At 37.9% G+C, this 277,916-nt stretch overlaps 4 protein-coding genes and 1 long non-coding RNA gene across 23 annotated transcripts; 1 reads left to right on the top strand and 4 right to left on the bottom strand.

Annotated features, from left to right (window-relative positions):
- Nucleotides 1-59,719: 59,719 nt before the first annotated feature.
- On the bottom strand, nt 59,720-192,749 carry rapgef6 (Rap guanine nucleotide exchange factor (GEF) 6). 15 transcript variants are annotated; one of them, XM_028031862.1, is made up of 35 exons: nt 192,627-192,749; nt 192,256-192,520; nt 167,585-167,655; nt 166,748-166,804; nt 163,295-163,378; nt 151,107-151,176; nt 146,113-146,259; nt 143,796-143,813; nt 114,570-114,701; nt 110,330-110,510; nt 104,568-104,704; nt 102,610-102,768; nt 101,167-101,319; nt 98,317-98,481; nt 96,287-96,394; nt 95,994-96,197; nt 95,496-95,604; nt 94,649-94,892; nt 92,329-92,340; nt 90,984-91,141; nt 87,162-87,176; nt 83,253-83,493; nt 78,648-78,815; nt 78,299-78,514; nt 76,377-76,588; nt 75,292-75,415; nt 73,264-73,287; nt 71,423-71,643; nt 70,160-70,333; nt 69,921-70,067; nt 69,414-69,530; nt 67,802-68,057; nt 65,544-66,091; nt 64,389-64,706; nt 59,720-63,455 (listed from the first exon to the last, which is right to left on the bottom strand). In XM_028031862.1, exons 2-35 carry the CDS (start codon nt 192,328-192,330, stop codon nt 63,433-63,435), a joined length of 5,088 nt encoding a protein of 1,695 aa, XP_027887663.1. In that variant the 5' UTR covers nt 192,331-192,520; nt 192,627-192,749; the 3' UTR covers nt 59,720-63,432. The 15 variants fall into 15 exon arrangements, with proteins under 15 accessions (XP_027887663.1, XP_027887669.1, XP_027887671.1 ...); XM_028031868.1 differs by lacking the exons at nt 92,329-92,340; nt 143,796-143,813 and having other exon boundaries at nt 192,256-192,720; XM_028031870.1 differs by lacking the exons at nt 73,264-73,287; nt 92,329-92,340; nt 143,796-143,813 and having other exon boundaries at nt 192,256-192,720.
- Nucleotides 185,291-189,237, top strand: LOC114153365 (uncharacterized). The gene is made up of 2 exons (XR_003597313.1): nt 185,291-185,468; nt 188,955-189,237. It is a non-coding gene; the product is annotated as an uncharacterized LOC114153365 (long non-coding RNA).
- Nucleotides 192,750-194,547: 1,798 nt separating the features above from the next.
- Nucleotides 194,548-234,167, bottom strand: fnip1 (folliculin interacting protein 1). 3 transcript variants are annotated; one of them, XM_028031877.1, is made up of 18 exons: nt 233,969-234,167; nt 222,288-222,417; nt 217,988-218,122; nt 217,624-217,724; nt 216,328-216,402; nt 216,098-216,189; nt 215,252-215,335; nt 212,132-212,203; nt 210,086-210,221; nt 208,461-208,662; nt 208,140-208,225; nt 203,448-203,594; nt 201,599-201,768; nt 198,415-199,987; nt 198,158-198,323; nt 197,228-197,428; nt 197,039-197,154; nt 194,548-196,247 (listed from the first exon to the last, which is right to left on the bottom strand). In XM_028031877.1, the coding sequence occupies exons 1-18, from the start codon at nt 234,058-234,060 to the stop codon at nt 196,169-196,171; spliced, it is 3,657 nt and encodes a 1,218-aa protein (XP_027887678.1). In that variant the 5' UTR covers nt 234,061-234,167; the 3' UTR covers nt 194,548-196,168. The 3 variants fall into 3 exon arrangements, with proteins under 3 accessions (XP_027887678.1, XP_027887679.1, XP_027887680.1); XM_028031878.1 differs by lacking the exon at nt 233,969-234,167 and adding an exon at nt 225,590-225,723; XM_028031879.1 differs by lacking the exon at nt 215,252-215,335.
- Nucleotides 234,168-234,464: 297 nt separating this feature from the next.
- Nucleotides 234,465-238,909, bottom strand: LOC114152739 (protein IFH1). Its single transcript, XM_028030709.1, has 8 exons — nt 238,527-238,909; nt 237,897-237,985; nt 237,415-237,757; nt 236,368-236,502; nt 236,193-236,232; nt 235,689-235,744; nt 235,584-235,615; nt 234,465-235,506 (listed from the first exon to the last, which is right to left on the bottom strand). The coding sequence occupies exons 1-8, from the start codon at nt 238,621-238,623 to the stop codon at nt 235,132-235,134; spliced, it is 1,167 nt and encodes a 388-aa protein (XP_027886510.1). The 5' UTR covers nt 238,624-238,909; the 3' UTR covers nt 234,465-235,131.
- Nucleotides 238,910-239,738: 829 nt separating this feature from the next.
- acsl6 (acyl-CoA synthetase long chain family member 6) lies at nt 239,739-277,606 on the bottom strand. Of its 3 annotated transcripts, none has more exons than XM_028031932.1 (21): nt 277,433-277,606; nt 263,192-263,412; nt 261,892-262,006; nt 260,645-260,709; nt 258,619-258,720; nt 258,428-258,527; nt 257,167-257,345; nt 255,103-255,135; nt 254,615-254,666; nt 251,894-251,967; nt 251,632-251,709; nt 246,818-246,952; nt 245,440-245,574; nt 244,000-244,095; nt 243,659-243,731; nt 242,423-242,511; nt 242,198-242,314; nt 241,957-242,100; nt 241,735-241,836; nt 241,581-241,652; nt 239,739-241,174 (listed from the first exon to the last, which is right to left on the bottom strand). In XM_028031932.1, the coding sequence occupies exons 1-21, from the start codon at nt 277,476-277,478 to the stop codon at nt 241,034-241,036; spliced, it is 2,169 nt and encodes a 722-aa protein (XP_027887733.1). In that variant the 5' UTR covers nt 277,479-277,606; the 3' UTR covers nt 239,739-241,033. The 3 variants fall into 3 exon arrangements, with proteins under 3 accessions (XP_027887733.1, XP_027887735.1, XP_027887734.1); XM_028031934.1 differs by lacking the exon at nt 277,433-277,606 and adding an exon at nt 269,630-269,729; XM_028031933.1 differs by lacking the exon at nt 277,433-277,606 and adding an exon at nt 264,775-265,097.
- Nucleotides 277,607-277,916: the final 310 nt, after the last annotated feature.

Below are 277,916 nucleotides of genomic sequence, written 5' to 3'. Positions count from 1 at the left end.
CGATCAACTCGTTGATATCATGGACCCGTTCTCTCATTGACTGTAAGAGACTGTGTTCATGTGGTGACTCAAAAAATACAGCTGTGTTTCATCAGCTAGCAATTATGAAAGTTTTTTAAAAATATTATATCAAAGAATGTGGTTCAGCAGAGCTCTGGGAAATTAATGTTTTATGACAAAAGGATCATTTGGCCTTTTATAGTTCAATCTCACAAAAGGTTTGTGTTTTGCATTTAAATGTTTGCATTTACTTTGGGTAGTATTATCTACACCCAACCCTAATAAATCAGATTGCTGTTTTACAAGGAGAACACATGCATCCCTCCAGAGCTGTTTACTTATTGTAAATGCAATAAAAAGTTTCTGTTCACAAACAAAAAGAAAAACCTTATTCAGCAGTTAGTTCAATGTTTGATTTTTTTGTTTGTGCAAACATATTTTTAAAGTATTTTAAAGTATCAGAGGTACATCATGTTTGTTGTCCTTTTATATTTTAAAAGCTTTAAAATTATAGCAGCACAAATCATGTTTTGCAGTGTAAAACACCCTTTTTTCGATCTGATAATGAGCTGATCAGGCTGAACATGTTCACATGTAAATCTGAAAGGGATCCATGATTAGTTGAACATGTTGGCCTAAATGTTTTGTAATTTTCCTTTCAACTAAAAAATGGCTTTTTCTGATACGTTAAAACTCAATTATTTAAAAAAATTTATAACTTTTGTTATGTTTTTCACCTGGTCGTCATTTTGTCTCCTGCATGTTGGGTTGATAAACACAGGAAGGCTAACTTTACCCGAGTTGTTGCTTATCATGTTGCATTTGACAGATGTAAATTTAGACAATGCCACACTGTGTCACAGATAGCAGTAATTTAAAAAAATAAATATTAAGTGAATCTGGGTCATTTCCCACATGGAAAAAAAGATTTTTACATTCCCTGTGCTCTGGTTTAAATTGAAAAGGTTGTTTTGGCAAAACGAAGCAAACACAATCGGACCAAGCATATTTCATTTACCCAGAATGCATTGCAGTGTAAACATGGCATGTCAATATTTTATTAAAATGTATATAAACTAAACAGCTTAAAGTATTTTTACTGTGTTGTTTTTATATCTAACATAAATGTCCAACTTCGTGGCTTAAATTAGTCTGTGGAAAACTATTAAATTTGGTTTTAAAACTCGGAATGTTCTTAAAGGGCCAGAATGTATTGATAAAACCCATTAAACTGTTAAAATATCATGAAATAGCTATTGGTTTCTGAATTCAAAATGTTTTTTTTTAATTAAATATTGAACATATTTTCACACTGATCAGTCCATCCAGGATTTCTTGATTGTTTTTGTATTTTTTTGTAATCAAAATCACAGATTTTGTGACACTAATTTAGAAATATTTTAAGGAATTTTTATGTTATTTGTGCTAATGTATGATATTAAATGTGACTTTTTATCAATCGCCATATTGATCACAGATTATAACTTGACATCAAGTAAATCTGAGGCAGCAGTCACAATGTTTTTGACCAATTTTGAGAAAAATTTGCAGTAAAATCAGAAAAAAAAAATTGGATATCTGTTGATTTTGTGTGAGTTAAAAAGTGGATGTAATTTGGATTAAATGTCAGGGCGGGCCAGATTTGGCCCCCGGGCCTTGAGTTTGACACGTATTCTAGGACATTTGAATACGTGTCAAACAAATTATGCTAACTTGACTTACAAATGTTTTCCTACTGAAAATAAATGCTTTGGTTGAAGCATTTATTTTTAATCTGCTTACTGTAGCCAGATTATGCAAGATCTTATGACACTTGGGGAAGATTCAAAGAAAATAGTTTTTCACCACAGGTATTAAATGAAAACGCAAGAGGAATATTTTCATCTCCACCCTTGGGAAATGTTAAGTTATGCTGTTTGATATGATAAATACAGTATTTAGCAACACTAAACCACAGAAGACATATTTTCTTTTCTAGTACAGCAAGGCTTGTTACTTTCTGAACCACGTCTACAAAAACAAGATCTATCTGTGGCCTTTTAAGAGGAAATGTCACATCAGGACGGATAATAAGGTCTGGACAAGAGCCGTCGATGGGGCAGCACCTCTGATAGAAGAGAAAATATGCAACAGTTTCTAACGGTTCACTACACTGCATGAAAATGTCCGTCGTCAGTCATTTAGTGTTTTATTGATGTCAGCAGGAAGATGTCAGCAGGACGCGCCATAAATCCCTCATGAAGTAAATGTCACTGCAGAGAAGTTTTAGTTGTTCAGCTTACATGATCTGAAACCTGTATGAGGATCTGCACTGAATACTGCATCCATAATGTTGGAAAAATTGGAAAGAAATGTAATATTTTGTTTTATAAAAGGCAAGCTCATAATTCAGATTAAATATATTGGTTATGGATTACAGTTTATGTATGGACATGTATGGATTACATAATTTAGTTTCTTAAAAAATCCATATATTTGGCCAACAATACCGAGATATTATTTTTGAAACCAGTTATTTTGAAGTTTACAAAAATAAACAGTTTGCAGACTTTCACAAAGAGAACTGTGCCGTTACCTGGCAACCCCGGCCCAGCCCACCCCGTTACCTGGCAACCCCGGCCTAGCCCAGCCCGTTACCTGGCAACCCAGTTCTTTTCCCATTGGCAGATTATTTCACTTATTACAAGATATTTATCCCATGTTACAAATGAAATAATCTGCCAAGAGAACTAGAACTGTCTCATCAATATCAAGGAATTATTTACTTAAAACAAGCTCCTATATCCTATCCTATTATATATATATCTATATATATATATATATATATATATATATAGATATATATATATATATATATATAGATATATATATATAAAGTTAGTTTTGTCTTATTTCAACTGCAGTAAGATATATGCACTAGAAACAAGACTAAAAATACTTGGTAAGATTTTCTGCAAATTTCAAACATTCATATCAAGTTGGACGTCTTAAATTAATTTCCTTATTTTTCATCCAAAAAAAGTGAGTTATTTTGCAAAAACGTGTTGATTTAAATGAACGGGCCGACTAAAACTAGCATCACTATTTGCATATATATTATTGGGACAGGCTCACACAGAGAGCCCAAACAACAGATGGACGTTAGCAGGGGCTAACAGCCGACGCTCTGCTGCTGATTTACTACCTTTTAGCTTCTCAGAGCAAATAAACAACCAAACACCAAGATTACAGCTTGGAATTTAACATCAACTATTACAAGATACAAGACTTTTGTAATACATGAAATGGAAATTACAAAAAAATTATTCATCAGCTTTGGATTTTTCTTTCCTCCTTCTATTGAACACCGAAGTCAACATGGCGGTCCATTTCCATTTAATTCTTTTCTGTTGACCTGGAAAAGACCCTGCAGTTCAGGAGAGAAGGTGGAAGATCGCCGTCCGCAGTGGGTTTTCATTAATCATGAGAAGGCTTGAAGGAAAATATTACAGGCAGGAAAAGGGATGAAACAGTTTTTGGTCCAACAGCCAGGCTAAACCTCATTCAATCAAACAAACTTTTTTTTTCTATCTTGCTTTCTTGAGCTGTTTCTCTCTTTCTTTGGCTACTTGCCATCATTTTTTCTGACTTGCTGTTTGTGTCTTATTTTGGGGGATTTTGTGGCCAGTCTGCCCTGAGTTACATTCACATGAATTCGAATTACTGAAACAAAGCAGGGTAGGGGAAAGCAGAAGAAAAAATGGGATCCTGTAGCCATGGGGCTTTCTCCTGAATTATGCCTTATTTTTCCCATTCCTATCGGCCTGCCAGGGCAACTTTCAACATTTTCACAAGGACAAGAAGCAGGTGGAAAAACAGGAGATAGGTAATGGTATGGTACATATTCCTGCAAATACCAGGGCTAAAAAAGATGACTAAATTATGGCAAATACACTTTTGGCTCAATGATCCTTCTAAAAACGACTAAGCTAAGATTACAAGGAACAGTAATCCTCAGCAACGGCATCAGGGATTGAGACACTGATAATGCCAAAAATGCTCTGGCATTGATCAGCGATGAAACATAATCCTAAAGAACACATGGGACGTTTTGCAGTTTAGAAGATAACAACTTGATTTAGCCAAATCTGTGGAAGCATCAGTTTATCTGAAAACACTTATTCACACCAAAGGATTGTGGATTTTGGCTCCAAATAGATTCAAATGGTGTTTTAGGTCAGAATTACAGCAAATACTTATGCTTCCTAAAACGCATTTACAATGTCAGTTTAAAAAAAACCAACAAAAAAAACCATGTATTAACAATACAGAGATGCTGTTTTTGAAACCAGAAGTTTACATACTAGAATAGAAAGACTTCTCTTATTGTTTATAGTAAATTATGTTTACTTGCTGAATACCACAATAATGATTTACAGTGAATTTCTCCTCATATATAAAGGATATTTCTTCTAATGTGAGGAAGAATCGGTCAGATTTATTAAAGTATTAAAAATCATAAGTTTACAAACAAATGATCTCTAAACAATCAGACGACACTAAAGAGTCATCTGGGCTCTTTCAGTTTAACTCTCTCTCTTTCAAGTACTTTTACTCTTTCAAGTACTTTTACTCTTTCAAGTACTTTTACTTGAAAGAGAGAGAGTTAAAACTACAACCAGATTTTGTGAAACTTTTGGAAGATTCAAAGAAAATATAAATGATATGATGACTTTGGAAACTTCTCAGATTAATTGATACATTTGAGTTATTATTTAGTAAATCTAACACTTGACAGTGAAACAAAATCGAGACGTTGTCTAGAAATGTAAAAGATGCGAGTTCGAAGTTCCAGATTTCAGATTATTTTTACTCATAAGAAATTTTCTCATGTTATAAGTGAAATAATCTGTCAGTAGCAAGTGAATTATTATATATCTTATATATCTTTATGTAAAGTTACTTATAATTAAATTTAGTTTTATTTTAAGTGTAGAAAGATAGTTGCTTTAGAAACTAGACCAAGATTACCTAGTAAAGTTTTGTGTTTTTGCAGTGTAAGCAGTTCCCGCAGTCACTTGTTACCAAGTTTTTATATCAGAGGGACAGAGAAAATGCTGATGAACAAAATCAGTTGATTTTATTTTTAATTGCTCCTGGCCAGTACTTAAAAATATTCAACCATTCTGATTACTAAACACCTAAAAGTTGCTAACATGGCGACTTTGCTTTTGCTCCTCTAACGAGTTAAAAATGGCGGCTGCAGAAGACGTCTTCCTCAAAGCCACATTAATCCTTTCACAGCTGTTCCTCATGCATTCATAAAGCTGCTGCTGCAGAAAGATTATCTTCCCATTTACAATACCCTTCACACAAAAAAGAAAAACTATTTTCATAGTTTTATAAAGTGAACTACTGCATTTCTGTGGTTCATTTTTCTCCTGGTGAAACAGCAAACATGAAAGATGAAATCAGCATCGTTTAACATTAATGAGGTGAATTCAGCTGATTGCTGATGTAAAATCTATTCACTAATATCTGGCACAGCTAAAACAGTAAATATAATGTTATTCCCTCATCAAAAACAAAACTACAGCTTTGGCAATCTGATAAAAAGCAAAAAATGAGGCAATTTTACATAACATGCTTCAGAGCAAGATATGTCATATGTCTCTAAACCCGAATGAAAAATGATCAATATAAGAAATAACATCAACAATGTTAGTAAGGTTTGATTTTAAACTGCTTTTTGGTTAAAACTGAGAGATTCTCAGTTTAAAAACAAAAATGTTCATTTGGATCTTCCTGTGTTTATCCTGATTTTTATATATTTGTGGAAAGCAAGACATAAGCTGCATTATTTCACATCCAATTTGTGCAGAGATGTGTCCTCTTTCATATGCTAAAGTCCAGAGCTGCTGTTTCTGATGCTTTCTCCTCAGGCAGAGCCATCATCCTGACTCACAGCCAGACACATATTTCATGACTTGATAGTTTCTCTATGTGATGCAGGCGTCTGATAGCTTATCTGATGAATCGGCCTCACCTGCCTGGATTTCGGTTCGATACTGTGGGCAAGAACAGCCACGACAAAAGGAATCCTGGCGAGAAGGAAGATCAGATACAGAAGCTGATACACCTTCCAGGTTCAGCGAGGTCAGAGCAGGAGAGGAAGGAGGTAAGCAAGAGATAACCGCTGCCAAAACGATCATGTAGTGAGTGAAAAAGCATTCATATGCTTCATCCATTTTCTCACTGGGGGTTCCTTTATCCTTATTGGTAGTAGGAGAGAAAGATGTTTCATCTTTAGTTCCTCTTCTCTTTTTGGAGAAAAAGCTAAATCGATTTTAAAAGGTAATGCAGTTCAGAAACAAGCTGCTGCCACACAGTCTTATCTCTTTCAGAGTTCTACCTATAAAAAACATATATGAAGGGAATTTCAAAGAACACAGAGTCTCCTCACATGTAGAAAGTATGCCCGGACCACTGGTGGTCCAAGGGCGCCCCCTGGTGGTCCAAGGGTGACCCCTGGTGGTCCAAGGGTGACCCCTAGTGGTCCAAGGGTGACCCCTAGTGGTCCAAGGGCGCCCCCTAGTGGTTCACGGGCGCCCCCTAGTGGTTCACGGGTTACTGCATGTAAACAACCGTTTATTTGCCGTGACTTATAAACATCAACTGAGACGCTACAGCTAGCTTACCGAAGGATTGTGTTAGAAAATAATAACGGATAAATGGCTTTAAATCGGGTCACTAAAAGTAAAGCCTGAACATAAAGGTGGTGAGTTGCAGAACTTTTCCATGTCATGTCACAGGCAGGTAGACCCAGGTCTGTGCTGAATGCCATATGCGTGAACAGCGCTGCGCCCCCTGCTGACTAACTGCATCTTAACACCTAAAATAAAATTCTTTATGTTGGTCTCAAATGGCTGAGAGAAAATGTTTGTTTTCACCAAAGCAACTCAAGTCAATTTTTCTTTTATTATGTCTAAGTTACAGATAGCCCTAAACATTACTAGTGCACACAACACTTGTAGTTAAGAAATGTTATTATTTCCATGTGTTTTCCATTATTGGAAAGCTTAGAATCCATTCTGTAAATAACTCAAAACGCTCCAAGTCGACATGTTCATGGGTCTATCGTGGAGTCACATTTACAAAACAGCGCCACCCTTCACATTAGGAGGAATAAAGATGGTGAGTTAAGAGGCTAATATCTAAATGTCAGGCTGTGTATAGTAAGATGTCTTTGCCGGGGCATTTTATTGTTAGGTGATCCATGACACTTTATTAAACGGGGTGAGTGATCCTCGGCCTGAAAACATTTGAGAAACACTGATCCATGTGCACCGCTTCTTATGCGCTCCAGATCAGAATATTGCTCAAAGATGATCGTGAAATTTTGAACTGCTGGTTGAACAAGTTGTCATTGGATCCTAAAAAAATCTAAGATAGGAGCCATTTCTATCTTATTTTCAACGCATTTCAGCAGATAGATTTGGGTAACAGTCAAATATTGCATATAATAATAAAATAATATTGCATATTATAAATGCACAAACCTGAGACTTGGTTGTTTTAGAAGTAAAAGACACATTTAGGTTTATAAGAGCAGAAGGAGGGTTTCTGTGTGTCTGTTATTTTCTACTTTAAAAAAGCAATGAAAAGCATTTGATCTGAATCCAATTGAGGCACTTAAGCTAAGTAATTTAAGTGCAATCAACCCAAAGCAACAGCGAAAAAGCCATTACCATTAGTGAGAAAATATACCGAACATCATCAATAAATGTGACTAATTTGCAGATGTAATACTTAAAATTCAGAAAGCAATGTTTCTTTAAGACGTGTATTAAAAGCCACGACACAAAACTTTGATGATTATGCAGTCACACGAACCTTAACCTTGCATCAGAAACCATAACCTGAGTTTTACTACATTTTTATGAAATATTAAGATAAAAATGAGTGAAACATCGAAGAGGCTTCAGTATTTGTATCTACACACAGAGAGGCTGTGAGTTCAGCTTCTACTTACCTTTTAAGTTTAAAGAATAAAAAAAACAATAACTGTAAATTTTATACATTTTTCTGATTTTCTTATTGAGCTCTTTTCCAAAACCGCACAGGAAATGCAACCATTGTAGTTTCACACACGTTTACTCCCCTACGCAACAAACTCCAGCCAACTTTTCAGGGTTGATGTTCAAATACAGAGTTCCCCCAGCACTGATTAATTCATAACAGGGCCAGGCAAGCACACAGCGTGTGTGTGTGTGTGTGTGTGTGTGTGTGCGCGCAGAGTTGAGCAGGAGGACAAAGACAAAAACAGTAAAGGAGGAGAAGGAGAAAAATGACAAGTGAGCAAGCGAGTGGAAAAGAGAAAGAAGCGAGGGAGAGGCCGCGTCGGGTTCAGTTTATTAGTGCTCCCTGGCGGTCAGCTGGCGGATTTATTCATATGATTTATGGCATCGTCCCAGCCCTGGGATTTTGTGTTTGTTCCCGCTCACATTCTTCTCAAAATGTATTTATCATGTGTGCGACTTTCAAATTGCCGCTGCCATCGACTTTGAGCCTCGTAAGCAGGCCTGACGTATTCCCACCCCACGAGTTCCCGCCCGCCAAACAGCTGCTATTCAAAACCACCAAAATAAACAATAAATCCTGAAATACAAACTAATGGAGACAATTGTGTTCATTTATTTCAGGCTCAATGCATCCCTACTGTCTGCCAGTGGACGATGTTTTCTTGTTCCAGTCAGATTTGGGAAAATACCCAATTTATCGCACGTCAAACAACAGCTTCATGTTTCTATATAAATGTTAATGCTCTTTCCCAGAGAGCGCCGTTTAGTCCGGGGAGGATTTCTCTAAAATAAAGACAGAAGGAGCCACAGTGAGAGGAAGACGGACTACACGGCGTCTGAAGAATAGAAACGTAATCCAGCTTTCAGTAAAATCTTGTTCCTCTAAATATCACAGTGGATTAATAAAAGGCCCAACATGGTCAGTAGAGTTTCCTTTTGTCAAGCTTGGCCAACCAAGAGACTAAATAAGAGGATTGCACAAGTTTATTTTTTATTGGACTTTGTCATGCTGCTTTCCAGATGCCCTAAACATGAACAACTTTTTTTTAACTGAATGTTTTTCTTCTTTTTTGACAGACATGATCATTTACCTGGCGATACTAGAAATTATCCCACACATTTCTGACTCATTATTCCATATTTTGTAAATAATTCAATGATAATTATGTGTTTAATGTTCTGTTGTGCATTAGAAACAATCTAGAAGCTGCAAATATTAAACTTCATGACCTGAAATCTATCTCTCATATTGTAGTTTTATTATCTCTGTACTAATATTTTTTGCTTGGCATTTATTCCAAATGGCTGTTTGCCCAGAGTCTCAATTTTAAAACAGATTCAATTAAAGTTTTTATAATAAACACGTCTCCATTTGGCACTTTATTTTGCCAGAAGCATCCTTAAAGCTTTGTGCTGTCACTCCGTCTCCAACTGGAAACCTCCCAGTGCACCGCCTACTCCTTACCATTCCTTGCAACTATTTTTCTGTAAAACTGAGACTTTTGAATTTTAAAGTCTGAAGCTGAGATTTAAAATTGTGTCTTTTTTTAAAAATGCACCTTAATTTGACCTTTTTTCCATCATTTTGTCCCTTCCCACCTTGGAGAGTTTAAGCATTAAATGCAGCTGAACTACTACAAAATATCCATTTCAGCAACAAGGCAAAGCGCTTTATAAAACACAAAAATCAACAATTGAAATATTACATCATTGCACATCAAAATGTTGGTCAATGTGTCATTTATTATAAATCTATATCAACTCTAACCAGGCGGGTTTTTAGTCTAGATTTAGAGGAACTCAGTGTTTCGGCTGTTTTTCAGTTTTCTGGAAGTTTATTCCAGATTTATGGTGCATAGAAGCTGAAAGATGCTCCTCCATGTTTGAGAGATCTGGAAGGATCCAACAGCAACAGATCTTTAATCTTTAATGCAGTGATTTATAAACTACCAGCTGTAGTTTAAAGTCTCTCGGTAAAGGACTGTAGAACTGGGTGATGTAGAACTGGGTGATGTAGAACTGGGTGGTGTAGAACTGGGTGATGTAGAACTGGGTGGTGTAGAACTGGGTGGTGTAGAACTGGGTGGTGTAGAACTGGGTGGTGTCTCTATCCTCCTGGTTCTAGTCAGAACTCCAGCAGCAGCGTTCTGGACCGTTGGGTTGTCAATCAGACCTGTGAAGACGCTGCTGCAGGAATCAAAGCCACTAAAGAGAAACTAAAGCCTGGATGAGTTTCTCTGATCTGAGACTTTAGTCTCTGGTCCTGGAAATGTTCTGCAGCTGCTAGAAGGCCCACTCTGGAACCCACAGGTCAGAGGTCAGTCTGATCTCTAGTTTCCAGCTAGAAGAACTGGAGCTGTGTGTTGACTCTCTACCTAAAACTCTAGATCGTTCCTCTTGAATAATTTGAGTTTCTGTTCAGCTGGATAAAGTTTTGGCATATTCACATATCTGTTTAGTGATTGGATGGGTTCAAAGGTCACCTGGTGACATCATGATGTAGAGTTGTGTATCATCCGCGTAGCTATAGTAGCTAATCTTATTTCCTGTTATAACCTGAGCCAGTGAGAGCGTATAGATATTAAAAAACAGGGGTCCTAGCATTGAACCGTGGGGAACGCCGCATGTGATTCTGCCGCTTCCATAATTGAAACAAAGAAATGCTTTCTAATCTTTCTGTAAGTTTCAAATGCTATTAATAAAAAATATCATTAATCAATAATGGAAAGTCATGTTTAAATTTCCTGTGTGAAGATTTTACTTTCTGTTGATTAGCCTCATTGTGGTGTTAAATATGACTCTAGAAAATCATAAAGAAAAGGAATTACCATAAATACAGAAGAAAAAGCAGCAAAAGTAAAGTTGGCTGGGTATTGCTGAGATCCTCTAACTTTCCCTGTTCTGTTCATGTTTATTTTTTCCTATTTAGAGGAAAAATTTAGAGACTGTTGAAGATGTGAACCGGATCCCAGGAAGATAAATGATAAAATCAAACTTCTACGATCAGAGGAACCTGGGTGGAAATGGGTAAATGTTGAAAACACGAAATGTTTCTGGTGAATTTCTGATCGACATGTTTGTTTTTCATTAGGTGGGTAGAAAATCCAGAAATTTTACTAAAGTAAGAGTAGAGATACTTTATAAGTTATAAAATACTCCTAAAAGTTATTTTTTAAAGTTACTCAAATAAATAATTAAGTAAACATGACTAGTTACTATCCCATTCTGTTTAACTAACTGATTTAATTCGTCTGAATTAAATGTCTGAATGATTTCCTCAGTATTCAGTTTTGTTAATGATCTGATTAATTGCAAAGTTGACTTTTAATGCAACTTTTAAAGCAATTTGCATTAAAAATGTCATTATTTACTGAATGACACTTCATGACATCAGTCATTAACATAAAGACTCCTTCATGTTTCAGCTGTTATGTCAGTCTTATGCACAGCCCTTCAAATAAAAGTGTTACCATTTGTTTTTATAAGATTAATTTCGGCCATTGTCTCCATGTTAACTAATTATTCTACTAATGTAATCTGGTTTTATCTGTAAAGTATCCGGCTCCCACAGGATAAATAGTCTGACCTTTTCTTATCAGTAATACAAATAGTCTCAGTCTTTACAGAGTTTACTTTAACCCATCAAAGAAGACGAATGTTTGTCTTTAGCTATCCCTGCACTGGTTCGCCTCTGGCTGTTCCCTGCTCCTTTTTCTTTATCCTCCATATTTAACGTCTCCCCATCGTTATCTTTCTCCTCTCAGCTTTGTGCTTTGATTCGTCGCCCATCTTTGTACCTTTCTTCTTCTACCGCTGTGTGAATTCACATGTTCTCGCCGCGGTTCGCATCCTCCCCGGACAGAATGCTAGCCATTCATATTACATCAAGAGACTCTGGAAATCATTTGAAGGGTACATAATGCTGCGCAACGCAAATCATCCAGAGAAGTAGCAAGAAACAGAGACAGATGGACAGAGACGTCAGACTGAGATGAAAAAGATGTCTGTAGATGAAAATTTAAAAACATCTTTCAATAAATCTCATCGAATTCAAGTCAAAATTTGTTGATATAAAAACATCAACTGACCAAAGTGCTTTACAACAATCACAAAATCACAGGTAGGTACATGATTAGGCCAAAAATAAAATTTAGTTTGGTAAAAATAATTTGAAAATTGGCAGAAAATACCAAAACATACTTTAGTTTGGTTGCAGTGAAACTTGAATCAGTGATAATTGTTGGGTTTCAGACGACGCAGCACTGACGTCACCCAGACGGAGGGCAGGAAGTAAATCAGCCTGTTTACGTCTGTTGATCCTAAAGTCCGAGTCGTGTTCGGTCGTTCCAACCGTTCTAATAGAGAGAAAGATGAACGTTGTTTTCATGTTCTGGTTGTAAAATTAACTCACAAGGGAGTTAATTTTAAAAAACGGACCAAAAAAAGAGGAGAAAAGTGGATCAACAATCTTAAAAAAGGAGGTGTGAAACTAACGATGCCAGAGTTTGCAGCGGCCTTCTAACAGGTAACAATCGCATCCATTAAATTGTATTCTCAAGTATTTTATTGGACAGTTACTTAGAAAGACAAGCATTCATATGTAAGATATATTATTTTTGCGAGGTTGAACCGTTTTATTTTTTTTTACCCCTCCAGGGCGTCTTTTGTGGGCTCTAGTTTCCCTTATGATAGTAGGCTGACAGGAAACGGGGAAGACATGCGGCAAATGTCGTCAGGTCCGGGAGTCGAACCCGCGACGGCCGTGTCGAGGACTCAAGGCCTCCAAATAAGGGTCGCGCTAACCGCTACGCCACCACGGCACGCCCTGGTTGAACCGTTTTTAACCTGGTTTCTGCAGATTGCTGCGAATGGCTGACCTACACTGGAGAGACGCAGCTTGACTCAACATTAACATACAACTCCAGCATGAATTTACAGAAGCTAAATAAATTATTTACAAGTAAATCCAAGAACACAGAAGTAACATGGGTTAGCTTGTTGTTAGCGTTAGCAGTAGCATTGTCATCATAGCACAACTCACTATTTACCCGGCAGAAACATGTCGACAGTCATTTAATGCTTCTTAGGATCCTAAATGTTTCATTCAACCCGAAACTAAATAATTTTTAAGAGCTTTTTATTCTTTGATGTGGATAAATAGTTTCTTTCTCCTTAGTGTGTTTTTCCATCATTGCAAACTGTAAAACTGTAAGACAAGATTTTCTTTAAAAGTGTTACAGTCGGTCTTAAAACCTCGTACAAAACAACCAAATAATGGGATCTTATTTTAATATCCAGTAAAGTTAGTCATGAAGAAACTACTGTCTTGCTGAAGAAAGGTCTAGTGATTCTTTAAAAATCATCAATATTACCAAATAAAATAAATTATGAGGCACTGTTTGGAGCAAAAATGATTAAATCAAGATAGTTTGGAAGCTACCAAGTCAACCACAACACACAAAAATGATGGATCAGATATAAATCTTATCCAGTCTGCAAAACAAAACCAAGAAAATCTAATAACGGCCGGCTTAATGGATCAGCTCATTGATTGGTTTATGATGTATTGGGTAATCATCTGCTCACACCCTGCAGCACCGGGCCGCTTTACAACCCCACAGCGATGAAATGGACAACCTCAGCTGAGGTTTAGACGAAGGCTCAGATGAAATGTGTGAAAACCGACAGGAAAAAACGGAACCGTCTCAGCATAACGGAGAAGAGATCAAATGAAATTTCTTTTCTTGAGACCGATTTTGATGCTTCTCCCCTGAGGACCTTATTTAGAAATGGACGAGCTTTACATGCCACATGTTCTCAACAATAAACAATAAAATTGGTTGTAATTAGAAAAGTTTCCATTCTACTCCAAAGTATTTGCTGTGACTGGGATTAATTAATCCCAGTCAGGAGCTGGATTTGACAGAATTGAGATATTTTACACCTGGAGAAAACATGTAATCCAGGACTGTTTTTTTTTAATAACTTCTTCATTCCTGTTTACAAACACAAATGGGTCGACTTTCTAATCGCATACAGATCTTTGAATACTTTATAAACGGTTTGCTCAAAGCAAAACTCTGCATTAAACAGAACAATGTAAAACCTGTAATATTATATTAGTCTACCTTTATCCACTGATTTTAAACTAAATGTTAATATTTCTGTCAAAAGAAAACAGCTCAACAATCTTTAAACCAATAAAATAGTTCTTTTATCCATGCAATATTTAAACTGTTTGCTTTCTACATCCAGTTTTAATCATTTATGTTTGCTTTTTGTATCCAAAGAGATCAGGAAAAAAATCCGTCAGGATATTTTGTGCAAGCTTTGAATAAATTACTAGGCTTCTAGGGGACATTTTGTATCCATTTTGTCAATCTGTTTATAACTAATGTAGCAGAGGTGGGATAATTCACCCAGCACAGGAATAATAACTGGGGAAAACATTTTTTTTCACTAAAATCACAAACCATTTCAAACAATCTGGTTTGATTTGAACCGAAGTGGAACAATTGCTGTACCAACTCTTACAAATCAAACATGAAGGCAAAAAGGAAGCTGTGCAAGTGCTGACATAGATCTCCAACAAAATCTGAAAAATGTAGGCGGATCAGACAATATGTACATTTAAAATTTACTTATTGAGCAAAATTTTGTTGCAAGGCTTCACTGCTAACTTTACAAAACTCTTTGCTGTGACAAAAAAACCTGTGAAGATTTAAATCAGAAGATGCTAAACCTTATAACTGGTCCAATGTGGCGCTGCAGGAGGCAGGATGCTGAATATCGAATATAAACTCTGGATGAAGACAAGATGCTGCGACTGCTGAGCAACAAACCAATTACACGGTCAAATCACTGTTCAGAGTTTAAGGTAGTAACTAGTTATATTTAAAAGATTTACTTTTAGCAGCATTTTTACTACGCTGTACTTTTACTTTTATTATGAAGTATTTCTGCTCTTACTTGAGTAAAATCTCTGGATTTTCTACCCACTGAATGAAAGTCAAACATGTTTTAACCAAAAATTCACCAGACTCAGAAACAAACATGTAGTTTTTGTTTAAGTTTTTTATTTAAAGAAACTGATTTGGAAACATTTTATTTTGCCTGGTTTTGTTCATTTTGTTGGATTATTGCCATTTTGGTTTCTAAAATACCAAAATTTCCACTTAATTTTATATTTCTGTCCATGTGATGATGTAATTTTTGAATTTTAAATGATTGATAATTTGATCAGTTGCTCAGTATTTGAGTAGACTTTTTACCAAATACTTTTTTACTCTTGTGTCATTTCTTGACTGGCTACATTTTACTTTTACGTTAGTAAAACTAAGTAGTATTACTTTTACTTAAGCACAACTTTTAGGTACTCTGCATCTTTCAGAATAAAGTTCTCGACAGCACTTGTGAAAAAGAAAAGCATTGGAGCATTTATTTCCCGAAGAGGCCGATGTTATCACCATGTTCTAGCAGTCTCCTATTGACCGGCGCTGCGGTGAGCTGAGAGGACTGCAGTGAGAAAGCGGTGAACAAGGCCAGCTCTTCAGTTTGCATGGAGCTGAAATCCTTCACATCCATCCTGGTCAATGACCGTCACTCTGAGCAGCACATTCACAAAGCAGAGCAGCATGTTCAGTGAACAGACACAGGAAGTCTTTTGTTCCCTTATGATTCGATTATTTAACTCTGAACAGAAGGCTGGAGGAATTATTGACTATAAAGAATGAGACTGGCTGTACCACTTTAAATCTCCCTAATCACTAATTTTGTTATATAATGTTTCTCAGATTCTTTGTTGTCATTTCTTTAGTATTCTGAAATTAACTCCTAGTAGCTGCTCACTGAACGGCTCATCACTAAAACACATTAAAGACCTGGTATCGTATCCGACCTCACAGGTCTGATCCGCAGAACCAAACAGGGAGAAGCAACATTCAGCTTCTATGCATCACTAATCTGGAACAAACTTCCAGAAAACTATAAAGCAGCTGAAACACTGATTTTCACAAATCCTTAGACCTTCAACTGTTATCCACAGTCAGTCGACTTGTTAGAGGGAAAAACCTTAAAACTGAGTCTTACCAAAACACTGAGTAAACATGCTAAAGTTAGCTTAGCATCAAAACAAAGGACCTAGTGGAGAAAACACAAGCATTTAAATTTAGGGTTTGTGTCAAACCATTTAGACACAAAATGTTTGACTGATTAGAAACATCTCTTAAAAAAACATTCTAGTTTTTTGTCAAATGATCAGAGATGAAACCTCTGGTCATTTAATATTTATATCCACTAAACATCCATTTCTTACTGGTACTAAATTTCTCCTTACGACCAGGTGAGTATTTTATCTGATATTTCTCTATTCCAGTAGAAAAACTGATTTTCACTCAAATATATCAAAATGTTGTTTTAAAAAACTAATACATGTAAAAATATTAGAAGTGTGATTTCTGTGAAGGATTGGTCTTGCATCATTTTCAGAAATGAAATCCAGCAGGCTAATTTAAGTTATCTGAAGCTGATCTCTTTAAATACATTCTGAGAATAAAAGCAAGCAAGAGAACCCCTGTTCCTTTAGATATTGAACTAATACATTAAAATTATTGTTCAGGATAAAAAAACATGACACTGAACAGCAGTCTAACCCATAATCTAAACTCTCTCCTAACATGTAATTCACTCACAGTTCATAAGATATCTTGCTGACAAAATGGGTCATATTAAAATGAGTTAAGCTGGTTGTACTGGGTCCAGTCAGTAGTGGGTGGTAGTTACTTCACATTGCCTCATGACTCTTTGGAATACCTCATGTTTAAAACATACCATCAGTTATTGATCATTAATTTATCTTGATAGAATTTTTAAAAATAGAGAAAAAAAATTCATATTTCTGAGCCACAAAGCTCAACTTTTCTCCTTTCTCTGTTTAACATTTATATGAAGCCAGAGCGAAGGTGATGTAAGGACACGATTTTTTTCTGCTTCTTTTGAGCATTTTTCACTTTCAAGAGGAAGAGCGCTGGTTTGCAACACTTACATATGACTTTATGCTGATTTCATCAGCGCCAGGGAGAATTAAAAACCAATAAAACCGTAATCAGAAATGACAGATAATAAAGACTCAGGTCATTTAATAAAGCCACCATCTAATCTTATATACATCTAAACCTAATTAGTAATTAGTTAATCATGGGACAACAGACTCAGAAACCTTTATGTAAGTTTAGACGTTACCAGATCTTATGTAAAGTAAAATACAGAATTAGGAGAAAACATGCAGTCTCATTTAAAACAATATTCCTCAATTTCCTGAGGGAGTCTTCCCAAGGGATCAATAAAGTACAAGTCTAAGTCTAAGTCAGAATATGTAGCAAGGTGTGAAATTAAACAATGTGAGATTTATCATGATCAGGTGTGAAATAAGGATATGAAGGAATAAAACACAAAAACACAAAATAAAAAACATTATAAATAAGAACCTGGAAAACCAAAAACACAAAGCAACTCGTTAATCACCAACTTCATTTCCTCTTTTGCTGGAATAAAGAGGACATCTTTATTCCTCTTTAAAGAGACACAATCCTGTCTGTGGCAAAGTCAACCTACAGGACCTGAGACGGATGGAGAGGAAACACTTGTAGCAGAACCAGAACCTGGTTCAGTACCAGCACCAACCTGCTACAACTGACAGACCAGAATACACAAAAAGAAACAAAGCTGATAAAGAGAACTTTCTATGTACAAACACTGAAAATAAAAACCTTAGTCTTGGAAACTAGTCCTGTTGACACATGTCAAACTCGAGGTCCGGGGGCAAAATCTGGCCCGCTGTAGCTTTTTAGGTGGCCCTCTACATAACTGTGTGTTTAAATATTAATTAAATCAAAACAGCTTTTATCCATTTACTGCCGGATTACATCTGCTGCTTCAGCCTTACTTGATGTGAAGCTATAATCCATAATGATACGGCAGGTAATAAAAAGTCATATACAAGTGCAAATAATCCTAAATTAGTACCACAAACACTGATTTGTATTGGAAAAACATCAAAAACAATCGCAAAATCCTGGAGGGACTGAAAAGATTTTCAACATTATCTAATTTTAAGAATTTATTAATAGTTTAATACATCAGTACATCGTGGCACAACCGGCCCTTTAAGAACATTCAGATGTTTGATAAACTGAAACTGAGTTTGACTCTCCTGGTTCACAGAGATCTGACACACACTCTGGCCGCTCCGTGACAGATGTGTGGACTGGACTAAACATTTTCTCTGATGGTTAAGGTCTGCTTGCTCAGCACACAATTCCTCCCCCTTATCAATAGATAGGGACTACCTGCAGGATTCTCTTGGTAAAAATTACAAAGTGTGTGTGTGGACCTGTGTGTGTGTGTGTGAACCTCCAGGCTAGACTTTCACAGAGCGATACTGAAGTGTGTCAAAGGATTATACAAGAGAAATTCCTCCTGCAGCTGCTTTTGTTAAACAGCAAAAGAGAATCCTGAGAGCAAATTGATTTGACTGCCAAGTAGAACTAATGAGGATTTTGTAGCAGAACAATGTCAGAATCATCCAAAGGCATGTCATAAAGCAAATCCAATCCCAAGTTAAAATGGAAAAAATTTCATTATCTATGCAAAAATTTCCCACCAGATTCAAATTAAAACCCTGTGAAAGGCTTTGTAAGGCAGAAACAGTTTATATGGTAAGCTCTTAAAATATTTAAACATTTTAATAAGTACAGAGAAAGAAGATGTTGCTTGAAAACAGAAAGAAGTCAAAAGTTATTTATTTTCATCTGCATGATTTGACAAACAGCTGTATGCAAAGTTATTGAATAAATGCAGCCAAAACTAGGTGTTTATCATATTGAGTTTGGTGTCATTTTAGCCACACTGTGTCACTGTTAGCTGTAATTAAAAACAAACAAAAAAACAGGGAGATGAATCTGGATAATTCCCCACATGAAAAAAGAAAACAGCGCAGTGAAAGAGCCGGAGCGGAAAACAATTTCTGAAGGACCTTACCTGTGCCCTCAACATTTCTCTCCAGGACACATTGAGTCATTTGTACGAGGAAACTAACAAAAGCTCTAACAGGAGATCGTTAAATTAACGAGCTAAAAATAAATGCCTTGCAGAGAAAGGCAGAGCTGGAAGCTCTTTGAAATGCTAATGGAGCTAATGCTAATGGTACTGAATATGAAACCGATCCGACCCAAGACAGAACTCTGTACAGCTGCTACAGAACAGGACACAGAGCTGCAGACGGCGGGAGACACAAAGACAAGTAGTGCAAACAGAGACATTGCTACTTGAAATGCTAATGGAGCTATGCTGCTCGCAAAACCACCGTTGGACCATTTGTCGTCATTTACCCAGAATGCATTGCAGCGTGAACATGGTGACTTTCGTGTGACAATATTTCATTAAAATGTATAAAAGCTAAACAACCTACAGTATTATAACTGTATTGTTTTTACATCCAAAATCCATATTTTTCAAATAAATTCGATTGTCAATTAATTAATCAGGGATCCTTTAAGGGAAACCTGTATATTTCTAACCAGGTAGTAATTGTAAATTTCCTAAGCATACACTAAAACTGCCGAGCTCAGACGGAAAAAGTTTCTGTATTTTCCATCACAGATGATTAAGAAACGATGCTGATTGAAGGGAAGCTTGTGGGTGGTATATGCAACTTTGTTTTGCGAACTAGCTGTGCTCTTTGAAACCAATTTGCAACTCTAGAGAACATTCATCTGTTCTCCCACCTTAGGTGTTAGGCTTTGGGTTGAAGGCTTTGTTTACATGACTGTAAGATTAATGAATATATTCCTCTACAGCATAAAAAAAACCTGTTAGAATTTTAGTTTCATGTTGATTTGACTCATGAGGTTATTTAAAACTTAAATTTGATCTTGAAATGCAAATATTATACAGGAACAGTGGGAGAGAAACCATTCGTCTTCAGGGAAACATTTTCTAAAAAGCAATATGTCAGGTGGTATCCAGATCCTGGCTTTTGGACTGGGTGTGACCTCTGAGTGTAAACATGTTTGCTTTCCAAAACATGAACTCCCAGCTGTAAATCATTTGAAGTGACTGTTTTTGGAGGGATATTAGAAGTGCACTTTCCGTATCAATCACAGATTATAACATGACATCAAGTACGGCTGAGGCAGGAGTCAATTAAACCCAACGTTTTTCACCAATTTTGAGAAACATTTGCAGTAAAATCAGAAAAATGTGGATCTGTTGATTTTGAGGATTTGCAAAAAACAAATCCTGTAATTTAGGGTCTGAAGGATCACATAAAAAATATTCATCCTGCTCCAGTTAGTCATGAATTTTCACAATGCCAAATATGATGCTGCATTATGAAACCTTCAGAAATAAAAAACAAAAATTGGGCTAAGCAACATAAAACTCTTGGTCGTTCCTTCCATCAGCAGTGCCACCATAATTGATGTGGATCAATAAAGGTGAAAGGTCAGCAGGAGCGACCTTCGGAGTGGACTTCCTGTTGAATTCATTCCCACCTTTCCACAGGGGGAGAAGGCAGGCTGAACTGTTAATTGGGATTTCCACAGAGGCCAATTAGCAGGTGAAAATCTTTTCTCAACGTGAGAAAGATTAATCACTTACCAGAAAAGGTCACCCCGTCATATTTTATGCTCAGAAATTATGGACATTTTTTGATGTTAAGTCGAAGGTTTCATATTCACAAACATGTCTCGTCTTCTCTCACTTGGATTTTTATAAACGTTTTACGAAAAACGATCCTTAGAATTAACACTATGGCAACCAACGAGCAGGAAGTTTGAAACGACAGGAAGTATCCGTGAAGGTGAAAATCACGATGGGTAACATGGGGCAAAGATGGCAGGAAGGGGCAAGAGAGATTCATTATCGTGCAGCACCTAAAACGCCGGATCTCCAAGGTGTTGACGATGATCCGCAGTGAAAGGTGGAGAGGAGAAAGAAAAAACGGAGGCTTGTTAAAATGAGGTTGAACAGACAACAAAGATGCAAAGAAAAAAGTTTAAACGGCATGAAAAGATTGATTTTCTAGGGCTATTTTCTCCTGTTTCTATTAAAAAGTCATTTTTTGGTCTTTTGATGCCAACATTTTGATTTATAAACTATTTACAGTGCAGCTTTTGGTTTTCTCATTGAGATTACAAAATAAAATCATTTTCCTTCCTATTCATAACCAAAGAAGCCCTCTGTTAATCTGTACTAAACCGACCTTTTCAAATAATTTGCTCAACAATTTTTCTGCATTTCTCCTCCAGTTTTGCATATTTAGATTCAACTTCAGCTAATTGGTTTATGGAGTGTCGAAACATGCTTGGATTTACCTCATATTTAACCTCATACAAAATTCCTTACAGATATTTCTAAATGAGCATCACAAAAGAAAAGAAAAAAACAGTTAAGGGAGTTTTATCAATGCATTCTGGCACAACCGGCCCTTTAAGAACATTCAGATTTTTGATCAAATGAAACTGAGTTTGAAACCTGTGCTGAAAGTGCGGATTTAAAAGCTTTGTATAAAATAAAAACAAGAATTGTTCTTTACTACCAGGTGTTCTGTGCATTATTAACATTTGTAATAATATTTGTAATTTAGAAAGACAATACAATGAAAACAGACTTGAGTAGCTTTGGCAGAAACAAAAAGCATCTTCTGCACCATCATAAACTAGTAAAGTTGTAAAAAAAAAAAACAAAGAGCAATTCTCGCCAACTTAGTCTCGTTCACAGCTTTGAGTCGTTCAAAAGAATCAAAACGTTCATGAACCACATCAAAACTCTGAATAGGAATAACTGAGCTTCCTCTGATCATATAAATAATCCTGGAGTAGTTTTCTGTAATCTTCAGTTTTTTCTTTTTAATAACCTGGTTTTAAGCCATTTATCCAGTAATAGCCGGTAAGCTAGCTCTAGCGTCGAACCTTGAATGCAGTACCTGGCGGGCCGCCAGGGGGCGCCTGCGGACCACAGCTAGAGAAAGACTGGTTTAAAAGGTTTTCTTTGAACTAAGGAAGTATACCTATGCTTTTGAGTTTAAATAAGAAATTCTCTAAAGAATTTAATGTTTGAAATGACAGAAAACTAACTGACCTCAAAACATTTAGTTTTTTTATGTTAGTAAGAAAAAAGGTCATTTTTTACAGTGCATGTAAACTTGTGGCTTCAACTGGAAACGATGGATAAATAAAAGGCTTGTCATGTTTTTTATATATTTAAAAAACAGGTGATAAAAAATGTGAAATTGTAAGTCTTTGACCAATTTCCAAGCATAGGTGAGGGAGAGCAGCAAAAAAAAAGAAAAAAAAGGAAATTATCTGAAAATGAGTTTGCAGGGTTGGTTGCTCAAACATTGGAACAATAAATCTGTCAAAGTATAAATGTGAGTGTGTGTAGGCATGCCAACAAGTGACACAGATTGCTGCACAAAGCCAATTATATGCTGACATCAACAAAGTAGTTTCGGCAGTGCCGTATGTCCAGCCCCCAAAGAAAAACAAACAGTCAGAGCAGAAAGTGTGACTGGATGTAAAGGTGCCAGAACTACAGAGTTATGAGCATAAATATTTTAGAAATGGACATCAAACTCACAGGTAATATAATACGACTTGGCTACTTTTTAAATTCACTCAGAAAAGATCCAGATCTGGTTAATTCGTCCCAAATCTTCGTCCAGGAAAGTCCAAGAAAGATTTGCAATGTGACTGTTGTCACAAAAACACATCGCCAAGGCAACTTTTTTGAAGAAATGCACTTTTTTTTCTACACATGACTTTTTACTCTTATTTGAGTAAAATTTATGGATTTTCTACCCACTGAATGAAAACCAAACATTTTAACCACAAATTCACCAGATACAGCAAGTAATAAAAAGTCACATTTAACATAATATATTAGTAAAAATTCCTTACAAATATTTCTAAATTAGCATCACAAAATATGTGATTTTAAAACAATCACAAAATCCTGGAGGAACAGCTGTTTATTGATATTTTAACAGTTTAATGGGTTTTATCAATACATTCTGGCACAACCGGCCCTTTAAGAGGACTCAGATTTTTGAGGCATCCATCATCCTCCTCACTCATTTGTATTTTAAGATGGCTGCTGAGTGATTTATTTTTTAATTAATATTCAGCTATCATCATCATCACAACTGGCAGAAGCGAAGATGATTTGGCTCCATGTTCATCAGGCGAACAGGTAAATCTTTCCATATTTGTGGTGACACTTTTTTAAAGCTTTCCCTTTTTTTGATAGATTGGAAAAGATCTGCAGTTCATATAAAACATTACAAATCATAAGTAGGTCAAACAGAGCAGCACGCCTTGAAGGACATGAACCCATGAACTCTGCAGTCACCCCTGCCACCGGGAAGCGGCTCGACCTTGGAAAAATAAAAAATAAAACACTGATGAAACATTCTGGCTTGCTGGCTACTCATCTTTCTGTCCATTACCTTATATTTATCCATCTATCCTCCTCTATCGTCTCTAATGGGATATCTGTCCCTTTCTGTCCTTCCCTCTATCCATCTCTCTCTTCTCTTTGCTCCGTCTGTTTCTATTAACAAGCTATGAAATTTCTACACAAACTGACCTTCAGAAACTTTGATAATCATGGATTCCTCTGAGAACAAATACATCAGCAGGACATAAAAAGGTACCTGACCTCCTACAGAGGGACTGGCTTTTCGTAGCACTTACAGGCTTCAGGTCAAAAAACTTAAACAAAATACCAGTAAATGTAAAATAGTTTTAAAATAATTTCAACAGACGTTTTCATTGGAGAAACAAAAAAAAAAGGATTTCACAACACAGAAAAGACTCAACAGTTCATCAATTCCTTAAAGGTAGTTTTAAAAAAGGAGTGAAATTTAAAATAAGCATCAAACCTTGATAGGGAGATGAGGCTGTCATGTTAGCACAACGAGATTCAATCAGAAAAGGACAACAATCCAAAAGCTGATCCAAAACGACCGTAAGACCAGAAATTCATTTTGTTCCAGCTTCAACTTCACAACCTGATGTTTTACACCCACATGAAGAAATGAAGAAACAACTTAGGAAAAAAGATCAGTTTACTCGATTTTAACACTTAGGATTGATTCTTGTTAAATCGTGATTTCATCTTTGCAAAGCCAAATAACTAAAGCAAATTACATCCAGAATTACTCAAATATGGCAGAAATTCAACAAAATTAAAAGCGACATAATCTAGGTAAGTGGCGTTTTGGGGGAATGGTAGTCGGCGATTTTACAGAAAGGTTATGGATTCAGCGAGTTTAAACGTTTTATGAACTGTGATGCTGTGTGATGGAGCCAGCTGCAGGTTTGATCACATGCAACAGTTTCCATCAGTTTGGTGAAACATATCCAGCATTTTTAATACATATTTATTTAAGTAAAAAGTAACCATCCAAGTAATTGCTGAAGAGTAAGAAAGTATTTGCAAATGATCAAATTATCATTTAATATTTAAATATTACATCATCAGATGGACCAAAATATAAAATTAAGTGGAATTTTTTATTATTATAATTTATATAACAAAAAATAAAATCAGGCAAATAAAGTTTTTCCAAATCAGTTTCTTTCAATAAAAAAAATTATGAAACCAACAAAAAACTGCAGGTTTTTGGTTAAAGCAAGTTTGTTTCAGTCAGTCGGCAGAAAACGACTGACTGAAACGTAAAAGTAGAAAAGTAAAAGTAGAAATACTTCATAATAAAATTACTTAAAAGTAGAAAGTACAGTGTAGTAAAAAAACTCCAAAAAGTACATTTCTTTAAAAAAAAAAACTTGCTCAAGTTATAATTGACTAAATGTAACTATTTACTATCCAACTCAAAACATCAAAACGACAAGTTTTAATCAAAAACCGTGAGTTTTTCCAAAATTATCTATAAGCTGTCATATTTATATCTACATTTGAGGCAAATATATTTTCATAATTTTAATTTGCAGCTACTGTAACCTGGTGAATATAGATCTACAGAACCAGATCCGTCAGCCTAAACAGAATGCTAAAGATGTTCCCAGATCCATGAGGAGTTGAAGTGAGAAAACGGAGGGAGAACTGAGGATGTGAAGAGAAAAGGTGGAGTCTTCATGCTGGTCAATGAACTTTACTGTCAATTAAAAGGCAGCACCATGACAGGAACGTCGCCATAAAGCCACAGATCTGTGACCAGTGACTAATTGCAAGGACAGACTAATGTCTTGCCTTGTTCCAGCTCATCTTTAAGCACCTCTTTTCTTTCCACTGCCTCCGATTCTTCCTTCGCCACAACCTCATTTTCCCATCATTGCATGTCATTAGTCTTGATTTCTTCTCTTTTACACTTTTTAACCTCTTTGAGCAGTAATTTCTCGCCAACCCAAAGGTCAAAGATGTGAAAGATAAAGACAGGAATGTGGCCTTCACATGAGTCATGATAATGGGTGTCCCTCCTCTTGACCCATCACCTCACCTTCCAGGTGTAAAGAGAGGAATCGAATGCCAGCTCTAATTTCCTCTCAGACTATTAGCTTCCCTTCAGTGACTCTAAGGGGGCCAATGTCTGAAATTATGTGACTTAGAGCCAATTTGAAATTTGTATCCAAGTTTTATATTTCTATTGGGAAGAAAATCAGATGACTACACTTTTTAGTTTGACTGAAAAATATTCCATCATGTTTATCTGCCAGTAAAAATATTCTGTTTATGATGAACATATCTAACTTCTTTCTGCCATTGACAAAACAATGAAATAAATCAATTTAAATTAAAGCCTCTCCTCGTCCTCCTGGTTCGCATCTGGAGGAGAAATCTAAAAACTTAGATGGAGCGAGTCCAAAGACGTTGAGTCTGAGCTCCGTCAGACCTGATTTCCTTCAGAGAGCCGAGTCTGAAGTAAACATGACTTTATCCTAACTAAGATTTTACTGCTTTTGTTTAACATCTTCAGCTCCATTTTGGCTTTTATTGTAACGCAGGATGAGTCAAGTGCAAATCTTCTGGGATGATTGACTGACAGGATCCATCTCTGCAGCTCGAGCAGCATAAGGCGGAGCTGGCTGCGCATTCAGATCTGCATTTGTTCTGTATGCATCTCATCATTATCCATCTAGACCAAAGCAGCTGATCAAATGACAGGCAGTAAGATTTCCATTATAAAAATAATTGCTAGTGAGAGCAAAATCATTTATCATAATTATCAGGAAAATAAGCATTTTGTCCATATTTTTATTTGTGAAAAAGTGTTTGCCCTCTTCCCAATTTCATCTTTTGTTCATGTTTGTCACACTTCAGCATTTCAAATCTAACCAATTTAAATAAAACTCAAAGGCAAAATGTTGTTTTTAATAAGGCGGTGTGTGAAAAAGCCATTGCCTCCTGAACCGGATCATTTCTGCAGCATTGTTGTAATTCATTTGAACTTAATTTAATTTAATTTGAGGGTTTCTGAGCATGAGCAGCTGCCATGCGTTGGACCTGATGGTTTGGGGTGAAAATCTGTCAATTTTACTGCATTTTGTCAGTAAAACAGGATAGTCGTAATTTCCCATCATTATTTATACATTTGAAAAAGAAAATTGAGCTAATCTGTGAAATATTGCCATAAACAAATGCATCTTGCTTGGATCCGTTTCTATGCATATTTCTGAGATGAGAGGCTGAAATAAAACAGGGTGAAAATTTGGCCAAACTGTCTTCAATATGTGAGCCATTTATTTCACACAACAAGCCAAGAGCCGTCATCAAAACGAATCGTCTGTTTCTTTAGCTACACGTGTGACCTTTTCCACTGGCTGGAATCTGTAGATTATTCTTAATTTTGAAGCTTAATACTTTTTCTTTTCTTATAGAAAAAAGCCGAGGCTCCAGTCACTTCCACAGCAACAGAACCATACATCATATTTTGGGTGTATGGATTTCTAATATCTCGGTACAGCAGTCAAGATGATGTACCAGATATGGACTCTGAGCACAAATCAACTGGATTCTTTAAGGATATTCAATATGGCTGCCACAAGACGTTTGAGCAGATTATTAAAATAGATAGCCTCCTTATACTTTAAAATTGGTGAACTTTTAAAAAATTACCGGTTGGGTTATTCAGGTGAGGTGTTACTTTTCTAACAAAAGGATCAAACCCAAACCAATCTGACTAAATTTAACTAATCAACTTTTTGTTTCCAAGTTTTACTCTGTAAACATCACAAAGTGATTTTGATCATAAATTTAAAAGGTTTTTCTCCACTTTTTAATGTCTTCCTCTACTAAACATCTACAAAAACCAAACAAAACCTCTTGCAACATAAGTAAAAATGCACCTGTTAGTTTTAAAATAGTAAAACCAATTAGAGGATTAGGGCCACTGGAAAAAATAATCACGACTTTAATCTCTGAGATGTAAATGAGTTACTTTCAACTTCTTGGTATTTGGAAAAACAAAACTTGTCCAAGAAAATATCAAACATTTGTTCAAGAGGAAATGCTCTGTTAAGCACTTAGATGTAATTTTATAATATACCAACAATAAAACGAAAAAGGACAGAAAATCCATATATTTTAGTTTTTATCACAACTTTATCCAGAATTTTAGCAACTTCCCAAAAGCACCTGAGAGAAATTTTTCCAACTTCCCAAAGGTGCACAGAGCAGCAGAATATTCTGGGTGAAGTGAATAACAGTTGTAATGGTGAGCTAAGGGCAATTAACCCCAAGTGTAATGTTTTTTGTTTATGGCCAACAAAAAGCCTAAACATGTAGCCGTTTTTTCCAAGCAGAGGGAGAAAGACTCAGCGAGGCACGTCGGGCGTTGAGCCCTGCACCCAGAGCGCCGCCGGTCAGGAGGGAGCGGCGCCGGTTTCATAAAGTCACCTTCTAGAGTCCATGCACAAAATGTGTTGATAAATGCAGGATGATGCCCTCTGCGCTTCAGTAGACGCAACTCCACCTAGTTTATGTTGGTTTTATGACAGAAAACATGTAAATAAATTCTCATCAGTGTTTGTTTTCATAGCGTGGTCTGGATCAACTCAGTGAAATAATATTTGCAATATGAAAATGTAAATATTAGGCATACAGAAGCATAGCTGTAATATTAAAAATGAGCATTTACATAATTAAATTGCCCCAAAATAACACATTTTGATATAAATACCAGCCTCTTAACTCACTTATTGCTATTTTCTCTTTTCATGCTGTTTGGTAAGTGTGACTAGCCACGATAAAACCATGAGTCCACTTTAGCACTTTGAGTTATTTACAGACTGTCACAGTGTGGATTTTAAGCTTTCCAATTACATCGAACAAATAAAAATCAAAAAGCTGTGTTGTGTGCATTAATAACATTTTAGAGCCATTTGTAATTTAGAAGCATAATAAAAGAAAAATAGTAATAGAGTTACTTTGGCAGAAACAAAATTTTTAAAATAAATCATGTTTAATTAAAAAGATGAAATTCAGAGGCGGAGCTGCGTCTTGGAGGCGGGGCTACGTCCACCCAGGCAACCAGCTTAATGGTTGCCATGGAGATCAAAGGATTTCTCAATCACGAATGAAAGAATCAAGGCAACTCCAGGTTTGTTTTTGAAGAGGTTTAACATCATGTCGAGCTAAAAGAGTTGATTTTACATGATACTGCCCCTTTAAATGTATTTTAAATACTAAAAATAAGTCCAGAGCATTTTTGACAGAAACTGTGCATCTCTGTTCTGCTTGATTACAGATAAAAAATCTGAAACTTCTTCAGAGCAGAAACTGTATTTCCATTCACACTTCAAACTTTCCACTTCTGTCACGTCTCTACCAGGACTGGGACGACGGTTTGTGACTTTTCTTGACAATGTGTCTTTGCGGCTCCTAACCTGGGTTCATTTCTATATTGTCTGCTGAAGTCGCAGCACAGCGGGAGGATTCTGGGGGAGGCAGCACAAGATGGAGTACAATTTCAGAGTCCTTTCAATCTCTGGTGCTTTTGCTCTCCGTGAGCAGCAACCAGCACGGGGAAAAGTGGAGGAGGAGTAGCCAAGCAACTGCCACAGCAGGATGCTCTTATTATGGATGAAGAGGAAAAAGTTAGAAAATAGTAGCTATGGAGAAAAAGATCCTCCTGAATGACTTTCTACAACATGAGCATGAAGGATGTTGGAGGGAGCGAGTGTCCTTGGCAAACCCAAAGCATTTAGCTCACCTGTCATCCCTCGACTCACTTACTTTCAGTCTAAATAGCTACTTCAGCAGCTAATACATTGCCCTGGGGTGACTGTTTGCTGCTGAGCACAATACTGTGTTTGCTTTTAAAAGGCGAGAGCGCTGGCACAACATTAAAAATAACAGCCACTCTTTTTCTAGTGCATAATTGCTGTCCAAGGGGAGGAAAAGCAAAGAGAAAAAGGAGTAAAGAATAAAAACAAAGTGTGTGAGGCAAGATATCATTAAGTGATAGATGCACTGAGAGGATGCGGTGAAGGAGTGGACCAAAGTCACTCTCCAAACTCCCATGGGGCGCTTGTGTTTGCAGGAACACCATTAGCAGCGATTAAAAAGCCATCGCACTAACAGCTTGTGGACTGAATAATCACAGCGTCCCGTTTCATGGATCCTGTCCTCCCATTTCCTGATGAGTGAGGGGAGTTGTTTGCTCTCACCTTGCGCTCCCTTAAGGTCCATGTAATTGCCGTTTCTGTGCACTTGGGAGACCTCATGATGGAGTCAGCGCTCGTTAAAGCCAGCAAGACTGGAGGGGCGTCAAACCCGTTACCTCCACATCTCCATTGTGTCAGAACGTATCGATAAACCAGATAACATTTAGAACCGTCTCTGCATTGGATAAGTTCTTCTTAAAATTAAATCATATCCAACAGTTTTTCCTCATCAATCCCTCCAGAATTTAGCTTTTTTGGGGTAATTTTTTCAGCAAATTGTTAATTTAGAAATATTTGCAAGGAATTTTGCTAAATTTGCACTTATGAGTGTAAATGTGACTTAATTACAGACTAGAAGTGTAGAAGCAAATTATACTGCCACCTACAGATGGAAGTTGGCATCTCTTCAAACCTCTTCAATCTCACAATTATACATTAAAACAAATGACTCAATTTTGCACAAATTTCCATGATTGCAGTAAAACTGGAAGTTTTATATAACCCTAAAAAAAATTTAAATCGCTGAATTTACTCGTGTTGAAATACATGAAAGAAGACGGCAGAGAGGCAGTGCAGTGCTGTGCCTCCCCTCTAGGGGCGCTGTAGCACACAGTGAAGGCCAATGTACACATTCGTAGCTAAAGCCACTAGCAGCTGTTTTATTTTTCAGTTAGAGTATTTGGGTGAAAGAAGTTGGCAGTTTTGTTCTGGACAGATTTTTATCAGAAGCCATTTCTTCATTATTTAACATATTTTGGTCACAGTTTTGGTTAAATCGCGTTAACTGATTAAGATTTAACTGTTTCCACAGCTTTTGTTTTGTCGCATCATTCCACTGCTATAAATGCCTTATTCAGTAAATGTTTGATTTCACAAATCAAGTCATTTATCTCAGTATCCCTGCAAACTGATGCTCTAATAAACACTAATTTACTGCTGGTGTATGTCTCACATTTCTACCAAAACGACCTCTTATACAATTTGTATTCACTGCGCTGGAAAATGGGAGTTACATAAAACATTTTGAAGCAGGATTTATTAACAAAAACAGACAGAAATAGTTTTTAGATTCAGTGGAAACTATTAACTATGATTCACATGTATGATGGAGTCAACAGTTATTCCACTTTATATTCTCCTCTTTTTTTATTTTTGAGGCAGAATTAAACAAATGTAGCTTTGGGAGTTTAAACATGGAACCTTGTTGTTTGTCTCTAGCAGCAAAATCAAAATTAATAAGATTTTTTCTCCTGCTAAGACGGATATTAGCAATGAGGTAGTTGCTTTCGAACACAAGCACCAGTTTCTCTCAAGCAGCAGAGAAACTTTATAAAGAAAAACACAAACAGTAAATATTTTGGACCAAATTTCAGGTTTAAAGTATCATTTCATGTAATGCAGCTGCTGTTCGATTGTACCAATCTGCTGATGTTGACATCAAAGCAGCTCGAGTTCAATGCAGCAAAAGCTAATGGAGCGAAAAGGAAAGATGGTGACTGGAGTTCCCATCTTTCATGCTCATCAAAGCATGGCCAGGTGCAGATATTTTTCATATGTTGGGTGTTATTTATGTTTTCTGTACAGCATTTTCACAACAACAAAAAATAAGACTTTAAAAAGTTAAAATGTGTCTGGAGAAAACAAATCAGAAGGTTCAAATTTATTCACACCAGTGGTGCCTTTGAGGTTTTTCTTTATATAAAAAATATATATTTCAGTTATTGGATTTTTTTAATCATTTAACCCTATTTACTTTTAAAATTGGGGAGAACATTTTTTATTTTGTGTCGAAACATTCTGTACGTAGCCACATGTTATTGGTTTAGATTTATTTGGCGGCTTGGCGCGCTTTGTAAGCTAAAAATGAATAAAGAGACTTTTAAACCCCACCTGAGTTTTTTACTGTGTGCGCGGTTCTGATGGGTTTGGCAGTTTATGAACTGTTTTTGTTTTTTATGGTTTTGTGAATGGAAAAGCAGACGGATCCTCCAGTTGGCCGACTGTAACATCTGCCGCGCTCTACCTGAGCATCGCGCTAAGTCTGCAGGTTAAACAGATGAATCGAGTCGAGACTTTGCCAAAAAGAGTAGAAATTAAGAAAACATTGTTGCTTCGCCTCATCCGCCTCCTGTGGAAGTCTCAGATACCCGAACGTGGGAATCTCTGTCCTCCTCTGGCTCACGCAGGTAGGCTTTGCTTTCCTGCCTTCATTATTTAGTACCATTTGTAATTTGTATGTTTCTTCTGATTAGAAGTATTTTTTTGGAGTGACCCAGTTAAAGTCCTGACTTAAATCTGATCATTTGGGGAAAGAGCCTAGGGAGATGGCAGAAAAACTTTCCAACCTTCAACAAATCATTCATAAAATATGGATTAGCCAACCAAAATAGTTATTGACTGACAGCATGTCATGTCAACATGGCGAATTATAATGGTGGCTGCATCATGCTGTGGGAATGTTTAGAGAAACTGATCAAGGTTTAAAACAACCAAACATTCAGAGCAATCTGAAGGAGAATCTGTGACAATAAATTTAATGTTTCCATCCAGACTGGAGTTCAGGTATTTTATAAAGAAGAAATGTGAATTTAGTTGACATAATACAGAAAACTTGCAGTTTTAAATTCATCCATCACTGCATCTATTATGCAGTAATGGACAGCGTTTGGATATGACGAAAGCAGAATTTGTTGTTTTTTTTTACAAAATACAAACAAAAAGCAACATTTATCCTAAAAAAACAAAATCAAACAGCAGCAGCTTAACTAGAAGTCAACAAACTCGAGGCATAAATTTAGGAACGGCAACAAAAACAAAACTAAAACTTACACTATAACACTGGAACGACAAACTTTAAATAAAAAGTATTCATGACTAAATGAGGCGTCCAGCCTATAAATCACTCTCAAACTGACTGACATGATGGAAAAAGGTTAAAAAAGGTTAAAATATATGTATATATATATATATATATATATAGGCACAAAATCATCTGAGCAGGAAAAATATGACTTTATTCAGTAGTTATGTGACCAATAGGGGTTGTGGGTAACTTTGCTATTCATGTCCAACATAAACAGTTTTTGGTTATTTTTTTATTTATGTATTAATGCTGTTTTGTATCCTGTGTTTGTTTCCAGGGACAACAGATGGAAATGATCATCTTGCTAAAAGCAGCATATTTAAAACAATATAGTACATTCATTAATACCCATTATCCCATTCAAATAAAGTGAATTTAGCCGAGAGTTTTACAGTGCTCCACTTTCGACCTTGAAAGTGAAGCTGTTCATTTTCAGAGCAGGTGAAACACTTCTGTCCTGAAACTCTGCAGACTGATTGATTGGAGGGAAAATGGGCAATTTAAAAATCCAGCACATTTTTGTACCATTTGACTGAAGCATGGATTATAAAATAAAAGTAGAGTTTTGGCTTGGCTCCACTTTCATTAAAGGTAAAAACACAAATGTACTTTGAATACACTTTCAGTTTCAATCATGTCTTTTAGGTCTGACCTACAATATAAAGAGAGGAGCGACATTGAGCAAAGAAAAGTTCATCCATCAGAAACACTTAGAAAAAGATCTAAAGTTTAATCTTTTATTTCAGAGAACAAAATGAGATCCCTACATTTATAGGATTAGAAAATATTTATAAATAAAAGCATCAATGGATTCAAATGTTATATACATCAAAATGTCAAATGACTATGACAAACATTACTAATTAATCTACAAATTAGTCCTAGTGCAAATTTTTAAGACTCAAAAATATTAAAGTCAAATCCTCACCAGGAGCTTCGGTTTCATCAGTCTCAGGGTTTTTGGATTTCTGCTGGTTCCCAGCTTCGGTTTAATTACGATTTTAGTTTAGAAATGAAACGAAAAGACTGAAGGGAAATAAATGACTTCTGGAACATCATTTCCATGGAGGAAAAGGAAAAACTTGGCTCAAATGGAGTGTGCTAACAAAAATGCATCTGACGCCTCAGTCAGACTAATAAGGTTCTGAAAAGTCGTTTTCATTAGATCTACGGTCGCATAATATCTTAAAGTGACTTGATAAGTTAAAGTATATTAAAGTTCACAGCTGTAGAGGGAATAACTCATCAAAATATAATGTTGGTTTCTGGTTTTCTCAATTGTTGACTGTATGATGACTTTGTATTTCTAATCTGCCTTTTTGCTGAAATGTCCAATACAGAAACTTGATTATTTGCTCTATTAAAGAAAGACAAGGATTTTGAGTCACTTTTTTTCAAAACACTTTCCATGTTTAGCCAAATGTAATAAATAAAACAGAAACTGATTATAATAAAAGCTTTACAAGGAATACTTTGTCATGCTTAACCTGTTTTCTGAGCCAATTTTGCATCATTTTGGGGGCCACAAAACTCAATCCAAGGGCCACAAATGGTCCCCAAGCCGCACTTTGAACACCCCTACCCTGGATACACAACTGGATTTGAGATTTGAGGAATTGGGAGGTTAAATCAGCACATCAACCTGCAGACAGGAGCTCCACAAACCAGCAGCAACACTCAGGAAGCCGATTGTGTCGAAGCAAAGTCTGCAGAAAGACAGGATCCGACGTTCCCAGCAGATTTTTCCTAAAACCACCAGACTGCACTGGACCACAGCGGCCGGCCTTCACGCCCACCGTCACCATGTCGCCTGTTTCCTCCCTGAACCAGAAATGCTGCAAAGCTCTGGAGATGGTCGGACCAAATTGCCACGTAAATCCTTGTTCCTGCTCATTTTTCTGCCTTTATCAACAACTTTGAAGATTTAAGTTGTTGCCTTGCTGCCAAATACATCCAAGCCACTAAGAGGTGCCATGATTAGGAGTTGGTCTTTACTCGCAGGATGTCTGCATGTTTCATCCAACTTTCTGAGGTACAGGCAACATCTTGTGTAAAAAAAAAAGAAACAGAAAAAGAATTACAGCTAGCCCAAGACAAACAAATTAAAAAAAGAGATTATAGTTAAAATAAAGAAAAAAAATACAAATAAATTATAGCTAAAATAACAAAAAAAGACTATGGTTAAAATAACAACAACAACAAAAAAGGGTCATAGCAAAAGAAGCAAAAAAAACCCAAACATCTCACGTAGCTGAACTTTTGGTTCCCAACATCCTGGATTCTGTACGTTTTGAAGCTGCAGCTTATTTACAGGATGTAAACATTACAGTCATTTGGTTTCTGGTTCTGAAGTCAGATCAGTACGTCTGATAAACACAAACTTCCACTGAAAAACGGCTCCACTGCAAGACTACAGACACTTTCCTATTTACACAGCTCCTCTACATTTCTCTGTAAGTCACAAATGTCTTTCTTTCTCTCCCCCGTGTCCTTTCTTCCCATCTTCCCATTTCCTTATCTCGCCTCATGCAGACAAAACCCACACACTGAGGCACATATATTTGTGGCGCAGTGAAAACATCTATCCGCATGGGAGTACGTCCCAAAGGTCTCAGCCAAGAGCATGTGGGCTGATGAGGTGAAAGTAATCTAAATGGTGTGCTGAGCAGTGATGGTAGCGCACACTCTCATGGCAAATCATATCATCACACAAACCCATTGTGGCATATGGGCCTTTCCAGAGAGCGCCGTTTCTCCAGAAAGAGGGTGAAAGTGTTGAAAATGAGCTGCAGCTCCACTGAGATGCGGGCGGGGTAACTCGTTCTCTCTGCAATCTTCCGTTTCTCTCACCAGGGTCAGCGACGGAGCGATGGGAATTGAACAAATTGCCACAAGTTAAAATAAAGTCAGAAAAACAGCTTTATGTCCTGAAACTGGGGAGGAAGCCAAAAGAGAACGGAGGAAAGGTTCAGGTTTTCTCTTCCTGTGTGTGTGTGTGTGTGTGTGTGTGTGTGTGTGTGTGTGTGTGTGTGTGTGTGTGTGTGTGTGTGTGTGTGTGTATGCATATTGGTAAATGTTTCCATCATTTAGAGTCTTGTTGGTAAAGATGCTCTCTTGTCCCTGAGCTGGTTTCCAAAAGTGGAGCAAAGCATCTCCTGACACTAAAAGCATCTTGGGGGTAAACGCAGTTTGATTCGTTTCTCAAGGACAAGGTGACCTTCATCCCGTCCACATCAAACACAATTAAGAGCAAACAGAAGCAACTGAACTGCAAGAACAGAAAGCAAACATTTTATTGTGTTGTAAATTAACACATCAGCTTCATCGTTTGTCCTGCAGCAATCAAGAATTTTAATCATTAGTATGAGAAAAGCTGTCCAGGACATTGTAATCTCTAAGAAATCTGTTTAATTTTTCCCATTTTTACTCTTCTAAATGCAGCTTTTTCTATTATAACAGTGTTTACTTTGAGATTGAGTTTTGAAGAAATATCTGATTTCACGACTTGGTTGAATATTGAAGGTCAGAAACACAAAACACTTCACAGATTTTCCTCTCAAATTGATATTAGGTTTCACCTTTTGTGAAATAACATTTCTCTCCATTTTTCACCTGTGGAAATACATTCCTTCTAAAGTTTTGCTAAATTTTGACAGTAAAGCACAATGAGGATTCAAAATGTCAACATAACTTCCAATCCTTCAAGCAAAGTGGATTTCTTTCCACAAAACAATAAAAAACTGGACTTAAATTTCAACAAGCAAGTCTCCTAAAAACTGCTGGAATGGATGGTTTATCACTGTTGGATTGAACATATGAATATAAAGAGGAATAAAATAAAAACACCATATTTTAAAAATACTCTCCACATGCAGATGAAATAAATATTCAGTTTGTGTCAATATAGTTATAGAAACTGTCATTTAGAAACATTCTGCCTTCCAATGTGCTCACTAAAACTATTTAAAAAACCCCCAAATATTTACTAAATTCACTCACTCATTTCTTCACTTTTTACATTTTCACGTTTTACAAAGTAAAATCATGTGGTAAAAACAATTTCATGGACAAATCTTAAATTAGTCTTCTAGTTATTGTAATGTTTTTATTACAAATAAACAGGTTCGTAAAGCTGGATGTAAAATATGAATCTAAATTTCACTAATAATAATATAAAAGTAAAGTAATAAATAATACTGCAATGCAGCCTCATTGAAATGTGTGAACTTTTAAATACATATAAATGCCTAAAAGTACAATTTTATTCCTTCACTGGTAAATAAAAGCTTTAGCTTTGAGGTATTTATTGTAAAATAAAATCTAGTAAAGTGTGAATATGATTAAAACATAAAAATAAGAAAAAAACAATTTTCATTCCTTTGTTTTTTAAAAAGACTATTTTTCCTTCATCCCATGACCGACTGATAAATTCATGAAAAAAACCCAAAAACAATAAGTGTTTTTCAAACAACTGGAGCCTTGGACAAACAGATCTATATTTATGTATCTGTGCGTTTCTATTAAAATTCATAAGGCTTGATAAGAGACTTCCTTTGCTGTGAAGAAAATAAAGTCCAAAATGTTCAGCCCAGTGTGAGCTGAGAATGGCTTAGTTTGTTTTATAACGTTTATTTAATCAATTATCCATTTCAAGGCTCAACAAGCTTTTTGGGAAATCTGTATTTTTGAGTGAGAAATTGTTTTAGACTCATTTTACTGACTCATACAGGATTATTGGAAAACTTTAACAGGATCCATGTTTGGTGGCAACAGCAGACAGTAAGAAATGGTTGTAAAAACAATACAGTAATAACACTGTATGTTTAGGTTTTATAAATTTTAGTAAAATATTGTCACATGAACGTTGCCAAGTTGTTGATGCTGCAATGCATTCTGGGTAAATGATATCCAATGGTCCAACTGCACTAGATCCTTCCGTCTATTAGCTACAGCTAGCTTACCAAAGGATTGTGTTTAAAAATAATTATGGATAAATCGCATAAAACCAGGTCAATAAAGAAGGTGGAAAGTTTCTCAGGGTGACTTACAGAGCTTTTGTTTTTCAACATTTTTATGATTCATATTATTGGTACCTAGAGCTGCCTGCCTGCGGATCTATGTAGGTCCGCCTGCCTGTGGATCTACGTCTGTGGCGGTTCTGAATACGATACGATGAGGCGGTGAGCAGCGCTGCGCCCCACGCTGACTAGCTGCATCTTAACACCTAAAATTAAATTATTTATGTTGGGCTATCTACTGGCTGATAGAAAATGTTTGTTTTTACCAAAGCTAATCTATTTTTCTTTTATGCTTCTAAATTACAAATGGCCCTAAAATATTGTTAGTGCAAGCAACACTTGTAGTGAAGAACTTGTTTGATGTCCATGTGTTTTCCGTCAGGTAAATAACTCAAAATGGTTTTATTGTGAACCGTCACATTTATCATGTTCACACCAAACGCGTTTTGGGCGTCGCGGTGCATATTTTTAACTAGTTTTAAGATAAAGGTTAAAATAAGATAAGCTGAACTTAGCTTTCATTTCCTGGATAAGGACGTTGCATTTCCCTGCAACAGTTTTAGAAAGAATAAAGAGCAAACCTAATAAGGCGCTCACCTAGTCCTAATTATTATCAGGAAGGTGAAGGGAGAAACGCTCCTGCGTGTTTTGAGCCTGCGTCACCAGAACCGTGTTTTCCTGCAGAGCGTGCCTGCAGGCTACCCTGACCCGGCAGCAGCACGGCCGTCTCCGAGGCGCAGCTGGTCTCTTATTAGCTCTGGAAAGCTCTCCAAGTGCTTCGGATGCACGGCTAATGGAAAAGAGCCGACTAACTCCCAATCCTTTCTTAGTCAATAACCATGTCTGATGGAGCATCGACTGCAAGCCTAATTGAATCGACCAAACCTTGAGATGTTATTAGAGCTTCAGGGAACATTTTTGCTTTTTGTAAAAATGTTCATTTTCAAAACAAGCTCAAAGGAGAGTTTCTTCTCTGATTCGCTCATGTTTTTAATCCTTCACATAATACTGCTAACTGTTGCCTCATGATCACTCCTGATTAATGTTGGTGTTTTGTAATTTGAGCTTGAATTATCTGTAACTCCTTATTCACCTGCCTGAGCAAAACACAACTGGACCATCAGTTGGTGGAGCCAGATTTTAACACTTCACAGCACCACAGTATTTATCCAGCTGCTTTGGTCACACATTTTGGTTTTTATTTATTTTTAATGCTTGTTGTGCCTCACCAGGTCTGGGAACTAAAGTTGAATAAATCAGTAGCAGCTTCAGGACTTTGTAACCTTTCAACTTTAATTTCACTTCTGGTTTCTAAAAAGCAAATAAAAACTTTTTTCAAATAGTTTTTAAAAAATGTTTAATGTTTGCTTTTTATTTGGTTTTTGTTCACTAATCTTCAATAAACACCTGATGCCTTTACAAAACTGCTACATGTATGAAAAGTGCCTTTGAAAAGAAATGCCTGCCACACTTTATAGATTTAATTTGTAAAATGTGTTGAAAATAAAACTTTTTTCTGCCTTTTTTGCAATTATGCGCTAGTTGTTCAGGTGAGTCACATAAAATCCTGATAAAATACGATACATGTTGTGGTTTTAACTAAATAAACCAAATTTTAATGGGTGTAAATTATTTCCAGGGTCTAATTTATTCAAAGTCAACTGTGTTTTTTTACCGATGAGCGTTCTGTTGTTCTCCCGGTCGGGGGTCAAAACTCGCTGCCAGTTTTTCTGCCTCAGGCTTTCCTCCTTTTCTACATGAAGGTCAGCAGAATCCCACAGCCAAAGCACAAAATAAGTCTAAATAATCATTTTTGATTTAGATGGCCTGGTCTGAGTTTGGTTTTCTGATTAATCTGTTGCTCAGCCAAATCTTTGGGCTCCTGGTCCTTAAGGAAGTCACAGAATGAGCAGGAAGCAGGTTAATGGCTTTGAATGCCAACAGAAGAGAGTAAAAAATGTTAGAAACTCAAAGTGATTTTAACGCAGGAGAATATTTCTGCCAAAAACATTTATGATTAATCTCAGACATTTTCTAGGTTGTGTAGAAAGTTGTGTCGATGAAAACAACCTCAGTTTATTGTTCTGTTGTTTTCATGAAGCCAAACGTGGTTTTGTTCTCACCCTGAGGGGAGAACACAGCTGCTCACCTTGCACACCTGCAGGCACCACACAGGTGAGACAAAGTGTTAGTAAAGTAAAACAGGATGTAGCACGCAAACAAGTCAATCTGTTAAAGTAAAACAAAAATAGAGGTCACTGGGATAACTACAGAAAGAAAACTTCAGATTTACAACTTTATCATCATAAATAAACCCAGATCATCCATCCATCCATCCATCCATCCATCCATCTCTCTCTCTCTCAGAAAAAGAGAAAACAGTTTTCAGGGACATTAAGAGACGCCGACGTGACGAAGTTTTCTTGAATTTGACTTTGGTTTTGTCAGCCACCTGCCGAGTCCTCTCACTCCTCTAATGCGGTTTTTATTCATCTTTTCTTTTAATGAATGATTTAGTTTTATGGGTCGTTGTCATCACCGTCCCATCATCTCACCCACTGGTTTCCTCTCATTGCCGTTCGTCCTGCTGACGTTTTTCACCAACAGACCAAAAGAGAGTCTATTTTCACGACCAAACCTCACGTCTGCAGGGCTTAAAGGCACAATTCAGTTGGGGTGTGTGTGTGTGTGTGTGTGTGTGTGTGTGTGTGTGTGTGTGTGTGTGTGTGTGTGTGTGTGTGTGTGTGTGTGTGTGTGTGTGTGTGTGCACTAGAGGAAAAGAGGTGAACGGTGCAAAGTTGAAATATGGTGACTACCTCATCAGCCGGAGCTAAAATGTGAGGCTCAAACTTACTTTGAAGTTCAAGAGGTTAATGAGTCGGGTAGTAACTAGTTACAGTTACATGAGTAACTTTTAGGAGTATTTTATTTGTACTTTTACTTGAGTAATTTTATTATGCAGTATTTCTACTCTTTGGCTACGTTTACATTAAACTGTGGATTCTGTCACTAATTTAATTATATTTGTTGTAAGATGAGTCAAAAATAGCTGAAAGTTTAAGGTTGTCTGGTTTTCAGGTGTTCTGAAATGATTTTCGCCCCCCGCTGTGATTCAGCGCCGTGTTTTCAGCAGGATTTCTCTGTGATTATCAAACCGACTGCTGTTTGATCTCAGTCTGCCTCGTTGGCAACGGGAGTAATATTCCAGTAAAACTGGTTCAGTAAGACAGCTTGGCTCTACAGGGGATGGGAAACTTGTTTACATTTTGTTTTTGGCTGACTTTTAAAAATAAATATAAAAAAGAAATGAAAAAAAAGGTTGTCTTTAACAAAAATCCCAGCCAAATGAATAAATCTCCATTTATTCACCTTCTGCCTAATAGTGCAGAAATAAATCCCCACTAAAACTTCAACTTTCCCTCAAATGACGCTTTTTTAAAAATCCCTCACACACTCTCTAATTGGTAGAAGTGAGGTGCTGCAGCTCTGAGCTCCACAGTCTGACCTAATCACCTGAACGCACCGTGAAGTCATTAATCAAAGCAGCACTAAATCAGACAGACTGCTCCTCTAACAATCCAATTTCTGATGGGGATTTTGTCCAGCGGAGGTCAAGGTGCATCACAATCCAGCTTTTCTCCATACATATTAGTATCTGTTTACAGAAACATCTCTGCTGCTTTCCCAGCAAATAATGTCAATTCTGTCTGTCAGTTTTTAAACTGGCGGTTATTAAATGTGAGGAAAGTTAAAACCCTGCAGAGCTCTGCATGATTTGGAACATGTACCACTCTACTGAAGTTAGGAAAACTGGAATTGGTGAAATATGTGATGCCAAGAAGGAAACGGTGAATGATTTTATTATTGTATTTTATTACGATACATATTATGCCACAGGAATGTAGATGTGGGTTTGCAGCTGTGCTGAATGCGACAGATCAGCGCTGCGCCCCCTGCTGACCAACTGCATCTTAACACCTAAACTAAAATCAGTTATGTTGGGCTATCTACTGGCTGGAAGAAGATTGTTTTTGCCAAAGCAACTCAAGCCTCTCTTTCTTTTATTATATTTCCAAATTAGAAATAGCACTACAACATTATTAGAGCACACAACACTTGTAGTAAAGAGTTTTTGATTTCAGAGGCGTTTTCAAACATTGGAAAGTTTAGAATCCATAAATTCAGAATCGCAATAACTCAAAACGCCCCCAGTCAACTTTTCGTGGGTTTATTGTTGACAGTCACATTTACAAAACAGCGCCACCTTTCACATTAGGAGGAATAAAGGTAGTGAGTTAATGTTGGGTTACTGCAGGGGTATTTTAAGATCAGGTGGTTCCTGAGTGCTAAGTGGGGAAAGTGATCCTCAGCCTGAAGAAGTTTGAGAAACATCGCTGTAGCAGAAGCAAAAATGGGAAGGTGCAAAGAGAGGCTAAAAAGAGCAACATTGTGATGACTGGATGACTGGGTGTGTGCAGCTCTGGAGAGGCGTTTCCAGTCTGCGCCTTTGGTTTTCTAAAGAACAAACTGAGGTGAACTGGCAACAGAAACCATCCTGCAACTTTCAGATGCATTTGTGCTCCAACACACCTGAAACAAAGCAGCCATTTAGCTCTGCAGAGACCCGGCAACAAGAACTTTGATTCAGGCGTTCATGAGAGGGGATGCATAAACTGTCAGTCTAAGAGTCCCATTGGTTCTGGCACTCAGATATGCATCAGTCATGCAAAAATAGTACAAAGGGGGTAATGACTCAATATATTCAAACAAATGTGAAAAAGTAACAAATCGGGACTTCCAGTTTGAAAGTCAAGCCTAAGAAGTAGAAAAGCTAACCCCATTAAAATGATTCAAGCTTTTCTGTAGAGGTGAATAAGAAAGGAAGTGAGCGAAAAACACCAAAACTGAAGTGGCAAAAAAACTGAAGTTACAGGAAATAATGTAGAACTGTGTCCAATGAAGGAAGAAATGCTAGAGGTGAAACTGGATGAGGCTGAGAGGCGAATTGAGAAACTGGAGAGGATTCAGAAAGTCATTCATTGCTCCAAAAATCTGTTCTTACTACTGTGCCTGCCTCATTACAGCAACACATTTCTTGCAAAAATATTCCAAATAAGCAACCCATCATCATGCTCCCTTCACCAGCAATTTAGGTTTCTTAGGCCTCTGTGAATGTTTACATCCAATAAATACCCCGGATTCATTTAAAGTAAGCACTCCCCATCCAGATCACAAGCCTGACAAAACAACAACCTCTCCAGCTCAAGGTCAGGGGGATAATTTCCTTTTCCACTGCCCCACATGAGCTCTCTGCCATTTGCTCGGTGCCTCTGCCTTCAAAGCCTGCAATGATTTCTTGGAAGCAAACATGGGTGTAATCAGCACTTGTCATGTGGAGAGTCCGGATCACTGGTTCAACCTTCTCTCGTATGCTCTCAACTATTAAATCTGCAGCTACACCAAATTATGAACTTCTTATAAATGTCACACACAAACAAAGTATTGATTTTTTTGGAAATGTCACATAAGACCAACGGAGAGAACAGAGTGTTTTCACCTGCACTGGGTTTCTCACTAAATAATGGTGGATTTCTGCTTTTCTTTCCCCAACAGAAACATTCCCAGGAAATGTTTGTTGCAGCGTTAGGCTTTTGCTCAGGAAATATACCCGAGATGCACCTAAACATAAAAGGAAATAATTCACTGTAAGCTCATAATGCTGCTGCAGAGGAAAGTTAATCCTTCATAACACAAGTTAAGATCTTTTTTTAAGGTTATTTTCTTAATAATCACAAATGTGTTATGGGAACAATGCCTTTGGTTTTACAGTTCCCCTCTGTCAGATTTAGGCACAAAGCAAAAAATAAAAATGCAACAAAGCTATGTCAACAAGACCTTACAAGGTAAATTCAAACCAGCTTTATTGGCTTAGTTTCTGCACTGCTAACTTGTTTACAGCCATTTTAAAGGGGTGATATTATGTGATTTCCAGGCTAAAAGTATCATTTTATAAAACAATCAACTGTTACCTTCCTATAAAAGGTAACATGATTGGTAGATGAAGCATTTTATATCAAATGCTATAAATGTGGCTCTGAAGGTTCAGGTCAAAGGTCAGCCTGATCTCTAGTTTCCAGCTGGAATAACTGAAGCTGTGTGTTGACTCTGGACCGTTCTTCTTCACTAACGTCAGTTTCTGTTCAGCTGGAGGAAGTTGTGGCAACATCCACCCGTTGCTACACGTAGAGAAAATAAACTGTTCTAAAGTAAGGAATTTCAATGTGGCCTCTACTCCACAACGGCAGTTTTCTATTTAATGGATTAAAAAACATGTTCATCATCCCTCAAGACACCTAAGCATTTAGAAGGTCACATAATCTGCTGGGTTGTTGAGTAGTTAAAGGCTGTTTCAGTGTTTTCTGGGTCAGTAAGAGGCCACAGTGACTCACCTGGAGAGAGCACAGGTGTCACTAATAGCATTAGTGTTGGCTCTTTGCTGTTCAAGTGTTGCTGTGAGCACCAACAGTGTGACTGTGACCCGCAGGAGGAAGAATACCAACCAGTGACTTCATTATTCACACCTGGGCTTTTCTTTCCATGACATGTCACGAATTTCACCTCAGAATGAAAAACATTATTTCACTGCAGATAAATCTGGTTAATATTTTTCCACTGAGTCAGTTTGAAATGTATTAATGTGAGACGAAAGATGAGGACTTTTCAGGATTGCAACAATTACTGAATACTGTTAGAAAGGAAAGTGCGATATAATTGATCTGTAGTCTACCGGCTAACCGTGGTGATGCGTGTTGACGTAACCGTCCGACATCAATACAGAGCAAACGGGAAGCAACGTAGAGCGGAGCGCAACCGAAGACCTTGTTAAAAAGGCAGATGCAAAAACGTTAATTATCTGGACCTGGTTTGGGTTTAACCCGTTTCAGCCCGACGCTCAGGAGGAGCGCGGCAGATGTCACGGTCAGACTAACTACAAGTTCCAGTCGCAACGCCAGGATTCAACACAGACGTCCATTACATTAAAGTTATTGTGTTTCTATATAGAGATATATTTTTAATGTATTTATTTAGCTCTGATTTAATCAGGTAGTCACCAGTGAGACTAGGCTGCTGCCTGTGACTTCCAGATCTCCCTTAAAATGAGACTTTTTAAGGGAGATCTAGCAGCATAAAACAAAAGTTACAGACATTACATAATAAAATCCACAAACGAGTATCAAACAAGTTTAACACATTTAGATACATTCCACTCAATTACTATGTGATTTTCCCCCCATTTCTATTGCACGTTTTACACAAATCATATTGTGATATACATCACCACCACCCATCACTATATATATGGTGATATGAATTTTATGCCATATTGCACAAAGTATAATTAACCACAAAACCTCCAATTAACTCACTGCTGCTTTAAAGTACAAGAATCATTGGCTGAGCACATTTTTCCCAGACCTGAAGAATTTTCTTAAACAATGCTCATAAATGATTCACCATCATTTGCTTTTTACATCAAAGAGAAGAAGAGCGAAAAGACAAATACGTCGGGTCAACAAAGAAACTGGATCACCTATTTGCAGTTGGACTGCAGACGACTTTCTGAACTTCTGCAAAAGAGACAGCTTTTTTTTTTTATCTTTGAAAAAGGACTCCAACTAGCTGAATAATGTTTGCTTGGGTGATGTTGGACTAGAGATGTGAGTGTGTGTATAACAGAGCAGCTTTAGCCCCAGGCAGGCAGCCGGTCTCAGTCCGATTAAACAGAACACAGCAAGGTGATTGCTCACCTTCATTTGTCCCTCAAAAGCATCACAACAGTGTGTGTACACACACACACACACACACACACACACACACACACATTTACACATCAAGCTGGAGTGAGAGAAGATGCAGAGAATAACACCCATCAACTTTCATTTGGAGGGTTAAAAACGAGCCGTTAACATAAAACAGTAGAACTGAGGTAGGATTATAACGATTATAACGATTATAACAATTCCTGTAACGATTCGAGTTCTGCAATTATTCAAATGAATAAAGGAAAACTACCTGCTTGGCTTAGCGCGCCGTGTTCCAGCTGGTGATTATTTGTGTTGCGCAACACTCTCACTTCCGCCTCTGAGTTGTTGACTAAGGCTAAGAGCTAGCAGCATAACCTGTCCAGTTGGGTCCGGGGGATTTTATTGATTCATGATCATATCCGGTTTTTATCGTTTTCGGGGGAAATGAGTGAAGCGATGCATGGAAGACTTAGACTTAGACTGACAGCAGCCTTCCTCCTACTGGAGCTGCTGCCTGGTGGCTGTTCATTCAGGAGACATGCAGACTGAACGCCGCGACCTGCTGCAGCCGCGACCTGCTGCAGCCGCGACCTGCTGCAGCCGCGACCTGCTGCAGCCGCGACCTGCTGCAGCCGCGACCTGCTGCAGCCGCGACCTGCTGCAGCCGCGACCTGCTGCAGCCGCGACCTGCTGCAGCCGCGACCTGCTGCAGCCGCGACCTGCTGCAGCCGCGACCTGCTGCAGCCGCGACCTGCTGCAGCCGCGACACGGACAAACTGTAAAATAAATTTCCTCCCATCCCGGTTCCAACAAACGGGCGGCAGAGCTGTACATAGCTGGTGGATGTTTTCTGTGAAGCTGCCAAATGTCGTGCAAAAGCAATAAATGTCTTGGCAAAGTGAAAGTTCAACTGATTCAAGTTCAAACTGATTGACAATTTCGAACAGATAATGTAAAATTACATGTCAACTGGGTAAGATAATTGCTTTAATTTTTAGTTTTTCTTGTTTTTACTTTTTGTCTGAAATAAAATAAATGTTGAGTTTTAAAGTAAAAACTAAATTCAGACAGTTACATTAATTTAGATATTGTATCATTTTTATCTTGCAGCATTTTAATATCACTGTTCTGAGAACATTAAATATGCCCAAATGTAGCAAAGTTCCATACAGATGCCTGCTAACTTCAGATAGTGTTTGTTGTTTCTGCATAAACTCAAATATTTTATCATACAGAATATAATATATTCACAAAGCTTTCCTAAAATCTCTTGTTTAGCTGCAATCTTTGAAAAAGCAATCCAGTTTACTTTTATGAAAGTGGATTGATGCGAAACATATTTTAGTGCTGCATATTTGTTCAAAACTGGCTAAATAAACTGACGGATGTTCAAACAATTCATATAATGCATGGAAAAGCTTATAAACAGAGTCACCTTCACACAGCTGATGGAGATAAAAACACAAGTCTGAAAATGTCATCTTTCTCTGCCAATAGAAAACAATGTTTCACAGCAAAAGGCGTACTACATGTTAGCAGCACAGACTCATATGGCAGCGAAATAAAGAATATAAATTCACATTTTAGAGTCACCATGTAGCAGAGGCCTAGTCAAAGCAGTGCGGTGGGGAAATGCAGCGATAAAACCAGAGACTGACAACCTCCCATCAGAACTTTGTGCATGAGGGGATGTCGTCTTTTAACTGACATAAAGGCTGGGCTGAAATCACACACTGACTCACTTGTAAGTTGAAATTGTTGCCTCTGGGCTCTGCATTCATCCATCAATCCAAAGCCACATGCATGTAATTTTCCCCTTAGAGTGAAAGCGAGAAAGACAGAAAACTAGAAGCTAAATCCCACACTTTCCAGTAAGTCTTAATATAGGAATCTTTTGTGGTTGCTAATGGTGAGATCTCATATATCCTGTTTAAAATGTAATCAAATAACTGAACTTTTAACATTAATTTGTTTCACAAGCCCAAATTTTTATTCTCTGTGAAGAGAGAAAACTGTGCTCAGCAGAAAAGGTGTGGAAGCCTTCAGAGCAGAGAGAACATCAGTGTTTCTGCTGAAGTTTCAGAAGAAGTGGCCGACGGGCCTGTGCAGAAAACCTGGAAGGAGCATTGCTTTAACTTTTAAAAACATTTTTAAAACTTATTTTAACTCATTTCTTTCATAACAAAAGAACTGTGGAGATTTAAATGGAAATTGACAAAGAAGCTTTAATTTTTAACAAGAGGTCCAGTGAAGTCAGACCAATGTTTTTCATGCAACACAAGGAATTTAATGAAGCAAATTTGGGCTGCAGGAACTAAAGTTTTCACATAACTAAATATGTTTGAATGCAAACATATTTCTGAATCATTTCCTTCCTAAATCATCAGCATTAGAAAACCTAAAGGCCTGAATCAGCACCAATCTTATGACGCTCATAGTCATAAAGGCGGGTTGTCGAGTTATGATTTTAGCCCATTTTAAACTAAACTGATGTGTCAATTGTCCAAATATCTCAAAGTACCTAAACAGCAAGTTTAATGAAAAAAGTAAAACAATGAGCACAACATGATCTTTTTTGTCATTCGGTGTAAATTTGCCATTTTTGCTCCTGCTGCATCAATTTTTTTATCTTATTTTATTCTTTTTGCTGTGAAAGTTGAGACTTTTAAATGCTGATGTTAAGTTTACATCCATTTCTGTCCACACTTAATATCAAAGCTGAATATTTTTGCTGAAGTTTGGACACAACAAAAACAATCTTTCAATGATAATTTGCTAAAATGAACCTAAAATGTTGTTTCATCTTTATAAAAACATGTAATGTTAGTAACTGGTGACTGTATGGTGTTTATATGACTTTTGTGTTTTTATGATGTAAAGCTGAAATGTTATAAAGTCGAGAGCAGGTGCATTTCATCCTACTGACTGTTCATTCTTGCGCGTTTTATATGAGTCTATAGTTAAATCTGGAACTCAAGTCTCTGTTGGTCTTGCCTGAGAGTGACGGTGTGGCTGTGCAAAAGTAAATACATTTTTAAAAATCCCCCAAAAATTTCTGTTTGTGTTAAAATTGATATTTGAAATTCTGCAAATTTGGATTTTTGGTCTTCACTTTTAATATTGAGGGACCCAAATAACCCTTTTAAAAATCTTCCGCCATTTTATTTGTTAAACTAGCTTTTCAATTGTCATTTTGGACAAAATCTTTAGTTTTGACTTGTGCCTACTAGAACTTTATATATCTTAAATCTGGGCAATGGCTTAATGAACATGGCTTCATCAATATATGATCAAAGTATTGAGTCCATTTCATAACTTAAAGCTCCATCAAAATAATTAAAAACAGATAAAAAGCACAAGCAGCAGATGTCTATCTGGACCCTGATGGCAGCGCAGCAGAAAGAGACATAAAAATGACATTTTGGGCGTAAAAACGATGTAAGTAGATAAAAAATAAAACCAGCATTTAAGCCTGAAGGAGAACCAACCAAAAACTCAATGGAGTTAAAACAGACTTTATGTCACTTCTAACAGCTTGAAAACTATTCAAACAAAACCTTATGCTAATAAAACTTTAACAACTGCATGACACCAAAAAAGACAACAATTAAACACGTTATACTTACAGGACAGCCAATCAAAAAGCCCTGAAATGGCGGAGTAATATCTGAGCGGTAATCAGGTTTACTGAAAACAGCGTCCACGTGATGCCAGATTACCAGGTTTAATCAAACACATACAGAAAAACTTTGTTAGCAAAGTTAATTAAACAAGGTTTCATCAGGACTTCGGTCCTTTCCGAACCCGTCCAAAGCTGGAGATGTTTAATTAGACATTATTCACAACACCTGTGCTGCTGCAGCGCAGGAAACTGTTTAAAAATGAGATTTTCAAGGTTTTTGTCATTCATTGTGGTTTAAATATGTCTAATGTTGTAGTGAAATCGTGCTTTTAGTTTTGGTTATAAAGAATAAATCCTTATTTTCCCTCAGGTTGTGATGTAATATTAAAGCAGGGGGAGTAAAGGGCATCATTTAATAAATTAATAAACAGACTGTGGTTTTGTTATATTTTATTAGCTCGGCATATATTTTCAACATAATTTTATACATATATAATTTTTTTGTCTCTTTGGTTGATAGTTTTGGGTTTAATGCGACCTGTACCTGACCTTTTCATGACAGTCTAAACAACACAGATCAGATTTTTATTTTTTAATGCGATCCAAGCTAATTGGACATCCAGTACATTTATCTGATCTGTTCACATGTGCCTGTACGTCCAGGTCGCATTGTTCCGACCTGAACGTCATCCATACTCGACAAACGTCACTATTCTGCGCCTTGATATGAAGAAGCGGGAAGAAAAACTATGGCGGATCATAATGAGAATTAGTTTATGAATGTGCTGGTTCCGGTCGGACAACTTAAAAATGGTATGAGAAGCTCCACCGTTAGCATCTATGTTTACTTCCGCAAACACTGAGAGCTTCTTCTTCTTCTTTTTAATGGCGGTTGGCAAAACACTTTGAACGTGTGATGTTATTGCGCCCTCTACTGCGCATGCGGGACACTTTCAGGTAGTTTACACTGGAGATCCCAAATAAGTCGCATGTTTGGAAATGTGAACGATTTCATTAAAAATCGGATTTGGGTCACTTCAGGCTGCAGTGTGAATGTAACCTGACTAACATGGGAACAGCATTGATACACCTTAAACTTTTTTTCTTTAAACCACAAATATTGGTAATAAATGCTGTATTTCCAAGGAGCCGTCACTCCCTGGTGCCTGAAAGCATCGCCTCTGTTTACAGCTGATTTTGGCTCCAGATCACGAGTTTTTACTGCTTATCAGCTTTGTCATGTGGCAAGGAATACTGATCCAGTATCTGATCGTCCTTATCAAGTTACAAACACTTGAATATTATATTAAAAAAGAAAACCATATTTGTCAGTGTCCCTGTGTGTAGATCAAATGTTCCTGGGTTTTGTTTCTCTAACTGATGAGAAATGTCTGGTAAAAACATTTCCCCCTCTTTGCTCCCTCTCTAACACTAATGTGTCTCGCTGTGCACTAATGGTGGTTTAATTCAAAAGACATAATGAGCCACATTAGAATGGGGGGAAAATTGCAGTAAGACTTTAAAATTTCTCTTCAGGTTTCACCTTTATAAGGGCGATGAGAGAGAGAGAACAAAGACAGAAATGATGAGCAGCCTGGATCGCCTCTTTCTGCACCAGGTTTCTGAATCTAAGTTGCAAAAAAAACTTTTTAATTTGAGCTCATCCTGGATGTATGTGAGTAATATTTCATATTCCAAATAAAGTGGAATGAGGGTTTAATCTGTACTAGTGGGAAGGTTTCCTACGGTGGATTTTAAATGAAGTGCAGGATCAAAGTCCCGGCTGCAGCTCAGAGACACCGGGGGAGATTGGACCTTTCGTCGCCTTGTCTCCTTCTCTTGTCTCCTTTCCTCTTTTCCTAGACTTGCTGAGGTTTTACTTTCTACTTTTCCCCCCGTCTCATCAGTTGTGATCTCTCCGTCTTTAATCTGCTGGTTTGCAGTCTGGTACGCGCTGCATCCTTCCCTCCGCTCCAGTTCAAAAGAGCGGCCTCCCACTAAGCACCCCATCGCCGCTCTCATCCATTTCTTTGCAGCTTCTCCCCAGTTCGCTCAGTAGGGATGTTTCATAGATCTGCGTAGATCTCCGTCTCTCTTTCTCTGTTTTTATCACTTCACTCGTTCTAATATTCCCTCTCTTCTCGTCCTCAATCTCAGATCTGTGATTCTGTAAAGTCGCACAAAAGCATTTGTTTGGCATGTTTGTTTTGAATATCAGCCATTTCATCTTCCATGGACAGTCATGAAGACAAAAGGGCCCAACCCACACTTACATTAGTTCCAATACTGTTGAGCTGAGAAGGGTTCCGTTAATCCGTCTCTGTGGGATTTCTGAAAGGGTCCAAGTCAACCACTGAGTGAGGCAGCAACAAAATGTTCATTTTATGTACAGAAAATGGGCTTAAAGATGAGATGTAGAGATGACAGGCAATCTGTGCGACCAGCTGGCTGCAGCATCTAAGGTGGAAACACTGGGCAGGAGGTAAATGCATTATTGAAGTTGTGTCAATTAACACGTTTTAGACGAGGGTGCACAAATTATAAAAATTATAAAGTTATAAAAGTATTACTGATTAAACTTTAGCTTTAATAACATAAAGCTACATAATTTTTAAAGTTTAATCAGTAATACTTTCTTATTCACAACCCATCAAATAAAGTGTTGCCGAAATTTTCATATTTGCGTTAATGTCTGATGTTTTGAGAAATTTGAGAAAATCTGCAGTAAAATCAGAAAACTGTGGGAATCTGTGTGATTTTGTGTAAATTTTGCAGATTTGTGAAAAACTTGGAGGAACTTATTGATGTAATTTTGAGTCTAGAGGGCCACATAAAAAGCTACAGCGGGCCAGATTTGGCCCCTGGGCCTTGAGTTTGACACATGGAATAAATAAAAAGAGGGACAAAGTAAATGTTAGCAAAAGCGCTTCATCCAGCAAAGATGAGGGCAAAGAGGATTCAGCTTCTGGGTCAGAATTACCCATCCATCCATCCATCTTCTTCCGCTTATCCGAGGTCGGGTCGCGGGGGTAGCAGCTTCAGGAGGGAGGCCCAGACTTCCCTCTCCCCGGCCACTTCTTCTAGCTCTTCCGGGGGAATCCCGAGGCGTTCCCAGGCCAGCCGAGAGACATAGTCCCTCCAGCGTGTCCTGGGTCTTCCCCGGGGCCTCCTCCCGGTGGGACGTGCCCAGAACACCTCACCAGGGAGGCGTCCAGGAGGCATCCTGACCAGATGCCCAAGCCACCTCAACTGGCTCCTCTCGATGTGAAGGAGCAGCGGCTCTACTCTGAGTCCCTCCCGGATGACTGAGCTTCTCACCCTATCTCTAAGGGAGAGCCCAGCCACCCTACGGAGAAAACCCATTTCGGCCGCTTGTATCCGCGATCTCGTTCTTTCGGTCATGACCCAAAGCTCATGACCATAGATGAGGGTGGGAACGTAGATCGACCGGTAAATCGAGAGCTTCGCTTTTTGGCTCAGCTCTCTCTTCACCACGACGGACCGGTACAACGCCCGCTTAACGGCAGACGCTGCGCCAATCCGCCTGTCGACCTCCCGCTCCCTTCTTCCCCCATTCGTGAACAAGATCCCGAGATACTTAAACTCCTCCACTTGGGGCAGGACACCCCCCCTGACCCGGAGAAGGCACTCTACCCTTTTCCGGCTCAAGACCATGGCCTCGGATTTGGAGGCACTGATCCTCATCCCGGCCGCTTCACACTCGGCTGCGAACCGCTCCAGCGAGAGCTGCAGATCACGATCTGATGAAGCCAAAAGGACCACATCGTCTGCAAAAAGCAGAGACGAGATCCTAAGGCCACCAAATCGGATCCCCTCAACACCTTGGCTGCGCCTAGAAATTCTGTCCATGAAAGTGATGAACAGAATCGGTGACAAAGGGCAGCCCTGGCGGAGTCCAACTCTCACCGGAAACGAGCCCGACTTACTGCCGGCAATGCGGACCAGACTCCGACACCGGTCATACAGGGACCTGACAGCCCGTATCAAAGGGCCCGGTACCCCATACTCCCGGAGAACCCCCCACAGGGCTCCCCGAGGGACACGGTCGAACGCCTTCTCCAAGTCCACAAAACACATGTAGACTGGTTGGGCGAACTCCCATGCACCCTCCAGGACCCTGCCGAGGGTGTAGAGCTGGTCCAGTGTTCCACGACCAGGACGAAAACCACACTGCTCTTCCTGAATCCGAGGTTCGACTATCCGACGGACCCTCCTCTCCAGGACCCCTGAATAGACCTTGCCAGGGAGGCTTAAGAGTGTGACCCCTCTATAATTGGAGCACACCCTCCGGTCCCCCTTTTTGAACAGGGGGACCACCACCCCAGTCTGCCAATCCAGGGGAACTGCCCCCGATGTCCATGCGATATTGCAGAGTCGCGTCAACCAACACAACCCTACAACATCCAGAGCCTTAAGGAACTCCGGGCGGATCTCATCCACCCCCGGGGCCTTGCCACCGAGGAGCTTTTTAACCACCTCGGCGACCTCGTCCCCAGAGATTGGAGAGCCCAACCCAGAGTCCCCAGGCTCCGCTTCCTCAATGGAAGGCATGTTGGTGGGATTGAGGAGGTCTTCGAAGTACTCTGCCCACCGGCCCACAACGTCCCGAGTAGAGGTCAGCAGCACACCATCCCCACTATAAACAGTGTTGGTGCTGCACCGCTTCCCCCCCCTGAGACGCTGGATGGTGGACCAGAATCGCCTCGAAGCCGTACGGAAGTCTTTCTCCATGGCCTCTCCAAACTCCTCCCACGCCCGAGTTTTTGCCTCAGCAACCGCCCGAGCCGCATGCCGCTTCGCCCGCCGGTACCCATCAGCTGCTTCCGGAGTCCCACAGGCCAAAAAGGCCCGATAGGACTCCTTCTTCAGCCTGACGGCATCCCTCACCGAAGGTGTCCACCAACGGGTTCGAGGGTTGCCGCTGCGACAGGCACCGACAACCTTGCGGCCACAGCTCCGATCGGCCGCCTCGACAATGGAGGCACGGAACATGGTCCACTCAGACTCCATGTCCCCCACCTCCCCCGGGAAGGTGGGGGACCTTCCCGGGGGAGGGAATTACTTTCTATGGAAAATGTAATACAAGAAATCAGGAAAGAGTTTCCTAATTTCTTCCTCCACTTTTGGAGGATATGCTAAAACCTGAGGATGTTCTCTGTTACATTTCAGCAGGATTGAAACTGATTCTTAAGCTTTCAACAGTACTTTTCTTTTCCACAGCTCAGAATCAGACTCAACCTGCTGCCAACACACAGTCACTTCTGGAGTGATCGTTTGCCAGCTTTACTTAAAAAGGGACAAAAGACGATGTGAACTGCACTTTACCTCTCGCTCTGCAGCAGCAGTGTTTGTGGAAAAACAAAGAACTTCAGGCCATTTCTCACTTTTTCTCTATCTGTCAAAGCCTTGCAAGAGTTTTCAGACTTGGTGTTGGGGCTAAAGTTGAAACTGGGTTCAAGAAAATGTAACTGAGCAACGTGGCTAAAGAAAGTCCAATCAATAAAATCAAGTATGTTTCTACATAGAGACATAAACCGGGTTAATTTGGACGCGTCATTCTGAGGTTCAGGTTAACGATGAACACTTCAGCGTCTTCTGCAGTTAAGAGAGACATAATACACTTAGCAACCACTTCTATCCCACACACACAATGACAATATATGACACTAATTTGCACCCACAAATGTTTGCACACAACCATTAGAGGGACTCACCACACATATGTGACCACCATTAAAACTGACAATCAAATCCCAGCATGTAGCGGCAGGAGAACCGAGATTCATCAGCAAGCAGAACGAGGGGAGGCTTTAGGAAGGCAAAGAGAAAGGAGGAAGATGAAATCACCTCCTCCGCAAAGCCGGGTTTGCATTGTTCCAGCAGACAACGTGTTGGTAATTTGCACCTTAATAGGACGGCCAACCTCTGGGGCGAAACATGCTCTTCAAATAGTCCTCTTTCACAAATCTTGCCTAAAGCCTGAGGGGGTGAACACGGAGAGCTTGAGCTGCTCCACATGCAGCGTTTGTGAAAAAGCAGCACTGCCCCCTTATGGCCATCTGTGGAAGAGCAGGAGAGGACCTTAGTAATCAAAATGATTATTTTTGAATCTTTATCTCATAAAATATCAAGATTAAAATTATACAAATTATAAAATTATACCATAAGAGAAAGTAAAAAGATCTCACATAGTGTTGTAATTCTTGATGAAATCTGAGTATTGTAATAAAATACTGAGAGGAACTTCCTGATGTGTTAAACATTTATAAGTTGGGTGATTTGTGTTGAAGGTAATTCAGTTTTGGTAGAGACTGGGGCTGCAAGAAGCTCATAAAAGTGTCCAAAACACAGCAAAGTTAATTTCACACTAGATTCATTCATTCTTTTCTGACCATAAAGACTTTATGCTTTCATCTGACTTATTGTTCTCTGAACTGATTAATGTGGATGAAAAATGTAACAATTATGTCGCCTCATGACAGATCATGAAGGGTCGATCTGACAACTGAATGTCACAAAAAGGTAAAGTATTTGTGAACAAGACTTGCAGGATGACCTGGAGTCCTTGGAGCCTCGGGTTGCCTGTTATTTATCTGCAGACGTCACAGAAGAATGTGAGATTCAAGGACCTGATCTCCACCTTTTCTAAGCAGAGGGAACCTTGAGGACTGTGACAAATGGCTGGAGCGAATCTGAAACGTGTCACTGTGACGTTTGACGACCAGTGAAATGGTGCAGCAGGAAGCAGCATGTGCAGCAGATGTGCATGTTTCTAATGACATTCACATTTTTCTTGAAATTGAAGATGATGCGCTAACATTAAACATCTAATGTGAGGCTACAACTATGACTCTGATCGGTAAATATTGTGATCTAAAAACGCTTCTTTTGAAAATCTTTCTCAGACTTCTGCTTTCTCTCCTGCCGATAAATTGACAAGCAAAGCAACATCTCTCCGAAATAAACAGCCTTCTGTTGTGAGACCTTGTTGACATCTCACAGTCAACTGTAGCTGCTAATGAACCCGAATCTCACATTTATTTTTAATGGAACGGGAATAAAAAGAAGAAGGTAATTGATTTGAGCAGAAGGAATCATTGGCTTCATCTCGGTTTCATTCTGGTTTTTAAAAAGAGGCAGAAGTGAACAGAACTTGTAGTTAGTGGTTGGGCTCTAACTACCCAGCCACTGAACATAACTGAACCACTGCTCAGATGGAGCAACCGAAAAAAACAAAAACAAACTACAAACCACCAATAAGACCACTTCCTGTCTTCTTCTTCATGGCGAAGAAACTACGTTCACATACGGCAGCCTGAAGTGACCAAACTCCGATTTATTTATTTTTGCCTTCATGGGACACGTATCTTATCTTTTCGTGACGAGTGCGACTCGGTCCACTTGGATATTCGATACATATCTGATCTTGACTGCACAGCCAGGCGGCGTTCATCTCGTTCATCTCGTTCACCTCGTTCATCTCGTTCACCTCGTTCATCTCGTTCATCCGGCCGGAACGTCATCGATACTCGACAATCGTCACTTTTCTGTGCCCTGATACACGCAAGCGGGAAAAATAACAACTATGGCGGAATGGAATCAGGATTAAGTTGTTAATGTGTCGCTCCGGTCGGAAAACATCAAAATCGTAAGATACGCTCCACCAGTAGCATCTATGTTTACTTCCGCAAAGGCTGAGCACGTCTTCTTCTTCTTCTTCTTCTTCTTCTTGGAGGTTGGCAAAACACTAAGCTTTTGCGCCCTCTACTGGCCATGCGGGACACTTTCAGCTCGTTTTCAGTTCACACGGGAGATCACATACAAGTCGTATATATTTGGAAATGTGAACGATTTTACAAAAATCGGGTTTGGGTCGCTTAAGGCTGCAGTGTGAACGCAGCCAAAGTGTTTCTATTACAGTTTTATGGACTATATCTATTTAAATACAGCTGAAAACCACCTCATCCCAGAGCAAAACATTTTATGGAAAAACATGTTTTGTTTTTTTAAAATTAATGTTTCCATAAGCGAATTTATTTTTGTAATTTCAATTTGAGCAATTCTATGGTTAATGGAAACGCAGTCAGAGTAATGTCTTAGCTTGCTGAAGGGCCGTAGCATATTAATTAATATAAATTAATAGCATATTAATGAGTATTCACATGACAGAGAGAGAAATACTAAACTTAAAACCAGACATGGCAGTTTAATGAACCATTCTGCTTTTAGATTCTTGCATACATGGCAGCAAATGCACATAAACCCAAGGGCAGATATGCTGAGACTTTACAGGTGACGGAATATCTTTCCAAGCTGTTTTGCTTCACAAATTTTCATTTAGACAGGAATATGCTGAAAGCCAGCCCCCATGTGTGAGCACGCACCTCAGGAGCCAGTTTCCGTTTTCCCACCTCCTGCTCTCGGCTTCTGCTCCCGACAAAGTCACAACTTCAAAGTCAAAACAGCAGAAAGGTGAGATGCGCGCGCACACCGATGTGAATGCAGGTCGCACACATTACAACACCTCAGAGTCCCATTTCCTTTTTTCCCTGAGTTTCCTCTCCTGCCATGCAGGGGCTCCTTCACCCTTTGAGACATACTTTCAGCTGTGAGTTATTTCATTTTGTTTTAGAGAAATCCCACCTGGATCTGAGCTTTAACTTCTCTTGTCATCAGCCCATCGCCACTGACAAGATAATTAGTGAAACCTTTCCTCCCCACTTTCACTCAACAGTCAATTCAAACCATAAAGGAAAATATTTTAAACCTCATTTTGATTTAGTTAAGTATTCTTTCTTAATAAGAATGATTTGCTGACTTATCCCATGTTTTACATCCCAAGTATGAGACACAATCCAGATTTTTTTGTCCTGATCTATATCTTGAATAATACTGTATTTTAAATAAATTTCAGACCCAACAGGGATTAAATCTGAGTGCAAAACCAACAGAAACACAATTTTAGGCAAATCTTGAGCTTTGGTGGCTTTTAAACTGGAAATCATTTTATGTTTATTCCACCAACTTTAAGCCATAAATACTTTTCTTTTTTCCAGAAATTAGTTTTGGTCTCTGAAATGTACTCATATCTTTTACCTTTCTACATTTTTTACTGTATAAACATCAACTTTAATGTGACTTTTGTGATATTAGTTAAAAACAAAATAGCACATAAACTGGAAGAAACATTTCTTTTATTTTATTTTTTCAAAAATTTACAAGTGTTTGCATTTGTATGTATCCTTCTGTTTAATACCCATCAATAAAATAAAGTGCAACCAGTTACTTCTGTCTATACCAGACCACTAAGCTGCCCAAGGTAACTCTGGGGGAGCTACAGAGATCCTCAACTCGGGTGAATCGGTTCAGAGATTCACTCCAAAAATCTGGGACAGAAAGGAAACTATAATCAGTTAGTTTGGAAATAAAATTAGACCTTCTTGTGGTTGGTCAGCCCTTATGTGTGCATCCAAACACAGAGACTTCCTCTCACACGGGAAGGTCGATCAACCCGACTCTGGCAGTAAAAGTTTAATGAACAATAAAAAACGGGCCGACCTTGAGCGCTCCAGTTTGGATCAGAACTGATAAAGTGCTGAACAAAGCAATAGACGGGCAAAAAGAAATAAAAGTGGCATTAGAAGATATTTTCCACCTTATAAAGCAGAGGTGTCAAACTCATTTTCATTTTGGGCCAAATCAACATGGCGGATGCTCTTAAAGGGCCGGTTGTGCCAGAATGAATTGTCAAAACCTGCTAACAAAACTGTTAAAATATAAATAAATTGTTAAAATAATATTGAAAATCTTTTCAGTCCCTCCAGGATTTTACAATTGTTTTTGTGATTTTTTTTCAATGAAAATCAAAGTGTTTGCGGTACTAATTTAGGAATATTTATGCATATTAATTACCATATGGATTATAACTTCACATCAAGGCTGATGCAGCTGTAGAAGAAACACTGCCACCTGCAGTCGTTTAGGTCCAATGTTTTTCAACCTTTTTGCCAAAAATCTGCAATAAAATCACAATTATGTATTAGAGTAAAAAAGTTCAGGGATTTGTTCATTTTTGTGTGAATAATCTGCAAGAAACAGGAGGGACTGATTGATGTAATTTGGCAGTAAATATATAAAAACTGATTAGATTGATAAAATAACATTTAGGCACACAGTTCCAGTTATATTGATGCTTCTGTTCATGTGTCCTTTTAGAGTCTAGAGGGCCACATAAAAAGCTGCAAAGGGCCAGATTTGGCCCCCGGGCCTCGAGTTTGACACGTGTTTATTACAAGTGTTGAGATAAAAGCATCAACAAATAAACAACAAATTCAGTTTGAATAAACAGAAATCAATGATTCAAAATATTGCCTTCTTTTGATTGCTTGGATCAAAAATGTGTAAAAGTGAAAACTGATTTTTTCAAAAATAATGTGCAACATTAAATGATTGCAATATTAAATTTATAGGAACTGTAAATTATTTTGTAAATATTTCTTTCTCTGATTAGATTTAGTTTTCAGCTCCATCATGTCCAAAGTTCTGCTTTCTGAGGTCAAATTCAGCTGCAGAAACTATTTTAAAGATTATTTTAAACTTAACATTCAAGGATTTCAAAACATAAATAATAATAATAAAAACACCAACTGTCAGTTTAACATTTTATTCATAGTCCAAATTAATATCAGTAGACTCCGAGAAATAAAAGTTAATTGTTCCTTTTTTAAACATTCTTTTAAACAAAAATATAACAACTATTTACAATCACTTGTAAAAAATACATAAAAAGCAAACAAGCTAAATTCATGTTTGTCTTTCTAAAAGACATAAGTTACAACATCTATAGGTGTGAGCAGAAAAGCCAACATTTAGCCACAGACCGAGTTAATACCTGTACAGGATTGTGCAGCTCACTCTCCACATTTAAGCTTATTGTGCATTTCTGCTGTAATGCCAGAAGACGTTTCCACAAACACACACAAAACACACATCCACATCTCTCTTATTGCGTTCCGGGAAACAAAGAAACAGACAAAGGGCGAAATTATATTCTGAGGTTAGGGAATTGTTGTTTTTCTCGTTCTATTTTCAAAGAAACACAATCATGTGTTCAGATTGCTTTTTTAGAGAGGAAACAATAAAGCTGGGGCTTTTGATGACAAAAAAACACTAATTAGCATTTTTGAGTTCTAAGAATGTGTGGATTAAAATGAACAAAGGAGAAAAAAAACAGAAAAAAAACTGTATTTTACAATTTTTACTGAAGTAAAAATCAAGAAATTAACTTTTCAGCTCAAAGATTCAATAATATTCTAGAGACGCAAAGAGAAAATGGTTGTTTGATCGATTTAAACTTGAACAAGCTTAAACTGTTCAAAATGTAGGCCATTCCTGAATGAATGAAGCTTAAAGGCAGCATCAGCATGGAGCTTTTTAAAAGGAACTCACTGCAGGAGAGCGAGAGAGAGCAGGACTTCAATAAGAAAGCACATTGCAAAAACACTAAATCTTACCAAGTAACTTTAGTCTGTTTTTTTAGTGCAAATAGCTTAAGAAAAAACTAACCCATAAGTAAGCTTTCAGCAAGTTATACTATTATTTTGAGTCAATAATTCCTCCATATTATTTCACTTATGATATGGGATAAAATGTCTGTTATCAGTGAATTTATCTCCTAATGGAACTAGAACATTTTCATCAATATTAAGTATTTTTTGACTTAAAACAAGATCTTCTATTTTGGATTATCTCAGAGGATTATTTCCACTAGAAACTAGACTAAAATACTTAGAAATAGTTTGTGTTTTTGCAGTGCAGGTACAAGAAGATCAGAGTTGCTTTCTTTATTCGTTTGAACTTTAATCCTCCCTGTAATGGAACAAGCTGGATTTGGAAATCGAGACGTAAAGATTCACATGTTTTCGCAAAGCTAGTTCACTTATTTATTGTTTTATTTTAGAATATTATCAATACTTTGTTTAACAAAGACTGTTTTCATTATTTATTTATTTCAAAAGAAATCTGAAAAACTTTGCACAAAATTCTGTAATTTCTTTAACACTGATTTCAGTTTAAGAATACAAGTAAAGCAATTGTGCAAAACGTCAAAGTGACATTAAAGACAAAATACCAAGAGGTGAGGGCCAAAATAAAAGCTTTCAGGCAAGCAGAGAGAGCAGGCAGGTAGAAAGTTTTATGTTTAGCTGAATGTGGAATTAGAGCGAGGATTCTTCGCTTCAGTTCAGACATATTGGCAACAAAAAGCTCCTTTCAGCGTCGGCAGTTTGCATCAACTCGCCTCGTGTCACCAAGGCAGGAGCCTTCAAAGCACAACTGCAACTACAGACGTTTTGTGTTGGAAATAATGTGAGAGCAGCGGAGCACCGAGCGACTCAAATAAAAAAGAAAACCTGTTCTGATCCCAAACACACACACACACACACGCACACACACACCCACACCCACACCCACACACACACACAGCTACATCCTCCCGAAACTCAGCAGCAATTACACTCAAAGATCCAAAGTTTCAGCAAACAGCATCAAAACGGGGAGAACGGGTCAAAAAAATGACAAGAACCAAAACTAATTCCTTTAAACTCCAAAACTTTCAACAAAAATATTCAAAAATATCCTCTCTGCACATTTATACAGACTCAGTTTACATTAAATTATGGTAAAGGAACAGCAAAAATATATATGTACAAATTTATATATCTGCTGTGAGTATCCATATATACTTATATATATTAGCAGTGATCATTTCAAGTCTTCGTGTGGCAAAAGCAAATTACAGGAAGCAAACAGAACAGAGACGGAGGGAGGGAACGAGAAAAAGAGATTCCAGTTAAAAACTCAAAAAAATGATTTCTGTACAAATCTGCTCCTGCTTTCAAAACAAATCTTCCAGCGTTTTCTTTAAATATTTTACAAAATACACATATTGTGGAAGATGTAAGCCAGGCAGACTGCAGAGGGTTCAGTTGTAAATTTGTTTATAATGCAGCATTATTTTTTTGCTGACGCAGCATTATTTTGTAGCTCTTCTCACCCAGACGAGGTGCAACAGAGAAGCTCGTAACTCCAGACAACCAGTAAACACTGCAAACAAAACACACACGCCTCCACGTAAACACTGTCCTTTTGGCCTGGTGTGTGTGTGTGTGTGTGTCTGTTAATTTATCATTTTATTACAGCGGCTGCAATAAATTGAGGGTTTTTTACTCTGCGGGAGGCAGCGAGGCATTTGTTCTTCAGCTCATTAAACCGAGTTATAATCCAGGTTTTATAGAACCAGCAGGAAGCAGTGACACACAACGAGGAGGCGAAAGTGACGCAACGTTTCAGAACGGGACGGTAAGTGCTACGCAGACATCAGAGATTTTCTCTTTTTCCACCTTTTGAAAAATATTCATCAGTGCCTTTTAGGTTTTAACGATTAGAAAACTATGGATTCTTTTTCTTTTGCGTTCCCTCACAATAATTCACTAGTCAGCATAAATTAATACTGAACGTCTTTCTGCTATTATAAGGTTTCTGTTCATTAATATCTCGTTTTTGAGATATCTGAAGTCCTATATCTTTTTATTTAGGATAAAAATCCATCACCAACATCCGAGTAAAATACAAAAGATCTCTTTCCATTTCTGGAAACTATTTCTGTCTATATCTATTATTTCAAAGACACCTGACAGTTTTGATAGATTTTTTTGTGTTTGTAGTCCGAAATGTTACGAATCATTTCCATGTGCAGGAACATCTAAGATACAAACAAATGTAAACATGCAGTTAATAAATCGATTTTCAATCAGATTTATGCACCAAATAGTTCAGAATGTATAAACACGTTTTCTTTAAATGTGCATCTGTGCAATTTTAAATAGGGGCTGTGTGTAAAACAGAGCAGACTGTTTTTGCTAACTTATTGCGAGGGAACGCAAAAAAAAAAAAAATCTTAAAACACTTAAAACTCTCTGAATCATTTGTTTTGAGAGCTGTGAATCTTCATAATTTACATTCAAGTTAAAAAGAATGAAACCAAGGAGTTCACATTTGCAAGCTCAGAAATCCAGCAGATTAAAGCAAAACGTCAAGTTAAAGCAAAGACGACAAAACGTGCAGCGGAGTGAGCCTGGAGAGCGAATGGAGGTACGGCGGTCCGGTTTTCCAGCGAGGCATAAATGTCGTCTCTCTGTCCTTCTGTTGCTAAAAGTCTGTCTCCTGCGATGCCATCGCCTCTTCCAGCTTTGTTCAGAAGTTCTCATTTTAAAAAAAGTCTCTAAAATCTCTGATTTGTGAAACGGGTCCATGAAAGTCCAGAGGTGTAGAGGTCAGATGATGACCCCAGGCTGATGAGTTCACACCGCCGACACCTGTTCATCTGGAACAGAGTAGATGGGACAACATTTCACTTTTTTTAGTGCAACTCTAAAACAAAGAAGCAAACAGACAAAATCATCAACTAAATATGAAAAATACAGGAATACTTTAAATGAGTTTGGATAAACATGAATGTTTCAGCATTTGGGCCAAAAGAACCCGACCTAAAAACAAAGTGGACCAATATTTACAACGATCTGATGTTTGTGTTTTCTGCATTTTTTATTTTTTATTGTTGAAAGGGATTTTTAGGACTACAGTACGTCGAAAGGCCACTGTAGATTGAAAAAAGGAGAAAATTTCCTTCCTCCTCAGAAATGTTCTCATTAAAAACAGAAATTTTCTCTCAGAAATATTCTAGAAAAATTTTCATTTGAAAATCAGAATTTTTTTCTGTAGAAAATGTTTGATATTAATCTAAAATTAAATTTTTTTTCTAACAAATTTCCTTGTAATTTTCTGAGATCGCTCTCAAATGTTCTGAGGTTTTTGGCAGAAATGTCAACGTTTTTTTCCTCTACAGTGGTTCTAATTCGCAGTAGTAAATTTAGATGATTTTCAGTTTCTCAATTGAATTTATTTCCAGTCATAATAACAGGATTTTGGTCACTTTTACTCATAGTTTCAGTTGTATATGGTTTTAATTTCCTTTTATTTATTATTTTGGTGACTGTGTGAAGTGTTCTTTACAAAATTGCATTAATTATTATGCCAATATTACTTGGAAATGGTTTCAAATCAACAAAATTACCATTTATTGCATAAACAATAATGCAATAATGTTTGACGTTTCATTATACTTTACTTTTACATTTGGAGAAGTGAATCGGTCCTCAGTTGTTGGTTCCACTCAAATTTAAATGAATAAAAATGGGAGAATAAGAAATGATGGTTTCTGGTTGTCGGAGGGAAGCGAAGCAGGACTGAGACGTACCGTCCTCGCTGTCAGCCAGGTCCTGCGCTGGGGGGACGGCGCTGGGCGGTCTGGACTGGCCCTGAATGGGGCTGGCCGTTCGGAGGTGAAGCCTCCGCGCCTCGACCAGCCCGGGGCTCTGCAGGAGCTTGCTCCTCTGCAGGGCCACGCTGTAGTCTGGAGGCCTGAGGTGAGGAGGTCGGGGGGCGGGAGACCCCGGCCCGCCGGCTACTCCGTCTGCGACCCCGAGGTCGCCCAGAGCCAGACCCTGGTAGCCTGGAGGGGTGGGAGGGGGAGCTCGGTAACGCTCGTCCTTAGTGGGGGACGTGACACAGTACACTGGATGGATGTGAAGGTGGAAATAAAAGGAGGATGGAGGAAAAGAAGGATGTGATGTACAGAAAACAAAAGGGGGAAAAAATGGAAAAATTAAATAAACTTCATGAACACAACATGCAAAACATGGAAAATTAAAGGGGCAGTATTATGTTTCCCAGCTCGATCGAGTAACTACGTTAACTTTAGTTATAAAAATGCTACATGAATCAAATATGATATTTATGAAATTAAAATAGGGCCTCTGTCTCTTTAAAAACTCCTGGTCTTTGTGAGACTCCGCCTTCAGGAAGTCGACACAACACGGCTCCTCTGTGAACCAGCAGCTCCACCAGGCCTTTGCTAATTGCTGCTGGCTAGTCTGAAGGAGCTGAGTGCCCAGAAGTTTGGAAATTGCAGCTCTGAGGAGGAGCTTCGCCTCGAAGGCGGGGCTAAGTCCACCCAGGCGTTCTGAACAGCTGATTGGTTGTCATGGAGACTAAAGGATTTCTCAGACATTCATGGTAGAATCAAAGCAACACTCCAGGTTTGTTTTTGATGAAGTACAAACGTTTTAACATGATGAAAAAAATAATACTGCCCTTTAACAGAAAAACATAAAACTAATAAGACGGATGACGGCATTGCAAAAACAAATCCCTAAACTGAAACGGGTGATGGTGTGTTTGTAGATTTAATTAGAAAAAAATCAAATCAGCCTACTGGCTAATATATATACATATATTTCATTTTCTTATATAAATAAATCTTTTCTGCTTGTTGTGTTTTGATTTTCCTCCTGGACAGACGGACACGCATGCAGGAGAGGAGGTGAGCGTGAGCGCCGCTCGGCTCCCTCACCTATCAGGCCCTTCTCTGTGCTCGACGTCACCGTTTTGTACGAGGCGTCTGCGCTTTGCCCTCCTTCCTCGTTGGCCGGCGAGGAAGGAAACTCCGAGGCGTTTCGCCGCTTTATCGTTCCGTAATTCCCCTCGTAGTTGTCCGACAGGGAGCCCGACGACGTCCGGCTCTCCCGCACCGCGACGCTCAGATCTGAGCTGGAGTCTCTGATGTGGCGCCCGGCGGCGGTGTCGCCGGCCCACGACTGCCCGGCGGCGTCCGCCTCAGCTGTCGTCCGGCCCAGCGCCGGGAGTTTGAAGCCGCTCAGGTGCGTGTGGGGGAGGGAGAGCGGGTGGCCGTGGATGCCGTGGTCCCAGGGCCGGCAGGACGAGGCGGGGAGGATTTGGAAGGATTCGTGAGAGTTGGAGGAACAGGAAGTCCAGCTGCCGCGGCCGCTGTCCACCACCGAGTCCAGAGACAGGGAGGCGTGGTCCGGAGTCAGCTCCTCCGTGGAGAGGGAGGAGGTGAAAGGTCGCGCTGCATGTCCTCCTCGAGCCACAACTGAAGAGCTGATAGACAGAAGGAGAAGAAGAGATGAAATGTTTCACTTTCTGTTTCCTCTTCATGTCACAATACATTTTTTAATACCTTGATAATAATATCAAGGTATTAATATTCCACATTTACAAATTGTTAAGATTGAAAAAAGCTCGTTGTTTTTCTGCTAATCTCAAAAATTACATTTAAGTGACTCATTTAAATGAATTTGATCAAACTGGGAGTTCTGGTTACCAGTTGATAAAAGACGCACATCGCCCTCTGTTGACGAAGGAATAAAGGCTGAAGGATAAACTATAATTTACTAAAGAGAAAGTTGACCAAACAGAAATCTGTCTGATAAATAATGCAGGAAAAGATTCCTTTCAATGATCCTTTTCCAGACCAGCTGTTTGATTCACTGACTGTATTTTACAGGACAAACCAGACAGTCAATGAAACCGAGCCGGATTTCATAAAACGATGCTCCAAAGCAAGGCTGCCAGGGTAATATAATATCAGAGAAGTAGATATTTCACTTTTCTCTTTATGAGACAGAATGGCCTGATTATGGACAGACAATAAAGAAGCGGCGTTGTTTACTCAGCCAGATTAAAAAGCCGACAGTTTGTCCTGGATAGAAGCAGGAGAGAGAAGAGCAGTAAAACAAGGGATGCTAATAAACAGGTGTTATTTTTTTATCACTTCCAGTTCTTGGAGTTTTTAATGAGGATGGGTGTAAATGGAAGCAGCTGGGGGAAGAAAACAGGGAGTGGCGAATGGCAGCAGATGGTCTACAGGTGGATGTTTTGTGCAAAAGTTTGAGGTGAATAAAGAAGAAGAGTCAAAAAGTTGAGTTTAGTTAAAAGTAATTTAAAACAGCAGACAGTATTCACATCCCTTGATCTTTTCTACATTTTTTAAAAGTAGTTATATCTGCCAACGTCAACACCTTTTATTGCAATTTTATTTGAATAACCAGGAAAATCCAGCCTTGCTTTCTACGATATCCCTAATAAGAGATAAGCAACAAATGTTTTCCTCTTTTCTGAGCCCCTTATTGGGCTGGAGAGAAAACTGCATACATCTGTGGCTAACCGAAGCTACAAGCTAACCCTAAGCTACAGTACGGTGGGGGGGGGATCATGCTATGGGAATGTTTTCTTGAATAAGAACAAAGTTTAAATGGATGGCGGTAAATACAAGACAATTATGGAAGAAAACCTGGCAACCAGGATAACAACCTTAAATATACAGAAAGAGCTCCATTGCTGTGATCTCAATAAAAAATACCAATGCTAGAATGGTCCAGTCAAAGCCCAGATGTAAAAAAAAAACATTATAAAAAAATATAGGGGAAAAAATATGATTATTGTTGCTCAGACACTTTAATCTATTTTGTAAAAACAAAAAAGAGCAAAGTTACAAACTAACATAAATAAATATACAAGCTGTTTTATGTAAAATCATCACCAAACTTTCTGCTGTAACATGGAAAAGTGTCAAAAGGTTCAAAGGACATAAAACGCAGCATTTGATTCTTAAAAGGTTTATAACAATATAAAAACCCATTTTTCTATTAAATGTCCTGTTTTCTGGATCAGGTTTAAACCCTGACGGGATTCCTCTAAAATCTAAATCCCATTCATCTCATTATGGCGTCCGCTCTCCAGGCGCTCCTTTCAACCTCAGATAATTAAGCAGACAGATTAGATCAAATGAACTGAACTAGAGCCAATTACCTTGTGCTGGGCTGGCTGTAATCAGCAGTTAAGTGTGCATTTAACGCCGCTGTGCCCTCAGCGACCACAGCAGCCGTGGCGGCCGTAGCATTAGCAGCGACGGTGGCGGCGGTACCGGAACCGGCCCGGTTACAGCGGTCGTCCGGTCCGGAGGCCTGCGCCGAGTCCACAGAGCAGATACTGGAGCGGGACGAGATCTCGCTGTGACTGGAGTCCGACAGGTTGTCCGATCTGGCAGAAGGGAGGAGGGGGCAACCTGAAGACGGAGGACAGTCTGGATGAAACGACTGGAAGCGAATCAAAAACCGCGAATGATGTTTGTTCTGTACACTACCTGCAGTTCGACCAAACCTCCATTCATCCACTTAAAACTAACTGTCATTTAAAATGATTGTGAAACAAGTTTGAACTCATAGTTTCAACATTTTATCACAAGAACCTGCAGAACTCAGTGACACGTAAATGAACAGATTGCTGGTCACATACAAACCTGAGACGAATCTCGTTTTGTTCAAGTTTGTTTCTAAAAGAACAGTCTGTTTAGTGGTGAATGTTTTTCGGTTCATGGCAGAATTAATGTTTCAACTTTAACCGAAGAAGAAACGACAAACTGGCTGGAGATCAGAAACACTGAAAAACTCAAATAGACAATCTTTTCTGGTCAGTGAACGAACCACAGACGGCAAAAACACTAAATCTTTTGTTTTTGTCTAGTTTGTAGCGCAAATATGTAAGTACACTCAAAATAAGAAAAACTAACTCACAAGTAAGTTTTCAACAAGAAATAGAAGCTTGTTTTAAGTCAGTAATTCCTAAATATTGATGAAAAAATTCTAGTTACTTTGGCAGATTATTGAACTTAAAACAAGACATCAATGTTAAAAGTTAAATAATCTGCCAATGTAACTTCCTGAAACTCACTGAAACGTCTTATTTCTGGAGAACCAAGATATCTGCACTAAAAACTAAACAAAAATACTTGGAAAGATTTTGTGTTTTTGCAGTGTGGAATCGTTTTCCATCTCTCGTTACTGAATCACTCATACATCATTTTTATGAAACATTTGGAGGCATCCTGTGACACTAATCTCCTGGCGCTGTCTGTCTGTCTGTCTGTCTGCGGATCAGATGGTTTTCCTCCTGCTGTGTCGGTCTCGGCACAGCCAGAGGAACGGGTTGGGGCTGACCGATCTCCTGACTCTCTGCTCTGTCTGTCCTTCAGCCTCCTGCTGAGCTGCGGAGGACAAAGTCTCTCCAGAAGCTTCCTCGCTCTTTGGCAGCGGCCTCTCTCTGGACTGACTCCTCTCTCTCAGCACCCTGAAAGGAGACAACAGTCTCGCCCTGATGGGTGTCCTGACACCAGCGTGGGGAAGAGGAGGAGACCCGCGGTGAACCGTGGGGTCCTCCCTCTGCGTCTCTGGGGTTTCTGATCTCCTGGGTAACACCTGCCCTGCCTCTGCCTCCGGTTTCCTCTGCTGCCTGGATCTTCCTCTCCTCGGTTCTTCCTGACCTGCCTCTGCCTCGTCCTCACTCTGTCCCTCTCTGTTCCTGCTGCTCTCTCGGCTATGCTGATTGGTCATCTGCAGGATCCTCTTGTGGAGAAGGGCCCCACCTATGCCGTAGCTGCGCAGACTGATGGTGCCCGTCTTTGTGCTGGCGTCGCTGGTCAGCGACGACGAGGATCCCGATAAGTTCATCTGGCTGGAGTTCTGCGATTTTGCGGCGCCGCCTAGTGGCAGAAGAAATCAAAGCGACGGAAAGGAGAACGTGAAAAAAATCCTGAACCCTGAACTAAACGTACTTGGTAAGATTTTGTGTTTTTGCAGTGTGATCCTGTAAATAACACCTGTTATGAACATGAAGGAGTCTTCATAAATATATACAACTGTTGTCATGACATGATAAATAATAGCACTTTTAATGCAAAGTTGCACTAAAAGTCCATTAAAAGTATCTACTTTGCAATAAAAGTGTCATTACTTACCAAATACTTAATGACAAAAGACGTATATATTTATGAAGACTCCTTCGTGTTCAGTATTATGTCATGTTTGTCATGTCAGTGTTTAAATGAAGTGTAACCAAAGTTTTCCAGAGTCATTGGAGAAATGTTGCGTACCTTTGCGTGGCGAGCCCTGAGGCGACACTGTGGGGCTGGAGTGGAGCGACGACACCATGGAAACGGTGTCATCAGACGGTCTCTTGGCGCTCCACTCATCTGACGAGTTCACTGAAGGTTTCTTCACCACCTGCGGAGAATTTGAATCTAACGGAAAGAAAAAATAAGATCATTGCTTGCTTCATACAAAAATGTATGAAGCAAGAAGAATCGGTGAAGTTTGGCGGAGGAGAACTCACTGGGGGTGCCGATGTCCTTGGTGGCGCTCTTCTTCCTCAGAGGGTTCAGAGGCACCTGGACCTGCAGGACTTGTGACACCCTGTTCTGAGTTTTCCCTGAAGGTAACGTCGCCCTGAGGGACACCGGAGACATGTCCGACTTGTTTGCTCGCCTCTCGCTCAGGTTTTTGCCCACTGAAAACAAAGACAGTTAATGAGTAAATGTACATTTACAAACTCTGTCACACACTGCAACCAGTTTCTGGAGCAAAGATCTTAAAACAAGACAAAACTTACAATTAACATTTCAGAAAGATATAGGAGCTAATTTTAAATTAATGATTCCTTAATATTGGTGAAAAGGTTCTAGTTCCATTGACAGATTATTTCACTAATAATAAGATATTTTCCCCAAGTATGTTATTATTTTCATATGACTGTCTAGAAACTGTATTTTTAATCCATAACTTTCTGTTTCTCTGGGGTATTTATATGATGCGACACAAACCAACATTTCTTTATCCACAAAAATAATTCAGCGACTTGAACTGCAGTAAACAAAAACATATTTACGTTTATCTGGTTTAGAGATGAATTTTTAGACATTTTTACCAGCTGCATCATTAGATGCAGATTGTGTTTGTCATGTTATTGTTGCAGGATATGAGGAAACACGCTAGGTGGCAGCGTGAGCGAATATTAAGCAACGGTCAATGAAAATATATTTAATTTTCTGGGAAACAGTCGAGCTTTAAGTTCACACTAATTCATGTTGAGATACAAACAACTTTTCTTCTTTAACTTTCAGTTTAATGAGACAAAACACAAAACTTCAGACCAGAATTAGAAACAAAAATAAAAGCAGAAATATATATTTTTTGTCTTTTCCTTTCACATGCATCTCTAAAATAGAGAGAGTGGACAAACCATGTTTAAGAAAAAATATATATGTGTATATTCTGACAAAAATGTATAAGAAAAAGTAAAAATCAAAAAATATATTTTTTACCACAATGCATATTAAATACATTATTTAAAATCAATTAAAAATAATTAATTTATTATTTTTAATTAATTAAAAATATTTTTTTACAATTATTTTAAAAAATGTTTTTTCATTAATTAGCAATTAATAATAAATTTCCACCTTTTAGCTCATTAAGTTTTAGTGAATTAAAAATGAATTATTATTAATTATGTCAGTTTTGATCCTCCACAGTTTATACTAATAATGTAGAAACATTTAGTTTAAATCTAATTCAGTCTGACTCCTGTTTAACTCACATGTGTTGTAAGACGGTTCACACTGCAGGGACATGATTTGGTGTTTGTCCTCATCCGTCTCCACCGTCAGGTTCGACAGGTACTGCTTCACCTTCCGGGCCATCTGAGCGTCTTCGTAAAGCTTTTTGGCGTTCAGGAGGGAGCTGCGGCGCACGCGCTTCTTATGGGCTCCACCCTGAACGTCCAGGATGTTGGAGTTGGTGCTGCCTTGACTCAAAGACCTGATAGAGGAGATGGAGGGAAAGAAAATGAATGGAAAAAGATTTCAATTGGAGAGGATTCAGAGGATAAAGAAAGAGAAGAAAGAGAGAGGCAGAAAAGAAAGAGGCAAAATAATAAAATCACTCTGAGTTTAAACAGAAAAACACTTCAGTAAAATCTGAAAATCTGTTTTGTAGCACAGCAGTTTAAAACGGGACCATGCAACTGGGGAGGGACAGCGCCCCCTTATGCGCCATGCTAACAGTGCAGGACAGCGGGACATTCTGTCCGATGGAGGCAAAAAGGGTTAGGAAACACAAGATGCAGATGTGGAGATGCAAACACAAACCAGAGTCAAATAGTATTTGCAAATGCTTGAAACAGTTTATTTTACTTCCCATTTTTACCAACAGCTGGCAGAGAAACTGGTTTGGTGACTAATTTGCTGATGTGGAGATGAGAAACATCAAGATTCTTGGAGTATTTTCCACTTTTTCTTTTGGACTTAAGGACTAGGAGTTTCTATCTAATGAGCTTCCTTTTGGGCAAAATCAAAAAACTTCAAATTGTGAATATGATAGAAAATTACTTATTCACAAATAAAGTCTAAAAGGTGTGCCACATATTTGTATTAAACCTAATACTGGACAATACATCAGTAACAATATCGATCAATATCAGTAGCTAATACGCTTGATCAAATACTCAATAAGCAACTAGCAACTCACTCACTCTTTGGTTACTTAGCAACAAGGTAACCAAGCAACAGTTACCTAGCAACAGTCTGTTGAGTAACTTGCGCAGCAGCAGTTTCAGGTTTATAAGGTTCCTTATAACTGCTTAAAAATAAAAAACTGCCTAAAAATAAAAAATGAGAAAAGTCTGAATAACAGAGGAAAGGTCATGCAACCAGACTGGCATCATTTTAGATATTCAAAACAAAAACCTAACCAATAATTATTGATATGAGTTTAATTCCAGCAGCACATCTTTGTCTAGAGACTAAAAATTTTGTCTAATTTTTTTTGTAGAAATTGCTAAAACTCAGTCAGATTGAATGGAAAACATCAGTGAACATCAATTTTTAGTTCATTTTAAAACAAGAAGTATGGAAGATAAGAGAAATTCATAAAAAGAAATTTATAAACCATATTTGGAGATTTTAGTTTTTTGTTTATCAAATTAAATTCAAATAAAATGCAATGAATTTTATGGCTCTAATATGAACAAGAACTTTGAATCAGCCTGTAAGGTCGAACTTCAGGACAAGATTTTCAGAATAAAATACTAACCTAACGTCTGACATCTTAAACAAATGACACATTTCAGGGTTTGCAATGATGTGAGGAAGACTTTGGTGGATATGACTGCATTAGAATATGCAACCAGTTATGCATCATAACACATTTAAAAAGCACCATTACAAGCTACTATCTGACTTCAGAGTCTTATGAACATGGCAGATAATTAATGGGTGATCAATGGATTCAGTGGATGAGCACTGAAAATGCAAATGGGGAGGTTAATCACACAGACACACAGAAAAAGGGACACATGCAGAGTTTTATGCAGGGTGGACAACATTTCAGCCGGTCCAGGCTGGAACTGGATTAAAAAGTGGAAACCGGGCCACAACTTACCCTAAACTCTTCCACCTCTTCTTCCTGCAAGCAAGAGGCGTGAAGATTGAAGCGTGACTTAAAGACAAGTTTAACGATTTGGGGAGGAGTGGAAGAGGAGACGAGACTTATGTAGACTTCATGCCAGCACAACAAACAGGAAATGACTGGAGATGGGAGGACACCACATGTGGGACATTCTCCCCTCATCAACCCAAAAAGTGTGTTTTAATCTTTTAATTTATAGAATTTATTGACAGGACTTCCTGAACGTGTAGTAAGAGGGGAGTGTCTGCAGGGGGCAGTCATGCACCGCACCAGTGACAGACGCACAACAAACTGAGTGATACCAGCTACACGCAGCAGCTGTCATCAATTCCACCTCCACTTCCAATCTGCATGATATTCCAGTTAACAACTGCAACCCAAACATGACCAGGACAGGAAGTGAAGGGAATTGATTGGACGAGACGCTGAGCGTGCGCCTGATCCCACAGCTGAGGGATCCAGGTTGGCTGGAGGATGTATGGTAGCCGTGCTTCCCTTTTTGCCAACATTTTTTCTGTTTTTAGGATTCAGAAGTAAACCTAACATCTTCCTTCACACTTCAACACTCTGAGGATTTTTCCTCCAGTCTGATAGTAAACAGGAGGAAGAGCCAGTTTAAAAGATAAACAAGCTGAAACCTGCAGGATGCAACTTTTTCACTATGTTGTGACAGAATATGAGTCTGGAAAAACGGAACTCCTATTATTTCTGTAAGTGCTAACTAGAAACAACCAATCAGAGCCAGGAGGCGGGTCTTAGCGCTGTCAATCAATCCTCTCCCTCCTCCTCTTGCTCTATGCTACACTGCAGGTAACACAAAGATATTATTTTTTCATAAATTGGGCTAAATATAGCAAGCGTTTTGAAAAAAATGACCCAAATCCTGATCTTATTACTGAAAATAAATTAATTCAAGAGAAACTCAAAACTAGATGTCTTTTTAATATTATGGCCACTGTTGAGAAAAGAAAAACGTAGTACATTTATGCCAAAAAACTTTGAGTAATCACAGAAATTTTCTACAAATATTTTTTCTACAAAATACCTCAAAAATATCTGAATTAGATTTTTTTTATTGAAAAGTCAAAAATTTTCAAAAAAATGTTGGAAATGAAAAGAAAGTCAAATTATTTTTGAAAAGTTTGAAAAAACAATGTTTGAAAAATTTTCTAGGAAATTTTCACATTTTCTACAAAATTTCTGAATTTTTGGTGGAAATTTTTTCCTTTTTTAAATCTGCAATAGCCCCAATACACAGTCATAAAAATCTGTTTCAACTTTTGGCTCGACAAAAAATATCGAGGGGCGTGCCGTGGTGGCGTAGCGGTTAGCGCGACCCTTATTTGGAGGCCTTCAGTCCTCGACGCGGCCGTCACGGGTTCGACTCCCGGACCCGACGACATTTGCCGCATGTCTTCCCCTCTCTTCTTCCCCGTTTCCTGTCAGCCTGCTGTCATATAAGGGACACTAGAGCCCACAAAAGACCCTGGAGGGGTAAAAAAAAAAAATATCGAGCGACTTTAATTGCTTGATTTTGTTTTGTTTTGTTTCTTTTGGCCTGCCATTTTTTTAAGTCTACAATTTTGGCCCATGTGACGGCAGACAAACAGTTTTCCATAACGATGAGTTGTTTCTCAATTATTAGCATATTTGGCAATCCATGTACGAGGTTGATTGACAGCGCTAAGACCCACCCCCTTGCTGTGATTGGTTGTTTTTGGTGCATTTCTTCAGACAGCAATAGTAGCTCAGGGAGGAAAAGGATCTTTTCACAGATTATATAAAACATCTTATTTATAAAAGTTACATAAAGCAGCTTTGAAGGAATCTCTAGATTTTCAATAAAACCCACAATTTGGCTGATTATGTTTGTAAGTTAACAACAGATTGAATAAAATCTGACTCACCTAAATCGCTCTTAAGATCTGAAAACTGGCCCCAACAACATTGAAGCTAAATAGAAAGAAGTAACAGCAGGATGATGAATAAATGGTAACTAACCTCTGTCTGAACATGAGGGCGGGGTCCATGTTGGCCGAGGTCATCCGCACCACATGTCTGATCTCCTTCGCGATCATCCTCAGCTTCTCAAAGTTCACAAGGCCGTCAACGTTGGAGTCGTTGCCTGGGAGGAAACAGGTGAATGTACACACACACACACACACCCCCACACCCCCCCCCACACACACACACACACACACACCGACAAGCAAACCAATTTAACTCGCAGTGAGCTGTCAGCGTTTTATGAAACATTCATATTCTGGGATTCTTGAAACATAAAAGAAAAGAGAATCTCTAGTCATTGTTCCAGGAGGTTTCTATTTTTAACACGTGTTTTTGGAAGGCAATATTTACTTTTGAAACTTTCACAATTAAGGAAACTTTCTGTTTTAGCAGAAAATGTCAGACAGTGAAAGTTTTTCTAACCTGACTTTGACCTGGTAGCTTACTAATATCTGAAGGGGAAGCAGAAGCAGGATCAATGTAGCCTAAGTTTGACTTTATGCTGAACAGGTAATGGAGCAAAATGACTATTAAACCTATTTTTGTTTATTTAGAACTAACTCTGTACAACTTCCTATTTTAATAGTATAAACACAAAATAAACCTTATATTTGCACCAATGTGCACAATGGAAACTGTCCTGGCTCTTCTGCACAGTGGGCGGAAAATCCAGAAATTTTACTCAAGTGAGAGTACAGACACTTCATAATGAAATTAATCAAATAAAAGTAAAATACTCCGAAAAGTCAATTCTTTCAAAAAGGTTTCTCAAGTAAATGTAACTATTTACTACCAAACTCCGGCTAATACCTACAGCCAATCGGCACCGAGGAAAACGAATGCTGATCCTGAATTAGCTGCTTTGCAAACTCCAGCCAATCTGTGCATTGGCAAATTTTACGGTAATGTTGATACAAACTTTTCAGGTTTTTTCCCCAATCATAATTATAGATCCCTTTATGCTGGCCTATCGCCTAAAATCTGGTTTAAACAAAATAAAGTTTGTGTTTTTAATGTGAACCTTCAACAGACCTCTGTTTTCAGCTAAATCAGACAGAAACTTCAGCAAGTTTTCCTACCTTCATGCAGGAAGGTGAGGTCCTTCTTGACCACAGGAAACAGCGGGATGATGGGCGGCTGCATGCTTTGGCTGCTCAGCACGTTGCGGTACTTGGCCATGTTCCTGGACGGGTCGAAGACGTCCTGCAGGTCCTCAAAGAGCTTCTCATACTTACTGGGCAATTTTTCCCACGAGCTTCGCAGCCGAGCCACCGGTGCCAAGTTCAGCCCGCTGTGCAGGAGAGAGGGATGGAGGCAGGAAGGAGGAGGAGGAAAATGAGGGAACGGTGAGGTGCTGACAAAGGTAATATGTGTTCTTCTTTCTCTTACTTTTCTCTCTGCTTTGTATGAAAACTTGTGTTTTGTATGACAATAAATATGAAGCCATAAAAACGTTTCAACGCTTATTTCATCTTGGGTGTTGTGTATTTTTCTTAAGTTAGTTAGTAAAGTGAGTCACTTCTACCAGGCAGTTAGTTCACAATCACAAAAGAAACACACAAGGAAACTGAATTACTGTGAATTGTAATTATCTCAATAAAAAGATTTTAAAATAGCAGTTCGCTAAGAATCCAAAGCAGAAAATATAATTCTGCTGCAATAATGCAAAACTATCTTCTGGTGTACTCTTCTTTTAATATGGGTGTTTTTATTGTCCTTTCTAAATTTTAAATACTGCTAAATTATTAGATATTGGTCCAGTTAAGCATTTTTGGTTTAAATCTGAATTGTGGTATCCTTCCTATAAGAAATTAATTCACAAAAATACTTCAGCATGTTCTGTGTGGGGCTTAAGGTGTTCGGATCCATACTTTGTTTTTATGGAAGATAAATCTGAACACTGTGTTTATAAGAAGGAATATAGATTCTGAAAATGTTTGCTTGATATCTAATTTCATGTGATAAACATTCCTACAATCCAAATGCATTTTATTCTGTAATATTGGAAAGTGAGGGTGAAACTTTAGGTAAAATCCAGTGTGGTTTATATTTCAGACTGCAACAGAGTCGGTAGGAGAACGTTGTGTTTCCTGTTCGCAGCGGCAGATGTGCCCCTGTCGCCAGGCAGGTTAAGCATCAGAGAGCCATATGCACCCAGAGGTCCGGCTGTGAGCAGCAGCGTAAGGGGACATGGAGGTCAGACTCCTCTGCTCCCGTGTTTCTCACCACCGCGAACAAAGGATCATTACGCTCAGCTGCTGCAAGCTCAGACTGTTACTAAAACCATTTAACACCTAAAATACATATCTGAGACATAATCCCGATTCTCCTGACACATCATTGAAACATTCAGTAATCAGAAAGTTAAGTAAATTAGATGTTTTGATATAACCTTTAGTAGTGTTTTTTTAACACTACTCCAGAACATTGTAAGCTATTCTGGACTTTTATAGTGATTTTATAGCTTATTTCCAGTATTTGTGAAGCTTTGATCTGATTCAGATTTCTAAGTCAGTGTCAGTATTTATTTCCAGCCTGGACTTTGTGACTTTATTGTAGAAGAATAGGTGATGTCACACTGTGTGTGTGAAGGTGGAGATTATTGTATCTTCCATTAGAAATGATCAAGTTTACCTGGCTAACATTTGTTTATAATGATTCCAGCCTTCCTGTTATCGACTGAAGTTAGCTTTGGGTCAATTAGTTCCCACCATAGGAAAAGATTATGCCCTGTGTGCGACGGCTTGTTTTCATACCCAGAAAAGTTTGGGATGAAACAACCAAAACAGCCAAGTTTACAGTTGATCAGCTTCTTTCACTGTTTTGCTTCCTCCATCTTGCTTTTTAAACACTGAAAATATCTAACTTTGAGTCTTCTTCCCACTCTAACAACTTCCACACTGAAGAGTGTTGTGGTCTTTCCCTAGCACGTGGACCAGATGTTTCCCAGGTCTCATTAGGCCTAACTGTTGTGGCTGGTGAGTGGACAGGCTGAACTCACCTGATGATGGCGAACATAGAGTTGAAGTTCTTGCACTCTCTGCAGTGCAGAGCGATCTTGATGAAGTGCTTGATGGTCTTCATCCTCTTCAGGGTGTTTGGCTCTTTCAGGATCTCGGTCGCCACCCAGAAGGTCTCCTGGTTTATCACCTCCTCAAACTGTTTCAGGTTTGTACACCCAGCAGACGAGTCCAACTTGAACAAGTCCTCCACATACCTAGCAACAGAGACAAAACAATGTGTGTGATCCAACAATTTCTACATTTTGCCATATATTTGGTACTTTAAACGTCTTTATTTTTTGGCAGTCACATAAAGTATTATAGGTATATAAATCACAAACTGCCTACTCTGTGGACTCGATGTTTCTGAAGAGTTCAAAGTCTCTCATTGACAGCTGGGCAGCGACCTCCATGGTGCTGAGCTGCAGCAGGGAGATCTGACTCTCCCTGAGGAGATCCTGAGCGTCGTCATCTGAACACAACGTCTCCGTCTCCATGTTGTTCTTCAGGTAGTATCTGTAGGGAAACACCAATGAGACAGTGAGGTAGGATTATTTACCTTAAAATACTCTCCAAATCCGTCTTTCTTCGCCCTTTTTCAAGCTGCATAATGTTTCATTGTTTGAGTCTTTTCAGGGACTTAAAGTACATAGAAGAATATTTTCTCTATGGATCTTATCATACATTAGCGCAGTGGTTCCCAAAGATTACTTCTGGGCCCCCTATGGATCACAATAAATTCCCCCCAAAAAGAAAAAAGAAATCAACTGGGCACACATCGTTCAACCAGACATAAACCTATACACATATTTTGTTTTCAAACTCCACCGAAGTTTATTTCACACTTCAGGTTGCAACCAAACACACTACAAACCATCTTTACAGTGAAACACTTTTGTGTAACTGTTTTTTTTTTTTTCATTCATCCATACTGCTTCCCGCGACCCCCTGCAACTTGGGAACCACTGCATTAGCGGAAATATCACAAAATTCCTTAAAAATATTTCTAAATTAGCATCCCAAAATATGTGGTTTTGATTGCAAAAAACTACAAACACAATCATAAAATCCAGGAGGAACTGCTGTTTATTAATATTTTAACACTTAAATGGGTTTTATCAATACAACTGGACCTTTAAGAACATTCAGACATTTGATCAAATGAAACCGAGTTTGATTCTCCTGATCTACAGCCTTCACCAGGAGGACATCTCTTCCATCTATATGCTGCTGTGTTTATAAATCTAAACCTTCGTACTTTCCCTCTAATGGAGCCGTAATGCAGGCATCCTGGAACGCAGACCCTCTGAGGATTCAAGGCCTGGAGTGGGCTCTCTCCAGCAGTAAAGTGTTGGCACAGACTTGAGACTAAATTGCACAATAATGCTGACAGAGAAGCTGGAAAGCAGAGCAACAGGTTGTGTTGTGACTGAGCTAAATTTGCTCATAAAACACAAGATGTGAAACAAGGTCAGCAGAAGAAGAGAGAGCAACATTTAGCTTGGTGGCCACAAGCTACAGTCTTTGAAAAGCCTTAAAACATCAGATTTTACTGCAGCAGCGTTTTCTTACAAACAGGGAAGTTAGCCCACAGCATCACAGATACTCTACTGTACTTTTCAGAGAGCATAAGGTGTTTCTTTACGCATTCATCTTGAAAAGTATGTTGGCAAAATGCTCCGTCTTAGTTGTAACTTGCTGAATCTCAGTAGCGATTAATATATTTCCATTATTTGACCTTTAGATGGCATGTGACGGTTGCCATGGAGATTTATAAACCCAGCATGCCGCTCCTTGATGCCGTTTTCTATCAGTTTTTCACTTCCCTTACTGGTAATTAGCCAAATATGGCTTCTCACCAACTGGGTAACTTGTATTAATAAAATATTCCTAAAAATCTTGATAAACTGAAAAGAAAAAAAAGAAGAAATATTTTTAACAGTAAGAAAAAGTAGTTAAATTATAGGTTGGATTATTTCACATATTTCCATGTAAGATTATGGTATTGATGTGATTTGCTGATTTAATGCGCTGTAACTGATAAGTAGAGGAGATATTCAGCCAAGTACAGAAAAAGAAAGACTTGATCAATGAAGAAAAAACAAAGAAGAGTTTGATAAGAAAGGATGAGGACAGCAGACGAGACTAAATTAAAGATAAACAGAATCAGGATAATCTTTGAGAAATACCCAATGGAAACATTCAGTGTGTGGGTGTGTGTGTGTGTGTGTGAGCATAGCTTCCTCTCACTTCATTTCTATGTAGGTTGACAGGGTGAAGAAGGTCTGCTATTGGCTCAGCCTGCCACTCCCTGAGCTGCTGTCAATCACCAGCAGCAGAGCGCTGCAGTCTGAAGGACGACGGATACAAAGACGTAGAGACACAGCGCTCCCAAACGTTTCTGCTAAACGGGAACTTCTTCTGCTGGTGGCTGTGAATGCACACACTGCTGACGCTACAAAACGCATCAACAAACACCACCAAAGCCTCTGTACTAACCATAAATGCTCCCCATTCTTCATATGCAAAACTGAAGCTCTCTCAAAAACACGTAATGTGTATTTTTTAATTTGCACAGCTTTAGATATGCTCAGTTGTGCAAAAGAAGTGTCTTAATTGTATCAGGAATGTTTGTATGAGGCTGTATGAATAATTCCATACATGCCATGCTGCCTGCAGAGGCCTCCGCCCTGACAGAGGATGAAAAATTCATGCTAGCCTTGTTGGGGGGGGACCGACGAGGGACCCTCACGACAGGAGGGGGGAGGAGAGACGTGAAAACTGTGAAAAAGTAATGGAGGAGGCAGCATCTGCTGCTCCACTTCAATTTTTCTGCTGGGTTTCAGACGGAAAGGATGCAAGAAGAAGAAGAAATCTGACTTTCAGTGAGCTGAAAAAGGTCTGACTTACTGAAACAAACTGAGAAATTTGTGATTATGACAATAGAAAAGGTTTTATTTTAATATTATGGATGTAAAGTTTGTTAAAATGTGTTTTTTATTCTTCATTTTCATGTTGTTCAGTGCAGAAGTTGTTTATTGGTATATTAACTTCTGTTACGGGGCTCTTGACAGTTGGTGGTTACCATAGCAACCAGTAACTAGCTCCTCCCCCTTTTTCTGTTGCCGTCTGTAACTGTGCATCAGGATCAGCTCTGTTTTCATTACAAGTATTACATAAACATACATGGTGTTTCATGAGTAATGTTTCCATGTCTTGTATATTTTGTTAACTTATTATTAATGTTTTATTAATTTTAATTATGTTTAATTTTTTAACTGTTGCTAACTGCTCATTGGGAGATAATGTTTTGTAGTTTGTTTAGGGTTATTTATTGAATTTTATTTCGTCTTTTGTTAGAATAAATACAGTGAACATAAGTGTGTGTTGTGTAGTCAACCTGAGACGAACAAAGAGTTACATTTGTTTTATTTCTTACAGATTGTATTTCAGTTCAACAGATGAAGTACTGAGTAGTTTGTATTCATGTTGTGCAGCCAGAAAAATGTTAAGTGAATGAAATAAATCACCCGGTGTCCTCAGGAAGAGGACTGAGAGCCCCTCCTCAGGAAGGATTTAATCTGTCCACATAGAGGGACATGATCTGCTTCCTAACACAGCTAATCTCATGCAGACTGTGTGAAGTCTGGAGCCACAGTGTGAAAGATACGGATGATACTTTGGCCAAGACAAGACCTCTAAATGTAAGATTACACAGGGCTGTTTAAACGTCTGCTATTTCAGCCAACCTAGAAATAATCTGTCAAGAAAAAGGAAGAAAAAGCTGTTGACTGTTAATGTTTTATGTCATACATCTGTTTCTGGTTGTTGATGAAAGCTTTCTAAAGACTGCAGTCTGTAATCTGAAAGTCTGTGGTTTGCTTCCAGCTCCTTCCTTTTTTTCACTGTGGATTAAGATTTAAGTCATTTCCTCAGACCGATTTCTCTCCACGTCCCTTAAAGCTGCAGAATGCAACTTTAATGAAAAATATTTTTTCACATATTTGTTGAAACTGTCACAGTATGTTAAGAGACAATCTGTGACAAAAAATGTACTCCTCTACTTTCTCCCAGTGCTCCCAGTTCTAACTAGAAACAACCAATCAGAGCCAGGAGGCGGGTCTTGTCAGTCTTGTGATGCTGTTCCTCCTCCTTACTTGATCTGTGCTACGCTACATCTAGGATAGCCCGTTGCGAAAGCTCAAGCTAGTTAGCACAGAATAAACAAAGTTATTTACAAAGAAAATAAATTTAAATCTGAAGCAAACAAAAGAACAGAATCATTCAATAATTTACTATTAACATTAAGTTCTGTTGAGAATAAATAATTCTTTTATCTCTTTCAGTTAGTTGCTAAGCTAAAGCTAGAGGAAAGGACATGCTAGGAAAAGGAGCTAGGTCCCGCCCTCTTTGGGGCGTAGCTCAGAGAGGGTAACAAAGGGAAACTCTTGTGGGACGGCATTTTGACTGTTAGCTCTTAGAGGCAGCACGTCAGAATGGACCTGCTGTGTTTTGGTATTGATTAATGGAATTCATGAATTCAACTCACTGACTTCTGTAACCTCGGACACCAAGAACTCAGCATGGAGAACGGATCATTCTCCTCAGTTCCTTCTAAATTAATATGGCATAAAGCAGTAATATTTGATAACTTTTTAAAATAGCAACATTGATAATATCAGTAACAACAGCATTTATTTCTCATATTGATATGCAGTGATGACCGTCTTCTGAAATAACGTTTTCAACTGTTTGGACATTGCTTGATTTCCATGCTTAAATCATTCCTATGTAAAAAAAAAAAAAGTATTTTTATAAAGATCATATCTTGCAACTTCACTTATTAGCCTATTTCTGGCTTATGAAGAAGCACAAATGCTCCAAAGTCCAGCAGAAGCATGTTAGCTTTGGGAAACAAACCCCAACAGCAGCTTGAAACGACTGTTTGCTCACCTGCCATTCAGCTGGATCCGATCGGCCAGTTTGGAGAGCTGGTCGGGAAGCCTGCGCTGCTTGATGACCCCCTCTGGGCTGACGGACACCTCGCACAGGGAGTAGGTTTCCGGCGCCGCCAGGAGGCCGAACTCGTTGACAGTGTGGGTGACGACGTCCTTGGCTGTTGTGTCCTTGCTGATGATGATGTAGCAGCTCTGCTGGTCGGCCTTGAACACGCGGATAACCTGGTCTGGGATGTCTGCAGAGACGGAAGAAAGGATGAAAATTATTGAGTGAAGCTCCAACAATTATTTGCAAACCCTCGAAGTTGTGTTATAAATGTAGATTTAACTTAAACCCAAGACTGTCTCTTTCCTCTCCTTCTGTCAAAACTGGATAAAAAGTCTTCAGGTGTTTTGGTCTCAACTGGTCTTTTTTTAAGGATAATTTTATCTACATCATTTTGGTGAGCATTCTCATTCCTAACCATTTCCTTTATTCCATGTTAAATAAGTTATCTATCATGTTAAGTAATTTGATTTATTTAATTAGCTTTAAACATTGATTTATTTGAACTTTTCTTTTTGTGATTTTTTAAATAATAGTTGTGTTTGGGATGATTATTTGTTGTTCTTGTTTCTTTTCACTGGCAGTGGATTCGACCCACAGCCTTATGCTACCACCACCATGCCTTGCTGCTGGTACTTTGACCTTGTTTCCTCCAAACTTACTTCTTGTCATCAGCAGCTAAAAAGGTGAATCTTTTTATCCTCTGAAAATGAAAACTTCATAATTCATTTTATTTGTTGTCTTGTTTATTTATTTTGGATATTTAAAATGTCTTCCAGGTCCAGTGTTAAATGTTTATTGATCTTTGAGGATGCACTGTTATGCCACTACTATTATATTACTTGTAAATTGTCTCAAACAACAATATTATCATTTATTGCAATAACTTCTGGGACAATTTATTGCCCAGTAAAATTTGTTATTGTGACAGTCCTAGTTAAAACAGCAGCAAAACATGAAAGTCAGATTCAAGAGCTCTTAATTTGAAATAAACAGGCTTTACCTTTTGGTAAAAAAGGGAATAAAACAGTAATACTGTTAATCAAAACCTATAAGGCTTAACTGTTAGCATAGCTACCAAATACTTACAGGCCAGTGTGTGTTTTAAATAATAGAAATGTTTTGTATTATTGAGAATGCTAAGGTCCATTACTTAGAGCTAGATAAAGACATGGCTGCAGAGGCTTAGTGTTTAGATGACAAAACCTTTATTACCATCATTACAGCAGCAGCACATGAGTACAAACAAGCTGCCAAAGGCAAAACCAATAACAATACAGTTGGAGTAAAAGCAGATAATCAATAATCCTGCTTGTTTGGGGGGTTGTAAAATTGATCTTTTAGTTTCTCCTGTTTATTTTCCAAGAACAGATAAAGATGTTTCTCTTTTATTTCAGGCTTCCTTTTATTTAATTGTTTATGCAGCATTGAATATCATTTTAACACTGGAATCAGAATATAGTGTCATGATAACAACTTGTCCCAGAACTTATAGTGATAAATGATAATATTGTTGTTTTGATACCATTTTCAAGTAATAAAATGGTAACAATAAAGAAAGAGCACATTCTCAGAGATCCATAACCTTTAAACTCTAATGAACTGGAAGACATTTTAATTGAAAAACAGAAAAAACAAATAAAATGAATGTAAACAAAACTGCCCTTCAAAAAAAAGGCTAGTTGAGACCAAAACACCAAACTGAAGATTTTTATCATCCAGTTTTTGGTATAAAGAGAGAAAAGCGAAAAGCAATAAATCATGCAAAGAGAAATTATTGAGTTTGTTTTGAGGTAATGTCCAGCTACACAAATGTTAACACTGAAATGTTATAGCAATCAACCAATATAAAAATGTACTTAATTCTATGCTAAGCTAAGCAGATGCTCTGTCTACACTGATAAAAATTCACTCAATCTCAGCAGAGAGTTGAGCTCACTTTCTGACTGATTCATCCAATAAATATTTGAGCAGCTGGATATTTTATCGGTTGTGTATAAAAACAACCTTAAACAAGGTGGAGACGTCATGTTGATGCTCTGATGAAGCTGCACAGCTAACACTGAACACTAAAACAGAGGGCGCATCATAAAACAAACTGCATAAACGAGTCAGGACGTAATATTTCAATATATAAAATATGTTTTTTGATACATCAACATAGGCCACAGGTTAGCTCCTGTGAAAGCAACTTGAATTATCTTTTCTCTGACTTCAAATGTTCATAATTGTAATTTATTTCAAGGGATGGCTCATTTATGTTTTCTTTGTGTAGCTGAATAATTCAGCTACACAAAAATTAATTCTTTAACCTCCAGTTCACTTTCATGGATTGTTCAGGGGAAATAGGACAAATTGATATTTTGACATTGGCCCTTTTTCTTGCAGATAAATGGCCACTTTGCAGACCATAACCTCATTAATATCAATAACATAATATTTACTGTTTGTGACAGACGAATGGCACTGAGTATTTTGCAGCAGTTGGAAATAACTGCATGTGAGCTGCATGTGCTCACAGCCAGCAGAGTGCAGGTTGTGTGGAAGCTAAATGCTTCGTCTCATTAGCTGATGACTTGTGATTAAAGTGTGAAAAGCTCTCAGATAAAAATCCACCTATTATATCTTGTGAAAAGGAGGAGGGATAATTACATTTAATCCACTGCTGCACACTTGACCTGAATGCAGGAAGACAGTTGTTGCTCTCACATCCAGTTAATCAACAAATCTACTGGAGAATCAGTTCAGTTCAGCAACAGAGACGTTTGGAAATGGATTTGTTATGGTGGTTCTTACAGGATCACCTGGCATCTTCGTTCGTTGCCATTTTTTTCCCCACTGTTTTTTAGAGCAACAAATAATTTCTATTTGCATAATTTATTGTTTTTATTGTTTCTCTCTTTTTAAACAGAATTCTTTTTTCATACAATATTATGTTCTTATGGCGTTCTCATTCAAGCATTTTACAGTTATTTCATGTTAAAGAAGTTAAATATTGTAAGTATCTCGATTTATTTAATTAGCTTTAAATATTAGTTTTAATCATTTATCTGAACTATTCTGTTTGTGATTTTCTTCAATAGTTGTGTTTAGGATGATTACTTGTTGGAGCATCCACTTTCTACAGGTTAATTCAGGGATTCTGTCTCGGATTCACCCCACAGCATTATGCTACCACCGCCATGTTTTACTGCTGGTCCTGTGATCTTGTCACATTTAAACTTAACTTCTTGTCATTGTAGCCAAGTAGGTGAATATTTATATCCTCTGACCATAAAAAAACAACTTTTCTCCAGAACTGTTTTTGCATTTCAACGTTGATAGTTCCAAATTTTATTTAGATCTGAATTGATTGGTAGCTGGCGTTTCTTTCTTGGTCACCACCTTGTCAGTCTACTGTAACATAAAACTTGTTTCTTTGTGGACAAAGACACAGATATTACAGCAGCATCCAGTTAATTTCAGGCTCAATAGTTTCTGGGTTATTTGTTAAAATAATAAAAACAATTCCCTAATCTTGTACAAAATTAGTTGATTCAACAAGATAATGATCCACATCAAACCTTTAAAAAAGCTCTACCAGCCAGTTCTGTTGAGAAAAATGGTCAAACCATCAAACTAACCAATAAAATTTTAGAAACCATGTTGTCATGGTGATATCTCTGTTAGAGTTGAGGGTGTACAATATTTTCAATGTCTGACTTATTGATGCACTTTTATTGTAACTGCACAAAACATAAAAACACAAGTCAATATTCTTTACAACCTGAAAGACGCAGAGATTATAGAAAGTCAGAAGTGTCAAGCTATGAGGGAGATTTGGGCAAATAGCAGCTGTAAAGGTATTTAAATACTTACAGTACAGTCCAAGAGCTTGGCAAGCAGTAGGGACAAAAGAGAAACCACAGTAAGAACAAATGAAAGCAACAAAATGAGGGAAAGACCCACAGAGCTGCTGCTCCGGTGTTAATCTGATAAGAAACCAGAGATGACTCAACATGTCGACACTAGAGCATCTGTTTAAAATCACAAAACAACACAAGAAGAAAGAAACAGAGAAAGAGGAACACAGAGAAATGGGGATCTGAGAAAATAGCTCCACACAGAGTTACACGTTTGAGACGACACAAAAAACCAGGCGAGACATCAACGCCTGATGGCAAGAAAACGGATTTAGTCACCCTGCAAAGCAAAAGAGATTCATGCTCTACTTCGCAAATACTGACAGACTGTGATGTCTGAAGCAAAGATTTATGAGCCAGATGAGGAGTCACAAGTTGGAGAACGTATGACTGCAACTCAGAGCTTTCAGTTATGAATATTAATTGTTTTTAATCAGACCCATTAGCTCTCATCATGTGTCAAAAGAGTATTAAAGGAGCTTCAGTATGCCATATTAAAGATGTTTAGGATCTGTCTATGTCTTTATTCATATAAATGTAAAAAACAGAACCTCGGTTACTTAATAACTGACATTTAAATTGATAGTTAAAAATAATAAGCAGTGAATGAATGAGCATGCACATTGAAAATGTGCATGCTTAACTGTGGAAAATCTGGACATTTTAAGACCATTAAATTGCACTATTTCAGATATAACCTTTTTAACATTCAATTCTACTGACCAGGTTTTTTTTAGTCCCATTTTTGGTTTATATTTATTTATTTGGGGCAAATGCAAAGGATTTCCTCATTTGGTTTTAAAAAATGCTGCAGGTGCATAAAATAAGTATAAACTGCAGTAAAAACAAAGTTGAGTAAAAACAATCCAAGTGAAACAAAATGAGGATTTTACAATAAAAGATTGACAATAAGGCAAAATAAACGAAAGAAAAAGGCAAAACCTTTATGTTTTTATGCTGATGTGATTAATGCAGGGATGCTCAAATCTGCAGTAGATATTGGGGAAAAAAGAAGTTCTTCAGTTTACAATTAAACCTTAGTAAAAGGAAGGAGAGCAACAGGAAAGGAGGCTATAAAAACAGAGATATACAACATCTACACATCTGTCAGAGCAGATATATGACTTGTGGAATAAATTAAGATCATGGTCACTAACAATTTATGTCGCCTTTCTCTTTCTCAGTCTGCTCTCTGACATTCTGTCTGCATCCACATAAATAACAGAACAATGAGTCCTGTTAGTTTATATAATTATAGAGTCGGGAACCTTTGTGACAGGAGCAGATTAAAGTCGGCCTCTAATGACCCTGGAGGTTAATCCTCGTCTATGAGAAACAGAAACGGTTTGGAAAACCCCCAGTGATTCTTTCGTCCATTAGCCTCTCTGTTCTGGTTATTTTGATGGGAAACATGAAACTCGTCAGTTCCTGTATTCGCAGAAAGGAAACAAAGAACAAATGTGTGAAGACACTGAGTTGTGTTGGATAAATATCTCATCAGATGTTTTGTGCTATTTCTGTACAAGAAAGTTAACTTTTTGAAGCACTGTAGGGAATAAATTAATAATAACATATCATGATACACGTGATCAATATAAATAGGTAATACGTCCAATAGAACATTCATTGAACTTTGATCCAGAACCGCACAGCATTCTGGGGAATGTAGGCAGAGGAAAGACTTTAGCTGCTCAACCTAAAGTCAACCCAAGCTAAGCTAGGCTACTGGAATCAACTAACTCGCCCACTCTTTGGTTACCTAGCAACAACCTGCCAGTTTAAGGTTCTGCCCGACTTCGGTTACCTAGCAACAAACTGCTTAGTAACATGAGCCGCAGCAAAAAGCAGCTTAATGAGCGTTTCCTTCCTGCACAGACATTTTTTATTTATATTTCTCTTTTCATATCAACACATCTTCAAAAGCACGTCACTAAATATAACACAAATCTGCCAAATTTGCTCCTTTTTATGTGACTTTCAAAGTTTCTTTTAGTTTTATTATTAATAAGATTCCAGAGGAGAAGTTCTGAGAGTAGCAGTCAGCTCTCTGAAGCAGGATTTAGGTCTCAGTCGCTTCTCTTTTACATTTCACAGAAATTATCTAGACTTTCTCCTGATGTTCATTTAGTGAGAGCAGAGAAACTAAAATGTTTCTGCAGCTTATAAAGTAAAAAGTGATCATGCTGCAAACAGCATTACAATCTTTGAGGGAAACCAGTTAATGGTTTCCCTCAAACTGGATGTAAACAAACTTGTTGATTCAGTGAAATATTGTTTTATTTCTCCTGAAAGAAATAAAGTGATAACAATCTAATGCATCTAATGTTTTTAGTATGTATTAAAAATGCATATATTTTTGCTTTTTTAAACAAAGCTACACCAGACTTGTCGAAGAAGAAAAGTGAAAATAAGTGTCCATGCTGAACTCCAAGGCAAATGTATGTAATTTGTGATAACATGACCAACACGCCTTCGCAGTTTGAACCCAACTGACCTCTATTGAAGAAAACTCAGGATAGAAAAACAGAAAAAAGACAGAAAGGATGGAGACGAGCGCAAAGGTTTCAGAGATAATATCTTTTGACTGGTGAGACAAAACTGTCTGCTTAGCAACAGGATCACAACCCAAAACACACGGCTGAAAGAACACCATCAATAATGGGCAAAGATCTCCATCCTATAGAACATCCACAGAAAGATTCAAACTAAAAACCTGTTTAATCCAAGAGGACATCAAATCCATTCATCCTGTCTGCCTTAAAATCTACTAACTACTTTCAAGAGAAAAAAGTTGATTAATAAACCAGAAGAAAAACAAAGTTCAGCCATTATGTCCATAACAATTACTCACTTAATTTGAGCTTAATGAACGTAAAAATTTACAATTAAAATTACAGTAATACGATAAGTAATAAATGTTGAAAGGATTGAGTAGAAGTATGGACTTATTAAAGCCCAACACTTCTCCAGCAACACATATTTATGATTTCTTGCTATTTTTAAGTAATTTAACAACATAAATATGTTCAATTACAATATTCCCATTGGTCAGAGTATTACTAATAGTAACTCCACTACATATTAATTATAATATTGATGCTAACAATGCTACAATAACGACAACATAATATATCAAGATTATTTCTCATATTTAGTGTAAACCATTTTCTTACCCAGTAGTTTGAGTTCTTTTAATTTCACAAAATATTCCGTATTTTCTCACCACAAAAACTTCTTGAGGTTCTGATATTTACCTTTAAATTTACATTTTCCTTTGATTATAAACTCCTTCTTTGGGAAACAAGTTTTTGAATATTTCCTGGTAAATGTTCATTTTGTGTTTTGTAAAAGATGCACAGTGTTAGTAAATTAGCCAAATCAGTAAATAAAAGTTTCAATTTATTGTAAGATGGGAAAAATGTCTTGTTAAAGTGAAATAATCTGCCAATGGAACTAGAACTGGGTTGCTAGGTAACGGGCTGGGCTTGGCTGGGGTTGCTAGGTAACGGCACAGTTCTCAGAACTAGAACTTTTTCGTCAATGTTAAGGAATTATTTACTTAAAATAGGTTCCTATTTCTTGCTGAAAAGTTACTTTTAAGTTAGTTTGTCTTCTTTCAAGTGTACAAAGATGTTTGCTTTAAAAATTAGACCGTTACTTGGTAAGATTTTGTGTTTTTGCAGTGCATCAGATTGTAATGTTTGTTACTGGTGTCTTTTTCTGACTTTGTATTTTTGTGTTTTTGCGATGTAAAGCGGTTTTACTGGCCGTTCCTCACCAGCGGGGTTGGAGAAGTCCAGTACGCTGGTCGCCGGCTGCAGCAGGTCAGGGCTGCTTGACGACAGGTTTCCAGGAATGGGCATGATGGCGACGCTGTGACGACACTGTTTGGTGCCCACGATGCTGTCATCCTGACTCTGACCCAGGCCGCCATCACTGCGCAGAGAAATCAGAGAAGGCGCGGTGGGATTAGAGGGATGAAATAACAGCGGAGGTGATAAAATTACTCTTTGTTATGAATTTAGAGGAAAGGGGAAAGAGTAGCAGCTTCACCCTGAGAGAATATTAACATATGATTCAATCACAATGTCCACCGGGGCACAATGTCAAGAACATTTACAGAGATCATCTTTCTGAGATTATTACATAGAGAAATGGCAACTGAGCAGAAGCATTCATGGGTAGAAAACACAGACTCACAAGACAACAACAAAAAACGAATTTTATTTTTATTTATCTGTGTATATTCACTCTAAATACATAATGGATAAACCAGTATAATAATTTAGTGAGAAGTTAATGGCAGTCCACACACAGATTAGGTTTTAAATCATAAATCTGGTGAGATATGATTTTACTGCAGCTTCATAAATTTACTCATTGTCCTTTAAGGAAGGGGTTGAAAAAACAACATCGAAACACTGTTACAGTGAATGCATCATATCAGTGACCATATTATTTATTGGATAATAAAAGAGGAGAAAATCTTACTGATTATTAGTACTCCCATGTTTTTTGTTTTTTTAAGACTATTTTTAGGCTTAGATTGGCACAAATGAAGGTTTAAATAAAGTCCTGGATTTATTTTTTTATCATTAATATTCCTAAACACTCAGTGTGTCTGAATAGCTGGACTAAGAAAGTATGACAGAGGTCAAACATTTCTTAAGTTTTGAATTGATGCATCACTTTTTTTTGTTGAAAACTTTAGATGTCTCTCCCAAACGTAGGGCTAGAGTTACACTTTTAGGCTAAAAGATGAGCGCGCTAAAACGGAGAAGATTACAAAAAAAAAACAAAATTAATAAACTTGTTTATAGAAAAAGGCTAAATGAGATAAATTTTAGAGTTTAGCAGATTATTTAAAGTATAGGATGGCAAATAATGTCTGGAAATGCAAATATATTCTATTTTTAATATTGATCCAGATCTGGAAATGATTTAGCTTTCATATTCAAATAAATGCCTCCAGTTTATAGAAAACAACATACAAATAAAGTCTAGACATGTTTGCAGTGCAGATGAAGGTGTGTTGATGAGTTTGTGTCTTAGTTTGGCAGCTTGTTGAGCACATTGACACACATTTGGAGGATGGGGAATTACACAACAAGAGCTCTTCTTACCCAAACAGGCCCCTGAAGCAGCAGAGACAGACAGATAGGAGAGAGACAACATTTAAAACGCATGAAAGGCAGGAAATTATTTCTAAGAGAACAAGAAACGGAGATCTGCGGAGGAGATGCAGCAACGGGTCAAAGCTTCTTCCTTTATGCTCACATCGAACAGCAGAAACAACAAATTACTTTTACCAAACTATGAAAGAAAAGTAACGACATGTTTGCTGTAATAAATGCAGAAAAATGTCATAAAGTCACAAACCTATTAAGATTACAGTTTTCTTTGGCTGTTTTTTATTACTGAGCGTCGACTCAATAACACATCAACAGAAGAGCAAATCATTATTGTTCTCTGAAATGATTACAGCATTAAATAAATTGCTTCACAATCAGAATAGGTTAATTAAGAGACATGTTGAATTATTATCTTAATGGTCACATTAGTTCATAAACTGATGTTGGCTTCAAATCTTAACAGTCAAACTTAAATCACTGAAGTCTGAGAAGATTTGAACCCAGAATTAACTCAGCTGTAAATCTGACAGTAATGGAAAAATACTGAAAATCAGATTTTTTAATTTTACTATTTATTTATTAATCTTATTAATTTTATTATAAATTTTATTTTTCTCTATTTTTATTTCAAAGAAATTAAAATATTGCAGTAAACAAATAAAGCTGTGGAGTTGGAAAGTTTTTAATTATAACAGAGGGTTTAATGTTTTACCTTTCTTTTTTTTTTTTTTACCCCTCCAGGGGTCTTTTTGTGGGCTCTAGTGTCCCTTATATGATAGTGGGCTGACAGGAAACGGGGAAGGAGAGGGGGCAGACATGCGGCAAATGTCGGGAGTCGAACCCGCGACGGCCGCGTCGAGGACTCAAGGCCTCCAAATACGGGTCGCGCTAACCGCTACGCCACCGCGGCACGCCCCTGTTTTTCCATTTTATTAAGAATTTTAAAGGGGTTTGTTGAATTTTGTTTGAGAAATTATTAAAAAATTAAACTCTGCAATGTAAATCTTTCCACAAACAGAAATAACTTTGAGGTAACATTTTCACATAAATCTGAAATTAAAGAACAAAAAATAAGTATTTAACAGTCAACTTCCACCACAAAAATAAAACTCATAATGCCTTAAAAAGTGGAATATTTTTGCTTTTAATTCAAACTTCAAGCATTTTTCTGAAAGCAGACATGTTATTTTTAATTGCTCTGCATATAAATGTTTTTTACTTAATGTATTGTTTGGATATACACCCAGACACGAACGCTATCAAGTTTCCTCCTCATGAAAGGAACTGGTGAATCCTGACTGGCCCCAATAACCTGCTTTACTCCTATTATCTTATCCGGTCCCTTTAATCAGACATCTAGTCCCCTGATGTGGCTTCAGCTGGAACAAAGGAGATGAAAATCCCAGCTCAGCTGATAAATAGATGGCAGTGGAGAACCTTTGAAAGCTGAGCTTGGATCAAAGAGTCATCCGATGTTTGGTGTGAGACAGAGAACGTCGAGGTTTGATGCAAATGATTTAACTCAGAGCATTCAGTCAGCAGTGAGAAGGAGACAGGAGTGTGTGCGGCCGTGTGTGTGTTGTGTTGAGTGAGTTAGCTGCGTAATTAACAGGGTGAGAACAGGATCTGCTGTCTCTGCAGCGCTGCCGCAGCCTGCAGTTAAACGAGGCATGGAGAGAAAATGAAATGATGAAATCAAATCTGGATCGCCACGTTACGGATGGAAAATCGAATACGGGCTCCATCTGCACAATTGCTCCAGCGGCACGGCGGCTCGTTATGGCTGATGCTAACGATTACAGGATGATTATATACTGACGACACTTTGCTGTTGTTTCACTTAAAACTGTCTGTAAAACACCAACTGCTTTTAAAAAACATTCTGAATAGAATAGAAGCAGAATTCAGCTTCTATCCACCACAAATCTGGAACAAACTTCTGGAAAATTGTAAAACAGCTGAAACACTGAGTTCCTTTAAATCCAGACTAAACACTCATCTGGTTAGAAATGATTTAAAAACATAATAAATGAAACATTAACCAACATTTTGATGTGTAATGATGTGAAATCTTTCAATTGTTGTTTTTTTTTTAACTTATACCAGCAGGAAAAAAATAAAAAAGTAAAAACTTTGATTTTTGATCATTTTGTCAGAGGATAAAGTTTAAAATTTAGCACAAATCTTACCACGTTAAGTCATGTTTTTGAGAAAGTTGGTTTTTAGCACTAAATTGTAGCTTCTTTATGTTTCTAATCTGGATTAGAGAAAACATTATTTCTATTTCCCACCGACTCCTACCCAGCGTTACCTGAACGGTTTGGGCGGTAGTATACTGAAGCGCGTTTTCTCCAGCATCCTCCTGATCTTGTTGCGTCCCCCCGACACGGTGTTCGCTTTCATCTTCCGGGTGCTTTTGCTGTCCGTGGGGAACTCGATGTCTCCGGAAAAGTCGGCGATGGAGAAACGGTTGCCTTTCTTTTCCTGGATCTTAGGAATGTGAGGGCCACCGTTTTTCTTTTCGTGCATGATCCTGCTCAGCAGCTCTTTGAACACTGGAGAGTCGGAGCAAAATGAAGAGTAGATATTGAACTTTTTCATCTTTTTATTTTGTTTCGTCACAACCAGAAAACTATCAGCTTTATACATCTAGAGCAGGGATGTCAATCTTATTTATATTTTGGGCCATATTGAGATTATGAAATGTCCTTAAAGGGCCGGTTGTGATAAAATGTACTTATAAAACCTACTAATAAACCATTAAAATTTGAATAAACAGTACTTCTTAATACTGAACATGACTTTACATTGATTTAATTTAAGAATACAAATACGGAAAACTACAGGAGAAGATTACTGCCACTGAAAAAGAAAAGAGTTGTGGCTTTAATCTTCAGGTCATAATTTTCACTGTTTTTCTCAAATTCTGACTTTTTTCTCAGAATTCAAAATTTCCCCCCAGATTTCTTATTTTTCCAGAATTTTGACTTTTTTTTCTCAGAACATAAAACTTTACGAAAAAGATTGAAGACAACTGAGATGTGAAGTAAAACAGGAGTTGGTAACCACCAAGCCAAACCATTTAAGTAATATTTTTAAAAAAAAACATTTCGTACAATTTTTAGCTTGTGGTAAAGTAAGAATGCAGCTTTACTCACCAAAGATGTTGGTTTTAACGGTGAGGGAAAGGTGTGTGTTATTTCTCAGGATGTCCACTGCTTTGGACAAGGCGATGTTCTCAAAGTTCTGACCATTAACCTCCATGATCTGCAACAAAACAGATTAAAAATAGATTTTATAATGTAAATGTAACATCGTCACATTTTATAACTTTTCATTATATTTTCTTGGTGGAAATGATTTGGCTCATCTGCTGTGTAATCTGCTTCCATGATGGGTCATAGGTCAGCTATGAAAACCAGAAGTCACTCTGACCCTATCTGCTCTTTGCTCCTGATATGTTGTCACCAGCGTTTCCAAGGTCAAAGGTCAGTCAAAAGTAAGCAACTCACTCAGAAAGTTATGACTAAAGAAGTCATCCTGATAAAGAAAGTACATCTACATCCTCTTCTGGTTAAATGTAAAACTTGTAGGAATTTGATCCTCTAATAATAAAAGCTGCATATTTAAATGTTTATTTCATTGCGCCACCTCACCTGATCCCCCCGCTTGAGTCCGGTCTCTGCTGCTTTGCTTCCTTCTTCCACCGACTCCACAAAGACGCCGAATCCTCTCTCGCTGCCTCCTTGCACGCTGAAATGCAGCTGCGAATCCCTGGTCGCCTTCTGCAGCGTGATCTGTCTCCACTTCGCCTTGGCTGCGCATGCAATGTTCAGCAACCTCAGATGACCCTTCATTTTCTGCCACAGAGAAAGAGAGAAAACAGAATTATAATCTGAAAAGCAAAAGAGGAGCAGAACTTTAGGTCATTATTCGTATTTGCTCTTACTGATGTTTCTAGATGTTTCTCAAATTCCTCCAGGAAGCGAGTCATGGCCAAGTCGCCCTCAAAGTCGTTGAAGTGGTTGTTGACCCAAAGCAGCACTATTCTCGTCACCTGAGTGAGAAAACAGACGCTTCATTTAACCTTAAGAGTTTCTCTAATGCTCTGTGTCCCTGTTGGTTTATTTAAAAACCTCAAGCTATTTGTATAGTTTGACAAGAAACGTGTTAAGAGCTCCACCAGAGTATTTATAGAGCAGAGTGAAAGGTCTTTACGTCTCTAGAGCATCGCATTGGTCGCATCAGATAAACACTGGATGATTTCAAAGCTCTACAAGAAGATCACAAGATCAGGATATCAGCAGAGTTTCTGCACTGAAGTAAAATGACCAAACCTTTTCAGACTTAACAGTAATTTACTTCAATTTAATATATAAAATATAATATTCACTCTGAATTTATACATATGACACCAGCGCAGAGTAAACAAAACTGAATGGAAATAAGATAGACCATAAAGGAAAGAAGAGAAAGAAAGCAGGAAGGAAATGTTAAACTAGGAAATTAAGTAAGAGAAGGAAGGACAGATGCAAGGTGGCAGGAGACAAAGGAGGAAAGAAAAAAAGATACGACAAGGAAAGATGGAAAAATGGAAAGTTAAAGAAAGGCAAAGAAAATAACAAGGAAAGAAGACCAGAAGAAGAAAATAAATATATTATAAAAGAAACAATGGAGGATGCAAGAAAGGAAGATGGAATGAATAAAGAAAAGGAAAGAAAAAAAGGACACAAAGAAGGAAGGATGGAAGAATAAATAGGAAGTAAAGTCAGGAGTTACAAAAGTTTTTCCCCAAATGTACTTTTTGTTTTCCATACTTCACATTTGGAAAACAGACTTTGAAGGACCAGAAGCAACTAGCAGCAAAGATAAACAGATACAAATCCATCACAGATTTATTCTCTGAAAAAAATCAATTCATACAGCAACAAAAGAAAAACAACAGCTGAGTTATTGGATGACCATCACATAAAACGCCCCTTTAAATTAATCCTAACTGTCTTTTAGTTAAAAAAACAAACATTTCCGTCTTTTCCTGCTGTTTTCACATTCTGCTCCGTCTTTCTCCTGGATCCAGTTTGTTGATTTCCAGGCTGGATGTCAAAGTAACGACTATTGACAGAACAACACCAACCTCAGGTTAAAGCATCAGGCATGAACCAATCAGTAACTGGCTCGCAGACAGCTGAGCTGGCTGTACCTGCATCCATCTGCAGGTAAACGGCTCAACACATGAAGCTGCGATCGACAATCATGACAATATAAGAAAATTTGATTTTAGGCCAGGGATGCCCACAGTGTGGCCCCGGGAGCCAGTTGTGGCCCTTCAAATGACTTTGTTCGGCCCCTGACCAAAGTCAAGAATGCTAAAAGTTGGGCTACATAGTAGAAGACAATTGATGACCCCAAAAATTTTTGAAATTGTTTTTCTTTTACAGTTTGAACATGATCCTCGTTAAACAGAAGATTAGTTAGTCATTAAATAAATTACTCAAATAAGAGTAAAGTACTGAATGATCAAATTATCTGTCATTTAATATTTAAAACTTACATAATCAGACAGACTAAAATATACAGTTAAGTGGAAATTTTGATATTTTAATGACGAAAATCACAATAATTCATATAAGTAACAAAAATAACATCAGGCAAAATATGTTTTTCCAAATTAGATTTTTTCAATAAAAAACTTATGAAACTTTAACAGAAAATTATTCAAGTAAATGTAAAAGGTAAAAATGATCCTAGGAGTACATTAATTCAAAAAAGTTACTCAAGTAATTGTAATTGCATAAAGGTAACTAGTTACTTCCCTACTCTGGTGGTTGAACTCTGCATTGGTATAATGGAGGTTAAGTTGAGCTGTTATTTGTATGCAGACTCCCTTTAAAGGAAGCTTTTGCTTTTCTTTAACCTTCAACCAAACAGAGTTTTAGTTAGCCATCGCCCTAAAACAGACATTTTTCAGCCCCAACTGACCGTGTCCCGGAAGCAGTCCACCTGGAACCAGTCCAGCAGTTTCCTGCCAACGTCCATGGGACTGGACAGGAAGGTCCTGTAGGTCAGCAGGAAGTCCTCGATGTAGGTGGGGTCCACCACCGACGGCTCTTCCACCAGGTGCATGATCAGACGCTCTGGAGTTCCCTAAAAACACACAGAACGCTTCATTAAAGTCCAACACAGAGGACATGCATTCAGGCGGCGCAAAAGGACGTTTTGCCACTTAAATCAAACCAAAATCCGAAACCCTGACTGAACTGAACACAACCTGAAATTATTGACTCTCATGGATTGAATAAAATTTAAACCAAACTTTCCAGACATTTATTTGTAAAATCTTTAAGAAATTATGAATTACTTTGTACCATGGAGTACTATAGGGTCATAATAGGAAAAATAAAAATTAAGAGAATATAGTTGCAATAATTTGAAAAATGAGAAAAATTTCAAGAATAAGGTCATATGAGAAAGAAATTGAAATAAAACAAGAATAAAGTCAAAATAATATGAGAATAAAGGCATAAGATGATGACTTTATGAAAATCTTAAGGAAAGATTGTAACAGTTACAAAAGGACAAAAGATTTACACACTAAAAACATGTAGTTACACACATTTAACACTGCAAAAAAACAGAAGAACAAACCAAACATTTTGGTCTAGTTTCTAGTTCAAATGTCTTACTACACTCCAAATAAAAAAATTACTTACAAACAGCTTTTAACCAAGATTTAGGAGCTTGTTTTAGATAAATGAAAAAGTTCCAGTTCCATTGGCAGATTATTTCACTTATAAAATGGGAAAAATGTCTTGTAATAAGTGAAATAATCTGCCAAAAGAATTAGAACTGGGTTGCTAGGTAACGGCCTTTGCTTGGCTGGGGTTGCTAGGTAACGGCACAGTTCTCTTTCTGAAAGAATCTGCAAATGGAACTAAAACCTTTTCACCTATATCAAGGGACTATTGACTTCTAACACCTCAAATTTATTGTTGAAAAGATATTTATCTGTTCAACAAACTAGACCAAAATTTCTTGGTAATATTTTGTATTTTTGCAGTGAATATGTGATGTTAACATTAATCATGAAAATGATTAATGGAGCCGTCAGCCACCCATAATCTAAAGAACCAGGCAGATGAAGTCTCAAACCAATCTAAGGGTAAATCCACATAACACCTGAGCATTATTGCTCCTGTTTGGTGTAAAACTCCAATGTCAAGCGGCGATGTACAACATTCAAGACACGTCTACTCTTCCTGCTTCACCAAGCTTGTTAACCTCCCCCCAGCGGCGGACTCTGCAGGAAACGATTTGTCTGACTGGGGAACAGAAACTAGAAGACGCAACTGCTTTGTGTCGGTCACAAAAAAAGAACAAAGTTAGGAAAGAGAAGCGGAAATGCTAACACTTGTGAATTGACTCATCCCCAGTGGATGTGATTTAGAGCCAGCAGCTTTCCTCGGGTAAGGCAGCGGAGAGAATCGTTCAGGCCCATTAGCTGATCGATACCTGGCAACCTCTGGAGCTGTGGCGATGGGATCAAAGGGCTTCAGGAAGCTGACAAGAAAATACTCCGGCAAACAATAAACTGCTAGCAACCATAATGATCAACAACGAACACAGAGCAGATGTATTGTATGTTTTTTTACGAGCCTTGAGTGAGTGAAGTCAATAAATTCAAATTATACGAGAGTTCACGTTCTTATTAAAGAGTTTGAGTCAAAATTGAGGTTAAATAGAACTTGGTTTTGACTTTGGTATGTTTATATTAAAAAAACACTTTTTGACTGTCTTCCATACTGTATCCACATGGAAAAACAGAATATTTCTCCAAAAGTGATGAGAATAATCACTGAAAGTGTGCCAGAGAGTCTGCCAAGACGCCAACAGCAACACTGAAATTGCTAAAAAATTGTGGCAACAATCTTCTGTCTTCAGCATATTTCTGGACTAAATTAAAACAAATTAGTTTTCTTCTCAAAAAATATCCAGATCCAAAAATCTCCCAAAACCGTGTACGGGAATGAGTCTGTTGAAATGATCAGAAATTCACACATCAAGATGTGGGATGTTGAGATTAAATCACAAGGAGTTACAGGAAAACATTAGTTGTTAGTTTGCACATTTACCCAATTAGGTTATTGCAGCTTTTTTAGTTTTCCTTTTAGTTGTCTTTCAGTAGAATTGTACATAATGTTGCAATATAGCTGGAAAAAGATTCAAGTACAACTTTTTGGCATTTAAACCTGAGTCTGCAGAGTTTTTGACAGCAAAAAATGTAACCATTCTTTCAGGAGACATTTGAGCACCACAAAAAAAAAAAAAAAACCCACAAGATCCTAACAAATATTTTGGTCTAGGAAAAGTAAAAGTAGCTGTCCTAGAAATTCTCAAATAAGAGTAAAAAGTATTTGGTAAAAAGTCTACTCAAATACTGAGTAACTGACCAAATTATTTCATATTTAAAAACTACATAATCAGACAGACCGAAATATAAACTTTAGTGGAGATTTGGTAGTTTAAGGACCAAAATGACAATAATTCATATAAGTAACTAAAAATAACAAAATCAGACAAACAAAAACGTTTCCAAATCAATTTTTTTCAATAAAAAACTAACAGAAACTGCAGCTGTGTGTCTGAGTTTGGTGAATTTATGTTAAAACATGTTTGTTTTTCATTCAGTGGGTAAAAAATCCAGAAATTTTACTCAAGTAAGAGTGGAAATCCTTCGTAATAAAATTTATCAAGTAAATCTAAAAAATAAAACACTCCTAAAAGTAGTTGTTTTCAAAAGGTTGCTCAGGTCCATGTAACTGTGCCACAAACCTTGATGACGATGTGTCCCTTTCTGTTGCCGCTGCGGTCCAGCTCGCGGTGCTCCTTCACCATCACGATCTCCCCCTCCTCCTCCACCTTGTGCGTGTTTTTCTCCACGTGGTTGAGGATGCGCCAGTAATCCTCCTGGGCGATGCAGACGAACTGGTCGAGGACGACATGCGGACAGCGGGTGAACTTGTAGTAGAGCAGAAGATTGCTCTGCACCACGTTCGGATACTCAAAAAACAGCAAAGTGGACGCATGAGAGCTGGCAAAGTGAGGCATGGGAGGATCGCACAGACAGAGGAAGGAAATGTCCGACAGCGGAAAGCTCTCGCTGAAATAAAACTGAACTGGGAGAAGTGGAGGTCCAAAATCATCTCAGCTAGTTGAACAAGAATTCGCTAAAACATGACCTGCTCCTCTTGTCTATCTCATCAGTTTCTGCATTTGTCTCACTAACGTCTACCTCTGCAACTTCCTGTTTATGTGTGGTAAGGAAACGATATGTGCCGCAGAGGAACTAGTCGGTGTGGACAAAGGGAACTTCTGTGACTTTTCACATCGCCATTATATTAAGAATGTGTTTTTTCTTTTAGAGAGTGTCACTCTAACAAAGAAACTGTTGTTACTGGGATTCTGTTGAGAAAGAAAAGTTTATATAAACAACAAGCAGGAGGAGAAATGATTGAGCTGCAGAGGCAGACATGAACTCTAAGAAGAAAAGCAGAAATGAAATCAACTCAACTTTGGCATTTCTGCTCCATGACACACATTTTACTTTACAGGCTAAAGAAAAGCAGGACTAAAATTAAAAGCTTCAGTAGCAGTAAAAATAAATACTGTACAGAAATGACTCATTTTTGTGTACAAAATGGGAAGTGTCAATCAGATAATCAGTCTTTTTTTACTATAGGAAGGAGAAATCATAGAGCCAGGTCAGGCTTTTACTAATGTCAAAAAAATTATAAATTATAAGAAAAGAATAATAAAGATCATTCAAACTCATGATAAAACTTTTAGTGAACGGAAGGAGCTAAAAATCCTTAAAATGCTAAAGCTTGCCGATCAGTCAGAGTTATAATTATTTAACTACTGTTGTACACTTTATGGAGCTATTACAGCAAAGAATAAAAAACACCAGCCATTCTGCACCTTAAAAATAAACTTTTAATGAATTAGGCTATGTGCTAACCTCTAGCCTGTTAGTTTTTGTAGTTATCCTTCTGTATTTTTACAAATGTGTTACTTTTGTAGCAGTAATACCACAAATAATTGCGTTTTTTTGCAGCAGGAAATATTTAACAGTCAAAATGATCTTTCTTGTAAGCAAGGTAAAAGTGTTTTCTTTCAGCCAGCTGACAGGCAGTGCACAGAAATAAGGGAGGGGCAATGCTGTGTTAATCTTTACCATATCAATGCTTATAAATAATATGTAGTAATCTGTATTACCTGGCAGTCATCTCCTTTGGTGCGAACTTCTCCGTTCATGTACTGCTTATTCAGTGAGGGCGAGATGCCAAAGCTGTTCCCCATACAAAGAGTCTCTGTTCGGCTTTCTGCGTGGCTGATCTCCACGGCTCCATTCAAGATCACATACCAGTGGTCGAGCTGCAGACAGATGAACAGCAGCAGCAAATTATTCTGTGACTCCAGCAGCTAATCCCATAAAATGGGTCTTAATTGCTTCTTAGCACTGTTTTCTCAGGTGTTTAACAATACAGACATGTTGCTGTTTATAACAAAACATGCCAAAACCTGCAGCACATCTACATGTTGAGGTTGTCATAGTCAAGCTAGCATAACTAACCTACTTCCCTTTCCCTTCCTATGTTTTTAAATGAAAACTTTTTCCTAACCTTGAAATCTAGTTGTCAAAGTGTTGACAATTACTAGCAAAGCACTGTGTTGTTTGTTTTATATATTACGCACACATTTAAGATTTAGTGCATTATGTTGACAACTGAACACCTAAAACCAATGCTAGTCAATGTTAGCTAGCAGCTTTTTGCTCTGCAGCAAAAAGTGCAACGTGTCTATGAACGCTTGTGCATTCAGGGTTGGTTGTTGGTCTGTAGTCAAAACATCTATTTGTTACCAAATTTGAAATGAACTTGTAGTATATTTTGGCACTAGTGCATTGTGTTCCTGAGTTATGTCTCCAGCGGTTGCTTTTTAAATAGAAACTGCTTTACTTCGCTCAGGAAGGAGGGCGAACGAACCCTGGGCTCCCTCTGCAGCCATCACTGATATTTGTGAGTGCTTCTCTCTTTCTTCTCTTTCTCGGCCCCATCGTTTCTATTTCTGCCGCTTTACTTGCTGCCCCTCTTGTTTCTCGGAGGTGAAGAAAAGGAAATAGTTGAGGCAATCAACCACACGTAGAAATATATAGCACACAAAAGTTGCTAACTAGCAATTCTGCTGTGCTATTTTTAATTTACTTAATGAATATGGGCAAAAATAATTAGCAACCATGATATCGCAAGTGAAAAATGAAGCTATTTTTGCTTTTTTTGTTCCTCTCAAGCACGTCCCTGCTCTTTTCTCCTCTACTAAACCACTTTAGCCTCTTTATTGTCCTTTCGCTCTCACTCAGCCAAGTCATTTTGACTTCTGAGTGGAGCCAAGTGCCTCTCTTTGACATTCACCATGTGAATCCAGAGACACAGTGGAGGAGCGCTGCCCATCAATCGACCTGACAGAGACAGCATGGAGGCACACAGACAAACATACAGCTGTTCAAATACACATTTTTTGAGAGAGTCTCTAAGTTTTACCAATGGTCAGATCAATCCCTGTCTTCCTGATCTCAGAAATGGTCGATTTGATATCAATTTTCGTTCAGTTTTACTGCTGCTGTGTGGAAGAAAACAGTCAGAATGGATCTCTTGTCTCTCAGACATGTAACTTAATTAATTTGCTTTGTAGCAGCTCAAGTGACTGGCAGCGCTAACACGCTGCAGTGGCTCTGCACACATCGAGAAGGAAGCACACGCTCCTTCAAACCTTCATTTACTGCTTTCGCCTAAAATATGCTAGCAGTTATATTGCGGTTTATATTAAGAGAGAGTTACTGATAGAAAACAAAAGTTTTTCAACACAAATTGCACAAAAGGTGTTTAGTATCCAGCATTTTTCATGCAAAATATCAAATGCAATATTAATATCAATATTAACATGTCCAATCCATATGCTAGTTTTCCAGAGGGAATGCTGGGAAAGGACAGCTGTGGAGAAAAATGTTCCTGACTTTTTGTGGGTGAATCTGTTTGTGGGGGCTTGTTTCTTAAAAGCAGAAATCCATAATCCCAAAGGATTGTTTGGGAGTTTCAAAAACACTCAGCCTTTTGTGTCTTGCTTGACTTTTGAGATAAATATTCTGTGAAATGAGGATGTAAAATCATTCCTACCTCTTGTTTGTTGTGCAGGATGACCGTGCCAGATTGCTCCACCACCTCAAACACCATGACGCTGCACAAGTCTCGCCGTACAGACATGGTCATGTTGGCGAACGCAGGCAGCTGGTGCAAAAACTCCAGCAGTTGTTCTGTTTGTCAAAGAGACGATAACTTTGTTAGAAGAGAATCGTACCATCTCTTAAAGCTTCTCTTTCTGCAAAATTTGACAGTAAAACAACAGAAATAGAGATATAATAAAAACATCATTGCAGTAAAAACAAAATCTTACCAAGTAGTTTTGGTCTAGTTTCTAGTGAAATACATTAGTACTTTTGAAATAAGGCAAAATTAACTTACAAGTTTTCAGAAAGAAATATGAGCTTGTTTTATGTCAAACATACTTGTTCCATTGGCAGGTTATCTCACCTGTAACAAGACATTCCCCCTTATTTATAATCGGAACTTTTTCATTCATATTGAGGAATTATGGACTTAAAACAAGCTCATATTTCTGCAAATATCTTAATAAACTTAAAACAAGACAAACTACCTTAAAAGAAAAATAAATAGGCCCTTATTTTAAGTCAATAATTCCTTAATATTGATGAGAAAGTTTTACTTCCATTGGCAGATTGTTTCACAAAGAAAACTGTTCCATTACCTAGCAACCCCAGCCAAGCCCAGCCCGTTACCTAGCAACCCCAGATCTAGTTCAGATCATTTCACTTATTACAAGACTTTTTGTTTGCAAAGTTTCCGATAAGTTACTTGTAAGTAAGTTTGTCTTATTTCAAGTGTACTAAAACATCTGCACTAGAAACTGGACCGAAAATACTTGGTAAGATTTTGTGTTTTTGCAGTGTAGGAAGTTGTTCCTCTTTTAAAACATGACAACCAGAGCAGAAATTACTCTGGTAGAAGTGTATATAAATCATAAAGGGGGAATCCCATAAGAGACGTAGAATCTGCCTCATCTGTGCTGCAGCGGAGAACAGAGTGACCTTGATCCAAACTGCTCACCGGCTTTAAGACATTTTTTCTTCACACCCTCACTGCTGTAGTTTTATATTTTTATTACTCTTCTTCTAAGACACCTCTTGAGTTTGCTCTTTCTTGGTTTTATCTGCAGAATGGTGCTGCAACCATGAAGTTAAACTATGCAAATATAACACATGCAAAAAAAGTCTTATAAAAATAGAATCTCAATGTAATGTAATGAAAAACATAAATCAAATGATGTTCTACTCCGAAGACCCCAATGATGAGTAAAAACATTGGACTTGGTGTTCCCTCGCCCGGACGCGGGTCACCGGGGCCCCACTCTGGAGCCAGGCCTGGAGGGGGGGCACGATGGCGAGCGTCTGGTGGCCGGGCTTTTACCCATGGAGCCCGGCCGGGCTCAGCCCGAAGAGGAAACATGGGCCCCCCCTCCCATGGGCCCACCACCCGTGGGAGGGGCCAAAGGGGTCGGGTGCACTGTGTGATGGGTGGCGGCCAAGGGAGGGGACCCTGGCGGTCCGATCCTCGGTTGCAGAAACTGGCTCTGGGGACGTGGAATGTCACCTCTCTGGTGGGGAAGGAGCCGGAGCTAGTGCGTGAGGTCGAGAGGTTCCGGCTAGAAATAGTCGGTCTCACCTCGACGCATGGCTCTGGTTCTGGAACCAGTCTCCTTGAGAGGGGCTGGACATACTTCCACTCTGGAGTTGCCCAGGGAGAGAGACGTCGGGCAGGAGTGGGCATACTTGTTGCTCCCCATCTCGGCGCCTGTACGTTGGGGTTCACCCCGGTGAACGAGAGGGTAGCATCCCTCCGCCTACGGGTGGGGGGACGGGTTCTGACTGTCGTTTGTGCTTACGGGCCGAACGACAGTTCAGATTACCCACCCTTTTTGGAGTCCTTAGAGGGGGTCCTGGAGAGTGCTCCTCCTGGGGACTCCCTTGTTCTGCTAGGGGACTTCAACGCTCACGTGGGCAATGACAGTGAGACCTGGAGGGGCGTGGTTGGGAGGACCGGCCCGCCCGACCTGAACTCGAGCGGTGTTCTGTTGCTGGACTTCTGTGCTCGCCATGGATTGTCCATAACGAACACCATGTTCAAGCATAAGGGTGTCCATATGTGCACTTGGCACCAGGACACCCTAGGCCGCAGTTCGATGATCGACTTTGTCATCGTTTCATCGGATCTGCGGCCGTATGTCTTGGACACTCGGGTAAAGAGAGGTGCGGAGCTGTCCACTGACCACTACCTGGTGGTGAGTTGGCTCCGGTGGTGGGGGCGAAAGCCGGTCAGACCTGGCAGGCCCAAACGTGTTGTGAGGGTCTGCTGGGAACGTCTGGCGGAATCCCCTGTGAGACGGAGCTTTAACTCCCATCTCTGGCAAAACTTCGAACACGTCCCGGGGGAGGTGGGGGACATGGAGTCTGAGTGGACCGTGTTCCGTGCCTCCATTGTCGAGGCGGCCGATCGGAGCTGTGGCCGCAAGGTTGTCGGTGCCTGTCGCGGCGGCAACCCTCGAACCCGTTGGTGGACACCTTCGGTGAGGGATGCCGTCAGGCTGAAGAAGGAGTCCTATCGGGCCTTTTTGGCCTGTGGGACTCCGGAAGCAGCTGATGGGTACCGGCGGACGAAGCGGCATGCGGCTCGGGCGGTTGCTGAGGCAAAAACTCGGGCGTGGGAGGAGTTTGGAGAGGCCATGGAGAAAGACTTCCGTACGGCTTCGAGGCGATTCTGGTCCACCATCCGGCGTCTCGGGGGGGGAAGCGGTGCAGCACAAACACTGTTTATAGTGGGGATGGTGTGCTGCTGACCTCTACTCGGGACGTTGTGGGTCGGTGGGCAGAGTACTTCGAAGACCTCCTCAATCCCACCAACATGCCTTCCACTGAGGAAGCGGAGCCTGGGGACTCTGGGTTGGGCTCTCCAATCTCTGGGGGCGAGGTCGCCGAGGTGGTTAAAAAGCTCCTCGGTGGCAAGGCCCCGGGGGTGGATGAGATCCGCCCGGAGTTCCTTAAGGCTCTGGATGTTGTAGGGTTGTGTTGGTTGACGCGACTCTGCAATATCGCATGGACATCGGGGGCAGTTCCCCTGGATTGGCAGACTGGGGTGGTGGTCCCCCTGTTCAAAAAGGGGGACCGGAGGGTGTGCTCCAATTATAGAGGGGTCACACTCTTAAGCCTCCCTGGCAAGGTCTATTCAGGGGTCCTGGAGAGGAGGGTCCGTCGGATAGTCGAACCTCGGATTCAGGAAGAGCAGTGTGGTTTTCGTCCTGGTCGTGGAACACTGGACCAGCTCTACACCCTCGGCAGGGTCCTGGAGGGTGCATGGGAGTTCGCCCAACCAGTCTACATGTGTTTTGTGGACTTGGAGAAGGCGTTCGACCGTGTCCCTCGGGGAGCCCTGTGGGGGGTTCTCCGGGAGTATGGGGTACCGGGCCCTTTGATACGGGCTGTCAGGTCCCTGTATGACCGGTGTCGGAGTCTGGTCCGCATTGCCGGCAGTAAGTCGGGCTCGTTTCCGGTGAGAGTTGGACTCCGCCAGGGCTGCCCTTTGTCACCGATTCTGTTCATCACTTTTATGGACAGAATTTCTAGGCGCAGCCAAGGTGTTGAGGGGATCCGATTTGGTGGCCTTAGGATCTCATCTCTGCTTTTCGCAGACGATGTGGTCCTTTTGGCTTCATCAGATCGTGATCTGCAGCTCTCGCTGGAGCGGTTCGCAGCCGAGTGTGAAGCGACCGGGATGGGGATCAGTGCCTCCAAATCCGAGGCCATGGTCTTGAGCCGGAAAAGGGTAGAGTGCCTTCTCCGGGTCAGGGGGGGTGTCCTGCCCCAAGTGGAGGAGTTTAAGTATCTCGGGATCTTGTTCACGAATGGGGGAAGAAGGGAGCGGGAGATCGACAGGCGGATTGGCGCAGCGTCTGCCGTTAAGTGGGCGTTGTACCGGTCCGTCGTGGTGAAGAGAGAGCTGAGCCAAAAAGCGAAGCTCTCGATTTACCGGTCGATCTACGTTCCCACCCTCATCTATGGTCATGAGCTTTGGGTCATGACCGAAAGAACGAGATCGCGGATACAAGCGGCCGAAATGGGTTTTCTCCGTAGGGTGTCTGGGCTCTCCCTTAGAGATAGGGTGAGAAGCTCAGTCATCCGGGAGGGACTCAGAGTAGAGCCGCTGCTCCTTCACATCGAGAGGAGCCAGTTGAGGTGGCTTGGGCATCTGGTCAGGATGCCTCCTGGACGCCTCCCTGGTGAGGTGTTCCGGGCACGTCCCACCGGGAGGAGGCCCCGGGGAAGACCCAGGACACGCTGGAGAGACTATGTCTCTCGGCTGGCCTGGGAACGCCTCGGGATTCCCCCGGAAGAGCTGGAAGAAGTGGCCGGGGAGAGGGAAGTCTGGGCCTCCCTTCTGAAGCTGCTACCCCCGCGACCCGACCTCGGATAAGCGGAAGAAGATGGATGGATGGATGGATGGATGGTTCTACTCCATGAAGGTGATCTATGTTGACCAGTTTACAGATAAATTGTTGTTAAAAAAAGCTAATATTTAGAATATTTTTCAGACATGCACTTTGAACGGGTAATATACTTTAGTATTGTTGTTCTTTTGTTTGCTTTTCTCTTAAATGCATTTGGTTGTGTAACCATTTATTCTTTTATTACACTAAGTTCAATAAAGTCAAACAAACTAACTAAACTAACACTGTTAAGCAGGACATATCACCTGTCATGAACATGAAGGAGTTTTCATGAATGTTTGTCGCTGTTGTCATGAAGCATTATTTGGTAAATAATGACACTTTTAATGCAATTTGTAATGGAAGTTTGCATTAAAAGTGTCATTATTTAGCAATGACACTTAATGACAATAGCTGATGAAGATTCCTTCATGTTTGTGGCATGTGAGTCTCACCCCTTCAAATAAAGTGTTTCTTCATACTTAAATCAAATGGACCCCTAATAATGCTATTTTAGATTTATTTTCTTCTTTTAAACATAATATTCATGAGTTGAAGAGAAGGCGGTGAAAAGGCCAGACCCGGCCGACCCGGTGGGCACGCAGCAGGCCAGGCCTTTACCGCCGTGCCTCGCTCTCTGATGTAGTCACCTTCTGCTCCAGGCACTAATGAGGCCGTTTAAGTGATTGCCTGCTTAAAAATACACATTAGAAGGGCACTGCTGTTTAGATACCTCTGCAGGGGGTTTTATGAGGGGAGGGTTCCCTGTGTGTTCAAGCTGAGCGACTGATGGTCCCAAAATAGCAACAGAGAGCAACAAAAAACACCAAATTCACTTTTAACAATTTTATAGGAATATTTGATCAGTAGGGGCGCACCAAATGCAGTTTTCTGGCCGATTCCAGAGCTGGGTAGTAACTAGTTACATTTACTCAACTAACCTTTTGGAAAAAAATGTGGTGTATTTTTACAACACTGTACGTTTTACTGTTTTACTAATAAAATTCAAATTGATTAAGGTTTCGGTAATTTGTACTGAACTAGAGGCTGAAATCATAAATTCTGTCATAAAAACAACTTAAATCTGAGTAAACATTGACTGATATAAGAGTTGGGGAGTAACTAGTTACATTTACTTGAGTAACTTTTTGGAAAAAAAAAAGTTACTCTATATTTTCTACCCACTGAATGAAAAATAAACATGTTTTCATTCAAACAGACTCCGACACACACCTGCAGTTTTTGATAAAGTTTCAGAAGTTTTTTTATTGAAAAACTTATAAAACTTAAAAACTGAAGTTTAAAAAAAGCAAATGAAACTGACCGATGTCGTCATCGTTGCGGTCGGCTGGGTCTTTTTCCAGACACTCTCGGACCAGGTCCCGGCCCAGAAGTCCGTCTGACGCTCTCTCCAGGTCTTCATCCTCCTCCTCCTCTTCCTCGCTGTCCACTGGAGCCTCTGGAAGTCCAGACAGATCCACGTCTCCCAGGTCGCTCTCTGTGGCCTGAAGAAAACACAAATAATCACAATAAGGTGGGAACTGTTTTAGCGTTTTCTGCAGAGATAAAACACAACCACCAAAAGCCAGAATATGGTCGGATGAGATACATTTTTAAATTTTGGTCTTAATTTTGGGAGAAAAACTGCTGCCAAACTCTAAACACAACGATCATGGTGGGAAAAAAGCGCCAAAATTTACAAATAAACATTAACTTTATCTCTACACAACAATGTTCATCAAGGGGAGATTTTTTTGCGATTTCAGCTTAAAGATATACAAAGTTGGACAACATTAACGTTGATTTATTAAATCAACTTTTCAGATTTTATTTGTAAAAGCAGCTGATAATGTTACTTTTTCTTCCAGTTAGCCATTTCTGTTGTTCTGTCACATAAAATCAAAACAAAGTACATTAAAGTTTGTGTTTGAAACATAAAAATGGTAAATAAAAATAAAAGCGGTCTTTATAATAAAAGTAAAAAACTAAACTAGCAGTTAAAATTCTTTCCATGTTGAATTAGTTGGGAATTTGAAGGTCAATGCATTTTGCCTGTGGGTGGTAATGTAACACATTTAAAAAAATCATTTAAAAAAATCCATACTTCATTATAAAATACCCAGAATATTTACAGAGAACTATGTTTATATCTGGAACAATCTTTATAGCACAAGTTCAAAACTAAACTAGGTCAGAAGTAGCATCTCCTCGACTTCTATGAATATTTTCCACTACTATGTTGTACCTGTGACCTGGAGTTTCCAAGTAAAACCACATTCTGGCGTCCAAAACCTCTGAATATTCAAATGTTCTGGCTGCTCAAGGTCCAGGTTGGCAGGATGAGGCTCAGAAGGAGCAGGGGGGAATTAAACCAGCAACCTGGAGGTTAAAAGTGGAGCTCTCTAGTGGCAGGGCCACCAATGCCACACTTTTCAGATTTCTATGAAAATGTAAATATTTTTGAAAGTTATTGTATGATGAAGTTCTCACATGTCCCACAATTTCAGCAGTAGTAAGAGTATAGAGGAGAAAAATCTGCAGTATATGGCAACTGGTGCAAGAAAACTTTTTGTTTTTCTAAATTAGTTTGGAGAAGTAAAGAAGTTTCCACCTGCTCAATGTTTTCTGTTTCAAATAAATAAATGTGAAGGCCAAAAGACAAAATCCCAAATTTACAGAAAATGTAAATGATTAAATAAATTTGAGCTTCTGGAGCTCTTTAATCCATCATTTACAACGAAATTACTATATATTTTTATTATTTACTGATTTAAAATTGCCTAGTAAAATTTAGAGTGATTAGTTTTTGCCATCCTTACAGGAAGAAATAAAGACTTTGACTCTGAATCATTTAAAATAACTTTTTTTACAACAGTGTTAAAAATGAGAATTTAGCGAGCAACAGCTCAATAAATTCTCATTTTTTTCCCTCTCACTTCCTGTGGTGAACATCCCCTCACTGCCACTCACACCTGATCGGTTACTGCGCAGCAGTTCACCAACGTCAAAACAAGTTTGAGCTCAAAGGACATTTCCTCGACAGGAACGACATCAAATCCAAAGAAAACACCTCATGTTAAAAAGAAGAAGAGAGATGTGGCAAAAGTTGCTTCAGAATGTAAACTAGCTGAGGGAGGAAAGGCCAAAAGTCCAGAAGTTGGGGAGAAACAAACTTCTGAGGTTAAAAAGAATATAAATGCATGGGAGAAACTCAGTAAAACAGTGACAGCTGAGGCGCGCAGCTGACTGGAAGGGTCAGCCCTTTAAGACAGCTGTAAACAAACACGGAGCCGGGTCAGCAACAAGCCGATGGGATCAAATCCGTGTGATAAATACCTAATCTGAGGGTGAAATGATCTGCGCTCTGTGTTAAATGTCAGAGCCTGGATAACCTGCGCTGCTCATAAACAACCAGGCAGACAAAAATCCTGCAGTAGGTCGAAAAAAGGGGGATAAATTAGCTTATTTTTTGGTCTGTTTTTGTATCTCATTTTTTTGTTTGTTTTGCTTTTCCTGTCAATATTTATCACATTTAGCAGTAAATGAGGTTGACTGACAGCACTAAGCCCCGCCTCCTGGCTCTGATTGGTTGTTTTTGGTACATTTCTTTAGACTGTAATTGTAGCTCAGGTAAGAGGTAGACGAGGTTGATCTTTTCACAGATTATTTTTCTCATAAGCTGTTAGCTTTAACAAATATGTTAAAAACATATTTTTATAAAAGTTGCATCCTGCACCTTTAACGGGTTATTTTTAAGAAAAATGTATGAAATATTTTTTTCTTCCTTAAATGTAACCAACTTTAATAGCTTTGTCAACCCATCATAAATCAGCTCAATAACAAACTAACCTTCCTGGTTGCCATGATTAAAGCTACCTAAAATAAACAACCTTGTGTCAGTAAGAAACTCTAAAATCCATTTATAATCACAGCATGGAGGGCGGGACGGCCAAATAATTACGGTAAGCCTCAGCTTGTGGAGGCTAAAAGAAACATTCTTGGATTTATAACGGCTTTCAGCGGAGATTAGAAAAGTTAGTGGATTAAAACGATTAGATGACAGGTTTATTATGCTCTCTTTTCTCTGTTATTGACTCTCAGTCCTTCAAGCACTCAAGAGAGGCTTGTGGAAGCACACTGAGCTGGTAAATACTGGAGAAATGTCACAAAGGAAGAGAAAGAGGTGTGCAAGGTGACCTCTCTATCTGCTGCAATGGAGTAATTAGGGGAGGAAACAAACTATTTCAAAATTAAAGGAGACAAGAGTGAAGAAATACTACCAAAGCTTTCTGAATCTACTAAAGGCTCTTATTTTATTTGACACAACTGACTGGAGAATTAGTTGTAAACAGAGAGACACTCATCAGAAAGTTGTTGGTTTCTTGTTTTGTGAAGCTTAAAGCTGTCGATACAATTTTCATAACCAACAGTATTTAAAATATATATTTTTTGCCTTCCTGGCATAAATGGTTGTTATTTATTCATATTTAAACCAGCAGTACTTGCTGCAAAGCAAAACTGTAAATGACTGAGAATGAATTTTAATTTCATTTGGAATCATATATTAGCAAGATTAGCATTGCTAGCACTGCCAGCCCTAAACAGACGTCGGTTTGTGTATTCCCCACAAACTGAAAACCCTTAGCTTTGCTTTAAGATTTCAAAAAGTCTTCTTAACTTCCATACGGCTGATATTATTACTTTCAGTATTACTGATGAAACAGTAAAATATAATAAATTTGGTTAAATTAAAAGATTACTTGGCCTGTCACAGTAACAAACTTTGTTGGATGATAAATTGTCCCAGATGTTTTTGTGATAAATGATAGTTTTGTTGTTTTGAATCCATTTTCGAGTAACATAATGATAATGGCATAATAATAATGCAAGGAAATATTCTCAAATATCAAACTTTAAATTGTTATGAACATTTAGCACTTGAACTGGAAAACTTTAAATATCTAAAATGAACAGACAACAAATAAAATGAATGTAAACCAAAAAAAATGCTAGTTGAGACCAAAACACCAGCTTAAAGAGTTTATCCTGCAATTTTTGGTAGAAAGATAAATCATGCAAATGGAAATGATTGAGTTTGCTTTAATTTATCATGCGATTAATTGATTTATTCTGTAACCTTAATTTGGCAGGAGCATGAATAATTTTAAGCTTACAGTTTACAATATCAGATCAGAGTTTCTGCCAAATGGCCACCAATAACTGTAACCCAAGCAACGATTAGGTTACAGTACTTTAACTGGAGGAAAGATGGCGCTGTAAAAGGTTAGGTTTATTTCCTACACATGACCTTTAGTCCACAGCTGGAAGATCAGAACTGATGAGCAATAATTAGAAGGATTAAAGGTTGACTGATGAGCAACAGGTGAGCAAACAAGTCACTAATTTTAGCAGGGTTCATAATTTATTTCTTTTTATATATTAATGGCAACACGGGAGAGAAGCGCTGATCGTTTATTCATCTGTAGCTTTTTTAATAGAACATAGAAATATCTTCCTAGCCGATTCTGTGACCCAAAGAAATTTATTTTTCTTGGGGAACCCACCTGGTAAATGTCTGACAAGCTGCTGCTGCCCGAGTCGCTGGTTATGCTGCACCCTGATTGGCTGGGCGCCATGTGCATCACCTGCTGGTGGGCGTGGTCCGTCAGGTGCATCTTATTGAGATCGGCAGGAAGCTGTTCACACAGGAAGAAACACACACAGAGAAAAGAGGATGAGTTTTCCAATATTCCCAGTATTACAGAGGGAAAACACAAATGTACACACACACACACACACACACACACACGGAGCGGTTTTCATCAGGCTGATAGCCAGAGCTGCAGAAAATAACTTCCGATGGCCGTAAATCAGGACCCAGCAGTTTCGACTGATGTGATCTTCTGGTGTAAATCCTGACTTTCTTCTCACACAGACAGAAACAAGTCAAACAGAAACTGTTTGCAATTAAGAGTCACATGAAATCAAACATTTCTGGGGGAAATGAAGGAAAAAGCAGATCCAGTGTAAAGCTTTCTACTCTCTTACATTAGAGAAAACTTCCACTGCGTAGATCTCGTTTCCAGACAACAGTTCGGACTCGGAGTCTGAAGTCGACTGACTTTTAAATACCTGAGAACTGCACTGCTGCAGTTCCTCCAGAGCAACACGGAGTCTGACGCACTCATTCACTTTAAAGGCGTTTAGCTGATCCGCGGTTCTAGTTATGGTCCAAAAACATGTGTCAAACTCAAGGCCCGGAGGCCAAATCTGGCCCGCCGTAGCTTTTTATGTGGCCCAAATTACATTAACAAGTTCCTCCAGATTTTCAAAAACCCTCAAAATCTCACACAGATTTCCACATTTTTTCAGATTTTACTGAACATTTTCCTCAAAATTGGTCAAAAACATTAAGTTTAAGTGACCGCTGCCTCAGCCTTAGTTGATGCTAAGTTATAATCTGTAATCAATACGGTGAGGAAGGGTAAGGATGAGGGACGGCGGGGTCAGGGTGAGGGACGGCGGGGTCAGGGTGAGGGACGACGTTCTCCGGCGGCACCAAGATAACCTGCAGCTCGTCTCCTCCATCGCCACATCACACCGTGGCGACCGCTCAACCGTAAACGCTCGCACTGACTGCTGCGCATGTGAAGCCTCATTGAGCCGAACTGGAGCTCAGCAGCAGAGGAACCACAGCGGCTTCATGCAATATTAAAGACGTTACGTCTGGGGGTTACCCCCTCTTGGCGCTTTCCCCCTAACAGGTCTGATGTTCGGCACAACCTGATGAACCTTTAAGCTTCACTATCTTCAAACCTGGAGGGAAACACCAACAGACCCCATGAAGTTCATGTCATTAACGTCTAATACAGCACATTACTAAGAAAAATGTACTAAATTTGACTACAAATTACATGTAGCTGCTAGGCTTCATAGAAAATTCCAGTTCCATATGTTTCCAGAGTGAAACACATTGTGAACATTTCAGTACCACATATATTTAGCTAGCTGGTTCCACATTTTATCAGACTAATAGCTAAAGTTGGCTAATCGACAGATTTCCCAGATATTTTTACAAAAATTCTAAATCAGCTCCATTTCAAGGCTGGACTGGATTATTCCACCCCCAAAATACAGCTGAAATAAATACGACCTTTCAAAACCAAAGTGGAAAATGGTCAAATCAAGTAATATAGTTTACATTTTTTTTAAATGTCAAAGCTGAAACGGTTAATCACGATTAATCTACTACTTAAATAATTGTCAACTAATTTAGTAACTAATTGATCATTAACTGAGTATATAAACTCAAATTATTAAAAAAAAAAGAATTTAATTATTCATTTATTTACATATTTTAATGTGTTTTTAATATTATGCAAAAAGTTTTGAGTGGTAAAATGAAAATTCTGCTGATTAATTGATTAATCGATACAATAATTGATCAATTGCAGCCCTAAAATATGTTATTTTCATAATGTAAAGCACTTTGAGCTGTCTTGTTGCTGAAATGTGTTCTAGAAATAAACTTGATTGATATTGATTAAGGCAATATCAATCAGTCTTCAGTATACAGCGTTGTGCTTCAGCATCTATTTAAATATGAAATATTTGTGGTTTTCTTTGATTCAGACTCTGATGTTACCACATTAATAGCACAGCTGTTTCTTTAAAAGCAATTAAGGATCAGTATTGTAATTTTAAAGGCCGCTATTTTAACATTTACGCTCCAATATTGGCTGTGGAACGAGGTGAAGGTCCCGACTGAAGAAGCCTTTAAGTGAAATCCATTTCCTATTAAGCACAGCAGAATAATGCATTGTGTGATTCACTTATTGACCCAAAGACAACATGCAGTCTTGGTGTTATTGATTAAATTACATCCAATCACATTTACACATCACTCTGCTATTAGTCCTAATACTTATTGCTGACTAACTGCATGTTTACCGTGTTTCTGTGTGAATGAGGACAACAGTGAATAATTGCTAATTTCACCAAAGCGAATGCATATTGATTCCTGTATGATGGAGAAGTTATGAGCCCTTCTTCCAATATATTTGCCAGCACAGGGAAACGGAGCCTAAAATGGAAAACTGGTGCATTGAGCCTCATTCATGAGGTGAATGGCAAAAGGAATAAAGTTTAACATTTGCTTTTTAAGTCTTAGAAGTCTGAAAACTTGAGGAAGTAAAAGTATCGAATTTCAATAGTTGATCAATACTGGACCACCTTTCAGCAACAGAGGTTATTTTAGCCTCAAGTTTCCAATAAATCTGTACTGCAACAGTCAAAATTATAATTCATGTTAATAAAAAGGAGACGAAACTTTTAAATAATGAAGTTATTTCTAAACATTTTACTAAAGGTAATTAATCAACCTATTCTTTATAAAAGGTGAATATTTTATCTTTGTTACTAACAGTTTGTTTAAAGACAAGTTGAAATCAGATGTACCTAGGTACGCACTTTTAAAAATAAGCTTTTTAACAATAAACTATCGTGCATAGTTTCCATGTACAAAAATGACGTCAGATTGATAATCAGGCTGGTGTTCTGGTCTCAACAAGCCAGTTTTTATTTGAAGGATAATTTTATTTACTGAGACTTTATAATTCATTTTATTTGTTGTTTTATTTATTTAGAATATTTAAAGTACCAGTGTTGATATTTAAAGTTTATTGATTTTTGAGAATGTGTTCATGCATCATTATGCCATTACAAAACAAACATATTACCGTTTATCGCAATAACTTCATGGACAATTTATAACTCAATAACTTCTTACACCATATAGTTCATTTTGTTTTGTTTATTTATTTTGGATATTTAATGTTCCAGTGTTAAAATTTAAAGTTTATAAATTTTTGAGAATGTTCATGCATCATTATGCCATCACCAAAATGACAATATTATCGGTTATCGCAATAACTTCTGGGACAATTTATCGTCCAGTAACATTTGTTGCTATGTTAACGACTCTTCGGGTTTAATGCGAGTTTCTGAACTGAAAGGAAGACAGAGAAGAAAAGTTTGTGTTTGAGTCGTTTAGAGAAGGGAGGAGTGGAGTGGAGTGGAGGTCTCGCGGCTCCTATTCACGCCACAGAATTAATCCCACTCTAATCCCTCTCTTTCCCTCTCCCAGAGGGGAAAGGGGGTCTTCCACTCTCCTCATGCATTAAGGATGAGCGTTAGGAGATTAAATATAAATGTGTGTGGCTCCTTCAGCTGTACAATTTCATCATGTCAAGGCGGCGGCTCCAATCATGGGAGGATTGAGCTTTCACCGCAGCAATTATTAGAAAACCAGGTTAACTGCAGAAAAATGAACGTCTTGTGTTATGATAACACACGGCAACTAGGAATGGTTATGAATGTAGTTTATGCTACGAGTTTAATTTGCAACATCAACGGTTTATTCCGCCTTCATGTTAAATGTGGCGTGCAAATGCAGCTGGTGATTTTCTTAAGCCACCCGCTAAGATATGATTAAATACATTGTGGTTGGAGCCAAACACAAATGATAGGAATCTGAGTGAAAACCGGCTTTTAGGAAATAGCATGCTGTTTGCCATGCAAATTAGGGGTTTACCCTCCATCAGGAATGAAGAAAAAATCCTCCAACAACAGCTCTTTATCTAAGTCTTTATATTAGAGCACCATTAAACCAACTCCAGTCATTCTGACCTAAACACATCCGTTAAAACACAATAATAAAACATACACAAATGGCATTTTAAGGGTTGAAACCTGAGTGGTTCGTTCTGCCCATTCCCTCAGTGGTTAAATGGACAATAAAGCCCAGATTGGCTTTTTAACCACGTAGCATTCTCCCTAAATGCATTTTGCACAGAATAATCTCTCCTGCATTCTGGGGAGACATTGGTAACGATAGAGGAGAAAACAAACAATGGGCGGCTCCTTGGAGCAAAGATAAAATATTCAAAAAGACATACAGCGAAGAATACACTTCCAAATATATTTCCATGATGATGAGCAGAATGAATAGCTTGATGGAGTAATTAAACCATAATGTGGCTGATGAATCTTGATGAGAATTATAATTAAAGTACGAGCAAAATTTAAAAAAAACCCTGACAAACAAACCTCAATGAATATTTAAAGACGATGCAAAAGGCAACAAGACTGTGAAACTGTCATAAAAACCACAAAAAAGTACAAAAACGCACAGAGGCAGCATAAGATGCAACATATCAAACCCCCGTCTAATTTATTAGGTTAACATAATTCAAACTGACGAGGTTTCTGGTCATTAATACCAAAATAATAAATTTAGTCATAAAAAATATTCTAAATGCTGACCAATTACATTTATTCAAGTAACTTCTATGAAAAAAATTACTTTTTGGAGTATTTTATTTTTCTTTTACTTGAGTAATTTTATTATGAAGTATTTCTACTCTTACTTGAGTAAAATGTCTGGATTTTCTACCCACTGAATGAAGAACAAACATGTTTTAATCAAAGATTCACATTCAAGTTTCAGAAGTTTTTTATTGAAAGAAACTGATTTGGAAACGTTTTCTTTGGCCTAATTTTGTTATTTTTTGTTACTTATTTAACTTATTGTCAGTTTGGTTCTAAAAATACCAAATCTTCCACTTTATAACTTTATAGTTTGATCTGTTGATAATTTCTTGAGCAGTTTCTTGGACTTTTTACTTGAGTAAAAACACATTGAAGTATCTTTGCTCTTACTTGAGTATAATTTTTGTTCTCCACCCTCCTGAGGTCACAGCCGGGTCAAATGACACCAACAAAATTGGCCTGCAGGTGTCAGCAGTGACAAACAATCCTGACATGACCTGTCAAGTACAGTCAAGATAAATGCTAGTGGAGCAAATGAAAGATATTTTACAGGAAAAGAGGAGAAGTGAGTTTTATATCCATGTTTTTTGGGGGTATTTCTCTACCAGTTTGTACACAAAGAGATTGATTTTTGATTTTTCTTCTTTGCAAAGCAGCAACTCAGTCAGATTGGATGAAGAGCAGCAGCTTAAGATCAAGTCTTGCAACAGATTTTCAACTAGAAACAACTAAAACCTCCCAGCAGATTCTGTGTTCCTGCATGCACACATCATAATGCTGCCACCACCGTGCTTCCCGGTGAGGACGCCGTTTTCAGGGTGAGGAATCTGGAACCCGCTAATAATGCAGAGCACATTATGTATAAACAGATGTGTAGATCTTAGAGCCAGAGTTTGTTTTCTTTTCAAATAATCAGTGAAGTTTCTGCAAAGTCCACACTGGGATCTCTGAGAGCTTAAATACGCTTCAAATCTCTGTGTTGATTTAGTTCTCACAGCAGCCTGCGTACCCAGAAACCACATCACTGCTAATGCACCTCTGCAGGAAAGGAACAATGCAGCTACTGTCTCTCTGCACAGACGTCTCGGCCTTTCTCCGATACGCCACTTAACTCCGTCCCTGAATCTGATTTCCGCTGCTTTCTCTGAGGTGTCTGCTCCATTTCTTTGCATTTATCTCTTTCAGGCCCGTCTCGTCTTTTTGGTAATTAACTCTGTCTCCTGCTGCCGTCACTACTTCCCTCCGTTTCTGAGATGTTCACTCTTTCTTTTTTTAAAATTGTGTGAGTAAAATGACTGCTTTTGGTCTCTGATGTCTGAAAATGGGACCAGATTTAGCAGTAAGAAAACTTTGATGAATCCAGGCCAGCGTTGTCTCTAATCGTACGCAACTTCAATCAGTCAGTCAGGTTTATTTGTCTAGCAGCTTTCGGCAACAAGGCATTTTAAAGTGCTTTATACCATAAAACCACAAAAATACAAAGTCTTAGATCACACAGTCAAGAATTTTGTGAAGTTACACATCAGATGATTAATGTTTCATTTATAATGTTTTAAAATCAGCTCTTATCAGGCAGGTTTTTAGTCTAGGTTTAAATGAACTCAGTGTTTCAGCTATTTTGCAGTTTTATGGAAGTTTATTCCAGATTTGAGATGCTTAGAAGCCGAATCCTGCTTCTTCACGTTTGGTTCTGGTTTTGTAGATGCAGAGCAGAGCCAGAACCAGAACTGGAAGACCTGAGAGATCTGGAAGGTTAATATAACAGAAGATCTTTAATCTTTAATTCATTGATTTATAAACTACTAGCAGCATTTTAAGTTCTAAGTTTCAAATCTCCGCCTGGATATTTTGCTTATTTTAATTCCACAAAGTTCTTTAAATCTCCCAATCTTTTTAGGCAGTAATTAATGCAACTAAAGATGAGTTTCTCTAGATCTTCTGTAATCATGAAAATGTTCTTCAGGTGATAGAAGGCCGACTTTGTAATCGTCTTTATGTGGCTCTAAAGGTTCATCCTGATTTCTAGGTACTATCTGTAATAACTGAAGCTGACTTTAGATCGTCCCTCTTTAGGTCTAAAGAAAATAACTTCAGTTTTGAACTCCAACCAGGAGAAATAAACAGACTCAGCTTAGATACAGAGCAGAGAGACAGATGGAGGTGGAGAGAAAATAGAGTCACCTGGAATAAATGTGAGAGACAAAGACAAAAAAGGAAAGAGGACAAAACTGAGAAAGCATGGAGGAAGAGGAAAAATAATAAGAAATAGGACTGACAGTGTGAGGTGGAATGAGGATGAAGTGAAAGTGAGGCAGCAGATGAAGATAAAAGGTCTACAATATTCTCTTAAGATTCCCATTTTGCCTTAGTCCAGACGACCATATCTCCAGGCGGGGTGACTGTGAATGTGTGTGATTGTGTGCACCAGCTGCAGCAAGGGGAGATGTAATAAATTGAAGCTGAAATTGAAGGTGACAACTGCAAAGACAGACATGGAGCAGGAGGGGAGGGGAGGAGGAGTGAGGTTGGAGTGAGGTTGGAGTGAGGTTGGAGTTCGGAGACGAGGGACTCAAACACACAAGATGCAAATAATATCTCTAACACACAAAGAAGCACAAATTTTCACCACTTCATCTCCACCTACTGTCTAAAAATCTGCTTCAGTGGAAAATCTTTAACAAACTGAAACACATCAGTGTTGCCTCAGTTTATCGCTAATTGTTTCGGCTGCGCCACAAATTAGCAACAAACTTCAGAAACACACTGAATGTGCAGTGACACTAAGGAGACTTCTTGTAGTTCCTGAAATCAATGCGATGTTTGTTTATTCAGACACAGAAAACTGATTCTGAATTAGCAAAGAAATGAACCTCTAATTTCTTCAGATGTCACAAATGTCTGATAGAATTAGTGTTTAAGTTATTTGCAACAAGTTGTAGAAATTAAATCCTCTATCGTTCTAAACGAAGGTTTGACAAAACAAAAACTCTCTGGCTAACATTAAAGTGAACTTTCTCTTTAGTAGATTGGTGATGAATTTAGTAACACCAGGGCAAACTAACAATTAAGTATATTTACGCATTTTTAGTCAACACAGACTTTCTTGTTATTATAGAAAATAAATTATATTAGGTGTAATATTACATAATACGGTTTTCTAGTTTTAACTTGGTTACTATCTGGTTCGTTCACGTCAAACACGTTTCGCATGTCGGACCGCGCCCGATGCTTCAGTTCGACGCACTTTGCAGTCGGACGCTCGACATTTTGCTCGTGTCAAAATCGTTTTGAGGAGACTCCTTGGCTTACGTGTCCCTCAATCTCTTACACTATCTCCTGCATATTTCATCTAAATAATCAACATTTTATCTAAGGTTTATTTAACGTGACTCAACATTTTTGCTGCATGGATTTGGATAGCTCAAATGTGGAAAAATATTTTCAAACATTAAAAGTTATAATTTAGTCAGCATTCCAACTTCCTCGCTGATCCTCTTCCAAGCAGAGCCGTTTCTATTCCCGTCTCTGTATTCACAACTTGATTGGTTGTAGATTATATAATTATATCATATAATTAGTGTAGGGTAGGGTTACCCTAACTCTAACCCTATGAATCCTCCATAACTATGTTTTCTTCACGCCATTTGAAGCTATTTTAAATCACGCAGCGCTTGACATGCAAAACTCGTTTGGTGTGATACTTTTTAAACACAAGCATCGGCTTTAACAAAGAGCTGAGAAAATGTAACTAATTAACTGTAAATTTAGTTAAGTTATATTAACCATTAGTGGCATCTTCTATCACAAATAATGTCAACAACATTATGATGTTTTAAAGACCATTTTAAATCTTCACGTTTTCTCTTTACTAAAACCCATCATAGCTGATTAAAAATCATTTTCCCTTTAAGAAAGTAGATTTATGTTGCTTTTCTTGGCAGCTGATTTTAATTAATTCAAATTTCTCTCCATTGTAGGTGGCCTGTTTTGTTTAAATGTGGAACATCAAATGCACAAAACTTTGAGTCCAAAACTTCCCTTTATACTAGATGTTGCATTTTCAGGAAGTAACAAAAATATTTGCAGCTGAATTCCTGTTTTCATCTGTTGTAGTTGAACAACGTGTTTTCAGCAGCATGGAGGGAATTTTGCATAGCAACAAATTAGCTCAGAAACTCCCTGAAATCCAGTTTTCTCTCAGTTGAGAGGAGGACACTCATCCTGTGATTTGGCGCGAGTTGGTGAGTGAGCTGCAAGGTTCGACAATCATTGGCTGTTAAGTTCCTGGCCTGGGCAGAGATTGGGCTGGCGAGTTTCTGGAGCGGATCAGCAGCCATTAGCTGGCAGCTTCAACACTAAGCAGCGCCAGTATTGTGACAGACGGGACGCTGAATTGGATCAGTGCTGCCAAGGGCCTGTGACTTTTGCACCAGTGTTGGACTAGATGATAGAAAGAGAAACTAGCAGGATGGATTTATTTTGTGCATTTATGGCATTCCTGTGCAAGATTTATCTCAAGATTTAACAGAAAACATAAAAAAGGACATTATGTTGTATCTAAACAGGAGAAAAGATGCCAAATTGCATTTAAAAAGAAGGTTATAATAAACTAACGAGGGTACAAAAGTCCAGTTAAATGTAATTTGTTTGAGCTAAACATTAAATAGCCAAAAAAAAGAGAAAATATATGAATCTGCAGCATCTGTTAAAGTTTTAACCAATTTGTGTTCATCGTGTTTTTTGTGACCTGGGCATGTTTTCTCTATCTAATGACATCATTGTTTTTGGTTCAACATTTTGGTTACAAAACCAACATTTTTACTCATTTTGGAGTACAAAGAAGCATTTTTACTCCTGTCTAGTTTCCTTGACCTATCTCACCTGTGATAATTTCACTACTGGGTTGATATTATATTTACACACTAAATGCAAGTTTACATCAGACACACAAACTAACCTGCTGACTGAATTGAGTACATGTCATTTTAATTAATCGGTCTTTATTAATGTACAATATTTTTAGATTAAAAAAAAACACAAGAAGTGTTTTAAAAAGCCAAGTCTTTTTGAAACAACGTAGCAGAAACTTTTGTTTCCACAACTGATTTTAAGAAATGTGTTCATCCACACAAACCGTTGTAGTAAAAATGCCACACCCATAGGGGGCAGCGTAGGGCAAAGCTAAACTTATGTCAGCCAATCACAATTCTTCAAAACAACCACTACTTCCTGTTTAGAATCAAACATGGCGCCAGGAGATTCAGACAGAAAGGTTGAACTATTTTTAAATACCTTGTTGGAATATAAAGTTAATAAAACACAAGACGACTGTTAAACCCAGGAGGTGGAGGTTGACCTCCAATCACTCTTTATCCATTGCAACTCAACATATTAGAGCAGTTATTAAAAAAAACAAGTGGATATAGTCTGAACCAACGTAAAATCATCAGCCATCTTTCCTCCACTGCAGGACAAATGGTACCGCGTTATAAATCTTCTCTTTGGCCGGAGGTTTTATTATCAGTCGTTTTTAGTGATATTAAACGGAGGTTACGTGTGGATGAAAGGTCAAATCACATAAAAATCGATTCAGTTCATCAGATATTTGGTTATTTGTGGACAAAAGTCCTTCCACTGGCTCCCTGGAGATCAGGGAAGAGACTTTAAAGTACTTCAGTTAAAGATTATTAAAGATCTGCTGTTGTTGGATCAACCTTCCAGATCTCTCGGGTCCAAACATGAAGAAGCAGCTTTCAGCTTCTTTGCACCACAAATCTGGGACAAAGTTCCAAATAACTGAAAAACAGCCGAAACACTGAGTTCCTTGAAATCCAGACTAAAAACCCGCCTAGTTAGAAATTATTTTGAGGATTTTGATGATGGCACTTGGAAATTGTAGATTTTTGTGTTTTTATTATGTAAAGTACTCTGGACTTTGTTGCTATACAAATAAAATTTGATTGATTGATTTATTGACGAGGCTTTGGTTTGTCCTTTTGTCCCCTGTGTGCTACAGGAAGCTGTTGGATTGTCTGTCTGGGACCCAGAGGAAGGTGGGCCACGGTCGGGTCTCCCGGATACAGGAAAACACTTCACACCAACACAAACATATAAAATATTACACAAAAAATACCCAGAGTTACATAAAACTTAGCACCTCGAGGCTTCCCTCCGCTAGCAGATGCTTCCTGCCCGGCGGCCCAATCAACAATGCTTCTCCACGCAACCAAGCCACACTCACGCAGTGCGTCCCTGGCACCGGCGCAGGCTGACCCGCGGCGCGGCTGGAGGGCCAGCTCCACCCTGCGGTTCTCCTGGGGAGTTTTTGTTAGCGTTGGACGGCGTTTCTGCTCTGTCGGCCAACATAGTTTGGCGCAGACGAGGCTGACTGTGATTCTGGCACAACAACAAGAGTCAGGAGGGGAAATTAACTTTTTCAACCAGACGCTCAGAGCTTCGTCTTCTTCTGGATTAGGCAAAAAATTAAAATAAAAAGTTTTTGGAAAAGCCTCCAATTTGACAAAAAATAATAACAGCCTTTGCTATAAATGCTTAAGGCCCAAAACACGTTCACTACCCTGCTCTTTGTTTAACTCAGCAATTCACCAAGAGCCGCAGAGAAATCAACCCAGCCACCCAATCTTGTATTTATAAATGCCCTTGAAAATTATCCAGTAAAGGCTCTCTGGTTGACGAGAGGATGTGGATCAATAGCAGTGAGATAATGTGGGCTGGGGGCACTAAGTGGTGGGACTATTAGCACATGGATGAGTGTATGCGTGTGTGTTTTGAAGGATGGATGGGGGATAGTAGCTGGAGTTTGCGCAACATATGCTAGCATCACTAAGTGCTGGTCAATTTGCATGATTTTAACCACTGTGAGGATTTACAGCAGTTAAACTGTTCAAGTATCATAAGCAGAACAAATGGGTTTATGACAACGATTGTAATATGCAAAAATCTTTTTACTATTCAAGCCTATCGCAGCTGGAGAATCATATGTTACGTAGCGAGTGAGGCTAAGTAAGGCTACATTTAGCTTTATACTTTACAAATGTAGAACTAAACCCAGAATAACTGGAAGCAACATTTAGTTTTATACCTCTCTAATCCAGAATAAACATAAGATCCAGAGATCAGCTTATAAATTATGGACATGTTTTAACTAAAACTCACCAGGCTCAGACACACACCTGTAGTTTCTGTTAAAATTTCAAAAGTTTTTTAATGAAGGAAACTTATTTGGAAAAAAAATTCTTGCTATTTTTTGTTCGTTTTATGAATTATCGTCATTTTGGTCCTTAAAATACCAAATTTCCACTTAACTTTACATTTTGTATGTAATTTATAAATATTAAATGATAATTTGATCAGTTACTGATTCTTACTTGAGTAAAGTCTTGGATGGCTACTTTACAATTTTACTTGATTAATGGATTTTATTTAGTCGTACCACAGCAACATTTTGCAGATTTATATTGGGAAAAGAAGTGAGATAATTCATCTTTTCCCAAAACCTCCATAAGTTTAGGAAAAGTGTGTAAAAAAAAGTCATTTTTGTTAGTTTTATTACACGAGTGCAGCTATAAAAACATAAAATGTTTGCATATTGGACAAAGAGCGCACTTCTCTACAGTAAAAAAATGAATAAATACTGCTTTCAGAATGTAAAAATCGGTGTAGTGCGTTCAGTTTATTCAGTCTAAACAGCATGGCAGCTTCACGCTCACAACAATGGAGTCAGATAGAGCTGCAGCAGTGCAATCCTGTTTTATTGAACAGCTTTCGCAAATGTCTCTCAAAAAAACTTTAACTAAGAGGCCATTTAAATCCTGCCACAATTTTTCAGCTTACAACTTTCAACAGAGCTGCAAAACCCTTGAATATATGATTATAAACCCTCAGCTAAAGGAATAGAGAACAGCAAACTAGAGGAGAGAGAGTCACATGTTTTAAGGAGAAAATTAGTAATGGTGTCTGTTATTGTTAGGACTGAATGGTAATTTATGACTTATGGGAGGCGAGTGGAGCATGGCCTGGCTAAATGCAATCCATATTGATCCTTATCACCCCCACTTCCTGTGCATATGATATCCCAGCGCTCCCTTGGCATGCTGAAAGCTCTCTGCGTGGTTCATGTTCAAAATCCCACATCTCTCTGCTTGTGTTGTTGTCTGAGCGGCTCAGGCGCTCGCTGTCTTTTTAAGCTCAGAGGCCACACTGGGCTCGGTCTCGGTGTGGATCCCGTCAGTCCCACTGCCTCCCAGTACGTGGGGCCGAGGTCGAAGGAAAGCAGCCGAGTCCGACGTGAAGAGGGAGGGGCAGAAACCTCACCTGACGAAGGTCGAACCCGCACAGCACAGAAAATGATTCAGTCAACTCATTCATGCTATCAGGGAACCATGAAGCAAAGAAAACTATTATATAAATATACTTTACATGACTGACAGTCTTGTTAAATTTGGCTATTTTAATATAAATATATTATAAGGTGACGTAGGGCTGGACAATAAATCAATAACAGTATATATATCACATAAATAATATCAATATTATTATTGATAATAATAATATTATTATCAATAATAATATTATTATTATGATTGAAAATTCAATATGTAGAATATTCACTGATCTCTGATCCAGAAACGCATGGCATTCTGGGGGATGTAGGCAGAGAAAGACTTTAGCTGCTCAGCCTCTCACAGCTAGCTAAGCTAGGCTAGTGGCATCAACTGATGCTGCGTTCACACCGCAGCATCAGTGTGTACACACTCAAATCGTGTTTGCCCAAACCGAACACAATTTGAGTGTCAGGAGAGTCTGGTTTACATTCAAAGTCTATATGGACACGCGTCGATGGCGTGTTGATGGCGTGTTGACAGCGTGTCGACGACGCGTGGACGGTGTGTTGATGGCGTGTTGCGGTGCATTTAATAATGTGCGGTTGAAGTGTTTTGAGCGTTTTGGATTGATCTGATATTTAAAACAAAAAATGTTCGACTAATATAAAATCCTTATGATATTATTCTCAGCCATATATTGGCCTGAGGTTAGTAATTATTAACTTATTTTCTTAACTCTATAAAGAAAACTATTTGTTGGTTATCAATGCATCCATGGCTTGTTTTAATCTGTTACTGTATTTCTAAAGCGGCTCATTTATGACCTGAAAACAAACTAAAAAAAGAGAAGTGCATAAAAGCAGGTACTGTAAGTATTTAGTAGTTGCTCCAAATGGAAGATGCTATAAAAATAAACCTTTAATTACTTGTACAAAATGATAAACACTTGGAGGTTATTTGATGTTGTGTGTTTGCTGGTCTGAGCATCATGTGAATAGAAAATGAGCTGTGAGGCGTTGAGGTCTCAATCAGAATAAACTGTTTGGGTCTGAAACTGTAGCTCTGAGGAACCAGTCAATACAAGGGACTGCAGAATAATTCAGATAGAAAAGTATCGGATCTGCATCTGCTGATCATTTAAATCAGAAACACAATCAAGCAAGTAAGAGCAGAGATACTTTATAATAAAATTGCTAAAATAAAAGTGAAAATAAAATACTCCTACAAGTAAATTTTTTTCAAAAAGTTTACTCAAGTAAATGTAATCGAGTAAATGTAACTAGTTACTATTTAATTCTGGTGCAGAGCGATTCCACGCATGTTGGGGAAATAAAGTATTTCACTGGATATTTGGGGTTTTTTTCTCAGACTTCTCAGATGAATCAATTTGTTTTCAAAATGTTGCTGTAATTAAAGGAATCCCCAATGAATCCATGCAGCCTAACAGCCTAATGTACAGTTACATCAACAAGCCTAGTGGATTTTGATTCAACGTTGTAATTTTGCATTTCTGTTGGGATCTGCAACCTTTAATATGTCTGGACGTTTTGTCTGTAAGTTTGTATTTGGTGGCAGAATAAATTTTCTGCTGCTCTGATTTCTAATGTCTGAGGAAAGTTTTTGAAGAATTAACTTGGCATCAGATGACAGAAATTAAAATGCAGGCCAGTGGAGCTGGGTTTGTTTTCTGACATGAAGCCTCATTCCTCAGTTATTTTTAGTTGCATTAAAACAAATAAATTGGAGAGACATGATAAAAATGTGTTCAGTCCTGATGTGAAGTTGGTCAGGTTCTTCCTCCCCTGGTTTAGTTCTGCCAGTGCTTTATAGAATAATGAAATATTAAAATATTATGTTTAACAGATATTAGAAATGGTGTGAGGATGTTTCTAGTCGTCACCGTCTGATTTATTTTTCTATACAGACCAATAAAGACACCATTGACTCACCAGTTTATTTACTGGAGAAACTCTGTTTTTAAGACGCCACTCCATTGCAATGTTTAAATTTAGGTCCCATTTCATAATGACACCTTGGTTTTTGGTATTAAACCATTAAATTTGGACTCATACTTGGAACTGCGGTGGTAGAAAAATGCAAACTTGCATTTACTGTTGAATTTTTATTTATTTTTCTAAACTTTTCCATCTTTTCTTCCTTTTACGTCCTTCCCATCTTTTCCAATTTGTATTCAGGCCGACACTCTGCCATTTTCTACTTGTTCACTCCTTCCTTTACCTTTCCATCTCTCCATCTCCATCTATTATTTAAGCATCAATAATGGGGCCTGTTGCTGATGTCGCCAGCCTGCCGTTACTGCTGCGGCTGCAGTTGTTGTTATTTTACACAGCTGTATCCTCACTGATCTGCTCCTTCCTGTCTCCTGAACCAAACAAACTCCTTCTGAAACCAGTTTTGCTTTGGGTTTGTTTGTAGAAGCGTTTTTAACACCTTCTTTTTAGGTTTTTGGCTCAATGTTTAGAAGTATGGCATGACTCCATCTTTAGCACTTCTCAGGGTTTTGCCTTTTAATCAATAATCCATGCACAACATTGGCATTATCAGTTTGTCTGTGTTGCATGTCAATTGGGCCATGTGCATGTTGGTAGGGGGAGCTTCACTTGGCTGGTGGATTTAACGCCAGTGCAGGACGGGGCTGGCGGGGCAGAGGCGCACCAAGCCTCTGGAATCTCTAAATAACTGAAACTTTAACTTTAAGAAGTAAATATGGCCGCCTGCACAGTTTAAGCACATGAAGAAGAATGAATGAAAACCATCTGAAGGTGGAAAAGTTTCCATTTCTTAATTTAACACCTTTATGACAGAGTTGGGTAGTAACTAGTTACATTTACTTCAGTAACGTTTTGGATAAAATTTACTGTACTTTTTACTTTTACTTGGGTAATTTTATTATGAAGTATCTCTACTATTACTGGAGTAAAATTTCTGAATTTTCTACCCACTGAATGAAAAACTAACGAAAAATTCACCAGACTTAGAAACCTGCAGTTTCTGTTGAAGTTTCATAAGTTTTGTATTAAAAGAAACTGACATGGAAACAATTTATTTTCCCTGATTTTATTATTTTGTGCTACTGATATGATTTATTGTCATTTTAGTCCTTAAAATACCAACATTTCCACCTGACTTTATATTTTGGTCTGTCTGATGACGTAATTGTGTTATTTAAACTAACACTTCCAGCTCCACTGTTCAATATTTACAGGAATTTAAAGTTTATTGATGTTTGAGAATTCATTCTTGCATTAATTATATAACTTGAATTACAACAATATTATTGTTTATCGCAGTAACTTCTAGCAAAATTGATCGAATCCAATAGATAATCAATCAGTTCAAAAGCACAATGTTTGGGTCTCACTACATCTCCAACTTAGGCATTATTTGGGTTGCAAGAATGAAAGGTAACAAGCCACCAAACAACAATGCTTCACCTCAGACTGAACATCTTCCTTTTTTAATCTCCAGGGACCTAATTAGTCCCGATCCCAGAAGAAGAATCACAGACGCTGAAGACAAACATCTCTGAGGCTTTCAGCGCCCAGATAGACGCTCTCTCAGCGACCGACAAACAGAGATCCATGCAAAACTCATTCTATTAGGACAACCGGAGCGTTCACGTTCCCATAAATCAGCTGCTTTAATGACGAAACAGAGCAAACAATAAAAAGGACGAAAGCTTCGATCACTGCCGCTGCTTTCCTTACATCATCAGAAGTTCAGCAGAGGATAACGCCGGCAGATTATTTTCAGAAACTGAAACTAGGCCAAGGAATTGTTAATTATAAACTCAGCTACAATGCAGCTATCTGCGTTCAGATTGAGTAAACGTACAAACAGCTCCACTGTGGCCTGCGACTCCATCTGCACAGCTTAAATAGACTAAATCCCTATACTGTTAATAAGAGGGGAAAAAGACAAATTTAAAGCCGGAGGAACGGAGCGGTGAGCTTTCCGAATATTATTTTTGGAAACCCTTAAATCAGAGTTGCAGCTGCAGCTGCTTAGAATAATGACACGTTGGTGGAAAAGACAAAAAATTTCCAAAACATCCCAGCTACTCAATGACTAGATTTATAAACAAATACTGAGAAAAATGCTTTTTAATGCACATTCCCTCCTAAAAATGATTTATTTTAGAAATCCACCAATCAGGGTTTTCCAGATGAACCACTTTGACTGATTCCAACATTACAAAAGAGGAAAAAGTCACATGCAACAGGCTATAAAATCAAGGTAGCAGCCAATTTCTAAGTAATTCTTATCTGAAAATAGTTACTTTTGCTGCATTTAATGCACAGAAAGAACATTTCTGTTGCTTTTTGGAGCCAATTTGTCAATCATCAATCAGAAAAATTGGTCAATTCCAACGTTTCAGTTTGATTGGTGCATCTCTCATCCCACCAAACCCCCCTCAACATGTTTCAAAATCAAATGCAAAGCGGAGCAGTCATGCATTTCTAAACAGACAACATTTATCCGTGTAACATGCTAATTAATTGAGATCTTCATCTCCGATCCCCCCTATCAGCGGCGCACACGCCGGAGGAACGGGCCAGAAAAGGGATTACGACATCGCTTACTTTGGAGGACCACGGCTGCAAGCAGTTGGCATAGCAACGGACCAGGAAAGCCATTTCCACGAGCGGGAGGGAGCCGGAGAGGGGGAAGTTTCCCCTCTTATTCGCCAAAAGGATGAGGAAAAAAATAAATAAGTAAGAGAAGAGGGGGACGGCTGACGCCAGTCTTTCTCTCTCTCGCTTTCTGCTGCAACAGAACCGTCCAGATGCGTTTAAAAAAAGATGTCTGTATTAATTAGATAGTTCAAGTCAAGGCAGAACCAAAGTTTGCAAGCTTCTACTTAAGCAAGAAAGTTGTAGTAAGAAGACAAAGATTTGTTAAGCCTGGCAAACTTTTATCAAAAGGCTATTAAGTCAGTTTTGCCCTGCTAAAGATCCGGCAAGAAGCTGGAAAAAACTTCATCTCAAGGTTCAAGTCCACAAGGCGTGAATCATCTGCACATGACAAACTCCTTTCTTTCTCTCTTTGCAACTCTATAAAGCTCCAGCGATGGAAACGTGAGCGGCGGCGTGCAGCTCCATGCCAGATCCCAGCGATCCCGCTCAGGTAAACCCCCGGCTCCAACCATCCAGTGGCTAACGCTCGCACTTCACGCCGGTGTTCCTCCTCCCCCTCCCCAGCCTTGGAGAGAGAAGCCGCCGTGGACGGATGCTGCACGGAGAAGAGTCAGCCGCTAATGGGAAGCGGAGGAGAGAGTGGGAGCTAGGAGAGGCAGGGGAAGGGAGGGGAATCCAGCTGAAAAAGAATGACATCACCTGTGCAGCGGGAGAGGGCGGGAAGAGAGAGACAGGGTAGGGGAGGCGGCTGATACGAGGCGAGCGAGAGCAGCGCAGAAGCGGGGACTGCATTAAATGGATTGACCACTGAGCAGATGTGGATGAGAGAAGGAGAGATAGAAAGAGATGGAGATCGAGAGGACAGCGAGGGAACATGTTTATTGATCTGCTGGTAACATAAAGCCGAGTATATGGAGGCAATCCCCTCCCCTCTGTGAGCATAAATTACAAAAAACGAGAAAGGGAAAGGGGCGGAGGAGGAGAGGAGGGGGATAAATCCCACAGAGATACAAGGACAGACTCTGCAGCCGAACAAACGGCTCAGGAAGATTTGCAACAGAATCTAAGACTCACGCAAACACAAGACGCAGAAAAAACCTTGACAAATCTCAAGCTAACAAAGACAAAATAACTTTAAAAAAATCACAGTGACGTCTATCCAACAAGAAGAAAAAGCAACCTGAGACTTATTTTTACGTTTCAGGACAAATCTGCATCTGCTCCCACATTTTAATAGATAAAAATGAGGAAGAAATGTAAGTAACTTATTTTAAGATAATAAATTAGATAAGTTAATAGATCCAACTCTACACAAGCTTAACGGCCCTTTGAAATCCTCAAGTTCATAATCAAGAAAAAATATAATCACAAAACCCTAATAAAGGTGTTGTTGCTCATTTTGACCACATTCATCTGAAAATAAACAATCAGAAGCATCTTAAAATCTTTAATCCACTTCGAATTTAATTACATTTTGCCATGGAGTCAAGAGTTTTCTTTCTAAAACATGAGCTGATTTTTGTAAGAGCAGCTTCTTGGCCGTTCTTCTTGATTTGTGATTTTTATATAACAGAACATGTGAAAGTGGTAAAAATCACCTTTTTATACCATGAAGGTTTAGAAAACTCACCAGCCGGCTGCTTTGCGTCTGCACCAGCGTTTTTCACCTTTTATTTACATTTTCTTAGTAGAAAAGCAACACTACAAAAAACGTCCCACAAAAAACTAAGAAAATTAAAAAGCATCATCAAAACAAACAGTAAAATGTTCTTTTTCCATTAAATTGTTAAAATATCACAATATTTTTATCACTGCCCTTCGTTAAGTATGCTGAAGTGATTTTAATAAACTCAAACTGTGATCCAAGTAACTTATAATTCCTTGAAACTTGGCTGTTATCCCCTGGTAAGAGGCTTTGATTCCAATGATAATTATTTTTACAAAATGCATCATTAAGTGTTTCCATTTTCCTTTTTCCCTCGCTCTCCATGCATTACCCAGAGTGCACTGTGCTCCTGACACCAGGACAATAAAGATGAGAGAGTGGGGGGAGGATCTCCAACCAGAGACAATAGAAGCTGTCTGTCAATTAGAAACGCTAATTATTAGCCAAACAGGAAGAGACGCCAGAAACAGGATTGAAATAATTTCCTCAAATTGTTTGATATTTTATTTTAACCATCTCATTCTGGCTCCATGCTACTATTTTTACAGTTTAGCTATCTGCTCTGAATCAGGATCTCTTTCCTCTGCGTTCTGTGCCAACGAGGAGAAATACACCTCCCGAGTAGGAATGACATCATCTCTCCCCTCAGCAACCAATCGGAGGCGAGCACATGGAGAAGAGCCTTCAGAGAGCGCTATGTACACAAGAGAGACGGAGAGGAACGCAGGGAAAGAGGCAGAAAACCAAAATGGGAGGCTGGTGGACAGAGCAGATAGTTACTGGGATGAAAGGATGAATCAAACACACACAGACCTGCAGAGACTCAGCCATTAAACCCCACCAGTTCATATGAATGAAATTACAGATCACTGAATGGATTAAAGACTCTCGGCTTAATGGATGGGGTCTGTCAAGTGAGTGCATGCAGTATATCTGTGCTTGCATTAAAAAGAAGAAGTGTGTAAGTGTAAGTGTGCACTAGCTGCAGCCTTCTTCCTTTTTGCATACATGTCTGCTCTGCTGGGCTTCAAAGCCTCAGTCTTAATAAATGAGCCCAGAGATAAAGTCAATGGGTAACTAAAAGATGAAACAAATAAACACACTGCACAGAAGCACACTTTTAAAGCCAATCTGGCCTTCCTATTGCACTGATACTTTTATTATACTTACTTACTTTTCACCCACACAAACAAATTAGTGTGATTCAATAAGAAAACATCAACATTGTGCTGCAGATTTCCCCCCCAAAATACATGTTTTCAGTTTAGATGCATTTAAGAAATAAATTTTCAACGTTTAGTTTATATATAGTTTTCAAAAGTCTGAACTGGAAGTGATCAGCGCCATCTTGGTAGGCAAACGCAGCACCAAGACCAACAAAAAGAAAGGATACGGACACTCTGGACCGACGTGCAAGACAAAGATACATAAACAAATGGCTACTGTTGGGATCCGATCTCATACTACAATATAGTTCACTACTTAGTGAACATAAAGAGTTCGCAAAACATGGAGGAGCTTCATGGATCTTTGTTTATTGTTGTCATAGCAACTCCGTACCTCCTGTACCTACCAAAATGGCCGTCGGCTACAAAGTTCCTGGAAGTGTGACATCACATGAGGACTATGTATAGGTAGGAGGTCAGAGTGAATCAAATGAAACCTGAAATATTGATTATTGAATCAATTTAACATGTTTGGACAAATACAGAACAGAAAAAAATTATTTGGTAAAAAGTCTAACTGATCAAATTATCACTCATTTAATTTTTAAAATTTATAACATCAGATGGACCAAAATATGAAGTTAAGTGGAAATATTTTATATTCTTAAGGACAAAATTGACAATAATTTATATAAGTAACAAAAAACAACAAGAAAATGTTTCCAAATCAGTTTCTTACAATAAAAAAACTTATGAAACTTTAACAAAAACTGCTGGTCTGTGTCTGTGTCTGGTGAATTTTTGATTAAATTTTGATTTGTTTCTCATTCAGTGGGTAGAAAATCCAGAAATTTTACTCGAGTAAGAAAACAAATACTTCATAATAAAATTACTCAAGTAAAAGTAAAAAATAAAATGCACCTCAAAGTAAATTTTTCCAAAAACGTCACTGAAGTAAACTGAGTCTGTAGGTCTGCAGATTTGAAATGCAGTGCAGGAATCAGCACAAACCAAACATGTTTCGGTTTTTAAAGAGACAGTCGCCTCTGACGGTTCGTCTGAAAACGGCACAACTCGCACGAACTTTCAGGACGTTTAGGCATAACTGAACATAAAGATGTGGACTGTGTGAGCAAAACACCGAGCAGGATAGACGTCACACAGGAAACGCTTCCTGGAACATTCTCTCTGCAGCCGTGTGTTTGTGAACACGAGTCGGGTAAAGTCAGGTGAATGTCTTAAACGCAGAGAAAGGCGGAATAAGAGAATAAAAGCAGCAAGGCAATTATGCAAATATGAAAATAAACAGGACATACTGGGAGGTTGAATTGTGATTTAAAGATCTTTTAGAAAATATTACTAATTTAAACAGGCAACAAACAACAGGAAACAGCCGGTAGACAACCACACATGCTGCGCAGTGTGCCGTAGCCAGACACAAGGCATCCTGTGTGTACAGTCGGGTGTGTTGTGTGAATATTTGGGGATGTCTTTCACCCTGAGGTTGCTGAGACCAAATGTCTACTGGGAATCAGTAGGCCAGGTTAATCAGTCTACTGTCCCATGCCTACAGCATGCGATCAAAGGCAGTTTTTAAATGCAGCTCACATCTAATCAGTTCTGTCAGCTCTGCTGCTCTGCAACACACTGATGCAACCATACATCCAGCTAAAGCAGCGTTTCTCAAACTTATCCCATTTAACAAACACTCATGGACCACCTAACCTTAAATTGCCCTCTGCACTAATAACTTCTTAAAATACACAACCTGAAATTAAAATATTAGTCTCTTAACTCTTTGTCTTTATTCTTCTGTGACTCCACAATAAAACCATGAACACGTCGATTTGGTCTGAGTTATTGTGATTCTGAATTTATAGATTCGAAGCTTTCCAATGTTGAAAATCAAAAAAGTTCTTCACTACAAGTGTTGCGTGCACTAATAACGTTTTACGGCTATTTATAATTTACAAACATAATAAAACAAAAATACACTTGAGTTGCTTTGGCAAAAACAAACATTTTCTTTCAGCCGGTAGAGAGTCCAAAGTAAATAATTTTATTTTAGGTGTTCAGATGCAGTTGGTCAGTGTGGGGCGCAGCGCTGCTCATGCTGAGTTGAGTTAAAACTGGTGCAATGCCCTAAAATTATTAATAAATAAATTAAAAATAAGTGGCCCAAGCACTGAGCCTTGGGGTACACCTGTATTCATAATTTCTCACCACTCTAACAGTGATTGGGTTTACGGTGGAGAAACTATGATATAACCTTGTGTTTATTCCTTCGGTGTGTTTCAGTGGGATTGAGTTCAGGACTTCCTGCTACTTAAAGTCAACCCTTCGAACGAAAAGAAACAAAAACAACTCGATTGACCCAACACCGTTAGCCTGCTGTGCATGCAATAGGTCGTTTTATTACAATTTCCCTAAAAGAAAACTGTAAAAAATAAAAGCTGATGTGATGAACATAACAGATAAAAATCCCCATTTCTATCCAAAGACAGACAAATGAGAAGACAAGCAAGTGATGAGAAGATAAAAAAATTCAGACGAGGAGAAAAGAGGGCTGGGGTAAAAACTGCCAGTGGGATTTCACAAGGTGAAAAGGAGGTAAGACAGGAGGATTAAAGGCTTTGTTTTTCTGCAGGACACATGTTATGTTTGACAGAGGCTCACCTCAGCTTTTCCTGACAACTATTAAATCTGCTTCTGTTCTGAAGCTTCAACTGCTCCCTGGTTTTCAAGTTAATCTAATCGCAGCCTGAAATATTATCAAGCAGATGCCCAAAAAGAAACGGGGAGGATAAAGGTTAAGCAGCTGAGAGGGAGGAGACAGAGGAGGGAATATAGAGTGGGAGATCAACAAGGTTGTCATGTTAGTGCTGGTGATGTAATCCCTAAAATTAGCAGCAACAACAGCCACAGACAGTGGTGCACTGTGCTGCCCAGCTTGTGCTGTACTCTACTGCACATGCAATCATGCATGCTGTCCACACGATTAATAGTCAAAATATGAGGCTAATGTAGGTCAGAGGTTAAACAATCAAGCCTTTAAACTACTTATTAGTTCAGATAAGCAAGAAATTAGTTAATAGGAATCTTCCAAATTAGTAAAGCGATCGCGAATAAATTACTTCTCAATTATTTTTGAAGTAATGCAAAGAAAAAGCCACAATAAAATGGTTTATGTGTCAAACTCGAGGCCCATGGGCCAAATTTGGCCCGCCATCACTTTTTATGAATTGATTGATATTTTTATGAACAAGTTTTATCAATACATTCTGGCACAGCTGGCCCTTTAAGGGCATTCATGATCTTGATTTGGCCCAAAACAAAAATGAGTTTGACACCCAAGGTTCAGACGAAGCCATGATTGTGTGTTAGAATGGAGCAGTCAAATCCAGCCCTGCAGCAGATGGTAACAACACACTTCCAAAGTACAAATGACTGCAAGAGTTTGTAAAAATGTGTCATTTTTTCCCACTTTGCACTACTTTTAATTCCTCTATTACATTAAAAAATGTGTAAAAGTTCAAGGAGTGTGAATACTTCAGTGAGTTTGGGTGTGTGAGGCTGTTTGAATGTACCAGTTCAAGAACAGTTTGAGTATTTTTGAGCCTTGGTAACAATTTGAGGAAGTAAACAACCCACAGATTAGAACATGAGGTTTGGGTCTGGTTGCCAGTTCCATGGGTAATGGCTTATGCATATGTTTCACTTGCTGGCAATGATTTGTGGTTGCACAGAGAATTAACTCAGAACAAAAGCAAAGAACTTTAGTTTAATAGTGGTTTCTACAGTAAATTTCTCCATTTGCTTGATACCCAGTACTCTCTATTTTAAGAGCTACTTACCGCCAAAAAGCGAACAAAATGTCCCAACTAAAGGAGTAAAAAGAACCACATTTTAAAGCATAACCTTTTCAGCTCATTTGTTGGCTTTCTAACCTGATACAGATTTCCCTGCACAGAAAACTTGATGCCACCATTGAGAAAATAACTGAAAAACTTTAATATTTACCTTTTAGTTTGTTATAGAGACGTTGAGAGGCAAAATCACGTGTGCAAGACAATGACTAGCATTGGTTTAATCTGTTAAACTGTCAACATAACGAGCTAAATCTTAGATATATGCGTAATGTACAAATTAAATTAATTGTCAACATGATGACAACTAGATAACGGCAGGAAAAAAGTTTCATTAAAATATGTATATAGAGAGGGAGAGAGAAGTAGGTCACTCATGCTAGCTTGACTGTAACAACCTTAACGTAGATATTCTGGCAATGGGTTTGTGTGTGCAGCACAGAGAGCAAGAAAAAAAAGAAGAATAGGCAGAATAGGAATGGTTCTGAGCTATTTTTCAACAGTTTTTCTGCCTTATTTTCACTTTGCTGTGGCGCGCTGCACTAAATTAATAATCCCTACATCTTGAGATTTAATTTTGTTCACTAAGTTGTTCTACCGCGACACGATATGGATGACAAGTTAAAGAATCATCTTATTGCCCTCCAGTGTTGTGCGCATGTGTGAATCTGCCAATAACATGCAGCGTTTCTGTAAAAAAAGAAGAGCAGCTGTCATTCACGTCAGCTGCTTTAGAGAACCAGTACCAGGTATTGGCATAATTTTCAACTATGAATACTAAAATTGATCAAGTACTAATGTAAACAATGACAAAGTGACCTTCACTTCATACTCTTTTCTGAGACATCATTTTGATCTTCTGGCTCTGATTAGGTTTTCCTGTTCTCTTAGTTTCTGACTCTCCATCTTCCCCTGGGGTTTTACCGAGCTGAGCAGGGGTAGAAAAATCCCCCAGGGCTAAACTGGTCCCATGTGAGTCCAGATGGGAAGAGACAAGATGAGAACTGGATGCATTAAGGCAGCAGGCAGATTTCAGACACAAGCCTTCCAGGACATGTCAGCTCAGCATGAGAACCACGTCAAGAAGGAAACACTCATAAATAATATGCATAATGCTTTAATGACACTAATGACAATATCATTGATGGGGAATATATTAACAAAATCCTGACAGCCTTTATGTTTTGTTTTGATGACAGGCAAAACAAAAGTTATTTCCCAATCATATAAACGCAATCAGTGCTGAAAATTCACTTTTTAAACAACACAGATGCTAAAACTGTTGAAATGTCTCAAACAAGTACATTATTTACAACTGCAGGTGCTTTTAACCAGTCAATGAAAAGTTATCAAAAATACCATATTAGACTCAGTCTTCTTTACCCTTTCCTTGATTTCTAAATGTTCAGATATTTATGTTTCCATCAGGTTATGACAAAGCACCCTGCTGAGTCACAGCAGTGACTTGTCAGCCACATGAAGAGTGCAACTTTAGATTTCACCTGACTGTAAACGGTGACTTCAGTCTCTAAGGGACGATCATGACGAGCAAAAGCTCATCAAAACGAGAAAATGATGCTACAAAACACAGCGTCATGGTAATGTAATCCCAAACAGAAACAGCTCCAGGATTGGTGCATGAGAGTCCATTTTGTTTTGACTAAAGTGAAAGTGTGAAAAGTTGAAGCATCATTGTATGACTTCATAAAAATTAGGTAAGGCTTTAGAACCAATCAATTATTTAAATCTTAAACTTTTTCACATTCTATGTTTTACAGCAACAAAATTCATTTTGTTTGATAGGATTGTAAAAAAAAAAGTTGTTTTTTTTATAAATACAAATCTGAAATGTTTTGTGGTTTATGCTTTTGAGATATCAGTCAACCAATTTTCCCATCCAGAGACTGGATTAAGATTTGGACTTTGACTGGACCAGAGGCCAGATTTGCATATTGATTGATTAAAATGACTTGGTAGGTGTGCAGATTTGCCACATTCGTTTCAGTTTTAGATGATGATTTGAACAAGGCTTTGTTGTTTTTTAGGATATTGTTTTATATGTCAACTTTGCTTATCCCTCCTCCAAAACACTCTTGCCTGGTGTGTTTTTCTATCCTGTTTAAACAGCATTTCTAAGAACACCTGAGAAATAATTGCATTGACACAACATATTAACATGCTGCTGTGCAGATAAAAAACAAATAGAACTGTAAACGATGTAGTGAGCATGCCAGGCCAGTAGGGGGCGGTGAAAATTTGCGAACTTTCTTATCCAGTGGACTATTTTTGCAACTCTTTGCTTTAAAATGGCAAATGAAGAGGTGCAGCAATAAACAGGTAAAAACTGGACTGACTTCTAAATGTTTTCGGTTCACTTTTAAACCCGTTTTGAACGGGTTTCTAAAACGTTTCCCTCTGGAGTCCGTCGTCAAACCAAACCAAATCGCTGTTAGCATATAATCAAAAGACAAAAGGTTGTCGTTTAAGTTTAAACGGTTGCAGTATTCCTGATGTTTGGTGAAATTAAATTAGACACAGATAAGCTGTAGCTAGTAATTATGTGACCTTCGAAAACTGATTGCACTGGATTTTAATTGGAAGTATATCAAAAAGGAGTGAGTACATCAGTTCAGTGTGATGATGATTTTTATTTGCTTTCGTTTGTTTCATTCTATCAGATACCAACATAATATGAATATGAATATCAAGAATCTCAGGATCTGTCACCTCAAAGTTATTTCATACTCGTAGTGGAGCTGGTTTCGCTGGTAATCCAACTAAGATATGTCAGGTTACCCGTTACTATAAACTAAATGCCTGATTATGTTCTGGGAGGAAAAACAACACAACATGTCAGACATCTCAGCCTCTGACACAGGAAGGTAGCAAACCACAAATTCTGCATCAGACGTCTGTGTCTTCCGCTGAACGTTAAAGAAAGTCACTTCCTTCAGAGAACCGAGAAAACTGCCTCACTGTCCACAAGCTCGTTCAAGACAAACACTTAGCAACCCGAAAACAAAAGCTAAAAATCAGAAACTCAAGTCTCACAACAGGCTATTCAGATGACAACCTGATACAAATACCAATAAATCTGTATGGCAAACTCATTCTTCGCAGGCTTCATTCAGTGTTTGGTTGAAGCATTGTGTGCAGAGGGCTGAGCCTGTTCTGGATTAATGATCCAGAGGTGACGGGGAGCAGTCTGGCTGTGAAAAACCCTCAGCGTGGGTTTCCCCCGCAAGGCAAATGAGGTGATGGCTGCTTATCCATCCTCTCCAGCACAGGACAGACAGTCACTCTGAGGGTTCTGGTATCTAAATGAAGGACCTTTCTCTGCTTATTACAACATGTAGGGGTGTGTATGTGTGTGTAGCGAGTCGTTATTGAATCCCAGCAGTCTGCTGCTGATCTTCTGCCTCACTGGTCCAAAAATCTGTATTTTATCTTAAATTAAACAACAAAAAAGCTAAATGTGCAAGTTATAAACATGTTTACACATTTTCTATCATTCACAGACTTCCTGATTATGATGATGATTTACTGGTGGTAGTGTGTGGGTGTGTGTGTGTGTGTGTGTGTGTGTGTGTGTGTGTGTGTGCGTGTTCTTCTTAATTCATACAGTCAGAGACTCCATTGACTCCAAGTCGAAACATTAAGAGACGGAGAGACACCAGACGCAGTGCAGAACAGAACAGTGATAATGGATTACTGATGTTATTATGGTTCAGTAAGAGCTGCAAACATCTTCTGATCTAATGCCAGAACTACACTTCACTTCTGCATAGTGGATGCATTTATGTGTGATATGTACTTTTAAAGCATCTGTTATGCTATGAAAAATAAGACAGTTAAAGCTGCAGTACGTAGCTTTTATTAAAAAAATATGTAACCGTCACCATGTTATGATATTTTAAAATAAGACAAATAATCTGTGAAAAAATGGATCTTCACCTTCACATGAGCTACTATTGTCATTTGAAGAAATGAACCAAAAACAACCAATCAGAGTCAAGAGGAGGGGCTTAGCACTGTCAATCACCATCAAGTACTCGCTGCAAAATGTGCTAATGGAAGAGAAACAACCACCGTTGGTAGATAAAATGAATTTATGTGTAGATAAAATGAATTTATCTACCGTCATTGTTCTCCGTTCTAACTAGCCTTAGCATTCATGACAGGCTATGTTAGCTTGTAGCTAGCATTGCATTATATATTACTACATAGTAATTTTATTGTAAATGATAGATAAACAAATTCATTAGAATTGAAAGTTGCCTTCATAGTACTTGAAAATGGTCTCAAAACAACAACATTATCGTTTATTGCAGAAACGTTTGGGACAATTTATCGTAAAAATGTGTTTACTGTTCACTAATGCTGTCACTTTAAGGCATATGTGGCTGTACTGTTGCCTAAACCAGAATGAAAAATAAAAAGTCTTGTAAACCTGTCTCTGTCCTGCAAAGTTTTCCTTAACCCTTGTGTAAATCAGCATGTTGTGGTTCCCAACATGCATCTTATGATCCATCTGTTCGCCACATTCCTATCAGCCACCCACAGCGCAAGTAGACAGCGGCGTGCGCATGTGTGTGGCGACATCAAAACTAGCTGCTTTTCTCAACACGACCTGCTTCCAAACAACAGGTGTCTGATTCAGGTGGGCACTATCTACGCAATCATCAGCACACACAAACCAACAGAAAAATAACCCAACATGTCAAGATGAACGCGCGAAATATTGTTGAATTACTTCCTACCTTGTTGTTGACATAGTCCTGAGGTTGAACACAGCAGAAAATATGTGGGAAAAGAAAAGAAATGAGATTTAATAAGTATGCCAAGAGCCCTACACATGTCGCAGCTCAGTAATCTCTTGTGATACAGTTTTTTATATGTGCTACTAGCTCCTCCTGCTCTTCTGTCAGCTTGAATTTAATCCCAAAGTTCTTCTCTAATTCTACGTATTTGCAGAACATTGATTTTGTCCTGATTTTCTGCTCTGCCAGCTTATTGGAGTGGAAAGGATTTGATTTTTTTTTTTGTCCAAAGTTGAGATGTTTGACTTTAACATCTCATCAAATCAATTCATTTTATGGGGATTTTATGTGAAAGACCAATTGCAAAGATGGAAAAGGATAAACGGCTTTAAAGGGCTGCTTTATAACGTTTTTACTAGCTGGTGGCTGAAAAACGTATTAGTCGATATAAATGATAATTGATTAGTTTTTTGTTTTAAATATCTGAAATACTACCAAACTGGTTCCTTTTTTATCCACAGTTTCCACTCCACGCCGTTGTTTTTTATTTTTAAGCATTAATAAAGAACAAGTTAGACCTTAGGCCCTGTTTACATGACAAAGATCCAACAAAGTCACATTTAACATCATAGCGCAAATATCGTAAAAAATCCTTACAAATATTTCCAAATTAGCATCACAAAATATGTGATTTTGATCACAAAGACCACAAAACAATCCCAAACTCCTGGAGGAACTGCTATTTATTAATATTTTAACAGTTTAATGGGTTTTATTAATATATTCTGGCACAACCAGCCCATTAAGAACATTCAGTTTCTTGATACAATGAAACTGAATCTGGTTTAGATGGTTGTGTTTGTCAAAGAAAATCCCAATAAAATACAATGAGTTTGTGACCTCAAAGTGAAGAAATATAAAATGGTTGAAGGGGGGTGCTTTTTAAAGATGGGTGTGATGGTATTCTGGTATCTGAGAACTTTATACATAATTTTAAAAGGTAGAACAATCACCAGGAGACTCTAGGGTCGACAGAGGACTCGTTTAAACTCTCCATTACGGCCCTTTGCAGGCCCCCGAGGAGCCCAAGGTGTGCGCGCCAACGCAGTGCAGCAGCCTGCAGCTGCTTGTGTGTCTCCATATGATTAGCTACAACTGTAACTGACACAACGCTGAACCCGGTGATCCTATCAGAGGGAGGGAACGTCGCTGGGGCGCACATGACTGTACGCAGTCTCAATGCCGAAACGGTCAAAGAGCAAACATAGCCACCAGAGTTAACCACTCTGCAGAGAAACGTTTAAATCTTCAGCGTGTAGAAGTGACTCAAACGTCAGTCAGAAAATAACAATAAGGCGTAGTAGCACTGCAGCTAGGCCTGTCACAATAACACATTTTGTCCCAGAAGTTACCGCGATAACATATTGTCGTTACCAAGTATTTCTGGTCCAGTTTCTTAAGATTGGACAAAAATAACTTTTAACTGACTTTTCAGCTTGTTTTCAAGCAATAATTTCTTAATATTGATTTAAAAAACTGCTTGTTCGAATGGCAGATGATATGGGAAAATGTTTTGTTATAAGTGAAAATAATCTGCCAGTGGAAGTAAAACTTTTTCTGCAATTTTAAGGAATTATTGACTTAAAACAAGCTCCAATTTCTTGCTGAAAAGTTATTTGTATGTAATCTTATTTCAAGTGTAATAAGGTGTTTTCATTGGAAAATAGACCAAAATTGCTGGTAACATTTTGTGCTTTTGCAGTGAAATTCATTTAAGATTTAAACATCCAAAATATTTACACAAAACAACTGAAACAACAAATAAAGTCTTTGTAAACAGAATTATCCTTCAACAGAGGGGAACGTTGAGGCCAAAGCACCAAAACCTTTTATCATTCTGTTTTTGGTAGAAAGAGAGAAAACAGAAAAACAACAAACCATGCAAATGGAAAAACATGAAGCTGATGCAGAAGAAATGTAGCAAAACATGGCAGTAAATATACAACAGGAATGTCTGAAAACTACAAAAACAAAACGTCTTGGTGAGAAAAGAGAAAGAGGATAAGACACGGAAACGGAAATGATTGAGCTTGCTTTAGTTTCTCATGCGATTAATTGATTTGTTGCTTATTGCAACAGTCCGGTTGCTCTTTAGTTGGTGACAAGTGTTTAATATATTTTCATACAAATACACTGATGGTCCAAAACAACCAAGTATAAGTTTCCAATAGACGTAATGCGACTAAACCGGACCTTTAAAGATCTTTAAATCTTTAAAGGTTGCTGAACAAACCAATCAGTAGTAGCGTCGTCTTACCGTGTTGTTGTAGCTGGCGGGTTCTTGGCCATCGGTGATAAGTTCCCGCTCTCCTTTCGGGTTGACCCTCCTGAAGCGCCGCCTGGAGCGCCGCTGGGGCCCATCTCTCTGCAGGAAGCTGTCGTCCCCCTCGGTGCCGTTATCCACCTGTAACGTAAGTTCACAACTCTCAGCCTCGGAGCCACAGCTGTTTGACCGATCCACGTGGTTCGACGCCTGAGGGCACGGCTCGGAGCAGCTCCGCTTCAGCAGTTCAGACCTCCGGACCTTTTGGACAACATTCTGATTTATAAAATCCAGATTCTGTTCCTCGTATTCCGAGTCTTGGGTGTCAGCTCCCATTAGATTCAAACAATCCGGGCTGGAATCTGGGAACTTGCTGAGTTCTTTCTGCTGCGGTTCCTCTTCGTCTCCCGGAGCTTCAGGAATCTGGCCCTGCTCTTCTGCTGGCTCCTGGTTGAACATCCAGTTCCTCCAGAGCGCAGAGAGCCGGTGCCAGCGCAGCACACTCATCCGGATTCAAGGACGGGATCAGAAAAACACATAAAAGCAGGAAACACCACAGGGGAGGGGGAAAAACCAAAACAGTTGCGCCGAGGTGTCAAAAAGTTTAAATCCAAAATCCTTCGCCGAGAAATCATCCAGGAAAGGTTGAAAAACCAAATAAATCACTCCAAAGGTTTCAGCGAGGAGTTTAGCAGCTCAACCAGATGCATAGTGACAAACTTACTCACACGTCTTCTTGCTCACTCTGTCGCGCTTCGACACACGCAGAGCATAAAGTCAGCCCACAGTTTCCTCCAGGAAGCCGTAAATACACAAATATCCTCAGCAGGCAGAAAAAACAGCGCAGTACACAGAATCCGGCCATACAATTCAGTCTCACAGGCGTTTTGTGCTGGTCAGTTTGTTGAAGGAAGAATTTGTTTTCGTTCTCCGTTGCATAACGGTAACTCAATAGCCTTATTATGTCAGTTAAAACCACATTGTTTATCAGGAAATCATGTTACAGAACCTATTGAACAATACTGCTTTGATTTTTTAACGTTATTTTTCACTTACTTTTTTCTTTTTTACATTCTGTTTTGTTTACTCTAATAGTTTATTGTTTTAAAATAGCTTGAACATTAATTTTGCAATATATGGAGAAAAACTGGGTGAATTACCACTTTCTCTCACAGCTGCTGCTGTCCACAAATTAATTATTTTACTTATTTGTTGCTTTGTAATTTGCTTTTTTGTGTCCAAGAACCATTAATTATCATTACTGGTAAATGATATGCTTTGTTTTGCTTAAAGAAATGCATAAAACACCTGATAAGAAGCATAAATGTGACTTCAGGACTCTGATTTTCTTCATTAAGGTCAAACTGTGTTGAGGAGATTTAAAACCAGAGCCAAGACTGAATGAAGCAGTGCCTTTGTTAGCAACCTCAGTGTACTATACTCGGGTTAATCATGTGAATTGACAGACATCTTGTACATAAAAACTCATGACGGCCCACAACAGGCAAACAGGAGGGCTAAAATATCAATATTCCTTCTGTTTTCATGAAAAACAAATGAATTTTAAAAATCTTTAAAGGCATAACTGAGTTAAATTTGAGGTGAAATCAGCTTTCATCAACCTTGTTACTAAAAGTAGAAATAACAATAATAAATAGTAGAAGTTAAAGTTTCCGTCAGATTTCAATCACAAGCACTTCTGGTTCCAAAAGCGAACTTGGGATAACTTTTCTCTGAACGAGTTATGTCGTGTTTTTATTTAGATAAAATGAAGACGAACTTCTGCAGTGGCTCAGATAATCCTCTGAGTTTAGACTTGCACGAAACAAAAGCACCAGGTATTGAATATTATCATTTCTGCTTCCTGAGAAAGAGGAAATAAAGGAAGCTCACAAAAAGAGGCATGCATGAGCATTCTTCTTTCCATGCACAAGAGAAAAGCAGGGGGCTGCAGCAGAGTCACACCGCACTGCGGCCAATCAGTTAATTGGGGCCATGGGAATAGACGAGGGAATGTGATCTGTGGCTCTTGTCATGACTCTGGTCACATGATAGACAGGAGTTACATTCACAGGCGCTCACTACGTCTGGGTTTGTGAGCCGGGAAATGGACGAAAGTACAACTGAAGAGGAAAAAACACGAGGTGATGCACAGATCAGATAGAGCAGGAATGTAAACCAGAAGATGAGTCGACGTGAAGCTCGTCACATAACGTTTTATTTTTGTGAGTTTTCAGAGGAAGCAGGAAATGTGGTAATTTTTCAAGACCATGGGACCAGTGGAGGTGGGTGGGCACAACGAGGCCTTCACCAGTCAGACATTCAGGCAGCGTTTGAGACGATCCGCTGTGATCGGCGACACATTTCTAACCTTTCATCATTACAGAGAAAGACAATACACTAATATTAGTACTGGTCCCATTTATCACTGGGTTTTAACCAGTTACTTCAGACCCGCCTAAAATAATGGTTCTAAGTCCAGAGACTGTCACTGAAAAGCTGCATCCAAATCAGCTTTTATTCTTTCTTAAACTTAAACGGTTTGAAAGAAAGAGACGCAAATCCTTTTATTAATTAATAAATTAATTTATTCAGTTAAACCCAAAAGAAACTCTTTCAAAACAACAAACATTAGTACATTTCTTAAAATAATGTTAAAGTGATGCATAAAAACTTGAAATGAAGCATTTTTATTAAATAAAATCTAGTTTTTTACAGTTTGCTACAGGAGTCGTAACTTCTGTTTGATTGTAGTTATTTGTTCATGAAAACATTAAAAAACGATGAACAAGACGAGGATTTGGATAAATTTTCCTTGTAATACAAGAAAAGGAAGAAGAAAAGAGTAATTTTATTCCCAAATAATATTTCTTTTTTAATTGAGCTCATTTTTGTGTTCTGCCCATAAATCCCCTCAGTGATGCAGTCAGCACCACTGCTGCTGTTTTTACAGCTCCAACAGTCTCTGAATGCACCCTGGGGGGTCGTTTCAGATTAAATATGTTGCTGAAAGAGCAACCTCTCTCCTATAAAACGCTCTCAATAATGAGACATTCCAAGGAATGTCGGGTTCCTGGCATCTGTGGATCAAGGTGAGCCTTCAAGGCTGGTTTTGGTTTGAAAAAGCCTCAAGGCTCTTCGACAAAGCAGCAACTTTTATTCCCACTAATCAGTCTCTATGATTTGTTGTCATTTGACAGCAGCGGTGACCTGCGACTGGATGGATGGATGGATGGATGGATGGATGGCTGGCAAAGGGTCGTGGGGTAAATGCAGTGAAAGGTCAACCGAAGGTAAAAACAAAACTCTGCTTTCAACTTGAGTTTTTCTCTCCCAGGTCTTTACATGAAGTGTTTCTGTTTTTTATGTGAGCAGGTGAAAAATGTTTCTCTTTCTATTTAGCCGAGTTCTCGATAACGGTGTAACATATGGCCTCGTTTACGGTAACACTGCCAGATTTTTTTAATAATGCGATTTTATTTGACAATCTAATTTAATTGAACCTGAAAGCTGAAAGTCAAAACACTGAGTCCATGACACATTTTGGTGTTGAGCGTTTTTAAAAAGAAGATTTGCTTTTATATTAGCAAAAAAAATCTGGGAAAATATTGGAGGGAAATAAAATATATATGGAAAATAAATGCATTTAAGACAAAATTCTACGTTTTGCTGCTGGATAAACGGTTTTCCTGTATGTTTCTCCGTGATTAGCACTTTAAACAGCGCATACAAGAGGATGATTGACAGTGCTAAGACCCGCCTCCTGGCTCTAATTTGTTGTCTTTGGTGCATTTTTTCAGATGGCTATAGCAGCTTTTCATAACTATCTGCCTCGTAAACTGTCACAAAATGGTGATGGTTTTAATAAATATAAAAAAAAATCTTTATAAAAGTTCATTATTGCAGCTTTAAACATTTAAGATGAGTAGATTTATTCAACTTTAATGTACAATGGGTTAATTATTTGGTTTATTTCAACCAGATTCTTTATTACTTTCTGTATTTAAGTGTAATTAGTCAGGTGATGTTTTCTTTTTATGCTAAAAATCTTTTACAGAGTGCTGGTTAAGCGTATTTCTGAACATCTCAAGCTGTGTCTTTGGTACTAAATATTAAACTCACAATGTTTTTGAAACATTTGGCTAAAATTGTCCAAGTCTGTGATATTCAGATATTCTAGTTCTATTTGTTTCATTTTCAGTGAAAGTGTGTTTTCCAGTAAGCGAGGGGAGTTTTCCCAGTACACACAAACTGAGTTTTATGTAATAAAGCAGCAGGGAAGTAAGAGGGACAATGAAAATGTTGCAAATGATTACCTCAGATTTAAGTAAACAGAATGATGGCCCACCTCATAATTAGAACAGTTTCATCATGTTTCCCATGACTTAATCCTCAGACATAACATAAACAAAGACTTCCTAAAAGTCCATTTACTTTCAAACATCACAGAGTTCTTTGTTCTGACTGTTAAAGGACAATTTCAAATGAGTTTTTAATGGAAGCTAAGCATTCTGGGAAATAATTCCCACTCCTGTCGTTTTCTTCTTGCAGTTTTTTAAGCACTAATCTAAAAACTGTAGCTTATTTAACTCTTGGATATTTGACAAAATTAATAAAAAGTTAAAACAACTTACTGCTGTAAGTTTATCTTTCATAAACTCACACATTTGGGTTAAAACTTGCTAAATTTATTTGACTTAAACAGCAGAAGACAGTAGACACAACTAAATGCAGTAGATCTGACAGGAAAGCCTCCAAACTGTGAATCTATACAAGCATATTTCAACAACAACAGTCTAAAAACGTGAACCACTATCCTTATATATTTTAGCAAGATGGGGGAGGCAGATGGAGGGAAAAAAGAGAGAGATAAAACAGAAGGATTGGAGAGAAAAAAAATGCAAACATCAAATAAAGATGAAAAACCGGACGGATATCAAAGAGCCAGACAGGAGGGATGAAAGAGAGCGAGCGGCATCGATACTCACCACAATCATTTCTGATGGCTCCAAAGTGATGCATTCACAGCCTCGCCTGCCCCCCAGCTGCTTGCCAAAACTGCAGAGAACAGAGACACACAGAAATACATAAGTATAAAATAAAACCAGATCTCAGACAATCTGCTCACACTGACCAGAGGCCAGATGCGTTCAGTCCCAGGCGCCCACCCACAGACCTGCGCCGACATTAGGGCCCTTAAATTACCGTAATTACCAAATCATTACGCTGAGGCGGCTTTAAGCAAAAAATGATCCTGATATATATCTGCTGAATATCTTTTACTAAAGATGGTGCATCTGCTGGGAGTAAATACATGTGCTGTGTCAAACTCAAGGCCCAGGGGCCAAATCTAGTCCGCCGTAGGTATTTATGTGGCCCAAATTACATCAATAAGTCCCTCAAGTCTTTCACAAATCTGTAAAAACGGTCCGACGTTTCTAGAGAAAAATGTCGAGCATCTCACTTCAAAGTGCACACGTGTCGGAAAAAAAAAAAAAAATTACAAAATTCTGGAGGAACAGCTATTTATTGACATTTTAACAGTTTAATTGATTTTATGAATATATTCTGGCACAACCGGCCTTTTAAGGTCATTCAGATTTTTAATACAGATCAAAACAAAACTGCGTTTGACATTCCTGGTTTATCTGCGCTCAGATTTAACAACAACTCCAACAGCTGAGGGGGAAATTAGACCAGGTTTTAGATTCTGTTGTCATTTTTGAAACCAAGTCGTACTGAAAAAGATGAAATGAATTTATTGTATTGTCGCCTTGTTGCCATTCTTATGGTTTTATGTTATGCATGCTTGCTGCAAAAGGAATGTGAATTAAGGACATTTATGGAGAACATTTAGTATTGCGTGTGACCAACAGCAGACAAGAAGTCTGGAAAAAGACCAAACAGGCAGAATAAGCCAGATAAGGACATGCATAAATATAAGACTCATTCAGAGATCTACTGCCAAAACAAAATATAAAAAACAATCCAACATCGAACTGTTTTGTACAAATTAAGAGTGCATGAATTCCTTTGCATTGTACACCAGAAAACGCATCCCACCAACCAGTCTTTCCAAATCAATTATTTCAAAAATACATCGTATGAAAACAAAGTTTGACCTTTTTAAGACCACGCAAATGCTTATAGATCCACCAGAACCCTAGTTTTACAGCAAGACACAGTTTTAGTCTTTTCTCAGAAAAAGGAAGTGAATGTCTGCTATTCATTTATGCTAACAGAGAAAAACAGTGAATGCAGACATTTTTTTTTTTTTTCTCCGAAGAGTTTTTGCGGCGCTAGTGGCTCGTATTTTTTCCACAGTAGGCAGACAGGAAGGAGGGTGAGGAGAGGGGGGAGGACATGTGGTAAAGGTCGTCGGGACCGGGAGTCGAACCCGCGACATCCAAGTCGAGGACTAAGGCCTCCAAACGTGGGGCGTGCTAACCCCCTGCGCCACCACAGCACGCCCCGAATGCAGCCATTTTTAATCTGCTTCATATAAAAACGTGCAGATTGAAAGCTGATCATGTCTCTTCACTGTGTATTTCGCTCCTCTGGGATTGGAAAAGCACTGATTCAGCATCGCTTATGGTTTGGATCTCATCATAGAAACTCATGTCAGATCTCTTAATGCTTAACTAAACTGTTAAAGATAAGTCAACGAATCTCTGCGTTTCATACTTCTGCTTTTCTCTTTGACCTTCCTACTGGTGATCATCGTTTCCAGTCCAACTGACTAAAATCTCTTTAAATTACTCTTCTTTGGAAACACTGAATCCACTAGACGTCTCCCTTCTCCCATTATATTTCTGGCTTTTGTTCCCTTTTGCCGCATCTCGTTTTTTATTCTCTTTCATTCTGAGTTGAAAAACAACATTTTTTCTCATCCTGCAGCTTCTGAACAGCAGAGACTTTGCTCAAAGTCACGATCTTGGTTCAAAGACAAATCTGTCCTCATTAAAACGGATAATTACAGAAAAATCCTGAACTAAGAGAGGCGTTTTACTTAAACACAATAACTAAAGCGTCACAATAAAGGAGGAATAAAGAAATCAGTCTCCACTACGCGTCGCTACAGCTGAATGTAAAGCTTTAGGAAGCTGACCTTTGACCTAAGTGAGGCCCATATCGATGCTCTGCTGCCTCTGACACACCAACTAATTATTATCTTGTTTTTATCCTTTTAATAAATAACATTTTTAATTTTAATGAAACAAAAAAAATTTAAATTGTTTTTAATTACATTAAAATTTTGTTTGATCAAGAATATTAGATTAATATTTAATTAAAAATAATTTAATATTACTTTGTTAAATAAATACACTTTTTAATTAAGTTAAATATTTGTAAATCTTTACATTAATATGTAAAAATCATTTTGTTTTTCTAAGTTACATCCTGCAGCTTTAAAATGAGCGTTTTTTCCTTTGCTGCCAGTCGTTAGCCCTTTTATCTTGGGGATGCGTGAAGAGCAATCAGCTGCTTCTCGCCTCCCAAGATGGCCGACTTCCTGTTTGATACGGAGCATTGATGCAGGAGAGTTTTCTGTAGGTCCAATGGAGTTCTACAGCTTTACCGAATTTAGGTTAATGCTAATGTGCGACTTTTACGAAAATTTTGTGCAGTTTGGTGACATTTTGAATAAGTTTAGGCCTCCTAAAAGCCAATTTTGTTTGGCTAATAATAATAAAATTCAGTTTGATCTGTTAATAATAGATCAGAGTTGATCAAGAAAAAAACACAGGAGACTAGTCTGTCTCTATGCTGATTTGGGTTTTGCGACATTGGAATTAATTGTCATTATATATATTGAAAAAGACTTATAAAGCCTATTTTTTTAAAAAAATTATGGGGAAAAGGTGTAAAACCATCCAAATTCAGTAGCCAGGAAGAATTCAAAGCTCTCAGGCAGAAGGTCGGCCCAACTCTGACTGATCTCTACCCTCCAGTGAGGCGAGTCGCCTGGATCCTGTCTGGCCTAAACAAAGCCTGCCAAGGCAGTCTCTTCAGTTTCTGTCTCTCTGTGTGTGGATGAGACAGAAGCACAGGAGAAATACAGCCAGCTACAATAGAGGGAAACCCTGCAGAGCTGCAATTTCCAGGCTTCTTTACTTGGTGTGTAACCGCTGTTTGCTCAATCATTTCTCATTTTTCCTCAAGTTACTGCATGCCCATGGCGGTAGAAGAATAAACACCTTAAAGCCAAATACTAGTGACAAACAGATGGGGTGTGTGTTTGTGTGTGTGTGTGTGTTTGCCCCCAAACCAAAGCTACTGCGATGCCTGAACTGAAACGTGACACTCGTCTCCCGTCAGCTTGTCTAAATCTGTTTGTGGATGAACGTCTAAAGCCAGAAAATCGCCAAACTTTAGCCTTAAGCAACATGAAAAAAATCACAATTTAAAACTTCATCCACTGAATGACACACAGGAAAAGGACACAAAGTTTCTCTTTTAGGTTATTTTGATGACAAAACATTAAAGCACAAACAGTTTTTGTTTGCTCAATTTAGTAAGTTGAAGTTTAAACAGCGTAATGTTTTTGGATGCTAACACAACCTGACATTATTGAGATTAAAAAAAGATTTATGTGGCTTGCTCAGGTCTTTGTTTAGTAAAATGTATATTAAAGCAAAAGTTAACTTAAAAAAGTAACTTAAACTACTTCAAATAAGTAACTTTTTTCTTATTATAAATGGCTCTTCTGTAGCAGTCTGTATTACAGCGAATTGGAAGATGCCTCTGACTAAAGGCAAGTTTTTCTATATTATTCTCATGAAGAAAAGGGTTGAGTTTGTCCATAATTTTTATTTTATGTAAAATCTGTCTTTGCGCCATCATTTATGGACATTTGGCAGCTAGCACTGCGTTTTAGCTATTTTCATCAAATATAAAAAACAAATATTTCTTTCACTCTACTTTGAAAATATTCAAGCCAAGTTGCAAATTTTGACCGACTGTCAAAGAACCTGACCTGACGGTTTGCAAGGAATATTTTGTTCTTCAAGCCAATTTCAAAATCAATCAACATCACTGCGACTACCATTTTATCAATCATCATCTGGGAGACGAAAATCTGCCCCATCGGTGAGAATTTGTCTGTGTCGCTTTTCAGCAGGTGAGGATTTGCCTCCCTTCCCTCCCTGAAGAAACAAGCTGCTGGCAGACGGAGGAACAGGTTCAGATTTGGTCCAGTGGCAGCTGCCGGGCTTTGGGCAACAAACCATGACAGCCAGCGAGTCACTGCGGCCACACACACACACAACACACACACACAAACACCCACCGACACACACAACACACACACACTAAAGCCTGGGGCCACCACCAATGTGTCTACCAAATCTCAGACATTATTATTAAACAACAACTTTTCCAAACAGATGAAAATGAAAATATGTTTTGTTGGTTTATTTACACATTTTCTCTGTTTTTCTGTCTTTTATGTAGCATCATCCGCCCGAGCTGAAACCTTTATTCTCTTTCTAAATTGTGCATATTATGAACACCACTAAATGCGCCAAACGGTGCACATTTTCTGCACCAAATCAGCTTTTATTCTTTCTTAAGCTTTGCTAACTATAGCTAGCGTTTTGAGAGAAAGTTACCCAAAATATGTTCTTATTACTGAAAAATGTATTCAGTTAAGCCCAGAAGAAACTGAAAACAGTCTTTCTTTTATTATAGCAATGAAAAAAACTGAAAATAAGTAATTAATTTAAAACGTAGTGAATTTCTGCCAAAAAAGAAGAATTTTCTGAGCTCTAAAAATTGAAGATTTGAAATCTTGAGATTGTCAGAATTTATTTACACAATACTTGGAAATGTTTGAGTTTGAAAAGTCAAAAATATGCTAAAAAGATCTGAAATGTTTAGATTAATAACAGAAGATTTTTACGAAAACACTTGAGATTTCTGATTTTCTAATAAAAATTTCAATGTTTTCTAGACCATTTCTGACATTAATCACAAATTTTCTGAGTTTTTGGCAGAAATTTACTCCCGTTTTCCATCTACAGCGGCCGTATGAGGCCGTTGTAAAACTTCCTTCCAGGTTTTGGATCTACAATAAATATGTCTGTTTATTTGGATGATGATGGCTTACAACTAACAAAAATCTCAAATGCAGATCCCATAAGATGAATAATAAAAAACATTAACATACTTTTCTTGTAAAGTATTTTTTAAAACAAAGTTTAAAGCCAAGTTTATCCAAAGTCTTTTACTGAAAAGCCACGTTTTCTGCAGCCGAAGAAGCTTTTACACTCCACTAAACTTGGCTAAACGTAGCAAGTGTTTGAAACACAGTGACCCAAATCCTGTTATTATTATTGGATAAGAATACATTTATTTAATTTAGCCCAAAAGAAACTGAAAGCTAGATGTCTCTTTGTTAAGACATCAAATGTGCAAAATCCATTATGGCGTCTGAGGGCCATTGTAGAGAAAAAAACATTTTCCAGCAAAAAACTCAGAAATCTTAAGGTTAATCTCATACATTTTCTAAAACTAAAAAAACATGGAAGTTTGAGTTTCAAATTCCAAAAGTTAATATATTTTTTTACTTTTTGTATTTTTCTAGATATTTTCCGAGATGAAGCACAAAATTTTTACTCTGCCTTTTTTATATCTACAATGGCCATAATTTACTGTTGTTAAAATCCCTTTCAAGTTTTGCATCCACAATAAATCTTCTTTTTTGGGGGAAAAAAGTGCAACCTTATTTGTACACATTTTTGCTGCCAGTTAACTATTTTTAACATAAGTGCAGTAAGTGGTTTACTCTCCTGGTAGAGCGTGTCGGAGCATCTGACATCTTGGCTTTTCATTAATGTTATGAAATCTTCCAGGTTTAAGACGACATTTTGAGTTTTCATCAGCTGAAAGTCAAAACCATCAAAATGAACAGAGATAAGTGCTTGAAACATCAGTCAGTGAGTACTTAAATCTCTAAAATAAATTCACTTGTTGATTATAAATCAATTGCACTGGAGCTCCATTGTGGCTAATGGTGTTGAGGAATTTCACATTGGTTCCCAACTCTGCTGAAACTATGCAGTGCAACCTACCTTTGTCACTCAAAAGAAGAGAAATTAGTCTAATAAGTCGTATTTTTCTTATTAAAACCACAATATGTGAATTATAAACGTTAATATCCACTTTTGCCTCAAACTTTACTCAGTAAAGTAGAACGAAGTTTAAACTCTTTGTTGTTTTACGAAAAGGCCTGCATGTCTGTTCAGCCGTCTGGTTAAACCTGTTCACTGAAATGAATGAGAACAACATTTTCTTCATGCTAAACTGTTATCAGTGAACGATCCACATTCTTCAAATTCTGAGCATTTAAAATGTCCCAAAGTGACCGAAACTACTGTTACTTTGTCAACACAGCAGGGCTAAAGTGCTATGTGAGTTTGTCCTAATTTAATGTAGCAACCAAAGTGCAGGACACACAGACTTTTAATTTGTACAACACAAAGTATTCGTCATTTTTATGACCAAGTTTGAACAAAAAGTAACACCAAGTTTATCCAAAGACTTTCACTGAAAACCCAACTTTTCTGCACCAAATCGGCTTTTATTCTTTCTTAAACTTGACTAAATACAGCAAGCATTTTGAAAGAAAGTGCCCCAAATCATGTTCTTATTACTGAAAATAAATGTATTTGATCCCCAAAAAACACTGAAGACTGTCTTTCTTTCAATATAGCAAACATGCAAAAAAGAAAATTAGGGCTATTTCAGGGAAAAAAACTTATACATTTTAAAAAGTAGCACATTTCTACCAAAAAACTCCTCAAAAAACAAAAATTCTTGAGATTTTCAGAAATTTTCTACAAAATAAGTTTGAAAAGTCAAAAATTTGCTACAAAAAACTGAAATTTTTAGATTAATAATAGATCACTTCCACAAAAAACATAGATATTTCTGATTTTCAAATGTCAAATTTTCTAGAAAATTTCCAACTTTTGTAAAAAAAAAAAGATTTTGGCAGAAATGTATTAAATATCAGATAACTTCATTTGCTTGATTTTGAGTTGCTTTTGTGGCTGGCGGCTACTTTTGAGTCAACAATTTTTACCCGCATGGCTAAAAGTTTCGACACCCTGGAGTAATGAGTGGGTTCTGCTCTTCAGTGCCTGTTTTTAACACAGACAAACTGGCAGCCATTTTGTTTTAAAGAGACCATCAGGACACTGAAGGAAACGCGCCAACAGCTGCTTCTCAACCCCGAAACAAGTCCAGGTTTCACTGCAGACTTCTGTACATTTTCTCGCTATGATTGCTATTAAGTTGTCAAAAAGCAAATTTAAATGAAACCAAGATTCAGATAAAAACTGGGAGTTTTAGGAAGTGAAACAGTGAAATGCACAGTTGCAAAAGTACCATATACTTTTTCACATTCTCTTTTGTCACAAACAAAAACTTTAGTCTGTCTAAGGAGACAAAAGTAAAACAAAGGAAGCAAAAATATCAGGTTTATACAACTAGAGAGTGAAATTATTGCAAAATAAATGTTCAAGCTCAGTGGAAACTGTCTGTGGAAATCAGTTTTAAAGCTTGCTACTGCATTCTCACAGCATGATGCCGTCACCACCGTGTTTTACTTTGGACATCGTCATGATGGTCAGCAGAATTAGTGTTTGTCTCATTAACCAGAGAAATTTCTTCTACATGTTTGCCATCTAAATGCCATAATAACTGAAACGCTAACCAACATTTTGAGTAAAATGTGATGTTTCAATGGTTGAATTTTTGTTTTTATGATGCAAAGCACTTTAAACTGCCTTGTTGTTTAAAACCTGATTGATTGATTGATTGATTGATTGATTGATTGATTCACATTGGTTCTTTCTACAGCAGTTTGCTTTTTGATACCTGGTGCTTTAGGTTTTTGGTTGTAACATAAAACATGGAAAAAATCCAAGGGGTATGAGTAACCATTCTATACTTTTGCTCTTGTTTTTAATTTACTGCAGCTGTCTATAAAAAAACGGTTAACCAGATACGTTCCTGATAGAAACTGGCCTAGTTCCCATTTTTCATCAACACTTCACTAACAGTAGCTGCCAACTAAAGGCCAACGGCGCAAACACAAATGTGTTTACTGCTGGTTGTAAGGTGGCACAGAAAAAGGAGAACTACTTCTCTTGCTGATAAGATAAGATAAGATAAATCTTTATTGTCATTGTCACAAGAACAACGAAATTTAAAAGGTGCCATCAGTCAGTGAATATGCTTAAAAACAAAAAATAACTGTCTAACAATTCACACACAATGTAAGAAATAACAAATAACTGGTAAAAAAACCCCAAAAACTAATAAATAAGAACAGCCACATTCTCACATACATCATTCATGATGATTAATGGTTGTTTTTGATTGCATCTAGTTTTGTTATTGCTGTCGGGTAAAAACTGTCTCTGAGACGGTTGGTTCTGGTTCTGATTCAGTGCAGATAAAGAAAGACAAAACACAAGAGTTGGTGGTGAGTTTTTAAGCGGCCCGGCGGTTTTAAGTTTTCCTGCAAGTGTACTGCAGGGAGTTTCCTGGCTTCCCAGCAGTTTGAATGATGGCAGACAGGAAATGAAACATGCTGGGCTAAAGAACGTATAAAGAAAGAAAAACAGATAAAGAAAGAAACGCAAATATTTCAAAGTTACCAACCAGCAACAGAAACACTATGGGTCCAGCTCTCTGTGTTCCCTCTGATATGAAGCATATTATCCACAACAAGGAGGGGTGAAAGTTCATACACCAAATAATCCAAAATCATATCCGAGTGCAGTCATGTCGAGCTCCAACAGAAAAGATTTCCCAGAAAGCAGAAGTAAGAAGCTATTAGCCTACTGGTTTGTCTTTAACAGAGGAAGGAGTGTGTTCTCTTTCTGTTCACTTCTGTCTGTCTGCTTGCTTCAACAAGGTGTGTGTGTGTTTCTCTCTGTGTGTAAGGAAGAGAGAGAGAGAGAGACAGAGAGAGAGAAGGGGTGTGTGTGTGTGAGAGTGTGTAGTCTCATTTCCTGCCTGGATGTGCTTCTGGGCAGGCTGCTCAGGAACACATGGCCATCCTCTGCTCTGCCAGGGGTTCCGCATTCCTCTCTTTTTTACACACACACGCGCACACACACACGCACACACACACACACACACACACACACACACACACACACACGCACACCACTCCTCCCATTACCTCCCTCTGTGACCCTTTGCTGCAACTAAAACTCCAGCCCACACACACACACACACACACGCTGTGCCTCTGGTCCTCTGCATGGCACCAACATTCCCACCCCTGACTCGTTTATCAACTGACCCGTGCTGGACTGACAGGCGGTCCTAAGCAGCCTGGGGGGATTGTTAACGGGCCGGCTACAGAACCGAAAACAACTCGTCTCAACAGGCTGCAAAAGTGCTGAAGTCGCTTCACTTCCAAGTCAGAAAGTGTATTTTTTTAGCAGTATCATATATATATATATATATATATATATATATATATATATACAGTATATATATATATATATATGTATAAATTTTTTTGTTCACTTTCTTTTAAAATGCTTGCTATATTTAGCCACATTTAAGAAAGAATAAAAGCTGAACTGGGTTCAGCAAAGTTGGCTTTTCAGTGAAAGTCTTTGGATAAACTTGGTGTTACCTTTTGTTAAGACTTGGCTATAAAAAGACGAATACTTTCTATTGTACAAATTAAAAATCTCCATCTGCATCTGTTGAACTGCAGTTCGGTACAAAATCAGTCCAAGGGCCACAAATGGCCCCCGTGCCGCACTTTGAACACCCCTGCTGTAAAGAGTGAAAGAAGGTAAAACAACCAGGTTTCATTCTTTACCAGGAAAGTTTTTTACTTAGTTCTGCAAACTGAGTCAAAATGGAAACCATGTTGCAATCTTTTAATTAATTAATGACAAAGTTGGTTGGTGCCGCCAAAATGGAGGAACTGATGGCGTCAAAGCCTGCATTGTTTCAGTGATTTTAAACTGCTTCTGATTGGTGGGTAGCCGATAAATTAGCCATAACTACCAAACGATCATTTGACCCAGGACTGATGAAACACTGCACTGTTACTGAAAACAAAAGCAACAGGCGGGTCCGTTTCAGCGCCCTTCACACTGCAGTGAAACCAATGCAGTTAGTCATAAATAGGCTTTATTCATCTTCTGAATAAAAAGCTAGCTTCTTTTATTGTGTGAATAAAATGAGCTGAATCATAATCACAGAACAAGAAACTTCAGCAGAAGCGATGAACCTTCTGCTGACATCCAGAAATGATTATCTAAAGTATATTTTCCTTTTCTGATGGGAGTAACACAGCAGGCCAAAAACCGCAGCCTGTTTTTACTGTCAGAGTATCCGTCTCCTCCTTACAGTTTTTGGTACTGATTGCTTCTTTTTCAGTCCAGCTATAAGAACAGAACAAAAGGAAACAGACCAAAATAGTTTCCCATTGAGTTCTGAGTTGATTTATTTAATAGACAGGTTAAAAAAATCTGATTGTTTAGTAATTATTCCATCAATCACCAAACAGATGGAGGATCTCTAGCTAGATGATTGTTTCACTACTTAAAATTTCAGTCAATAAATTAAACTTGGAGAGCAAAATAGACATGAACTCCTCAGTTAGTGTCTGAGTCAGGCAGTGTGATGAAGCAAACCCAAAATTAGAAAGAAAAGAAAGGAAGGAAGAAAGGAAGGAGTGTGTAGTTTGGCAAAACATGTTGAGGCCTGCAGTGTCAACTCTCCTAATACTCTACCAACAACGACCTTGACCTGCTCAAGCAGGCATAACACATCAACTTTTACTTCTGTTATTGTTACAGAAACACTCAGCTTGTTTCTCCGAATTCATAAGTATTGTTTTGCAGTTTTCCACGACAATTAACCCCAACTGGACCTTCATGCTAACACATTTACTTTACTGCTGTTTAACAATTTGGTCTAAGCCAAACTGTAAAAAACTTTTTGTCTCAGAGGCCAAAATTGTTGACTCAAAAGTAGTCAGGGGTAAAAAAAAAAAACGAAAAAAAACCCTGGCAAATCAAGCAAATAAAGTACTTAAAATCTCAGAATTTTACTAGAAAAAAACGTGGAAATTTCTGAGTTTCAAAGGAAATTTTTTGCCATTTGAAATTAATAAATTTCCAAGTTTTAGTAGAAAATGTCTGATTAATCCAGAAATTAGATTTTGTTAGCAAATTTTCAACTTTTCAAACTCAGAGATTTTCTACAAAAAACCCTGAAAAATTCTAACATTAATCTTGACATTTCTATGATTTTGTCTCACAAATTTTGGCTTTTGGAATCAGACATTTCCTTGTTTTTTATAGAAAGAGATTACTCTCTAAATTTGGCAGAAATTTACTACTCTTTGTTTTCATTGTAGATATGAACAACAATAAAAAAGGCAGAGTAAATTTTGGCTAAAAAAAACTCAGAAATGTATTGACTTATCTCAGAAAACAAAAAGAAAGTGTCTTGGTTTGACCTTTTGTTCAAAAGACAAATACTTTGTGTTGTACTTCACATTTCCTTTGTAATAACATTATTTTGGTAATAATTTTAACCTGATTACAAATTAAAAATATCCATCTGCAGTTGGAGGGCTGCACAAAATCATGAGCCACAAATGGCTCCGGGTCTAAGCTTCAAAAACTTCACGTGGTTGTTAGAATTTTCCAGTTTAGCTGACTGAAATTAAAAATACCCCTTTCAGATTCTGGATTGGACATTTGATGGACGTTAGAATAAATTTGTTCTTTGCAGCCCAACATCAACATGAGACGACAAACGTGTGTAAATGTTTCCTCACGCAGCAGCAAAAGCACCATTTTCATGCTTTACAGCTCTGTGACATGCCAACTCTCTTATCATCCAACAGATGAGCACACACACACACACACCCACACACACACACACACACACACACACACACGCCAACATCTGCCTCATGAAAAGCTGTCAAGATAGTGCAGCTTCATGTGTCATGTCAGATAAAACCTGCTTCTCTCACTATATGACACCTCAGTGCCACAATATCATACTGCTATTTTCCTGTTTTTCACCCGTGTGTGTGTGTGTGTGTGTGTGTGTGTGTGTGTGTGTGTGTGTGTGTGTGTGTGCGTGTGTGTGTGTGTGTGTGTGTGTGGGCACATACCAGCACCTAGCCAGGTACATGTCCTCCTTGACGAAGACGGATCCAGAGAGCAGGATGTACCAACAGGTAGCGAGGGTGTCTGGACTGGAAAAGACAGAAAGATGCATGAGGTTCCTGCACATTTTTCATCATGTACTGCACATCATGCTTACTGCGGTTATTTGCTGGAGTTTGCTAACTGTTAAAACACAAACGCTTCTATTTATTGTAAAAAAGGAAAAAGAAAAGATGAAACGTTTTGAACGTCAGCGTGTCAGCTCGGCCTCAGCCGCGTTCTGCTGAGATTCTGCTTTTTGTGTGTATATTAAAAATGTTGAAGTATTAATACAAAAGTTCACTCTGAATTCATTGCAGGTATTTCTAAAGTCAGCAGGCTTTGAATGTGGGACAGACAGACAGACACTTTTACACAACAACAGTAAATACTAAATGTTTCCATATTCCTGAAGATCTGTAAAAATGTAAACAATAAGAGACAAGATTTAAAAACACTACACATTATTGACTCAAACTGCAGCATAAAATAAATATGCAACAGCTTTTGCATTTGAAAGTAGAGAAAAAATTAAATATCATAATTTAGCACTGTGTGTCAATCACACTGAGTTCCAGCCTTTGATTAGGCCACTTCATGATTCCATCATTTAGAGCCATCAATCCAAGTCCAAAAGCAGCAAAGACGAATTTCCTTCTGCAATTCTGTGTTAGTTTTATGCCAAATGTGACGTTTCAGGAGGGCTGGAGAATAAATCAATAACTGATCAAATATTCATAATGTAGCATATTCACTGAACTAAAATCCAGAACCGCAAAGCATTCTGGGAGAAAGACTGGAGGAATCAACTAACTGACTCACTCTTTGGTTACCTAGAAACAACCTGCTGGGTGACTTGAGCAGCAATATTTTAAGATTTCACTCATAAGAATAAAAACCAATGGTGTGGCTAAAACAGGAAATGTCACACCACCTGTTTGGCAGTATTTAAAATATTAAAAAAACCCTAAACAATAATTTATCTGAATAAATATTTATTTTCATATGGCCATATCGTCCATGGTCCATGGTCCATGGACAGAAAGTTTCAGAAAGTTCAGCTTTTTTCTCACCAATTGACTGAATTTGTTCTGGAAAAATGTCTCATCTTGATGTTTGTGTAATTATATTCACTGTAAAAACACAAAATCGTAAGTATTTTTGGTCTAATTTCTAGTGCAAATATCTTACTACACTTGAAATAACACAAAGCTAACTTATAAGTAACTATTTTTCTGCAATATTAAGTAATTATTTACTTAAAACAAGCTCATATTTCTTGCTGAAAAGCTACTTCCAAGTGAGTTTAGTCTTATTTCAAGTTTACTAAGATATTTGCACTAAACTAGACCAAAACAGCTGGGTAAGATTTGTGTTTTTGCAGTGCAAGACAGAACGGTGTTCACCAGTTACCGGCGTTCACAGCATCTGTCTTGCTGTTGTGACTTTGTTTCCTGGTGGTTTTTACATTTCTTTAGTTTGAAACATGATAAATTACTTTTTCAGATCTTTTAGGTGGTTTCTTAATTCTACAGGTCTGCCAGTAGTTGTGGGGTATCTAGTGAAAGAGGGCAATTATATTTTACATAAAGCAAATTCATTTAGTGTAAATCAAATATTAGAAAACTAATTTTTAATTGCTCTACAATTAGAAACGTACAGTATATGTCAAGAAGCACCCATTTAATTAGTTAATTTCTTAATTCTACTTTCATCACATGCTCTGTAAGATAGCAAAGCTCCCTATGCAATCCCATCTAAAAGGTATAAAAGATTTGTGTTTTCTCGACTTGTTGGATTTAAGTGAGGGAAACTCGATAAACTATCAGTGCAGCTTTATTGAACAGACTTTCATTGCCTTCATTGCTGTTTTTGTGTGTGCAGCTCAAGAGTAATTGAACATGGCAGGCGCTCTGGCCGGGGTTAAGGTACTTAAGACTTGCCGCCGGTGGAGACGTGGGAGCGTATATATCACAGGAAAGGAGAGAGAAGGGCGTGTGTGTTTATTTGATGGTAAATTAAACTATGGAGTGTCTAATGTGATTCTAGTGAGGATGATAATGCATCAACAGCAGGAGGAGCTTCGGTCTCATCCTTTCATCTGTTGCTGTCCGCCCCATGTCGCTCTCATTCCCTCCACATCTCAGACGCCTTCATCCCTCCTCATTCCTCCGCTCGGCTCATTTGTCATCTTCCCTCCATCTTGACACAGCTATTCTTTCCTCCCTCTACCTGTTTAGCATATTCACATCTTGTTTTCTTTCCTCCTCTGCATCCTCTCCTCATATTTTGAATAAAACTCCTTCGCAGCTTCTTATTTCATACCAGCTCCTATCACATTTTGCCAACTCTTGCTTCCATGCTTCTTATCTCGCTCCATCCTGCTGGTCATTAATCACGGTTCTGTCTGACTTTGAAAAGCTTATGATGCAAAATTTGCTTCTGATGATGCAAAGCTTTTAATGACACCCCCACAAAGAGCCAGGACATTACAGGAAGAGGATTATTCAAAAAGCATAGAAAAGACTCAGAATCTGTCAATAGGGGAAGTATTAATCATTTAATATTAGTTCAATATTATCCAAGTCAAGAAGGAGGCAGAGGAAAGCTGTGAAAGAATATGCTTTTGTCAGATGATACTAAAATGAAGGCCTAGTCCACACATAGCTGGGTCTTTTTAAAATAATGTGTGTATTATTTTATTTTTTTATTATTATTGTAAAAAGACCCAGCTGTGTGGGAGATGTTTGTTTCCACACCTGATCGGTTTAAGAAAAGTGATCATCCAAACAAACCCAATAAATCACAGCACTGAGCGTTGTTGTAAACATGCCAAACGCACCAAACACTTTATTAAGGTAATACTTAAAATGATCTCATTGGAAAGTGCTGCTGTGGGAACGAGCCGGACCTGCTGGGTCGGGTGAGGAACCCATTTTAACTGCTTGCAGTTCTAGTTTTATTTGTTGTTTCAAGTTTGGATATCTAAAATGTCTTCTAGTTTTAAATGTTTGTTAGAATTTAAAGTTTATTTAACTTTTAGAATGTGTTCTTGCATTATTACGCCATTACCATTATATTACTAGAAAATTATCTCAAAACGACATTATTGTTTATCGTAATAACTTCTGGGACAAACGTGTTATCATGACAAGCCTACGCAGGATTGGAGATTTCAATAAAAACTGTATTATATCAAACTATTTCCATCATAGAAGGAGTAGTGGAGGAGGAGGAAGAGTAGAAAAACCTCAGTGTTCACCTGGACAACTCTGGACTAGAGAAACAGTGAAGTCATTTAAAAGGAGGGACTGTACTTCTTGAGGAAGTTATAAATAATCAGAGCAGAAGACGAAGGAATATAAAAAGCAGCAAATGCAGCAGGAACAGTTTCATTTATTGTGAGAGCTTGTACTTACTGAAACAGGTAGTGGTTAGCCTCATGTCTCTCATACCTGGCGGAGGTGCACATCGACCTGAGAGACACACGCAAACATGTTAGCTTTTCCTCCCAGAAGCCATCAGTACATTTCTCGCTCATGAAAACCATCACAGATCCATCATGTTTTCCCCGGAGGCACCGAGCTAAGAGAACGCCTTAACTGCATGGCAGCTTGCTGTAGGAAGACGAATGGCTTTTACCTTCTGTGTGCACAGCACTACTGTCTCAACTGCAGTGCTTTTTTACATTTATCCAACAAAACGCACAGAAATGAAGCTAAATTTCTATAGAAGACAGTAGGATTGGAATGATGCATAACTTTAGCGGTATGACACAAAGTCCATGCAACTCATCAGACAAATGCATCAGTGAAAGGCCTTAACCACTCTGATCCACAGCTGCATTTTGTAGACATGGGTTTAATTACACATATAAATGGATTATATTAGTGTTTGTGGATTTAACAAAGTCACTTTTGACTAAAACACCATTTTAACCTTTCCATGCACACGTCAAAAACAAACTCAAGGCTGAAAAAGACAAAACAAAATTATACGGAAAAAAGTAGAAAAACTAAAACAGAAGCGGAGAAATAATATTAACATTCCTGTCAATGGCTTCCACAAAAAGGGTAGGTGGAAGCATTATTAGCTTATTATGCCTTAATTTTTTTATACATACAGAATTATCAAAATCAAAGCAAAATAATATTTTCTGTATATGTTTCCATAACATATTGCTTCTTATCAGGCAAAACAATAGTTTGAATCAACATTACATGAAAAAAAATGAAGTTAAAGTAATAAAACAGTACCTTAGCTGATGTTCCCTGAGGTGTGAGAGGACGTCCATTTGGTAGAGGTGGCAATAGATGATGTGTAGATCCTGCAAACACAAAGAGAAGAAAACTATTTTTAGGAAAAGAGCGAGGGTGTCAAAACTTTTTGCCATGAAGGATGAGTTAAATTAAAATCACTGCAGAACCACAAAAAATATTTCAAAGGCACATTTTATAGCACAATCCAGTAATTATTTTACCTTCAGTTGTTATAAAAATGCTACATTAAACATGACTTAAAGGGTCTCTGTCTCTTTAAGTAGCTCCTACTCTGACACTCTGCCTTCAAGACGTTGTCACAAGAGAAATACTGCCCCTTTAAAACAAACTTTTTCTGCCCGTTCAATTTTATCTGCTTAGTAATAAACAAAACATTTTCTTTACAATTTTTGGTAAATCAACAAAATGGATCTGTGAATCATTGTAGATGCAAAACATAAAAAGGTTTTGTACAACTGTGTTGCTGTCAGACAGTTTCAAACTTTTTGGAACCAATTTTTTTATTTGAGCTGCAGATGATTTGCGTTTGAGTAAAAGTGGGTCGATGTTCGTGGTTCTAGTTTCTCTAAAGCTGAGACAAAAGCAGAAACATTGTTAATTATTGAGAATCATTTATCTGTAAAACATCTTTCCCTAAAAGTTGAAAAATGCCTACACTTTGCTCCATTCTAGAATTGAGGTCAGGGGGCCACACAGAATCCTTCAGAGGGCCGTAAATGGCCCCCGAGCCACACTTTGAACATACCATCCACATTTCTAACCAATGCACACAAACTCAAATAAAATTAACATAAAATACACCAATTAGTGCTTCTTTAAACGCCAGTCTGCTTGTTTCCTGTTAATTATAACCTAAAGCTTTTCAAATATCGTCTCCTTTTTCAGAGAGAGGAATTTCTCCGCACTGTATAAATCACATCAAGTGCTTTAAGTTGACAGTCGCCACTTGGCCTGAGTCAAACACCGACTATCAAGTTGACATCGTCAAAGCAGACAGACGGCCAAACCACTTATGCACCACATGACAGGCGCACACACACACACACACACACACAGATATACCCACTGATGGACTTAAAATAGAGCCCTATCAGGGACAGCTGTCAAAACATTTAGAGGACAACAGAGGGTGGCAGAAACAGCTTCATATGTGAGATCAGACTGTGGCTGCAAGACGTTCATTTTAAACAGGTGGACTGAACAGACAACACAAAAATGAGAAGAGATTGGTTTAAAAAGAAAATATCTGACTCTTTTCCCTGTAGAAAATCTTAAAGAAAGAAAACAGTTGAAGCAGCAATGAAAACTTGAGAGACATGAAACATTTTGTGACAGTTATCCAAGCTTGAAGATGCTCAAAGCACGGCAAAAAAAAAAGGAAGAATTTCTCATTTGCCATCAGATCCAGACGGTGCGATCTGACGCTACAACACTTTAGACATCAAAAGGTTTTTAACACCATGCTGCAACACGGCCCATGAAACCGTCTGATGCAACAACAATTCAGTGTAAAATACAGAAACTAGCAGCTGCTTGAGTCATTACAAGCTGTTTGAAGTTTAACTGGTTAGATGATGATAAAGCTGAACTGGCTTCTTCATAAACTCCTTTTTCCTTCACTGAACTCCCAGCACCGATACTGGACCTGTAACCTCCCAACATACAAGTCAAAATGTGAACCAAGTGTAAAAATTAAGTGATTAAATTCACATGAAGACATTTAAAGCAACAAGATGGAGATTTAGATACTTTAGATTGTTTTTAAGAAAATACTTAACTGCATGTCCAAATATTTAATGTTCTTATTGCATGAAATACAATGGAAACACCAGAAAGCAATTTAGATGAAGTATAAAGTAAGATTTAAAAGATCATTACTTTTGAAAAGACAATCTAATGAATAAGTTTGTTTGAAGATGATACATCATTCAAGTAATATAGTGGTAATAATGGCAAAATAATGCAGAAACAGATTCTCAAAGATCAATTAAATTTAAATTCTAGTGAACATTTAAACACTGGAACTGGAAAACATTTCAAATATCCAAAAGTAAACAAACAAAGCAACAGAAACAAATAAAATGAATTGTAAAGTCTCTGTAGGCAAAATTGTTCTTCAAACAAGGGCTGGTTGAAACCAAAGCACCAAACTGAAGACCAGTTTTAGTTCAGTTTTCAAACAAATGAAAATTAAAGAGTTTGTCTCATTTTACCATGAAATGTTTATAGTGACAGGTCCACTTTGTTTTTTTAAAACCTCCTTCCTGTTACTGACAGAACGGCAGAGAGGTGGTGAGCAGAGATCAGAGCAGGGAGAAAGCGAAAGCATATTGACTTTAAATCTGTATAAACTGAGTTAGTGAGCTCAACAATCTGCTGCAGTAAGCAGTCCTGCGGCGCTGCAGAGCGCTCATGCTACGACACACAGCCCTGAGGCGGTGGGCGTGTGGGGGCCGGGCACACACACCCCAGCTAGTCCCCGCCTGTTAGGTATTCTAATACATCGCCTGATTAAAAAACAACCATCACGTTTTACCAAAAGTTCTGATTGGGATTTTATTTCAGATCCTGTTCATGTTTGGAGGATACAAAGTGACTGGTTGAAGCAAGCATACTTCTCTGAGATGTCATTATTAGATGGAGCTTTAAGATTTATAAGGTTTGATGGACGGCCTTGGTCACTCGTAGACTCCATCATTGGTATATTTTTATTTCTAAGACCAATCTAGGACTTCATCCTTCATATTTGTTGGTTTTTATAGAGAAAGTCCACCAGTGGATTCTCTCTTCGTTGTGTCCGAACTGAACTTTTGAAGAAACCTTTTCAGTTTTCTGTTGCAGAAACGCATGAACCCGGTGGGGTTGTTGTCTTTTAAGGTTCTTCTTACTGTCTGTAAATGTTTTACCTGAGGAACGATCTACCATATTTTCCTCACTAATACTGGATTACATGGTGCACTGTTAATGAATGGTCTATTTTCAATCTTTTTTCATAAGCGCACCGAACTATAATGTGCATTAAGCGAAACAAACCAGTCAGATAAGTCATCAGTCCAAGCACAGACCGTATTACTCTGTGACGCTCTTGACTACGGTAGCCGTAATGTAGTGTAACTAAAACATTATGACTGAGCACCGTGAGCGTTGTTTACCACACAAAATCACATCAAGGTCAGCCAACATAATCAGAATTAATCAAATTAATTCACTAGAGGGCGCTGTTTTACTCCAGAACAATATATAAGGCGCACCGTCGCCTTTTGATAAAACTAGAGGATTTTAAGCTACTCCAGAAGCTACTTCTACTCCAGAAAATACAATAATTAACTTTTTCTGTTTTTGCCGTTTTCTGTAACTTCAGCCTTGGCAAGGATTCTCTTGCAAAGTAGATTTTAGTTTTAATCTCAATTGGATTTTTGTGGCGAAATAAAGGTTAAATAAAATAAAATAAAGCTCTGTGCATGATGTTTACTGCAGCCAGGTCAGTGATAACACCCAAAATGTTACCCAGAGGCAAGAGGATTATCCAGCTCTGGACAGGATGGGCATTACAACCTCTATTAGAATGATTACAACCGGAGACACCAGGGACACCAACTGTCCTCATTGCATGCATTGATCCGCCTAAAGCAGGTCATGATCGGGCCGCAGGACGTCAGAGGATGGGGTATCTGTTCCGAGTGTTTGCCCCAGGATGGGAGGGTAACATGAGAACAGCCATCAAAACTTGCAGTAAGCCAGTGGCTATGATTCAACGTTCACAAATAAACATTTACACAGACGCCAGGTCGAGAAACGAGACAATTATTCCAGCTCAAATGTATTTGTTTCTACAAATATATTAGGCCTGCCTGCAAACACAATTTATAAATAATGATGTGAAAATACAAAGTAAATCAATATAAACAATCTAATTATCAATATATATAGCATAAAAAGGATGAAAACGTGGCTGAGTTTACCGGGCTTTTATGAAGCTATATTATTTATAAAAGTCCATTAAAACCAACCAGTACATTTTCTGTACATGCAATCATAACTGCAGACAGACACACACATTGTTACAGTGGAAATATATCAAAGTAAACTTTATTTATATTGCTTTTTATGACAGCAAGAATAATTGGAGTAATATTATAAGAAAAGTAAAGACTTTTAAACTAAATGGATAATATAAACACTAACAATGAGGTAAAATAAAAATTCAGAAGGCGAAAAATAAAAGTCTCTAGATGAACAACTGGAGTCCACCGAATCAGAAGGATTGAAGGCAACTGAGCAAATATCTAAATAACAGAAGGGGTAAATAAACCCATAGTAATCAGAAATAATATCAATGCAAAGAAATGATCATTACATTCCTGATGAGTAAGTCACACATAGTGCTGCTGCCACCTGCTGGAGGACGGCAACAATTCAACCCACAGATGTCACATGTGCAGCAGCCCTGATGCACAGAAGAAGTTTGAATCTTTATTTTGTGATGCTGCTTTATCCCACCAGAGGTTCCTCTAAATCTGACAGGATATTGATGTTGTGACATGCAGCACGCAGCAGAGATTCACTGTGAAGCTTTTGCTCCAATATGCTGCTTTTTAAAAAAAAAAGAAAATAAATTTAAGAAGAAAGCAGAGTAAATCTAAACCAGGGAGGTCCAAAGTGCGGTCCGAGGGCCATTTGTGGTCAATGCAGACGTAAACTTTTATTTCAATTAGGATCAGAAAGTTAGGATCCAGTTGATAGAATATATAAAGAGTGACCTAAATCATGTTTTATTTGCTGAGAACAAACTACATTTTTTCAGTTTTCTTCAATCAATTTAGATTTTTAAGTGGTTGTTTTTTGCTTTTAAATTAATTTATTAGTAATAGGGGCCTAAAACATTCAGATCCTTTGACAAAAATGCAGTTTTGGACACACCTATTTAATAAACTTAAAATAAAGCAAAAGTAAGCCATATTCTGTTCTTGTTGCTAAAAACATAACAAAACAAAAAAAAAAAGAATTCAAAAGATGGAAAAATTGTTTTGAAATTGCTGCAGTTTTTTTCCTGGCAAACCTGCATGACCATTTTTTGTTTTAAATCTACACTTTACACATCCCGTCTATATACGTCCTGCTGTTTCGCTTATTTCATTAAAATATTGTCTATTTAGTTTGTTAATTTAGCAGGTAAATAGAAAAAAATGTAACAGTTTTTAAGGATGTCAAGTTGAATGAATATTTGTTCGTTCAACTTGACATTTTTAGCCACCATGCCAAAACGTTTGGACACCACTGCACACTCATTTCCTATAAAAGAAATCTATTTTATTTGTCTAAATGAAATATTTCATGCTTTGTTTATTGTTGAGCAGGACAAAAATTCACACTCAAACTTTTTTGGTGCAAATTTTGACCCATGTCACTAAAAACTTGATCTAAACTTCTCAGTTAAAGGAATTACTCCATGTTTGTAACACAATAGGCATTCCTTTTGCTGTGTTGGGAAAACAAATGTTCTCCTTTGAGGAATGACCCGGGTCCTGTTCACGGACCGTACAATGAGCCAGCCGCTCACACCCACAGTATGCCCGCCGTGTCCGTCAACAACAGAGACTTTCAACCTGCAAGAACAAACAGCTTGGCTGACATCCTGTCTTCATAACATTCAGATCAAATTGTCCGCCAGGTTCCCAAGAGTCTGAGTCAACACCAAGTTGGGATACGGCGTAAAAGCCTTAAAAGGCAGCAACTAAGGTGCTTTACTGTACTAACGCAGCTGATTTTATCAACGTAGTACTCATGTAGGGTCATTAATGAACAATCAAAGTGACTTCCATGTTAGAAAAAAGGCTAAACTGAAGGACAACATAAAGGTTTCTTCATAAGACAACAGAAGAGCTGCTATTTTCGTTTCTACCTGGAATGTGAGAACTGAAAGTATCTCATTTCGATTTCTGTAGCATACAGAGACAGTAAACAGAAATGAAAGCTCGTCTGCAGGTGGGTAACAAAAGAGGCCTGAGTGCTCACTAATGAGCCATAAATCTGAGCGAACTGGTGGGTGGAAGCAGCACTTAGAGCCGCAGCTGAAGTAAGCAAGTTAAAGGCATATAGACAGGAAGATTAGCTAAAGAAAACCAACAAAAACTAAACATGACAGACCAGAACAAAGACTAGAATGACTGATATTATTACTGAACTGTTGGCTTGGGAACAGGATCTGGTGTTACATGAACACAGAGTAATTAAAAAATATGATTTCTTTAACGTAAATAATTTAGTTTTTCAATGTTCACTGCAAAAAACACAAAATCGTACCAAGTATCTTGGTCTAGTTTGTAGCTCAAATATCATAGTACTCTTGAAATAAGAAAAGTAACCATCAGGAGCCTGTTTTCAGTAAATAATTCCTTAATATTAAAGAAAAAGTACCATTGTCTTATTATTAGTGAAATGATCTGGAACTAGAACTGGGTTGCTAGGTAACAGGCTGGGCTTACCTGGGGTTGCTAGGTAACTGAGCAGGTCTCTTTGTGAAACAATGGAACTTTTTCTCCATTATTAGGGAAATATTGACTTAAATCAAACTCCAGTTTCTTGCTGAAAGGTTCCTTGTAAGGTAGTTTTGCTTTATTTCAAGTGTGCATGAATATTTACACTAGACAATAGATAAAATAAAAGAAAACAGATAGATAAAAATAAAACCAATATTACTTGGTAATGTGTTTGCAGTGTTCCTCTTAAATGTTCCTTTAAAGTCTGTCTGTGCTGGATTCTGATGGGAAAAGGCACAAAACGCTTTGAGATAAACTATGACTAATCGCAGCTCTGGGTACCACAGCTTCTTTAGGCATGAGCAACACATTCTGCAGAAACGTCGTAACATCGGACGGACAGCGAACTCAAACAAGTATTTGGCATTTCAGATGCTAATCCGACACCTACGTAATCCTAAAGCACTCAGAGAGGGAACCAGTTTATTGGTACTCGCACCAGAACCTGTGGTCAGAGTTGGATACTAACCAGTTGCATTTACTTGAGTAACTATTTTGGAAAAAATGTACTTTTAGGAGTATTTTTACTACACTGTTCTTTTTGCTTGTACTTGAGTCATTTTATTACGCAGTATTTCTTCTCTTACTTCAGTAAATTTCTGTATTTTTTACCCGCTGAATGAAAAATAAACATGTTTTATACAAACTTCACCAGACTCAGACACACACCTGCAGTTTCTGTTAAAGTTTCAGAAATTTTTTATTGAAAAATTTGGAAAAATTATTCTGCCTGATTTTATTACTTATATGAATGTTGAACTTAATGCAATAACTTCAGGTCAAAAAAGGAGATCATCTGTTATATGTTGGAGGACATTTCTTTTGTAAGGATAATTTTTCTTGGTGTTCAAAGTTTTAGGATGTTTGTTAGTTTTTCTTTCTTCACTATTGCTGGTTCAATAATTGAACTTCCAACTAAGTTTTACTAAAACTTCAAAGCAGAACAAGCTCTCACAATAACAATCATGAGGCCAAATGTTACAGTAGTCTTCCCAAAGCTCAAAGTTTAACAACAAATAGATTAGCTTTCATCCAATTACAGTCTAACTCTTGACATGATCGTTGTACAAACAAACCCACTGAGAATTGCTTGCTTCGTTGCTTTCCTGCGCTGTAAAACCTCATCGCTGTCAGCATCACTGTGAAGTTTCAAGAGGACTTGGAGCAATTAGGCTTCTCCTCTTTTCTACTGGAAAAACAGCCTTTTTGTTCCAAGCAGCAAATCCAATTCAGTAAGCATGCGCAGAAATCCTCAAAGGTTCGTTCAGAATTAAACAAACACGAATCTGGTGCAAATCACGTCAAGCATGAGCCGGCAGTAGTAGTTTGCCAAACAGAAACACCAAAAACAGATTGTGTAAAGAGAAAGCCCTGGAGATTTCCCACACTATAAAAACTTTGGAGCTGGGTTCATAAAAGACCCAGTGACGACAGTTGTGGCGCTGGCGGTGGTGAGGAGGAAGGAGAGCAAGTCAGGACAGAAAGGAGAAAAAAACTTCATGTACGTGACTGTCGAGCCACCAGCCAAGCAGGTAGAGCTCAAGGAATTTCTTACATAATAGTAGAAAAGAGGTTTGCATCAAAAAGGTTTGCATTTGGACAGCTGCACTGGCGTTTGTAGGTCTCATTAGAACAGCTCATGACTGCTGAACTTGCACACAAAGAAGGTGAGGAGCGAGCCTTGCTCAGAAAGCACAAAACCAGCTGCCATGTTTTCACCAGCCAAACCAAATATCCACACACATGCGCACAAAAACGCCGCCACACACAGAAATGGAAACTCTGACGCTATATGAAACCCAAGCTCCAGCTCTTTCTGCAGAAATGAATCCGGCACAAAGGGGGTTCCTTTAAGTCGGCTGGTTTTATCTGATTTTTTTCCCGCCTAGTTGTTTTCGCTTTGCATGAAATATGGCAGCAGGGAATGTTGCTTAAAAGGGGCATCATGTAAACTCTACGTTTTTTAGCTTCCCATCATTCTATAATATTATTCCCTCATCACAAACATGGCAACCATTCACCTGTGCAAAACACCTGGTTGGACTTAGCTCCGCCTTCAGGCCACAGCTCCTCCTCAGACCTGCAGTTTCGAAGTTTCTAGCACTCAGATCAGCTCTCCTCCACTCAGCTCCTTCAGACTAGCCAGCAGCAATTAGCAATCACCTGGTGGAGCTAATGAGCTCATTACAGGGGCCACTTCTAAGAGCAACACTGGTGAAAACGTTGCTGAAGGGTTAATAAAGGAACCAAGTTGTGAAGTTTCAGAAAGAGCAGGAGTTTTTAAAGAGACAGAAGCCCAATTTCAAGGCGTTAAATTACAAAGTAAAATATCTTTTCAGATATATCTGATATATAAAACACATTTATATTAACTGCAGTTATCACAGTTATTTGACTATGCTATAAAACAGCACTATGCATCTGGAAAACACACAATGCTGCCCCTTGAAGCTCCAGAAAAAAAAACATGTTTGCCAATAAGTACAAAAAATAAAAAATAAACGTCTTCTCCGTTTCTGCTGGATTTTGTGACGGCCGGGGCAGCAGTCAGAGATGTTTGAGGTCTGTTCAAAGCAGCAGGTTGGACACAAAACACACAACACTGATCTGCTCTGCAACCCACATGGGGGAGGACTGAAGTTCAGACAAGAACACAAACCGAAAACATGAAGACGCATGTAAGCTAACTGCTGCAGCTCTGGATCTCCACTGTAGGCTATTTAAAGCATTTAGCTTACGCTGACAAGCAGCTCCGCTTCTGATCTATCATCAAGCTATTTAGACAAAAAAGAAATGATGTTGTGTTTTTGGTTGATTTTTGCACTACAAAAACTTACTTTAATCTCACTAAAAACATTCTGGTCTGAGTAGGATAATTACAAAACAGCCCAGCACAAGAACATGTGGCCAGAATTCAAATGTACTTTGAAGGGTTTCAAGTGGGATTTAACTTGACAGTGTGCTAGATTTTCCATTCAAATTTATTCAAACTTTACGCTGCCATGTCATGACACACCAAACACACACAATCCTGCCGGTGAGTGGCTTCTGATGTGTACACACAAGCCCACAGAGAACGTCTGTAACTCGGTCAGTCACTAAGTGATTTGCCCACAGAGGGGAAACACTTTCTCTGACTTTCAACTTAAAACTTTCCCACACTTTGAAAATCAGACTCCCTCCCCTAAGAAACAAACAATGAAATAAAAACTGATTTTATTTCATAATGATCTTTTTAAAGGAAGTATTTGGGTTTTAAAACAACCAATTAAAATGAATGAAACAGAATACTAAAATATGTTTCTATGCAGAGACTTTATTAATTATAGATCTTATAAGGGTGTCCAAACCTTTTGTAATATGGGGCAAAAAATATTATTTAAAAAAAACAACTAGTTTTATTGGGAATTTAAAAACAAAAGATCTTAATATAAGTTTTGAGTTAGATTTTTATGTAAATAAAATGATATTTCTAAACTCAATTCAGTTTATTTATATAGCACCAATTCATAATAAAAGTTGACTCAATGGTAAATACAAATACACAACCTCAATCTCATCGCTCTCAGTATTTTTTGTGCCTGTTTCCTTAACATACTGAAATATCTGCTCCCTTCAGGACGTCTGAACATTATGTTATTAATGTAATTTAAGTTTCTCTCGCTGTTATTAATAAGTTGCATAAAGTAGACGCACTGCAAGCCTAAAGAAATCACAAAAGTGTTGTGGAATGTGCAAGAAAAACTGCGAACAAACACAGTTCTGATTGTTTTGACTTCTTTCTTATCAGTTATTTTTAGAGACGAAACAAAAACAACTTTCTAAAGGTGATTTTTTACACGAAAACAAAACGGTGACATCCGGTCTGACTTCATTCCCAGAAAGAGAAATGGTTTTGGTATTTGTCTCTAAGACAGGAATGTTGTCCGTCCAAGTCGATGCGACATGCTGCTTGTTTTCACTTAATGCACATTCTCTACAATCAAACTGAAAGTCAACTCCACCTTCAAAAACATCAGCAAATCTCTGAGAAGAGTTCATGTGACAGGCAAGAGAAAAAACTAAAAGACTAAAAAATACACTAAAATGGGGTAAGAACTTGAAAATATGTTGGCAATAAATCGATTAAAATGAGCATCAGGACTGTTGCTCTTCTTTAATATTATTGAAAAGTCGACATTTCGAGAAACACTGCAAACATTAGACACCCAATACAAAGTAGTTTTAGGTCTAAGTCTCAATAAAATAAGTCTGAGTCTAAGCACCACAAATCTGGAAAAAACTTCTAGAAAACTGCAAAACAGCTGAAACACTGACTCCCTTTAAATCCAGACCAAAAACCCACCTGTTCAGTTTCTTTTGAAGGATCATCAATGAAACATTAATCAACAATCTGATGTGTAACGGTGACATTTGACAAAATGACACTTCAGTTGTTGACTGTTCTGTGACTTTGTATTTTTATGTTTTTATGATGTAAATCACTTTGAAAGGCTTTTTTGCTGAAATTGCTAAACTTTGATTTATTGATTTATGAAAATGGTCTCAAAACTACAATGTGAAAATTATTATCATGACAGGTATAGGGATGCACCGATACAATAATTTGGGTCGATATTGATATCCTATATTAATATCGCTGTGATGGCCGATAACAGATATTTACCAATGTTATTTATATTTTGACACTTTTGAAAAAAAACAACCAGAAACAGATAAAAATAAATATCTGTTGTTCATATCGACCCAGTTTCATTTATCGATACTTTAGAAGTGACCAATATCGGCCGATAACGATGTCGATATATCGTGCATCCCTAGTGACAGGTCTAGTCAAAGCTTAAAACTGTAGATGCTCTAGTGATGAACTGTTTTCCTGCATTCAATCTGAATTTGTCTTCATTTAAAAATCTACAAATATAATAATAATCAATCAAATAAACTTGATTGACTGATAAGTTAGTTTGCACTACCTTCCACTTTTGTCTGTTTCCTTTTCTAAGCTGAAGGATTTTTTAAAATGCAATTTCAGTTACTGAGATTTTATAATCCATTTTAATTATTGTTGTTTGAGTTGTTTATTTTGGATATTTCAAAGGCTTTAAAGCTCCTATTTTAAAAGTTTTTTAGAAACTGAGTGGGTATGACTGCATTAATAACCCATTAATATTATTGAAAATGGTCTCAAAATTACAATATTATATTTATTACAATAATTTCTTTGACAGTTTATTGCTACAGACCTGTAGTTGTTGTAATCCCAAAAATCAAAGCCCTGTCATAGAAAGTTAATTGCCCATAAATGAAGAGTCGTTGTGAGATCAGAGCTGTTAGATGAGAGCAGAGGTGGTCAGCGGCGTGCGGTTTGGGTTCTGTTGTGGACAGTGACTCAGTGTTTCCACAACGGGATCTGCTGAACAAGAGGCCTCCCACAACACCGCTTCTGTCAGCGCTTCAGACCGAACCGTGCTGAATGGGAACAGCTGGCATCCAGTCAGAGTCAAACGGACGTAACGAGAGAGTCGATGCTCTCTGAGGCAGATGGGCGCGAAATAATCTTCCTGTCCTCAGAAAACGGGGAGCTCTCCAAATTATTCAGGTTTGATTGTGGTTTTTTTTTTAATTGAAGACAAATTCGGATCAGAGTTCTTACACTGTGGACGAGAGTAAAAACAATTCAAAGTTACAAACATCCGTAATAATAGTAAGTGAGCTGAAGGAAACCACACTGTGGCCTTTCCAGGCCCATAAAGCTGAAGAGATGTGCAGCAGATGTGCAGCAGGTGTGCAGCAGATGTGCAGCAGACGTGCAGCAGGTGTGTGCCGGACGTAGAAGGCTTTTCTTTTTAAAAGCCTTCTACCAAAAATGTTCGCCAACAACTACAAGACTGTTTCCAAAAAGTCCATGAAGAAGATTAAAGGCAGCAGGAAAAAAGAAGAACTTTGAATCCAGACTGAATCACATTCAGTTTAAGTTAACATTTACTCGATCCATTTCTTCTTTAACAAACACAAAAGACAGAGCAAGTCAGCGTCAGGCCACTGACACGACTGGCAGATATTCAGATTTTCCTGATATTTCAGTCTTTACCAGAAGTAAACAAGCTGACTTCCAGGAAGCTCATTTTTACCGGTTCTGATCCTCTGTGAATCGGTGCTGCCTACTGAAAGGAATGTTCTTGTTGTTGACTACGGTCCAGTTTCAGAGGGATTTACTGGAAAGAAAAGCTCAAACCAATATGTGGCCCGTGCTCCACTGAAAGCACCACACACAGAGAGCCAGATTTATTTCATTGGCAAGAAAATCAAAAGGCGAAAAACAATAACAAAAAAACCAAATCTGTAAGTGAAAAGGAAGCACTGCCTCATGTAAACCGCCTCTTCCATTTGCTTTGGATATGATGAAGCTTCCAAATAAGAGCGAGAAAATCTTAGCGAATACATTGGTTTAAATACCTGATTTCTTTTGTCACGTTAAAACAAAAATACTACAATTACTGCTGAATACCACGTTACAGAAAGTGTATCATGGAAAACCGGGATCATGTGACCAGCAGACAAAAGCAGCATGTTCTGTAAATAAACAATATCTGAGATTTCTGAGCCCGATTGTGTTGAAAGTCTTTTTGAAAAGCAAGGGGACTGGAGCAATAAAGATCACTTTATTATGTCTTTAAAAATGTAGGTCATGTGGTTTTCTTATCAGGAAAATATATCCAAAATATTCAATATATGAGCTGCTAACAGATTAGAGATATCAGATTTGTTTTCAAACTCTGTCATAAAGACAGAAAAACAGGATCTAGACACTATCCAAACAAAATCTCTGCAACATATTCAAACACAAACACTTAGCTGGAAGGATCTGCTGTTTCCCTTTCCTGACACACATTCCAGACACGTTATGCAAACAAGCTCATAAAACTGTCAGGATAGGAACACGGCAGCGACAGGTTCGTACACACAACTTCCTACACTGCTCTTTCAAAAAAACAAAAAAAGCACCAAATCTAACCAAACCACTCCCTCAAAGCAGAACCAGGAGCTAAGAGAAAGTGGATCAAAAGATTTGATAGTGAAGTCATTCATAAGTTTAACTCCTCAAACAACTTCCTGTTTTTTTTGCTCAGTGAAAACTATCTGTGTCCAAAATATGAAAACATTTTAAATGCTGAATCTCTGGGAGTTGATACAGCAACTTCATTTTTATCTGCTTTTGTTGATTTGTCTGCATTTTCACACTAACTGCTTGAAAATGTTCATTCCTTGTAACAAAGGCTTTAGCCAGGTGCAGCTGGCTAATGAGGCTCAGGAGCCATTTGTGGCCCTTGGACTGAACTACAAATTTGGCTTGCAGATGCAAATGGAGACTTTTAATTTGTAATCAGGGTAAAATTATTACCAGCATAATTTTCCAACAAAGGAAAATGTAAAGTACAACACAAAGTGTTTGTGTTTTTATTACCGAGTTTTAACAAAAGGTAAAGCCAATTTTACACAGAGACTTTTACTTTGCTGTACCCAAAGCATCTTTTATTCTTATTGAAATTTGGCTAAAAACTGCAAGCATTTTGAAATAAATTTACCCAAATCCTGTTCTTATTTCTGAAAATAAATTTCTTCAGTCAAGCCAAAAAACAACTGAAAACTAGATGCCTTTCTTTCAACAGAGCAAACAAGGTGGATTAGAGCCTTTGCAGAAACAAAGGGATTGTTTGGCACAAACTTATTGACACCAGTTAGTTTGCAATAAAAATAATCCAATCATTTCTCTGCAGCCTTCATCCTCATTCCTGTTGAAGCAAACAGGTCAGAGCTAATGTCATCTGACTGTTCTCACCTGCTGCCATGACAGGAATGCAGTTCCCACCTCATAATAAAACACAAACACACACAGCAGGAGTGACATACTACACCAGCTGCAGATCCATGCACAAGGCAAACATGCGTGCAGACTGGGAAGCCTGGCCGGTCGCTGTACCCACAGGAAAAGTTCATGTGTTTACCTTCAACAATGCCGGCGGAAACAGAGCTCAGCTGCTGTTAATGAGGGACTAAACAGGTTTCAATAGGCGGTCTGAACGTCACCTTGTAATTATATTCATGACGTTGCAGAAATATGAATCTGAACATCTTGCAAAAGCAGACATTGATCTTTTTCACATTACAAACATCTGTTTCAGTGGGATTTTACGTGATGGACCATTATAAAGTAGATATTTGTGATGAGAGAAGGAAAATTAAGAAAAAAAATCTGAATTGACCATTTCAGTAATATAATCCCTTTGAGGTGCTTAGGATGTTATTTCTATTCACTGGTGCAGATTTCTACACATTACTACACATAAAATTGACTGCAATAATAGGGAGAAAATGGCGTACAGATCTATGAAACGCTCAACTCTCATTTTGCAGAAATGACCAAGAACAAACTCCCCAAGCCTCCCCAGTCCTTCAGCCTCTCCAGCCCCGTTCCTCGAGTCAGGAAGGATCTTTATTGGATCACACAGTGAAGCTTTCAGAGTGCCGGGTCAGGAGAAGGCTACGTTTACTCCCCGAGTCAAACACAAACACACTACCTTCCACAGGCTTTCCCTCTTACACACAGACTTTATTGTTCCCATTAATTTCAGACTCTGATGTTTTTTGCTCCCAGTTTTCTGCACGCTTTTCTTTGTTGACGTTTTTTCTGGTGTATCTGTGAATGCTTTCAGCGTGGGTGCGTTCAGTCGCGCTACATTTACATCATGCTTTAGAGAATAAGCCTCAACCTGATGATGTTTGTAGCTATCTGCTGCTTTGGCTCGGAGACTGAGAAATGTGCTGGCACAAGGTGCAGATGTGCTTCTTATTCACATCTGCAGCGCATGTTGGCAGCAACTGTACACAAGAACTGAAATTAAAAACACTCATACTGTGTGTATGAAAATAATCAAACGCAGAACCAGATGCTCGTCTGGCTGCTGCTCCCCTTAAAATGACTCATTTTTCTGACTCCACTGTAAAGTATATTGAGCAACGATGAACTAATCTTTCGAACAATTTCCTCTGATTGATGGCCAACAGGGTGAGGGTTAGAAAATATGCTTTAATGCGTAAATAAACTAGTAATCATTTCACTTTTTGATGTATTCATAAATGCTTTCTTTTATGATCAATGTTTGATGGATCTGAATTACACCCAAGTTGACAAATGAGTTAGGAAGTGTTTAAAACCGTTTATAGTTTTGAACAACTGATTTTTCTTTAACCAACAGACTTTGAAGAAAACTGGAAATCAGTTTCTGTCCAGACTAATCCGACTTTTGTTGACCCTAACGCACAGAAGGTGAAGGAAGGACATTATGCCTCGTCTGGTTAATTATTTGCTCATTTTTTAACAACTGCTGTCACGCATGCTGCTCAAGTCAAGGTTTTGATTTTATGATACCAAGTTCAGATCCTACCTCATAAATAACTGACTATCACCTTGAACCATAAACCAGTCCACAAAGAAGCCAAATATGTGACGTTAAATCATCAAAGCATAATTACTTTTCAAACTAGCATGGGCCACACAGAAAAACGGAGAGTTCACCGGTGGATGGGAAAGTTTGCTACATCAGAACTTATTATGCGTTTCCTTCTGACATTTTGCGCATAAAATGTTTTTCTAAAAAGTCAAAAACCACCACAAAAAACTCTTAAACCTTTTTTTTTTTTTTTGCAAAATTGAGGAAATTCTTTCAAATTTTGCAGTTTCCATCAACCTTATGGATAAAAAAACATTGACAGAAAAACTGAGTATTAACCTGTGTTTTTATGACCTTCAACTAATTGGATTATTTGTGTGGGTAAGTGGGCGTATGCATAATATTGTGATTTTACTGCAACACAAATTCATCAGGAAATATGACGTCGTACTACAACTACACTTCCAGGGTCAGGTTACATATTACCACAAGCATCTGTAAAAACACACCGTCGTGTTTTCAACCTTCAAGTTTTCAAGCACGTCATCTGTGTTGCTCTGAATCAGCTCTGGAAAAGTGGCAACTTTTTGCCGACTCAATTTTCCGTGCTGCAACCATTGGTTTCAGGGGTGGAAGGATTTTTACGACAGCCTGCTTCATTATGAAACCATTTATCTTTTACCTCACAAGCTTTTTTCAGCTTCTGATCGGGTTTTGTGCACCAATAGTTACACGTCTCTCTTGCATGTTTTGTACGATGAATCATTTCTATTTTGTGTCTTTGGACTTTTTCAACACCTTTGCAGAGATGAAGCTGATTACTTCCCCCACAACATGAACCATGTTAGATGTTTTGTCTGTTCCCAGCAGTATCATGAGGTTAACAGTGTGCCACAGTGACAGGATGTGTCACCAGTTCAGTTTCACATCAACATATGTTGAAACCACTGGGGCTCCAACCAGGTGACAAACTAAAAACAAACCTTTTACTTTCATATAAAACATCCTCCATTTGTTCCTCCTCAAAACCTTAAGATTGTCTTTATTTTTATGAAAAGCCACTTTTAGGTACTTGACTTGCCGTAATTCGTCTGTATCGTCACTTGAACCAACAGCTGTTGGGGATACCACAATGGGTTACCTTCACATTGCCAATAATAACGCCGTCACATGGGAAACTAGCTTACATCTCTCAAACCGTCAACCACAACGCCCTCACATGCTGCGAGTGAGCAGCAATCATGCAGCAACAATCACAAACTTAATTTCATGAATGTCAGAAAACAGGACAAAGGTCAACGATGCGACGGCTGAAGTTTCAAACTGTCTTGTTCTTGTCCACAATAAGGACAGTCAGAGACTGTTCAGTACAGGGGGCTCTTGGGTTTGTGTTGATATTTAAAAACCGTGGGAGCTGATTTATAGAATGATTGTTTTTGTATTCAATCGATCCTTTTTGATTTGGGTTGTAATTTTTGCTTTTATTTGCGGTGATAAAACATTTAGTAGTGGGTTTTCGTCTCTTTCTGTCCTCAAGAAATTTAGAGATATGGACATTTCACATTTACAGATCCGTTATCCACCTCAAAGTTAAATTAAATTATTTTGTATTATTTAGCGCACTGTGTTCCAGCCGGGTGATTGATTATGTTGCACAACGCTCTCACTTCCGCCTCCGAGTTGAACTGTAACCTAAAACAAGTTTAGGAGAGCAGCCTGGGGGGCTGTGTCTGGTGTTTCTGGTCTATTAACTGGTTTTGTCTTGACTGTGCTTGAACATGCATGTTTGGTTACATTTTAAAAGGAAGACTTTTCTTTTTTAAAATCAAGGATACATTTCTATTAAAGCCTACTTATTGGCAGCTTTAGGTAAGTACTGGAAATGCACCACTTCTAATGGACAAACAACTTCCTGGTTGAGAGATTCTCGTATTAGTTAGTAGTAACAGCTTTCTGCATACATCCAGGTTTACCATTACAAACACTGACAGGTTTTTCTCTGCTGCTAAACAAGCAGCAGTGACGTTTACCACAAAGTCAGCAAAAACAAGCCACTGCAGCCACCAAAGTTTTAAGGAAATTAGCTGGAAAGCGTGGGTGACTAATACAACTACAAACGAAGTTACCAGTTCCATAATTGCTAGTGGGAGGCACTTTTCTCCCACTGGCTTTTTTTATTCAAATACCTACAGTTGCTCTCGTAAATCACAGCAGAGGTACAGCAGCTATGCTGAACAAAAAATGCCTTGAGCCACATTAAATCCAGTTAGGCATAAATCAAAGTAAAATGTAAAGAAAGCAGACAACATAATGAGCTGTACATAAAATGCAATCCTCTATGTCTGCATAATTCAGTTGGAAACGCAAATGAAACAGGATTTTGGTGCCTTTTAGAGCCGCTTCCTCTGACTCAGGAAGCTTCCAGTCAACAACTGGAAGAAATGTCTCAGACCAGAAAGGGCACAATTCAGCTCAACCAAAGGAAAAGTGTCTTACTGCTGTTTTAACACAGGAACAAAACTGGCACAGTTGGGTTAGTGTTACAAAAATTATATTAAACTTGAAAAAACTAATCACTGCTCTGCTAAGTTTTCAGGTTTTTACAAAGTGTTGGTGAGAAATTGCATCAACAACATGAACAAATATTGTTTTCCAAATATGCAAAATTAAAAATGTTATAATGTTTTTTGTATGTACCCAACTGGAGGAAAAAATTCCCTTCAGATTTCATTTAAACAGTGAAATGAACTTCAACTTCATTTTTATTTAATAACTTCCTATTTACGGATTAAATAAAGATAAAAACGATGCTGGAAGAATAACCAGGTATTAAAATAAAGTGTTTCTTCACTAATAATGCTCTGGTTTTGCCATTTAACAAACATATGTTTAATTATCTAATCATGTTACTGCAGTTTAATATTTCAACTGAAAATGTACAGTATATGTTTCTGAAGTATTTAAATTAAAGTCACTTAAAAATATGATAATAAAAACTCTGGAGACTTTTTGTGTCTATATTTTGGAAGATCTAAATTTGAGACATGAATTTTAAAAAATAGCAATTGAAGTTGAGACTTATGAATATTTAAAAAGAAGTTCTGTCTGAGTTTATCTGTTACAATATAAATAGTTTTAAATTATGTAAACTACAGTGTTGTTACGGTTAATCATTTTTACAAGTTGGTAACAAGAAAAACAGACAAACCAGACAATTAATGTGACCAACTAAAAGCTAAGTTGTTTAATATTAGCCGAAGCAGCTCAGAGAAATTAAATCATTTGAACTAGTGGGTTACAGCAGCAATAATAGAAGCCACTTTTATCACATTATTAGGTTTGTGTGATATAAACTGATATAGCTATTAACTATAATCTACGTATAAATTGAAATATTTTGGCTAGCTGTACAGGTTATTCCTTTAAAATCACAGTGATACTCAAATAGGCCTGTCACAATAAAGTAATATGTAAATTAATCACATGATAAATTAAAACGAGCTCAATAATGTCCATTTGAATCATTTATTTATTTATGTTTTCTCTTTCTACCAAAAACTGCTCATCAGTTTGGTGTTTCTGCCTCAACTAGCTCTACATTTTGTTTACAGAGACTCATAATTCTGTTTATTTTCTGTTGTTTTGTTTATTTATTTAGGATATTAAAATGTCTCCCAGTTCCAGTGTTAAATGTTCATTAGAATTTAAATCTTACTGATATTTGAGAACGTGTTCTTTCTTTGTTATTATCATTACAGTACTTGAAAATGGTTTCAAAGCAACAATATTAGTTTATCACAATAACTTTTGGAATAATTTATCATCCAGCAAAATTTTAAAACACTTATTAAGAGTTGTTGGTTTTTACTGTAAATTAGAGTCGCTCCATTGAGTTTTTCATTGGCCTGTTAGTATTTTCTTTGCCTCTCTGCATAGAGGTGTAGAGAAACAAACTTCGCCCTCTAGCATTGAGCATCGCGTTATTTGCTGATAAGCCAGCGGTTTTGCAGATAATTACACTGGTCCGCTTCTTCTTCTGCTCTCGTCCTGGTGGCTCCGAAAGCAGCAAGTCGCCACTTAAGAGTCTCTCTCTCTCCTTCACTCGCACTTTCCCTGGAGAGCCTGCGGCTTCAAGAGGGCTGGAATTCCCATAAAGTCCAATCTCAGCTGGGCGCAGCCAAAACCGCCGTAAATCACCCCGGCAAGATTTGTCGTCCGTTACCACCACGCCGTCTGAACGGCAACGGGGAAGGTGGGCAGGGAGCGAAGGGCCGGACGAGACGGGGAAAAGTTGACGAAGCACTAAATGTGGGCAGAACGAGGTTTCCCGCCCAGCTCAACATCTGCGAGGGAGACAGACTCACCTTCCTGCAGCACAAAGTTTCCAAAAGAGCCACATGACACAGAACCAACCGCTTCGAGTTGGGTCCAATTGGGAGCAAAGACGTGACTAATATTATTTTAATTGCTCTTCATTTTCATTAAGTTATACCTATTATACCAGTTTTCTTTACAATTTTTTCCCAAAGAAATACAACTAGTAATCTCACGATAAATTCTGCTGGACGAGGTTATTGCTACAAATGATAATATTGATGATTTCAGACCATTTTCAGGTAATATAATGGCAACTGCACAATAATGAAAGAATACATAATCAAAGATCAATAAATTTTTAACTCTGGAAAACTGGAAGACATTCAAAATATTCCAAATAAATAAACAAAACAATAAATAAAATGAATTATGGAATCTCTGCAAAGAAAATTGTCCTCAAGAAGAAATGGCTGGTTGAAATGAAAACCGCAGACTGGAGGCTTTTATCATCCAATTTTTGGTAGAAAAACAATAAATCATGCAAATGGAAATGATTGATATCATTTTAGTTTGTCATGCTATTAATTGATTTATTGCTTATTGCAACAGGCCTAAATACAACATATAAAAATTAGAATATCTCTAACTTTTTTCTGATTTTGATCTAACTAATGCATGCATCAAAATTCATGCAGTTAGTAAGTTTATCAACTGAAATTTATGGGGATACCCATTTCCAGTGCATTCAATGAATCTTAACAAAAAGTAGGTTTATATTATAGAATTTTTTTTACCTCTTTCTATCTCTGCTCAGTGTACTGATGTACATCTAAAATATTCAAGAATGAAATGTTAGACATGCCATTTGCAAAACAGCCAATCCAGGAGCACCATTTGTTTTCATTGGCACCGATTGGCTGAATATCCCAGGAAGTACATATTAGCTATCGATGAATATTAAGGTATATTTGGTGTTTGAACTATTAAATTGTGCATTGTTTTAACATTTCATAAAGAAGTCAATAATTTTCCTCCCAGCCAATCTAGAGTCTGAATCTGAACTGAATCATTTTCCTGATGGAGGAAAGACGACGACCGTCTGGTTGAGTTTTCCAACAATCAACTTTATGTGTCACTGCAGGAAACACAGATTCAAATGCAGCAAAGAAACCCAAAAATAAACCCGACCCTCTTTCATGTTTCATATTTTCTGTCAGCTTCAACTTTCTTCCGGCCAACATAAAGCTGATGTAGCTCTACGTTTATCCCATCTATCTCCAGTATCTTCTGCCAAATAAAATGTAAGGCTTGTCAGCATGAATGTTGGTCCAGTCCAGTTTGGCTTTCTGTGTTGTTTTCCACCAGTTCAGATTGACCTCCAGCAGAACCAAAGTAAGAATATTTATGAGTGCATAAACATTTTTAGAGTTTGCTTCGAGAGAATATAGTTAATGGTAACACACCTTAGTCTTTCTATTAGAGGAAAAATAAATTTTAAAGTAAATGTACGCAGATTGTTTCCAGATTACAGTTACTCATCAGCTGCCAATTATAACAAAACTACTGAAGAGAATTTTTTATAAATCTGAGTAAAATTTAAAACAACATTTCTAACTCTGAGGTTTGTCAAGTCAATATAATACATGTAGAAACTAAAAAAAGTATTTTTTTAGCTTCTACTTCAAGCTCTTTACAAATGTCCTCTTTTGGTGCAACTGCACAGCGGTTTGGTACGTCAGCTCACAAACAAAAACACAGGAGAAAATTCTAGACTTTTCCAGGAAAACAGGTCAAGCAAATCATTAATATTGTATTATAAAATAAACTTAGAGTGCATTTTGTACTATGATGCCTTCACTTCCCTCTGTGATCAATACTTTCTTGGATACAGTAAGACTTCATCCAACATTTTTTTAAAGAGGCCACACACATTGCTTTCCCTGTGGTCATCTGCCCAATCAGTAATGCACACAGAGATACAGTAATAGTAATATGTTACAGAGACATTATGCAGACCTAAGCTAATGATTAATTTTCTTTTTTTTTTTGCGAGAGCTTGAACCAAACAAACACCAAGAAATCCACTAGTAGAGAATTTCCAGTTTTACTGGTGCAAAGTGGTGATCAGTCAACCTTTATCTGATCAATAAATCCACCAAACTGAGTGAAATCTGGCCGTTCCAATAACAACACTCCTCGGTGTGGATGCTGTTACTGAGTGAAGTTCAAAATGGCTGTTTTAGGAATGAATGATTTTGTTACAAAAGATCTGGATATTTTGGCTAAATTTCACCAATAGTGGCTTTTTATCATTCACCGTATCGATCACAGACTATAACTGAGGCTGAGACAGCAGCACATTGAACACAATGTTTTTGACCAATTTTGAGAAAACAATTGCAGTAAAATCAGAACAAATGTGGGGATTTGTTGATTCTGTGTGAATTTTGAGGATTTGTGAAAAACTGGAGGAACTTATTGATGTAATTTAGAGTCTAGAGGGCCACATAAAAAGCTACGGCGGACCAGATTTGGCCCCCGGGCCTTGAGTTTGACATTTGGTGCTAAAGGAGCCTTTCTCTGACCCATAAACCCACAATCAAACATCAGACAAGGAGAGCTTTTCAGAAACGGTTTTCCCTTTGAACGTTTTTTTTCTGATAGTCAAATGAAAAAGTGTGCGCCCAAAACGGCTGCCAGCAGTTGAACATGGATGGGAGTACAGCGGGAGCTATTTTTGGGGCAGGGAGCGTAACCAAAGAACTGACAGGCCAGCTGTGTTTCCCCAGGTTCATGAAAGGGAGGAGGAGGAGGACGAAGAGGCGGATGGGAACGAAGAAATGAGCACATTTTTACTGGCGTCACCCTTGCTTAGGGTTTACACAAACTACATCCTGAGGGTAATGCAACAGCCTGAGAGGAGAAGCTGTGACGTTAGGTTGGGTTTCAACAAGGCAGACGTGTAATAAAGACGGATTTTCCCAAACAGAACCAAATCCTCTAAAATAGTTCCTGAACAAAAGTCAGTTCTGCTAATTTAAACGTGGAATATGTCCTTCATCTGCATAAATACCACAATAAGCAATATTTTTCTCTGGACTATAAAATGCCCCAAAGGTTATAATTTTGATAAACGATAATGTTGTTGTTTTACAACCATTTTTAAGTCGTTTAATGGTAATGGCATACATTCTAACAAACATTTAACTTTAGAACTGGAAGACATTTTAAATATCCAAAGCAAATAAACAGAAACACCAAATAAAATGAATTATGAAGTCTCTGTAAACAAAACTGTCCTTTTGTTTTCAAAGATTTGTTTAATCATCCAGTTTTTGGTAGAAAAAGAGAAAAGACAAAAACGATAAATCATGCAAATGTAAATTATTGAGTTTGTTTTAATTTATCATGCAATTAATTGATTTATTGGTCTCAACTAGACCATGTTTTTGAAGAAAAATGTTGTTTACAAAAACTCTACAATTCTTTTTTTGTTGTTGTTTTGTTTATTTTACATATTTAAAATGTCTTCCAGTCCCATTGCCATTATATTACCTGAAATGGTATCAAAACAACAATATTATCATTTATTGCAATAACTTCTGAGACAATTTATCATTTCATTTATGAAAATAATCTATAGAAGGGACTAAACATATTTTAATTGAGCCCACATATCTGTGTTAAAAAAGTTTTTAGTGTTACGATGAAATATCCTAAAATTAAATACCAACTTTTTATTCGATACAAGTGGAAAATAATCATGATTAACTAAAAAAAAAAAGACTTGAAATAGTTAAATAATGTATTTTGCTTAGCATACTGAGTTACTGAACTAAATGTCAATAATTTTCTGGCAACATAAATAACATTAACTTTATTAATTAACATGAACTTTTTTTAAAAGATACAATTTCAAAGATCAATTGTTTTACAGAAAATTAATTTAGATTGGCCCTTCTTATTCTCTGGTCACATGCCTTTTTCTTTTTGGTATTCCTGCACTGAATGTAAACTGTATACAACTGAAAATGTGTCAGAAAACAGTTTACACACACAGTTTCCATACCCTTCTGTTTTACAGACTCATGGTTCTGCAGAGTGCACCGTGTGCAGTCCCCTCACCTATTAGCATGTGATTCTGCTGATAACTTCTAATTTAACGGGTAATTTAAGCCACAAGAAACTCGTTATTGACTCAGTTCAGTGAAACTCCAATGAAAGCAGAAATTAGGAAGGGTTCCCCCTCTAAAGTGGGGCTAATCTATATTATTTTAACTTACTTTAGCAAGGAACTGCTAATTTTTCCCAAAAAAGAAGATAGGATGGTTTTATTTACCTCTGCCGTCCGGAAGAGGGGCGGCTTCTTTAAAGCCAGCTTAAAAGAAGTTTCCATGGCTCCGGTCATTTTCATAACTTCGGTTCAAACCCTCCTCAGGTTTTGTCTTATTTCTTTACTCCTTTATGATATCGCTTCTTGCCTCCTGGCTGCTCCTTAGCCGAACCGAACAAAAATAAATCACATCCTCATGGATATCGTGGTCGTCCAGCCGAGCATGGATGGAGTTTAATCCAAACGAACCGACCGGGAACTCCTTCTTCTCCTGGAGAGAAGGGAAAAAACTTCACTTTCAGCTAACTCGCTGTCCCCACGCGTGCGAAAACTAGTAAACGCCATTAAAGTGTGACAGGAACTAACGTGCGTGTGACCTGTTCGCTTGTTTTCGGCACATTTTGGGTGAAAAAGTAAACTCCACTTCGGCGGCCAGCGTCAGTCATAAAATCAGGAGTTCGGATTTTTTTTTTTTTTTTTTTTGATCCCTCCTCCAGCAGAGAGTTGACGACATCTGTTAGTGGTGCTGCGTTCACGGCAGTTGGAAAATAAACACCCCGGTGTTTGTATGTAGAACATTCAGAGCCCGATTTAACTTTCGTCTTATAAAATGTTGGATCTTATAAAATCCTACAGTTAAATGCCACACTTCATAGCTGATTTTATTGCCATTATGTATTTGTTAGTGGAAATAAATACAGCACTCGACAATGTGTTTAAAACTTGTCCCTAACTAGCTTACATTTCTAACACAGATGTCAGCACAAAAACAGGAAAATACACAGTTTTATGATGTCATTAAATGCAGCAACACTCTCAATGTATTCCTGGTTAGTTTGGCTGAATTACATTTAGCCTACGGTTAATATAACTTCCACCTATTATTGTAATTTCAATTCTCAGCTCACTACTTCTAGGAAAAATACATAATTTAATATTTTATTGTTAAATACTGAGCCGCTACGTGATATATTTAATTAAATTAAGGGGTAAGATTAAATAATCACTTCCGACTCCTTTTGAAACATCAAAGTAGTGGTAAGCTAATTATTTTGTACTTGGTTATGTAAGCACATGTTTTCTCTTGTCCTACTTATTACTTGTTTTCTTGTTTTTGAAAACCAGTTTGAAATAAATATAAATAAACGTAAATCTAAATGTTTCTTGTAAGCAACTCAGTCTTGCTGTTAAGTGTTTCATGTTTGTGGAAAGACAAATTAAACAAATTAAAAGTTTTAAAATCAGATTGCTACTATAACAATGGTTTCAAAATTACAGATTAAGTATAACACAGTTATATTGATGAATATTTTTATATAAAAGTATGTCCACTGTTAATAAATTTAGCATAATTACTTTTCAGCAGCATAATACATCAAATTAAGCTAATTAAACTGTTTCTTTTATAAACAACAGGCACCTTGTCATACGCCTTACAAAATTAGTTAACTAAAATTTAAAAAACAAGAAATTCTAAACATTTTAAAAAAGTTTAGTAGAATAACAGCTTGATTTTTATCCCAAAGCCTGAAGGGAGTTGACCCACAGCTGCTCATATGTTTCTCTGAGTCTTGTACTTTCCTTCCTTTCCTTCTTCTTTTACCTTCTGTCGGGTGGAGCTGAGGACAGTGATGAATTTAAAGGTGGGGAAGAGTAAAAATGTGTGGTCCAGATGTGGTTAAGCTTCCGCCTACCAGGAGAACAAAAGATTTTTTCTTTAAGGCTCCCTCACACGTTTCATGTTTTTAAATTTCCAGGTTGAATTTTTTTAAGTTGGCATTCCAGTTTTAGTTAATTTTTAAAATATAAAAGCACATACAGAAGCAGAAAGGAGAAGGCAGCATAGAAACTGGACTGAAAGAAAAAAAATGGATGAAATGACAAATGATTGGAGGAAGTGAATACATGACTAACCAGATTTATGGATAAACTGATGGAAGAAGACAAAAATGTAAATAATGGGGGAAAAATAAGACGATAGATCCATCTTGATGGATGGATAAAAAGTCAAAGAATGACCAAAGTGGTGGGACAGAAGGATACAAATGGAAATAAAAAAACAATATAAAATAGAAGCCAGAGAAATAGTAAAGTTTGGAAACCAAACATGTTCTCATATTTATTCAGATTGTGTGAAGTTCTAAAAGTTATTTTCTCGATGATTGTAAACGTGCAGAAACAATAACAAAACATAAACATATATAATAAAATCTGTTTGAAAGATTTAGTTATCTGTTCGCTCCTTTTTTGTTCCAGGAATTAAATTAACTTTCTTGGTGAAAAAAAACTTTCAGAATCTGAAATTCTCTGCATTTTTATTGCACAACATTCCCAGAAAATTGGGAAAAAAATTACTGAAGGTGACAATTCATAAAAGACATTCTGTACAAATACATGAAAACAAAACAAAAAGAAGAATGTACAGTTTACACAACCCATTACACATAGGAGCAACTAAATAACTTACTCATGTACAAAGAAGGAAAAGCAGAGATATAAATCTACTGTAGCCATCTTGTTTAAGGTAGGCTGATATAGTGAAGCATCTTTAATACACAGAAGCATTTATTAACCAACAGCAAAAAGAAACATTCGTGCCTTTTCTCCATTAAGACTTGGATTATATTCAGGGTGCAACTTGGATGAGCAAACTGAGAACCACTGTCCACTTTTCAGGATTACAGCTGCTTTATCTCTAAAAAAAGGTCATAACAAATATTGTATTAAATTTATTTATGACATGATGCAGAAGAAGCCGTTTTAAAAGCAGCACAGGATGATGGCAAAACCTTCCATTTCTGCATTTTCAGAGTCAAAAAGGAACAGAAAATGTTGCAAATTAGGAAACTTCTACGTTTTTCCTGCAGCAGGTTTTACTTTATGTGCAAGCAGAGGTGCAACTGACATTAGTATATCTGCCACTAAATCCTGCTGTAGTTTTTGTTATTCTGTGTAAAACTGTTATGAAAAGAAAACTGAAAATAGTGTTAACCAGTCCATATACACTCATTATACACTAGTCCTTCTGCCCTAAAGTAGTAAACATAAAAAATAAAAGGTGACATGTATAGAAAAGTTAGAAAATACTTCAGCATTTTGGTTGGAAAACAGACGATGGAGGTTTTCGCTTTTCCACAGTATAAAGGGCCCCTTCTCAGTCACTCTGAGATGCAAAAATACATTTATTCAGCCTTCCCTTTTTATTTTAAAGAACACAGCATATAGTCTACACAGTCAACATTCTTTTGATTAAAATTTATAATAAAGTTTACCTCACAGTTTTCTGTGGGGCAACTGTAAATCAGCCACTGCCCATAAGATCTGAGGTAGTGATGTACCTTGGATAATAGCATCAAAGCACTTTTAGCAAATTGAAATGTACATTTTACTTCTTTGTAATAATAATAAAAACTGATTACTTCAATATGACTAAAAGAAAAAAAGTGGGGTTATTTTAAGGCAGAGGGGGCATCTCTTGTTTCAAAACCATTAAAATCATTCAAATTAAGAACTTGTAAACAAAAACATGAAAATGAGATAAACATGGCAACCACGGAAAATTAGCTCTAAGTTCAACTTCATAGTGCCACGTTTAAGATTGTACAGGAAATGAAAGCAGTTGTGTAATTAAAAATGATTTCAAACTACGGTGAAGGTGTCTTCAAATTTAGATCTCACTTGGATAAATTTGTAGTCTTTGGCTTTTGCTTCCAAAACAGTTAAGAGTTTTAAAATGAACATTCAGTCACCTGCTCCATTTTAACTCTCTGCCGCCACCAAGTGGTCAAACATCCACACTGTATCGTCGTTTGTGAGGACGTGCAGCAGAGCGGATCGGGTTAGCAGGCGTGGACGGCTGTTTGTGAGGGCCGAAGTTTCTCCAGCTGACTGTTCTGTTCACCCAAACCCAGAAGAAGTCTCATAGTAAGATCTGGGCGACGTAAGGGGAGTGAGTGCTGGCCACCGCCGCCAGCAGGGGCAGGTCGCTGGACTCAATCCTGCAAAAGGGAGAAAAAACATGAGACTAATGAAGTCAGTCGGTAAATAATGACACTTTAAATGCAAAGTTGCACTGAAAGTTGCATTAAAAGTGTCATTATTAACTGAATATTAACAGTCATGACAGCTCTTATGTTTATGACAGTTGCACCAAATTTTCTTTTGCCTGATTTTGTTGTTTTTTTTTACTACTTATGTGCAGTTCAAAATTTTCACATAACTTTATATATTGGTCAGTCTGATGATGTAATTTTTAAATATTAAATGATAATTTGATCAGTACTTGAGCAGTCTTTTACCAAATACTTTTTTACTCTTGAGTAATTTCTTGAACAGATACTTCTACTTTTACTCGAGTAGTTTTGTTATGAAGTATTTCTACTCTTACTTGAGTAAATTTCTGGATTTTCTACCCACTGAATGAAAATCAAACATGTTTTAACCAAACGTTTTCCAGACACAGACACACCTGCAGCTTTTAATTCAAGTTTTTTATTGAAAGAAACCGATTTGGAAACATTTTCTTTTGTTATTGGAATGAATTATTGTCAATTTCATCCTTAAAGTACAACATTTTAAACTTTATATTTTGGATGCAATTTTTAAATATTAAATGATTGATAATTTGATCAGTTACTCAATAAGTACAAATACTATTTTACTCTTACTTGCGTCATTTCTTGCTATGTTTTACTTTTGAGTGAAAATATGTTGTAAAAAAAAGTAGTTGTAACCTGAGTATAATTTTTGGGAACTCTCCAGTGGAAGGAAGCGGGAAACCAGTGCTTACCCCAACACCATGCCCAGCTCTTTCACATGGACTCTCGTCTGGCCCTTCAAATACTCCGCAAGCATTTTACTCTTGAAATAAATCTCCTGCAGGCGATCTTCAAGGTGCATTATACACTGGAGGATGAACGCAGCAATTAGAAAACAAGAACAATATTTAATAAAAGGAAACCTGAATGTTTTGACGTACAAAGTTAGGCGAAAGGTTGAGCTTGTAGAGCTGGTAGGTGGACTGCAGGATGTTGGAAACCAGGCTGGACACCAGAACTTCTTTTCCCAGCTTGGTTACGTCGGTGACTCTCCTCTGGCTGCTGGACACCTGGACCGTCCACTTGTCTGTGTCTGCGATAATGCAGACGGCCTCGGCAATAGGCTCATCCAATACAGGATGCTGCACAGGACAAACAGCATTTTATCAAAAGGCTACAACAAGATCCTCGAAAGAAAAATGAATTCTTAATTTGCAGCATTTCTTTAAACATCTGCATCCATGCAGTCATGTAGGCCTGTCACAAGAAGCAATACATGTATAAAAATAATTTGCTAAACAAATACAATAAGGTTTGTTTTATGAGTTTGTCTACTTTTTAGAACATGAAAGCTTTTTTAAAAATATACAACGTTTTGAAGATGTTCTATGTATAACAAAGTAAAGGTAAAATAATTTTCTTGCCACTGACAAGAATTTAAATATTGTTTTACCAATTTCTGCACTAGTTTTGTGTTTTTTTTTCTTTATTTTTGACTGAAATAAGTACACTTAAATCAATTGACTGCAAGATAAATTAAAATGATATCAATAATTTAAATTTGAATGATATTATCATTTATTTTCTCTTTCTACCAAAAACTGGATGATAAAAGTCTGCAGTTTGTTGCTTTGGTCCCAACTAGACTTTCTAATTCATTTTATTTGTTGTTTCTATTGTTTTATTTACTTTTGACATAAAAAATGTCTTCCAGTTTTAAATGTTCATTACCATTATATTACTTGAAAATGGCCTCAGAACAACAATATTATCGTTTATCACAATAACTTCTGGGACAATTTATTGTCGCGGTTTTTCAGGAAAAACATCTGCACAGATTTATGGAACAATATATATTTTTTGATATTTACCTGAACAGCATGGTTTAACTCTGACATGAGGCTTTGCCGTAGCTTCTCGTCGCTCGGGACGCCATGCAGAACAAAGTCTGGAACGTAGGTGGGGCAGTACCCTCCGAACAGAGACCGACCGAAATTGGCAATGGTCGGCTTGGAGTAGTTCTCCACTAATTTTGCCCTGAAGAAACCAAAATATATAGTAAAAATTTAAATCTATGCTTCTGTTTGAGCTGATGGGAGTGAAAACAGAAGGTGTTCATTGGACTCACCCTGGGAAGGGAACCAGCACTTCCTCCTGCCAGTCCTCCGTCTCTTCGCTCTCGCTGTCTCCGAGCGCGCTGTCTGAGCTCTCGTTGCGCGGAATCTCCCAGTCGTTGACGGAGGCCGCCTGGTACTTTTGGTCCCTGTTGCCGTCGTTTCCCTCCTGATGGAGAGCGGCACACGGCCGTGGATCTTTGTCGTGTTCTGCAGGACAGCATCTGCAGCAGCAGGCGTCGGACGAGTCTGTGGAACTACACCTGCACCTCTGAGCAGAGGCAGAAGAAGAAGTGTCCCGCTTCCTGCTGGAGCCCAAAGTTGTGTCCAAACTCCCACTACTTAGTGCATTTTGAAAACTGTGTTCTTGAAGTTGAGGAATCCCAGACGGATTCAGTAAATGTCTGTGCATAATGTCCATGGTTGCCTCCTGGTTGCGCAACGTCCTTGTCTCCTCGTTCTCCGAACCAAAATACTCACTGCAATAGTCTGAGCATTTGCTGCTCCACTGTTGGATCGTGCTGGACACCCGCGGCAGAGCTGGAGTTGCCTTGGTCTGATTGGTTTGGTCCTCAGCTGCATCGGTGCTGATGGTCTTCGAATGCAGGTATTGCTTGTGTTTTTTGATTCCCGCCTTCATCTTCCGCCTCTGACTCTCTGTGTCCGACTCAGGAGACATGGAGTCTCCGATAAGGAAAGTCACTTTGTTTGCTGGCCCCTCTTCCTCAGCCAGGACCATTGGTAATGTCACAGTACTTCCAGGTAATACAGGTACTGGAACAGCAGAGGTCTTATCAGGGGGCTTCTTCTCATAAGTGACCCCTGAAGGCCAGAGAACCTGCATTTTGCTGGCCTGGAGTCCTTCCGTCTCAGCTTCAGCGTTTCTACAGTCTGCAGTGACAGAAGAGAGAGACAAACTTGATGCAAGTTCTGTGGGTGAGGCTGAATCAGGAAGTTTAAGGTCTCCCTTGGTGCGAGCTTCCAGGGCAGAGGCCTGCTTCCTGGGGGAGGCGGCGCCGAGTCGCAGCACCGTTTCCACCGGGACATCGCACAATTCCCTCTGCAGCTCTCCGGTCTCTGCGACCTCCGCGGCTCTAATTTGGGAAATCGTGTCCTCGATGGTTCTCGACTGAAGCACACTACTCCTGGACTCTTGGCTCACATTGCTGTCCTCCTCGTCCTCTTCCTCCTCGTCTTCCTCTTTGGGTGGGTCGCTGTGCTCCACCTCCATGTCTGTGTACGTGCTGCTCTGCAGGCTGTTGTCTGAGCGGTAGCTGCTGTCCTCAGCCTCCGTCTGCTGGCTGTGGGCTCCTTGGGACAGGTAGTCCCCGCTGGGCTTGTGGACGGTAACCAGAACGTATTCCGACTCCTCCACTTCCCCTTTTCTAAGGGAAGTGGTGATAAGCGAGCCGGGCATGACGATGGCCTCGTCCTCAGCGCTGTCCAGCATGTGGGTCTCCAGCAGCTCCGAGCAGCGGATGAAGTATGTGAGAACGTAGAGGAGCCTCTGGACCAGATCCTGTCTGCGCCCGACTACCACTGTCCTCGACAGCCGCACCGGAGACCCGATGGCCCCGTATAGGTCACCTACAAAACAAGAGGGGGATTATTTCAAAATAGCATCAAGAATGCTTTGCTTACAGATTCAATCAACCAAGTCGTGCAGGATTAAAGGACTGACATCCCAATAAGATCCAGAGAAACTCATCCAGTTTATCTTTAGCCACGTTGATTAACTGAACAAACTGAAGTGAAGAAGAGCGATCTAGACTCAACACACAGCTTCAGTTGTTACAGCTGGAAACTACAGATCAGGCTGAACCTTCAGAGCCACATAAAGATGGCTACAGAGTGGGCCTTCTACCAGCTGCAGAACATTTCCAAGACCAGAGGACTAAAGTCTAAGATCAGAAAAACTCATCCAGGCTTTAGTTTCTCTTTAGTGGCTTTGATTCCTGCAGCAGCGTCTTCAATCAATCAATCAATCAAATTTTATTTGTATAGCACATTTCCGCAGCAAGACATTTCAAAGTGCTTTACATCATTATAAACACAGAAACACAATGCAATATAGAATCAATAATCAAAACAGGTCACAGGTCTGATTGACAACCCAACGGTCCAGAATGCTGCTGCTGGAGTTCTGACTAAAATACCCGGTTCTACGTCACCCGGTGACTCACTGAATTAAAGATTAAAGATCTGCTGCTGTTGGATCAACTTTCCAGATCTCTCAGGTCCAAACATGGAGAAGCAGCTTTCAGCTTCTATGCACCACAAATCTGGAATAAACTTCCAGAAAACTGAAAAGCAGCCAAAACACTGAGTTCCTCTAAATCTAGACTGGTTATAGCTGGTTTTGAAACATAGTAAATGAAACACTGATCAACATATTTGATGTGTTTTGATTAAGTCACTTGTCAAAATGTAATGTTTGTTTCTGGTTTTGCAATTGGTGTCTGCATGTTGTTTTCGTAACTTTTTATTTTTTGTTTTTATGTTGTAAAGCACCTTTTTTAAACTACTTATTTTTCTGTGTTGCCTTTGTTGCACAGGATTTCCTTGAAAAATAGGTTTTTAATCTCTGTGGGTTTTTTTTTTTATCATTGAACTGCCTTGCTGCTGAAATGTGCTACAAAAATAAACTTGATTGACTTTTTTTTTTTACTTACTTTATTGTCTAACCTTATTCTGGATTACTCCAGATGTTACCATGTACAAAAAAAGTATTTGCTTCGACATGGGCTCTTAACGATAGAAATTAAATTGACTAAGCTGCAGTTTCTATAGTTCGGCAGTAGGTGTCAGCATTGCCAAGTTTTGAAAACCCAAATCAATTTGCTGCTGCTTAAACTTAAGGAACTTTAACAAAAACGGCTTCAAAACAAAATAAGAAACTTCCACATGAATAATTAAAACACATCTAAAGATCCACATATTATTATTATTGTTAAACAACTGGATGATTGTGGCCTTAATTTAAAATTGCTGACTTATTCTATTGTTTGTATGCTTTTATAAAACATTAAATACATCTACACAATTTAAAAATGTCTTTATGTGGGGAAGATAATCTTAATTCAAATTGTCTTTATGGAAGATCACATAGAAGAGCTTTGACAAAATAAAGTTATTATCTCTCTCTTTAGATGTTTGTGCAGGAGTGTGTGTGTGTGTTTATGTGTGTGACAGTCTCACCAAGCTGTGCCCAGAGGGGGTTGTAGGGATGCGTCTTTGCCAGCATGTCTACGCTCTGTGAGGAGTGCTTCTCCAGGAAGATCTTAATTGGCGGCTGCCCATTGGGCATAACGGTGGGCACCCAGGCCAGATGATTGGTCAGGATGGCTGTTAGTAACGCAGGAAGGAACCTGGAAAACGGCACAAAAGAGTGTTCAGAAAGGATGTTTCCTCCTGACCTTATTTGGGTAAAACCAAATTTCCTGTTGCTACATGTAGCGCTTTGACCACACTTTTCCCTTTCCGAGCAAACCACTTTATCAGAGCAGAAACACACACATGAATACACTCGATTCTCACGATTCACTTCTCATTTCGTCCTCACAGCGAGCGCCTACTTCCCTTCCTGTCTCATGACTCAAAGCTGCAACAATAATAACAATAACGAAAGCCCGGTTCATCATGTGCCAGAACAAAAGCGATGGTCATCTCTCACATCAGTCACAGGGCTTAGTGATGAAATCACTCATGATTAGTACAACCACAAGTTCCTATGGCAACCCGTAGTCAACAGCATGAAGATGTAGCCCAGAGAATGTCATGGTAACCAGCAGAAATGGAAACTCTGGCTATGAAGTCATGCTCGTTAGGAAATAAGCTGCTACCGAGCAGACGCTGTTTCCATTTTATAATTTTAGTTAATGAGTCTGCGGGGGTTTGGAGTCTCAGTTTGCACCAACGCCTGACAATGCAGTCAAATAAATTCACTTTGAATCAGATCTTCAGACTGGTGATCAGCTGATAAATCTGATGATTTTTCTATTGATTCATGGAGTCAAAACTAAGATCTCTCACCATCTTCAATCTAGAGATGCTTCCCCCAACAGGGTGCAATTCTAACACTTTTCAGTTTATTAAATGTGTATACTTTGATGTATAAATGGAGTACAAAAAAAATCTAAATGTAGTATCAAAACACTAATTTTAAAAATTAACAATTAATCCTCTCTGTTCTCTTTCCTGTTATGTTTTATCTTTCAGCAATGTTAGCTGGAACCGGATGAAAAAATTAACAAATATTCTTTTTAACTTGATTTTAATCAGCTTAGGCTCAAGTTTTTATGTATGACATTGTTATTTGTTTTGGAAAGAAAAGGTAAATGACTATAAATAAATATGCATGGACTTTAAATTTTCTAAAGCACTGAAATTCTAAACTACAATGTTCCTTTATGGTTTAAAATCCTTTTTATAAGGAAAGAAATTAATAAAAAACTGGATTTTTCTTTCTTATAACACAAAAAAATAAATTGGCTGCATATACTTGTAAAATTCCTTGATTTTTGCTCACAATCTTGATGAATAAATAATGTTCTGAATTTTCTCTGGCATTATAAGGGTAAAACTCAGGGAAATGCTGCCTCTAATTATGAAGTTTACTAAAGTACATTTAGATCAGACAGGAGAAAGCATTTAAAGAGTCTTGAACATGTTCAACAAATCACTGATTCATGCATGCAAAATGATCTGCAGCTTGACTGGACTTTGCCACTGTGACAATAATGAGTTTGAGTCTGGCAGGGATCCTTTCATTTAGTTTTTTTGTTTCCAAGACAGAAGCAGAATAAAGCTGAAGCTGTCACAGTGAGTGTGTAAGTTTTCTTGGGAAGAGAATGAACTGTGTGTGTTTCGATCCGCAAGCATTTCTCTGCACACTGAAGTAACAAGCCAGCGCAGATACAGAAATGTGAAACATTTTAGACAACAGGCATCCTTTTTTGTTGCGATTTGAGGAAGGATTTAGTTGTTTTTTTTTTTGTTTAAATAATAGTTTAGATTTTCCAGTGTTTGACGAAAGACGACACTCAACTGGTTTTTGGAGGCCTGCTCCATCAGTAAGGCCAGCTCCCTCATGAAGTGGCTGCAGAGCTGGTTCTTCTCCGACGCGCCGGACATCATGGTGAGCCAGACGGGCTCGGCCACGCGGGGCATCGTGTAGAGGTCACAGATGGTCATCCTGGAGACGAGGTATGGCGAGGGGAAAAAAGGGAACGAGGGAGGAGAAAACAGACACATTATTGTCTCATGGGAAACAAAGGAGATCTTAGTTCACAGAGCTTCACTGTCTGCACTGAGGCTCTGGGAGACCCTCGCTGTGTGTGTGTGTGTGTGCGCGCGCGTTTATCGCAACTGTGTATTGAACTAAACGCTGTGTGTGTTGCATGTATGTTGCACAGCTCTTTGGGCATTTGTCCATTGAGAACAACCAGCGTTCTTCGTGGAACGTGGGGCGTGGCGAGTGCGTCTCGGCCTCGGGCCAAGCTTTCACGCTCTGGAAAAATCTTAAAGATGCAAATTCACCCGCCGTCTGATGAGCTGGAAATTGTTTGGCTTGGTGTAACCAAGGTTATCAGCAGCAATCAACCCGGTCACATGCCATCAAAGAGCTCCTGATAAGGGGTGAAAACGATTCGAGCAACTGATCTCGTCTTGCTGGAAGCTTCCGGAGATCGACATCTGGAAACAGATTTAACTCCTGACCTCTGACCTGTAGAGAGTTCAGTGAACCGACCAGGTGTCAAACGGCAAAAAGTTCAACATATTTACGAAGAAAAATTATTTCCAAAGCAGCATTTACACATATACTTTATTCAAAGAATTAAGGTCTGTCACAACAACAGAGTTTGCTGGACAATAAATTGTCCCAGAAATTATTGTGATTAATAACATTGTTGTTTTGAGACCATTGTCATAATAATGCAAGAACACATTGCTAAAGATCAATAAACAGAACTGGAAGACATGTTAAATATGCAAAATAAACAAACAAAACAGAAACAACTAATAAAATGAATTCTAAAGTCCCTGTAAACAAAATTGTCCATCAAAAACGAGGGTTAGTTGAGACCAAAACACCAAACTGAAGCTTTTTGTAGAAGGAGAAAAACAATAAACCATGCAATTGGAAAATACTGAGCTAATTTTAATTTATTATATGATTAATTAATTTGCTGTTTTTGTGATTAAAAGAGGTTTAGCGAAGCAACTTCAACCTGCCCTCCAAGACAAATTTCTACAAGTGACATTTGAGAGTCCGGCAAGTTTCTTTTATAAAATAATAATAATGAAAATAAGTATTAGACAACAGAGGAGAAGCAGAAACTCGTAGGGAACTAAGAAGCAACTCCTCACATTTAAAAAACATCTCCAGACTTTCTGTACGTCACCAGAGGCAACGCGTCATCATCGCCATCAAATGACCCCATAATGTGTCAGACATTCCTGTGTTATGAACAGCTTCATGTTCCCTCAGCCCCTGCTGACCCCGCGCCGACTGTTGTGTGTTTGTTCATCGAGTGTTTGTGATTGTGTGGAGGTCTGAGAGCGAGCCAGCCAGCGCTACACGAGCAGGGAAATCTAGTTTCAGTATCCCTGCTGCAGCTGTTCAGGTTAACTTAAAAAGAGCTGGCCTCAGATCGGGGAATGAAACTGACATGTCGGTGGGAGGCCAGATTTTTATTACTTCCCTATGGAGGTAAACACTGCCCAGGAGATACCGATTGGTGCCAATATGCCATTTCTAGAGGCCAGAAACTAATTATTCTAACGGTTCGTTTTCATTTGGATGGAGCCTTTGTGCAAGAAGCATGTCTTCTTGCGCAAAGTAGTTTTATACTATTTCTTTATGACTAAAAAAATAAATAAAAATGATGCGCACTACAGTAATAAAACAGTGGCCACAATCAATTAATCACATGGTAAATTAAAAACAACCTCAATTTCCATTTGCGTGATTTATCTTTTTTTCTCTTTTCTCTCTTTCTACAAAATACTGGTACTGATAAAATCTTCAGTCTGGTGTTTTGGTTTCAGCTTGTCCTTTTTTTTGAAGGACTTCATATAAAAATTGTATTTTTTGTTTCCATTTTATTTATTATAGATATTTAAAATGTCTTCTAGTTCCAGTGTTAACGCTGCAAAAACAAAATATTACCAAGTATTTTGGTTTGCTTGAAATAAGACAAAACTACCATGAGCAAGATATGGGAATTTTTTTCATCAATAATATTGATGAAAAAGTACTTGTTCCATTGGCAGATTATTTCTTATGAGATATTTCCCCATATTTGTAGTGAAATAATCAATATTAAGGAATTATTGACTTAAAACAAGCTCTTATTTCTGCAAATATATTCACACACTTGGAAAAAAAAAAACTTAAACAGCTTTTCAACAAGAAATACAAGCTTGTTTTAAGCAAGTAATTCCTTAATATTGATGAAAATGCTCTAGTTCCATTGGCAGATTTTTTACAGAGAACTGTGCCGTTACCTAGCAACCCCAGCCCGTTACCTAGCAACCTCAGCCAAGCCCTGCCCGTTACCTAGCAACCCAGTTCTAGTTCCATTGGCAGATTATTTCACTTTGCAGTGAAGCGTTCATTAGAATTTAAAATGTATTGATCTTTAAGAATGTGCTCTAGCATTTTTATGCCTAATGGTCTCAATAGAACAACATTATTCTTTACCACAATAACTTCTGGGACCATTTGTTATCGAGGCAGAGGAAAATAAAAGAATTGCAACAGATGCTACTGTTGTGCTGCGACATTTCTGCTACTGCAACTTTTATGTACTCATGCCTCTGCTAAGTGCGCAGCTTATCTTTGCTGGCATGCGTGTGTCCACCCTCCTACGACGTCAAAGCCACATCAGCGCTGCGGGCAGGAATATCTTCCAGTTTCTTTCTTCAATCTTCCATGAAGTCAAAGCCCCTTAATGGCAAAGGTGGCCCCCCAAGTCTAGAGGTGAAATTTTGCAGATACTTCTCCAGTACAGGCCACAAGTGTTTCTCCTGCTGGCACTCGGTATTTACTATTCTGGTGCTTGCTTGTGACCAGGTTCTGGGGAAGGTAGGATTGCCGCTCGGGCAGCTTGGGTTGCTGTTGCCAGGTGTCAACAGCCACATGACCGCAGCAATGCGGAGACCTCACACGAGGAACTGCCAGCACACATGCAGCAAGTGAAAGTTGTGCAGGGCTTGAGAAAGAAAAGGATGTGCGAGAACAAACAGTGAATTGTGTGTTTTATGACAAGCAAACAAACAGTCATGGAACAGTGGCAGCATGTCCTACAAAGGCAGAGGTCCACGTACGCGCTGATGCAGCCTAATGTGTACAAGTATGTAATTAATGTCAACATAAATACAGCCTAAAGCCTTCCTGGAACTGGCGTTTCACACAGCTCGAAATAAAAACAACTGCTATCTGATGCCGTCATCTATCCTATATCATGGCTACAATGTAGGGAAACCTGGGGAAGAATGTTTATTTTTTTACTACAAAATGTGGTAACATTTCATGAAGGGTGGACTGAAAAAAAGAGACGTCTTTAAAGTGACATTTAGTGATAATTGTGAATAGGCCTTCCACAATAACAACTAATTTTTCTGGACAGTAAATTGTCCTAGAGGTTATCCCGATAAAAGATAATATTGTTGCTTTGTGACCATTTTCAAGTGATATAATGGAACAATAATGCAAGGACACTTTCTCAAAGATGAATAAACTTTAAACTCTAATGAACATTTAATTATAAATGCCCAAATAAATAAACAAAAACAACAGAAATAATAACATAAATCATGTTATCACTAAACAAAATTGTCCTTTTAAAAAAAAAGAAAAAAGGACAGTTGAGACCGAATCAACAGACAAAAGACTTTTATCATCCAGTTTTTGGTAAAAAGAAAAATTATTATTGCAACAGGCGTAAGTGTTGCAACAAGCAACATTTGGCAGCAGAGAATAATGCCAAATGTTGCAGGAGAGTCACATAAGTCTAAGATTTATATTGCCATTTAAAAGCTAAAGTCAAGAAAATTGAATTCTACCCAGAGATTGAAAAGTACTCCATGGGAAATCTTGTCTCCCTGCAATTCATCCCTGTTGCAAATGAATCCTTAAGTCAAAAACATTACATAAATAATGTCTGATGGATGTAACAGTTACTTTGATGAACAGGACCAGAAATATATTCCTTACTCCATTTCACAGCCAATAACTTCACCCACATCTAAATGATCTAAATGATGTGCGAGTTCAAAGACTGTGTGGTTTATAACTACTAATTTGTTTAAAAAAATCTGAGTGGAGACAAATTGTACTTGAAGTTTAAGATGTTTGGTTTTCTGAAGCTAAAATATACTTTGTGTTAAATGGAAAAAAATAAATAATGTGGAAGATATGATGTCTGGAGTCTTTTATGCTGCACTATGACATTAGTTTCATGCTTGTTTTTCCACTCATGGTCTCCAGTGCTGCAGCCACTTGGTCAATATTGACAGATTTTATTGCCAACTTAAAATCACACCCATTTATCTGCATTTAATCCTGGCAACATACAATACCGACATGAAACTGATCGATTCAAGCATTGAAAATTAGATTGTTTCCAACGCTGCATGCTAAGTATTTGTTAAAATAAAAAAATTAGGCTGTAGAAAAAGAATAAAATAAAATAATTGGAGTGTGAAGATGGGAGAATGTGGATTGCAGCCTAACCTGAACTCGTTGAGCCCATCGACCATTCGGCTGTAAGCCAGAGCTCTCTGACTGGCATCTGCTGACCGCCGACTTATCTTCATGGCCTTGACAGTGATAATACACACACACACACACTTTTAATATTGGCACTGAAGTTGTTAAACAGAGAAATTTGTGGGGAAATAAATGACAGAAAGTGGGACAGAAAATAAGCTGAACAAATTCTAGAAAGCAGAAGTGCAAAAGTCAATTAAGCTGAGAATCTTATTAATAAAATTGTTTACATGAAGGTTAAGAACAGTAAGCAGTTTGTTTTAAAATAGACATGCGTACACATACCTGCTCAATGGCACTCTTTAATTTGTTCATGTGGCTTTCAAAGAGCGGGAAGTGGGAGAAGAAGAAATCCTGGAAGCGGCTGCTCTCTTCAGGGCTTGGCGACAGCGTGAAGATGACTCCGATGGCGATCTTCTTCTTCCTCATCACCCCGAGGCTTTGACTGCCGCTTTCATCCGACATGTTGAAGCTCTCCTCCACTGACCTAAACAAGAGCAGAGTTCACAGGAAGTCGACTTCAGACAACAAAACGAGACGGAAATAAAAATGCTAATCTTAAATCTGCTACTTTTCCGATTCTGACATGCTTGAGTGTTAAAACTGGTGCTGGCAGACTGGGAGTGCTGGGAGATTAGCAGGCCAACAGCTGGGTTTACATTAACATCCTGTCTAGTCACAGGACTGTGTGATTGTGAGCGATCATTAGCACATAGCAGCGTCGTTTGTCATTTTCCCAGCTGTCTCCTGGCTCAGAGGAAATCCTCCAACGATAAACTTTACAAAAGCCAGACTGAGCAGAAAGGAAAGGCAGGCAGAGAACGATTCAGTAAATACAACTTTATGTGGTGGCAAATTAAAAAACTAAATGCTAAAACTAACCTGCTAGGAGTAATATTTTTAACAAATGCCTCATTATTTGCAATAACTCTCCTGAAAACCTGAGAGAAGCTCAGGTTTTCAGGCAAACCTGAGTTGCCTATGAACTCAGGCAAACCTGAGTTCATATTATGTAGAAACAACCTGAATGCATTTCTATTCAGTCAGACTTTTAGTTTCACTTTAATGTTTATTAGCCATTTATTTCTTCATTTTAAAAGAGTTATATTAAAGAACTTCTATATTCTCATTTATGTTATATGGGTTACTACTAAGTATTACAAGTGTTTGGACATTTTGATGAACAAATGTTCATGTCTTGATTTGGCTGATTTTGAGTTTTATATAATTCTTTTCACTGCATTTCTTTAGTTCATCATAATCTATAATCTTGTTTTTAGATCATGTTTGTATTTATACATTTTTTTAATTAGTTAATTTACAGTTTAAGTTTTTTATGCTCGTCAGACTGTTTACCACTGCAGCGTAGCCCTATTACAATAAACAATACATTAATTATTAATTGCATGATGAATTAAAAGAAGCTCAATAATTTCTATTTGCATGATTTTTCCATTTCTTCTCTACCAAAAACTGGATGACAAAACTCTTCATTCTGGTGTTTTGTTCTCAACTAAAAGTTTAAGGATAATTTTGTATCTTAATTCATTTTATTTGTTTTGTTTCTTTACTTTGGATATTTAAAATGTCTTCCAGTTCCAGTGTTAAATATTTATCAGACTTTAAAGTTTACTGATCTTTAAGAATGTGTTCTTGTGTTATTATCCCATTATTACATTACTTGAAAACAATCTAAATATAATATTATAATAAAGTTGGAGGTGATAAAACAGTTTCTTTGTCTTACTCAAACTGGAACAAATTAAAACATGTTTTATAAAGTTTATGTTGCAAAACTAACATGACTGCTGTTCATTTTAGGATAACTCTAATCCATTTATTTGGTTTAAGATCTTCCGTGTGCATTAAGGCTGTTTTAGAGCCGATGCAGCTGCTTGTCGGCGTCTCACCATCGAGGGAAAACGCCGTTCTCCAGGCTGGTGGTCTGACTGCGCAGCCATCTGCGCTGGTAGCTGGAGGCGCAGCTGCTGGTCAACGAGGAGCCGGGGGACGGGAAGGGAGTGATCAACAGGCTGCTGAGAGACGCTGAGGGGACACGAGGAGAGACGGGGAAAAAAATAGATTAATGGAGATAAATCAAGACGGCAGGAATGGAGTAGGAGATCGACGGAGAACAGAGAATAGAGACAGAGGATGGTGGGAGACAAAAGCAAAAAGGACGAGTGTGAGTCAGACAGCAGGCATGAAGGGTTACTGATTCACAATGACACATGGTTCCTACACAGTTCTGGAGAAACTGAAGTGTAATAAATGTTTCTTTTGACACACACAAAAAACTAAAACGGTAAAGAAAAAAATAACTCAACATGCAATCAATCACTCAAACATTTTCATTATCACCATCATTTATTATTAAAATCTTTATTCATTGTTTTTTTTATTTTTACTCATTTTAATATTTATAGGAAATATAAATAATTAAAAAAAAACATTCATACATTCAAAAATGGAAATCCGATGTGACTGTGTCACGCTTAATGGTGCAATCGATTAAAAACTTTAATCAGCTTAAATCACTGTGCCTAACTTGTAAGTTTGAAATATAAATATGCACCCAGCTGTGAAAGCTCCTTCTGCTGCAATCAACTACAATCAATTAAAAAGCAAGAAATTGTCAGATCTTTTTGCAGCAGAAAGCAGGTAATGCTGCCTCCCAGTATCAACAGCAACTAACTTACTCCAATTCACAGGCGTACAAACGTTTTCAGGGGACAACTGACAGATAACATGCATTTCATTTTCTAGTTCTTGGTGCCCAACCCCTTTCTGATACCCTGCCCATGTAAAAAACATGCACTGCTAGCACGTTCTTCAAAAACTGTCCTGTCGTCTCAAAATTCTCGATTTTTCAAGGCTTTTATATTCAGGAAGGTTTTAAGGAAGCCATTTTGTTTTAAACATTAATTTAGAAATGTTTTTCTCCCTTCACTTCCTGTGGAACAGTTGCATTTTTTGTGGCATAATTTTTCCATCATTAGTCTTCCATATTGCTGGTGTGAGCTAAATAAGAGAGAGAGGCGTTTAGATCAACATTGTAGTCTGATTAATCGCACGTTAAAATTTTCAGATTTTAACAGCTAAGCTTAATAATCACAGAGTGATTAGTTATGAACAATCAATCATATGAGCCACAAAAAAACTAACGGAGAAGCGCCCTCATTTAATGAATAAGCATGTTTGCATGCGTGTGCGTCAGAGTTGGACAGGAACCCTCCATCCCAGCGGCAGTGGGAGGCGGAGGGCAGCGACAAAACGAAGATGACAGAATGCGGCTCGATTTAGAAGATCATTTACTAGAAGCTGGTTTTGAGAGCGGCTATATTTAATCGGCAGCATGTGACTTCTGTTTGAGCACCAGGCCCAATACCAGCCATGCCAATTGGATGTTATGTTACGTTTGTGGAGAGGGAGGCGGTGATGAGGGGGCAGCGGTCAGTTTCCACTGGACAAAGTTTCCAACTCCCTCATGGGATCATTTCCCCTCCTTTTCCTCTTGGATTTAAATATTTTTCACAAAGAAATCCTTATTTTAGTCATTTGTTTCTCACTTGGCGTGGTATATGCGGGTTTTTGTGCACGACAAGTGAAACTGCAACTTAAAAGCCACCTGATAATAAATAACAGCTTGTTCTCAAATTCTTAGTCTTGTGACCCTGATGAGATGTTAGAGCGAGTCGACCGCATCGACACAGGAAGTGCTTGGGGAGAGAAACAAAAACAAAACACTTGCTGTGCAACACACAGCACGTTCACATCAACACAAACAGACTAAAAATACATTTTTAACTCTATAATTGATCTGACAAGAAAAGGTGACGTAAACATCTTGGTTCTTCCAGTCAGAACAAACTTTAAGCACCATTCGGAGCCTGGTTGGTGAGGCTGTTCAGATTGTAGGTCAATCCGGGCTTTTCCTGATAGTCTCATTAACCTACCTGATCTGGCGATACCGCTGTCCCGCTCGTCATGTGGACCTCGGCCCGGCATGTCCATCGGGTGACTGTGGCCTGGACGAAAGAAGCAGAGAAAGCGACGGGTTGGCTTAGATCATGCGTGTCAAACTCGAAACCTTTGGGCCAAATCTGGCCAGATCGATTGACTGCCAAATTATATTATTTAGTCCCTCCAGTTTCTTGAGAATTTTCGTGGAAATTAACACAAAATCAACAAAACCCTGAACTTTTTTGCACCAATATACAACTGGGAAATTATTTTTTCTCAAAAATTGTCAGAAATGTTCTCACTTGTACTAAACAGCTGCCTGAGCCTTAATTGATGTCAGATCTATACAGCGAGTAATGAAAAGTTACATTTACCATCATAAATAAGTGCAAATGTTGCACATATTTCCAAATTAGTACCACAAACACTCAAAGAATCAAAAAATTCTGGAGGGACTGAAGAGATTTCCAATAAAACTATTTCAATTATACTTTTTTTTTTTTTAGCAGTTTGTGAACGGGCTTTATCAATATATTCTGGCACAACAGGCTCTTTATCATTTATGATCTTGATTTGGCCCAAAATGAAAATGAGTTTGACTCCCCTGGCTTAGATTTAAAAAAAAAAAACACTCATCTGTGATTAATAGACTGGAGAACAATTTAAAAAACACCTCAAGTTCAAGCTACAACAAAGGGACGGTTACAGCCGACCTTTGAACTGTTGCTGCACTTGGAGGTTTTGCAAGTCAATGAGGAAGTGTAACAAAGAGTAAATAAAGCAAGAAACCACCACTGCTGTAATATGCTGATGATCAGCTTTCTCAACAGAAGCTGATATCGCTCAAAGACTCAGTGTTTTGAAATACGTTGAGGGGGGGAGGGGAAACAAGTGATTCCTCTCACAAGACTGAGGTGTGAAACCACAAACACAACGTGAATGAAAGAGCTACAGATCATGCAATGTGGGTAAAGATGTTGGTGGATGTTTAGCCTTCCCACTTTACAGCAAGAACAAAAGTTGTTTTTGAAGGAAGGAGGATTTACTGAAGGTAAATGAGTTTTCTAAAAATGAAATAAACGTATGCTGTGTGTGTAATTTAATCCACCCGATAGGCATCAAAACAAACTTCTCAACACAAGACATATTAATGATTTCATAGATTTAAAAATCAAGAGACTACTAATAAAACGGAGCAAACATCTGAAATTTTCTGCAACAGTTGGACTCAAAACAACAACACAAATCCCAACTCGGAGCTTTACATTTATATCAAACTGTAGAAGTTAGTCAGTGGTTTAAGTCACTGAAATTACATTTATGTGGGGAAAGTTAAAACTTTTGGGAGTTTAAAAATCCAGGTTAGCTCATCGCTTTTGGTTTTTACACCACTTTGGCTTTACATGTTTCACACAGGTCATCGGTGCTGCACCATGAAATAAACATCCAATAGAAAATAAATGGCAGTGTAAATATTTATAGAAAACCTTTTCATAAGTCACTATAATGTCCTTGAGATTGGGGTTGTTTTACGATTCCTCTAATCTACTGCAAATAAGACAGGATCTAACTTTTAAAAAATCCCAAACCATCCATTCTGACAATATCTTGAGTTTTTCTCAACCTTAGGTGAAAAAAAGTCTAAATTGTTTAGAAAATTAAATAATGCATTAATAAAGACATATATTATTACAAAATCTATAATCACAGAGGTTTAAAATATTCAGGAATACTAGAGCAAATGTTTGGTGTAGATTTCTCCTTGTAAAGGATTCATAAAAAAGGACTTGAAAAACTGCCTTGTATTTAACAACATGGACACCAGCAGGAATATCCCTGGAGTAAGCATGCTTCAGTAGTTCTCACAAGCTTGTTTAAAAGTTTATTAAGGAAAATCAGGAGAAAATGCAACTGCCCAGTTCAAATAAAGTCTAAAAAGCTTTATAGATACAGTAAAAGCAAGTGGGTGAATAATGGAATAGAAGAGGAGGAAAAGAAACTAAAATGATGACTAATACTACAGTAACCAACACCCATGAGCCCACCATGCATTAAAAAGTCTGCAATGCACCTGGTCAGAAACTACAGGCTGATGATTTTACAAAGTCTGAGTAAAACTTCATGACCATCAGAAGAAAAGCTGCAGAAGATATCTGAATTTAACTAGAAATAGCAACATTTCTAGTTAAATTTACTGATTTAACAAGAAATCAGGAGTTTTGTTGAACCCCTTTAGAACAGGGGTGTCCAAAGTGCGGCGCGGGGTTCTTTTTGAGCCCTCGCAACTATTTTGGGCGGCCCAATTCAAGAATAGCCAAAATTTGGTTTGATCCACATTTAAAAATCATGTTGGGGTTTTTCACTGATGCCAGGCTTTTCAAAAGAAATTAAATCTAAAAGTGGAAAATGTACGGTGCAACACAAAGCACTCCTCCAGGTTTAACTTATATTAGCAATAAATTAAATAATTCAGTTGGCCACAACCATTTCATAAACTCTACACAATGTTTTTCTCTGTCATACTGATTGCTTGCTTTCCTGCTTTTTAAAGCTTGTTTGAAATAAATAAAAATAAAATAAATCAAGAGTGAGTAAAATTCTGCTCCTGTTGCAAGAAACAAAAAAAATCTTAAAAAAGATGATCAAGCTGTATTTTTTTTTCTTAATCTGGCAAATTTGCAAAACCTTTTTTGTTTCAAATCTGCAACGTCTCACAAATCGCTTGTCTACAGAAACCTGACTTATTTGATTATTTATTTAGCTGGTAAACATCCAATAAAATAGTGTTTGCAATTATATTTAAAAAATTATATTTGTTCTTTCAAATGGACATTTTTGGCCCCCTTGCTGAGAAGTCTGGACACCATTGTTTCAGAAAGAAGCAGAAAACCGTTTGATTAATTTCAGCCTGAATTATACAACCCAGGTTCTTTGCAGACGTGCTTTATTACGGCATGCTATAACAACTTTTATCATATCTACTTGCAGGATTAAGCACACATGCATGCTACACCGACAGTCACGTCCTCAGCAACCGCCACTACGTCAACTACAGCTGCTATGCACACATGCAACTGGCACACGGCATTCGTGGCCAGTTTTTGAGCGCCAACCTGAAAAGAAAGAGGCGCTCTTGATGAGGCGCAGCGGGCCCTGTTCAGAGAAGGCCCGTCGAGGGCTGCAGAGCTGAGAAAATCCTGGGCAGCAAACAAAACATGGAGGAGAAATATAAAAAAGAAACAGGAAGAACAGACAAACACATGAACCATGATTAGTGGATGGATAAGGAGGAAAGCTGGCGGTCTTCCGCTGATGAACCGTCTCGTTAGTTAAGATTTTTAGTCTGGAAATAAACAGATAACTGGACAAACAAGACAGCTGGTATCATTCACAGGAAACACAACTTTATAAGTCATAATTTATCATCAAATCAATCAGTCAAGGTGTAAAACTGCACATTTAGTGTTTTCTGTGAGGATAAGGAAAAAGGAAGTATACAAAAGCATAGAAGCTGCCAACTTATTTAAGAAATACTTTGATACCAACAGGAGCATCTACAACCTGAACTGACTCTTTCTGCAGAAAGCTGATAGTTTCAGTGGCGAGTACAGAGATCAAAGATTCAGGAAGGCACTAAAAGCATTTATGGTGTCTGATGAGGAGATGACTCACTCAAAAATCATGTGATATAGTTTTTAACTGTTCGTAAGGTGAAACGCAATAAGGAAATGCTGGTAGAACTTTCTGGCAGGATTTCATGTAAACTTGGAACACTAAGTAGTCTTAAAGTGAGAACACCAAATAAGTCAGGTGGTGAACTAACCAAAGGAAACGTCACTGTGGCAGAAAGCGTCAAAGGTTTTGTGTTTTAAACAACTGAAATTATCTGTGCAGTCAGAAATGTGAATGCAAATCCAATAGAAGAATATGTGACCTGAATAAAATGTCACTGTGGTTACCTATGCTCCCTAAAAGACTGTTGGGCCCCATGTGTTGATCTGGCCTCAAGGTGTTGCTTTCTGGTCCGATGAACTCCAGGCTGTCCTGCAATCTGCAAAAATGGTTTATATATTACCAAACTTCAATATGAAACTGACGGTTATTTGACACAAAGAGGAAGACGTCTGAGTGTTTTTTGTTTACTAAAGTGACTGCCATGGTAATCAAAGTGAGACAGGTGTGCGCTTACGTGTTGAGACTGCCGTACACGCTGCCTCCAGTCCGGGCGGTGAAGACCTTACTCAGCATCAGCTGAGGTGGTGATCTGATATGACGATAGCACAGGGCAAAGGTCATCAACATGTCCACTTAGAAATATTCACGTCTGTGCAGCAGTTATCCTTCTTATCTCTTTATTACCTCGACTGCATTTATTCTCTCTTTAATTAGCTGTTTAATGTCTAAGCAAGGGGTGTCCAAAATGCGGCAGTGGGCCGTTTGCGGCTGATTTTGTGCGTCTCCCAACTGTAATTCAAAAATGATACAAATTTGGCCTGCAGATGCAGATGGAGATTTTTAATTTGTAATCAGGGTAAAAAATTATTACCAGCATAATTTTCTTAAAAAGAAAAATGTAAAGTACAAAAAGTACTTGTCTTTTTATTACCAATTTTTAACAAAAAGGTAAAAACTAATTTATCCAGAGACTTTTACAAAAAAAAAAAAAAAAAAAATTCTGCACACAAATCAACTTTTATTCCTCATCAAACTTGGCTAGATGTAGCAAGCGTTTAGAAAGAAAGAAACCCAATCTTATTTTTGAAAATAAATTTATTCAATCAAACCCTTTAATTTAATGCAGCAAATATGCACAATCTACGACGTTGCATTAGGGCCATTGTAGAAAAAGTTAACTTTTGCTAAAAGAAAAGAAAAGAAAATTGACTGATGTCAGAAATTTTCAAGAAAAAAGATGAATTCTAGTTTCAAAAGTTGAAGATTTTTGAGAATTTTTTTTTTAATTTTGAATTGCCAAAAAAAAATTTGTTGCAAAGAATCAAATACAATAAAAAGTAATAAATAAATAAAAAAATTTAAAATTTCAGAGTTTGAAAAAAAAAAAATCGGAATTTGTTTAATATCAGAAATTTTCTACAGAAAAAGAAATTTCAGAATTTCAAATGTCAAATTTTATTTTGAAGATTTTTCTAGAAAATTTCTGAGATAAATTCAAAGTTTCTGAGTTTTTGCCAGAAATGTACTTACTTTTTTTTATTATTCCTTTCAAGTTTTGGACCTACAATGAATGTCGGGATATTTTATTTGCTTGATGTTTGGGTTGCGACAACTTTTAAGTAGATAATTTTGACCCACGTGGCAAAAACCTATGGACACAGCTGCTCTAAGGGACGGGCTAGTTTTAAATAAATGCAACAAACTGAATGTAAAAATATATTTATCTTTACTAAGTGAGATAAAATAAAAACTTTTATATCAACTTTTAAATAGGATCAAAACTCAAATGCAGAAATTGTAGTTTTCTGACCTGATCTGATGGATTTTGAGAGTTGATCCTTTGTAGCTCATGGCTACAGAGCCAAACATCATCTCTCCCAACATTACGACATCAGATGAACACCTCGAACCCTGAAAAGGAAGGCCATCATTTAATACAGCTCTCCTGACAAAACTAAAAACCACTTACAAGTTACAAATATTTATTTAACTGCACTGCTTGTGTTAGAAGCTCTGTTAATTGTCAACATAAGATGCTTTAAACTGATTAAAATACCAAATATATACTTTTCTAAATACCTATTTAATGAGAGATGGAGAGACAGGACAAAAGGTAACAAAAAACTAATTTCTGAAGGATGCATTTAATTTTTATTCATGTCTCCAAGCATTACCTGGAAGCGAGGGCCGTGCTCCTTGGATTCCCTTTCAGACGTGCATGAAGAGGAGCTGTCCAGGGAGCTGCTGCTGCCTCGTGTTGGACGCAGCTGGCAGCATTTCCCAAACACCTTCACCGGGGCGTCGGTGCTCTGAGAGTTACAAACGACAAAAAATATACATTTTAAACAACCAGCCTTGCACTACAGTAACCTTATATGACCTAAAGTTGCTTAAGAGGTTTAGAACTTGAGTGCAGAATAAAAGTACATCCTATAACTTTTATATTTCAGTCACAAACATCTCATCTTTTATTGTAACTTTACAAAACTCTCTCTCAGGCAGCTGTTAAAGCACAATGTTGAAATAAAGCTATTATTTTGCTTTAAAATGACTGAACTTCTGAAGCTAAAAGAGACTTTTTTGTGGAAATAAAGTCAAACTGTTGGTCAAAACCACAGAAACCTAACCTACAGGCACTTGGGTAAACAGCTAACTAACAGCAATGTGAGCCCAATCAGCCCGAGTCATGTGCCTTCTTAACTTGGCAGCCTATTCAGGAGGAATGCATTCGGGAGGGAGAGGGCGTGTGTGTGTGTGTGTGTGTGTGTGTGTGTCAGCTCTAATAGTCCAGCTGAAACCAGAGTTGTAGCCCATGTAAAAGAGAGAAAGAAAGGAAGAAAAAAAGAAAGAGTGCAGAGAGAGAAAATAAACAGATGGTTGGGGAAAGATAATAGTTGCTTCATCTCCTGTAATCAAAGTGATGCCAAAAATAATTGTGCAATAAATTTCATGGGATTTTGAAGCACACCTACATGATAGTGAGGCTGTATTGACTCAGAGGGAGCTTGTGTTGGAGTATGCACATGGGTGTGTGTGTGTGTGTGTCTGCTGCAGTGCAGTGCGAGGTGTATTCAGAGTCCAGCAGCATGTGACTGGCAGTCATATGACTCTCTGAGAACTCGTGACTGAGCAGCGCTGCAATCACTCTCTTCCTCCTCACCGTCCACCATTCCAGTGGACTAACAGGAATTGAAGAAGGATTCTTCAATTCCTGTTAGTTTATTTCCCTTTTCATGCACAATTGTTTAATGTACATGCATAATATTTTTATTTTTTAAATATGTCATTCTTTTTACTGCAGATTCCTTTATTACTTTTATTACGACTGTTTCTCTATTACCCATAACAGTGTTGCATGTTTGAGCTGCTGGTTTGGCCAAATAAAATCTCCAACAAGAAGAAGAAGAGAAAAAAAAACCTCAAATAACTTGCAAAGCTTTAGATCTGCAGAATGCAACAAAGGAATTAACAGCTTCAAGCATTAATATGTTAGTATAAATCTTGCAGGACTTTTTTTGTTGCTGAAATGAGTTACCCGAGTAAATACAAGGGAACAATCTGAGTAAAACAGATTTCAGTTACTTCATAAGCTTCAGAAAAACAAGCATGAAAGGCTAGAGACATGATAAAGAATATAATCTTGCAAAATATGGTGCAACAATACGGAGTTGATATGGAAGATGATAAGGTGGTGGCAGCTAACAGAACATGTTTGACGTTTCAGAGAAGTGAAGATCACAAGACATTCAGTAAAAACTGAAACGACTTAGAAAATGAGAGTCGCCAGTTCTTCACCATTTTAACATGGATGAGAGGTGGAGCAACTGGAGAAAGAAAAACATAACAGAATAATCTGAAAAACAAAACATAGCTATTAGGAATCAAAAGGTAAGACCAATAAAACCAAACAAAACCAGTGAATGACACGCATGTCATGTGAGAACGAAAGAATGCTGCTTACACACACTCTGTCACCTGATTGTATTATTATTGGAGATAAGAGCACCAGAACAAACCAGTCAGTGTCAGACAGCAAAACACCATATGGTTAGAAAAACACTGCGAATTTCATTTAAAAGTAAAAAGAGCCACTGCACCACAAAAAGTGGCCAAAGAGGCATTTTTGTTTGAAGATTTATACATTGACACACCAAAAATTGCATGTGGGTTGATAAATATTGCAACACTAGCGAACCAGCACACAAATGATAAGATCTGCCTAGAAGGACATGCCCTCAACAACTGATCACAAGACTTCAAAATGCTTTAAACAAGTCAGCAAAACAGCAGCTAACTCTACTGGTTTCTGTTATCTGATACTGGACTGAGTTGGGCTGAAACGATTCCTCGAATGATTCAAGTACTTTCCTCGAGGAATATTTACCTGCCTCGAAGCTTCGTTAATTTATGTTTTATTATTTAGCGCACCGTGTTCTGGCTGGAACATTATTTGCGTTGCGCGGAGCTCTGACTTCCACCTCTGAGTTGTTGACCAAAGCTAAGTGTTAGCGGCATAACGCCCAATCTTCAAGTTCGGCCCGTGGGGATTTTAATGATTGATCATAATGCCCGGGTTTTTATCGTTTTTGGGGGACCAATAAGTGTCCTTAAAATGACTGGCGCGATGCCTGGAGTACGGCAGCCTTTCTCCTCCGGGAGCTGCTGGTTTGTTCAAAGCGAACGGCGGGAAGAGACTGCAGGAGTATTAATACAGGTGAGCAGATAGACTGAACACGGCGGGCGGCTGAGTAGTTGATGCTTAAAGTGTAAGTGCAACTTTACAGACAAAGCGCACAATAAATTTCATATCCTGGTCTGAACAAACAGCTGGCGGAGAGCATCGTTGCGGTACATGGCTGTAGATGAGTTTCTGAGTGTGACGAACGAAGGTGCCGTAAATATCCCGTATTGCTCCCCCAGTTCTTACTTTCGTCCCCTGGTCTACCGATCGTAACCGCCCCATCACATTAGGTTTGTTTGTTCGTCTTTACCCCCCGGACATACGTTCGTCTGTCCCCTGGTCTATTTCCTCCACCACTTCAAGCCCCCCACTCTAGGCGTCATTTCCCATATTCTCACACCCAAAGCTTGACAGGTATGGGACCAGGTGAGAATCCATCTATTAAACTCACTGAAGTTAAATACATAAACTAAAAGCTGCTGGAGTACAGACATTTTTATAAGTGTATTTCAGCCTCTTTATTATTAAATTGAATAGAATTTCAGATCTTTGTGTAACTTTTCTTCAGGTTAACTTAGAAAGTTAACAGGTTAATTATTATTAACCTGGTTTATTCCATTAACCAGATTAATAATTGAGTGCTGTACACAATGCGAGCTATAATGCTATGGGGTTTAAATGTGTATGATTGATTTATAAATATATATATATATATTATTTTTAACCTTGTTACTTTTATTAACCAGGGTAATTTTCAGGTTAATTATTGTTACAGGTTAATCTTCTAAACTACAAAAAATATGAAAAATTGGACTGATATAGATATCCGATAGTAACACTGCTGTTATGTCAGATTTACCAATGTTTTATTTTATCAATTTTTTTAATCCGATTACTCAATTAATGGTAAGAATAATCGATAGATTACTCGATTACTAAAATATTTGTTTACAACAGCCCTAGCACCGAGCAACTGGTTGGTGACCAGAAACAGATGATTGCCAGCTTGAATGTTCAAAAAGTAAGAAAAAACATCAAAACTTTGTTTCTGATCCATGAATGCAGCACAACAAACCAACACCCTGACAACACTCTTCAGTACTGATGCCGCTACTGAGTGAGGAAGGCTTAATGCTAGATCCTGACATCACTAATCTGTAATATAAATGCCAAAGACTGTTTAAAAAGTAAAGTCTCAGTACTAAACTTTGCTTCAACAGGACTGGCCTCTCACATCATCTTTGCTTCACATAAGTAATGCTTGTTCACCACAGAGCAAACAAAAACATATTTTTAATGCTTTAATTGCATCATTTTAAATTATAGTAGAGCTACATCAACCAAAAATCTAATCTGCACAACCAAGTTTTACAATAAGGTAGGAAAATTATAAAGGCGTGATCAGTCGATCTTCATTTGATATTGATATAATAAATCAAAACTGAAAAGACGGCTATCACTCTGTTCTGGTGAAGAAAAAAGCTTGATTAAAACAAAAAGCATCTTAACTAATTTGTTTTGCTCTCAGTCCAACCAGATGACTTAAAATCTAAAAAACATTTTTCACAGTAGAGAAGTGAAATTTCCTGACAAATTCTCTCTTTGCTCGTCTCTGTTCTGTGTCAGTCCTCTAGGTTCTGTAGAGTCAAAGCAAGCCAACCCAAGTTATGTGTTTTTAGTTTAATTTAAAGTGTGAAAGAAGAACAGGTGGTGATTTTAATTGATTGTTGCTATAGAAAACAACGCTGGGCCTCGGAAAGACGCTGGACAGAAACAAAGTAAACGTGACTCACGGTGATTGGGGTTTCCTCTGTGCCCTTTTTCTTGGCATTGGAGTCAAAGAGGACATTTCTGCCGCGCCTCTCACAGTCCTGGTACACGATGAGTCTGATCTGACTGGGCTCCAGCTGGGGAAGAGGCCAGCTAAATGGGGGATTGATGGATACAGGAAAGAGGGACCAAAAGGAAAAAGAATAATGGCAAAGGAAGATGAAGATTGGAAACAAGAGGATGGAAGATGGGGAGAGGGACAAAATGATAAAAAAAATAATAATAATTAGAAGTTATTAACCTAAAACCTTGTGAGTTAAGAAAAATTAAACTATGTACAGTAAAAGGAAAGATGCATCACATTTTTAAAAACATTTTTCACATAAAGGTTTGGATTTGGAAGAAGTGCGGGTAGGAATAATTCATTTTCTCATATCTACCAAAATTATTGCCATTGCAAGATTTTCTAATATTAAGCAGCCCTGCTCTGAGTTTAAAGAAAAGAAATGAACATAAAGGAAGGAAAATGCAATTCCAGCTTCCTTTCTTTGAGACGGAAACAGTTTAATCCTCTGGACTGAGAATCATCCATGTAAATGTAAATATGAGTTACTGGCAAGCTGGTAATAAACACAGTTTAAGCTTCCAACGTTTGCATTGGCCATGGCAGATCCAACCTAATCCATCTCATACCTCAACCTGCAGGAACAGGGGTGGAGAGGTTAAAGGGCACCAAAACCTGCTCCTACAAAACCACCACAGATCTATTCAAACAGAAAGCTAAATCTATATTTTTGTACCAATTAAAACATGAGTCATTATCACTTGCCTACAAATCTATCAGATTATCTGAGTCATTATTAAGCCTGAAGGCAGTCATTAACAGCTGAAACTACAGAGTGACTTCCAGTCATGATTCACTGACCAGCTGAGTGAAAGAAAACCTTGTGATACATTCAGATCTGCCAATGCAAGCAGATATCGTGTGAATAAAGTCTTTATTTGAAAAGCTGCTGACATAATACCCCAACTTCCTCAGAATATATATAAAAAATGGGAGATAAACATGAACTTCCACACCCTTTAGTTCATCTTACCAATTATAACAATATTTGTGGATATTGGTGACCCTTCAGCGAACTCTGAAAGACCCCTTTGAGTTGAATAATTTACTATGAGCTATAAAAATGACAGCAGACACAGAGCTGGGCCTAAATATAGGTTATTAACTGGAAGCATTGACTCTAAACACAAGTGCTGAAATCATTGATTGATTAGGAAAGGTAGTAGAGGAACAATTGTTTTTACCAAACCAACACACAATTTCACACCTAAAGCAGCTGCTCAGTTTTTGTTGGGGAGCCTTGAAAGGTCAAGGAAGACCTGTTGATGCAGGTCTATGTGCATCATTCCCATACATCTCAGCTCTGTTTACCAAACAATAGCATCCAAGTGGTGAACACCAGAAGAGGCAAAGTCATCTAATCAAGAAGGCGACCAATAGAGACGACAGTATTTACTTATCTGCTTCCACTGCTGCATTGATTATTTGTTGCCTCATCCATACAAAATACTGAACAAAACCAAGCAAATGTATTTTACTGACGTTTGCTTGAAATCAAAAGAAAAAGCCTTTAAGCGATAAGATATAGGAGCCTTTTTTCAGCCAGCTGACAGGTAGTGTGTAGCAAAAGGAAGAAAAACGGCAACTTTGACAACTGCTGAACATAAATAACACTTTTTCAGGATTTATTAGGAATGCAGCAGGCTGACATCTCAGCCTCCATCTGTTTATATTGCGCCATATGCTGCATTTGACAAAGTCTCTCAAACAAACCCAAATAATTCTGTTGATCTTGAATATTAATTACTATGATCCAAAAACAAACAGTTGAGCTTGTCAATTCAGTTTGTCCAAGCTACAGGGAACAGGGATTTACTACACTCACCAAGAATCTTCAACTCGTGGCTCCAAAAACATCAAGACGCTACCCATCGCATCACCAGACACACTCAGCTGGTTCTGCTGGTGTTTTCTGCTCATGTAGCTGTTTCACGTTAATGTTGGGCAACTTTGCCAAAACCAAAGCCATCTTTTTCAGTTTTTCCTTTTTGGCTTGAATCCGAGGGAAGGCCTGACCTCTCACCCAGTCTGAGTGCTTACTGTGTGACGTAAACCCTGCCTCGCTTACATAATGGGCTCAAATTGCTTTCTATGGGGGTCAATATAGACCACAGAGTTCAGTGTAAGATGACTCGGGGTGTTGTCCAAGTCTACAATATGCATGTTTGCAGCTGGGCAACTGCTGATGAAGGTTTCAGTCATGAATTTGGCCTCTGTATAGGTAAAATGGGCCGACACGTCCAGGAAACAGAACAAAAAGAATGAACAGTGCATTTTAAGTTTATTCTTTTACTTTAGTTTTCAAATGCAAAAATAAAAACTAAAAAAACACTTTAATATCATGATTATTATTGTTACTTTACAAAAATGCAATGAAATAGCTCATCATAGACAAAAAACTAAAAATAAAATTTTTTTGTATTTGATCTGCTGATTGAAATTGCAAATTCCAATCTCAGACTGATTATTATCTGTTCTTTCAACCACCAAACCAAAAACAACAACTTATTTGTAGAAGAAAAAACATATATAATTTTTCAAATCCAAAATGATATTATCTATATTCCTACTTCACAAAAGGGACCCGTGACCAAACATTAAGATTAACTTCAGCAGTTCAAACTTCCCAGTGAAAAATAAACTTGTAAACAAATTTAACATCCGATAAATGCAGAAACCTTTGAGCCGAAGCTAGAAAACGAGCAGAGGAAGACGCATCCGTCAGTGACCATGTGACAGTCACAGCACTGATGGAGCAGAGAGAAGTCATTCATAAAAGCAGCACATGACTTCATGACTCCTACATTCTTGTTTGTCTCTGGCCTGATTGTTTAAACCGGTTCTGACACAAAGTTTCTCAAGGAGACAGGTATAAAAAGGTAGACACTTCCTGGAGATACTGCCAAACTAAAAAAGATAAAACCCTCTCAATATGTTAAACAATAAATTAATGTTAAAAACAAAGCAGCACTGCTAAAATCAAAAATCCTCGTAACCCACATCATAAGGTTTGCTCCATAAAAACGTTCAAGCTATCAACACCGATCGATTGGATGGGTCAGGCTGCAATCGCTACAAAAAACCAAAAACAAACAAGAAAAAAAAAAATCAATATTTGCATATCTAGTTCTGAAACCCTAAACAATGCAACCATGTCCTGTGGGATCAACACAAGCCAGGTCAAATGTTACCCACTCCTACCTGAGCATCATCGCGGGTCTGCCAGTCTTTCCCCAGCCCTCTCTCCCACTCTATTACTCTCCTCTCCGCTTCTCCTCTGCCAGCCAAAGTAAGGGTCTAAGAATAGCGGTGGACTGAATTCACACAACAACATGAGACTATCAGGTGATCCCAGCAACACTGTGTGTGCTGGACAGTACAGAGGCAGCAACAGAGCAGCCAGCCTGGACTGCTGACAGCCAGAAAGCGCTGTGATAAGACAGTGACAGAGGGGATTTGTTTGTGTATTGTTTTCTAATCCGACTCTTTTTGTTCTTCACTCGCTTGTGTTTCCTCTTCCCTTTCGTTCCGTCTCCATCCAATAAATGTAAATAAGCAATTACTGGATTTTAAGACAACGCTAAGACAGGTCAATATCAGGACTCTTATCCTGAGAAGACATGTTCCACATGTTAGTTTTAATAGTTTGCTTAAACTACGGTAACTAAAAAGCAGTGGATTCGCAGTTTACACCTTTGACATAATGTATAATTGATGATAAATAATTTTCAACTGACCATCTTCAGTTTTGAATAAAAATAAGTTTATATACATTAAATCCTTTTTCAAATTCCATATCTAAGGAAGTATGCTGCATACCAAATCTCTATAGCTTATTGAATGTAGTCTAATGTGCAGACAGGAATCAGGTTCTTCTCTTCACCTGAAGCACAAGTTAACATAAAATGACATAAATGCACCTAAGCAACATGTATTGCAATGCTTTTATGCATTTCAGTATACATTAGTAAAGATAGAAATGTGAGAGTAGTTTTAGGTGTATCAACAGGATCAATAAGACTGGCAGTACTGTTATAATGCAAACAATGCCCTCCCTTTGTTATAACAAAGCAGTCTAGTTTCCTAGACTGTTTTGAGTCTGACATCAGCCTATACTGACCTCAAAGAGCCCCAGCTCTCCCTCTCGATTGCCACTGAAACATCTGTGCATGTGTTTCTCAGAGTGTGTGTCACACACACACACACACTGAGACAGTTACATAAACATCCCTACAGCCCAAGTTGTGTGACGTTCTTCCGGTTGTGTGCTGCAGAAGACACTGTTGGGTCCAGCAGCATTGTCTAATTAGTGAAATTTCTGAAGTCTCAAAAGACGACTAGGCAGAAATATTTGGATTACTGCAAGATTTAAAACGCAAACCATCCAACATTCTGGAGTCATTAAAATTTGATGCATATTTAATGCAAATTGTATCAGATTTTCTAGAAAATCCATCAACCATTTTGCTCTAACTTCACACCGATGTTGCAATTAGTTACCAACTGGGCCCCTTTGCTTTGGAAACCTGCCAGATGCATCATGGGTTTAACCTACATGTAGCAGCACAAGCAACTCCCAGAGCAGAATGCAGTGTACGGTACTTTAAAATGCATACATGCACGCTACTGTTTAGATCATTATGCAAAGGTGTAAATATTTACAGATCCAGTTTCTCAAGTGTTAATGTTTTTACATCTCTCAAGAAAGTCTTGAAGGAGTTTAAATTTTAGATATTTCATCACCAAAACGGCTGCTAGAGCAACTGAAAAAACAAACATTTAGTTTGAAAATGCGGCTTCAAACACACCAAAACTGCCACAGGGACTTCCTTATCCGTCTTGAAAATAGACGGGGATGAGTAGCAGCATGTTGAGTAATAAATGACCTGTACCTTCCAGCAGCTGTACGATGCCAAGCAGCTGAAAAGTTAAAAAGTTACTAAAGTTGCTTTATGCTCTGCATTTATTTGCCAATTTCTATATAGTAGTTTACATCATCTGTGGTTTTGATATAAACAAAACTGCAACACAAACATTTATACACTCAACGTACTCCTTACTTAATGACTGAATAAGCATTTAGCTGAATCAGCACCGATAATGAGTTTCTGTTTCTCCCACAAAATCACATGAAAGAGACGTAAACAGAAGAGGTGAAAGGTGAGTCAAAATGCAATTCCCAATAAATGTAGTGTTAAATATTGGAAAATTAAGATTTTAGTAACAAAAACGTATCTTAGTAGGAAGTATAATGCTTTGAATTAGCAGTGAGGTGGGAAAAAACTACTCCAACTCATCAGGCAGCTGAAAGTAGGATAATTAGGTAATGAGTATTTCATTTGACTTTTGACACTGCTGGGGTTGTCCTCTGAGACAAATCACTGTGTATGAGAGAAAAGAACATTAATAGAAAAACTAAATGCTAAAAATAAATAAATAAAATTTCTGATAAAATTCTTAATTTATGACAGAGAACACATCCATGTATGCTATCCATTCTGCACAAAGTTTATTGTCCTCTTCTTCCTTTACCATAAAATATCAGCAGCATTTCTACAAAATAAAAAAGGGGAAACTGTGAAGTTGCAGTTAAAATTCTTATTTTGGGAATTGAGAAAGTGGGCATGTTTGCTACCTTTAAAACTTCTCGCATAGCAACGGCTGCGCTTACTGCTCTTTCTAAACACAATTTAATTTAAATCTGTTTCGATTGTAACTGTGCGTAATCATGAGTGATTTGTGACTTTTGATTTTCGTAAAAGTATATCTTTATCGTGTCCCCTGCAGTTCTTAGAAGCATGAGTATGGCCACTCGAAATAGTGTCGATAGGAACTCGATGACAGCCGCCGTCTTTCTAGAGCCTGAGCAGGCATGCCACATGAAGCCAGACTGTGCATGTGAATGCATCATCCTAATAGGCTGTAAATTTACACATTAACAATAAATCCTGAAAAAAAACACTGAAGGCATCCTCTTAAGTTGTGAATGTGAGCTATAACTTGAAAACTTGAGTCACGTTACCTACAGTAGGACAAGTGTAACCAGATCTACAACTCAGCTGTGGAACTGGATTATTAACCCTAATTAGTAAGAAATGCATGAGTCTGAATCATGTATTTTCCTACTAAAAGCTGAACAGCTTACATTCATTTTCGAGATATAAGAAACTAAAGAAGACTTGCATGCTGCTCTCTTGGTTATAAAGTCTGCTTATTGGTTCATAGGGTGTCAGAAAGCTACTACACCACAATGGTTGAACAACTGGTGAGTTTATGGCAAGTTGTTATAGAAACCTATTAATGACTTCGTTTGAAAAGGAAATTAACTTCTTATAATCTTACATCAAGAGTGAGAGTTTACCTGATTACCAAAGTGGGGAACATTAAAGTCATTTTGCACAATTTCATCTCAAGTTTGAAGACTGGAAGTAGACAAATATTTCTTTTATTCCTTCCTTATTCCCAACATTTAGTCTGTTTACCTGCAGTTGTCCGTCTCTACAGGTAATCCAGGTGCTTCAAGTCAAGTTTTTGACAGTTCAAGTCAATTTTATATAGTTGAGTCTTAAAGAACCTTGAGTAGAGAAAGATGAGCACATCTTTCTCTACGTAGCAAAGATCTTAAAGTATTGGGACTTCAAGCATTTCACATGACAAGAAAAAGAGACAATCACATCTTTTGAACAAGTCACATGAAAATGCAGACGGTAGTTCCCCTGTTGCTAAAAGGTGTAGATGAGTCGAAGTGGCAACCAAATGCACAGCAGATTGCAACAAATAATTTTCTCGCCTTCAGCAGAGTTTTGATATTAAAATGCACATTCTTAAAACAGGTCCAGATGACTCATCCCATCCCACTGAGCTTTGTGCCAGTGACTGAACATGCAGCCATGTGATCATTCCGCAACCATGACAGCCAGAGATTAATGAAAGCCTCACATGACACACACCGTAATGAAACTATGCAGTGGAGGAAGGATACCATGACAATCAGCAACCTGAGACGGAACTTCTCCTGAACCACCGAAAACCAAAAAGACTTCTATAAATAAATAAATCAGACCCAGCTGAAGGTTTGTCATCTTGTTCTAAATATGAAATCAACATAAATAGAAATTAAAATATTCTGCATTAATTATAATTGAACAATACTTTTTAACGAGAATCCCACAAAATTAAACAACTGCAACTGACAAGAATTTAAAACGGTCACTTTTTTTAAAACACTTCCGGGAACTTTGGAGCTGAAGGCCATCTTGGTAGATACCAAGCAACTTATGACAGTTGCTATGACAACAATAAACAAGCCACAAGCTTAGAAATAGCTCTCACCTCATTCCTAACTTATAAACAATATAAGCACATTACAACTATTAGTTGATTACTAATTGAGTACTCTACCCACCAACTAACATAAATATCAGTGATATTTACTATAGGGTAAATATCCCAAAATTTATCCAGAAATTAACTAGCAAAATTAGCTCCTCCTTGTTGTTCGCACTCGAGAGCGGAGCCAGCTTGTCCACATCATCTGACATGTTTCCATCCTAACAGCAGGCATTTTGTTTACATTCCTCTTGATTGGTCAAGAGTCTATATAGTTTCTTTTTGTTGGTCTGGGAGTCAAGGTTCATCCATGCTTTGGGATTCGCTTGCCTACCAAAATGGCACTGGTCACTTCTGATTCAGACTTGTAGGAACTAAGTTACTAATATACTGCACCTTATGGAACTAAACATGACGGCAAAATTAATTTATAAGAGGCTGTATTTCACTAAGCCAACCAAAATCAGCCAACGTGACGCTGGGCAGAGGAGAGAGAGGAGGCTGGTGAGAGCTGTGACTGGCGAAAGGATAAGCCAAAGGCTCTTGGTGTAATGTACAGTATGCCATCTCTGGTCATGTGCTGCAGCCAGGGAAAGAGGAGAGGTTTTCCTGTGGGGTCATCCAACCTGCTGCCCGCCGTGGTATTCTGGAAGCCACAGCGACGCGGTGTGACAGTGCTTCTGGTGGGTGAGATGACATGCAGAGTTCAATGGGTTGTAAAAACCCAGTTGGATTAAGATATTAAGTCAGAGGGGATTTTTATGTTAGAACTGAAAGATATATTTATTTAAAATCCATCTCCTCGTCTCTGAAGTCCATTTCTGTGCACAGACACATTTATCCAACCCTAGGTTTACATTAATAGTCACGTCTTAGATCAGAAACGCTACAAAACTCTAAATATTATATCACCAATTGCTTCTTTGTATCTCTACTCCAACAAATCTAATTTAAGAATTACCCCTATTAGACCTGTCACAATAAAATCGCAAATAATTTAAAGCAAGCACAATAATTTCTCTCCATCTCTACCAAAAACTGGATGATAAAAGTCTTCAGTCCGGTGCTTTGGTCTCAACTAGCCCTTTTTTAAGCATAATTTCCTTAGAGAGGTCATAGTTCATTTTATTTGTTGTTTCTATTGTTTTATTTATTCTGGATATTAAAATATCTTCCAGTTCTGGTGTTAAATGTTTATTAGAATTTAAAGTTTATTGATCTTTGGGAATATTCTTGCATTATTATGCCATTACCATTATATTACTCAAAACAACATTATTTATTGCAATAACTTCAGGGACAATCTTTTGCCCGGAAAAATTTGTTATCGCGTCTTAAAGGAACAACTCGATACAATTTTTCTTACACCGTCAATTGTTTTTTTTTTATTTATACTCCAATTGATCTAATTTATCACTTTAAGAAGCACCTCTATTTTGGTCCGACTATCAAAGTGTCCTCTCCAAACATCTCGTCTCACAGATTCCCCCTTCCAGAGCCGCTTCATGCTTGATGAATGGACACCTTGTGCCAGAGGTATGGAGAGCACAGCTGACCACGGAGTTAACAGAAACGCCTGCTGACTGTCTGTTCTAGGACTGATGCCAGGCACCCAGCCCCCTTTAGCCCACACACACACACACACACACACACACACACACACACACACACACACACACACACAGCATTTGTTTTGTTGCTGCAGACCATGGCACCTTGGCGGCCACGATACGTCCTCAGGCACAGATTCGGGCCAAAGTGCAAGCAGCACCACACGGAGGTGAGCTTTGAGGTCTGCTGGTAATTTTATCCAGCGGCAGACACACGATGGGAACGGTTTCTTTCACTCACCAGGTATTTACAACTAAAAAGAGCACTTTCCCCTGAGTGGCATGCCTGACCGTGAACAGGAATGTGCACAAGAACACACCATGCTGGCATGGAACCAGAAATCATCATGCTAACCAGGTCTGTGACGCGTCACTCAGTGCACTTCTCTATCACCTTAATAAAGTTCTCACACTGATACTCCTTAGAAACCAGAGTTGGCTGGAAGTCACATTTTTTTAAATAACTTTTTTGATAAAATGTACTTTTAGGAGTGCGTTTTACTTTCTGGATTTTCTACTAACTGAAAGAAAAAGAGGATAGTTTTAACCAAAGATTCACCAGACAACAGTTTTTATTAAAGTTTTATATCGAAAGAAACTGATTTGAAAACATATTATTGCCTTATTTAGTTATTTTTTGTTACTTATTTGAATTATTGTCATTTTGGTCCTTAAAATACCAAAATTTGGACTTTATAACTTGGTCCATTTGATGATTTAATTTTTAAATATTAAATAATTGATCATTTGATCAGTTACTCAGCACTTTAGTAGAATTTATACAAAATTTTTTTTACATAATTTCTTGCATGACTACTTGTTACTTTTGCTCAAGACATAACATATTTTTCTTTAAGTACAATATATTTGTACTCTAACAGAGTATTCTCCTTTTATATTTACTCAAAATAATTTCCCAACAATAAAGGATTTTACTATTCAATTTAATGATTTTATGAACAAAAACCTACATTAAATTATTTCTGAAATAATCAAGAAATTGACAAGAAAACTGTTACTGATGTGACATTTGTGATTAAATACAATGTTTCATGCTATCATGAAAGTAAAAACAAAAATGTACATTTATTTAAAGAACAATTATTCCTACTTCAGCTAATATAAAGATTATTGAGTCTTTTTTTTCATTTCGATAGTTATGCAAAAATAGGGTTAGTGTAAAAATGTAATTGTGTCCTAAATCTAACAACTGCTAACAATTCCACCTTTGGAGGAAACAGGCATTTGTGACAACAGCCAAAGATTAATTTCCATCACAATAATACAGTCATGCCAATGCATCTCAATGAGATGCAAGTCTGGAGTTTATCTACAACACACACCATCCAGGCACAGAAGCAGCAAATTAGCCACAGAGCGCCACAATACAATAAATGTGATTTTTAGGGGAAAATATGCCTGAAAACTCTCATGACTGCATTTTTGGCATTCTTATAGTTGAATTATCACTATTAGATCTTGTATGAATGCCAAGTAATTTTGATATGATGACAAATCAAATCATCATTTTGTTTACTACATTTCTAAGTACTGGCTTTATTACGGTTTGTTCCTGAATTTCTTAAGATTTGGATGTAATACTTCATGTCAGACAAATGAAAGTTATTTCATTATTTTTCAGGTGTGGCAAAATTCAGCTTTAGAAAATATGTTTTGATTTTAGGAGGGTAATTACTTTCTCACACATGTAAGTTGGCTAGCACAGCTTTTTCAACATTAGTATTTGAAATATTTGTGTGACAAAAAACTAACACTAGAAATCTGTATGATAAAAGTAGCTTATTGACAGAACCGAGATTAAAACCATGTGCTTTGCAGACAAATGGCTGCAAATTCAGAAATTAAATATAAATAACCCCTGAGAGATTATTAGAAAATATTTTTGTAATCACACATTAACGATAGAAACGCTGAGGAGACAAACGCATGATCTGGGATTGATCTATAGAGGCCATCTGAAGCAATCACATGCTCTCACCGCTACCACCGCACACAGTGTCCTCCGCTGACTGACCGCACTATCAGGGCGAACAAAACCAAGAGAAACCACTGGTACTTTGCTCCATAAGAACTAAAAATCAAGCAGCTGTTGAGACGTAAATGCATAATTTCTCACCACAATAATGGACCTCTAAAAGCTGTAACCAAAAACCAAAGGAGTGGGGAAAACTCATTAAGGAAACACGATAACAAAGAGCATGCTGCTTGTGGAACTCCTAACACAATAAACTGCTCAGACCAAACTTTAAATGTGAAGTATTCATCCGTAAACTCTGATAAATAGCAGTGGAGCAGGAATGGTTCAGTGAATGAGAGAAAAGCGGTTGCTAAGGGATGAGGAAACCATCACAGCGCGTGCAGCAGCAGCAGCAGCCTCGCTGCGCGCTAGCATTAGCGTGTTAGCTAACAGTGCCAGAAGGGACAACACGTCTCTCACGTCTTCGCGGAGTTTGCCTCAGTCAAGTTGAAATAACAAAATTATACAGGCTGTTTGCGTACTTAATTTAAAACAAGTATCTCCTGAAAAGTGTTAGACAGCAATACAACAAAGCCAATATCAGAAATAACGTTAGCGTAGCCAACGTTACATACAAACATTGACACACACACAAAAAGGTACCTGAAAGCTGGGTCCTCCTTGCTACATCTCGGCGGCGGCGACGACAGCGCATTTCTCTTGTTAAAAAGTTTCTGGAAAAGGGTCGGAGGCATTTTGTACCAAAAATAAATTCGGTACACGCTCTCTTTTGTTTTCACATCCAGGAGCGAATCTCGTTCCTTGTAACGATCTCCATGGGTGTCACAGTCATATGACGGGCATTAGTCACAGGGGCTGCTTGGTAACCTGCTACTTCATTTTGATTGGCCAGGCACGTACGCGGCTATTGAGACGGATTTACGTGATTGGCTGGTATTTTTGGAGAAGTAACCACGTGGTAAGTGTGTTCACTGTGTTGATGTTTTGTCGGGAATCGTGTCGGCGTGAAATGTATTCGCAGAAATAATTTAAATTAGGCTTTTAACCAACGGGTCCCACACGAGCAGTCATCCATTAAATACGTGCACATTGAGATATGATAAGTAAGCAAATAAATGTGTGAAAAAAATATTTCACCTTATATCGCAAAATCTTTATGCAAACTCCTAAATCAGCAAAATATTCAAACTGACACTTATAGACATATATAATGAAAATCTAACATGCATACATTACACATTTCTTTTTTTTTTTAAGTTAAACTAAATTAATGGAAAACGCAAAACATCAAAAGTATACATATACATAGAGAGAAACACCGAACACAACAAATGCAAACATTTTTTTTTCTTATAACACAAGAAAGTTATTCTTACATGTATATTTATCAAGGGTTATGAAATACATATCTGCCATCTAGTGGCCATTTTTGATAAGTACATTTTAAATGTATTTTGGCAAAAAAAAAAAAAAATTACTAGTATCAGCAAAGCATTTAAATCAGAAGACAACAAGAAAATATAACGTTTGAGATACCGTTTACAATTATTGCCAGAAAAAACAACATAAAATGATGAGTACAGACAGTGTTAAATTAAAATAAGGTGTGATGCAGAGAAAAAATATTTAAAGAAAGTTAAACTCTTTCTTAGATCATGTTCAAGTACAAAGATAAGTTTGAAACTGCTACCTGTTCCCTTCAAATATTACACACTGAAGCTCGTATCTAGCTTTGCACAACATCTATTCAACTCCTCATCCTTCACTGCCCATTTCCATTTAAGCATCTCATTCTGAATTGTAGTTTAACTCTTGGTTTGCATACCTGATTTGAAAGGAAAGAAAACAGCACTTCTAAGTTTGACAGATCTTTCTTTCATTTTTTGAAAAAAGGCTCTTCTTTCGTCATCATTCACAAACTGAAAGAACGATGCTTTTTCTGAGCATGTTCTTCCAGGCCTTTTTACAGCCAGCGGTAACGGTTGATCTTTAAAGCTGGTCACATTTCTTCTGGATGTCATGGGATGAGGTTTTATTTTCTGCAGAGGTCTTGAGGGACTGCTGGTGTTTTTTCCACTTGTTGCAGGGGATTTGATTTCTTTCTCATTTTGAATCTCAGTTGCATCAAGGCTTTTGAACCTAACCTTCTTCCTAAAGGTAATTGGCTTCCTCTCTGAGAGCTAGAGTGAATTTATATTTGAACATGACTATAAATATTATTCATTTTAAATGGGTAGAAAAAAGAAGTGAAACTTACTTTTGGGGAGGTTTCCTTCTTAAAGGCTTGATCTGCAAATTAAAAATAAGAAAATTAAAATGTACTCTTAGATAAAAGTATGTCTTGTTAAAGTTGGTATATTACCTGAGTTACTTGCACTTATGTTTATTTTTCCTTTATCTTCAGGAGTTTTGTGGTGGCTTGATAAAAATAAAAATTAAACAATTGTTAATCCTCCACATGATCACAGTTTACTTTAAGTGTTCATGAGACTTTTCTAAAGAGATGAAAATCACATTATATTGTTACTGGACATTTTTTCAGTCTTATAGACGCACCAAACAAAAATGATAATAATTTGAGGTTTTAAAATAATTACTAAATATATTGAAACTAAGAATCTTTACTATAGTTTGTCTATAAAATCATTTTAAACTGTACTGTGATGAATTTTATTTTGGTAGAATTTTATGATTTAATGCATAAACTGGAATAATATTTTACTCCATCCATTTTCTGCTGGATTCAAAATTACTACCTCACATGATAATAAATAATCTCAGTTATTAAAGAAAACCATTAATCAGTATTGGCCCGGTAGAGATCAATTATTAACCTTCTAATTAAGAAATAAACATAAACATTTACCTCATCTCACACTTTTCCTCAGCTAAACTCATAGAAGCATCTGCAAAAACAAATCTGGAAATTATTTTTGTTTCAATGCGAACAATCAAATACCAGCTTCATGTCTGTTTTCAGAACTGTGACTAAACTTTCTGTACTGTTGGAAACGTGTCAACACTCGTCTTTCTAGAATCACCGATGATGGTAGAAAGGTTGGGTGGATGATGAGAGTGAATATTCTCTGCATGGCTGTCTTCCAGCAAGGTGGAATTTTTCACTTGAAGATGAAAACCCAGCAACTTGTCCTTACTGGGAAAAGTCATTATGTCCACTGTTTTGACAAGAAAAGAAAAAGAAGAAGTTTTATCATGATGTTGAATACTTGTGATCATGTGTTTATTTTAAAATTCAGCCTATTAAGTAGCACATACCTGTGAAATGAAAGGATAAATGAAAAGAATAAAAGAATAAAAATCTGAAAAGTTTGGTAGGCCTCTCTATTCAGGCCCCTATTAAGATTTTAACAGCAAAAACTGTTTTTTTACTTGCTAAATAAATGATAAACACACAATATTTTTAATGAAATAATAAAAATAGTGTAAATTATAGATTTAAAACAAAAACGGTCCTTGATTAGAAAAAAAACAGCAAACCATTTGCTAAATTTTTCATCTTCTTTTGCATTTTTTGTGTGTCTTAGCAACAAAAATAGAGCATGGCTCACTCTTGCTTTATTTTGACTGGTTCATTTGTGCCCAAAATGGCAGTTTAGCTAAAGTCTCTAATGGTTTTGGCCCCTATTATTAATAGATGTAATTAAAAGCAAAAAAAAAACTTAATGACTACTTTGTGTTCCACCTCCTATTTTCACATTTGAAGTGAGTGAAAAATCCCAGTTTTAAACCCAAAGTCATGTCTAAAGTTCTCTACAAGCTTATCCAAAATCTGTCTGCGTCTGTTGGTTCATTTGTGTTCTTATCTAATTTTTATTTAGTCTGTTTATTCATTGGGGAACTTCTGGAGATAACTTAGTTGTTCTGGATTTTATTTGGGGTGAATACAAACCAACTCCACACTTTTCAGACTATTTTTGAAAGCAGAGCAAAAAAGTGAAAACAATAGATCACTTTACTTTCGCATCACTTGCACTTCTTTGTATCGGTTTTTGAGGTTTGGTGACCAAAATGTTAAAATATTCAAGATGTTCTTTACCTAACCACAAACATTGGATGGATAAACATACCACTCCTTTCCTTTCTGAAGATCTCTGGGGAGGATGAGTTGCTAATGGTTGTTGAGGCATCAGCATCATCATAGTCATCGTCGTCGTCATCATCATAATCATAATCATCGTCATCATCATCATCCTCCTCCTCTGAGTTTAAAGTTGACTCTGTTTCCATGACGCAAGACGCCCCTCTCTCTGGAGTCCCACCACATCGTGAGACCTCTGGGATGAGTTGGACCGTAACTGTTGGGGAAGCTTTTCCTGACGAGTTCTGTTGGCCGGACGCTTTAATAACCGATGGAACACATGAAGCAGGTTGGCTTTGTCTGTTTTTAGTAAACGGCACAGAAGCACTAACCTGGGAATTAAAAGCAAATGAATCAGGCTTGAGAAGCAGCGGTCGATCTAAAACAGTCAAATATATATTAAATGTGGATCATTAAAACTAATTTGAAGGTTTAGTTAAAAAAAATAAGAATAACCCATACAGGACTCACTGGTTTGACTTTGGATTCATTTATTTCTTCTTCCTCTATCCTTTCTGGTAAAGACTCATAACATTTGCCAGTCAGAAGTCTCTCATATCCTGAAAATTCAGAACAAAGTATAATTTATCATTCTCTGACTACTCTAAAGGGAGCTTTATGACTGCTTTCAAGGACTCTACATTTTGATCAGCTGTAGCTCAAAATTGAAATGAAGACTAGTGAAACATTGATCGAGTTAAAAAACAATAAGTGCCTGCCCTTCTCAGATTTGTAAACATACAAAAACCCCTTGAATCCTGTTTTTGGATTTGTGATAATACCCAAAATTGTGTTTTTTTGTGGCATTTACATAAGTCTAGATCTTGAAAACAAAATAATTTGGGAAACCAAAATTAGAATTTATATCATTTTTGGAACCTGAAAATTCTGAATCCTGAGATTAAAGTCAGAATGTTCTTTTCCACGTGTCCCTAATCCTCTTCCGTAGTGTTCAGACATACTAATTAAGTGTAGATAATAACATTATCTACAGCTGATTTTCTTCCTAAAAAGCAGCAAAAGAGGTTTTACTGAAGTACATGAACAGTGCGGAGTGTTAAAGTTAACTTATAGTGTTTTCGGTTTGCATCAGTTTCTTACTCTCTCGCCTCCGGGTCGCGGACCTTCCGGGTGTTTCTCCTTTGTAAGGAATCCCGCTGTCACGACGAACTTTAACTTGGCGCTTGAGTTGCTCCATTTCCTTTTAAACTTATTCTCAGATTTTAACGTTTGTCATCATCACCAGTTAAATAGTTTTTGTCAACCGCCATTCTCCAAGGTCCGGGCGTTGCCTAGCGACCATGCACACCTGCCGGGTCATTAGCTACTGACTTGTATTTTCCTGTTCGAGGTTTGGTTCGGTGCGAATTGTGAATAGATTTAGTTTGTTTAATAAAAAAAAAAAGAAGAAAAAAGTATGAAATATAAAATCCAATTCGATTAAAAATACTCCATTAATCCCAGAGGGAAATTAAATGTGTTGGTAACTCAATTATTAAAACGTCACATGGACTGATTGCAACGCCTGACAGCTGTTGTCCAGTTTCATTTATTACCACCAAAACAAACGTAAACAAGAACATAAATGAAACACGTATCTAGAGATCTGATGAGTTTGGACCAGGATTAATATAGAATAAACGAAAATGTAGTTTATTTTTATTGTTAGGTGAAAAACAACCCAACTTAATTTCTTACAAGTAATTAAATTAAGTATATCCGAGTAAATCAGAGTTTGGTAGTAACTAGTTACATTTACTCAAGTAACGTTTGGGGGGAAAATGTAGGTTTTCTTTTTTGACTTTTACTTGAGTATTACAAAGTATTGCTTCTCTTACTTGAGTAAAATTTCAGGATACTTTTCTCAGTGTGAGTAACTTCACTGAATGAAGAACAAGCTTGTTTTAACCAAAAGTTCAGGTTTTATGTTTCATAAGTTGTACATAGAAAGAAATTGATTTAGAAAAATGTTTCTTTTGCCTCAATGTTATTTATATGAATTAATTTCATTTTGATCTTCAAATTGCCAAAATTTCCACATAACCTTATATTAAATGATCATTGGATTATGTTTCCCTGACAGACAAAATGCTAACCTTTCATAGCAGAGAAAAACAACAGACTCATTTAAAATCATTCCAGAATATCTTTAATTTCACTGCCCTGCTCCTGTTGCCCCGCCCTCCCTCATCCCTTTTGCAGCGATGAATCATTACAAGGATATGGTGCTGATTCCATTGTACATCAGAATACATAAATAAATTAAGTACAATTTTCCTACAACACGCAAAAAAGAGAGAACAAAAACAAAAAGTCATTCAAAACGGTTGATTTTAATAAATATGCTTACATCTACCTGTCCTCATTTATGTACATCCACATTGTTTATGCTTTGGGACGGTAATCAACTTTAAAAGCGAATGCATTACTACTATTTGTAAACCCTTCAAACAAAACAAATGTACCCTATGTTTAAAAGTTGTTTGTTCTGTTAACCCTCCATTGCTCTGAGCGGAGCTTCGTAACCCAGCCTCATGTTAAAACCGTTTGTGTTGAAAGCCAAATGGTCTCAGCATTGCATGGCAAACTGCATGCTTTGCCCTAATCCCTGGTTTTGCATTCATTCATTTATTTTTTTGTTTGTTTTTACCAAATCTATTCTTTGTGCAGAAAAGAATGGAAAATAAAGCAGCGACTGCACCAGCTGAGACAACAGCTTCATCTGGGCCAGATCCTTACATCGAACAAAGTGCATGCATGCTGAATGTCTGGCCACCGTCGTGTAGTGATGACTCTCCCTGCAATGAATGAGTTAAAAACAGATCTTCATTTGGGTAAATGCTCCGCACCAAGCAGAGCAGAGGTTTGCAGAAAGGTGGATTTACATTAATCTTGTTTCCCACTTTTAGAAATCTCTTGCAGCTACTCTACACACAATTACTTCAAACTTGTGGTCACACATTGTTGTCTGTCTGGCTGATTGAAGCTGGAGGGAGGGGAGCAGAGTGACAAGAAGTGATGATCAGGTCAAAGTTGAGGTGTTTTTTCTGCTTCTGGGATCCTAGCAGTGATTTGTTTGGATCAATAGCAGGTAGCAGTGTTGGTAAGTTTAATGTGCCTAATTTAAAGCCAATATAACAAAAGACAGCATGAAACATATGTAAAAACACACATTGTCATAAATATTTCTTTTGCATTTACCGTTTCAGATTAAATGTGCTGTTCTATGCTTCCCTCTAGTGGACGATGCAGTGTTAAACACTGACTTGCTTCTTTAGTTTTGATTGGTTTTTAACGTGACAAATTGATGCCACAAGGGAAACTACGACCAATTATCCCAGAATGAAAGTTAAGCAACTGCTTGAGCATATAGCTGAATTTATCTATAGAGTAAATATGAGAAATAAATATGACAATGTGCACCGTCTTCCCTTTTTTCTTTTTTTAGGTTGTTCTGAAAAGCCTTTTTAAATCTTCCACCTTTGGGACAGTTTTGGTTTACTTTCCCAAAGCATGTTCTGGCTCATGAGATGCAGTATTGTCCCACTGCAGGTAGAAACAGATCTTTGTGTCAGGATGCTCAAAAGAAAACGCGGTCATGGTGGCTTTCACATGGAGATGCTGCTGTAGAGGGCGTCAATCTTGTTCTTGAAGAACTCCTTCAGCTCGGGTCGCTTGGCCTTTAGCGTCGGGGTCAGGAGGCCGTTCTCAATGGAGAACATCTCATTGTGGATGTAGATGTTCTTCACCTTTGGAAAATGGAAACAACAACCGGTTTGAGATTGATTTATAACCCTTCGACTCAAACTTTTTCCCTCAGAAAAATTGAATTTCTTAGGATGTTAACCAAGAAGCAAGCCTGCTGGTAACTGGTGGAATACCAGTGTCACTGGACCCAGTTTGACATCAACACGGACTGAGATAGTGCAGACCAAGAAAAAAAAAAAAAACAGTTCCAATATCAACATCTTCATGCTCAACTTAAATGTGCAGCTTCCAGTCTACCGCCCAGAGAAAAGATTAACGAGTTTTTGTCCTGTAATTGCATTTACAAACTTTAAGCTGGCTTTTTGCTTTTTGCAGAGAAAAATCTTTGCAGGTTTCAAAGAATTTTGGTGTTCATTTGGTTATTGGTAACTTGTGGAAATGTTTTACCTGCTCAAACGATAGGAGGCCATTAGCTTTGCCCAGACGCACCAAATCTTCAAGGATAGCCTTCTTCAATTCCTGTTAACACAGAATGCATAAGTGTTAAATTTAGATTAATTGTAGAATCAATTACAATGAATGTTTGCAGAAGTTTACCTACCGTGTTTTTACAAAGGTCTTTGTAAGTTCCCAGAATGCCTTTCTTCTTGGCCCACTCAGGCATCACTTCAGGGTCAGGAACCACGATTCCCACCAAACAGGACTGGGAGAAGCAGTCACAAAATCAATCCAAGAGATTTAAAAAAAAAAACAGCCAAAGGTTTCTAGAGGAGAAGCTGCAAATGAAACTCTGTGAATTTGATAGGAAGGTTTGACGTCGTACCTGCAGACTGTCGCCGTGAACGTAGAGCTGCGCCACCGGTTCACTCCTGATGTAGATGTTCTCGATCTTCTCAGGGGAGATGTACTCGCCCTGCGCCAGCTTGAAGATGTGTTTTTTCCTGTCGATGATCTTCAGCGTGCCGTTCTACACCAGACGACAAAGCAAACAGAACTTCAACACCTTTTGGAGCGTCTCTGTATGATGCAGCTGCACAGCTAGGTGTTAGATTTATGTAACGTACAGGTAACCATTTGCCGATGTCTCCGGTGTGGAGCCAACCGTCTGCGTCCAGCGTCTCGGCCGTTCTCTCCGGGTCTTTGAGGTAGCCTTTGAACACGTTTGGTCCCTTCACGCAGACCTGAAAGAGTTCAGATGGAACTGAGTAATTTAATAAAACCTTATATACGATTCAAATAAATAGTTTGTTATGTTATTATTCTGGCAGGAAAAAATATACTTTGCTTACTTCTCCCTCTCCTTTGGATGCAAAGTAGTTCTTTTCAGGAACATCCACCAGTTTAATGAGGTTACACGGCAGTGGAGCGCCAACATGACCTAAAAATCAGGTGAAGAAAACTATGTCAGCTGAATTGTTTAACAGTTTTAGCAAACTATTTCTGCCTACCATTAAAAACAAAAAATATATATATATTTGGATACTGAACAGCAGGGGGCGATGTTACACTGCCTTTATACTTGGTTTGTGCTGCAGTTGAGGCTCAAAACATGTTGAAGCACAGATGTTTGTAACAGTTACATAATCCTTTTCATGGCAGGACTGCAGAAACCTTTAATTAAATTATACTTTAAAGCAGCTACATGTTCTTGTATAAAATGTTTAATTGTTCAGACAACCTGTTGCAGCAACAATATATATATATTTTTTATAGTTTTCCCCCCAAAAGAAGTCATCTGAGGAGTTATTAGATAAATATATAAACTGGATGTACTGTCAGAACGTCACATAGAGATACTCAGCCTCACCTGTCACACAGTTTATATATATTTCAGCAACGCAAAACTTCTAAAAAGAGTTTTAAAATCCTTATTGAGAAATTCAAAATTAATGACAAACTCAATATTTGTTTTCCAGCTCAAAAATATTCAAATTTAAAATGTCTTATTATATGCAGCGTCAATAAGGCCAATGTATTTATTATATAGGTAGGATGCAATCTCAAATCAATGGCAGAAACGTTGGCTGGTTTAAGATGTACATGCAACTCCAAAACCATTATTTGTGTTAATATGACAAAAATAATTTGTGTACAACAATAGAGCATAATGGAGGCAATTATAACAGCTTCTGCTCCTTTGTAGGTGTAGGAAACCACCTGGGCGAACAGGCTGAGCAGCTCTTTCATCTCCACCGGATTCATCAGGCCTCTCATTTTTCCCTCTTTAGAAAAATGGATATAGACCTCCTCGCTCTCCCACACTCACTCTCTCTCATTTTTTTCCCCAGCCATAAATCATTTACTTGCGGACGAGGAAATACAGCTAGAGAGTCTGAGATGTTGTGCCACAGTGACGCCCACGCAATCCTGGCTGTCAAAGTGGAAATCAAAGCAGTTCACAGAGCCACAGCAGGGTTCATACCATGACCTTCATCCAGCTTTTGATTACTCGTCACTGTCATCACCTTTTGACCTCTGGTTGGAGGAAACAGTTAATTGGTTTGAGATTAGAGATGAGGCCTCACCTGAGGTCCAGTCTCCAGGTGTGGTGTAGGTACAGCCAGCTGTGCACTCCGTTTGTCCGTATGCCTCATATACCTACACAGAAACATGGGAAATGCTGAGAAAAGGGAAGTGGGAACTGTCTTCCTGTTGTTTAGAATAAAGTGTTTGTGGATGATCGACGCTGTCATGGTAAACAGTTTGGGTCAGTTTGTGTTGCAGAACCCAGACTGAGGACTTCTTCTTTCTTCTTCCTTTTGATAAATGTGACCACTTTCTGCACCTTTATGTCCTCCACAGTCTTTAACTGTGCTGGACTGGTTCAGTTAATGTAGATATTGTTGTTTGTGAGGGTGTGTCTGACCTGGCAACCTAGAGCTGCTCTGAGGAAACTCAGGACGTTGGGTGAGGTAGGAGCCGCTCCAGTTATAATCATCCTGAGCCTTCCTCCCAGGCTGGCCTGAACCAAAATGGAGAATATTAATGAGACGCAGGAATTTTAGCCGTGTTTGTACTGCAAAAACACAAAGTCCCACCAAGTATTTTTTATCTAGCTTTTACTGCAAATGCACTTGGAATAAGACAAAACTAACTTTTCAGTGAGATATAGGAGCTTGTTTGAAATAAATAATTCCTTAATATTGACAGATTATTTCACTTATAAGACTTTCCCCAGATTATAAGTGAAATAATCTGTCATTGGAACTAGAACGTTTTTGTCACTATTAAGGAATTATTGACTTCAAATAAAGTTTATTACTTGCTGAAAAGTCACTTGCAAGTTAGTTTTGTCTTATTTCAAGTGTATTAAGATATTTGCTCTAGAAACTGGACAAAAATACTTGGTGAGATTTTGTGTTTTTGCAGTGTGTAATATAATCTTTAGGCAAAAATTTTGGATACTAGCTACAAAACAACACCAGTTTATCTCTTAACGAAACAGATTCAACTTTCAAAACCAAACTATTAAAAAAACCCCATCAGTACCCTCCATGCTAGCCATTTCTAGAAGATCTGCCTAATTCGAATGGCAAGTTCTCATGTCTTTCCCATTTTTAATAGAGCCGGTATGTCAACCTCAGATCAGGTCACAGGCCTTTTCTAACAGGTTTTCTTCAATGATTGAACTGTATTTAGCTCCACCTGCCTTTGTTTGCTTCAATTCTGACCAAACATCCCACAGCATGATGCTGCCACTGCCAGAGTGTCTTCAGTCAGAGGAGTCTTCAAATTCACTGTAATACAGACTGCTACAACAGCCATCACGATCTGTAATAACTCTTAATCTGAATTAATATAAGTAACTACAACATTTCATTTCCCTTTGGGACGAATAAAGTGTCTTTAAACTTGAATGTTTTACAGTGCTGATGGAAAACTGAAAGTCCTCAATAACTAATTAGAAGTTCATTAACAATCTGATTAACTTTAGAAAGTAAAATTAAGTCACTAATTGAGGCACTTTCTTCATAGACAAAGCAGGAGTTTTTCAAACATTTTCCATTTTGAAATGATGTTAATGAAACCAACTTTCCCAGACAATAAATATGGAGGGTACAAATCAAACATGTTTCCTTTCTGGATGCCACTCTAAAACTGAAACAACTTCAGGGAACTGTTTTAGGGTGAGGCCATAAGGAATCTGTGTCTTTATGCTAGTTTCATTCTTACTCTCTGGACGAGATTAGCCACATGTTAGGATTGAGACGGAGCTTCTGCATTGTGCGTAGGGGAATCAAACTATAACTGGGGTGAGAATGACTGGGAATGTCTGATTTCATCTCGTCCCAATAAGATTATTTACCTGAATCTTACTGAAGAAGATTTTGTCCCAGATGCTGTCACTGCGAATGACGCCTCTGCTGACTTCGGCCCCTTTTTTCTTGGCAGCAAAGTTGAGCAGCCAGCGCTTCACCGGGGTGTTTGCCTGGCTAAAAATCTGAAAATAAAACACATATTTTCAGCAAGGAGTAGCCTGGCACTTTGTTTTTCCACTGGTTCAAACAGCACAAATAGAATTACTAAAGACAGACATTGTTATGGCCAACGTTGATTTATTGATTCTAGTTTCATTATTATTCTGTGTTCCTTGTTCTCTTTCTTTGATTAGATCAGCCATATTTCTGCTCTACTTTAGTTCAGTCCTTTCTCAGTGATTCTAGTTTATTATGTTTCTTTCTATTGTCTAGTTATTTAAAATTCCTCTAGTTTTTCTATGTTCATTATGTCTAGTCATTCGTTAGTGTCAGATTCATTTCCTAGCTCCATGTGCCACTTTCTCTCTCTCCCCTCACACCTGCAGTCAGGAATCCAAACAGTCCAGGTCCATTATTCCAGCAGTCACTGTCCCAGTACTCCTCTCACTTCTTACTGGTTCCTCCTGTAACTTCCTGCCATCTTCTCTTCTGGATTCCTGTTTTTTTGCTCTGCTCTGGTTTCCTGTGTTCCCCATTGTTTTTGTTGTAATTTTTTTGTGCTTAATTTTTCCACCCTCTGCATTTGGATTTACTTTAAAACCACACATTATGACAGATACAAGCTTTTAGGCTTTTTTTCATCCCTCTATGTATACGTTTAGGTTTTTAACCCTTAGGAGTCCCTGGACTTTTTTTAACATGTCTGATTTGTGATGGCATTGCAGCAAACAAATTGCCTTAATTTTCATGCTAATAATATTATAAAATTGTTTTCCTTGAAATATCAGTTTAAGAAGTTTACATTGTCATTCTAAATAACAAAAACCATTTGTTGTGAATGTTTGTAGGTTTCACAATGAAAAAATGAAAAAATTTTTCCAACTCGTGTTTTATGTTTTTATGCAACTCAAGGACATGCGATATGCAATCACAATATAGCTAAAAGGAAAAAATAAAGTGGAAATTCACAAAGTTCAGATCGTGCTAAAAAAAAACAACATTATATTACACAAGGCAATATTAATAGTTTCTACTGAGAAATATATAAAGATAAAATAAACATTTGTCAAAAACGACCGTGGATTCCAGAGGGTTAATTAACTACTTAAATATTTTCCAACTTACTAAACTGAACAGATAAAGCATGACGACAGAATTGAATTAAAATATAACAGTTTGAAAAAAAAAGATTTGCATAGAACTGTGTGAACTTATTTGTTTGCCCGCAGCTTTAAAAAAAAGCCTTTCCGTGTTTGTTCACCTCACCTTGTCGTACATGCGGTTGAGCAGCCGAGGCACCACGGGGAAAATGGTTGGCCGCAGGGCCTTCATGTCGTCGGGCAGAAGCCGGATGTCTCCCTGGTAGAAGCCGATCCGACCTCCGTGGCAGTAGACCACGTTCTGCACCGGTGGGCAAGACAAACACAGTTATCCTAAAGTTCAGGTGTCTGTTATTCAAATCCTATAGTGCAAGAAGTGTAAAACAAATACCACAGAAAAAGAAAATCAAATACATTTAGAGTATTCCCAATATTTACTGGTTAAGTTACTTCTGAAAAATCTTAGCTGCAATGGATTTCATTTAGCTGTATAGTACAATTATCTTCTTTGTGTTTATTATATCACATAAAATAACACTAAATTACTTTAAAGTTTTTATTTTAGGTTTGGATTTTCATTTGTATTGGATTTCATTTAGCAGTAAAACCATGTAAAATTATACATTTAGTAAAAAGTAAACAAAAGTATTTTCCCTTCCAATTTAAAATAATTTGCTTCTTTGTGTTGGTTATATCGCATAATATAACAATAAAAGCTTTTATTTTGTGTCTGTAACTTTAAGAAAACCCAAAGGGGACCTCACTACTTCTGATAAACCTACTTGGACATTCACACGGATGCCAGTTGGTGCTAATGTCATCACGTTCATTGTAAATGTCATGGCTTTGATTACCACACTCACAAGTTTCATGGCATTTTGTCAAAAGAGGAAGCTAAACATGCTGTTTCAGTTGTGTTATCACTTTATGTGGGTAAAGGACGCTGCTGCGTTAATGTAATTATTATTGTAAATCTAAGTCACAGTGAGGAACTTTTGTATACTTGGAATTTTTATGAGTACTCTTTACTGAAAACCAAGTGCCCTAGTTCTCAGAGCCCACTATTTATTATGTAAAATCAAGGATTTTTTTTAGCTCACATCATGTTATGTTATTCCCTCCTCAAAACCAAACCCGGAGAGTCGCTGTGACTTCGTCATGCATGTTTGAGGAATCACTGAATCTCTTATTGCAACCATTCAGGGTTTTCTAAATGCTTGTTCCCACAAAGCGCCTCCAACCTCACAGAGAACCCATCCACTGCGCCTCACACCACTCAGCTCCTCAAGACTAGCGGCAGCAGCAATTAGCAAACACCAGGTGTTAGCGTGTCTCATCGTAAGAACTACTTCTCAGTCCAATGTGGTTTAAACTGCTTAATGGACAAAAATTGTTGTGATGCTAAAGCGGCAGTATGTAACTTTTAAAAAGAATATGCTTTTTACATATTTGTTGAAACTGCTAACATGTCGTGATAATCTGTGAAAAAAATCTGTTTACGCCACTTCCTCCCTGAGCTAGTGTTACCTTCTGAAGAAATGCACCAAAAACCACCAATGAAAGGCAGGAGGAGGGTCTTAGAGCTGTCAATCATTCTCATGTACTCACTGCTAAAAGTGCTGAGAACCGTTTATCCACCGACATTGGTTGCTAAGCTAACTAGCCTGAGCATCAGAACATTAGCTGCTACTGTGGGGGATGAGCAGTGCTACATAAGATTGTGACTGACAGTGCTAAGCCTCCTGGCTCTGATTAGTTGCTTCTAGCTAGCACTGGGAGCACTGGGAGAAGGCAGTGGAGATCTGTTTTCAGTTTATCTGTCTCATGCCATTCTGTCACCACATAGTGACCGTTTCAACAAATACGTAATAAATATTTTTTTAAATAAAAGTTATAAGTTACAACTTTAAGTTTATTTACAGCACATTTCAGCAACAATGCAATTCAAAGTGATTTACAATACAAAGACATTACGCAGTCACTAATTATGAAAGCGCATGAGCTTCTTAAAGAGACAGAGGCTTAATTTCAAGGTGTCAAATTATGATGTTGGATATCTATAGCATTTTTACAGCACAGTTATTTGATTGTGCTACAGAATGGCACTATGCCCCGCCCCTTTAATTCAGGTGTGTTAGTCATTGTCATTGTAACCTTTAAGAACCGCCGACCTGCCGGGACAACCTGGCATCATGCAACCAAACAAAGGGGATTTTCCCTTTGTTTTGCTGGACATGAAATAATACACTTTTCTTTGCAACAATTCAACAACACTGTTGTGTTGCATAAGTTCTCAAGCCATTTTAAAATAATATGGGAAATGAACTCTGACCGGCAGCAACTCAAATTAGCAGCATAGGAAGTCAGTCAGTATCAGCTGAGCACATTTCCAGTTGATGCTTTTTATTTCCAACTTCATGCACACAAAGCTAACCTCTAACACAGGAATATACTGTAGGTGTATTTGAAATGCTAATTCTATTTATTAACTATTTAAACTTTGGTTTCTGTCAAATGATAATAATAAAAAGGCTTTCATTCGGCTTCTCAGGACGTCTGAGGGCATAGAACTGTGTAACGCTGCATGTTTGTGCGACATTGCTGAAGTCGCTTTATTGTGTGACCCGAAATACAGATCTCTGGGGAAGTTAGGTGGTTTCCTGTGTCTGGGTCTCACGCCTCTGACAACACTCCTGTGCAGCCTGCCTGCATACTAACCTCAGCCACATGCTACACAAATTGACATAATCATAAAAAACACACACACACACACACACGCACACCCACACACACACACACACACACGCACACACCCACACACACACACACACACACACACACACACCTTTATATTTCTAACAAAAATGGCATCTTGGATTGACACAGGATAAAAACAAATTCCCTTAATCTCCAGACAAAATTAAAAACGGATAACAGGAAAGGTAATGCAACACGGTTTTAAGCTGTCAATGTAAATGGTTCATGTCTGGGTGTGCAACCGGTTTCTGAAATGTGAAGCAACAAACACGGTCCATATGCAAATTCAGAAATGTGGACTGGCAAGCAGCCTCAGATGTCTCTTAAAGCCTGTTTGTCTGTTTTTGAGGTCTGTCTGTTTGCCGTCAGCAGTCATGTCAACATCTGAGATAAAAACGTCAAAACTAAACAGCAATAAGTAAAAGACATTTTTTGTCTGGAACGGGTCGGCTTACTGTAATCAGCAGAGCTTTTCAAAATAACTCTGCTAAACCAGATAGTTTTGTTCTAACAGCTAATAACTATGCATTAAGTGAACAAAGGCTGAACAAAGCCGCAACATGTGCTCTGTACATGCTGTACAGACGTCATTTGTTAAGGTCTTATTGTAAGAGAGCAAGATCTCAAACTGCTTTCATGCCTCAGAAAATGCATGTCAGCCTTCTTAACCCAGCTAAAACCACAGCAATCTATGAAAACGGTTCAGTGAAAACCTCAGAGGTTTGTTGGGAAACATTTTAAACAAATAACATAATGAAGACAGAGGAACACAGCAGACTGGTGAGGAGTAAAGTTGTAGAGAAGTGTTGAGGAGAGTTAGTTTACATAACAAGCTTGTTCAAGCTTTTGATATCCCACAGAGATCCTTTTAATTCACCAGACAAAAATGTAAAGAGGATGGCACAACTGAATTTACCAAGTCGAATAAACTCTGGAGAAGCAGCAGAAATCCACAGATCAGGTGGGAAAATCTGTAGAAAACTACTCCTAACATCTTTCTTTTATTTAAAATTAGCAAGACCAAAACTATAAGTCTCATACACCATGTAGAAAAATCACCAAACACATGGAAGAAGATACTTTGACTCATAAGTTCATATCAAGTGAAAACAAAGTGGAACTTTTCATCAAACTTGTAAAACCTGGTTATGTGTGGATGAAGTTAAATGCAAAGCAATACAACAACAAAAACCTGTTAGGAAGCTGCAAAAAACTTAAGACTGGGATGGCAACATTGTGTTCATGGTCACATTATTTATGGCAAAACTGGAGGACTGGGTGAAGAGGTGTAAGATTCTACACACGTCAAAAACACACCCGACGCTGCGTTCACACCAAACGCATTTTGCGCATCTGGTTTATATTTAAAGTCTATGTGGAGGCGTGTCAAAATCGCTCTAGCCGTTGTTTTCCTTTGCCTGCCTATTTGTCGGACATGTTGGATGCGCCTGATGCGTCCAACAAATCGCGCCATGCTAGACGTGCCGCAACGGGCCCTCGGCGTGCCTCCTTACAGACGACGAAGGTGAACCAGACAAGCCTGGCGCGCAAAACGTGCTGGAGGTGAACGCATCATAACTTGCGCAGCAGCAGTTTAATGTTTCTCATAACTGCTTAAAAATAAACAACAACGGTGAAGTGAAGAGAGAACATAAGATCAACAGCTTGAGAGGATGCTGGATAAAACAGGAAAGGTCACGTCACCAGAAACAAATAACTAATATCGACTGATATGAAACGTTTATGATACATTTTTCAGGCATGTTGTCCTTTGAAGTGTACAAGAGAATAAAAGACATCCATTGCTCACTTCTTGGATGCCATGAGTATGACAAATCTCCAGACAGAGAAAGCATTGGAAAATGTTCTCCTTTTTTCAAGTCACAATAGTTTGGCAAAACCAGTGAGTAAATCTGAAACTGAAAACTAACTGGTGGTGTGTGTATGCTCTTCTGCAGACATCAAAATAATGTAACCTGCCCTCCAGTGGGTACAAACTACAGGAAAGGTCATTCCTGTGGGATTTATTTTGGAAGCTGGAAAGCGAAACTTGAGAAGGAGGAAAGGAAAGGGGCATGTAGCTTCTTAGTCTCACCCCAGCATGCAGTTACTGACACCCACCTTCCATAAAAACATTCTTCCTACGCCCACGCTAACATCCTGAAACTCCTACACACAACCATTACATTCCTGCTCCCACAGCCCTCGGGTCGGTCCATTTACCTCAATTAGTCTCTCAAACATGTGAGCCAGCGGCAGGAAGGAGATGAGGCAATCGTCTTGGTTTGGAAAAATGACTGTCTGCAGGACACACAAGGAAGAAAGGAAGCGCTTAGATGATTTTCCTTTGATACTCCCAAGAAATCTCAAGTAAAAAAAAAAAAAAGATTTTTTTTAAATGAAAATTCACCTGTATTTAACAAACACACTTTGGACTCATTAGACTGGACTGACGCCAAAGGAAAGAGGAAAGAGAATAACTCACATCTGTGACTTTAAGAAATCCTGCAAAATCTGCCACCACGTTTCCATGGGTGAGCATAACTCCCTTGGGGTTTCCTGAGTAAAAAAGCACATGGTGTATAAGAGAACAATAAGCTATTCAAAGAAATTCACTGGAGTTTTACCCAAATTTAATATCAGAAAACACTTTACAGTAATTTGAACTTATATTTGATAGCAGCACAATGTGTAGTGGCCGCCAGGCAAAAATGATATGAGGTAAAACATTTCTGAGCCATTCAGGTGGATGACAGTCGTTCCAAAGATGTGGGAACTTAATACTGACTTTGTTTTTCTGGGACCAGTTTCAGGTGTTGAATTTTTATGATGTCAAACTGCAGAGTGTAATAAAACTGAATAAATGTGACACTTTAGCTATGTTGTGAAGAATTACTGCAGCAGGAGAAATGATTGGTGAGCTTAATACTGTGCAAATTATTGAAAGATTTCATCCACAATACATAAAATCTAAAAGCTACCAGCCAAATTTTCATATAATATCAATGTTGCTTCTTTTGGATAGAGATCATCACTGATCAGAATACAACCAGCAGCATGTCTCCAGAAACAACCTGGATGCTTTAGTGCAACCATGCTTCCATTGATATCACCTAAAGGTTAGAGCAGCTGACCATCGCTCATTTGATTACATTCATTTCACCGTTTCCGTGTTTCTGGGGAATTTATTTCAGGAGCTTGAAAATAAATGCATGCCACACTTTTAAGATTTTACACAGAAATGTAACCAACATGTATTATCTTCTTTTCACTTCACAGTTAAGTGACACATTAAAATTCGAGTCCGAAAATGCCACAAACTTCTTCCTGACATTTTTACAGACCCTTAAAAAAATTTGCTCCTAATTCTGTAATCCCAAAGTTTATCCCGACTCACATTCGAGAAAGCAGAGTTTTAAATAAATGGTTCGTTCCCCTTTCCTAAAGCTGTGCCCTGCAGCTGTAACCACTCGAAATACCCTGCAAAGAAGAGAGGCGATGTCGCAACACAGCAGGAAAGCATTTGTGAGAAACGCTGGATGATGTCTGGAAAACAAAACTTAAGGCTGAGGCAGATGCAGTTTTATGCCGTTACCAATAGATGGGGACGTTTACAACAGAGGAAGCTTGCGATGGTCCGTTGTAAACTGATACCAGTGAGTCCTCAAACGACCTCTTTGTTGGCTTGAGTGGGAGGTGCTGCTGCGGGCCAAGACCTCCCTAAAAAGCAGCAGCGCTTTTTTTCTCACACGATTTTCCCGCCGTCTGACATGATGAAACATGTAGGCGGTTGATCCAGAGTCGACGTTTCGTTTAAAAGGGGAGGGCAAATCGTGCTGTCATTACTATCTCATTCTGCTGCTGTGAACAAGCAGGGTTTACAGTAAATGCCAGTGTTACAGTTACCACATGAAGCAGGAGATTCTCTTCTCTTTAAATCTTATTATTTTGTCATTATTTCAGAGTTCTGTTGCTGGAATGCCGTTAAGTAAATGCACCAAAAATGGCAATATTTGAGTCAGTGTTCCGGTTTCTCAAACCTCCTGAGGGCACAGGAAACCCCCACCTAAGATACCAGATATGAACAATGAAAACTTAATTTAACAGACGCCACATAAATGTTTCATAAACTGCATGTGATCACGCAAATAAGCGCTTTTCTCTTCTGTCATTTATTCATGCACACAGCCTGTTGTTCAGCAGGGCTGGGGACATGCGCTTTTCAGTAAAGGATCAACAAGTAGAAAACAAAGGGCAGCTGGTTCATCTTCCTCCTCTCTGTCCCATGCACCACCAGTCATAAGCTTACTAACATATTATCTGGACTTTTTATTACAAACTTTAATATTTCTGTTCTGATTCAAGAAAATACAATGGTTTTGTGTATTTTATTTGGATTTTAGATGATACACTCACACACAGTATGTCAAATTGTGAAGCAGAAGGTAAATGCTTACATCAAAATATATTGTTCAAATTCAATTCAAAATTTAAAAATACTTCATTGATCCCAAAGGAAAATTAAAAGTTGTAATTCATTAGATCTAATTCTAGAATGGCCCAGTCAAAGTCCAGATCTAAATCAAACTAATTCATTTTCAGAGACATTTTCTATTCTGAGCTTTAGCTGTTTTGTGAAAAGAAAAACAAAATAGTTTACTTAGTTAAACTTTTCAAAAAATTGCAAATAAACACAAAGGCACCCAGAAGAAAGAAACATAAGTGATCAGGAATCGACTGGAGCCAATAAGCCAATCTAATTATTTAAGAACAAAAATTTGCAGACATTTTTGGACACTTCCATGTTTCTACAGCTTGTTTTATCTTCCAGCTTGTTGGTTTGTCAAGACAAGTTCAGAGGCAGAACACTTTACAACATGCAGAAGCACAAATATAGAATATCTAGTAGTTTAAAAGGTTTTTGAGGTTTAGTGCAATAAAACGCTGTAGATTTTACACCTTTTAATAAAATGAAATTAAATATGACTTTTCTGTCTCCCCTACTGAATAGATAAACTTGACTAAAAGTTGGATTTTACAAAATTTTTTATATGTAGTCAGTAGGGGTGACAATTTGGTGGCGCTGTACGTACTTACTTATTTTGCTAATTAACCTGTTACTTTAAAATAGCAACAATTATATACAGAAAAATACTCCTGGGATAGCAAAGAAAAGGCATACAACATATGCTGCACCAAATATTACCTGTTGTTCCACTGGTGAAACACACAATGGACAGATCATCAGGGGCCGGAGGCTGTTGAGATAAAAAAAACAATAAAACGTTGTCTATTTTCCATTTTTTGTAAATTATACTGTTAGTAGAGCATTCAGGCTACATGTTCAAGATTGTTAAAAATTTATGAAAGAACATACAGGATGTATTGCTTTTTCTTTTGTCTCATTTTAAAACAGCAGCAAAAACTGTAGAGGCACAGCCGGTACCAACCGCTCATTGTTCGCTTGTCAACACAGCCTGCCTGTGCAGGTGTAACAGCTGTCAAAACAGACACGTACAACAACTTTCTATCAGTACTACCTAAAGGAGATCATACAGGACAATGTAAAATAAAATATTATACAACTCGCTCAAAGTTAGATTTTTCTTTTTTCTTCACCTAAAAGAAAACCAACATGTATACAAACCCCGATAAGATGGGTTGGGTTTAGCAGCTCTTTCAATTTGTACTTACTATAGGTGTTCTGTAGTACTCCCTGCCCAGAGCCTGTCGGAAACAATAAATAAATAAAAACAGTTACACAAAACAAAAAAAATGCAAAAAGTAACATAAATTTATCTAACAAAACAAAAAAAACCCATTGCTTTGGAGTAGTTTCCTCTGATGGCTACACATCAGTTTTATAAGTGAGAGAAAATATTCTATAACTTGGATATACTTTATTATCTTCTGTTACTAGGTATGAGCCAAACATTTGTGGGTAAATTGTCAGCAAACATGCAGGCCTCCTTTGTCTAAGCATTTTTTATGAAGTTGAAGGCTGATTGTTACCTGAACATTTGGTTTTCTAGGGTTTTCCTTACAAAAACATGAGAATGCGATTTGAGTCAAACATGTAAATGTTCTGACTCCATCCAGTCCAACCAGTCTGCTATATCTGAACCAATGGATCGTTTTAGCTCTTAGGAATGAACAGAGCTGACAAAGTCCCATAAACAAGCAACCATGGCAACACATTTGTTGACTCGGTCGGTGCTGAAAGAGCCCTGCATTCATAAGATTCTGTAGCTCAAGGAATGGTGCTGATAAACCCCTCAAAGCAGAAGCTTATCCTGTTTATTCATGTCCAACAGCAGAAAATCTTAACATCTGATTGTTTTGTCTGCCTCTCTTGGCATGTATCTTTGTCTCTGTGTTTTCTAAAGACTTTTGACTGTAACTTGACTATAAAAGGTATGATCTACTGTAGCTGCAGGCATTATTGTGGGAAGGCATTCAAATGTTTACTTGGCCCACGATGTTAAATGACAGACCGAAAACATCAGGGCTTCTTAAAACTACATATGCTCAGACGCTGTGCTGTTAATTTAGCTGATTACAAACATTATCCGTGTTAAATTTAGCAGTTTGTTAAGTTTTTTTGTGACCTTAAAAAGCTGCACTCTTTCAACAGGAAGAACAACTCATTATCTCACCAGAGCATCACATCTACATTAGAACAGACTCAGTGATGTGAAACAACTGAATAAGTGACTTAGATTTAAATGAGACATTTCAATTCAGAACATAAACAAGAGAATATTCTGACATTCTCTGAAAAGAGTGATTAAAAACTTAAAAAAACCAGCTATTTTTGCCAAGATGAAATGCGTAAAAAGTAAATAAGGTTAAGGCGTCTGGCCATAAAAAACTTGCACATTTTGGAGATTTTTTTTGTTTTGATTTGTTTGGTAGCTTCTGAGTTTTGATCTTTGTCAAAAAAAAGAAAAATGTTTTCACCTTTGTACTGAGACATTATGAAGAGTTAATATATTACCTGTAGTACAGTAAATCAAGGCACATTTCAGTACCAGAGAATTCAAAGTGCTTTACATGAAAATATAAACCAGCAAACAAGAAACAAACATTACATTTTCTCAAATGTCACCATCAAAATTTATCACCATGAAACACTGTAATAAATACTAAAACTGATTCTATGTTCCAGTTACTAATCAAAAGCAACTTTAAGGAAATGGTTTTTAGCCTCAAGTTGACGTAATTCAGGGTTTCGGCATTTTCGCAATTTTCTGGAAGTTTGTTCCAGATTAGTGGACCATAAAACCTGAATCCTCCTAATGTGTTTGATTCTGACTGGGGATTCAAAGTAGACTTAAACCATGAGACCTGGGATGTCTGGAAGGTTGATACAACTGAGTCTTTAATTCAGTGATTTATAAACTACCAGCAGTAGCTTAAAGTCTGTTCTCTCAGTGGAAGGACTGTAGAACTGGGTGATGTGCTCTATCTTCCTGGTTTTAGTGAGAACGCCAGCAGCAGCTTCCTAGATCAGCTGCTGTTGGAGGATAGATTTTTTTTTGGCAAATCAGTGAAATATTCACTAAAATTGATAAATAGATAAACATCAAGTATCACTAAACCACCAGAGGATTTCTGTTTTTAGAAGAGGGATAAATCAAACACTGATAATTTTCTATCTTGGTTGAATCTCCCTGTAAGAACCTAAAATGTTCTAGGCCTCTAATTATCATTGCAGAGCCTCAGTTTAGAGCTACTTCCTGTTCCTGTTTGTCATACCTCGACTTCCTGCAGGGCCTGCACATGGACACCACAGGCTTTGCCACGGGTCTCGAGCTCAGAGTCAAAGGTGTCCATCAGAATGATTCTTTGCAGCTTTGGTGTTGCCTTTCGCTCCACGTTGGCCAACAGAACCTGAGCTTTTTTGACTTTATCGCAGATTACCGTGGAGATGTCAGCTACAACGAAACAAGCACACAAGTACAAACAAAGCCTTGTGTGAATTTAACCAAATGAGAAACAAAAAAGGTCAACAAATACACGCAGAATTGGTTGGTAATTGATCAGAAGTGTGTTGCTAGAAAGTTTTAGCATAGGAGCTCAATGCTTATGCTTTTAAATTTGAGGGACACTACAAAACTTTTTTTTAAAAGTATGAATCATCAATCTCACTGCTTCCGTCTTTGTTTACAGTTTATGATAATCTTTCAGTTGTGGCGTCCCAGTCAAGACAACAATGGACTTAAATGGACATAAACTTAGAAGTCACTAGTAAATTTATGTTTTTTTTCTTCTGCATTGTTAATCTGTTAGAATAGAGTTGCATATTATATCAAATTGCAATCAATCCAATATCAGTAAGTACAGTATCTAAATTGAAAAGTACTGCTTGTACACAATATTTGGCAGGATATTATATTTCAAATGTCAATAATAATATATTTCAGCAGATTACGGCTTCACCTGATATATATCTATAGCAACGTTGTTGTAAAAACTCTGGGTTGTGAGGATACTGTTTAACAGAAAAAAGTGACAGGAATGTGGTGGTAACTGTGTTCATGTTGTGGTTTGTTTTCATTGAGCATGTAGTGAGTGTAAAGGAAAATCAGCGGATTTAAGTTGCATGACTTTAACAGTAAAAATCTTTATCAGCTTCCAAACTGATTTAAATCTGGCTTATAATAAATATTACAAGAGTCATAAGTTATTTCTGTGTTGGAAAAATATGGGATTTTTTTCTACATGCTTTGATCATATCAAATGAACAAGTTATTCAGTCTTTTGTGATTTAAAGCTTATCGCCTGTATGTTTTATGTGTAACGGCTGCAATGGCGTGTAAATGTCTCTTCAGTGTAAATCCTGCTTTGGTTTCAGTTGGTGTCTCAAAATCTGAACCTATATTGTATCTGTGAGATTCCCATTACGTTATTTCATTCACCATCTGATGGGGAAATAGCAGAATTTGATAACTAAAAGCTCAACAGGTTCAGCACCAATGCTAGTGTGTTTCCATGACTGAAAGGTGTGTGTTGTTACCAGTGTTAATGATGAACCGTATAGCGTCGGCACCAAGCGTGTCGTACAGGGGAACCACCACCATGGAGTAGGTGTAACAAGCCAGCTCTGAGATGATCCACTGAAAGCAAACATTTAGAGTTAAACTCAAACAAACCAAAGGAGATTCTTCACAGAAAATATAAAAAATAAAAATATAGAGGAGTATTCACCTCGGGTCTGTTCTGTGCAAACACTCCAATGAACTGGTCGGGGTTGGGTTGGCAGCCCTGGTGCAGAAGGCCTGAGCCCAGATGCTCGGCCCGGGCAGAAACCTGAAAAGTGACGGATTATATCGTCTTTATTAACTGCTATTTAATATGGTGGTACTCAGCAAGGTTTAGTCTGTTATGTAAAAAAATAGACTGTCCTAAAGTAACCATGACTTTGAAACTCGGGGGCGGGGGAAAGGCTTACAAAATTAGAACAGACGTATCACTGTTCGACATAACCCCACAAGCTATTTTCCATCTTGAATTAATTACTTAATGATTCCACTACAGAGCGGCTTCTTCCTAAATGTGTGCGCAGGCAAGTCTGGATTTGTTTTGCTGCTCTGGGAATTTCTGGGAAAGAAAATATATTTCCACCCATGATACTCCTGTGAAACATGATGTCACAGATGAATGCTGGGGTGGCGTAATTCTTATGTTCACTGTAGATTTCTACTTACTTTCTCCAAATCAAATTTTCCTCAAGTCATCATCATGTCCACTTTCAAAAAACATGAGATAATCTCCTGAGGGTATTTAACAGGATGCTGAAAGTTTTCAGCTGTGCTATGACCTAAACACAAATCATGTGGGATACTTACAGCAATCATAGAAAAATATGAAAACCAGACCAATTTTCAACTTTTGAAATTGAGGAAACTTTAGTGATCACATGTGAAATTCCCTGCAATATGTGTTCTTTACTTCACAAAGGCAATACAGGAAAAATCAACAGCTGATAAAAAAAAGAAAAATAATCTACAGACTATTTAAATCTTTCAAATAAATTGGGAATAAAAAAATCATATTTCTTTTCCATTTTTCCAGCTGCAGTGATTGACTCAAATAAAACTCTGGTTAAAAAGAAAGACAAAAAGTCCTTCTTTAAAACAGACAAATATCCTGCTTAATAGTAGCTGTAAGCTCACAAACAAACTAGATAGAAATAAAATTTTCTTTATTCGGTGTTATTCAAAAGATATCTTCATTTTCTTTTATGCAGTTAGATTTGATTTTTTTAGTCTCAAAACATCCGTATAAAATGAGAAATAGCACCTCAATATTTGTGCAGAAACTGATTTTAAAATAAATTAGTTTTATTTCAGTAAAATAGTTTCACATACACACACACACATATATAAACTTCTATCCTATAATTTGAGAAAATGTCCGGTCTCAAGAAGAACAAATTGCAGTATTTGAAGCATGTTTAACAATTTCTATAAAATATGATTTACACTGAAGTAGAAATAATAATACGGTACACATTGAGACCCATTGTTCTTCACAAATCTTTATAATCGGGAAGAAGGAACAACATCCCAGTCAGGTAAGCTACATGTGTGTTAATCTGGACATGAAATGGCAACAAGAAAACCCAATGGAGCAAAGTGAAAAAGTTTCTGCTACTACAATAAATGCAGAGACTATTTTAAGGCTTTTAAACGTCTAATTTATTGGGTTGTCAATAAATGTGGAGGAAACTTTGTGGCACCTTTTCAAACCTTTTGTTTTGCATATTTAAACACAAAAATGGAAGAAAAAAATGAGTGTTGGCAGGTTCTGCTTCCTCAGACTGGAGCCAGGCGGCTGCAGATGTAATATATATTTTTAACAGAACTAAAATATTTTATGTAGGTGAAGTCTGCAGCAGCTGAACCAAAGCCAAGAACTGAACTCTCCTCTCACTGCTAGCATCACTGAGGCTTTACAGCAACATTCAGAGTGAAATCAGTAAAACCAGGTACTAATCTGGTTACTAAGTCATTAGTAACTGACTTGGCTTAGTCACACCTGAAACATGTTTGGCCTCAATTTAAGAATCCTGACAGGCACACCAGGTAATTCCCCCTGATTAAGCTACAAATGACTTTCACAACTACTTGATAGCCCAGTTTATAGCCCATCAGACAGTCTGAACATATTTTAAATCATTTAATACCGTAAATAAAAATGATCTACTGAAGGCAGTTGTAGAATTGTTCACCTCTTTGTAGGACATCCATTTGTAGGGCTGGTTTGGGAGTCGAGAGCCCAGGCAGGGTCCATCGCCTGAGGAATAAACACAAATATTAAAATTAAATATTTTTTAATTCCACTATGACAGCAGCCAAGTGGTCGAACAGTAATTATTAGTTTTTATTTACTGTTTATTTTTAATTCCTTAACAGATAGTTGATCACGGGAAATTTTAGGTTTGCATTTTCACCATAACCTTTATCATTTTTTATTAGCCTGACTCTTAAGTTGCCTATTTGGAGTGCACATATTTAGCTAACTTTATTTATCAATCTGCTGTACTTTGAAATTTGATAAAAATCTATAGATTAATGTGTCTCAGCTGCAGCAGTTCTCTTTAAACAGTATAACCACACACCTGGCTCATACCACTCTGATTGGGAATTTGCCTTTTATTATTGTTTAGTTTTATTTCTACTTTAGGCAGATGGCTCTGACCTGTTTTTTATAAGTTTACTATTACCACCATTCTGACCAGTATTTGTTAGTTGGTATTAATCCTTTTGTATCAACCTGACCAGACATAAGTTTTCCTCATGTCTTGTTTGCCAGGTCAGCTTGTGCTTGAGTTTCTTGTGTTATAACATGAGTTAAAGTTTGTTGTGTTCACTTCTGTTTTGGGACCAACTTATTATTTAAACATTTTGTAAATAAATTAAAATGTTTTTTAAATTTGTATGTGCAGTCCCTGACATCCACTTTTAGATGTTCAAACTGCACATTTGCAGGTGCTGGAATTGCTGAGCTATATATAAATAATGTAAATAAATAAAATGTAGCAAACGAATATTTTGATTTTCTTTGCATTGCCTGTTTTTGTAATTTTTATGTAGGCCAGAAAGAAAACATCTCCAGCAAATCTTAGTTATCTCTTTCAGAAGATAAAACATTATTTTTGGTGAATTAGTGTTTTCTTTTTGCGCCTGCAGAGAGGTAAAGTTGATTTCCACCATTAAAATTTCTGACTCACACTTCCCATGCTCTGGTGACATTGGAAATTAATGATAAAAATCACTTGTTTAATGGCTAATCTGTTTTATTTTCCCTCGACCTTCACCAAACGACATCAGCTTAATTCACTTTATGGCATTAAAAAAGGCAGAAACATAAATGCTCTGCTGTTTACATCATTGAATAATATGAAGGGTCTCCATGTGGATAGGAAGAATACCCAGACTTCAGCTTTCTGTACCCTTTGAGTTACATAACACCCACCGGATATATGCAGGCCTCTCTGAAAGACCTCATACATGGTCCTGGCGTCGTCATGGTAATGAGTTAGCAACCTGGTCGGGTCGCCCATCATGGATCTTCGACCTCCATCTTCATGCTGACAGAAAGAGAGGGAGAAGCAGAAAAACATAAAAATAAACTTAGATCCTCTTTAAGTTTATTGATGTCTTCATCTTTAAAAAGTCCCTGATATTATCAGAGATGTGTGTGACACCCAGAGTCATACTGCTGACACATCTTTATTCGTTTTCAGACTTCATTCTCATGAGGAACAAATAGAAAAAAAATCTTATGTTTAAATGACTCATTCAGATTGATAAGACTGCAGAGGATGGGAGGTTCTGAAACTTCCAACCACCCTTAAACTCAACATCTGAAACGTAGCTTTGCCCCGCCCCATGTCGGCCTGCTAGTCTGTGCCGTGTTGCTGCTTCAAACACCTTAACAAAAGGAACTAGAAAAACACTTTAAAGCCACAGGTGAGGTTGACAGTTTTTGCCATCAGGGTGAAATTCAGCCAGTGAGAGGTCTGTGGTGTGTCGGTGTAAGAACAGATGTTGGGTGGAGGTGTTGGTCTTGGTGAACCAAGAGTGGGTGGAATTATTTCAATCGACATAAAATAAGTCAGCCCAGGTATGTGGCTTTACAGAGAAAGGTAATAGCACTACTAGTTTGCAACATGATAACAGTGAAACATTTTTGTGATAAAAGGCAGGAGTAGAAAAACTAGGAGATATTAATCGATTAAAAATATGAATCATATTAAACACATTCTGGCACTAAGATTAATCACTAAGCCTAACTTTGTAAGCTTGAAATATAAATGTGCACGCAGTTTTGGTTCTTGCAGGAATGATTCTCTATGCTAGCCTTTTGTAGCACTTCAAACAATTAAAATACCAGAAATTATGGGTTTTTATATCCAGGAAGTTTTAAAGGAAGCCATTTTGTTTTATATGTTAATTTAAAAATGTTTCTCTCCATTGATTTCTTAGGGAATTTGTGTGATGAGGCAACAGTTGCTTGTCCTTATCCAGACAAGCAACTGATATAAAACTTTGTTTGTCGTCCATAATGAGCTGCTGTGACGTAGCTAACCCTCTGTGTTATGTAATATTAACGCCCTCAAAATTTCTGATTACTCTCATTCATTAACGAGTTAACATCGACACCTCTAGTTTAAAAATTACTTATATGTTTCATTCCAAACCCATTTCTTTAATAATGTTCTGGACCTCTTGTATCTGTTTAATTTATATTCCACATTTGTGGGATCTCTCACCGGCACTTCCTCGGACTGGTGAAGGAGACTACAGGGAGGCTTGATGGGTCGAGGTCTGGTGGCAAACCAGTACGCCAACACAGCTGTCAGGGCGCCAATGCCCACCAAGGTGGAGGTCGGCAGGGAGCGAAAGAACTGGCCCAGCTCGTCCATCTCTGGTATCCTCAGGCCACTCATCATGTCCTGGACCTGCATCTTCTCCATTAGGGTGGAACTCAATTCTGCAGAGGAATCAGAGATTTTAAACATTGTTTGTAATACAAACTGAACTGGTTTTGGAGCTTAGATTACATCATTTTGATAATTTCTTGCTTGTGCAGCAGAAAAACCAAACATGAGGCTCCAACACATGAATGTTTATTTCTTTGCAGCCATGGAAAAAGAAGAAGTAGAAGTAGACAAGGGATTAAAACACAAAACCACTGACACTGACAGTGGGCAGCTGGCATAAGCACAAAATAAATCATGTAAAAAAGTAACAAATTGTTCCTACTCCTGTATGTCAAATACATGTTTCTTTCAATGTCCATCTTGACATAAAGACTACAAACAATATGCAGAAGTTGATTCTGTTTAACTATCTGTAGAATTAAATTTTTTTTAATGTTAGCTTCAAATCTAAAAGTTTAAAAATAATTTTCAAATTAATACAATTTGTTATGTTGCATCAATTGACAGGAAATGTCATCTTAAGGCACTTCACATAAAATCTAATTTATATACAGAAATGTGGCAACAGTAGAAAAAATAAAGTGTTCAATAAATTTTGACTGAGTCTGATGTTTTGAGCTGTCAGTACTAATCAAAATAAGAATTTGTTATTCTCATAACTTTAAGAAATTCCTTCATAACCAATATTTTACTTCAGATCTTATAAATACGTTAAATTACAAGTTATTTTATAAGTTATAATCAAGTTAAGTGAAAGTCCAAGTTTATTTGTATTGCATGTTTACAACAACCAAAACATCATGGGTAGATGATCAAACATAATTAAAAATAAAAATACATTTAATAAAAAATAAATAAATAAAATCAATTATAAAATTGGCAGAAAATAATAATAAAAACAAAACATTACTATGAATAAAAACCTAGATATAATTTCGGCTGCAGCTATTTTTCAAAAACTCAAATCAATTAAGTACTAATTTCCCCCCACTTCACCTTTCTTATTTATATATATATATATATATATATATATATATATATATATATATATATATATAAAATAATTAAAAACACACACAAAAAAATCAATTTGAAAGCACTGAAACTTAATATTGACCAGGAAGTGGTAGTTCCTTACTGTTTGGGTGATTTTTAACATTCTCCCAACTGATTTTCAGCAAACGACAATCATGACAAACTTAAATGTTCACCTTCTGGTTGATTACGCTACGTAATCACCAGACGTAACTCCACCAACAAGCTCCGACAAAGCTCTTCACAAGCAGAAATACGGTCACGAAAAGGACAGACCCAGATGGCGACAGCGCACGTTGGTCGTAAATAAAACTCGAAGAAAAATACAGGGAAACCGTTTCCCACTCACGTCACAAATGACAGAAAAATATACCTACCGGCCATAAGCACACCTTCGGAGCTCATTTTTGGAGCCGCCTGGTAAAATTATTCACCCAACTCCAGAAAACGGAATTAAGACGGGATTTTTCAGATATTCTGGATGAATTAAGCATCGACTCGATTTCACAAAAACAGTTGCCATGGCGATTTATTCTGCACAGCTAGCCTGTTCCAGAGCAGGCTAACAGCCAGGCTAAGCTAGTCCTGTTTTACCAATGATTCCGTTTTCTTATCTCTCTTTTGGTCTTTTTGAACCAGCCTGCATTAACAAACCGCAGATTATTTCGGCATTTCAGTTTTATTATTATTTTAACGTTACGATGGTAGCCTATTATCAATTTCGTAATCATCTATGTAGGCCTTACTTGACTGTGTTTCTGAATACTACTGTTGTTTTAAGCTTCATTGTATTTACTGAGGAATTTTTAGGTTTAATGGCAATAAATCCTCAACTTAAAATTATCTTAAAAATGTGTTTGCAACTTAAAATAACTAATAATAAAAAGCACAGTTTAAGTCGCACAATGTTTAAAACGTGTACTTATTACACCAGTACATCAGAAACATAACTTGTGCCTCTATCAAGGCAGCTAATAAAATGAATTTTATAAGCTACGTTTCATTTTTTCGTTAAGCTGCTTTTGTACTAACATTTAAACAGGAAAATATCCCTTCAAAATAAAAGCGTTTCGACTCAGACAGGAAGTACGATAGGTGAGCAACTTCTAAAAGTCATTTGTGTAAGATGTGTATTTGTAAAAAAGCCATTTTTTTAAATAAAAAAATGTTTTTAAAAAACAATCAGTGAAGTGCTCAGCCTATTGACTGATGGTCAATAAATTCGTCCAATCACCCAACCTGATTCCGTACATACACACGGTTTCAAACACATTTTCAGACATTGTGTTAAATTGATTCACTAAAATCAGACTTTTGTGTCAACAGCTAATGGTAGCAAATAAGGGATCTTCCCACAGATTTTTATTTTGACTGTATAAAACAACTCAAGAGTACTACAGTAATATCTACAGCTACCATTCTTATTGTTCAGTTTCTGCCACATACACGTGTACAGAGAAACACACACCCTGCAACATGCATAATTTAGCCAAGGGGGAGTCAGTTTCCAACAATGACTAAACGGTTTCCTTCCATCCCCTTGAAATGAGTCAGAGATAATATCACCTGATCACTCATGCATTGCTGAGGAAATAGTGCAGGCAATCAGAGTCACTTCCTCTTTCACTCCAACACACAGAAAGCCACACAGAATCACTTATCTTCAAACTTTACAGATAGATAACATAAAAATATCCTAAGCTATGCAAGCGCTGGCTGGCTTGATCTGTCACATATTTGGCAAAAGGTTACCTTTATTTTTTGCACCTACTACATATAAGGGAAGCTGAATCATAACACATTTTGCTGGATGATAAATAGTCCAAAGGGTTATTGTGATAAACGATAATATTGTTGTTTGAGAGCATTTTCAAGCATTACAATGGTAATATGATTATGATCAAATATCAATAAGTTTAAATTCTAATGAACATTTAACACTGGAATTGGAAGACATTTTAAATATCCAAATAAACAGACAAAACAACAGAAACAACAAATAAAATTAATTATGATGTCTTTGTAAACAAAATTATCCTTTAAAAAAAGTTTAGTTGAGACCAAAGTCTTCACTCATCAGACTGAAGACTTTTTTATCCAGTTTTTGGTAGAAAGAGAGAAAAGAAAAAAACAATAACTCATGCAAATGGAAATTGCTGAGCACCTTTTAATTTATCATGCAATTAATTGATTTATTGCAACACACCTAATAATAATTTTGATGGCATTTTAAAAGTTTGAGATCCTTTTAACCAAACAGCTGCAAAGCCTAAATACATATTTTGATAGCTTGTTAAATTTGTACAAAATTCTGCAGACTATTGCATGATGTTCCTTATACATATTTAGAAACATCACTTCTATGATTTATCACCATCTGAAATTTCTTCTTTACAGAAATGCCAGTGATAATCAGAGAAAAACGTATTTTTTAAACAAGAAAAGAGCGAGCTTTCTTCTATGTTACCAAATACACAGAACGTGGTACCGGACTAACATTATGTTGTATGTTGTAGCAATAACTCATCATGTTTTCTCTGCAAGTGTTCAGCTGTAGATTCTTCAAATTTAATTTACTTTACACACACATGGCATGTGTCCGTTTAATTCAGTTGAGTCTGTGTTGTGACAGAAAACACGAGTGCCTGGAAAACCACAACAACCCTCTAATATGTCTGATAGCAGATCCATAAACACCAGACGCATGTTTACCATAACGGCACAGCTGGACAGAAATCCCTTCTATATTTTTCGTTAATTTTTCTATGTATTAATGTAAAAGGAATAGGGATTAAGAGCTCCTTAAGAGGCAGGAATGTTTTTTTTTTATCAACTTCTTTTCCCTTCTGAAGTACGTAAACTTCACAAAGTTTGCTGACATGTGTAAGGATAGAGACAAAGCTATGTGCCAGAGTTTATTCTGGTTAAATAATGTACTGTTCTGATGAATATACAAAGAGTCCCGGTGTTTACAGCTGGAGTGTGTTCCACGAAATATCACAAGAAGCCAAAAACTGGCACAGTTTCAAGAGTTTGGAATACTGAGTGAAGTAAAACATTTGAGATGAGTACATTGTATTGCAGTCTGAAGATCTAAAATGTCTAAACATTGTTTAAAGTTCAATCCCTTGAATAAAATATCAACTATGCTACAAACCAAAATTGAGCCAGTAGCTTGAGTCCAGTAAGTTAGCTACAAAGTGTGAAAATATGCATAAAAAACATGAGCTAGTCCTTTAAAATGTTGTTTTTATACCCTTCTGAAACTAATTATCATGTACTATAAAGTCAAATAAATTTATAAAGTTATAGTTTTAGGTGATAAATGTAATTTTTTTTAAAGATGTAGCTAAATACTCACACTTTATCAACAGAATACTTCTAAAATAACAATAATGGAATGGAATAACTCTTATTCCATTCTTAAGTACGTATTTATTGTTATTTTAGTTTGATTGTTATTTTAGTTATATTTATTGGAAAATTCATTTCTGCACTCTCAGAATTAACCGGGATTAGCACAGAAAAATGAAGAATCAATATTGAGGATAGATCTTGTCAAAATTGACAACAAATATATAAATAAATGGCTTGATAAAGTAATGTGCCAAATATTGTGTATAAAAAATGAAGAATAAGAATGTTCCCAACTTATTTAATTGTCCAGTGGAAAATAAATTAATATCCCTCAACAGCACCATTATTTAGTTTCCTATTTATTACATTATTTTTTGTTTCTAATTAATGTTTTTTCTTATTTACGATCACATTTTCATTTTTTTCCTATTTTTTCCCCATCCTTATTATTTATTAATTTCTTCATTTTTTAATGAGAATAGTCATCCTAATTGGCAAACACTTAAATTTGAGAGTGAAAATGTTTTAGCTTACCTTACCAAATAAACAACTTGGCTAAATCAGCATTTAGCTGATTTTGCATCTTGCAAGATGCAGATTATTTATTTGAGTTAAACGAGGATTGGACAGTGGAGTGGCGTGGCTGAAGAGAGAAGCTGATGAAGAGAAATGGACCTGCTCTAAATATAGACAGACTCTATAACCCACTGACACCACTGTGCAGATAGCCAGAAAAAAATAGAGTGCGGTTGGTTACAAAAGCATCCTTGCACACAAATACAGACGCTTACAAATACTTCATCTCAAACTGGACACAGTGAAGAGGACTTATCCACATGACATCAGACATCCACTTTTTAAAATGGGAAATCTGACTGATTGGCACCAATCTCTGCTGATCATTTTTTGGACACCCAAAAATTTTACCTGTCTAAACAAGTCACAAAATCTGATGTAGAGCCCACAGTGTGGACATAAATCTACAAATAATCCACAACAGACATGCCAATGCTCCGCATATTCCTACCTGGAATTAGCCTGACAACAGCAGGAGACACAGCCGATCCAGACCTCTAACTGGCCCTCATTATTTCTGCTTTCCTCCATTCTTTTATAAACTCCACTGTTGACTGGACATACATGCAAACTGCACTGAAGCAAGAAGAAAAAAATATTTAAATCATTCTTAAATTTAAGAATGGCGCCATGTTTGTTCTCATTAGGAGAATGTGGATAGAAAGATGGAGCTTACATCAACGTTAAAAAAAAAAAATAAATAATAATAAAATAAAATAAAGGTGCGGCTTGTAAAGCCATGTGGAATAGATATTCTGAGAATCATCCATTCTGGATCCGGTTTCAAAAATGTTTCTGGTCTCCCAAGATGCAGAATCTGTGTTGCACAGCCTAACGATAACAACTTTTGAAGATACACCTAAAACACACGAATGAAATAATCACAACTACAATCCATTAACCCCCAAACATTCCAGCTTCTACTGAAACTACAACAAGCATAATCCCTGGATTTATCTGACAAACTGATGACAAATTTTCCAGATATAAATGTTCGTAGATCTGAGTCACCAAACAGGACTACAGTCCCTCCTTGTCCAACACTACATGGCCATCTGACACAGCAATCATTATGATATCAACCTAACAGCAGCAGAAACTCATTAATAAACAATTTAAAAAGTAAATATTAACATTCACCAAGGGTAGCATTAGCATTATGCTAACCAGAGCGACGTTAGTGACTAATTATCAGCAAAGAATAAATCATAGCAGCTGCTGAACAGAAAAACAATTAAAAAAGAACAGAAAAATATGGAAACGAAAATTAATAAAACACGCCGAGGAACAGAAGCTTACCGAATATCTTTAAAATCCTCTGCATTGTGGATTCACGGTCTAAACCGTCCCTCCATTTCCGTCGACGCCATAGAACTACTGTATCACCATAGCAACCCAGTGCTTTACGACATCTGCCATAGAGATGGCGCCCTGAAGACATTAAACTTCGCTTCTGCGGCGCTATGATAGTTAATTGGTTGAGACTATATCTATTATGATACAACCAACGTCTTTGCCAAAGTCTCTTATAATAACTCATACGTGTTGAATGAAATGACGACCCACATCCAGGTAACATAAACTCAAAAAGAACTCAGATGAAGGAACAAAAAAAAAAAAACTTTGACTATAAACAAAGTGATGCAGGAATTTAGGGAATAAAATTAAACACATTCAGCGCAGATCAGGAAGAAGCTAGGACTCAGAAATGACCAAGGACAACTGAAGATCTCATGAGGAAACTGAATCCTGCAAGGATCAGAGGCTAAAACCCACCAGAAGTTACAGCAGAGATACAAATCATAAAAGGAAACAATTATAACATCTCAATCTCTGAAACAGAAAAACATGAAGAGACAAGATAAAACTGATGTACCATGCAAATGTACAGAATGCCTTTAATCAGGAGATGTAATTAATTTGAGTAAACAAAATAGTTTCTTCAAACACCGGAAAGCCATTTTTGTCCTGCAGTTACCTCAATAAGGCACCCCAGTGACACACACGCATCCAAATAAATACATCCACACGCAGGGTTTGAAACCTGTCCCTGCTGCCCTCTGCAAGGACTGTTGCTTCAGCTGGAGGGACAAAGTAACAGCAGGCCTGCAGAATCCCCATCAGTGACATCAATGACCTCCATAAGGAGGAGAACTTTAAGACCTTGCTTTAAAAAAAAAAAAAAAAAAAGTTAAATACTATATTCCTAAGACCTGGCTTTGCTTTCATTGTGACCCCATATGAAAAACTTTCAAGTTTGCTGAGAGCCATTGCATCTCTGGAACTGTGGCGAGACGCTCCACTCATAAATTAAGCAAACTATAACCTGAATAGTGCCATTTATTTATAGCCTCTTCTCTTCCTGCACTCATATTCTTGTGTGGCTGAAAAGCTGCTTTTTCCGTTGACTTTGGCTATTGAGAGTCAGTGAGACATGCCTTGACAAGCTGTCACTGCTGTTCACCGGAAATTAGCTTAGAACAAATGTACACACTCTTTACAAACACTGACGTTAAATTAACCTGAGAAAATTGAAAACTGGTGGAATATCCTTCATATAATATAACAGCAACGCTTTTATTAAAATAGGACTTTAAAAAAATATGCAAACAGAGAAGTCTGACTGAAGTTGTGCGCAATCACATTTAACAGGAGGGCAAGTATGTTCACCTTTTCTAATGCAGATGGACATGCAGATGGGTGTCCAAAGTGAGGTCCAGGGGCCATTTACGGCCCTCTGAATGATTCTGGTCGGCCATTGATCACAGTTCATGCAGTTGATGCAGATTTAAAATGGATGATGGGGTGATGTTTTACTTAAAATGGAAAATATAAGGTGCAACACAAAGTATTCATCCAGTTTACTTTTAATTTCATTTATTAGTAATAGGGACCAAAACATTCAGAGGCTTTAATTAAAATGCAGGCTTATGAACACCTATTTAGCAAGCTTGTCAAAATAAATATTCTGCTTCTAAAAAGACACAAAAAATTAAGAAGATGAAAAATTTAGTATATGGTTTGCAGTTTTTTAAAAAAAATCAAGAGGAGATGCAACAAACTAATGCTCAGGCTTTTGAGATGATTAACTTTACTCCCCATAAATCTGGGTTTTATAGAATATTAGGAAGTAGAAAGAAGTTCTGCAGTTTTCCAAACAGCAAACATAAGGAGGAAGATGTAGGAAGGAGCACAATGTAAGTTTCTGGCCTTCATGTGGCAGAAATAGACACTGCACATCCCCCTGAACAGACCTTCCTTATAAAATAATGGTGGTGGCAGTATCATGCTGTGTAAATTTGTTTCTTCCACAGAGACGAGGAAGCTGGTCATTGTTGACTGAAAGACGGAAATAACTTAGACTGCAAACGCAGCAGAACTGCAAAGAATAATGTCTTTGCTTATGAGGCAATTTTTATGATGCAATTTTTGCATCATAATCAAACTTCTACATCCCATCTACTCAGACGTTGTGTGGACATGTTACACCCACACAGATGCATAGACAAATGGCGAGATAAGCAGAGAAATACACCTTTTTGCTACAGATGGGATTTAAATTTCTCAAATCGGGAAAAAGTAAGCAAAGTGAAGTAACAGGAAACTTCTTGAATTACTCTGTCTTGCTCAATATCAAATGTTTAAATATAGAAATAGATTCAGGAAGTTATCATCTTCAGCACCAAACAAACCAGAATCAGGACATAAACGTCCTTGAAACATGCGGCCAGCTAGCAAAAACATGGGGTTCAATTTAAATGAAATACAAGGGTGAAAATGGTTGTGGTTGGCCAACTTTAAAATTTAATGATAAATGTACTGTCAATATAGCAAGACGCCAGATTTATTTAATAAATTGTGATTGATATTGAGTAGATGTCTGGAGGTAGACATCAACATTTCCAGTCAGGAGGAAGTTTGGCTGAAAAACCGAACAGATGTGGACTTTAAGCACAAACGTTTCGAACACAAGCTGTGGATGAACAGCTGAGTAAACAAAAATATACATTTGACCTTTCCATACATACAGGAGTGGATTTAAACAATGGAAAATACAGCTGCCAAAAATCAGAATCAAACTATAAAAATTAACAAATTCAGCCACCGTTAATTTGGGATAAAACAAATGGTAGAATATAATGGGTTTGCATTCAGAGAGGATAGAAATCTTCACATAGAATGACTCGCATGCTGTGCTGCTCATTTTTATAACATAAAGCGTTGCTGTAGCACAGTCTAAAGCTAGAGCACCGGAAACTGATGCTAAAAATAATAAGTTCAGCTATTTTTACATCCACTCTTTTTGTTGATTCGACTTAGCAAAAAATTTTGGCACCATAAATATATCAGAAGTTTCACAATGGTTCAGCGCTGGTGAAAGGGTCAGACACACTTCTTACGGCGAATCAGGCTTAGTGGGAAGGGAAGTCGACTTCTCGTCCTTAAGTCCCGCCCCATCGCCTCATCCGAGATCCATCACCAATGATTACAGTCCAGTGTGGGGAGATTACAGCCTATTAGCACAAAGGCAGATGACCAGTAGTAACCTCACTGCTGTTCTCGATTTATACATCATTCATCTTAAAAGAACTGTCTCAGCTTTCTCCTTTAAAATGCAATTCATCCTTGATTTACGGTTTTACTTCACCTGTAGTGTTGTCTCAGTGTTTTTCCTTTTTAACACTCAGTACCTGCTCTGTCACCATTTACTTTTACTGCAATACTGATCTCAACTTGTTCCTGTCAATCTCTATGAAGGTCAGTCACTAACGTCCAGATACACACACACACACACACCCGCACACACACACACACACACACACCCACACATGTCCTGCTTCATCGATGCAACACAGTTGGTGACTGCCATGATCCCATGTGCAGTGAAATAATAAAACAATGACACAACAAACAGAAAATTAAGCAGCAGCAGGGATTTCTAAATAAGGAAAACAAGTGAAAGTATAAAAGATGACAAGGAAATAAGATTTCTAGAAGTTTTAAAGAGGCTGTGGTCTAAGCAGCAGGAATTACAGAAGTGTCCAGGAGCCACTGAGGTGTAATGCGTGCCTGGTAGGTGCGTGTGTGTGTGTGTGTGTAAGTGCATAAATGTGTGTGATGTCTCAAAGGGAAACAGGCGGACATCGCATCATGCTCTGCAGACTGGTGATTACCTGCGAATCTGCACCAGCTAGATTAAGCTGAGGCAAGCAAGAGGGCAGCGAAGGAGCGCTTCAGATCAGCTTGGCCCTCGCTGGCTTCCGTATCACACCACTCTGAGCTCGACAGACGCTGAACGCTCTTGCCACACCCCTCCCTCCTCCTCCCTCCCTCCCCTCACCACTCTCTCCATCTCTGACACTGAATACAGGCTCACCTTCTCCCTCACTACATGAAAATGATACACAGCCATATGCTAGGTTGCACATAGTGACAAAGAGCTAGCATGCAAATAAAACCCTCCTGTCCAAACTACAGCTGCACATTCAAACAAAGGGCAGAGACTCACATCAGTGGGAGGTGGTTCTCTTTTTCATTTGACTGCCAAATCAGAACAAACGACATCTTTAAAATTTTAAATCTGAAAGTTCCCATGTAATCTGAACGTATCTCTAATTTTACGTCATTCTGATGAACAATTAAATCACAGTGGCGAAACAAAACACTTGTTTTGTTATATTAAATGGTAAATAAATTTTTAAATGAATAATTTTTACATTTTTTTCTTAGGCTTGTGACTTGTTTTTATTTTTAATCTCTTCCATCAACTTGCTAGTGGAAAATTAGCTTCTTTAGCTAAACCTGCCATTTTTATGTGACATATTCATATTGATTAATATGCATTGTCCACTTTACTAGAAATAAATAAATCAAATCTAAATCGAGTATTTTTATGTCTTCAGCTTTAACACTTTAGGGTGAGCTGGTGCCCATCGTCCCACACAGGAAAGAGTCGGGCCTGAATGCTGAGACAGCAGTAAGGCTCTCAGACGGAGCGCTGCCGTATCCCAGCATCCTGCCTGACTAAGCTGGTGCAAAAGATTGATTGCAAAAGATTGATTACAAGGGATTTTACAATTCCTTTCTATAGATGTACATGTAAAGAAATTTGCTTGGCAGTTCTCACCCATTGCAGAAGCGAACGAGATATTTTGCACTAGGAAAGCTGTTTAAGCAATCACCCAAAAGGAGCCATAAAGTTTCTGATGCCAAATTAAAAGCAAGAAGATGTTGTGTTAGCTGCCTCCAGTCTAATGGGTGTGGTGAAGATACCTTCAGTACTTCAATGAAATATTGAGGAGGGAAAAGACTTGGATTACATGCTGCGCAGGGCTACACTGGATGAAGATTACATTGAATTATTTAAAGTGAGGAGCAGCAGGGTGTCTGGATGAGAAGGCAGGTAAAAGATGCTATGAGAACCTCTCCCTGAGGAACGCCTCCAGCCAATGCAATCATAAAGGGAATCATCTCATTCTAAATTTGGTAGTCTGTGATTTACAAAACTGTAAATCACATTTTATATTTTAAAAATGGTATGTCAAAATGTATTTATACCAATCACAATAATCAGTAGAAATACTTTTATTGTGATTAAAACAATCCAACCCTTTTAATTATTGCTGACCAGCTTTTAGCCTGTTTCCACTCACATTCTGACACAATTCCTTGACATTGGAAGGACTCCAAGCCATCACCCTAATCACACAGTTTCTATATATGACTCATTTCTGGACTTATGCTAGGCATGTCTTACAAAATAATATTACTTCTAATCCAAAAACACTACAAAATAAAAAAAGACTATTTTAAATCAAAATTTGGGCTAAAAATGATAAATGTATGAGTGGAGTCTGCAATGAAAGTTTGTTTTGATTGGACGACTGCTCAGCACGAACGGTGTAGGCTGGTTTGTATTATCATTCAGAGTAACTGAAGTTTTGTTGATCTGTTACAGCAAAAGAGAAACTCTTGAGTTTCACCAAAGAGCAACATGGAGCTTCAACAGCAAGAGAAACAAGTGCAGCCTTTAAAATCTATCGGCCATGTAAGGTTTGAAAATGTTGGCAGCTTCATGGAAGACTTTGACACAAAGTAGAAATATTTACAGTCTGGATTATGCCACCAATAATAACTTACAAAAGGCAACTAAAAACAGCTAATAAAAAAATTGCAGTGAAATAATACACTCGTAATTCAGTTAGCTATTTTGGGAGGATTTTCTCCCACAACACAAGAGGTAGAAAAGTTTGTTAAATTTCACTGTTACCAGCTCATTTGCAGGAAGCCTTTTACCAAAATTTCATGCACCAAAGCATCCACAGATCTGGAACAGATTCTGTTGCTCTACAGCTAACAAGAAAATTACTGTGTAATTACTAATCTTACAAATATAAATGCAGTGAAAGGATGTGGATTATTCACCATTAATTTGACAAATGTTTGGACAAACTAAGCACTAGATACTAAAGTAGTAGAGCTCTGTTTCAGACAAATAATTAAATACAGATATCAGTTAGATCAAATACCAAAAATTATGATTTGAGTCAATTTACATTAAACACAAAGCTTAAAAATACAATATTTGAGCTCCACATGTAGTTATAGTAATATTCATATTCTAAGAATTCTGGAGATCTTTTCCTTCAGTTTAGATGAAGAAGCAGGACTGCTCCTCTAAATAAATGGTATAAAATTATTATAACTATCTGGGTCATGTCCTCTTTATTCCACAGGAATAAAGTTTCCATTCAGCTGGAAACTGAATGTTCTTCCTTTAATGTTTAACTACAGCAAACGAGCTAATGATTTAAATCAGGTGAGCACAAATGTCTAAAACATGTTTGGGAATACATTAAATACAATATTCTTCATTATGTGCACTGCATTATGTGACTTTGAGGATAATGCTCCTTTGAACCCCGGTGACCTCCCTGATTGGAGAATCTCCAAAATCATTCCTGATTAGGAGGAGTTAGCATTAAAAGTAGCTAGCCTCTGTTTCCACTCTTTACACTGACATAAAGCAACCTTAAAGTGTAATGATGGAGAGAACAAATCTCATCAGGGTTATCAGAGATTTCCCGCAGCTTATCTTCATAGCACCTTGTAATAAACGCCTGTGTGCCTCTGATGGGGTGGGGGTTGGGGTATAGGTAGGAGCACGCCGCTCACGCCATGTTTTCGCCGGTAGGCCGCAGGATTCAGCACCACCTCGCTCCTGGACAGCTCCCGCCAATCAGCGGCGCTCTTCTGCAGCGCGTCATTCTTCCTCATCCTCCTCATCCTCCTCATCCTCCCTCCATCATCGGAGCATGCATGGCGGAGGACATCTCAGACAAAATGCTGACTTTCACCGCCTGCACATGTGTGAAACGCCTCATTGAGTGTAAATAGAGGAAACGGTGCGGGGCTGGCTCTGAACGCTTCCTCATTTCGGATGAGGCTCACTGCGGCAAATCAGCCCAAAAGACAAGAGACGTGAGCTGGAGATGGTGGGGAGGTTTGAAAATGACGTGTGTCCGGTTTCCACGCACAATGTCACTCGACCTTATAGCAGCTGTTAGGCCATAAAAGAACGAGTTTATCCCATTTCGCTCATAATAATAGCGATAATTTAATATCTGGAGGGTTCCGTTGTTTTGTCTGGTTAAATGAAAGGATGTCTGCGTTTCGTTTTACGGCGCAAGGCATCATGTCCAACGTGCACCGATACCTGATTAAAGGTAGCCATCCTGACCGAAGCTTTATTTCTCGGATTATAAAGCAAGTTGTTAGATTTTGTTACTTTAAGATTTGCAACGATGCTGCTTTTGAAGGCTACACGTGTTTCCTGAGCGTCATTTTAAAAAAATACATAATGGCGTTATTACAGTGCAGGCAACGCGCCAGCAGCAAAAACGTGTCAAGGTTTACACAAACCAAATCAACTCCGGTTAAAAACAGACGGATCTCTACATCTGTGAAGCACAAAAGCCGAAACACCGGCAATGAATGGACACAATGAGGCTCTGCCCCTGCGAGACACAGGAGCAGGTGCAGCGGCTATCGGCTAAAGGAGAACAAGATGTTAAAAAAAAGAGCAGCAGAGATGAAACTCACCTAATATAATCCAGAGTGACCCAGAGACCAGGACGAATGCGAGCATGTCTCTCTCATGGAGTCTGGAGTCCCGGTGCGGGTCGGGAGCGGCTCACAACTGCAGCATCGACTGCAGCAAGTCGCCGACAATCTAGGAGATTAAGGAGGGACGGTGGGAAGAGGGGGAGGGGGTTGCGTGGTTGGAAGAGGGGGGGGGGGTGTATCTGAGACCGGCAATTGAAAGGAAGGGGTTGTTCCGGGCAGGAGGGGGTCTCAGCGTGCAGAATCTGCCTTAAAATAAACGACAACACGTGTAGCTGAGAAAGAAGAAGAGGACAGCATCCCTCCTCCAGCGCCGTCCACCTTCACCTAGTTGGACGCTGCGCAATGGCTGACGCTCCTGATGACATTAAATGGCTTGTAGGTCAGATTGAGCCTCTAATGAAGTTTGTTCTCCATGTCAATTAATGATCAACCACAAATTTAAAAACTCATCCGATACTGG

The sequence above is a fragment of the Xiphophorus couchianus genome, chromosome 11 (assembly GCF_001444195.1).
Source record: "Xiphophorus couchianus chromosome 11, X_couchianus-1.0, whole genome shotgun sequence".
NCBI lineage: Eukaryota > Metazoa > Chordata > Actinopteri > Cyprinodontiformes > Poeciliidae > Xiphophorus > Xiphophorus couchianus.
This window is presented reverse-complemented; position numbering and strand designations above follow the sequence as displayed.

Bases quoted from the DNA above. Each gene is read 5' to 3' on its own strand.
- acsl6 (XM_028031932.1), bottom strand. From the start codon at position 277,478: ATGCTCGCATTCGTCCTGGTCTCTGGGTCACTCTGGATTATATTAG. The intron at 254,667-255,102 runs GTAAGTACAAAT...TTATCTCAACAG, and splicing joins AGTACTACAGAACACCTATA to CCTCCGGCCCCTGATGATCT. The intron at 245,575-246,817 runs GTGAGGTGAACA...TTTTATTTTCAG, and splicing joins TCAACCGCATGTACGACAAG to ATTTTTAGCCAGGCAAACAC.
- LOC114152739 (XM_028030709.1), bottom strand. From the start codon at position 238,623: ATGGAGCAACTCAAGCGCCAAGTTAAAGTTCGTCGTGACAGCGGGATT. The intron at 237,758-237,896 runs GTGAGTCCTGTA...TTTAATTCCCAG, and splicing joins ATGAATCCAAAGTCAAACCA to GTTAGTGCTTCTGTGCCGTT. The intron at 235,745-236,192 runs GTAAATGTTTAT...ATTTTTATCAAG, and splicing joins GAGGAAAAGTGTGAGATGAG to CCACCACAAAACTCCTGAAG.
- fnip1 (XM_028031877.1), bottom strand. From the start codon at position 234,060: ATGCCTCCGACCCTTTTCCAGAAACTTTTTAACAAGAGAAATGCGCTG. The intron at 215,336-216,097 runs GTAACCACAGTG...TTTGCTGCCCAG, and splicing joins CAGTCTTTTAGGGAGCATAG to GATTTTCTCAGCTCTGCAGC. The intron at 208,663-210,085 runs GTGAGACGCCGA...GCTCTTGTTTAG, and splicing joins AACGGCGTTTTCCCTCGATG to GTCAGTGGAGGAGAGCTTCA.
- rapgef6 (XM_028031861.1), bottom strand. From the start codon at position 146,625: ATGAGTGTGCTGCGCTGGCACCGGCTCTCTGCGCTCTGGAGGAACTGG. The intron at 104,705-110,329 runs GTCAGTTTCATT...TTTGACAAACAG, and splicing joins CCGCAACGATGACGACATCG to AACAACTGCTGGAGTTTTTG. The intron at 71,644-73,263 runs GTAAGTTGTGGC...CTCCTCTATCAG, and splicing joins AAGAGGTGGAAGAGTTTAGG to GTCTTTGAGTCAAGGCAGCA.